At 43.9% G+C, this 231476-nt stretch overlaps 1 protein-coding gene and 1 pseudogene across 1 annotated transcript; both read right to left on the bottom strand.

Moving 5' to 3' along the window:
- Nucleotides 1-54694: 54694 nt before the first annotated feature.
- Nucleotides 54695-61756, bottom strand: LOC138283604 (DNA repair protein RAD51 homolog 2-like; annotated as a pseudogene).
- Nucleotides 61757-97959: 36203 nt separating this feature from the next.
- Nucleotides 97960-231180, bottom strand: ARL5A (ARF like GTPase 5A). Its single transcript, XM_069225182.1, has 6 exons — nucleotides 230907-231180; nucleotides 177115-177175; nucleotides 169872-170019; nucleotides 155025-155108; nucleotides 142839-142990; nucleotides 97960-99817 (listed from the first exon to the last, which is right to left on the bottom strand). Exons 1-6 carry the CDS (start codon nucleotides 230950-230952, stop codon nucleotides 99769-99771), a joined length of 540 nt encoding a protein of 179 aa, XP_069081283.1. The 5' UTR covers nucleotides 230953-231180; the 3' UTR covers nucleotides 97960-99768.
- Between the last annotated feature and the right edge of the window lie 296 nt (nucleotides 231181-231476).

Here is a 231476-nt window from a genome sequence, read left to right as displayed (position 1 = left end):
ATTGCTAATGATTTTATCAGGAATGCCTTTACAACAAAATATCGTTGTTAAGGCATTCGTGGTAAAATCATTAGTAGTAGCAACGAGGTCGGTGTTCCGACCTCGTTGTTAAGGCAGTAGTTTTTTTTGCAGTAGTTGTTTCGTCGTACAGTCCTGCTGCCACCGTCACTGGGTGCCTACAAGGATGCCGGCATTGATGAAGTAGTGACCGCCAAGGTCAATGAGGGAGCAGGATAACTGCCATGGGAGCCCTCTGCCAAGCAGAATGGAAACACCACAACCATAAGAAGAGTAGCAGGATGAATCAGAGTCACTGCACCATCTTGCAAGCACGCTCAAGCCTAAAGGGTTGGTCATATGTGTTTCCTGGAGAAAACATATATCTATTTTGTGCCTGTTGAGATAGGAGTGTAGTAATCCTGGTTTGTGGTGATCATTTAGATGCAGATATTCCAGGTGGCGCAATTTAAAGTGGCCATGGTATGTGAGGAGATGGGGCACAGAAACTGTGCACATGTTGTGGCCTGCGACAAGCGAGTGTTGGTGCTGGAAAGTGTGCCCAGTAGAGAGGAAGATGCATGCAACAAAAACACAACATAAAATCGTCAATAATAAAATAACAAGTCCCCCCACCTGGACTCCAACCCCCCCAATCAGGTTGAGAATACCAGGCCCACTCTTCCCCCTCCCAACACTCAACCTACAATGTTACAACATCAGAATACATCCCTGGGAGCACAGGAATACCAGGTAAAAACCCTGCTCTGTGCAGCTAGGGTGGCTGAACAAGGAGTAGATGGGACGCCCCGTGTCTGAGTACAGTAATAAGTGTTCACAGGATGTACGAGGCCATTGGTCAATGGGCCTAGTTATCAATGCCTCTAGCATCTGATGCGTAAGGGGAGGCACCATGGGATACATCACTGCAAGCGGAAGTAATTACACAAGTGATTGGGATAGAACAGTGTTTGTTAATCTTTATCGCTCAGTGGGGTCTCCTCCAACCTGCTTGGTGACCCCTTGGTTGGGAGAATGGCAGCCTTTCACAGCTAGCTTGGTAAATTTCAGAGCTGATTTGGTGTCCCTGAAGAAGTGAGGTTTACCCTCATGAGAAATTCGTAGTTTGGCCGGATAGAGGAGAGCACACAGGATCTCAACTTTTTGAAGAAGCCTTTCAACAGGCAGGAAGTTGCAGTGGGCCGCCTGGACCACAAATGTAAATTTGGGGTAGAAAGAGATATTATTACCCTGATATTATACTGAGCCTTGCTCTCTTGCCAGCTGTAGGACCGCATCGCGTTCCAGATAATTTAGTAGTCTTGTAATTATAGGGGGGGCCAATTCACCAGGGGGTTTGGGAGGCCGAGGCGAAGAGAGTGATGGGCATGCTCCACAATTAGGACCTTTGATAGGCCCTCTCCAAAGAGCTTCCTTAGCAGTGTCTCTACAACGTCCTCCAACCCAGTATTTGCAGTTTTTCCTGGAATTCCTATAATACGGAGATTGTTACGCCGGGATCTTCTCCAAAAATCTTCATTCTTTGCTTTGATCAATTTTAGTACCTTGTCCATACGGAGTAAATGTTCCTTGCAGTCTGCCTGGAAATTGTCATCAACCGAAACACAATTTTTGAAGTGATCTAGATGAGTTTCATGTTTGTCTACTCAATGTTTAACCTGGTTTAGGCAACTAGTGAGTAGGTCCAGTTTGGTGTCAATATTTTGTAGGCTTGTGTTGATGTCCAGAAGCAGTTCTTTCAATCCAATCTCCTGGTGGTCGTTGTCCTCTACTGCATCCAAGGTTTGCGCAGGGTCCTCATTGTGTTCCATTTGTTGGGTGTGTCGTTTTTGTCAAAGGAGAGTTTTGTTTGGCCTCATATTTGCCCATGTCCAGTCTTTTGTGGCAGCTATCATTGACAGAGTGCAGGCAATCTTCTCAGTCCATGGTAAGTGGACTCCACATAAAAGCACCAGGGCCCTCAGCATGTCCCTGAGCGAGTGTCCAAGCACCAGCCACAAGGTCCAGGACCCCGAGTCAGACGAGCCCGCCACTACCCAGTAAGGTGATTATGCCAAGGGGCACGAGGCGGCTCGAAGTTGATGTCCACTGGCCACTTCCGCAGGTGTCTATTTCCTCTTGGCAGTCCTGAAATAAGAGGATCACCTACACCTCTTGCAGCCTGGAAGATGTCTTTCCCTTCAACTGTGGTAGAGGTAGTAAAGGTTAAGGTGTGACCTGTAGCTGTTACTATTTGAGGGACCCAAGCTACCAGGTCAGAGTGACCTTGCAGGCGCATGTTGGGGCATGCAATAGGGGATTACGATGACAGGGCTGTCTGTAGTGGCCATCGAGGCCTACTGCGCCTTGAGTGCAGATCAGTATTAGAGAGTGTTCCCACACATCTGGGCCTCACCCATCTGCGAGTTTTGTTGCCCACCTAAGGTACCAATAACATAGACATACGTGCAGGCAAGCCGATGGATCGCTGAGGGCACAGGAGAGATAGCAGATGTTTTGGGCCATGGCCTGACTCCACAGGTTGCAGTAGGGCTTCTTTGCTGCACCTGTCAGGGTGACAGCAGACAAGTTGCTCAGGCAGCAGTGGTGTCCAGCGCGTGGTAGGCCTGAGGCACCTCGCAGGAGCCCAACTGCATGCGCATACCAGGCCATGCACCGCTACCTGGCTGCAGGCTCCAAGGCCAATGTACCGCAGCCACTTTCAACCAAGGTCCAGCACACCCTGGGTGGGCACAGCCTGTGTCAGACAATGGCTACAGACGGAGGCAGGCATGCCATGATCTCACCCCGTCTTCTCCAGCTGCGCAGATCTCCTTCTTCACATCCCGTTCCTACCAGGCTAAATCCGGGTCCTCAGCGTCACCGTTTGCCCAACTCAGCAGATGCTGTGAACAGAGCCAGCTGGTTTTAGAGACCTCCGCTCTGTCCAGGGTGCTTCAGGGATTCCACATAGGTTGGTTTACAGTGCTAGGGGTCCCGATTATGTTGAGTATATAGCGGATTTTGCATTCAGGCTGCAGAGCCCTCTACTGAGCGGCCATCTTGCAGCCTGATGTAGCCACGCCCCTGTGACTTGCAGAGGCTTAGTTAGATGAGCACCACACCATGCAACTGAGTTCTCTCAGTGCCCTATGTAGATGAACTTTGTCAGACGAAGCCATGCTACAAGGATAACACCTAGTACTCTAGCCAGCAGAATGAATACATTTCACTGTAACCACTCAATCTCCAGGTACAAATGTGTAGGTTGTGAAGACTCAGATGCAAGATTCTCCTCTGTTGTTGAGTTGAGATAGGCAGGCCTGCCAAAGTCTTAGCCTGATTGGAGAGAAAATACTCAGGAGCTCTGGGTACCATATTTCCCTGGCCCAGTCCAGGCTAGTAAGATGACTTGGCCTCTTTCTTCCCTGACTTTGCTCAAAAACCGAAGCTGGAAAGGCTATTGCAGGAATGCACTCAAGAGACCAGTGACTATTGTTTTCAGAATGCTTCTCCCAGTGACTTTCCTGGAGGAAAATCAATTACCCAGTAGAGTTAACACTGCAAGTTCTCGCTGGTAGTGAAAATATCTAATTAGAACATATTCCACTGATTGAAGATGCCCCTTGCCACTTGGGCATGATCTGCCAGTCAACTTCTGCTTAGTTCATCTGTGCTAGCATTCAGAAAGCCTGCCAGATGGTTGGCTACCAGAAAATTATTCTGCTGGTGCAGCCACGTCCTGAGACAGGCCCCAGGACCGCAAGACCCTCTTCTTGCATCTTGCAGCACCACTTGTGGTCATGTTGTCTATGAGGGCCTGCACCACCCTATCCTTTATGTGTGGCAGAAAGGCTTTTAGGACCAGACAGATCACTCAAAGCTACAAAAGGCTGATGTGGAGCTTGCTCACCACTGAGACCGAAGGCCCTCTGATCTCCACCCATCTGAGTTGACCCCCCCCTTCCCAGCAGTGATGCATCTGTCACAAAGGTAAAGTCTGGTTGGAAAAGAGACAGTGGCCTGTTGCAGCTCAGGTTTGCATTTCTCTGAAGATCCTGAGCCATCTTCTGTGAGATCTCGATGGAACTGTAGCAGCAGCTCTGATGCTGGGCACACTGAATCCTGAGGTACAACTAGGGAGCCCTCTATGACATCTGGCACTTAGGACAAGAAAGGTGCCTAAGGCAAGGAGTTCAAAAAGCCTCAGAGCCATCCTCACTAAGACACAGGATCAAGCTAAAAAAAAATCAGGATCATATCCCAATTTACCTGGACTCACTGTGGCAGTTGAAAGGCCTTGAACGCCATTGTGTCCAGGACAGCCCCAATTTAGGGAATCCTCAGCTGATATTTTGGCTTGTTGATTGAGAATCAGAAAGATGTCAGGCCAGCCGTCATCCAAAAGTGTTCTATTACTGACTGCAGCAAGCCTACCTTGAGCAGTCAGACACTGAGGCATGGGAACACAAATATTCAGACCTTCAAATGTGGGCAGCATCCACTGCCATCACTTTTGTGACCATCGGAGGGCCAAGGTACATCTGAAGACAAGCACACCATGGTGTGGTATTGATGTTTTTTACAAACAAAAAAACAACTAGGAGACAATGTTAATGCCAAGGTCATACTTGAGTCATGACAAAAACAATACAAAATGTCTGCTACACTTAAAATGTTATATAGGGATTACTTACTCCATGCAGTACATATATGAGGTAATAGTCATTCCACCACAGCGTCCTCCCAGTATTACACCCCAGGAGGGAGCCGTAGATAGAATCAGCAGCACCACCAAGTCCAAAGTTCATATGTTTATTGCAAATTGCACCATAAAGTGCAGGGTGGAGGAAAAATTGTGACATGTTTTAGCCGGAGCCTTCACTTAACAAAGTTAGATTCTCAATTTTCTCACACAAAACCATAGAAATTCAGCAGTTATAGTTAGAGTTATTTCAAGTAACTATAACTCGCAGCCTAAGGTAACTATAACTCGTGGGCCCGCCATGCACAGTTATTTCTTCAATAATTTGACTTCTAATGTTTCATTGATATTTTTATTGATGTTATAAAAGTTGTCATGAGTGCTGAAATATCTGGGATAATTAGCAGTGAATGGTGAGGGCACAAGGTATAGTTACCCTAGGCTGCGAGTGTGCTATGGGACCACGGGGCGCAGCTGTCACTGGCAGGGAGCTGCTAAACATGTAGCTCCCTGTCTGTGAGAGTAATCGTTTCCTCATGTCTGCGGGCAGGGAAACAGAGAAAACCTCTACTCCCAGCAAGCAAGAGCTGGGACAGCTCAGGGAGGCTGTGCCCCCGCCCCACCTATTGTAACAAATTGCCCCAGGGAGGTGGCTGTCTCCAGCGCTGCGGGGAGCACATGAGCCCCCTGCATACATTTCAGATTTTGCCCCAGGGAGGCGGTGCTCTCCAGGTCTCTGGGGGCAGCCTTATGGGCCTCCCCCAATTTAAATATTGATTTTGCCCCAGGGAGGTAGTGGTCTCTAGGGTGCTGGGGCTGCAGGGCCCCCACCCATTTTTGCATCATAGCTACGGGGAGGTAGTGGTCCCTGGGGTTAATAAAAGCCACAGGAGGGGAGCCCCATGCATCCCCTCCTTTATCAATCTCCCAAAGCCCCTGGGACATGGCCCACCTGGAGGCAAAATAGAAAAAAGGGCCGGGTTCAGATCTACGGATTTTTATGAGATAAAAAAAAAGATGCTTTTAGCCCTGGCGGAGTCAGTGCGGAACCCCTAAACCAAGGCTAGGGGCTCAGAGTGACCCTACTATGGCCCCTTTTCTTTTTGTTTTTACTTTTTTTGTGGGACTCAGCTGAAGCCGATACCCAATATGGCTCCCAGCATCTTGGCAGCCAATCAGATATCAGCACAGGGACAGTCGGATCCACTGAGTATTTGCATCCCTAGATGTCTATATTTTTAAGTCTCTAATTACTCCAAACCTGCTGAACAAATTTGCACCAAGTCACAAAAAGCAAGCTTTCTGGACCAAGAGCTAGCTTTCTGGCAAATTTGGTTTAATTCCATCCAGCTGTTCGAGCTTTAGTCATGTCCAAAATCCCTATGGGAAAATGCACAGGGAAAAAAATGTTTTGGGACTCCCCTTTTTCTCAGCCCTCGCTTTAGGGATCACCCTGAAACATTGAACACAGCAGCTGAACCCACTGAAGTATACGTTTTGAAAGTTTTGTGAAGATTTGTCAAGCGGTGTCAGAGTTCTTGGCAAAACAAGAAACGCTCTTCCTACGGAGACTATGTCCTAACTATAACTACCTACTGGGAACCAGCAGTAGGATATATATATATATATATATATATATATATATATATATATATATATATATATATAGAGGTGATGAGAGAGCAACAGAGGAAAGGAAGAGGGAGACTAATGACCTATCACAGATTCTCTCAATTCATGTGTGATATTTTAAGTTGTTTTAAGTAAATTCTTTGGAAGTGATATACACCCCGAACCGTTTCTTGGTGCTCCCTCTACACAAACACTTTGAGGCCCATCTGTACTTAAAGACTGTTTTACTTCTAAACCTTTCCCAACAACTATTTCCTCAAATGTTTACTGGCTTCACACCCTCTTCGTCAGCTGTCAGTTTTGGTCTTTTTTCCTCCTCCTCCTCCTCAAACCACTTATATAGAACTGAAACCCTAGGGTACTTAAGTGCCAATTGGTCTGGATAATTGCTCTAATATATGTCAACAAACACATTAACAAACGCTGTTTGTATGTGATGCAAGCACAAATGTAGTGTTGTTAAAAATATTTTTTGACCATTTTACACTTTATATTATTCGTTCAGTATACATGTCAGAGTGATATACAGTTCTGTGGGTGCTATTTCCATCTCACATCTTTTTGTGTGTAATTGTCTGAAAAACACTGTGTGTGTATCATTAAAGCTCTGCAAAAAGCTTGTTATTATGGTCTTAGTTTATGAAAAACTGTGAAAACATAACAGCAACAGTACTCAGACCCAGACTTAGGGCCTCATTTAGATCTTGACAGAGGGGTATACTATAGCCTAAGGAAATCGTAATACGACAGACAGGATATCCATCACATTTGTGATGGAGTATTCCCTCCACCAAGATCTAAATAAGACCCTTAGTAAAATATGTACGCCAGTGTGATGCAGGAGGTGGGGAGTGAGGGATGATGTCATGTGCCCAGAGGGCAGTAAGATGGCTCATGCGTGCATGGTGGTGGATTAGTAGTGGCACAAGTTGCTGCTGAACTGGGTCTCTGAGTGGCTAAAATACAGAGTTAGAGCCAGATTTATCATACTTTCATGCAATACAATGCAGCAGGCCACCTTACTGCGCTGCCCTGCATGAAAGAGAAGCAGCAGGCATGCACCGTATTTAACATTATATGGTGCAATCCTGACCTCTCCTTGTGCTGGTGCACTTTTGGCTACCTAGCGTCAATTCATCATCCTTGCGCCATGGTGCAAGGGTGCCTGCATAGCAGGCAGGATTGTTTCTGTGCAGGAAGTGACACTTTCCTGCACAACAACAATCCTCAGAGACATTTACCTCTTTCTATGTGTGTTGCAGAATGCATCACAAGTAGAAAGAAGAAAAACTGAGGAGAAATAAAGATATTTCTCCTCATTCTGCCTCAAACTGGGGAGGCATAACATTTTTTACACATTCCAAGGTCTACCACTAATGGTGAATCTGGGAATGTGCCAAAATCTATGGGTGGAATGCGTGGAAACCCCCACACTCCACCCATGGAACTCCTCCTTGGGGCAGAGTAATGCAAGGCAGCAATTTACACTGGCTTGCGCTACTCTAGATTTATCAAGCAATGCAGGTCCACGTAAGGTGGATTGCATGTCTTGATAAATCTGGCTTTAGTGTTGCGTTGCCCTTGCGTCCTCTTGCGTGGCTCAAGGGTGACGCAGCACTATGATAAATCTGGCCCTTAGTGTGTTAAGTGTATCCCCCGGGGCAGAATCAGTCAGACGAGGCAACTCCTGCTGGGGAGGTGTCTAGTAATTGTGGATGATCATCTTTTGAATATTCACTAAGGGAGTCTTTCATCTATTTTAGCCTGCACAGCCACGAGAAGGCTTCTTAGTGGTTGAAGCTGTGGCTCAGTGTTCTCTTCCTATTGTTTGTTGGCGTGACTAGATCTCAGGGCTCTGGTCTATTTCTCTAATTCCTTTAGCCATTGTGTGATGTCTGGAGGTTGTCACGACTTCCATGCCATAGTTGTGGCACGTTTAGCCAGGAGCAGTGCTAAGTCTATAAACTTGGATGTGTATTTGTGTTTCAGTTTACACAACAGAAGACTGAGTAGGTAGGGTTTGATGTTGGGGGTAAGTGGTCTGCCTGTGAGAGCTTGAAGCATTGACACAATACATGATCAGTAGAGCACAATCATGTTGCAGGTCTACACCATGTGTATGAACCTCGTCTGGGGCGTTCATCATCCTGGGCAAGTATCTGATGCACCAGAGAACATCTTGGCCATACCTGTCAGGTATGTTTGATGTAGGTAATCAAATTGAGTGTATTTGAAGTGGGGGTTCCTTGTTATATTTTAATGTATGTTAGTATCTAGTCCCATTCTCTGTTCATGAGGTCAGCATCCAGTGAGTCTTTCCATTTCTGTTTGAGCTAGTCTAGGTCTATGTGTAATACTGTGGAAATCATCCCGCATGGAATCTGTTATGCCCTTCCCTTTGGTCCCATTTGTGACAAGGGTGTGCAACCTATGATCTGTGGGCAGTTCAATCTCCCCTTTGTCCCATGTATCTCTGATGAGGCCAAGAAGTGCACTGTGCATCAGAAACTGTTCAGTACCTAGTTTCCGATTATAGACCAAGTTGTCATAAGTGTGCAGTGTGCCGCTGGAGTACAAGTTTCCCACTGTGAGCAGCCCTGCATCTGTCCACACATGGTGGTTGTGGTGCATGGTCAGTGTTTTGAAAAGCGGGGTGAACTAGAGTGGAATCTCTGGAGTATATGGCACATGTAGTTGCACCATTTCATGTATCAGGGCCAGCATCCTCTTGCTAAGCGTATCCACCTAGGGGTCACAGCAGGGAGTGGGGCAGTCCCCATCACTGCCTCATGAAGCGAGACAGGCTCCATCGTACCTGACTGCTGTAGCCACATGTCCCTGACACCTGGCACCAGCCAGCGCATCCACCATTGTAGTTGTGCCGCTAATTAGTAGGCTTCATAGTGTGGATGCTTGAGCCCTCCAGAGTCTACTGGTCTTTGCAAGGTAATGAGTACCACCCGTCTTCTATGTGGGCCCCCAGATCAGTTGGCGGAGCAGCACATTCAGGTCTTAAAAGAATCACATCAGTAGCAAAAGAGGTAGTGTCGCAAAACAGTAAAGGACTCTAGGTAGTAAAAGCAATATAGCTTCGGCGAGCCTTCCCATTGATGATAGTGGTAGTACGCACCAGAATGGACATGGTCTGTTGGGTTCTAGCCATGGCAAGACAGAGGTTACCACTGTAGAGCCAATTTTTGTGTTTTGTTTCTTTAGACGTGTACCCACGGGTACCTAGATGTGTCTGACTCCCATGGTATAGTGGGGGTCTGTGTCAGCCACATAGATGGTTGCAGCACCTCGTGTAGAAGTGGGAATACGCATGATTTACTTCAGTTGACTGGCAATTCAGATATCCGGCTAAAAGTGCAATCACCTCCTGTAAAGATCGCTCCAGATCGATGAGTGTGGTGCAGGGTAGACAGATGCCCCCATCTATGCACAAACACAGTTAAGCACATTAAAGTCAGATCCACTGGCTTTACCAATTCTGGGGGAAAAATAGCAGAAGTGTATTACATTCTATATAGAATGCAAATGTGAGATCTAGAACTGAATGTGACAGACATTGAGTTGATTGAATGTACTTTCGGAAGTAAAATAGTCCCTCATGCATTCTAATGGAATCACTTACTAAATGGTAGAATTATAGACCAAAATGCCAACACCATGAGCTGACCAAGAAGTACTTCTCTCTCTGTAGAGCCAAAGCGCACTCTATTGTAAATATGCCATGTAGATAGCTGTGTTGTCAAACCAGACCTGAAGAGACAATTGGTAAGCCCTTTTCTTTGGCAAATGACACTGTGGTTCTCCATCAATACATGTAAAAATTGTTCACCAAAGCTTCTCTCTGCATTACTCCCCTGCACCTCATATATTTTAAATCTACATTAGAATCTACATTAGGCTTCCCTGTTGTTCTGCTCGCCACCTCTACTGGGCTTAAAGTAAAACAAGCATTGATAATCTCAATAGACCCGCCTTGATAGCATGTAAAAGGCTACTGTGCTCAACACAAAGTAGTTCAGCGTTTATTTGTAATGTTTAGTATGGCAGGATAAGGAGTGCACTTACTTGTTCTAGGCATCATAGTCACTTGGTATTGCTGTTTATAATTGAGAAAATATAGGTCTACATATGACCCATAGTGTCAGAAGTGAACGCAGACAGGCTTGGGGATGAGTATGGTGTTAGTATGATGAAAACAGGACTGGAGGCTGAGTCACTCTAGTGTGGCAGCAGGTAGGGAAAGTTGTAGTTTAAATGGGCCTGGCAGTCTCCATCTGCCTTCATATTCCATGTGTATAAAATAATTATAGTTTGAGGGTGAAGACAGCTCTGGAGACTTACTGCTGTCTATCATTGCAGCAGAAAGGCAAGTGAACAGACAAAGACCCTCATTACAACTGGGAATGAGATAATGTTCTTACCTTTTAAAATCCTAGACCTCGGGGATCGGAATTTGAAAAGTGCAATAATTATCAACTATTACAAGTTGTATCCTTCAAAATAGGACATACGAAGAGGACCAATATCCCCATGTACCGGTATTTACCAGGAATTCTTAAGTATAAATGTCAGAAAGTTTGACCTAACAACATTTACCTGGACAAAGTGGCAATGATTAGGGAAATACGGTTAAACTTGTGATTCTGGTGTCTGAGCAAACCTGTTTGGGCGAGAATCAGAAGAAACGTCTCACTTGTTATGATAGCCTTATTGGGGCTGGTGGCCATTTTAGGTGTGGCGTTTGCCAAAACCTTTCACTTTTAGTAATAGCAGATGTGTAATATAGGGCCAGATGTATCATCACGGCCCATTGCGATTCGGTAATAGCGATTTTTAAGAAATCGCTATTACCGACTCACAAAGGGCCATGTATCACATTTGCGAATCGGTAATAGCGATTTCTTAAAAATCGCTAATGCTATTACCGAATCGCAAATTGCGATACCGGCCCCATTCGCAGCTATGGACCTGTTGGGCCATAGCTGCGAATTTTTTGCATTTCCAAAATTGCGATTTCTGAACCAGAAATCGCAATTTTGGAAATGCAAAAGGCCAGGGTGCTGGGGCCTAAGGCCCCCTCTCCTGCACCCCAAAATCATTTTTTTCAACATGTACGGTACACACATGCCAAAAGGGCATGTGTGCTTTACATGTTCATTTTAAAAATGCAGTTTTACAGCATTTTTTAATTTTGCACCAGGTTACCCCCTGGTTGCATATCATGGTATTTTGCAAGTGCAAAATGGCATTTTTGGAAAAATCGCAATTTGCGATTTTTTCCAGCATAGCCTTGCGACCTGGAATTTGCGAATCGCAAATTGCGACTCGCAATTTCCAGGTCGCAACGCAAGAAATCGCAATTTTAGCGATTTCTTATTTGTGGTCTGCGAATGCATTTCATGCATCGCAGACCACTGTTTTGCACTCGCAGCCGGCCGAATTTACCGATTCGCACCGTTTGCGAGTGCAAAACATTTTCATACATCTGGCCCATACTCACTTAAAGGGTCTTTTAACCAGCATTCTTCTAATGAACTGTAGTTGTGTCATTCACATTTCGATTCAGCCCAAAACAGGATACAACACAGGGCAATGGATCTACCTATTTCAGCCACTGGCTAGCATCACTTTGAGTCACTGCATTTTGCCCTTTCACAAGAACACATCCACACACAAGGTACTTCTCCTTCAGTGCCAGTGCTTTTGTTGTTACTTTATATATTACTTTAATGTTAACTTTGTTTTTAGAGACTGATGTGATAGAAAGACACTTTCTACCAGATGATAGCAAAGGACTCATTCCAACATTATCATGTCCTTTCTCCTGCGTTGCTAACGCTGTTTTAAATTCCACTTGGAGAGACCTTTGTTTATTTGACTGCTGCTATTTTACAGCATACCAAGTTGGTCTATTTGAAACTGTTCTTCACAAAATTATTCTCTTTTTAGTATGAATGCAATGATGTGCATTTATAAGGGAACTTCTGTATGTCAATCTGCTGTATATTTTAATTGAGAACTGCAGTTATACTTGTAAACCACTATAGTCTGTATGACCTTCTTATGTGGCTTTTTATTTTGCTTTCAATGCTCTTGAGTGTCATGCTTATCTAAGCATTTAACTGTTATTTTACTAATTGAAGCTGTCTTTTTTATTCCAATGTCTTATTCTATCTAACTATTCAGTCTTGGCAACCCTACTTATCTGTCTGTGTACCTATCTAGTTACCTGTCTAGCTATCTACACGTCTAACTGTCAATCTAACTATGTCTGTTTGTCTAACTATCCACCTGTCTATCTACTTGCATGTCTCTGTGTCTCTCTTTGCCTGTCTGTCTTTGCAACTCTATCTTTTTTTCCAAATCAGCCTATCATTGCAACTCTATGCAACTGTAGCTGTATTTGCAACTGTATCTATTTTTGCAACTCTATTTATGCAACTGTATCTATCTATCTTTGCAGCTTCAACTGTCTGTCTTTGCAACTGCATGTATCCATGCATCTCTTTCTGTTGACCTCCGCAACACTATCCACCTGTCCACCTAACAATGCAAATCTATCTATTTAACCATGCAAGTTTTTACTTATCTAGCTGTTCAACTCTGTCTATTTATCCAACTCTATCTATGCAAACCCTATACAACCCTCACTGTCTTTGCTCTGTCTATTTGTAATAAAGATTTCCAAAAAAAGCATTAGCAGAGGCAAGAAACTGGCACACAGACTGGCTTTTTTAGGTCTGGTGTAAGAAAAGACCTTTGATTTTTTAAAACTATCCATGTAACATACTTTCTTACACCTTGTGTTCTTACACACATTCAGGGGTTTGGTGCTATGCAAACCAAAATAATTTCATTCTATTCTCACCTCAGTTTTCAGAGCAAAATACTTAAAAAGAGTTGATCAATGCTGCTGTTTGCACCACCTTGGATCTCGATGCACCTCTTCAGAGACTTTTTAAGCCATGGACAAAGTGGGCTCTGGCCCAGGGCCCCAACCTTTCTAGGTTGGCGGGGTGATAGAACCAGCTCTGTTCCAGAGAGAATATTTCCCTGAAAACATGAATTCTGAAACAGAATATTTTAAACACCATTTTCCTTTAATTTACTTTTAATGCAGGTGATTTCTGAGTCTATTACAGACATTTTGTAGAGAAATGTTGTGTTTGTTTCATGCAACATCCACAAAAAAGTTTCTTTTAGATCAAAAGAGGACTTGCATATGAAAAATGTGAGGGTGTCACAGAGATTATTTGCTGTAATATCAGCAAAACTGCTGCTGTGTTACAGTATTGAAAACACACATCACTATCCCAAAATTTGGAGGAGTCTTTCTGTACACTGTCAGTGACTTGGCTGAGGAGGGCATGACATTGGATCATAAATTCAAAGTGTCCAAGATGTTTGGCCCAGAGCCCCAAAAATCGTTAAGATGTACCTGCACCTCTTATCTTTGTATAAACGCTTAGACTAAACAATAGGGAATCTGGGCTGAGGTGTTCATTTAAAGAAAAGCAGGCTTCTAAACTAGTATTAGAAACTGAAAGTTACAAATAAGAAAAAACAAATTAAAAGATATTATCGGACCGTACGGTCAAGGCAACTAGTGTAGCTTGGAGCAAAAGAGGTGTTTCAAAACTAGACTATCCGGACACCTGATGGCCAGGATAGCTGCTCATTTATAGCGAGGCCCAGGGAACAGCTATGAGCACAATGTGCTGACTCAAGGACTCTTTATTAACAGGCATCTATCATTGCTTCTTAAGAACTGAAAGGTTCATTTATGCAACTGAAAAGAAATCCGTGTTTTTAAGGATGAAAGATCACGCCGGACTACTGCAAAGATCTTTGGTGCCTTTGGCAAAGTGTCATTTGTTTTCCTTCATTCCCTGATCGGCTGTTTCAGTGACTTAAGAATGCCGCTTCCTGCAATAGCGGCCCTTGCTGGTTGGATCCTAACATGGTTTCTCTTCTTTCTAATTCGTTTGAACGGGCTTTAAATCATGTCAGAGATGCTTCACAATAATCATTGGGCCTGATTCTAAAATACAGGTCATTTAAGGATGCTAAATTGTTATGTATGGTAATAATATATTACTTTGTTTTAAAAAAACATTAGCCATCCACTGAAAAAAAACCTAGGGTTAAAGCGTTACAGTTATGTATAAAATGTCAGTTAAAATAAACGAAGCAACTGAAATTCACCAGTTATAATGATCTCAAGTAACTATAATTCGTGCCCCAAAGTAACTATAAATTGCGCCTCTGCCATGCATAGATTTGTCAACAAGAATACCATCTCAAATGCGGCAGTGATGTTTTCAGTGATGTTATAGAATACATCATGAGTGGTGTAATATGTGGGGTAATAAATGAATGGCTCCTGCTGCTCATTTATTATTCTTTTTTTTAATTTATATTTTGGGTGTCCCAGTAGCCACCCGGGACACCAAGATCTTTATCTTTTGTTGAGGGCTCTGGGGAGCTCCAGGGTCCTGTAGCCCCGCTGACATCCCCCATATATGATTCACTGGAAATAAAATATATAAATCCACTGGAAAAAACAAAGGTTACAGGCAGGTTATTTTTAGGTTCTGAATTTACTCACACAAAACTATAGTAATTCAGCAATTATAGTTATGGTTAATTCAAGTGACCTTAACTCGCGTCCTAAGGTAACTATAACTCGTGTTCTCGCCATACACAGTTTTCTCATCAATAATTTTATTGCAAATGTTGCAGTGGTAATATCAATGATACCATACAAGGTGTCATCAAAAATGTAATATGTGGAGTAATTTGCTGTGCATGGTGAGGGCGAGAGTTATAGTTACCTCAGGGTGCGAGTTATAGTTACTTGAGTTAACCATAACTGCTGAATTTCTATGGTTTTCCGCAATTAAATTCAGAACCTAACTATAACGTCCCTGTAACCTTTGTTTATTTTAGTGAATCTCTATGTTTTTTTTTAGCTTGCACATTATTATGACCAGCAGCGCCCATGGCAGGGGTCTTAGCCACAGGGTCTTGCTTAAGGCCATGCCCTATGACCAACCCCGCTGCATGCACCCAAACCCAATATGCACATGGCCAAAGGCCAGGCACAGCATGGGGTGGATGTAGTGGGTGGGGGGGGGTTAACTTTCTCGGGATCCACTGATATAAATTTACACTGGGGGCCGCTCTGATACCCATGTAGGGAGTCAGAGCACTTTACATTGCACACACATTACACAGAGACAATTAATCATATGTGTATTAATCAGTGTATAAGAAATGTTAAATAAGACAGAGGACTACAAGGTGTAGGAGTCATATGTCATCCATACTGGTAGGCAGTAGTTTGACTGCTTGGTCTGGAAAAGCACAAACTCAGAATTTAAAATGTAACACCATGGTTGGGGGTTCTCTTTAATATTAAGAATTGATCTCCACACAAATGAACCCTTTTTGCTACATTAGAATAATTAAAGACTGGGGAAAAATCATAATGCTCTGCTTAAAGTCCTGAGCCCTTTTTTGGCTATTTCACTTAGGCCCCCATAACTTTTTGTCCACATAAGCTATCCATGCCTAATTTGCATCATTTTTTCCAACATTCTGGGGATTGTAAAAGTACCCAGAGTTTGTGGGTTCCCCTGGAGGGGACCAAGAAATTAGCCAAAATACAGCTACAATTTGGGGTTTCTTTGAAAAATGGGGAACAAGTGCTGCAGAAGAAATCTGTTTTTTCCTTGCAAATGACATCATCAAAGGGTTTGCAAAGCTAAAATCACCATCTTCCCAGCTTTCAGGAACAGGCAGACTTCAATCAGAAAACCAAATGTTTTAACACGGTTTTGGAATGTTCTGGGGACATACCCCATTTTTACTATTTTTTGTGCGTTTTGAGCCTTCTTCCAGGTAGTGACAAAAAATGGGTGTGAAACCAGTGGTGGATCCAGGACAACTAACCACTTCTGAAAAGTAGACAACATTTTGAATTCAGCAAGGGGTCATTTGTGTAGATCCTTCAAGATTTTCCTACAGAAAGTAACAGTTGAAACTCAAAAATATTGAAATTGGGCTGAAAAAGAAAGCCATTTCTCTCTACATTTTCTTCTGTAACTTTTTCCAGCTATGATAGATTTTTCAAAGCAATACACTGGTACATGTGCTGTACCCTTCTGAGTGCCAGGATATATAGGTTTTGTAGGTTCATCAACAACCCAAAGTACCCAGAGCCAATAAATGAGCTGCACTTGAAATCGGTTTTCATTGCGTACCGTATGTACAGCAATTCATTTGGTAAAATGAAACCTATGTTTCCAAAATGAGCGAAAGATAAGGAGTTTAAAAGCAGTGGTTATTTGCACTCTGAATTTGGGGGTCCCCATACTAGCATGTGAATAGCAGGGCATTTCTCAAAATGACTTATTTCTTAAACACTGCCTTACATTTGGAAGGTAATTGGCAAGAGAAAGACAATTGGCAATAACACTTGTTCTTCTATTCTGTGTTCCCCCAAAGTCTACTGATACAAATGGTACCTCCCTTGTGTGGATATGCCTAGTGCCCGCAACAGGAAATGCCCCAAAACCTAACATGACACATCACATTTTTCTAAAGAAAACTGACGCCTTTTTTTTGCGAAGTGCCTAGCTGTGAATTGTGGCCTCTAGCTCAGCCGGCACATAAGGAAATCTACCAAGCCTGTACAGTTTTGAAAATTAGACATCTAGGGGGATCCAAGATGGGGTGACTTTTGGGGCTCTCACTGGGTTCTGTCTCCCAGAATCCTTTGCAAACCTGAAAATTTGGGTAAAAAACACTTTTCGGTGCTGAAAGCTCTGGGATCTGAGGGGAGCCACAAACTTCCTTCCACCCAGCATTCCTCCAAGCCTTCCAATAAAAATGGTACTTCACTTGTGTGGGTAGGCCCAGTAACAGGAAATGACCCAAAGTACAACATGGACACATGACATTTTTCTAATGAAAACTGGCGTGTTTTTTGCAAAGTGCCTAGCTGTTGATTTTGGCCTCTACCTCAGCCGGAACCTAGAGAAACCTACCAAACATGTACATTTTTGAAAATCAGACATCTAGAGAAATCCAGGATAGGGTGACTTGTGGGGCTGTCATTGGGTTTTGTCTCCCAGAATCCTTTGCAAACCTGATAATTTGGCTAAAAAAACACTTTTCCCTCACATTTTAGTGCTGCAAAGTTCTGGGATCTGAGGGGAGCCACAAACGCCCTCCCTCCCAGCACTCCCCCAAGTCTCCTAATAAAATTGGTACTTCACTTGTGTGGGTAGGACTAGTGCCCGCGACAGGAATGTATCACACAAGGGTCAATGGTAGTCCTTGTATGATGGCTACTGCTGATCATGGAGTGATCCAGTCCTGATGCAGGCACTAGGCACAGGCACACAAGTGGGGTTGTGTTTTTATCAGGACAATTGGGGGAACACTGGGTGGTAGGAATTGTGTGGATCCCTGCACATTCCTGTAGTTTATGTGACAAAAAAGCAAGGACAAATAGTGTTTTTAATCAACGTTTCACCTTTGCAGGGAATTCTGGGTAAGAAAACTTTGTGGATTCCAAAAATGCCACACTTCTGTGGACTGTCCCGGGTGCCTAGTTTTCAGAAATGTCTGGGATTAGTAGGTTTCCCTATATGGTCGCCGGGCCCAGGACCAAATACACAGGTGACTATTTTACAAAACCAGGCTGTTTTGTGGCAGGTAATTTTATTGTCTTCACAAGTGAGGCAACATTTTTCCCTGGAGACTTAGTGGAACACTGGGTGGTTGAAAATTTGTGGCTGCCTGCAGATTCCAGGGCTTCCCCTCACTGAAATGCAAGGAAAATGTGTTTTTTAAGCAAAGTTTGTGATTACAAGGGGATTCTGGACAAAGGAAAACTGGTGAGAGCCACACAAGTCCCTCAGCCATGGACTCCCCTGGTACTAGTATGTCAAAGTTAATCTACCATTCACACTGGTTGGTTTTAGCACCTTCAGAAATTATGGTTTCAAAGCATGAATACTTATCAAAGTATCTGAATATTGAAACAAGCCTTCTGAAGGTGAGCCATAAAGCCACTACAAGGCACTAACTGCTTTATGGTCCATTCACACACCATTCATGTACAACAAACAACACTTTCATACCGCCGGCCATGGGCCCAATCCAACCAATCACTGCACTCCGATCAACTTACTGCTGCCAGACAAGGGTACATCACATTCCTACACCACAGGATGGAATAAGTTTGACTACATTTTACCACCTGTCAAGTAACCGCCTCCTTCTTCCTAAACATTACCGAAGCCATGCGTAAGGAACCTTTACTAATGACTCCTATGACAGCCACCTGAGGCTCAGGAAGACATTTTTTATGCACCTCTAGGGCATTCACTGTGCTAAATCCAACTCCTTCCAGTTTGTGGATGCAAGTTGAGGGTGTCTGAGTATGCCTCGGGAGGCCTAATCCTCGAACTGAGTGAGCATATCTACCTTTGAAACTAAGGCAGACATGCTTGGGAATTTTTGCAATGTTACCTAAAGAGAAGGTCATGGATTCTGGAAAAGGGAAGTGTTTGGCACACAGGGTAGGTAGTCCATGAGAACGTAGCATATGTCCCAGCCACCATTATGTGCAGTGCTGTGACTGTAATGCACTTATACAGCAAATTGAACATCTACTAAGTTCTGATGGAGGATGAACATGGCAAGCAGGTCAAACACTGGCCCATACATGTCATAGTCCTTCAGTGCCAGGGTGGCACCAATGGGTTAGAATCCATAGGTGTAGATGATGTGCAGCTGTACTACCTTTACTATCTGCCTTCTCCCTCTGCAATATCCCTGTGAAAGCACACCTACCATAAGCTTTTCTTACCCGCTCATGTCTCTGTCCTCATCAGAGTCCTGACTAATCCTGTATAATTGCCAAGTGAACCTATACTAATGCGTTCCGCCATTAGCTAATTGAAGCTCAAGAAAACAAGTCTTCCATGCACCATCAGCGCACTTATACTTTTTGACGCAAATCAGCGCCAGGGCAGATTTGCTTCAAAAAGTTTACCGCCGGCTAACACCATTCCAGTACACCAGCCGGGCGCCTCATTTATGGAATGACGTTAGCCGGCGCTGCGGCCTGGTTTGCGTAAAAAAAATTATGGTAACCGGGCAGCGGAGGCAAAGGGAAGACTGGGGGTTGTGCGTCAAAGAATGGTGCAAGTCAGATTAGAGTCAAAAATATTGGCTCTAACCTGACTAGCACCATTTTTTGACACACAACTCCCATCAAAATGACTCCTGTCTTAGCAAAGACAGGAGTCATGCCCCCCCCCCTGCCCAATGGCCATGCCCAGGGGACTTTTGTCCCCTGGGTATGACCACTGGGCACAGTGGCATGTAGGGGGCCCAAGTTAGGCCCCCCATGCCACTTAAAAAAAAAAATATATATATATATATACTTACCTGCACTCACCATGGATGGGTCCCCCCATCCATGGGTGTCCTCCAGGGGTGGACTAGGGTGGAGGGAGTGTCCATGGGTGCAGGGAAGGGCACCTGTGGAATGCTTCCATGGTCTTCCACCATGGAAATGAGCCTACAGGTCCCTTAACGCCTGCCCTGACCCAGGCGTTAAAAAAATGCGTAAATCCGGCTGGGCGCCTTGTTTTAAGGCCCACCTCCTCCTGTGCGTCATTTTGACGCCAGAGGATAAATAAGGCGCACATGCCTTAGAGTAATTTTTTGCATGGGAATGCCTACCTTGCATGTCATTAGTTCAAGGTACGTTTTCACGTACAGAAAATGACTCAAACTCCATAATTTTGGCACTGGACGGGTCTAGCGCCAAAGTATAAGTATGGAGTTAAGTTTGTGTAGAATTTGCATTAAAAAAAAAAAATGACGCAAATCCGGTGCAAATATGCCCCTTACTGTGCTAAATCCAACTACTTCAAGTTTGTGGGTGCAAGTTGAGGGTGTCCGAGTATGCCTTGAGGCCTATTCCTTCAACTAAGCGAGCATATCTACTGTTGAAACTAAGGCAGACATGATGGTGAAGACATCCTAAAGTCTCTAAAGTAAAAAGTCAAACAAATTTCCAGTGGGACTCATTCACCAACACTTCTACTTTTGCTTTCAAAGTGAAGCTACAAACTGAGTTTGCCCACTTTCAAACAAGTAGACATGTTGGTGAATACGTCAGACGGGACATTTGTTTGACTTATTACACTTACTCTGGTTCTCGGCAATCATGGTGGTCCTTGTGTAACATACATTAGTTCCCTAACAAGCACTTCAAAATTCAGTCATGCTTTTAACATTTTGCCACACAGGGTACTCTGTGACAATGTGGCATATGTTCTGTCCACTAGTATGTATAGTGTGAGGCCTAAAATGTATGTTAATCGAACAGAACACCTACCACGTCTTGACGGTGGATATAGATTTCGAGCAGGCCATAAGGAAGCCCATGACTTCTTGAAGTGGATGAAGTAAAATTATGTGGCTGCTTGCCTAACAAAGTAGTGGCCCATGGGCATTCGGTATCCATGCACATCCACTGAATAGTTTACCCAATGGCAACTCCACCTCAATCAATTTCCCAGAACTTTGCTTTAGTATGATACAACGTAAAGCAAGTAGGGACACAGAGGCCTGGCTGATATGGGCACTGGGGACAGTGATACTGTCTCTCCTGCTGCTTTCCATGCTTAAAGAACACTTTACAGCAACAACATGGTCAATCCATTTTGGCTGTTTTAGGAATGCAATCAGCAAAGTGTCTCTCCTGCAGCCTTGCCACATCCTCTGGAACATATGAGGTGGAGGCTGCTACTTCTGTAACAGCAGTGAGGCTTTCAATTGCAGACAACTGGAAGTCATGGAAAGTCATGAGTCTTCCTGTGGTTGTCTGACGATAAACAACATACGTATTGTATGTTGCCATCTGGATCAGGTGAGTAAACAGTTTCTTGTACCAAGTGCAAGTTTGTTGCCATGCATTGTATGATTGAAGAGCCTGGCCATTCTTGTCCACTCCACCCATGTACTTATTGTAATCAATTATACAGGTGGGCTTGTGGACTTCGGCCATCTGACCCCAAACTGTGATTGGGGAAAGACTCTCATCATGAATGGTAGTGGGCACGTATACATCATGCCTATCCAAGAACTTGACTGCGAGCAGTTTGTTGAAACGCAACACAGTACTCTGGGATTTCTGGAGCTTCTTGCAAACAAGCGTCTGCGGGAATCCTTTGCAATGTATCTGTACTGCAGGCCACAGTGCCAACTTTGTAGAGCTCACTAAACAGCTCTACTCCTGTATAGAAATTGTCCACATAAAGGTTATAACCTTTGTAAAGGAATGGCTGGGCAAGTTCCCATACAATCCTACCTGTGACCCGTAACATGGAAGGGCAACCTACAGGGTTTAGGGTGGAGACCTTACCTGCATACACCCCCAACTCTACACATAGCCAGAAGAGCTCTCACACTGTATGTACAGCTTGATGCCATAGCAAGCTCTTTTGCTGGCAATGTAATGTCTAAACAGCAGCCACCCTTTGTACAGGATCAAGGACTCATCAACTGCTAAATTCTTTCCAGGAGTATAGATCTCTGGAAACCTGGCAGACAAATGTTCCATGAAAGGCCAAATTTTGAATACCCTGCCATGGTCTGGATGGTCCCGGGGCAATGCAGCAGAATTGTCATTGAACTGCAGCAGCTCTGCAGTAGCAAAAAACAATCCCTGCTCCTGTATGGTGCGAAGATGGGGGTTACCCAAACCGTGTGAGTCGTCCAGTATGACTGCAAGTTGGGTTTCTGCACTAACCCCATTTTGAGCGTAAGGCCCAAAAATATCTTCAACTTTGCCAGTGAAGTGGGAGTGCACTGGCGTGCCCTAGAACGGGGCTCTAGAGTGCCTCCATGCTCCCTCAGAAACTTTGCTGCACAATTTGCTAAAGGAAGTCAACATCAAACAAGAGATGGACATAGCTGACTGGCAAAAAGTTGGCCGTATCGTATTTACATCCAGCGTCATCAGTAAAAGGTGTAATTTGGTGCAGAACTAAATTGGGGCACTGCCAAGAGAGCACTCTCTGTGCTTGCCGCCGCACGGACCTGCTCTCTGGGTTGAGCGAACTTGCTATTGTTCCACTGCATAGTCTGTGCTTGTGAAAGGACAACACGACTGTCCTCATCGTCTCCCTCAGAGTCACTGGAAGCGGTTTCGTCGGATGGGACTCTGCCGACTTGAAAAATCACTCCCAGATTCTGCCCCATTGTCCTCTCCCTCAGATGCTGTCTCAGTATCTGCTGTGTCAGTCTCTGATCCTGCCTCAGAGCTGTCCACCATAACCCGAGTAACGGCTTCAGCAGCGGTCAACCATCGAGACGCCATATCTGCTACTGACTAAACTGTCCCTCTAAAGCACTAGCCTACGTAGAAGGCAGATAAGGTCCCGAAATTGTTTGTGGGTGTGTGTGTGATGTGTACAAATTTAAATGTCAAGTCACCTTATCTTCTATTTTTCTCTGAATCAGCAGATTCTTTGAAGACATTGAAAAAAACAAAAAGACACACTAATACTTAAGCTTACCACATTGCACATTATCATAGCCTTTAGCGCTGGTGGAAACCAGTGCGGCAATCATTTTTGGTGCTCCCCCTCCCATGAGGGAGGTAATGCCTGGCTTTACTAATCCACTCAACTAAATACATATCTTTCCTTTGTAGTAGGCATATAACTTTTTGCGTTACTTTATGGGGTTAAAACTGCCACTAGACAAAAGTCAGATCTATTTCTATACAGAGAGAATCTATCTCTAGAAAAAAAATATATATATATATATATATATACATATCACTTTTATAAATGTGTGGATTCCCTGGGAGCCGAATGAGGACCCCGGAAAACAACACATGTAAAAAAGTGAAATATATATATATCTATAGAGAGATTTCTCTGTCTCTCGCTCTCTCTCTCTCTCTATATATATATATATATATATATAGAGAGAGAGAGAGAGAGTCTGTCGCTCTACATCACTTTTTTCCACACATGTATCGAAAAATAAATATGCCACCATAGGTAGTTAGCCCGTGTCAGGAGGGGTGGCCCCAACATTTTAAATTTTTCGTTTTTTAAATATCACCTGAGGGGAAACCATTATTTTTTTAAACTATATATTGTCCCCCTAGGGGGTTCGGCCCATGTAAGGAGGGCTGATCCCGCCATTTAAAATGTGTTTATTTAAAAAAAAAATGAATTGATTTTATTCCCTGAGGGGCACAATCAACCCCCAGGAAAACTCCAACCCTATTCTTTTTTTAAATAATGCCCCTACGGGGAGGGGGTGAGCCACTTACATTGGGGCTAATCCCCCCAAACAAGATCCCTGGTGCCAAGAGCCGTTTCCTGGCCATAGATCGCAGCAGTGCTGTAATCCATGGCCAGGAAGGTATTGAGGCTCTCCCCTTCCCATCGATGCCTCCCTGGCATCTGGGGAAGCCGTTTTGGCCTTTTTTCCCCACTGGAGAAGGGAGAGGACACTTACCTCATCCGCATCGTTGCACCAGTGGGGAAACTGTGACATCAGTGCGCCTTGTGGTGCGCTGACATCACAGATGGGCGGGGAAAAAAAGATTTTCAAAACCCCTCCCTCGAGTCGGACACTGATCGTGGCCGCACCAGGGAGGGGGTGTGCGTGTGTCGGCCATTGCCCGACACACGCACCTATGGGGTTAATCTGCATGGTACACTTCTTTGCAGCAGGCATATTAACCTTCTGGGCTACCTTAAAACATCCACTAGACAATCTGATCTCTTGCCAGGCAGAACATAATCACCAGAGTTATCTTGACATATTTATTGTTGCCTAAAAACTGCTGGAGGCAAGGAACGAGGCAGCAGGTGCTTTTAAGACTATAATATTCCTGCAAACATGGCACCCCCACCAGAAATCAGAACCTGGTGCAGTGGCACGAGTCGCACCATCCTAGAGCCGGCCCTGGGTGCGAGTGACTGATGAGCAGGAGGTAAGTGAGACAGAGGGGATGGATTTGTGAGAGACTGATGGGAGGAGGTAAATGCTACTGTTGTAGAAGTGATGGGGGATGAATTTATTGAGGGTCCACTGAAGACAAAAAGAAACTGATAAAAACTCCTTAGGTGGACTCTTGAGTTGTTATGGGGCTTGATTAGTGATGGAGGTTTGGTCCCTCATCAAAAGCTTCTTAAGGAACTTGTTACATTCTGAAGGTTTTGCACCTTTATTGTGCTTTGACACAGAGAACGGAAAATATACCATGCAGCCCTGAGCCGGTTTTTCTCATCTGGTTTTCAAGCATTCTCTATAAACTTGCTTTCTAAGTGTTGAAAATGCTAAACCCAAAACCCCCATTGCTTTACCGCCAGATGCCACACCTCCCACTGACTTACAAGTTTAAATCTATACAGCATTGAAATGTGTTCTAAATGTAGGTTTTTCTCCTGTTTAAATTCCATCACTCAAGGTTTCTACATAAGTATATTATTTCTACGTTATCACTCTACTGGTAGTTGTTTATATGCCATGCACTGTGAGCTGGCTGGTCAGGACTCTAAAGAAATCTCATTACTCTCCAGCATACATCTGTACATCACTACAAGGTAGAAATCAAATAGAAATCTATGTTAATTCCACAGACACGTAGAGAAACTGGACGCATTTTGAGGGCGATCTGGTACCTATATAAAGATTATGCCATGGTTTCCTGCCCCTGCTAACATTAACTGGAAATGCCAATCTCATGAACCACCCTACATAGCTGCCAAATTTCCTAGGTCCATGCATGATGTGCTGCTACAGTCCAGGTTCTTTACTGGAATGTTTAGTCTTGCAGTCCTGCTTTATAATTGACTTGCAGTACCGTTTAGTCCAAGAATTAAAAACTAGAAATGTAGACTGGGGTAATATTGAACGTCTGAGTCTCAGGCCTAAACTGATTGAGTTTCATGAACATTGTGAGCATCATAGAAGGGGATTAGAGTTACATGGTACAATAAGAGATACTTAGAGTGGTAAATAAGAATGTATGTACACAATCTGTGTACTACGAGAAATTGGAAAGCTGATAAAATAATGTAGTTGCAAGGGTACCAAATAATATTAAAAGGTGACAGGCAGCAAATCAAGCTAATGGCTGACAGGGGCTAACCAAGGGAAGAAAAGTGCTGTAGGAATTACCTTCTGTACCCTACACACGCATATGTCTGCTTTATGCATTTTGTGTATTTTGTGTAGGGTGTAAATGAACCAAACATTTCTGTAACCAGCCATAAAAATGAAAATGTTATAATTTAGAATGTCCCTATGTGTGCCATCTATCTTGGAGACAAATTGGCCGTCTGCAGAGGTGAACTGGTCATCTTTCACTTGCTTATTTCTATTTTTGTTTGTTAAAATTGTACTAATGAGGTGAAATCTTCACCCAGACAGTATTATCGTGTACAAATTTCAAAATATTGAAGTAATACTAGAAACATGTGTCACTTAATTTGCCTTTTTTTGCTACATCTTTTGGTCAGCCCTGTCAGATAAGTTAGTGCTCCCCCTGCCACATAATTCCAGTGGTCCTGCATAATATATAGAGACCATTAATAATACAAGCATGTAAATGTAGGCTACTAGGTGTAGGAGTCACATATCGTTCATACTGCTGGCCCTTATATGTTAAGAGTGTCTGGCATGGGGAAACAAAGGGGCAGATTTGCTGAGTTTTCACACAATATAGTAACCAAAAGTTGCCGTGTTGCATGAAATGGAGTCAGTACAATAGCGCCATAGCCTCCAAGATTGGCTCTTTTTCTCTTTTTTCGTTTCTCTCTTCTCTGTTCTTCCCCAGTGTTTTTCTCTTCCCTCTTTTTTCCCCATTGTCTCCTCCTTTTCCTTTTCTTTCCCCCAAACCCCCCACACAAACCCCCTCAAAGCCCCCCGCCCTTTTCTTTCTTCCTTCTCTTCTCCCCTGTCTTCCTGTCCCATCTCCTTTGCTCTTTTGCATTCCACTTCTCTTTCCCCCCCAAATAAAACCCTCCCCCTCTTTCCCTCTCTTCCCCACCTACTCTCTTCCCTCCTCTTCCTCCCTTTCTCAACCATGTATTGGAATTTAAGTGAAATTCTCTGTAGCATTCGTACAGACGCAGGCTTTCAGACTCATGGGTCTACAACTCCATTGAGTCTTAGCACTGTGGATATGTGTGCACGATGCGTCCTGTGAGCGTGTGAGGGGTGCTGCTTAACGGGCGCGTCCTAATGTTAGCCAATCGTCTTGCCAACCGGCTATATGACTGTCCTCACCTTTCTGACCCACTACTGCAAGTGGCTGGGACATGGACCCGATTAGGTTCTCATACAGAATGCTTCCTTTGGAGTAGTAAGTCCTTCGTGCTTCCTCACCCGGGGGGGGGGGGGGGGCATCGAGCAGACGCTTCGGAACCCACTTTCCACTTTTTCACCACAGATAAGCAAAATATATTTCAAGTATTCTTGTTACTCATTTTTATTTTGAATTGTATTTTTATTTCCTTTTGTTTCCTTATTGTTCGTTTTTGTATCATTTCTGACGTCGTTGATCACAAATAAGCCTACTATTACTCCCAGGGGATGTATACTTCCTGCTATCATCGTTTCATTCAATCTGGACTCTAATTACTTTTCAGAGCACCCCCTCCACTGTGTATCAGGGGTTATCAACACCCCAGTGCGACATACAGTAATTCTTCTTTTATAGGTTGTAATTCATCCTTTGCACATAGCGGAGAAAACTAGGCATTTACAACTTTGTGCTATGATACCCTATTAGATTTGTGCCCCTGCCAGTTGACTCTTCTTGATTCAGACCCTTTATTCCCTCACAGAGTGTGACTACAAGGGGCATCTCTACCTTCCCCAGACCAGGGACTACATGCCCTTATCTCTTAGGGTAAGAGACTCAAACATTAGCATTGTTTAGCACATTTTCCACAGCAATGAGTAATTGCATGGTTGTGTGTTCACCTATAGCATGGTTTTTCACACCCTTTGTGCAGTAGTTTGCAGTGATTACTTTCATGCACCATGTGCATGCCGTGTTTTCAATTTAAATTCATCTTTCTATTTTTCTCCTTCATAGGCCACCCACAACTGAGCTAATTCTCAGGTAGGCCCAGCGTGTATTATAACTATGCCTTTCACTTTTAGCTTAGGAAAGGCACACACCCTAACTATAGGAGGGATCCCATGCCCTGACGAATGCCCCCAGACCAGTTCGGCTAGATGAGTGGGCAGAAACATGTTGGCCATTAGGACTAAGGTGACACTATGAATCATTATACTCAATAGTGTCCCCGTTGTGTTTTAACCTTACCAACAAACACCACTATTAATGGTGTAAGACTCACTGGTGATTTGTTAGGTAATTTTAGCTTATATTTTCACTCAACTGGATCCCCACTTTATCCAGAAAGATATCATTTCAGCACGTCCTCAGAGTTCTTTCAATGACGAGGTTGAGTCTGCCCAGGTGGTACCATCCTACCTCAGTGGGGATAGGTGGTCAAATGATGAAGCATGACACTATAATGTGTGTGAGACCACCTATTTCATAAGAGGACCCCCCCCCCAATAGAACACAGCTACAATTACCATACCTCATGCCTAAATGAGATCACTACATCTGTGATCTGATGACCAACTGAACAGACCAGACCAGTCTGTCCACTGAGTTATCCATACTCTTTGTGGTGTTGACTTTTGAACTGCAACACTAAAATTATCTCTGTAATAAAAGCAGTAACCCAGTAAGCTATCTACATAAAATACAAACATGTGAACCCTCATGATACCCATTGTGCTAAGCAGCAGGAATATTACACCTCTATGCTATGTTATGATGAGTAAAAATTATTAACTGCTAATTGGTGACACAAAGCACTATGCAAATGCAATTAAAATACAGTAATGTGCACGTTTTCACAGCACCAATAAAAACAATATGCTATAATGTGCCATGTCCATGTTTTCAGAGTGCTGCATGTGTGCCATGACCATATTTTTTGTCCAGTTTGTGTAACATCTTCAATTAATTTCATCAGTGTATGAAGCACTGTGCAAATGCAGTTACAAAACTATACATCTCAATGTGTTCTGAGTGCCACTATGTGGGACGTCTGGTTACATGCCCCTTTGCCATCTTATGGACTTTTGAAACTCTGGGCAAGACACATTTTGGAGTCTCCTGTTCAGGAAAACCTTTCACCCAAGTTCAGCTATTTCAAGCCTCCATGATGCCAAACAATATTGAATTATATTAAGATTTTTCAAAATTCAGTTACTCAAAAGACCCAAAAGATCAAGCAGCATTGTGTTCTCCAGCCCAAAAACTATAAAAGAAAGCTTCAACATGGGCTTTCCTTTTTGGTGCTTTGATCTCAATATTTTTGTCATGTAATACCAGTATATTAGGTGAAATTCAATTGTCTGATTATACTGCTTCTACTTAAACCATTAAATTTGACACTGAAACCTCAACTAATTAACAAATTGAAAAAATGGTAAAATTCCAGAATTCTTGTTCAAATACTAAATTGAGCTCCTGAGTGGAAACACTTTACTGCACTATGGTATTTGATACCAGAATCTCTGATTGGCAAGGATGATCATACAACTGACAGAATGATAGAAATGAATTCTGGGACATTTTCCATCTGATTTTTAACCTCAAAGTTGAAGACATTGCTGCAAGTATTTTTTCACAATCCCGCTCCCTTCTGAAATGTTTCAAACTCATAGGCACTATTTGGTCCCTGGAGTTTCATTACGGATAATTTACGGAAAAGAAGGTTGTAATTCCTATAACTTAACAGGAACTTTGAGCAGCAATTATGGCTCCGTCTCACTGCTGTACACCTAAGAAGTAATGCACAATTCTGCTGCTAGTGTGCGTAAATGTGCATTTACTTACATATTTTACATGAAACATGGATACACTTTTTTCCTCAATATGCTTCATAGTTACATTACTTTTTTCTCCAAATTCAATAACAGAAAGGATAGCTAGCTGGCTAACTACCAGTGAGAGGCCTAAGCGAAAGTGTTTAGTCAGCGAAGAGATGTAAAGGTCTTTCCCATTTCTGAGCAAGATCAGGAACTGTGATGCGAATGTGTTCTGCAAGATCTGCAAATCTACATTCTCCAATAGTCGTGGCAGAATGTCTGATATAAAGAGGCACACGCAGACAAAAAAGCACATGTTGTAAGTCTAATCTTGAAGCAGCAACATCAACATTACCGCTTTTTGGGGAAGGCAGCCCCTAGATTTGCTGAACTCAGTAGCATATCATCTTGCTAAGTGTTGGACCTGGCTTTTTGACAGGGACATCCCCAAACTTTTTGCCTCCTTCCTCCTATTTTTTTTCTGACCTGTTGTTGTTGGCTTTTGACCTCTGAGCACTTTACCACTGCTAACCAGTGCTAAAGTGCATATGCTCTCTGTGTAAATTGTACTATTGATTGGTTTATCCATGATTGACTATTTAATTTACCTGTAAGTCCCTATTAGAGTGCACTACATGTGCCTAGGGCATGTAGATTAAATGCTACTAGTGGGCCTGCAGCACTGGTTGTGCCACCCACCTCAGTAGCCCCTTAACCTTGTCTCAGGCCTGCCATTGCAAGGCCTGTGTGTGCAGTTTCACTGCCACTTCGACTTGGCATTTAAAAGTACTTGCCAAGCCTAGAACTCCCCTTTTTCTACATATAAGTCATCCCTAATGTGTGCCCTAGGTAACCCCTAGAGCAGGGTGCTGTGTAGGTAAAAGGCAGGACATGTACCTGTGTAGTTATATGTCCTGGTAGTGTAAAACTCCTAAATTCGTTTTTACACTACTGTGAGGCCTGCTCCCTTCATAGGCTAACATTGGGGCTGCCCTCATACACTGTTGAAGTGGCAGCTGCTGATCTGAAAGGAGCAGGAAGGTCATATTTAGTATGGCCAGAATGGTAATCTAAAATCCTGCTGACTGGTGAAGTCGGATTTAATATTACTATTCTAGAAATGCCACTTTTAGAAAGTGAGCATTTCTTTGCACTAAAAACTTGTTGTGCCCTTCAATCCACGTCTGGCTAGGTTTAGTTGACAGCTCCTTGTGCATTCACTCAGACACACCCCAAACACAGGGTACTCAGCCTCACTTGCATACATCTGCATTTTGAATGGGTCTTCCTGGGCTGGGAGGGTGGAGGGCCTGCCCTCACACAAAGGACTGCCACACCCCCTACTGGGACTCTGGCAGACAGGATTGAGCTGAAAGGGAACTTGGTGCATTTCTTAGAGACTCTTTGAAATCACCCCCACTTCAAAGGCACAACTTAGTATAAAACAGGGCCTCTGCCCTACCTCATCAGACACTTGCTGGAGAAGAAACCTGAACCAGAAACTACATCCTGCCAAGAAGAACTGCCTGGCTGCTCAAAGGACTCACCTGTCTGCTTTCTCCAAAGGACTGCTGTCTTGCTGTTGCCCTGCTGCCTTGCTGAACTCTTGTCTGGCTGTGAAAGTGCTCTCCAAGGGCTTGGATAGAGCTTGCCTCCTGTTCCTTGAAGTCTCAGGACCAAAAAGACTTCTTCCTTTCACGTGGACGCTCCGTGCGCCGAAAATTTCGACGCACAGCTTGTTTCGCGGCGAGAAAAAACGCCGCACACCGACGCTGATCAACGCGACGCCCTCGGGACGATCGAGACTTCGACGCACAACCTCGCAAGGACAAAGCCGCCCGACTTCCAAGGAGAAATCGACGCGACGCCTACCGTGAGTGCGAAACTTTGACGCACGGCCTCGCAAGGACAACGCCGCCCGACTTCCAAGGAGAAATCGACGCGACGCCTGCCGTGAGACCAAAATTTCGACGCACGGCCTCGCAAGGACAACGCCGCCCGACTTCCAAGGAGAAATCGACGCGACGCCTACCGTGAGATCGAAACTTCGACGCGCAGCCCCGCAGAACGACGCGCAGCCGGAAAATAAGCAGGAGAATCCACGCACAGACCCGGGACATCTGGTAATCCCCGCGATCCACAAAAAGAGACTGTCTGCGTGCCGGAAAACGACGCCCGACTTCCCCGCGTGGAAAAGAACGACGCAAGTCTGTGTGTGCTGAGAAGAAATCGACGCACACACCCCTTTTTCTACGCATCTCTTCTCCTGTGGCCCTCTGAGGAGATTTCCCACCAGAAACCAGGTACTCTGTGCTTGAAAGACACTTTATTGCTTTTTAAAGACTTAAAGACTCTTAATATCACTTTTCAGTGATATCTTTACAAATTCGTATTGCAACTTTGATCGTTTTGACCTACAATTATCCAGATAAATATTCTATATTTTTCTAAACACTGTGTGGTGTATTTTTGTGGTGTTATACTGTGGTGTTGTATGATTTATTGCACAAATGCTTTACACATTGCCTTCTAAGTTAAGCCTGACTGCTCGTGCCAAGCTACCGGAGGGTGAGCACAGGCTGATTTTGGATTGTGTGTGACTTACCCTGACTAGAGTGAGGGTTCTTGCTTGGACAGAGGGCAACCTAACTGCCAACCAAAAACCCCATTTCTAACATTGGTGATCAGCGGTGAGGATAGGACTTGTGTTTGTGCAGTGACATACAGTAGCTAAGTATTTCACTACCTACCCACAGTTGAAGGTCAACTTGATTTTTCATCTTTTTTGGCTTTTTGTTCTCTGATGTCCTCCTGGATATACTAGTGATATTTTGGACTTTGGATTTTGGTTTTTGCTGATAAGATCTTATCAGAATGGGATTGCTTACCAACTCATGCTTTGTTCGTACTGACCACCTCACTAAGGCTGACCTAAGGAAGCTTTGCAGACAATGGGGCCTTCCTGTAGCAAGGAGATCTACTAAAGCGGAGATGCTCCATCACTACATAGTCTGGGGGGAGGAAAGATGGGCAGAGAGAGAGGCAGCAAGAAACCAAATGACTAAGTACCCCTCCGATGAGGAGGAAGACTACTCAGATGAGGAGGAAGGCTACTCAGAGTTGGACAGTGACCCAGAAATAGATGAATGGCTCCGAAGTCAAAGGCGACAGGAGCAACAATTAGAGGAGTATCTTGCAGAGGTTGAGGCAAAAAGACTTTTAGCCCTGGAAGAAGAAAAGATTGCAGCTCAAGAGCTGAGCTGTAAAGAGCTGAAACTGGAGGCCGGAAGGGCTGAGTCCAGTTCAGATGGTGGCAGCAAAAATCTTGCATCTAGTACTGCTGAAGAAGGGCACAAGCCCAGAGATGTGGTACCCAACTTGAAGAAGAGAGTTGACACACCCCAGGCGGTTCAAGGGTATGAGGTAGTTCCCGTTATGCACAGGGTCCCTGAGAAGGATTGGGGAACTGGCACAGGGAGTCATATTCCTACTGGGGGGAGGGACACTTTACTGACTCTAGCAGAGAGTGACAGAGAAAAGGGTTCCCCCCTGGTGGACGTCCTGGATATAGAGTGTAGAGACATCCCAGAAGAGTTTGGGTTGAGTGTCAGGGACAGACAGAAACTGTCTCACCAGTCTCAAGAGGGTGATGTAGAGTGCTTTTCCAAGGCTGAGTTACTAGGTGGTTGGGTGAAGGGTACTGTGGTTAATACATGTGAAGGGCAGAGTGATGTAATTGCTGGAGAGCATATGTCTGGTCCTTATTTTCCAGAGCTACGCCAACACCAGGTGGAGTGTGAGTTCTCTGACCCCAGGGAACTTACAGTGGAGGCAGACTTTTGGGTGAGTACCAGAGAGTCTGAAGAGGCATTTGGGGGTGCTCCTGAAGGGAGTGGTCTAGGTGGTTCCCGACCAAGTGAGGTGGGAGAGGATTGTAGTGTCCCAGGTAGGTCTCAGAGCCTAACCTGTACCGTAGGGCCACCTTTTAAGGGAAGCCCCGCAGTGTCAGAAGAACTTGGGGGGATGACTGTAGACAGCATCCCAACAGTTCTGGTGTCTGGCAGTACCACTCCTAGTGAGGGGGTGCAGAAGTCCAGACATAGGGTTGAGAGGGGGTGGCAGACCCCAGTGGAGGATCTCGAAAGTCAGGGGTCAGCTCTGAGAGCAGAGCCCCCCAGGAATGACCCAGGTGAGACCGTTTCTGGTTTGGGGGAAACCCAGACTCTGCCGGATGGGCAGAGGTCGGGAGACCTGCGCCAACCAGACTCTTGTGTGGCCCTTGGGGACGGCGTGTCCCTTGTGGGGGGTGAGAGTGCCCCCCAGGAAGTCCTGGCATGCCAGGCAAAGATTCAACCTCAGGGTGGTGACTCTGGGTTGGATAACCGGGTTCAGAGGTTAAACTTTGACCTGGTGGGGGGTAGATGTGCCCCCCAGAAAGTCCTGGAATGCCAGGCAATGGCTCAACCTCAGGGTGGTGACTCTGGGTTGGCTTACCAGGTGAAGAGGTCAAACTCTGACCTGGTGGGGGGTAGGTGTGCCCCCCAGAAAGTCCTGGCGTGCCAGGCAGTTGTCCAACCTCAGGGTGTCGACTCTGGGTTGGATGGCCAGGTTCAGAGGTTAAACTCTGACCTGGTGGGAGGTAGGTGTGCCTCCCAGAAAGTCCTGGTGCGCCAGGCAATTGTTCAACTTCAGGGGGGTGACTCTGAGTTGAATGGTCAGGTGCAGAGGTTAAACTCTGACCTGGTGGAGGGTCAGTGTGCCCTCCAGAAAGTCCTGGCGTGCCAGGCAGTTGTCCAACCTCAGGGTGTCGACTCTGGGTTGGATGGCCAGGTTCAGAGGTTAAACTCTGACCTGGTGGGAGGTAGGTGTGCCTCCCAGAAAGTCCTGGGGTGCCAGGCAATTGCCCAACCTCAGGGTGGTGACTCTGGGTTGGCTAACCCGGTTCAGAGGTCAAACTCTGACCTGGTGGGGGGTAGGTGTGCCCCCCAGAAAGTCCTGGTATACCAGGCAATGGTTCAACCTCAGGGTGGTGACCCTGGGTTGGAGAACCAGGCTCAGAGGTTAAACTCTGACCTGGTGGGAGGTAGGTGTGCCTCCCTGAAAGTCCTGGCCTGCCAGGCAATGGTTCAACCTCAGGGTGGTGACTCTGGGTTGGATATCCAGGTTCAGAGGTTAACCTCTGACCTGGTGGGGGGTAGGTGTGCCCCCCAGAAAGCCCTGGTGTACCAGGCAGTTGTCCAACCTCAGGATGGTGACCCTAGGTTGGAGAACCAGGTTCAGAGGTTAAACTCTGACCTGGTGGAGGGTCAGTGTGCCCTCCAGGAAGTCCTGGCGTGCCAGGCGATTGTTCTACTTCAGGGTGGTAACTCTGAGTTGAATGGCCCAGTTCAGAGGTTAAACTCTGACCTTTTGGAGGGTCAGTGTGCCCTCCAGAAAGTCCTGGCGTGCCAGGCAATTGTTCAACCTCAGAGTGCTGACTCTGGGTTGGATACCCAGGTTCAGAGGTTAAACTCTGACCTGGTGGGAGGTAGGTGTGCCTCCCAAGAAGCCCTGCTGTGCCAGGCAATTGTCCAACCTCAGGGTGTTGACTCTGGGTTGGATGACCAGGTTCAGAGGTTAAACTCTGACCTGGTGGGGGGTAGGTGTGCCCCCCAGAAAGTCCTGGCGTGCCAGGCAATTGCCCAACCTCAGGGTGGTGACCCTGGGTTGGGGAACCAGGCTCAGAGGTTAAACTCTGACCTGGTGGGAGGTAGGTGTGCCTCCCAGAAAGTCCTGGTGCGCCAGGCAACTGTTCAACTTCAGGGTGGTGACTCTGAGTTGAATGGTCAGGTGCAGAGGTTACACTCTGACCTGGTGGAGGGTCAGTGTGCCCTCCAGGAAGTCCTGGTGTGCCAGGCAATTGTTCAACTTCAGGGTGGTGACTCTGAGTTGAATGGTCAGGTGCAGAGGTTAAACTCTGACCTGGTGGAGGGTCAGTGTGCCCTCCAGGAAGTCCTGGCGTGCCAGGCAATTGTTCAACTTCAGGGTGGTGACTCTGAGTTGAATGGGCAGGTGCAGAGGTTAAACTCTGACCTGGTGGGGGGTAGGTGTGCCTCCCAGGAAGTCCTGGTTTGCCAGGCGGTGATCCAGTCTGAGGGTACAGACCCTGGGCTGGAAGACCAGGTTCAGGGTGTCCCCCCGGACCTGGAGGGAGGGGCTACTGATAACAGTGCCCCTACCATGCTGTCTTCTGAGGAGGCCACTCCTAGTTGGAGGGTGCTGGACCCCAGAAGGGAGGGCAGGGGGAGGGAAGCCTCACCCCGGGCCCTAGTCCAACCTGAAGGTACAGACCCCAGGTTGGAGGGCCAGTGGCAGGTTAATAGCCCTGCACTGGTGGAGGAATGGTACAGGGCGACTTCTGTAAGCCCCCTGGCCATGTTGGACTCTGGGGGTACCGCTCCAGGAGGGAGGGTACAAAGCCCCAGAGGGGAGGACCAGGTTCAGGCTGTCATCCCTGACCTGGTGGAAGGGAGAATGGTTAAAGGGTGCCCAGCACCTGGGGCTACCGCCCCCCACTCTCCACAGCCACAGTGGTTGGAGAGCTTTGAGAGGCCTGGGGCCTGGCTCTCATCCCTGGCAGCTGTCAGTAATCACTGTGGCTTGCTGTCCGGGTGGACAGAGTTATCCCTGGGGAGGGGACAAGTGTCACACCCCGGGGATAGAATGGGCAACACCACTGTGTTGGTCCTGGTGGTACTATCCTGCTCCTGGGATACATCTGTGAGCAATGTAAGGTTAGGTGCTGCACAGATGGGATCCGCAGGAAAGGAGAAAGGTTCCCCATGGATGGGCTTAGTGGGCCCTGAGAGTATGGACAGAGGGATCCAATTGGAGTCAGGAAGGCGAAGAACTGGAGCATGCCCCTGCTGTTGTGGGCCTGGTTCCTTGTTCTGTCGCCTCAAACAGGGAAGTACATCAGGATAGTGATTGTTCTCCCCTGGCTTTAGGCTGGTGGGGGGTCATGTTGGACCTGGCTTTTTGACAGGGACATCCCCAAACTTTTTGCCTCCTTCCTCCTATTTTTTTTCTGACCTGTTGTTGTTGGCTTTTGACCTCTGAGCACTTTACCACTGCTAACCAGTGCTAAAGTGCATATGCTCTCTGTGTAAATTGTACTATTGATTGGTTTATCCATGATTGACTATTTAATTTACCTGTAAGTCCCTATTAGAGTGCACTACATGTGCCTAGGGCATGTAGATTAAATGCTACTAGTGGGCCTGCAGCACTGGTTGTGCCACCCACCTCAGTAGCCCCTTAACCTTGTCTCAGGCCTGCCATTGCAAGGCCTGTGTGTGCAGTTTCACTGCCACTTCGACTTGGCATTTAAAAGTACTTGCCAAGCCTAGAACTCCCCTTTTTCTACATATAAGTCATCCCTAATGTGTGCCCTAGGTAACCCCTAGAGCAGGGTGCTGTGTAGGTAAAAGGCAGGACATGTACCTGTGTAGTTATATGTCCTGGTAGTGTAAAACTCCTAAATTCGTTTTTACACTACTGTGAGGCCTGCTCCCTTCATAGGCTAACATTGGGGCTGCCCTCATACACTGTTGAAGTGGCAGCTGCTGATCTGAAAGGAGCAGGAAGGTCATATTTAGTATGGCCAGAATGGTAATCTAAAATCCTGCTGACTGGTGAAGTCGGATTTAATATTACTATTCTAGAAATGCCACTTTTAGAAAGTGAGCATTTCTTTGCACTAAAAACTTGTTGTGCCCTTCAATCCACGTCTGGCTAGGTTTAGTTGACAGCTCCTTGTGCATTCACTCAGACACACCCCAAACACAGGGTACTCAGCCTCACTTGCATACATCTGCATTTTGAATGGGTCTTCCTGGGCTGGGAGGGTGGAGGGCCTGCCCTCACACAAAGGACTGCCACACCCCCTACTGGGACTCTGGCAGACAGGATTGAGCTGAAAGGGAACTTGGTGCATTTCTTAGAGACTCTTTGAAATCACCCCCACTTCAAAGGCACAACTTAGTATAAAACAGGGCCTCTGCCCTACCTCATCAGACACTTGCTGGAGAAGAAACCTGAACCAGAAACTACATCCTGCCAAGAAGAACTGCCTGGCTGCTCAAAGGACTCACCTGTCTGCTTTCTCCAAAGGACTGCTGTCTTGCTGTTGCCCTGCTGCCTTGCTGAACTCTTGTCTGGCTGTGAAAGTGCTCTCCAAGGGCTTGGATAGAGCTTGCCTCCTGTTCCTTGAAGTCTCAGGACCAAAAAGACTTCTTCCTTTCACGTGGACGCTCCGTGCGCCGAAAATTTCGACGCACAGCTTGTTTCGCGGCGAGAAAAACGCCGCACACCGACGCTGATCAACGCGACGCCCTCGGGACGATCGAGACTTCGACGCACAACCTCGCAAGGACAAAGCCGCCCGACTTCCAAGGAGAAATCGACGCGACGCCTACCGTGAGTGCGAAACTTTGACGCACGGCCTCGCAAGGACAACGCCGCCCGACTTCCAAGGAGAAATCGACGCGACGCCTGCCGTGAGACCAAAATTTCGACGCACGGCCTCGCAAGGACAACGCCGCCCGACTTCCAAGGAGAAATCGACGCGACGCCTACCGTGAGATCGAAACTTCGACGCGCAGCCCCGCAGAACGACGCGCAGCCGGAAAATAAGCAGGAGAATCCACGCACAGACCCGGGACATCTGGTAATCCCCGCGATCCACAAAAAGAGACTGTCTGCGCGCCGGAAAACGACGCCCGACTTCCCCGCGTGGAAAAGAACGACGCAAGTCTGTGTGTGCTGAGAAGAAATCGACGCACACACCCCTTTTTCTACGCATCTCTTCTCCTGTGGCCCTCTGAGGAGATTTCCCACCAGAAACCAGGTACTCTGTGCTTGAAAGACACTTTATTGCTTTTTAAAGACTTAAAGACTCTTAATATCACTTTTCAGTGATATCTTTACAAATTCGTATTGCAACTTTGATCGTTTTGACCTACAATTATCCAGATAAATATTCTATATTTTTCTAAACACTGTGTGGTGTATTTTTGTGGTGTTATACTGTGGTGTTGTATGATTTATTGCACAAATGCTTTACACATTGCCTTCTAAGTTAAGCCTGACTGCTCGTGCCAAGCTACCGGAGGGTGAGCACAGGCTGATTTTGGATTGTGTGTGACTTACCCTGACTAGAGTGAGGGTTCTTGCTTGGACAGAGGGCAACCTAACTGCCAACCAAAAACCCCATTTCTAACACTAAGCATAACCACAGTTTTCGGTCAATGGACTGTACATCACCATTGATTAGAAAACTGGATGATGAAAAGTTTTGCTGTGCTCGCGCCACAGACAGAAGCCTTGATTACGAACATGCTGGCTTCTCTTGGAATGAGTGACCTAAAATCTGACTTGAATAAAATTGCTTGTGTATCTGTGTCTATTAATGCTTCTAATAGGAAAGAAGTTAATTTAGTACAAATTGTCATTAGGTATTTCAAGTACTTTGAGGGTGTTTAAGTGAATATTTTAGAGGTTACTTCCCGGTGAAACATCTGCAGTACTCTTTGAACAACTGTACCAAGCCCTTGAGAAGTGTAATGTGCTTTAAAATGTAGTTGGGTTTTGTGCAGATATACACAAACTTTAGGTTTGCATTTTTTTATTGATTTTTACAGCAATTGTGAAACAATACAAAACTCCCACCTACAACCTCTGGCCAGTGAGGAACAAAAAAGAAGAGGGGTAGAGATAGTTAAGGAGACATATAGATAAATGATGAGTACCTATTCCGCTGAGCAGGTGCCCATAGCAGTGTAGCTGGTATGTAAAGTGCAATGCGGTTCCAGCCAGAGTCCTCCTCTGCCATATATAAAGTTAGGCCGGTACTGAATCTGTGAGTGTGAGGCAGAGAACCCACAAAAAAGCATGGCAGGTAAGTTCCACAAATTTTTGTGAGAGGTAGGACAAACACGGCCCCCTTGTTTTATCAAACTGGGGAAGTCCCAGCAGCAAACATCTCCATCCCTCTTCCAAAGGGCCACCCGTGCCGAAGTGTAGTACGACTAGTGTACCACCTTAAGTATCATCTATTAACCCAAGGCTCTTCGTGCCAATGAGTTAGCCCGTTTAAGGATACCTGACCACTCCAGAGGTGTGAAGGGACGTTTGCATTCCCTCTCCCAACTGCGCTGTGTGGAGGATATAGATAAGGCATACATGTCTGAGGGTATGCATTTGTTGGAACTTCTGGTGAGTAGCCATTTCTCTAGTGTGAATAGGGGCGGCTCACATGTGGCTTGATGGAAGGCTGAGTAACCCAATGGCCTAACACAATCTTTAAAGGGAAAGGTTAGAGCAGAAAAGAACTATGTATTTTGCAAGCTTAAGGAAGCTATTCCTGATAATAAAGCACTTGGGCTAGGGTGTGCAGCACACATTGTCCATAATGCAGTGCAAACCGCTGCTGATGGGCTGCCTATGGACATTGAATATTTTGTGTTAACAGTGTACAAATATTTTCACATCTACACCGTCCGAACTGAACAACTGAAATAATTTTGTGAGTTTTTTAATACAGATTATCAATGACTCCTAAATACTAGCAACACTTGCTAGCTTTCTCTACTTCTTGCAGTTGATAAAACTGTTCCCAGCCCTACGTTCTTATTTTTTGTCCCAAACAAATCCCCCAACAGTAATTATCATGTTATTTGAAAACCCTCTTGCTGAAGTCTGGCTCTGGTTTTTGCTCAACCAACTGTCTCTTTTTAGTGACACAATAAAGGAGATGGAATAGCAGTGTCCAAATGCCATAGATATTGCAAGATAAATTACATAACTGATGGGAAAACTGAAGAAAAGAAGAGAGGCCTGCTCCATGGGCCTTATGATGAATGAGCTTCTTAAATCCGTGAAAGAACAAGGACTCTCTAGAAACAAAACCTGTAACTCTGTGTGCGCTTTCCACAACAGCAGTACTGATTACTTGGAAGACGCAGGGCTTATTTTTCTGACTTAAACACTATTTCCTGGATCTTTCTTGATACTATTCCTGTCTGGGATAATGCTGAAATGTCTCTGCTATTTGTAAAATCTGTATGTATCAAGTGCACTGGAGATTGATGAAATGGAGGTTTTTGATGAAATCACCTGGGTACGAAAGTGCACAGCACATAGACTCACCGTATGTAATGACCAGAAGAAGACTGCAGAGGAACGTTTTCAACTATTTCCAAAATCACAATATCACATTTAAGAACATTTGTCTGATGGCCCAGTTTGCATTATTTCTGCCAGGAACTAATGCTCCAGTGGAAAGGACATTTTCCATTATGAATAACTTGTGGACTGATGAAAGAATCCAAATGGAAATGGAGACTCTGAAAGCATTGTTGATCACAAGTGTCAACTTTGAACAAAGCTGCAGTGAGTTCCACTATCAGTTGCCGCAAAGCAAAATGCTGCTGCAGCAACTCCCTTCCTCAGGTAACTACTATGCAATGCAACACTAGGCCTTTTACATCAGACAGCATTTTTAGCTGTCTTTCAGTTTGTTTCTACTTTATGGATTTTTACACTATGTATATAATTCTTCAATAAATAATGTCTTGGAAATGAGGACTTTTTTTAATTGAAGCAAAAATTATTCATTTTTCTGTTAACCGTGCTGAATGTAGGAGGTGCTTTATGGGAAGATCATTCTACGAACAGCAGTACCTGATTTTGACAACTAGTGCATATGTATATTGCCTTATTTAGTAAGAACACATACTTGGAGTTTCAAGGCAAGGGTGGTCACCAACTATAGCAAATGTTGAGACAAAGTCTGTTAAAATGGAACTAGGTTTACTGTCAAATAGACCTACTTTTATGTCGATGGTTGCTGCAAACTGTAGTCCTCAGTCTGGTCACCCTAAATATGTAACATGGTCCAGATATTGCCATCTTGGGGCTCTGCAGGCATTTACAAAAACTTTGCCTTTGGACTTGTGATTTATACACAGATGGACTTTGGGTCAGAGCTCCTTCTCCGTTGGTCTGTTCAACTGTCGTTCATATTTTCTTCAGCCCATCACAGCATACAACATGGGTAAGATCATTTCAGCCACTGGTTGTATTGTATTGTGACAGCATTTTATATGATTGCATACACAAATCCACCTAAAAAGAAGTGCACTTTGATGCCATCATGGTGGCCAATACACTAATTTTGCTGCTGCTTTGTTAATTGTTTATGCTTTTATCACTTTTTAGTCTTTGATCATGCTTGCATGCTTAAACAATGTCTTCAGGTTACAGTAATTCAAAGCCAATAGTACATTTCATTTGTGCCAGTAAGAATCATATTAACCTGTGATGTCCATTAAAACTAATGTTTTCTATACCCCGTCTAAGGACACCTGCCACTAGGACTACAAGAAAGCATAAACTATTTGCCCTGGATATTTTTTAAGTTAGAAATTTTCATTGCAAGTAAATGTCTGTCACATTTAGGCAGAATCATATTCTCTTTTTTACCTTTAGTTTATTTTTGTGTCATATGCTTGTAATAACATTTTTTAAACGAGAAATAACCATCACACCAGATCAGACGCTGTGGTTTTGCCAATGCTTCCTTTTAACTGGCAACATAATACATATTCTTAAAGTATGTCTATCATTGGGGGAGTGCAAAATGTGCATATTTTTCCTTTGAATAATTACATGAAATTTCAGAAAAAGTATATGAAAACATGTAAAAAAATGTTTGACACTTAGCTCTACACTTTAGCACAAAATACATTCTCATATCCGTTTAGGGGACATTTTGCCGTGAAAAATAGTTGCATTTTGTTTTTTACATTGTTCCCATGCTTTCATGAAGGGATTTTAACTTGAATTGACTCCAAATTGTGCAACGTGGCATAATAGCGTAATGTCAGGAATTTCTAGTAACAAAAACAAGACTAAATGACAGAAATCACGTCAACCTATTGTTTATCAAGCGTATATGATTTCTAGACTGCAGAGGTTCATAAATGTCTTCCTGTTGAATTCCTATGAGCAATTTACAGATGGCTGCAGTTTGGGATGTATAGTTTAAATTCTACGATTTATATATTGCGCTATCTAAAAGTAATGAACGTGTCTAAAACTAATACAGTCCTTTAACTGGTTGATTAACGTTTCTTTCGAGGTGTAGCAGCTCCCTCTGATGTTTGGTCTGTACTTAATAATTCATATGGATACTAGTCACAAATCTTTTTGCTCATCATATGTGCAAATGTTGTAATCGCTCTGTTCATGGCCAGTCATGGTTGACATGAACTCCAGTCACCGTTATTATAGAAAGCATACCTTATAAATCATTTGTGAGTGATGCAAGGACTCAAGACAGTGTCGCTTTTGAAGCACACAAACGTTTTTCAGTTATTTAGGTGGGTGAAGCAGACTCCAAAGATTAAAGGCCTGAAACACCGCTAAAAGGAAACAGTCGAATTGTTGAAACGTGTAGCACGTTATTCAGTGAAAAACAAACACTTTGTTTGGAAAGCTGTACATAAAGTTCTACATAAAGTTGTGTGAGACCAAAAAAACTACAGCCAACGTTTTAATTAAAATTGAGTATCCCGCGACCATTAAGAAGCAGGGGTCAGCCTTTGGTCTATCAGCGCCCAGAAAGCACAATTGGCATCCCCACTGAACACGAACCCTGCCCCTTCCTAGGTCCGCACTCCCGAGCCCTTCTTTGTGTTTCGCAAATGGTTGTTCATACTACCATGCTGCTCTTCGGTCACTTAAAATGTGCCCCTGGCCATCATGCTTTTTGTAGTGTGTATTATTTCTTATTTTTACAAAAATGAACTGTTAATGACAATCAGCACATGCATTAAATGCTTTTAGTGTGTTACACATTCTCGAACGTGTCCTTGGCCATCATGCTTTTTGCAGTGGGTATTTCTTATTTTTTAAAAAAGGAACTGAGTTAATGACAATTAATACATGCATTAAATGCTTTGAGTGTTTTACACACTGTCGAACACTGACTAGACTAGTCCAGCTGTCATTTTTAGGTCGAGTGCGCAAGCCTGTTGTAAGTGTTGTAGGCTTTAAGCCACGCCCACTGCACACCCATCTCTTTCACTCTTTTGTGAGCTTGCCTTTCAAAAATCCTTTGTTATCATTGGTAAATGCTTTACATTTGTCCCTCCTTGGGGCGGTTTTGTTACCCTCTTGCAGACTGCCCCTGTTACATGAATAATTGCACAATTGCTGATACGTTTGACTGCGAGGAAACTTTTTTTTTTGCTTATGGTCATGGCAGCAATGGCACTTTGAATTGGCTCACTTATGTCAACTGTTTTAATTTTCATTTTCAGTTTAAGTAGCAAGAAAAGCCCAGTTAGGATTTTACAACGCTAATAGCTCTAACTCGAGTAAATGCGAGACCCATTGCATTGCAAATGCTTGTTTACAATGGCAGGGTAAGTATTAAAACATTTTAGCGTCAATGTTTTTGAGAAAATATCTGAAGAGGTTGTATGCACTGGTATTTATATAGCACTATGCTTACTGGATAGTAACAGAGTGCCGAAATTCAGTTATGAACTTACACATTTGCATATCACAATGGTATTACTGCTCAAACATTCACAACTTCATTACATTATACAGTATGCTGAATTTTTAAGCACAGATAGGGTTAGTAACTTGACCAAATCGCATGATTTTCAGGCACATATTTGAGCTTGGATAAGACCCAAGGTACCCTTTTCCAAAGCTGACAGGTCAGCCGCTAGATCACGTCTCCACTTTAACTTGTTGATCATTCCAACTGTGAGGGAAAATTCCACTCTTTGATCTCCACTTTACCTCCCTCAGCAGATTGGAAGGGTTAGAAGACCTGTAGGCAGTTGGCTCTGTATATACTATCTCAAAGTGAGAGATAGTGTGCACAGAGTCCAAGGGTTCCCTTTAGAGGTTGATAGTGGCAAAATTAGGTAATACTAATGCTCTATTTTGTGGTAGTGTGGTCGAGCAGTGGACTTATCAGAGGGTAGTGTTAAGCATTTGTTGTACACACACAAGCAATAAATGAGGAACACACACTCAAAGACTTAACTCCAGGCCAATAGGTTTTATGTAGAAAAATATATTTTCTTAATTTATTTTAAGAACCACAAGATTCAAATTTGGGTACATCAAATGCAAGGTACTTCACACAGGTAAGTATATAACTTTGATTTAAAACAGTAGTACACAGAGTTTTGATTAAAATGACAATAAGCTATTTTAAAAGTGGTCACAGTGCAAAAAGCAACAGTTCCTGGGGGAGGCAAGCTTGGTTAGTTTTCTCAGGTAAGTAAAGCACTTACACAGTCAGTCTCCTGGGCATAGGCAGCCCACCGTTGAGGGTTCAAGGCAACCCCAAAGCCACAGCACCAGCAACACAGGGCCGGTCAGGTGCAGTGGTCAAAGGAGGGCCCAAAATACATAGGCGCCTATGAAGAACAGGGGTGCTCCGGTCCTAGTCTGCTTACAGGTAAGTACATGCATCCTTGGGGAGCAGAACGGGGGGGTTTGTAGAGCACTGGGGGGGGGACGGACACACACAGGCACACAAGACACACCTTCAGCAGCACAGGGGCAGCTGTGTGCAGTGTGCAAAGCAGGCATCGGGTTTGCTATGGAAAGCAATGGAGGGACCTGGGGGTCACTTAGACGATGCAGGCAGGGCACAGGGGGGCTTCTCTGGCCAGCCACCATCTGGCCTAGGATGAGGGACACCTGCTGGTCACTCCTGCACTGGTAGGTGGTTCCTCTCGGTCCTGGGGGCTGCGGGTGCAGTGCTTGATCCAGACGTCAGGTTCCTTTGTTACCAAGCAGTCACGGTCAAAGGGAGCCTATGGATCCTCTCTGCAGGCATCACTGTGGGGGTGCAGGGAGGTCGACTCAGGGTGTCCACGTCGTTGGAATCACCTGGGAGTCCTCTCCGCGGTGTTGGTTCTCCTGAACTCAAGCCGGGGGCGTTGGGTGCAGAGTGTGAAGACTCACGCTTCTGGTGGGAAGTGAGAGTCGCTTTAAAGTTGTTTCAAAGTTGCAAATTTGTTGCAGTTTCTGAACAGTGCCGCTGTTCTCGGAAGCTTCTTGGTCCTTTAGGTGCAGGGCAGTCCTCTTGAGTCCTCAGAGTTCGCTGGTCCTGCTGGATGCATAGCTGTGCAGGTTCTTTGAGTCTGGAGACCGGCCGGTAGGGCTGGGGCCAAGTCAGTTGGTGTCTCCGTCGTCTCTGCGGGGCTTTCAGGTCGGCAGTCCTTCTTCTTTCTTCAGGTTGCAGGAATCTGATTTCATGGGTTCAGGGTCGCCCCTAAATACTACATTTAGGGGTGTGTTTAGGTCTGGGGGCAGTAGCCAATGGCTACAGTCCTTGAGGGTGACTACACCCTCTTTGTGCCCCCTCCCTGAGGGGAGGGGGGCAAATCCCTATTGCTATTGGGGGAATCCTCCAAACTCAAGATGGAGGATTTCTAAAGGCAGGGGTCACCTCAGCTCAGGGCACCTTAGGGGCTGTCCTGACTGGTAGGTGACTCCTCCTTGTTTTTCTCATTATCTCCTCCGGACATGCTGCCAAAAGTGGGGGCTGTGTCCAGAGGGGCGGGCATCTCCACTAGCTGGGATGCCCTGGGGCGCTGTAGCAACACACATGAGCATTTGAGGCTCACCGCCAGGTGTTACAGTTCCTGCAGGGGGAGGTGAGAAGCACCTCCACCCAGTGCAGGCTTTGTTCCTGGCCACAGAGTGACAAAGGAACTCACCCCATGTGGCCAGAAACTGATCTGGTTGTGGCAGGCTGGGAGGAACTGGTCAGCCTAACATTAGGAGTCGGACTGGCATGCAGGAGGCAACTCTGAGATCCCCTCTGTGTGCATTTTTCAATAAATCCCACACTGGCATCAGTGTTGATTTATTGTGCTGAGAAGTTTGATACCAAACTTCCCAGATTTCAATGTAGCCATTGTGGAACTGTGGAGTTCGTAAATGACAGACTCCCAGACCATATAGTCTTTATGCTACCCTGCACTTACAATGTCTAAGATTTGGTTTAGACACTGTAGGGGCATATTGTTCATGCAATTATGCTCTCGCCTGTTGTATAGTGCACCCTGCCTTAGGGCTGTAAGGCCTGCTAGAGGCGTGACTTACCTATGCCACAGGCAGTGAGAGGTGGGCATGGCACTCTGAGCGAAGTGCCATGTCGACTTAGTCATTTTCTCCCCACCAGCACACACAAGCTGTGAGGCAGTGTGCATGTGCTGAGTAAGGGGTCCCCAGGGTGGCATAATACATTCTGCAGCCCTTAGAGACCTTCCCTGGCCACAGGGACCTTGATACCAGGGGTACCATTTACAAGGGACTTAGCTGTGTGCCAGGGCTGTGCCAATTGTGGGAACAAAGGTACAGTTTAGGGAAATCACACTGGTGCTGGGGCCTGGTTAGTAGAATCCCAGCACACTTTCAATCATAACTGACATTAACAAAAAGCAAAAAGTTAGGGGGTAACCATGTCAAGGAAGGCATTTCCTTACAAGAACCTACCTCTTCTCAGGGTGGCTGCAATACGTTTGTTGCGATAGTTACAGCACTGCTCTCTTCTGATCATGCCCAATATTTGATTCTAGGAATGCTGGATTGAAAGAGAAGGAGAGTCATAAAGGCTGCCTGATGGCAAACCACTACCAGTAACTCCGGGAATAGTTACACACCAAGACTCCATGAGGACTTTGAACAGTTTTACGGCAGTAAGGAAAGAGAGATACCATGAAATCTGCTACCAGGGCACTAAATAAATGGGAAATCTATGTTAGTGGCAAGGCCCTATTTGAATGGTGTAGGTATACTGAATAAATGACCCCCTGCTGTACAATATCAAGAAATTGCAAGTCATAAAGGAGTGTCATAACAATATAGAGGAACAAGGACGAAGAGGGAGCCCCTTCATACCGCATGGAACTCTCCTCTGAAGCACTGCTGCAAATTTGAATGGAGTTGAAAATATACTTTTGAAAAAGACCGTAATGTGTGTATTAGGACAGTATCAACACTATTGTGCATGGCTACTGTTCTTTTAGATTAATAGTATCTGAAATTCTCAGGACAATTGATACATCTTCTCAGTGGGGCAGTACCAGAATATCTCAGAAAGATTTTTATTCTTTTAATTCTGAGTATCAGAACTAATAAGCAGGGCTGCTATATATTTAATAGTCAATGCTGAGAATTGTTTAGACTCCCAGCAAAGAGACAAATATTGACTGGAACACAGACATTCATGAAGAGATTTGACAGATATTGGTATGGTAAACAGAACAGAACACGTATATTTGTAAAGCAAACATTCACCCATAGGGCATCTTTGCAAAGAATAACGTGTATTTATTGCTACCCAACTAAATTGTACTCATTTTATTGACTCCAGAAAGATGCAAGGGGGAGTGGCAAGACAAGCTACTGGATCAGATGATATACCAATTGAATTCTACTGTCATTTTTTCAAACTGTAAATTCTCAGACATCTAGATTAGTAGAAAGATAAATACAAATATTTCTGGATATCATAAGCAATGTTTTCCTTGTTAAATCACCGGATGCAGCGTTAACCTTAAATGCAGAAAAAGTATTGATCATCTTGGATGGAAGCGCATACTTAAAGTATTACAACAGTATGGATTAAACTGTATTTTTAACTTCCCTTATATCACTTTATCACTCTTAGTAAAGATATATCAGAATACACAAAACAAAGTCTTTTTACGTTAACAGAGAAATATTCAGCTTGTGCCAATGATTCCTTGATGTAAGATCCAGGTTCCTTCCTTATTGCATTTTGCTATGAGGTTTAACAGTTTGCAATTATATCCAATTGCAAAATGAAGAAAAATAAAAGAAAATGGTTTACAGATGAGTTGGTTTTAAGTTAAAGGTAAGTGTGCTAATCCTAATTTAGCATGGAATTGGTCCAAAATGTTATATTTGGATCTAAGATTTTCCAACTCAATTAAGAAAGCTTTAAACCTAATTTAGAATATATTTGTTAAAATGCCTCGTTTTTCAGACTGGTTTTCATCATTATTTTTATGTTGGTTATGTAGGTACATACTATCAAAGCAATATTTTCACTTGTAACTCAATACCATAGGTCAGTGTTTCCCTTCCGTATACCAAAAACATGTTTAATGTATTGATTTTTAAATTATCAACATTTTTGATGAAACTCTATATTGGAGAGAGTTCTTTTTTCAAGTTTGAATCTTCTTATACAACTGTGGGTGTACCGTTCCCAGATTTTTTTCCTATGCATTTAATTTTTTTCTTTAAGTGAACAATTTTTTGCTTAGGTGATATAGTTAGCGGTGATCAACCTATTTGGGTATTCATGGAAAATGCTTTTACATCACACTTTTATTTTAAAATTTCCCATTACTGTGCCTAAAAAACACAGGGGCTCATTTACAAGCCCCTTGTACCACCCTAGCATAGTTTTTTTGGGCACTACAACGGCGCAAAACAGTCCCCCACCCCACGCCTATCTACAAACTGTTGCAATGTCACTATTGCAACAGTTTGTAAACCCTTGTGTCACATTATACCTGCGCCAGGTATAATGTATGCAAGGGAGGCATGCTGTTTTTTGGAAGAATTGGAATGAAAGAGGCATTACATTGTTTGATGATGCTCAAATTCCATTCTATAACTTACAGGAACCATATAGCATAGTCATTTCCTTTATCAATGATTATAAAAAAACTTATGGAAAATGTAGGTGCTCTTTTTTTATCTTCTTCAGTAAAACACCAGTCAAGTGATCATATTCATTTTCGCCAGGGTCAGGCTCAGGCTCCATCCAGTGCTTCTAAAGTACATCTTTTGGTAACTGCAAGCAGTAATACAAGAATCAAATGTAAAGCAGCGTCAGAATAGGAGAAGGATATTGAGCTGACTTGGTTGACTGAGAAATAGAATACAGTTGAGAGGGAAACATTCAAATACTTTCTGATCTTCCATTATTACTGAGAGACTTTATATTGTTTTATAAATTGTCTTCATATTTTAAGCAAAAGGAATCTGTCCCATTTAAAGGTAGGATTGTTGGTATATTTAGTACAGCAAACCTCTATGAATCGAAAGAATAACAATACATTTTCTTATGTGCATGAGGAAATGGGGTTTGCCACCACCATAATGTCCATAAAAATGGAGATTATAGATGAACCAGTAACCAGACGAGAATTAATATTAATAAAACTCATAACCCAAGTAAAGGAGAGGTATTTAAACAGATGTTTATATTTCTGACAAAGTGCATTGTTGGCCAGCCAAAATATTTTTAACAATTTCACTTAATATTTCTAAAATGGGAATTCCATTTATCATTTATGTGTATTGTTACTATTTACTTTTTACACCATTTTCACATGTTCACCTTTCCTTTTTTGTTTTTATACCAACTTTGTGAGCCTAGATTACTGCATTTGTCGATATTACAGTTTAGATCATTTAGATGTGGCTACGATGACCTAATTTTCTTGTTTACTCATGTTTGGTACTGGAAATGACAAAAGACCTGATTCACAAAGGTAAACTGAGACGTTTGCTTTAAACGTAGACCAAATGTCTAAGTATACGACTTTGGGAATTCACAAAGAGCATTTATGAGTAGAATGTTTAGGTTCACGCTTTTGGGAATCTGGCCCAATTTGTTTTGTAATTGTATTTAATAAAATCTTAAAATTTAAAAATACTTTGTTTACCACTGAAAGAGTTGTGAGGATTTGCATTACTATCTGATATGGCTGTGAGGCCTTATTGTTGACTACACTCACAAATGCCATCTTGGGTCCAATCAGGTACATTTACTTAACCATAAGCTCAAGCTAGGGTAGTGGCTAGGAGCAGCAAGCCTTAGAAAAGGAACAATGTATAAAGCATTTAACAACACAAAACAACGAAATAAGAACATAACAATACAAAGAAAAAAGAAGATATCAATTTATTATAATAGATTATATTTTAAAGAATTTCTAGAGACTTTAATGAACAAAATCCACTGGAGGGTTGCAGAAATACAGATTTCGAAAGATATTATCACTTTTAAATGCAACTGAAAACAAACAGTGGTCAACAAATGCTCTGGAAACTTTTGAAAAGTTTGAAATAGTTCAGCTACTTCGGCCTGGGTTGGGTGACAAATCTGAGCAGGACAGAGGTCTAGGGGGCCAGACTGGACACTTTGGACAATTGAATGGCCACCAGAGCATGCTTGAAGTAAAATGCAAACTTTACAGTACAACGGCCGTAGACGATAATGAAGTGGTCCTTATGCTGAAGGATGTATGCAAAAGTTACTCAAAGTGTGCTTTGGTTGTGGTGCGGTCGATGTAGAAGTCTTGTGGGTGCTCCTCCGTCCATGGGTGAAGTCGGGCAAAGTTGGCTACAGAGGTCGGAGTCCCTTGAAGTCCTCTACATTGCAGTGCAAGGCAAGCCAGTGCAAGGTTACTGGTCAGCCTGCACAACAGTTGGGATGAAATCCTTAGGTATGGGCTAGTGTCCCTTGGGTCAGATAAATCTGGACTTGGATAGCACTCCCGGGTCAGGCAGACTTAGATGCAATTTTGACTTCCTCAGATTTGTCCTTTTGGGTGTTCTGTGACTGGTGGTGGCAAAACGTCTGCGGTGGCTACAAACATGTTGGTTTAGGCAACTTCAGCTCTTGTGTCCCTGTAGTAGATTCCAGGAGATGTACCAACTGATCCTTGGAGTCACTGCTGTAGGTTGGGGCTGGGAATCAACTTTTCCCCAAGCCAGGAGCAGCAGCTAGCCCAAAGTGCAGCAGGTGCAGTCCTTCTGAGGGTGCAGCCTCTCTTTGTGGTCCAAGGGCAACAGGGCAGTCCTTCCTTGGTCCTTTTTTTTTCTAATTCCAGCATGATTGCCAGGGGTGCCATATTTATCCCAGGAAAGTGCTGTGGGGAGACCATGCGGTCACTGGCCAATGGGCTACTGGGTCTCCTCCTACCTAGTGACGAAGTGCCTCTGATGTGTGGCATCTGACTATCCAAGTGTGCCACATCCTTGCCCTTTTCAAGATGGCACAGCTCTTCCTTGGTCTTTAGGAGCTTTGTAGCCCACCACAGAGGTCTGGCTACCAAAGGGCTACACGCCCATGGTAGAACCGGTTTGGGAGTGAGTTTTCCCTCCTTAACCTTGTTTCCACTTTGTCTGCAGGAACAAAAGGAATCCTGCTCAGGGGTGTTTGACACTACTTCCCTCACAAAGATAGCTTCACCTTTGAAGCTCGCCTTCTGTGCTAACACCCTGAGTGTCAATCCTAGGGGAGGAGGTGACACCTCTCTCTGTGGCAACTGCCTTTGTTCCTGTGCTGGGGAGTCATTCACACATCTCCCCAGGCAGTCAGAAAGCTGTCTGTGTGCCAGGGCCTTTGTGAGGCTGCTGGGCTAGCCGGAGCACAGAGTGGCAACATTCTAAAAGTTGCTTTAATAGTGGTATTAAATTCAACCTGGGCATCGGGTCGGGTCTAATGCCACAAATAATTTACCTTACATGACCCAGTTAGGTAGTCCCATTCAGGACTTAGCCGGGTTGGGATGCCAGCCGGGTGCCCTGTGTAAAGCAATGGGACTACTAACGTTATCCACAGCAAAACGACAATTTGAAAGTGTTGCAGTCAAGACTTATGAAAAATATATGCCTTACCTAAGAAAATACAGCTCCTGCCATAGGGCTCTAAGGGCCTTCCCTCGAGGAAACTTAAATATAGTGCTATGGGATAGGGTGGCTTTGTCGTAGAGGTGAATGGCAAAGTCGGCCTGGCAGTGAAAATGCTGTCCTTCCAGTCTGCAGTGGCATGCTGAGGGCCATTTTTACCTTTGTCACACACAGGGTGGCACAGTGCGTTTCAAACACAAATGAATTAAGCTGCACCACAACAGTGGGTGCCTGGAGCCACAGTTTGAACGTTTTTTTCTAAGGAGAATTTCCATCTTCAACTAATTTTACCAGTCTGACTGAATGAATATGTCTTTATGTATGAAAATATTAAAATACTCTTTACAATAATAAGATACAGTAAAAACATCAACTAAACATGAGTTGAAAACAATTACCATAAAACATAAGTTACATCTATATCTCATTTACATTTCCTTAAGGCACCAGTAAGTAAAAGCTAAAACATTGGTCAATTTTACAATACATTTTCAGTATTTTTTAGAAAAAAATGCAAAAGCCTCTTTAATAGATATGCAATTGTTACAAGCAAATGCATTTTTTAAAATATTTCTTCCTCGAATCTAATAGGCCTGGGCACAAACAAATGAAATGTTCAATTGACTCCTCCTTACACATGCATAGGCGACATGCTTTTGAATGTAAACAATTAGTATTCCATAACCCTTCAAATTGGGATATCAGAATTAACATCAGACAAAATCTTAGATATTTTAATTTACATCTTGGATCCAAATTATGAATTGAATATTCTTGTTTTACACTAAGATATGATTTTGTTGCATATGGAACATCAAAACATAGCTTCTCCATTCATACAAACCCTGACAGGACGGCCTTGGTGGGTGAGAACAGATACTGTCAACACCAGAGCATTACGCGCTCTATTGGTGACTAGAATGCAAAAACCTAGCACTCTCAAAACACTGTAACGTATGCATTTTGCTGATAAGTTGTGGTTTAACCTTTTGCATTGCAGAGTTCAATCCTGAAGACTGATTTTTAATATGCTTACAAATACTGTTCCTTTGCAATGTATTGTTGCAGGTTTTCAAAGTGTGTTAGGGTGTGGTCCCTTTCCAGGGTCTTCCAGAGACTTCCCTGCAGCATGCCTGGGCGTGGTTGAGGGCTGGGCCAAGACTCTATAAAAGTAGAGCCAGCCCAACTTCCAGTGCTCACTATTCAGAGGTCCCGGTGCAGAACAGCAGCTATTTCCAGAGCTCCTGTCCCAGTGGCCTATTTGATTTTCCAGTCCTCTGCTTTTCATGCTTCATTGGAGAATCTTGTTCTTGGGCGGTAAGACAGTAGTTGGGTTTACTCCCAACGCCGTTTATTTTGAAAACTCTCATATTCTTGAGTCTAATTATTTATTTGATTAACAACTTACTTTGAGCTCATTTTAATACTTGCATGGAGGTTTATGAATCGGCAAGACGCGCGATTCGTTTTATAAAAATGTAGAACTTGTGTTTCATTACGCGCTATTGTTTTTAACATGTACATGGACGCTTCCGAATCGGAAAGACGCGCGATTCGTTTTATGAAGGTTTAAAACTTGTGATTCATTACGCGCTACCATTGATTAACATTTACATGGAGGCTTATGAATCGGCAAGACGCGTGATTCAATTCAAGATAATTTAAAGGTTGTTATTTATTGCGCGCAACCATTTTTTGACATTTACATGAATACTTACGAATCGGAAAGACATACGATACGTTTCATGATGATTTAAAACTTATTTATTACGCGCTACCATTTCTTGACATTTTGCATGGTGACATTTGAATCAGTAAGACGCGCGATTTTCTCATCAAGCCTATTTCATGTTGTTCATTGGCTGCTACCATTCTAGGATATTTGTTTGGTAGTATTCGAGATGGCAAGTGTGTCATTTATTTCTTGAACTCATATAATGTTAGTCATTGAAGCACAATTCCTCCATAGTGTTTAATATATATAAATATATATCTGCAAAGTGTGTAATCTGTGCTGACACATTTCTAGAAAACGCAAAAGGCCAGAGTTTCTAAATGTAATATTGTATTCTTTTATTATGCATTCTTAAAAAAAGGATTTATACGACTGATTTAAAATTTAGTCAGAATATTGTTTCTGATTCTCATGTAAAGGGAAAATGCTTGAATAAGAAGGTTTTCATTTAATTAATCTTTATTCCCTTACAGGTATCTGGCCATCTTGAAACCTAGTCATTTTAAACTTCATTCTTAGATTATTCACATTTTCAGAATGACTATGCTTAAAATCATAGTCTAGTATTGCTTTCAGGAGATACAATTTTCATATTGTGTGTTCTAACCTTTTTTCTTACTATAGGTCTCCTTCCCAGCTGTTCCCTTCCTAATCCCCTCTTCCCCTCTTGAACTCTCTTAGCCTCTGTGATTTATCTATCAGGGTCTTGGAGCTGTTCAGTGGTGGACGTGTTGGGAACGTGCGCAGACCCCGAGGATCTGGTGACTCTGACAGATACCCACTAATTAGGACTACACTCTCCTCGTACAAGGAAAAATGCTGTACATCCAACGCATTTCGGCTTTCAGGGACGAGCCTTGTTCACCGCTGGGAGTCATCATCTACACCTACTTTATTGGTATTGAACATTCCTTGACCAGGTACTTGAGTGTCAAATCTTCTTCATTCAGAAAATTGCTTTGCTCATTCAGGTTGCCCTGAAGGTTGGTATCAAAAGGATCCTTACTGCGGAAGCAACACAGTCAATAATTGTAAGCTCCAGCTCTTAGAAATAATTTCTTCTTGGGGAGTGGCCAAACCGCTGACCGCAATGGCCATGCAGCTTTGAAGCTCCGACATAGGATCCCCAAATTTCAACAGCTGAAGATGCCCAGGACCTGAAACAGGGTGAACACTCTGCTGGCCCTTTGTGGGGGTTGCACCCCGTTTCGCACTGGGGTTTATTGAAAATTTTTGCTGGCCAGATGGTATGCACATTAACGTGGGTCCTCGTCAGACCGCCCCTGCTGGGTGCCCTCGTAGCGCTGAGATTCTGAGTTGCCTTCATATCTGTGGGTGCATGGAGTCACTTAACCGTTGACCTGATGGTGACCTGTTGCTTGTGAGACTGCTGTTTAGATCCTCTGTAGGAGATCTTGCCTGATACTATTTGGCACACTGCCAGGCTAGTAGGAGCTGTGGGGTGGCCCTGTGTGGCCATGGGCTGTGGTGATTCAAAACAAGGGAAACTCCCCTTTGAGAAGAGACAGCAAGCAGGCATGGCCACAGCTCCGGTGAGGGACACGGAGGAAACCCAGAGTAGTCAGATGCACGACCAATCATTGGAAGCGGAGGACATATTGACAGAGTTGAGGGCTGGGTTTGTGCCATTGATAACAGATTTAACTCACTGACCAAGGGAGGTCAGTTATCCAATGAGCAGTTCATTGGATAAAGAACAATTGTGTCTGAAGGGTGCAGTGGGACGAATCTCCATCATTGAGGATGACACAGCAACACTGTTTAAATGTCTTGAAAAGGTGGAGGGGAGGCCAAAAACTGTGTCTATAAAGAACAAAGGTTTGGAAGTCAGGGGGCGCCGTATTGACGTGCGCATTGCTGGAATTTCAGAATCTACCAACACTGGCCGGCTTGACTTGTTTGTAGAGAAATTGCTTATGGACCTGCTAGGGTGCCAAGACTTCACCTCAACCTTTGTAGTGGAAAGAGCACATCGTACCTTGGGCCCTAGTCCTCCTCCTGGGGCTCCTGCCTGCTTGATAATTGCTCGCCTGCTGAATTACAAGGACTGGGACACTGCCCTCCAACTTGCCAGAGAGAAAGCTCCCCGGCGGTATCAGGGAGCTGATGTTTCCCTTTTTCCCGATTTTATACCTGCGGTGCAGGAAGCCAGGTGAAACTTCTCCAATGTTAAAGCCATGCTTTTTACTGCTTGTGTTCATTATGGATGATCTATCCAACCCAGTTGAAGGTAGAGGTTGATGGCAAAACGCAATATTTTGACAATTCCAAAGATGCCATGACATTCTGTAAGCAGCAGCCCCGGTTGAACGCCTCACCCCTTAGCTCACCACACGGAAAAAATAATCTGGATGTTAGGCCCACTTCGAGTATGGAGCTGTTCCCTCCAGACTAGATGTGACTGTCTGAGCACTCACCGCCACCAGTTTTGAACACATATATTCTATCTACTGAATGTAGATGATTGTCGCTGTCTCGCCACTCTACTGCTTATGACTTCAGATTGGTTCTTTGCCATAATCTGATTGGGGCATCCTCACTCATATTGCATTGTCAATTCTATTAGCGTTTTGGGAGATCCCTGTGGGTGTGTTGCCATGCTCCTATGGTTAATACCATAATCTTTGTTTTTTGTCATAATGTTATTTGTTTAGGGTTTTGTCGATTTTGCCTGGTATTTGTAGCCCAGGTGTGGGAGGTGGGAGGGGTGTTTTAAGTTTTCAAGTTATGCAATGTAATGTTTTTTTGTTATGCAATGCAGTGTATTCTCATCCCTACGTCCTGTGCAGATGGCTACACATGACTCACACATGGGAGCTACTACATCCTTACCCCAAAATGCTCTGGGACTCACGTTCCTGTCCTGGAACGGATGTGTCCTAAATAATCCCTGTAAATGTAGGATGGTGCTGCAGTACCTTCACAGGCATGCGGTGCAAATTGCATTCCTGCAGGAGACACACCTTTCAGCTGGTGCAACGCCCCCATTTGCTGCCACTTGGGGCCCACATCGGTACCTTGCAAGTTATAGCATCTACTCTCACAGGGTGTGTGTCCTGATTCAAAAATCAGTGCCGTTTTGACCACTTTCAACCTGGGTAGATTGCGCTGAAAGGTATGTAATGGTTGCGGGCTCTTAGATAACCTCAAGTTCCTACTTGTCAATGTGTAAGCACCCAATATTGACGCTCCTGGATTTTTCCAAGATATTCATTCAGATATTGATTGCGTCGATACAGATCATATCCTTATGGGTGGAGAGTAGATCCAGCGTTAGATACCACTTCGCACGCCCCATCATCGAAGCTCCGCTCCCTTAGGGTGTGGAAGGATCTCTGTACCGCTTTCGCTTTTCAGGACCCTTGGCAACCACATGGCACAGGTGCATTGGCTTATACTGTCCGCTCTACACCCCATAGCACCTGGTCGCGCATTGATTATTGGCTTTTTGTGGGTGTTACTGCGCAGTGAGTCACGGGGGTCCAGCATTTCCTTCAGACATTATCTGACCACTCCCCGGTGTTATTTACACTTTCTATACCGGCAGTTTGCTGCAGAAGGACATTTTGGAGGTTCCCGGACATGGCGTTTGTTGGATGCTCCATTTTGCTCATCCTTACTTGAATCACTGGTCGACTTTTTTAAATTAAATGAGGGATCAGTGGCTACTTGTGCGGTACTGTGAGATGCCTTCAATGCATACATCAGAGGTATTTGCATCTCAACACACTCTGGCATCCTGCGTGACATATGTCACGATCTTGCACAGGTCGAGGTGCAGCTTGCCCACATTGACCGTAAATCCACGTATGTCAACGTTGGCCCCCAGCTGGGTCATTGAAGGATCCTGCTTGATGAGTTTAACGTCTTGGCGGAGCGAGAAGTGCAATACATAGTCAAATATACTAAGGCCTGTAGATATGGGGAGTAGGAAGACAGACCAGGGAGACTGCTGGCCAGATTGATTTATTCAACTTGCCTTGTGTCCCATATACTCGAATTAAAAGACCCAACTGCAGTATTGCTGTTGGCACCACTGAGGTCCTAGTAGAGTTTTTTAAATATTACTCCAAACTCTACACTGAGAAAACAGGGATGTTGGGTCCAGGACTACCTTGACGAAGTTGCTATGGTCTGGTTGACATCTGCCCAACAGCAGTTCCTAAGTGAGCCTTTTTCTGTTGAAGAGCGATAGATTCATTGACTGGGATGCGCACCCTAGGTTTGGATGGGTTTACTGGAGTGTTCTACAAGTAATTTAAGGATATTCTTAGCCCTCACCTCATATCGGTGCATGCCGAGGCCCTTAAGGCTGGGGTTCTCACTGAGTCTATGAGAGAGGCGATTGCGGGTCATACCGCCCTCTTTCCCTGATTAATTTAAACAATAAGATTTTAGCCAAGATGATAGGCACACGCCTATCCCTTTTGTCGGAAACGATCATTTCCCCAGCTCAGTCTGGCTTTGTTCCACAACTCTCCACCTCCATTAATCTACGCACTGTATTCGCATCTCCCGAGATTCTGGCAGCGGTTGCTTTATTAGACACAGAAAAACGCTTTTGATTCACTTGAATGGCCCTTTTTGCATGCTGTCCCTCGAAAGCTTGGGTTCCCCCTAGGCTATATTAAGTTGACCCCCCTGTTGTATTTGTGGCCCATGTCAACCATAAGGCTTAATGGTGAGCTCTCTTCATTCTTCCCCATAACACAAGGCACATGGCAGGGATGTCCTCTGTCCCCTCTGGTCTTAATTCCGGCCATGGATCCATTGGTGCACCACTTGTGTGAAAGTCATATCCATAGAAGGCTGCGGTGGACCACAGGACTGCTGTTGGTATTGCTATATGTAGATTATATTTTGCTATTCGTTTGTCACCCGGAAGTCAATCTTGCACCAATACATTTTGGCGCATTCTCTGGGCTGTGTACAAATTGGACTAAATCTGAGCTTTTTCCACTGACTAATGTTACCTGGCCACCTGTGATGGGGTTCCCTTTGCATTGATGCCCTGACTCAGTGAAATAGCTTGGTATTCACATACACAGAGACAGAGAGCAGGGGCTGCGGCTTAATTATGGACCTGCGGTGCAGAGATTTACAGGCCAGGTGGAGAGATGGGTAAAACTGCTGATCTCTATGGCGGGCCGGATATCACTCCTTAAAATGGTGGTTCTCTCACAATTTTTTTACCTATTTTTGAACATTCTGATCCAGCTTTCCAATTCTTTTTTTGCGATGCTTCGCAGCTTGATTAACTGACTGGTATGGGCTGATCGACACTCATGTATTTGTTGGGAAGTCTTGACTCTCCTGTTGAGTGGGGTGGATTTGGTGTTCCATACTTCCAGCTCTACTACCTTGTGGCACAGTGCCATTACACGTACCTCTGGTATCAGCCTGATGCTTGCCTCCCCAACTCCATCCAGGAGAAAGACCTTTGGGCCCCTGTCCTGCTGAAAGCCCTTTTGCCTGAGGGTGTCCCACTACATTGCACAGATATTCAAACTCTTTCCACTACCAGCTGGCCATGGCATAAACTGGCTCATGTGCTTCACTGTGACACGTTGTACTCCCCAGCATTGACACCGATCAATAATCCATTTATGCCTATCACTCAAGAGGCACTGGTCCAGCGCACATTACACACTTTTCAACTACACACCTTCTGGGATGTTTTTCCAGAAGACCACCTATTTTCCTGCACTACAGATACTCGATTCACAGATGCCAACCACTTACAGCACTTTGTACTTTGCTGTCTGCAGCGTGCTGCGAGGGTATGCTATGTTATCTATTCATTGGCTCCTACCGAGTTTGTTCCACTTACCTTGGTGGCTATGGTGGACACGGGGGCACGCTTGGTGTCCAGACTCTATTTAACTTGTATTAAAGCTCTTCCAATTCTGGACATTCGACTCAGGGAATCATGGGATAGGGATCTTGGTCACCCACTATCGCAGAAAGTTTGGGACGCATGCTGCGTGCAAACCAGATTTGTCTCACCCAACCAGCTCCATAAATTAGTCCACTTTAAATTCCTTAGGAGGGTATATGTCACACCAAAAGACGTTGCCCGTATGGACTAGAGTCGTTCCTCCGCTTGTCCCAAATGCATTGCTCCAAATGCCGATTTTTTCCACATGGCCTGGACCTGTCCTGGGGTCAGTTTTTTTGATGCAAGGTATATGACAAATTGTTGGTCATTGTCGGTTGGCCTTTGTCGCCTAACCCACTTGCGGCTCTTCTTGAATACACAGGTGATCTACCTAAGACCATTCGAAGCCTCACTGCAATCTCGCTCCTGTTGGCTAAACGAGAGATGGTGCAATGATGGGGATCCAAAGACATGCCTAACACACATTCTTGGCTGGACAGCCTCACATATTGCGACACTAACAGTGAATTGTACACTTTATTGCAACCTGTGATGTTCAGACATAAGGACATTTGGCAACCGCTGAGAAACTACCTGCTTACGCTTGCCACTTCCCCCCCTACGTCCCAGGCTTCTGGCGATGGCAGCCAGGGTTGAGCCCACATTGTCCACATTATTCTGTCTGTCTAAATATTAATGATCTTATGTCTGTATGCCCTGATTGTCTGTGTGCTTCAGACAACATTAATATTTATGATCTGCAATGACATTTTTTTTTTCCTTTATGTGCTACCATTCCCATGCCCAAACTGCATTACTGTTTGTTTGTTCTTTGGTATATTTCAAAATGATAAATCATTTTATTTTTATTTTTTAAAGACAAAGGGGTTCATTCTGACCCTGGCGGTCAGAGACCGCCAGGGTGAAAAAGACCAAAGCACCGCCAACAGGCTGGCGGTGCTTTTGTTCCCCATTCCGACCACGACCGCCGGGGCCGGCGGTTTTCTGCCATTTCTGCCCCGGCGGCTATAATCCGCCAGGGCAGCACTGCTTGCAGAGCTGCCCTGGGGATTCTGACCCCCTTACCGCCAGCCTGTTTCTGGCGGTTTTCACCGCCAGGAAGAGGCTGGCGGTAAGGGGTGTATTGGGGCCCCTTGGGGCCCCGGCCAGCTTTTCACTGTCTGCCAAGCAGACAGTGAAAAGTGCGATGGGTGCAACTGCACCCGTCGCACGGCCGCAACACCGCCGGCTCCATTCGGAGCCGGCTTCTGTGTTGCGGCCTCATTCCCACTGGGCCAGCAGGCGCTAACTTAGTTAGTTCCCGCTGGGCCGGCGGGCGCTAACTTAGTTAGCGCCCGCCGGCCCAGCGGGAATGTTGGAATGGGGGCCGCGGAGTGTGGCTGCATTGGCGGCTGCATGGCGGTAGCCGCCCGCCAAGGTCGGAATGTCCCCCATAATTTGTTTCTCTAAGGACTCAATTTTCTTCAGTATGTCTTCACAGGTAAGCTTGCGATAAAGATGGATTTTTCTAGACAGTGAAAATATTTTTTTCTTCGGTATCATAAAGTACAGGAAAACTATTTCCTGCCATTTCAACCAATCTTTCAGCACTGAAGGCAGATTCAGTGTCAACATAAGTGACTGCTCCATCCAATCCTCCCATGCTTGTTGGTAATGTGGCTACTATGCTTATCATAATGCAGAATTGAGTTTGGCCAGAGACTAAGTGGCCAGTTACCTCTGTAAGTGTTCCACAGGCCACGTCTCCATGAAGCACTTTATGCAGAAGATCAAGATTTGTGGAAAAGAATGCTGAATTTTGATTTGCAGCTCCTGTAGTTTTCATTTCATATGCAGTTTGCATCTTTGGTGCACAGGTCTTGCATACAGTTGTAATGAGCTTTTCAACATTCTGAGGGCTTAGGCCAGTCACTTTCTTGAGTTCTAGTAATGACATACACATGTCCTGACAAGTGGTGATGTTGTGTCTTCCTAATTGGTCGAACAGTTCTGGGGATAGGCCTGTTCTCCATAACCTTTTGCTGGACATGAGGTACAACCTCTAAATGTCAGCAAATCGATTGCTGTTTTTACAAAGTGAGCTTGTCTTATTTGCAGGCGAATGAGCCAGGTAGGTGGTTTTCCCTGACTGACCAGACGCACCTGCGCCTATTGAACATGTCTATATTTCTAAAATGCTAACATGTCTGCCGCCTGAGCATTCCTCAACAAATTATGCCTTACTGGCCTCTTACGCTCCTGATGTGACTATTTAATCAGGTCTGATAATAGTGGTTGATTATTTTCCATAATTATTCCATTAATAGCTGCTGGATTTAATTCAAGGAGAAGTTCGTGCTTGCCGGTCATCTCAGTGTAAATCAGCAATCTCAATGAATCCTTGTTTGCGATTGAGCAATCTCAATAATAATTTAATCTTGCTGAACGATATCCTGTAGTTAATGATATCAGAGATAACTGAAGTTTCAATTCACAATGTGGAACTGACGGACAAAGACACCGTACAAATGTATGTTCTTTATGTAAATTGTATTCAAGTCATTAATACATTTTCCAGTAAGCACTATTGCTCCATATAATAAAGAAGGACTAACTTCGAATTGATTGACTTTAGAGATTGACAAATCGCATGAACAATCATAAATCCTCTAATTGAGACACTGTTTGAGTGTTAGATATGAAATTCAAGAGATGAGTTGACCATCTAAGGTTATTATCCATTGTTAGGCCTAAATAATTATACCTTGCAACTTCCTCCAGAACATGCTAATTATTTTTTTAGATTTAATGATACTGAGATTTACCAAAAATAATAACCTTTGTTTTACAGGAATTAACCTTAAGATCATTTTCCTCGTAGATTATTTGTACATTATATTACTGTAGTTAAAGGCCTGACAGGGTCCATGAGAAAAGAATATGATCACCTGCATGTGCCAGATAGTGTATTGGTTTACCATCAGGCTTTGGAGGCAGTGCCTCCAGATAGTTTCAATGTTTTGACATATCTGCAATGTATGATTGATAAAAAAGTGGCCCTACAATGCAGCCATGTTTAAGTGCATTTACAATTGGTGCAAATAGGGCATTTTTCATCAGCTTAAACTGAAGCCACGTATTGTTATTCACAGATATTTAAATAAAAAAAACGTGGAGTAGTATGATTGATTCCATTTTGGACAATTTCTACCTAACCTTTTGTCCTATTGACCTTGTCAAATGAAGATGAATAGTCAATGTCACTTACATATAAACTAAGATTCCCTATCAAGGCTACCAAAAGTGTTAATGCAATGGGGTTCTCAACCATCGAACATCCTTGACTAAAACCAGATTGCTCCGTAGGAATTAGATCAATATCAGAGGCACACCATAACAATTTATCACGTATAAACTTCACAAAAAAAATCCTTTGGCTTCTGAAAGGGCAATGAGATGGTAATTATTCTGGTCCTACTTTGAACCTTTTTGGTGCACTGGATGTATACTACCACTAGATGTAAGATACCCAATCCCAAAACCTAAATTAAATCACCCCATATCAAAGGGCCTGCTATTATCATGTCAACTGGTACACCATTAAGTCCTGGCTAAGTTTTAATAATCCAAAGATCAGTATTGTGGTCACATGGAATTTCATAGAGCTGCTGCAGGCATAGATTATGTCCACGTGCAGTTTCCATACTTCATATGGTATGTGGCAATCATTAGCTGGTTTAAGAGAACCAGTACCCCAACCGACCAAAGACCAGAATAGTCTCAAATCATGAGTTTTAATAGAGTGATACAATCTCATTCATGCAAACTCTTGTGTCCTTCAGCCACTTTCCGGGATTTCATTTTGATATTTTCTTTTACCTTTTTAACTCAATATCTCTCCAAGTGGATCTCAGCTTCTTCAAAATCAGAGTTTCTAATGTTTTCTTTTTGATGAGACTATCAAGCAATCTTTAATGTTAGGGCAAATAAACAACCTCTTAGTCTTGTGGGTTGAAATAAAACAAATCTTGTAACAAGTTTATCCAATCACTACACCAATTAATAGATTTCTGTGAAAAATAGAGTTTTACAAAACTTAGTTTACTTAACAACAATAATAATTTATGATTAAAACTGGCATTCAACTGAATTGATTGTAAATGAGATTATCCATTCCATGTAGAGGACAGCTTGAAGCCATCCTCCGCCATGTGCCACGGTGTTCGTGTGAGCAGGACAGCTCCAAGCCATTCTCACACATAAGATAAGAAATCCCTCTGGTGAGGGCACCAGAGGGATTTCCTGTTGCTAATAACAGCCTCAGAAGCTGCTGAAAAGTTTCCCCAGCACCTGAGGCTGGTTTTTGGTTTTCAATGAAATGATGATCAGCTTGAACGTCTCATTTCACTGCATTGGTGCTTGCGGGGCTATCTCAAACCCCGAGCACTGATGCAGATGGGAGAGGATTCATTAAAAAGGGGAGAATCTCCCCTTCCCAATGGTACCTATCCCTAGTAGATCCCTGCTTAGGGATCACTGCAGGAGGTTGATCCCCAAGAAGGAATCCACCACTAGACACCAGGGAGGAAGAAAGGCCCCTTGGACAAGGGCTTTAGCTCCCCATGGGCATTTCCTTTTTTTAAATTCAGTCTTTCTGCCAAAATGAGCATGCCAATGACCCCATCTCCCATAAAAAACAAATGCACACAGTCTTTCTGCCCCCCTGAGCGGCAGGTGGGGGTTATTTCCCATGATGTGTCCCTTGGGGGGGGGGGGGGGTAGGGGGGAACAGAAAGCTCACTAGACACCAGGCAATTATTGTATTTTTTTTTAAAGAGGGAATAGCCTACAATGGTCATGGCCATGGCCATGCTCCAACCCCAAATAAATGGGGACAAAAGTCCAGCGAGGGCAGAGGAGGCATTAGCCCCTGATCTGCTCCGCCTGGGAGGGAGGGGGGGGGGGGCGGGGGGAGTAGAGGGGAGAGAAGCCCACTAGGCACCATAAATTGTTTTTTTTTTAGAAATGTTTAGGAGTAGGGGCTGGCCAGAATGGGCATGACAATTCTTCTAACCCCTCAAGCCCACTCGACACCAGGGAACCATTTTTTTTTTTAAATAGGGTATTACCCCAATCTGCCGCATGGGGGGTGGGAGGCCAGACAGCCCACTAGATGCCAGGGATTAAAACACAATAGAGGGGTGAGGGTTGCCCACCATCATGAGCATGGTTATGCCCCCCACTTCAACTGAAGGGGGGCAACAGCCTTGCGGCTCCCCTGGGGACAAAAGCATCTCATTCCAAAGGCAAGCAAGAGGACATTTGACAATCTGGGGTGCTGATTTTACATATAGACCAGCAGAGCTTGGCTAATGTCATGTCATCCCACTTGCAATGGTGAACTGCTGCACTTTTTGGGATTGGGTAGGCTGACACCTGGAAGAACCTACCAGACTGAGACACTTCTGAAAACTAGAGATCTGGGGGAGTGGTAGGCTTCACATTCATCCCACACCATTTTCTTACACACAATGCCCTGCAAACCTCCAACTTCACCTGAATTCACGCATTTTCCTTATATTTCTGTGATGGAAACTTCCAGAATCCATAGGAATCCACAAAATTCCTACCACTCAGCATTGCCCAACCTGTGCCGATAAAACCTGTCTCACTTGTGTGACTGGGCCTAGTGCTAGTGACAGGAACAGATCCAACTAAGGTCAAAAGGAGACTCCGTGCAAAGGCTCCCATTGTCCTTGGTTTGATCCATTCCTGTCACTGTGTGATTTCAGGCAAAGTTTGAGGTTTGCAGGGCACTGAGGATAAAAAAAAAAAGCTAATGGGATCCACGCATGTCACCCTATCCTGGATTCCTCTGTGTGTCTAGTTTTCAAAATTGTACAGGTTGGCTAGGTTTCCCTAGGTGCCGACCGAGCTAGGATCCATAATCTAGAGCTACCCACATTGGAAAAAGAGGGTCAGTTTTTGGTGGAAAAATGTGATGCATCCATGTTTTGGGACATTTCCTATCGCACTAGGTACCATTTTGATCTGGAGACTTGTATTTGTACAGGATAATAAAACATTTGTTATTACCTACTGGATTTCACTGCATTTGTGCCTTTCAAATTTAAGCCAGTGTGAAAGAAAGATAACATTTTGAAAAGTACCCTCCAAATAATTTGCTAGTACAGGTACCCAGAGATGTAGAAATAACAACTGTTCCTAAATTCCATATCTTGTGCTCATTTTCAGAAATACATAAGTTTCCTTAATACCTATTTTTCACTCTGCCTATTTCACTATAAGAGTTGGTGTATACTTTGTACTCAGTGGAAAACCATTGCACTGTGCAGCTCAGTTGTTTGCTCTGGGTAACTTGAGTTATTTGAAGAATCTACAAAATCTATATATCCCCACAACCAGAAGGGTCTAGCAAATGTAATGGTACATTGCTTTTGCCAATCAGCCATCATTGGCCAGTTACAGATGGAAATGTCACAAATGCCTTTTTTCCTACTAATATTCGGGAAACCTAGCAGTGAAACAGTTAAAGTGCAGGTACCATCTAAAAGTTCATCATCTGAGCACAAGGTGTGATCACTGATAGCCAAAGTTATCTGTTACAGATTATGATCACGTTCCCGTCTTAATAGTATTCAGTAGTCCTGATACAAGGAAAAGGTGCTACAGCGTAAAAGGGCAAACTGAATAATTATTTTAACTTGGTCGATAGAAATGTGGGTTTAGTTGGTTGATCAGATGGAAATTTCCCATTTAAAGCCCAGAATCCCAGGTCAAAGAAAAATTCATGCATACAGAAACTTTTGAGTTTGGAGTTGTTCCACCAGTTGTCAATCATAGGGTCTGGGATATTCCAAACAAAATCCATAGAATCATACTTCAAAAGGAAGGCCCAACAACTGAATGATAAGTTATTATTAAAATCTCCTTTATAATCACTATCCTTGTGTCATTCTGATCAAGAATTAGTTCCAATTCACCTAACGCTACTACAATCTCCATTTTATTTTTCACTGAGGATGGAGGAAAATAAACATTTACTATCAACATTTGTGTGTGTCTTTTATCCTCTAATATCTTTATTGGCATATGTTCAGATTTCGTTTTAGTTATTAATCCATAATCGTATTAATTTAAAAATAGTGTGACCAGCTTGCCCAAAGAACGGCCCATAGAACTCACTGTAGCATAAATTACATATGAACTAAAGTTTGCTAAATGAAATCATTTTGTAAGCCAGGTTTCCTGAAAGCAAATCAGGTGATATTGGTTTAAAAACTTTATGAGTTCCCCTCGGCAAAACTCAAATGCCTTTAGAGGCCTGTAATATACCAGAAGCAGATGAGCATTGTTTTGTTCAGGTTTAAGACTCTAATGTTCCATTGGCTAGGAACAATTTGGTGCAGTTATGTTTTAGAAGCACGAGGTGTTAGCAAACTGACAATGGTAAGTGTATGTTTTGCCTTTGCAAATTTGGCAATATTGATTCCTAAATTTAGATCCTGTATGGAATGTGAAGGACCTTGAAAATTACTTAGTTTATTAATATGCCCCTGTTGTGTGAGTTGCTCTTGTAATACAGATGGATATTTTAGATCAGAGAGTTTTGGTAATAAGATACCCCATGATGCGAGCTCAGCCTCTTTTGTGAGTATCTTTTGTACAATTAGGCCCATATTTGTACTTTTTTGGTGCCGCATTTGCGTCAATTATTTTTACGCAAAAGCGGCGCAAACTTACAAAATATAATTGTATTTTGTAAGTTTGCGCAGCTTTTGCATCAAAAAATGACGCAAATACAGCACTAAAAAAGTTGAAATATGAGCCTTAGTTCATTTGACCAAATGTTATGAGTAAGCTCATTTAGAGTACTGATTCTTTGAACAAACCTCACGCTTATCAAATCTGCAGAAGAAATGTCCCTAAGGTCTGGAAAATAATATAGTAATTTCAAAATATTTCAACGATTAAGAAAGTCATGCGATCCTTGAGAGACATATTCTGGAATAAAGTCCACGGTAGTAATATCATTATCTCGATTAACACTGAATGGTTATGTTGTGTTAGCAATTTATGGAATTGGTAAAAGATTTCTTGCCTCAACATCCAGCATCTTGTCCTGTCCTACACAATCATTATTATTAGTTTCACCACTTCCAATCATTATTGTTCGAGTTTGGCAACTCTTCCTAGGAGCGAATACTGATTGATTGTTGTTAATGCCAGTTGTTGTGGTTACACTAAAGATCACCTTTGCTAGAGTTATAAAATCCTCCGCTATAGTTTTGACAATAATCGTGGATTCTTCTTCCCTGCAATGTTTGTTGCTTAAAGAATCCGAGATAAATGTTTACTGTGACATTGAACATGGTACAACTTTGTCACTTCTCAAAGAGAATATTGCTGGATCTACACTTTCAGTAAGTTTAATCAATTCACTGATGTTTGCACATTTTGTCCTGAAGCTTTTCTTTTTGAGGAAGAGCTACATCTGTGTTAACAAAGTTCATTTGATTAATTATGGGAAAAAATCACTTTAGATTTGCTGGACATATGACTCACCTGTGTATTGGTAGATTCAATAGTATTCAATTTTTTATTTAATTTTCATATTTTTTTTAAATAGCACTTGATGATGTATGGCTGAAAACAGTCACTGTAACTAAGGGAGTAGTTCAGTCTGACTCAACAGTTATTAACACAGGAGCAGTTAACGGTGTATCATCCCACCCAGTCTGTTGTGGGATTAAGGATGGGTGCTCATTCACAGCACACAACTAATTGAATTGACTTTTGGATCCATTATTCTCCTCTTTGTTAGCATATTCATCATCCTCTCCTGTTGGCTCATTCTTTAATGTAGGAGCTTTTGATCATAGGATTTCAGTTTTGAGTAGATTAAACCTTTCTGGTAACAATGGCAATTGACTGATTATATCATCCTGTCTCATCAAGTTGCCGATTTTTTTAATTGCCCATTTCTCAATATCATCGAGCCATGCTGCTAAACAATGCAGCTTAGTATTTTTCCAGCTTGAGTCATTAAGATGTGATTGAAGCTTGATGCTCTCATGAAGCTAGCCATATGCTTCTTTAGATTTTATTAAATGTCATGCCCCTCTACAGAAAATGCTGCTAACCTATCAAAAGGGTCAACAGACCTGTCTGAGCCTTATTGAATGGCGCAGCACCACCTGAAAATGCAAAAAAATCAAAATTTATTTAAGGCTGCTGCATTGCTCAAAACATGTATCTAAAATATGGCCCTCCAGTTCATATATTGTCAAAATACTGTGCATACCTCGCCAAAGCTCTCTTGTACCCACATTTTATAAATAAAACTCCTCCTCTATTGGCTTCTTTTCACACTTTACTTTTTAAAGTTTTTTTTGTGCAACCACCTTATGGCAATTCATTTTATTTTATTTTTTTCCCCCATAACTTCTATAAATGCGTGTATGCAGTACTTCCCACAGGGGTCTTTTGGGCTCTGGCATTCATTTTGAAGGAAGTTCAACACAAAGGAAGTTTCAAGTAAGATCATTGGCAAGCCGTCTCTGGTGGCTCAAAAGGGGAAAGTGCGCAAACCTAGCCAAAATGACAGTGACGCACTGTAAAGGGTCAAAGGCAAGCATACAGTCCACAATGGGTAGGGGGGGCTGCTGGATATTGGGTTCTTATTTCAATGAGATGTAGTGTTGTTTGGACTCATAGAAGCCATTTTCAGAACATTGGGCCCATGAACATACATGGTAGACTGGAAAAACATGCAGAGAAAACCTCTCGTGAGTATAACAGAGTGACTAAAAAGTTGTTGATAAGTTATTAGCAGGGATACTAGAGGAGAATTAATGGATTGTCTCATGTATTTGTTGATGCTCCACAACATCAAACACCCTGCTACCAAACGTGTTGTGTAGTATCAACACAAGGTTTCTTCTACCATACATTAAACACAACAGATTTCGGAGTACATCAACAATTGAGCAATGGCTAAAAGTACAGCACATGAGTCCATGGTAGAGGATATTCTCTGTTCGCTTTAATCAGTTTCATACCATACAGAAGAGAGGCCAACATGTGTGACTTTATAAAGGTTGGGATATAATCATAATTGTTAGACCTTGCATCCTTATAGTGGTTTACCCTTAACTTTTTGTCTTCAACCCTCCTGTTTGCCGACTTCATTTTTGCTGGCTTTGGGACTGTGCACTTTACCAGTGTTAAAGTGCTTGTGCTCTCTCCTTAAAACATGGTTGAATTGGCTTATACCTAAATAGGTATATCTAACATAGTTTTAAGTCCCTTGTAAAGTGGCACTTCCTGTGCCCCAAGGCCTGTAAGTTAAATGTTACTTGTAGGCCTGCAGCACTGCTTGTGCCACCCATCTAAGTATCACTTTAAACATGCTGCCATTGCAGCCTCTATTTGCAGTTTTAAACTGCCATTCAACCTAGCAAAATAAACCCTTTGCCAGACCCAAACCTTCCTTTTAAAATACATGTAAGTCACCCCTAGGGCAGGCCCTTGATGACAGCTCATAGGGTAGGGTGCAATGTATTTAAAAAGTAAGATGTACTTATAAGTTTTACATGTCCTGGTGACGACAAACTCTTAAATACATTTTTCACTGCTACAACTGCAAGGCCTTACTCTCCCATAGGATTATATTGGAGTTACCTTATTACCTCTACTAAGCTGCCATCACCAAATGGGAACAGGTAAGCAGATAATGTTTGGTGTTTTTAGAATTGTAATGAAACATCCTATCTTATGGAGGAGTTAGATTTGTAGTTACAATTTAGAAAAAAACACTTTTAGAAAGTTGGCATTTAAATGCCCTAGCCATTTAGTGGCTGCAGCCCGTCTCTGGGTCACATGACTGGGGATAGTTGACAGCTGGTTGTTGTGTATTCCTCCTAGACAAATGCCTACAACAGAGAGCTTAGGTGTGCCTCTATGGGCCATCCCTAGCAGGATGGGAGGATGGAGCTAGGCACAGCCCTACTTACACTTGAATAGGCTGTTTCCTGCCTCCGCAGAAAGAAGCTGCATACGCCCCCCCCCCCATGCACCTGTACTTAGTCTGCAGCCAGGGCAGGGAAGAAGGGATGCCTAGGGACTTCAAAAGGAAACCCTTAGACGCTTCTCCCCCACTTCAAAGGCACAACTGGTTATAAATATTGGACCCGAGACACAAACACTTCAGAACACTTCTGGACCTGTGGTTACTCTGCCAGAAAGAAGGACTGCTGTGCTGCTGAAAGGGCTGCCACTATGCTGGACTGCTGCTCTGAACTGCTTCTCTCTTGCCTGGGTGAGAAGGACTGGACCTGCAGCTGTTGAGCCCAGGACCCTAGAGGTACTCCAAGGGATAGTTGGATGACCTCCTGACTTGTGCCTCAGCAATAGAAGGCTCCTACAACTGTGACCCCAGCACCTGGACACTGCCATCTGTGAGTTTACCCTGCCAAGTGGTGCCACCCTGTCCTGGACCTTTGAAAGTAGGTCTATGATGTTCTTATAGCCTCTGGGAATCCAGTGGAATGAACATCTTTTCTGTTGCATGGTGCAATCCTGAACAGAACTGACATCCTTACCGCTGCCTAGATCTTCCCAGTTTCAAAGACCCACATCGCAGACCACCGCCTCATTGGAACCGCCATTGTGCAACACATCTTTAGTGCAGGCCCTTGCATCCCACATCGGCGGCAGCCTTCGCAACAATGGTGGCCTCCACACTGCAGCTCCTCTGAACCGAAGCAGCAGCAAGACTGCGCCTTGTATCCTCACCACTGGATTTTGCATTCCAAGCACTTATCGATGGGTCCTAGATGAGGACACAGGACCTCACACCGCAGCCTCGCCACATCTTCGAACCAAAAAATTACTTTGGCTGCTTTGCACCTCTACAACGCAGACCCTTACAATGTTCCATAAAGCAGGATTTAAGGTACTCTGTTCAGCGGCCCCTACTGGGTCCCCATAGCCAGCCCATGCTCTATTGCAGTTAGCCTGAACATGTGACTTTGCCCCATCCAGCGAGACCAGATATCCACAGTTGGAGCTTCATGGCACTATTTTCCCTGACATCTTTAATCCTGCACATCCTTACCTCTACTGATTGGATTTTTGTCATTTTGGTCTTGTTGTATTTATTAAACCTTACTCTATTGTTCTATTCTAGTATGGGATTCATTTTGTGTGGTGTTTTCACTTTACTAGTGCTTGAAGTCTTGCACAAATACTTTATAAATTGCCTCTGAATTAAGCCTGACTGCTCTGTGCCAAGCTACCGGAGGGTTGAACACAGGTTACTTTAGGGTTGGCTTGTGCCTCACCCTGACAAGGTCTGTGCTTGCTGCTTGGCTAGGGCTTACACCCCAGTCATCCAACAACCCAATTTCTTACATTTGTGATCAGCAGTGAGGATTAGGACTGGTGTTCATCCGGTGCCATACAGTGATCTTGTGTTACAGTACATTCCCATATCCAAGACCAATTTTGAGTTCTAAATTCTCCCTTAGTGGCCTTTTTGTGTTTTTCAAATTGTCTTTGACTGTTCTGCTTGGAACCACATCTTTAAGGATGAAGCTTGAGCTGGCCAACATTGAAGCCTGCATTATGGCCCAGCGCAAGGTGTTCTGCAATAAGAGGGGACTTCAGACAAAGAGCACCACCAGAAAGGTGGAGCTCCATAAGGCTCCTAGGGCCTGGGCAGAGGGTCAGCAGCCATTGGCTACAGCCACAGAAGGTGATGATGAGATGGAAAGGCATGAAGAGGAGCTACCAGAGGTGCAGCCTTCAGCTGAGGGAGATGATGCGACTCCTGAATTGAAACTCCCTCCCAGAACTCAGAACGGTGTCTTCTCAAGGTCTATTCCCAGAGGAGCTGGCAGCCAGAAAGGCAGAGAGAGCGCGAGAGAGAGTTTAGGCTGCAGATGCCCCAATTGAAAACAGAAAAAAATTCAACTGGCCATGAAGGCGGAGCAGAAGAAACTGGCTATGGAGACCGAGCAAAGGAAACTGGCCATGGAAGCAAAGGAAAGGAAAATGGCTCACAAGCGCACCTCAGAGAGCTGGACACAAGGGCTAGGCAAGCGGAGTACAACAATATTGGTAGCAGTATACTTGCATTGTCATCTGGAGATAAGGGTGTCCATATTCCCAAAGGTCTGGTGCCTGACTTTGTTGGGGGGGCATATATTGACAAGTGGTGTGAAGCTTACGAGGTGGCTTTACAGATGCATAGGATCCCTGAGGAGGATTGAGGTTTAGCCTCTGGAAGCACATCCCTAGAGAGAGGGAAGGGATGCCCTTCTGACCCTCAATAAGTGATACAGGATGAAGCCCCCCACCCCATTGAAGGACACTCTCGTCAGAAAATATGTCCTCAGCCCCTGAGAAGTTCAGTAGACTTTTAGGGACAGCTGTAAGCTGGACTGGCAGACCTGTGTGGACTGCTTTTGCAAGGCAATGGATGGTTGGGTGACGGCCAGTGAAGTTAACAATTACCACGGGCTGTACAATTTGACTGCGAGAGACCACATGCTCAGACTTTGTTTTGTAGATCTGTACCAATTCCTTATTTATAGCAATCTCACTGACCCCAGGGAGCTTGCTAAGAAGGTGGACCTCTGGCTCAGCACCATGGTCCAAAAGAAGGTATTTGGGGGTTATCACCATAAGGGTGAGGAAGGTCCCCACCAGAAGAAAGAAGGAGGAGACAAACTTAAAAACAGGGAGTTCTCTGAAGATCCCTAAATCTATGTCTAAGGGTCAGGACTCCCAATCTCCACTTGAACAGAAGTAAAGAGTTGGTTCCCTGACAGTAAGTTCTCAAGGAAGGCACCCTCTAAGTGCTCTGAGTGTCAACAGGGTGGGTACTACAAGGAGGATCCCAGGGTCCCCAGCAGGCGCAGCTGTCCACTGGTGGGCAGAAATCAGGGTTGGTTAGTGTTGCACTTGGGGAGTAGGTTCACCTAGACAGTGTGCTGGACAGCATAGAGGTTACTCTAGTGTCCCTCGGGGATGGAGAGATGTTGCAGAGAACTCACATTCCTGGTAATACAGGCAATGGGTAACTATCAATGGGCAGAGGGTGGTGGCTCTAAGAGCCACTGGAGCCAGCATGACGAGTGTCAGATATCATCTAATAACCTCAGAGCAGGTAGTCACTAACGTATTCCACCAGGTTATTGCAACCGACAACCATGAGAGTCACTACCCAGTGACTGGTTCCCTTTGAGTGTAGGGGTGGTCTCAAGTTCCTCAAGGATAGCTAGGAGTCCATTCATGGCTGTGGATAGTCTGCTTGGCAATGAGCTAGAGCAGTGGTTCCCAACCTATGGTCTGGTGACCCTTGGGGGTCCATTAAGCCTCCTCAGGGGGTCGCGACTGCTTAGAAAATTAAATATTAACAGATTAGGTCCCCAGCTTTCAGTAATGACTTAGTGGGGGGGGGGGCCTCCAGATTCCAATAATGATTCAGTGGGGGTCCATGGGTTCCAGGCATGATAAAGTGGGGGTTCACAGAAGTCAAAAGGTTGGGAACCAATGAGCTAGAGCAAACCATCTGAAAGGAGGTGGAGCACTTGAAGATGTTAGGGTTACCTAAATGGTTGTGCCTGGCCACCCAAGAGGGTAGTCCGGAAGACGTGGCACCTTGAAGACTGGCCCAGGTTATTGTCAAAAAAAGATGAAGGGCAAGGGGGTGCAGGAAACCCACTCCTGAAACTACCATGGTCGGGAGCCTGAAGGGGCCAACCCAGAACCTATAGGGAAGGACATTACCACCCAGGGGAACCTGCCTCAGTTGAACAATTGGCAGAAGGAAGGGAGCCCCACCAGTGAGGAGCTCTGCAGATGGAGTGCCTTACTCTTGAAGGACTATGGTGGCAGACCGAGGCCCAGGCAGCTGGTGACACCTTTGGTGATCACCTGATTTACTGGGAGAACGGACTCCTGTACAGCAAGCCTAAGATTCCTGAGCCAGGTGCAAGCCATTTGTTGGTTGCACAAAGCTACAGGGTCTTCCTCCTGAAGCTGGCTCATGATGTTCCCCTGGCAGCTCATCTAGGGCACGACAAGATATTTGAAAGGCTTGTCAACCACTTTTACTGGACCTGGATGAGGTTGAGCTACCTCCCAGGCCTGTGGCAAGTCAGAAAAGAAGTGCAAGTTTCCCCTCCAGCAATTACCTGTCATTGGCACTCCCTTTGAATGGATGGGCATCAACATTGTTGGGCCTCTGGACCCCAAGACAGCCTTTGGCAACAGGTCCATCCTGGTCTTAGTAGACCATGCCACCAGGTACCCAGAGGCTATGCCTCTGAGATCAGTGGCTAGGGAACTGATGGGGATCTTTACCCATGTGAGGTCCCCCAATAAGATCATACCTGTCTGAGGTTCTAGCTTCATGTCTGTGTACATTAAATCCATGTGGAGGAGAGTGGGATAACTTAGTTCTCTGCTACTTAACACTCCCAGACTAATGGGCTTGTTGAAAGGTTAAACAAGACCCTAAAAGGCATAATAATAGGGCCTGTCTGTACCCTTGAGATGGAAGTGAAGTGTTTTTCTGCCATGTATTTTGTTTGTCTACTGGGAGGAACCATAGAAGGGGTTGGCTTCAGCCTCTTTGAACGCCTGTACAGGTGCCATGTGAGGGGATCTCTCAGTTTGGTGAAAGAGGGGTGGCAGCAAGATCCGGGGAAGGCCCCCACTAGGATGTGGTCATCTCCATAAAGGCACTCTGTACCCAGATGAAGTGCTTCTATAAGAAAATCTAGAATCCAGTCCGGAGGTCTTGAAACTGTGGAATGACCAGAAAGCCACTCCGGTCGAGCTTCAGCATGGCCAAAAAGTGTGGGTCATGGAGCCTGTGGAGCCCTGGGCATTCAAGACCACTGGTCTAGACCCTATAAGGTGAAAGAATGCAAGAGTGAGGTCACCTACCTGGTGGATCTCAAGACTTCCAGTACCCCTTTAAGGGTTTTGCATGTCAATAGCTTCATACCCCACTTCAAGAGGTCAGATGTAACCATGCTCCTGATCATGAAGGATGGAGAGGAGGAAAATCAACCTCTCCCAACCTCCGTTCTTTCAAGGAGCAGAATGGGACAGTGGAGGGCGTCAACATCTACCCTACCCTGACCGTACATCAACAGACAGACTGACACCAGTTGTTGGGGCACTTTGCCTCACTCTTCTCCATCACCCCAGGACTAAGGACATGGTGTACCCATGCTATTGGGTAAGAGTAAAATCTAGAGCATTTCTGACAAAGCAGCATAAAGGAGGAAGTCTCCAAAATGCTGCTGTTAGGGAGTCATAGAGCCCTTAAACAGTCCTTGATCCAGCCCAGCAGTGGTGGTCTCCAAGGCTGCTCCTCCAGGTGCCACACCAGGGTCTGCATGAATTACCAGGGGCTTAAAGCAGTCACCAAGAATGATGCATACTCCATTCCCCGAGCTGATGAGCTCATAGATCGGTTGGGAACTGCCACATTTCTCAGCACATTTGACTTAACATCTGGGTACTGGTAGATTGCCTTGACCGACTGGGCTATAGAAGTCCATATTTTCTACATCATAAGGGCAATTTGAGGTCTGGGTAATACCCTCTGGGTTGAAGAGTGCCCCTGCCACCTTCCAGGGACTGGTTAACCAGGTTTTGGCAGGGTTGTAGAACTTCAATGCTGCCTTTCAAGATGACTTGCAGTCTTCTTATTATCAAGGCCAGTAAGGGCCAGATAGGGCAGAGTTCAGTGGTCTACTTGGGACACCAAGTGGGAGGTGGTAAGGTGCAGACCAAGATTGAAACCTTTCTGGCTTGGGAATCTGCCAAGACCCATCCCAAAGTGACAGCCTTAGTCCTTACTGGTTATTACAGGAGACTCCCCAAGAGATGTGACACCATTGTTGCCCCCTTGACAGAGCAGACTTCTAAGATGCAACCCAGACAGATGATCTGGATGGTGGCGTGCATGTCATAACACGTTTGACACCCTGAAGGAGGCCATGTGCACAATACCCATCAAGGGCCTTGAGCACTTCTCTAAGGAATTCATTTTACACACAGATGCCTCAGAGCAGCACAAGACAATGCTCGACTGCTAAATGAAGAACGCCTTGATCAATTTGTAACCTTATGAAAATGGTTACTTCCCTGGGAACAGAGGTGGAGTGCAATAGCTGGAAATGGGCTGGGCGCTGAAGAAGTCATGATGATACCTGGTTGGTGCTCACTTCTGGGTTCAGACATGCACTACAGATGGCTAATGCAGATGAGGGGGAAGAGTCCTGAACTGCTGAGGGGGTTCATCTCTCTACAGTAAAGTGACTTTACGGAAGAAAACTGTTCTAGAACAGACAATGCCAATACTGATGGCCTCTCCAGATGTTTCTTTAGTGAAGAGAACTCCATAGGGTTTGCCACTTTGAGCTGGGAGGCACGTGTCAGACCTGTCATCCTTGGCGTGGTTTACCCGCTAACATTTTGCCTTCAGCCATCCTCTCTGCAGACTTTGTTTTTGCTGGCTATAGGACGCTGCACACTTTGCCACTGCTAACCAGTAGTAAAGTGCTTGTGCTGTCTCCTTAAAACATTGCAGAATTGGCTTATACCCAATAAACATTTAATTTACTTGTAAGTCCCCAGTAAAGTGGCACTACCTGTCCCCTGGGGCCGGTAAACTGAATGCTGCTAGTGAGCCTTCAGCACTGATTGTGCCACTCAGTTAAGTAGACCTATAACATGTCTCAGGTCTGCCATTGCAACCTGTGTGCGTAAATTACAACTGCTATTTCGACCAGGCAAAATAATCTGTTTGTCAGGCCCAAACTTTCCTTTTTAATACATATAAGTCACAGCTAGGGTAGGCCCTGGACAGCCCAGAGAGCAGGGTTCAATATATTTAATGTATTTAAAAAAGTAGGACTTTTATGTTTTACATGTCCTGGTAGTCAAAACCTCTTAAATTAGTTAGCAAGTTCTTGTTTGATGTCTTTGGAATTCTAATGAAAATCCTATCTTACGGTGAAGTCAGATTTGTATTTACAATTCTAAAAATGACACTTTTAGAAAGGTGTCACCAAGGTGTTGGCCTGTTTTTTGTCTGCAAGGTTAGGCCACTCTAAATTCTAGATCAGCAAAATTTACCTTAACTGACATCAGTTATCACCACATTAAATTCATCACTGTGGTCACAAAATTCAATTAACTTGACCACATTTTATTACATATTATGCATTTCTCCAAATTTAGAACAAGATTTTTTTTTTACACATCTAATCATATACTTTGGAACACTGAACCATTAGTCAAACTCTGAATACATTTACAGCTCCCACAACTTATAAATACTTATATTGCAAAACATTTATGACAATGATCAGTAAACTTATCACAAAAAATGACTAAAACAATAAAAAAACAATTGTGAAATAGTGACCAATTGAAATGTCCCAGTTCTCAAATTCATAATCCAAGGAGTTAAGTTTTGTCACAATTGTCTATACTCTTAAAACTAAACCAAAACTATGATTCTGGGTTCTACTCAGGACCAAGAACTGGACAACACTATGAGTAAATAAAAATATAGCGAACTAAACTTAGTTATAAGGACTTCATTGTAGTGAGATGCTAACTTCTTCAAACCCAGTTGTTTCTTCACAGAAAGTTGCTTGTGCCTTCGGTTATTGTTGGCCATTTTGCATTCCAACACTAAAATACAAGTAAGGCCAAACTCTAGTAACAGCAATGTTACCTCCATTCAAAAGCCCACATAAATGTTTGTGAAAGAACTCACTTGTTTAGGAACATCGGTAAGAAGCCCTTGTTTGTCCATTGTCGCCGGGGCTCTTAATCAAACTAGTTTAACACGTTTAAGTATTGTATACTATGTCGATGAAAAAATCACTTCTTTAAGAAGCATGAAAAGTCAGCTCCTTCCAATCCTCTTAATAAAAACGGAACACATCAGAGAAAACACTCTTCTTGACCTTTGAGTGCTTAGTTTAGGACCAACTCGCAACATTCACTGCAGTGATGCACACTCATTGACCTTGTGCAAAATTTTAGTGAGGCGAATGTAATCAAAGTGACTGCAACTTGGCTCTTACGTGATTAAATATGCCTTTCCAAGCTACTTCTTAAACCCGTGAATGTTATATTGTTGCCAGGCAGCGAGGGGATTATGCGCAAAAGGTGGTGCTCGGACAATAAGTGATGTTTTTGTTCTGTGAATTATCGTCTGAACCAATCAAACATTAACTTAAATCTATGTGTGTCGGGAGAAGTGGCAAAGCTCGAGTTAAGACTGCTGCCAGCATGCCACTACTCCCAGTAGAAGATGGTGCGGGTTGACAAGAGGAGGATGATGTGATCATATTCACGCCCTGCATGAGATGTGCTGCTGTGTGTAGGATGCTCTTGAGCAGCAGTTATGAAGTATCTTTCTGGAAGAAACCGTTTTCTTTACACGAAAGAGCTGGTACAAGACTGTTGGGGTTGGAAGCTATCAAGGTTCATGACATTGAACCAGGTTTGTACTGTACCTTCTTTGTTACAGGCATATAACAGGTAACGCAGGGATTCTGTCTTGGGTGAGTTGAGCATCAGATAGGATTGGACATCAATGTTCGAGGATGTACAAGCAGTTTTTGAGGCGTTGGATGTCTTGAACACAGAATAATTTCAAGTAGAGCTGTGTACCATCATCTTATTGGTGTATCTTGATACTGTTAGTAGACAACCAAGCAGCACCATGTAAAAGTTGTAAGATCACAAGAGACAGTATGAAGGCCTGGGTGACTTAACAAGTGATAATAATCTTTTCTTACTTGGAGGTGCCCATATAAATAAATTGGTGTTAGTTACAAATGCAAGAGGAAGACCTTTGTGCGGTCAGCTTAGAAAGTCTCTCTTCCTCAATGGTAGGGTGGAATGGGGGAATAGAAAGATAGCAGGTTAAATGGATTGACCAAGATGAAAAGGGGTTACCACCTTCGGCAGGAAAGCAGCTCTGGCTCCATGGACCAACTTGTCAGGATAGAATGTGGTGGAGTCTGACAGCATTTTCAACTCACTGGCATTCTTGGGAGATATGATAGCAACAGGAAAAAGTGTTTGAATAGTTATAAGTCGTACTGAAAAATAATGAAAAGGCTGAAGCAGGGCAGCGATCAAAAAAGTGATAACCAGATTTTAATCCCACTGTTACATTACAAACGGAGAGGCAGGAAATGTATGTCAGGCCTTTCAAATAATTCAAAATAATAGGCGAGCACAGCCTCCCTGTGCTATAGAGAGCAGAAACTTGAGGTTGTCAGACAGTTGCACGTTGAAGGAGTCAACCTGCTGATCTGAGAAACCAGCAACAAACCTGCTCCTCCAACTGATACAGATTTTGCAGAAGAGACATGCATATAAGATCACATTCACTATGTCATGAGGCAGCTGAAATGCATTCAAATGTCCCCACTCAATCTCCAAGCATGAAGGTTGAAGTTCTGGCGATGTGGATGAAGAGCTTTTTTTTCCCCCTGACTGGGAAATGAGGCCCAGTTTCAGAAGAGGAGATTCTGGGCACATTGATAGAAAACCCAAGTCTTGCAGCAGAGATGCTGTCGACTGCATATCAGATTCCATCCATTTTTTTCACAGCCTTCGAGGTGAACCCGTTTTGTTTTCTGCTTACATAGTACTCAACAAAAAGTTGATCATGCACTTGGATGTCCTAGGTACAGTCAAGGTAAAAACTGACTGTTCGGCGCGGACTTAGACAATGCAGCTGCTCCTCCTCCCTAATGGGGTGAGGTTGAGGGGGAAAAAAGGCTGAAAGGGTGATGCACTGGCCCAAATGAAAGGGAGCTACTACTTTAGTGGAAAGCAGCTCTGATTTGCAACACCAACTTGTCAGGGAAAAAGGATGTGATTGGTGGACAGACACTGTGCATGGGCTCAAATGGAGATCCCATAAAAAGTCAACACAAGGTTTAGGTCCTATTGGGGCATAATGAAAGGGGATGGAGGGTACAGATTGCTCAATTCCCTAAAGGAACCTCTTTACAATGGGGGGATTTGACGAGTGTGATTGGACTACGAGACAGAGAAATGCTGACAATGCAACCAAGTACCCTTTTACAGTGTCCACCACACACCCTCTCGGACCTAGTAGACATTGTTGTCTACACATCATGACAGAAAACATCTCCATCTCCCTGAATACATAACTGTAAGGAAATTTGATGTCTCTACTCTATTTTCAAACAAGAAGGTGGAGGTCTCTGAGATTGGGATACAGCACTATCCCAAGAGAGGAGGTCTACCCTAGAAGGCAGCCAGAACGAGAAGCATGGGGAGAAATGCAGATGGTCTGCATAATACTCTCTCCTTGGCCAACCCGGGGTGATTACAGTGGCACTGAGCATTTGCCCAACTCAACAAATATGTCCAAGGCTACTTCCGGCATAAGACAACACTTGTGCTCAGCAAGGTAACGCCAGCTCAAGCTGTTGGTTATGACATTCAGACCACCCCACCAGGTGACTGGCCGATAAAAAAATCTTTTGACGGTGTGCCAAAGTTCACAACCTCAATGCCTCTAGACACCTATTTTCTATTTTTGGTTCATGCACCACATTGCAGTGGTATTATCTGTCAAGGTCTGGACAGACAGAAATTGGATGGGTGGGAGGAAGGCCTTGAATGCCAGCCAAATCGTTTACAGCAGTGGTTCCCAACCTTTTGACTTCTGTGAACCCCCCACTTTATCATTACTGGAACCTGGGGACCCCCACTGAATCATTAATGGAATCTGTGGACCCCTACTGAGTCATTACTGAAAGCTGGGGACCTAGTCTGTTAATATTATTGAATTTTCTGAGCAATCGCGGACCCCCTGAGGAGGCTTTGCAGACCCCCAGGGGTCCTCGGACCACAGGTTGGGAACCAATGGTCTACAGTCTAGCAGGTGCTGCTCCACTGGAGGCCATAAACACTTGATCTCCAGATGTGCTTCCTATCCTACACTGGAGGAATCCATTACTACCGTGGCCACAGCTGGAGTGGGACTGAAGGGCGTCCTCGGGTGAAAGGCTAACTTGCTCTACCAACACACCGTATCCGCTGCAGCATTATAAGGGGCCACAATAGTGTTGACAGATCACCCTTGTGTTGAAACCAATGCCTGCTGTGGTATCACTGCAGAGCCATCATGTGCTAATATGCATGCGTGACAATGATATGGGAAGCTAGCAGACATAAGATCCTCAGGTTTGGGATTCTTGCTCCTTCCATGGAGGATGGGGCCATCTTCTTGATGTTGTGGATCCTCTGTGGAGGAGGTACATCATGAAGAAGGGCAGTGTCTAGTACAGGCAATGAACAGGAGACTTTGGGAGGGCTACAGGTGAGATTTCTATCCGCTTACTGAAAAACCGAGGTGTAACAGTAGAGTTGCTGTTGACTGCAGATGGTACGACACCAACTCTGGTGACTACCCAATTTTCTAAGATGGTCCTGAGATCACCTCAGTGAATACGTAAGGCGCTGACGCCAAACCAAATGGGAGTAATGCAAACTGGTAATGGGTCAGCAGCTTGAACATCTCCTTTCAGAACCTCAAGATCTAGGATCAGGCCTAGACAGCCATCCTTGAGATCAAGCATTGTGGAAAGCATCCTTGCACCATCTTCCGCTCTGGCACCAACCCAACCTCACCTCTCAACAGGAGCACTGTCACCTCTTGTTTCAAGATGCTGAGATGGCAGGGGGAGGGAAGGCTGCGGGTGGAAGGGAAAGAACACGTAGGAAGGATAGTGTATACCCCTTTCTACTATCTGAAGGACCCACTGGTTGGAAGTAATTGTGTTCCAGGCTGGTAGAAAGGAAAACAGCTAGCTTCTTACAGGCTCACGATGTGCTGGGAATAAAAAACTGTGCCAGTTTTGCTTGTGGTTCAGGGGATGAGGAGGTGGTGGCGGGCTTGAGGAAGGGATCCATGCAGCGTTTTCTTCTGGCTCTACCTCTATATTGCCTAACCAAAACATTTTGGGGCTGTTGTGTCTGTAACATAAGGGGTTGACACTAATGAAAACTAAACCCTCTACAGAAGTCTTGAAAATGGCAAAGCTGTCACTTTGACCCAAGGACCTGGTAGTAGTCTTGCTGGCCTTAAAGCATTCTAAGACTGCATCTGTTTTGTCGCTGAATAAACACAAGCCATCAAAAGGAAGATTCTGAAGAGTGGCCTGTACAGCAGAGGAAAAACCAAATATGAAAAGCTAGTCCGACCACAACATAGCATTACTGAATCTGCTGGGTTGAAAAATATTTGATGAAATTTGGCTAGGCCATGTGTCCGTTCCTGAAAGTCTCAGAAAAGTGCCACTTCATGTCATCCGAAACATGACAGGCAACTACTTATGCCATGTTCCATACAATGTGAGTGCATCTCACTAGTAGGCAGGTGGAACTCAGGGATTTCAGTGCAATAATGCAAGTAGAAAAGATTTTCTTGCCCCAAACCTCCATACACTTTGATTCTGTTGAAGCGGTAGACCGAGAAGGTGGAGATACGTGAACCTGAACAGCAAGAAGCCTGCATGACCAGGCTCTCCAGAGACAGAAAAGTCAACAGGAAGGAAGGATCCACTGGGGCAGGCTGATAGCATCTTGTCACTAGCCAAGTCACTGCTGGGGTTGAGCCAAGCTTTTTCCCACACTATTGTGACTAGTTCCAGCAGGGTATCTTTGAAAAGGAGAACAGGTTCTATAGTTAGTGCCGACAGTAGGAAGACCTCTTAGAGGACATTGGTTTTGAGGTTTACTTTAGACAGTGTCAAATCCAGCACTCCCACAGCCACCTTCAACCAAGGAGTGGAAAGACACAACTTCTGGGGTTGGAAGGTCTGAAGACAAATCCAAGACCAGTGTGAGAAATTAGGTTTTGGGTTGACTGGGGTGTGAGCAATGGTCAAGCAACAGTAACAATCCCTTGCAGGGTGAACCACAAAGAGGCACTAATTTAACCTGTGCTTAACCCAAGGTAGCCTGGCTCAAAAAAAACAGTCAGACTAAACTTAGAGGAAAGTGTTAAGCATTTATTCAGTACACAAACAGCACCACAGTGAAAACAAACACAATAAAAATCCCTAACAGAGAAACATAGAGAACATTTTAAGAAATGGTTTGATATCAAAATACAATTAGTGAAGCTGGAGTTATAAATGATAAAGTTTAAGGTATAAAGTAGCAAGTTCTCAGAAAAAAAGACACCTCTGCACCTTTAGCACCAAAACCAAGGATCCAGGAGTGGATGGAGACATCTTGGGGGTGGAAGGGGGTTCAAGACTCACTCAGGATGAATCCAGGTGTGGGTTCAGGATGGTGGGAGCCTGTTATGTGTCCCTGTGGCTCTGACCAAGAGAGCAGTTAAACTAGCCCTTGGAGTCACTTCTGAAGTCCTGGTACCAGGTGAAGATGCAGGGCTCCAAAGCAGGGCCGGGCTCTGAAGGTTGAAGGAAGGCTCCAGGCAGCAAAGCAATTCTTCCAGGTACAGCAGAAGTCTAACACAATGTACAGAACATCACAGCAGCAGGCAGTCCTCAGAGTCCTTCCACAGGTCCAGTAGTGAACTGAAGAGCGGGACCGAGAGTCCTAATTTTATACCCCGGTGCCCTGCTCCTAGAAGTTGGGAGAAGTTTCAGGAAGGGTTGTTTAAAATTCCAGGAGTTTCCTGCTTCCCCTGCCCTGGCTCCTAGCTGGCTGCACTGACAATAGATGGTTGTTAAGACTATTGTGTGACAACAGAGCTGAGCCTATTGTAGCCGGGTATTGGATATCCCGGCTACATGCCACGCCGAAGCCAGGAACCCGGATATCCAGGTTCCCGAAAACACAGAAACAAAAGAAGGACTGAGCGTGCGACACGCTCAACAGGAAGACGCCATCCCTGACGGGAACCCGGATATCCGGGATCCCAAAAACATAAAAAGAGAAATCGGACTGCGCGCGGGGAGCGCAGAGAAGGAAGAGGACGACGGAGACACAACAACGGAGAGTGCTGAGAGAACGGACAGCGGGACAGACGGGGGAGCCTCTGGCCCCTGCCTTGGGGAAGAAGAGCCAGTGAACACCTGAGATAACCACACGGAGGGACAGGAAGGTCCCTGGAGGGACGTGGCTAAAGCAGGTACGGTTCGTTCTCACGTTCTCTCCCTCTCCCTCTCTCCCTCCCTCTCTCGTTCTCTCTCTCTCTCTCTCTCGTTCTCTCTCTCTCGTTCTCTCTCTCTCGTTCTCTTTCTCTCTCGTTCTCTTTCTCTCTCTCTCCACACCCTCCCCACATGATATAGAACACAAACCAGTTTTGCAGAGACACTACTTGCCTGCTTTTCGTTCCTTCTTTTCCGGTCTTCCTGACACTACCACTGCTGGGGAACCACCTTCAGTCACCGGGAATCCAAAGGGAGAAGAAACCGAGGAGGATCACCAACCATAAAGACCACAGACTGTGACTGTTATAAAGACAATTAGTGAACCACAATAAAGTTACCTATATTCACAGCCACCTGAGTGTTGTTGTACTCCCTATCGCTATACCCACGGCCACAGTGGTGTCAGAAGTGGGATTTGAAATAGCGATAGAGGACAGATCACGAGGGGCAATATGGAAGTGAAACCCACATTGGAAGATATGATACAGCAACTGTCCGAAGGCCAACGCCATCTTCAAATGGTATGGGAGGCCCAACAAAGGGAAGCCAAGGAAGATAGAGAGGCCCTCCAGAATGCATTAAAAAGTCAGGCCACTATTACGGCAAGTAATCAGTTGGTGCACCAAACGGCCCTACAAAATCTAATGGACACCATTGCTGCCAGTAAGGTCCATCCTAACGTGCCGAGTTCGGTCCTCCAAAAGTACCAAGAGGGGGAGGACCGTGATACATTCTTTACAAATTTTGAAAGGGTGGCTTCCTCCGCACAATGGCCAGAAGACCGTTGGTTTCAGTATGTGGCTCCCTTATAAACAGGTATCCTACAAACTGCATATCAGGCAGCCAATTCGGATGGGACCACCCCATATAAAGACATCAAAAAGAGTATCCTGGAGAGGGTAGGACACGACGCGGAATACTACCGCCTACATTTTCGGAGAATAAAATGGGGTCCTACTGAAGACATTATATTATAAAGTAAAGGACCCAGGACTCAAATGGCTAGGTCCCATAGGAACGGAAAGGGAAGATGTTATAAAAGCGGTCATTCTGGAACAATATCTGGAATCCCTTCCTCTGCTCACCCGTAGTTGGATCCGACAGCACCCTAACGTTGATACAACTATGGCAGTTGACCTTGCCTGTGCCTACCACAGGTCGACCGAGTTCAAGAGTAGAACCTCTAAAATGACAAGTCGTTCGACCCGACTCCAGCCAGTACCTGCTCGCTCCTTTCCCTGCAAAACTGTCGAAGACACTACTTTGCCGAGAGCAGGTGAAAAACCTCCTATGCAGCAACCTCAGGCACATAGCACGGGTATGCCCTTGCAAGGAGGACAAAACAGAACCCATGGAAATCGGGATTACTAGGGGTAGAGTCCTATGCACAGGGATGGGTAACCCCAGATACATGCAGGAGATACGAGTCAATGGAAAAACCATTACCGCCCTGGTAGACTCGGGATGTAGTCAATCCGTCCTCAGAACCGGGGTGGTAGACCTGCCAGGACAACAGTCACCACAATGGGTTTCTATATGCTGTATCCATGTGGACAATAGAGAATACCCCCTTACCTCAGTTCGTCTAGAGTGGGAAGGGAGGCAGGATGAGGTCCAAGTGGGGGTTATGGATCGCCTGGTCGAGGAATGTATATTAGGGACAGACTATATACACTTTCCTGAGATATTACAGAGAGTAAAAACCCGAATCCAATCGGACTCTTGGTGGGCAGAGGCTGCCTTTTTGGGTATTCCAATGGAGGATGAGCCTCTCCGTTACAGACCTACTAAACGGGAGAAGAGACGAAGGAAACAACTCTATTGGACACAAGAGAAGGAGGAGAAAACTAGGAAGGTCTTGGGCACTATTCCAACTCCATTACCCTCCTTCCGGTGTAGTCAACGGGAAGACCCATCCCTTCAAAATGCATGGAAAACATTAAAAAAATAAAAATAAAAAAAAGCACAGACGAGGTGGGTCCATATTTTCTTATCTACAAAAACCTCCTGTACCGAGTCAAACATAACAATAGTGAGAAAAGACCATTAGTTGTACCCGAACCCTACCGTACACAGGTGCTCTATCTTGCTCACAATCAACCGGGAGGGGGACACTATGGTAGAGAGAAAACGGAGGAATATTTATTACGCCGGTTTTACTGGCCGGGAGTTTATGCACATATCCGACGGTATTGTTCCCAATGTCCCAAATGTCAACTAGTAGACCTAGGACCCCAGAAAAAAGCACCCTTACAACCCTTACCAATAATAGGCATTCCCTTTTCCAGAGTTGGAATGGACTTAATAGGCCCCCTTCTCTCATCCACAAAAGGGCATACATACATTTTAGTTCTCTTCGATTACGCCACCAGGTATCCAGAAGCCATCATTTTTACCAGCATGACGACCAGAAATGTAGCCCAGGCCATGATTGGCTTCTTCTCCAGGGTCAGGTTTCCTAGCGAAATTTTAACCGATCAAGGTACACCATTCATATCAGCCTTAATGGCGCACATCTGTAAGACTTTGGGAGTCAAACAACTCAAAACCTCTGAATATCATCCCCAAACTGATGGCCTAGTCGAACGGTATAACCGTACAATAAAATCATTATTGAAGAAAACGGTCTCAGAATCAGGGCGACACTGGGATAGGAAGCTCCCCCTGGTTCTTTACGCTATAAGGTCCCATGAACAAGCCTCTACAGGACATAGTCCTTTCGAACTCGTCTTTGGGCGACAACCCCCGCAGTTTAATAGATATGGCGACTGAGATATGGAAAGAAGAGGAAGAAGGTGAAAAACCCCTATTAGATTATGTATACAAATTGAAATCCCAACTACAAACAGTATGGGAGGACGTACGTAGTCATATGGAGAGAGCTCAGAACAAAACAAAATAATTATCACAACCAGGGTACTAAAACTAGACAGCTCCAACCCAACGAGAAAGTTCTCATATTACGTACCAGTTCCGACAATAAACTCTTAGCCAAATGGCAGGGCCCCTATACAGTGTTAAAACCAGTCTCTCCTGTTACCTACCTCATAGAATTATCAAAGAACCCGAGACGGGTACAAATCTATCTTATCAATTTACTGAAGAGGTGGGAGGAACCCACTATGTCGGTAAACCCTACCGCTACGGCTTTTCTAATAACACCTGAGAAGTCCTTAGATATTGAATTGTGCCCCACCAATCCACATATATCCCCGAAACGACCCCAGATTAATTCCGAAATACCAGACTATCAACAAAGACAGCTGGATGGCCTTCTGGCTCAGCAAACCAGCTTCTTTTCTGGCACACCTGGTAAAACGACTTTAATACAACATTAAATTAGAACCCCAGAGGGTCAAACAGTACGTCAACGACCCTACCGTATCCAGGAGTCACGACGACATCTCATTGAGCAAGAAATAAAGACCATGCTACAAATGAAAGTGATTGAACCATCTGTCAGTCCTTGGTGTTCACCTATCGTATTGGTACCGAAACCAGACAGCTCTATCAGTTTCTGTATTGACTTTCGCCGGTTGAACGCCATATCCCTTTTCGATACATACCCCATTCCCTGAGTCGAAGATCTACTTGAAAAATTAGGCAAGGCCCAGTATATGTCAACTCTCGAGCTAACAAAAGGGTATTGGCAAATACGCCAATCTCCAGCGGACCGGGAAAAGACGGCTTTCTCAACACCCTCAGGGCTTTACAAGTTTACAGTACTTCCGTTTGGTCTACATGGGGCTCCGGCTACCTTTCAACGGTTAATGGACCACCTCCTAAAAAGGAGAACAGGCTCTATAGTTAGTGCCGACAGTAGGAAGACCTCTTAGAGGACATTGGTTTTGAGGTTTACTTTAGACAGTGTCAAATCCAGCACTTCCACAGCCACCTTCACCCAAGGAGTGGAAAGACAACTTCTGGGGTTGGAAAGTCTGAAGACAAATCCAAGACCAGTGTGAGAAATTAGGTTTTGGGTTGACTGGGGTGTGAGCACTGGTCAAGCAACAGTAACAATCCCTTGCAGGGTGAACCACAAAGAGGCACTAATTTAACCTGTGCTTAATCCAAGGTAGCTTGGCACAAAAAAAACAGTCAGACTAAACTTAGAGGAAAGTGTTAAGCATTTATTCAGTACACAAACAGCACCACAGTGAAAACAAACACAATAAAAATCCCTAACAGAGAAACATAGAGAACATTTTAAGAAATGGTTTGATATCAAAATACAATTAGTGAAGCTGGAGTTATAAATGGTAAAGTTTAAGGTATAAAGTAGCAAGTTCTCAGAAAAAAAAGACACCTCTGCACCTTTAGCACCAAAACCAAGGATCCAGGAGTGGATGGAGACATCTTGGGGGTGGAAGGGGGTTCAAGACTCACTCAGGATGAATCCAAGTGTGGGTTCAAGATGGTGGGAGCCTGTTATGTCCCTGTGGCTCTGACCAAGAGAGCAGCTAAACTAGCCCTTGGAGTCACTTCTGAAGTCCTGGTACCAGGTGAAGACGCAGGGCTCCAAAGCAGGGCAGGGCTCTGAAGGTTGAAGGAAGGCTCCAGGCAGCAAAGCAATTCTTCCAGGTACAGCAGAAGTCTAACACAATGTACAGAACATCACAGCAGCAGGCAGTCCTCAGAGTCCTTCTACAGGTCCAGTAATGAACTGAAGAGTGGGACCGAGAGTCCTAATTTTATACCCCGGTGCCCTGCTCCTAGAAGTTGGGAGAAGTTTCCGGAAGGGTTGTTTGAAATTCCAGGAGTTTCCTGCTTCCCCTGCCCTGGCTCCTAGCTGGCTGCACTGACAATAGATGGTTGTTAAGACTATTGTTTGACAACAGAGCTGAGCCTATTGTAGCCGGGTATTGGATATCCCGGCTACATGCCACGACGAAGCCAGGAACCCGGATATCCAGGTTCCCGGAAACATAGAAACAAAAGGACTGAGCGTGCGACCCGCTCAACAGGAAGACGCCATCCCTGATGGGAACCCGGATATCCGGGTTCCCAAAAACATAAGAGAAAACGGACTGCGCACGGGGAGCACAGAGAAGGAAGAGGACGACGGAGACACAACAACGGAGAGTGCTGAGCGAACGGACAGCGGGACAGACGGGAGAGCCTCTGGCCCCTGCCTTGGGGAAGAAGAGCCAGTGAACACCTAAGATAACCACACGGAGGGACAGGAAGGTCCCAAGAAACTCGAACTCCGCACGTCCCTGGAGGGACGTGGCTAAAGCAGGTACGGTTCGTTCTCGCGTTCTCTCCCTCTCGTTCTCTCTCTCTCTCTCTCGTTCTCTCTCTCTCTCCACACCCTCCCCACATGATATAGAATACAAACCAGTTTTGCAGAGACACTACTTATCTGCTTTTCGTTCCTTCTTTTCCGGTCTTCCTGACATTACCACTGCCGGGGAACCACCTTCAGTCACCGGGAATCCAAAGGGAGAAGAAACCGAGGAGGATCATCAACCATAAAGACCACAGACAGTGACTGTTATAAAGACAATTAGTGAACCACAATAAAGTTACCTATATTCACACCACCTGAGTGTTGTTTTACTCCCTATCGCTATACCCACGGCCACACCTATTCAAGTGTAAGTGGGGATGTGCTTAGCCCTCCCTCCTACCTAACCCCCCTCACCCTTCTCCCAATGAAGTCAATTAATGGCCCATTTAGGCTCTGCGAATCCCACTTTTGTGTGACTGTCTGGGGGGAATTCACAAAGTCTCAACTGCCAGTTACACCCAGTCAAGTGATCTAAGAGACTACGGGCACAGAGGGCTAAGGGCAGGAAAATGCCAACTTTCTAAACGTGGCATTTTCAAACATGTAACGATAAATCCAACTATACCACTGAAGAGGGTTTATCATTACAAGTTAATAGATATGAACAGAGCAGTGACAGGGACTCCCCACTTACTTTCACCTGGTGGGAGTGATGACTCTCAACCTTAGGGACCACAAGTATGAAACATGCCATATCTACCACCTCTGGTTTAGGAATTACAGCTTATTAAATATAATAAGGAACCCCCAATGTTGTCCTATGGGAGGGGAAGGCTTCACAGTAGTGAAAAAACTAATTTGGGATTTTTTCACTATGACATGTAAAACTAAAAAATACATGCCTTCCCTTTTAATTACACAGCACCCTGCCCTATGGGCTACCCGGGGCCTAAATACGGGGTAACATATGTAGTAAAAGAGGAGTTTAAGGCTTGGCAAGGGGTTTTAAATGCCAATTCGACATGGGAGTGGGACACTGCCTTCAGACTGCAATAGCAGACCTGGGACATGTTTTAAGAGGTACTACTGAAGTGGGTGGCACAATAAGTGCTGCAGGCTGGGTATATGGTATACCGCTCAACAAGGTACTTACATGGCCATTGAATATGCCCATCAGGTATGGGCCAATCAAATCATGTTTTAGAGAGAGCACGTTAGGACTGGTTAGCAGTGGTAAAGAAGACAGAGTTCCAAGGCCAACAAGCAAAAATCCAGCAAAAAGTAGGAGGAAGGCAAAACGTTTGGGGGTGACCCTATAGAGAGCCATTTCCAACAGCCACCTCCAGAGAAGTAACCAAACCACTGACAGAGATATTCCTGCCAACTGAACCAGTTGCTCCACAATCTATAGAGATTCAGACGATGAGAATCCTTTGTTGGTAGGCCATTTGTTCCTGCCTGTACTGCTCATCCACCAAGAGACTCTGTGCCTCCATCACATATCTCTGTTGAGTTAGGGGCTTGGCTACAGGGAGAGGCGGTGCCGGCGGCATTTAGACTGTGGCCAGTGTCGGAGGAGGTGGCCATGTTGGCAGATGAGAAGCTACCTTTGCATTGGTGTAAAAGGAGGAACCAGAACAATGGGTGGCAGATGCCTGAGGCATGGCCCCAGAGGCATATTCATTTGCATGCTATACAGCTCAATGGGGTTGAAGGAACACTAGAGGGGTTGGTTGCCCATGCAAATATGTTAAACATAACATTAAGAAACACTGCCAAGTCAGTTCATGGCACCGAAAAGCCCGAGTAAGTAGGAGCGGGACTGGGTTGCTCAGGTGTCTGCTTCAGTTGTGGTGTGGAAGATGACCCACCAATTCCAGCTCAGAGGATGATGACCCTGTAGGAGACCAAGGGCATTGAGGAGACTTTCTTTTGCTGTGTTTCTTATGTTTCCCATGTTTTTTCCACATCCTGGAGGAACGTAAAGGTGACCAACCAATGTAGGCCTCCCCTCTCATCGGGGGTCCCGAGCCATGAACAGTTTAGCATTATGTTCTTTAATTGCCTTGGTGTGCATGCTAAGGCACGACTCACAAGACTTAGATCCACGGTCCAACCCCAAGCATAATTTCTGTGTGGAAAATGCTCACACAAATCTGAGAGCGGGCCCCTGATTCACACAAGCGCATAAAAAAGAACTGATGCCACTGTGCTTGGGTGGGTGCTCAATGGCTTTGGTGATGTCATTTGGCACCACATCCAGTGTACATATAAAACCAGAGCCCTCGATCATCAGTTTAGAGCTTTTACATTTCTGTATTCAGTATGATTTCTGCGATTATCAAAAAGGTGAGGAGTTTGCAAGTAGAAGTATCTATCTGAATGGCAAGGCTTTCCAAGGAAGGGTGCTCCAAAAAAAATAAGGTGTCCCCCGGATCAGATCTATACCTCTCCAGGCGATAGACCTATTAACAGCAGGGGAAGAGAATGGATTGGTCAATGTAGCTAGTACAAGGTCTAGGAGAGCCTCAAATAAATGGAAGAAGAGACTCAAGGTGTGGGAAGAAGGCTGTATGACTTCTGTAAGGATGTTGGCTTGTTTCCATAGAAGGTGGAGGTAATTCCAAAAGATGTCTCACACAGCCAGAAGATGATCCTGGGAGAAGGGGTCCTACTGGGTCAAAAAACTTCTGTATCAAAAACAGGGTTTGGTCCATACAAAGCTGGTGAGGCTGAATCATGAAAAAAATGCCTCCCAGCCTCGGAAGTATTTTTTTCATGCTGACAGGTTCAGATATTTTAGTTCAGGAGAGGTGTCGATTCCACTAGCCTCTGCCATGCCTTGGAAGTCCTGCAAAGGCTCTTAAGGAGTTTCCTGATCTGAGTCTGTGCCACATAGATCATAGAGAGGTACTCTCAAGATTGTTTTTCCTCCAAGTGACATTGTGGCTCCCTTTCTGATCTTTGCACAGGAGCCAGGAGTTAAAAAGAGTTGGCAATGGTTTGCTCTGAACTACAGTCTGGGTCAGCAGAGTCATGGGGGAGGATTGCAGATTCTGGGTCTGAACCAATGGTGACGTCAGTGGAGCAGTCCACAGAGGCCAAAGGGGACAAAAGGTAGCAAGAGAAAACAAGTCACAGAGAAGGCAGACAGCCCCCTCCAGATGTGTTTATGGCAGGCAGCTGCTGGAATCAAGTGCTGCTACTCCAAAGACTCAAATTAAAGTACTTAGGCTGTGTTAGTTACATTTAGAGTGTTAAATTAATGTGTTCCTTTCTAAGGCATTACATGGTGTTTCTTGGTGGACAGTGTTTTGTGAACATGGTTGAGTCTAAGTAAATGGTCTCTTAATGCAGTACTGGATGGATATGTAATGTTCAGCCTTAATGTGTACTTCTGAATGTCATGTGCATGCTTTGCTACTAGAAGTGTGTGCTGCTGTGAGTACATTGATAGCTATCTATTTGGCATGGATATGCTGTGGGGAAGTGTGGAGAGAGTCCTCTTTAATCTGTATTGTAGGATGTTAGCATGCAACACGTGATTAGAGATATGTGCTGATGTAAGCAATAGCCAACTATGTGGCCTGTTTATGCTATGTTATATGGGCATGCAGTGCTCCAACGTATATGAATGCAAACAACGCAACACAAACGCTGAAATGCAATACAAGATAGAAGGGCCTTGTTATGAAAGGAATGCTAGGCGTTCAAGCCCGTTTCAAATGAGAATAAGGTATACTGGTGAGGTCACAGGTCAAATTCCCTCCTCACAATTAACTATTGTTGCTGTGCTGGGGTTACCATTTCTGTGTTAGTATTCTATTGTGATCCATTGATATACAAAGCCTCAATTGTAGTCATGGGCAACTATGACATTTCAAAATATCATAGTGATCCATATATATGGTGTTGGCCATTGACTTTTCAGCAGCCATCTTGCTGCAGAGACCAGATTCTGCCAATCCTTAGAGTTTACTTTTGACTTCCATCTAATCGCCTTCATTCAAATACTCTCCATCAAGACATTATATCTACGCCGAAAGCATACAATAAGCTATTAATTCTCTAACAACTTGCATTGCCCCCAACCCAAATATGCCTACTATGCTGGAGACACAACATGCCTTGAGGCCCATCTGTCTCTTTATCATAAGAACATGGATCAATTCTCACCAGAACCCAGTAAGTTTTACAAATGCTTCAAAAGCCTAATCCAGCACATGTATACAAATGAGAATGTTAGCTACAACTGTTTCTAATCAGACATGTGAAACAAATGTTCTTCGTTAACACATTGACTCTTCTATTAACATATGTATACATGTTGTAGAATGTTGTACCCAATACACCTGCATGACTTATAATGGGTGTTAGAAATGGGGTTTTTGGTTGACAGACAGGTTTCCCACTGCCCAAGCAAGGACCCTCACTCTAGTCAGGGTAAAAGAGAATCACCCTCAGTTAACCCCCGCTTACCCCCTTGGTAGCTTGGCAAAAGCAGGAAAGCTTAACCTCAGAGTTTAGGTGTAAAGTATTTGTACCAACACACAGTAACTCAGTGAAAACACTACAAAATGAAAACACAGGTTTAGAAAAATAGGTAATATTTATCATAAAAAAAAAAAAAGACCAAAACGACAAAAATCCACCAAACACAAGTCAAGCTATGAATTAAAAAGCAAAAAGAGTCTTTAATCCTTAGAAAACAGTGCTAACGCTGTTAGCGTGAAAAAGTACCTGGGTTGCGTCAAAATAACACTGCACGGGTGAGTGTGCGTCGGAAAAGGCCAGCAATGCATCGATTTCTCACTCGCAAGCAAGACCGTGCATCGTTCCCCCTCCGGTCAGGTTGGTGTGCGTCATGTTTCCTCTCCGCAAGACAGCGATGCACCGATCTGGACAGGCACCTCGGGTCCAGGCAGGCTTTGCGCTGTTTTTCTGCGCCCAGCAGGGTTTTCGTCGAAAATCCTGCAGCACGGTATCAGGAAATCCACGCTATGTGGGTTGCGACATTATCAGCCTCTGTCACCGGGTGTTGCGCGTCATTTCTCCAGCCGCGTGCGTCGATCTTCCAGCTGCGATGCAGGTGGAGTGTAGATTTCAGCCGCGAAGCCGGCGGCGCCTTGTTTCTCAGCCGCGTCTCGGAAGGTGTGTCTAAATTTGCCCTGCATGGCGGTCTGTGTGTGGACTTTCAGTCTTGTCTGCCAGCTTCACTTTTCAAGGGCCCAGGAACTGGATAGGGCACCACATGGCAGTGCAGGAGTCTCAGCAGAGAGTCCAGGTGCTGACAGGGGAAGTCTTTGAAGGCCCTGAGACTTCAACAACAGGAGGCAAGCTCAGGACAAGCAGGAATGTACAACAAAGTCCAGTCGTTGTCCCCCCCTGCACAGGCAGAAGCAGCAACTGGAGGATAGCTCCACAAAGCACAGTCACAGGCAGGGCAGCACTTCTCCTCAGTTTTTCTCCTTGGGAGAGGTCCCTCTTGATTTCCAGAAGTGATTTAATTTTCAGGGGTTTGGGTGCTCTTATACCCATTTTGGCCTTTGAAGTAGGCCTACTTCAAAGGAAAGTCTCTCTTGTTTGTTAGATCCTTCATTGCCCAGGCCAGGCCCCAGACACACACCAGGGGGTTGGAGACTGCATTGTGTGAGGGTAGGCACAGACCTTTCAGGTGTAAGTGACCACTCCTCCCCACCCTCCTAGCACAGATGGCTCATCAGGATATGCAGGCTACACCCCAGCTCCCTTGGTGTCACTGTCTAGAGAGAGGTGCAAACAGCCCAACTGTCAAACTAACCCAGACAGGGAATCCACAAACAGGCAGAATCACAGAATGGTTTAAGCAAGAAAATTCCTACTTTCTAAAAGTGGCATTTTCAAACACACAAACTCAAAACCAACTTTGCTAAAAGATGTATTATTAAATTGGGAGTTCAAAGACCCAAAACTCCACATGTCCGTCTGCTCCCAAAGGGAATCTACACTTTAATCATATTTAAAAGGTAGCCCCCATGTTAACCTGTGAGAGAGATAGGCCTTGCAACAGTGAAAAACGAACTTGGCAGTATTTCATTGCTAGGACATATAAAACACATTAGTATATGTCCTACCTTAAACATACACTGCACCCTGCCCATGGGGCTACCTACGACCTACCTTAGGGGCGTCTTACATGTAGGAAAAGGGAAGGGTTAGGCCTGGCAAGTGAGTACACTTGCCAAGTCGATATGGCAGTTTAAAACTGCACACTCAGACACTGCAGTGGCAGGTCTGAGCCATGTTTACAGGGCTATTAATGTGGGTGGCACAACCAGTGCTGCAGGCCCACTAGTTGCATTTGATTTACAGGCCCTGGGCACCTCCAGTGCACTGTACTAGGGACTTACCAGTAAATTAAATAGGCCAATCATGGAAATCCAATTACACATACATTTTACATAGGAGCACTTGCACTTTAGCACTGGAAAGCAGTGGTAAGGCGCCCGGAGTAATAAAACACATCAACAACATGGGGAACAGAGGCAAAACGTTAGGGGAGACCACGCCAAGGATGCCAAGTCTATATCTATATCTATATCTATCTGTATATAGTTAATTTCGACCAGGCAGCCCTTCTCACCTCTCCTGGGGCTGGGTCTTCTGATCCAAATGGCGGTTTGTGTGAAAATACTTTAGTCTGTCAGCCATTTTCGTATCTTATAGGTAACACCTTGCAAATTCAGAGGACTTTCTGTACCAAGTAACAACAAAAACCAAGCATTTGCAATGCAATGGGTCTCGCATTTGCTCAAGTTAAAGCTATTAGCGATGTAAATTCCTAACTGGACTTTTCTCACCACATTAATTGAAAATGAAAAGTAAAAGAGTTGACATAAGCAAGTCAATTCAAAGTGGTTCGGACGCCAGGAGCCTGCGCCAGAGAGCGTATTGGCTCCCTGCTTGAATGTAAATAAAGGATCGCGGCTGGCATGAAAGGCAAACCGAAACCGGAGGAGGGGCAATGACACACTGTAACAGGAGGAAGCGTGACATAGTTTGATGGTGAGTGGGTGTGGTTAAAAATCCACTTCGAGATTACAACAGGCCAGAGCGCTTGCACGCTGTACCCTAAGAAGAGGTCTCAGCAGAAACATCTGATGTCTATGCAGAAGTATCCAGGTGAGCCTCAATCTCTTTGTACTGTTGCAGAAACTCTGCATGGGACTAAAAGAGGGAGAGAGAGAGGTCCGGTGAAAAGGTTGAACACAGGGCAGAATGGGAAACAGACAAGGTACTGGGCTTAGAGCAGAATCGAGCGCGAGCCTAACCTCGTTATGGTCTACTGGTGTCCTTGTGTGACAGGCACATTGCTCAAAACATGACCTCCACATTCAACAATTCTGCATTTCCAGTGTTATCAAGTGCTGCAACTGCCACTGTAAGATAGCGAGCATCATATGCACACAAACAATGAAGGTGTCTTATCTTCAACACATGGTCACTTCACTTTCCACACATTACATTTTAAACACTTCCTTTCTCCCACACCCACCTACCCCCAATTGAAATTTATGTGACGGAGCGAAAGAAGTGTGTGCGAGAGCTTCATCTACCTCCTGCCATATGGTCAATTTCACATTAGGATTATCCTCAACGATTTCTGCCTTAGATGCCAATAAGCCAAAAAGCAAACAGGGTGCAAATGGCATACATTTCTTTAAATTAACATAGACAAAAAGATTTATTACACCGAAACGAATGTACTGAAAATAACATCACCTCTATCAATCCCATAAATACTATGTTTTCATAAATCTTTATTTTATTTCATTTGAGATTAAAAAGTAGTTTCAAAGTTTACTCACAGAATTTACACTTATGTTTTTGTAACTGCTGTGTAAACAACCTTGGGCATTAAATTTTGCAGTTACTTCTGATTATACATATTTACATTTTGCAATATGCAGATTCATGTACGACCCGGATATTTTAAGTCTATGAAGGTGAACGTGCAGATGAATATACAGTCATTTAGAGGGCACTCAAATATACACACATTAACATAACTACCTGGTATTTTTTAATTGATGAATTACAATTCTTTAATTTTTAAAAACATCTAGTGTATTTCTTTTAGCACACTAAACTATCACTTGAATGTCATGCAAGCGAGGTATCCAGCAAAAAGGCATACTGGTCAAGTATGACAGTCGTTTAATCTTCACTATCTATTACCACAAAATATCATGACAGCTGGCAATTAGGTCTATCTATCTATGGTATATAGTATTGTGCTTAGCTTACATATGTGCAAATTCTACTGCACACTGGTGTCAATATTGGCAGCATCCAATTGAGTTACAAAACATATAAAAACAAAGTTTCAAGGCTGACCGCGTTAAAACGACCACGACCTTCGGTTTCCGGATCAGTTAATAAAGTCAAAAATATATATATTTTTTTTAACTGAAAAATATGCGGTGTTAATGTTATCTATCTTTGTGGAATTCTACAAGTAAATTCTACTCGTCTTTAATAGATGTGTCAATAAAATGCAAAACTTTAAAAATAATGAACAAACGTCGATTTTCAGAAATCGAGGCTACATGTGGGTTGCATAAATATGAAATACAGAGGAAAAATTACTGCCAGGAAAAATATTTTTTTTTTGTTGGGAAAGGTACTTTATAGACTAACTAGCCTACAATTCGCCTAGGCAACATGGAAATAAATGGAAGGTTGCATCTCTGCTGAGGTTCAGCCCATATGAAAGTATTTCAGTCAACACCTGCGATGCAAAGCTCCTGAATTTGATATTTTCCCTCCAGTTTTCAGGTAGAGCTTGTTCACTTTGAAGAAAGTGAATACTGATTTAGACTGAGACGCCGAGTAAAAGTAAGTGACTAACAAGGATTGTTGTGGAGGATATCCGTGTCCGAAATAATGCGATTCTTGAGAATATTTTACCACAATGAAGTTTATTTTAAGGCATCTTCCCCCTTGTTTTTTTTTTTTGTGTTTACATTACTACCACTCTGCCAAATGTTCTACGGGTACAACACCCTTGCAAAGACGTTAGCAGGGTATTGTCATAATTTATCAAGGCAATATTCCTCCAGACAAACACACATGCATTCATACAATACATACACAAATACAATATGTACAGAATTCATTTTTTGTAACATTTTTGCTACCTTTTAAAAATACTGGTCCATCAATACCTGTGTCTCTGATTTGTTTACTGACTGCGTTAAAAAAAACTAACCTATTGGGGATTTAGAATGGTAAAATAGATTTTAAAATGTCCTCTCACTTTAATACTTACTAAATAATACATATCACTGAGCGGATTGAGCAGAAAAAAGATACAAATAATCACAGCTTACAAGACCAACGTCCCGAGCAAGTATACTGTGGTTGAAACTCTGCGTTTCAGCTTTGCATTCAAAGCAATTGTATTAATTGTGTTACTTGTCTTTGCGCCAACACAAATTCTTTGATCAAATTCTGTAAGATACACAACTTGGTAAGAATGCAACTGCCAGAGGAATGAAATGTACGGGTTTTTATTTTGTAGTGTCTTTTTAAAGAGGTAATCAGTGGTCATCTGATTCGGAGTCTTGACATCATCCATTCCAATCCTTGACAAAGGCTGCAAAAAAAGGTAAACGTTAGCATCCAAATGATGTTGTTAAAGTAATTAATACATTAACAGCAGTTAATTAAGGGACATAAGAGAAAAAAACAGCAGCAAGTTTATATAATGCAAACAGTAAACAGCTGATAGCCATACCAAGATGGAGATTTCGATTAAGAGAACATTTTACTCCTTTCCCCAGACGGATATAAACCTGGTCTGTCTTAGTTCTCCACTATTTATCCATGTTTAGCGGTTATTCTTAGCCGAGACCTCTGAGCCACCTGGCTTCTTCTCTGCTCGAATTCCCTAGTTGTCACTTTACCTTCCTATTCTCTACTCCACACTGCACTCACATCCTTGCCCCATACATCCCATTAGTATTTTCAGTGTCCGCTCCACCTCTTCCTGAGGTTTCATCCACAAGCCATTTCTCCTTCTTCCTCCCTATGTACTCCCACTTATAGCTTGCCATCTCCTGGTCTCAGACTAGACCCATTGCCTGATATACCTTCCTGGCTTTTCTCTGTCTCCACTCACCCATTTACAGAGAAGGCTTCTAATAAGCACCACGTGAACACCTGAAAGAAACTTGTACTGACGGTTTTGCAGCCTGAAGGCCTTCTAGATACACATGCTGTGAATATACTACCAGCTAGTGGCTGATGCCAAAAATCCTCCTTGTTTTACTTTTGACCCCTTTTCAGGTCTCAGGTAGACAGCACTTGCAGCCCACCCATTGCCTTATTTGTTCCTGCCATCATCCTTTAAAAATGTTTACTTGCTAGTGGTGAATCTTTTTTTCTTTGCCCCCGATCTTTGTGTTTTAGTACTACCATGTACTGTATCTTTACGCTTTGATTGTTTGTGTGTTTGTGGGACTATTTTTTCAGTTTCCTGCAAGTGTTGCCTGTTTTTTATTTGTGTTGCTCGTCCTTTACTGTTATAAAGTCAGCGTGTGCTTGCAATTGTTTTTGAAGGCTGTGAAGAGCAAAGAAACAATTATCTTTAAAACGCACACCCACAGAAAGTGTAATTAAAAATAGAATGTTTTTTTCTAAGTTGAACAAAACACGCTCTTAAATGGGTTTGAGTCTCAGCAGTTTGCTCCTGGCCTACTCCTCAAAATGGCTGGTGCCTGCTCATTTACCAATCCTCGTGCCCCTATGCTCCGCTTCGTCTTTCAATATGCCTCTTTCACTCTGCCCCCTTTGAGTTTCTCGCCAGCAATAGCTGGAAAAGACCAGCTGTTGTGCTCCAATCTGAGCTACTGCAAAGGGGGTGCTCTGCTGCTTGGCGAGTGCAGGCGCACATTCTAGTCGATCCTGCATGTACTTGATTTAACTAGGTGGGGTTGGTGTAATCTAAGGATTAGGAATGCTAATTCCTTTATCCAACGAGCTTTGGTGTATGTATTGATTGGTAAACCAGCTGCAAAATTGATTTAAACTAAGGTTGCAAGACTGCATGTGTTGACAAGTGCTTCCCAGTATGCCAACACTCTGGGTGTAAACAATCAAATAATTCATACTTTTGCCTATAGTTTAAAATTCATAAGAAAAACTGTCAATCTCAAGGTTTGTAAGAGCATTTCGAAAGGCAACAATGTATACCTTTTTATTGCTCTTACCATAGTCTTAAATAGGAGTGTGAGAGTTGATTCACTAAATCAATATTTAATTCCAGTTGGTCTCCGAGGGATTGGGTGTGTGGCAGAGAGGAGAAAGCAAGCATAAGGGAAGGAAGCAACTGAGAGAGAGCTTTAACCCCACCTCTGCTCAGCATGATTAATGCTCCCCCCTCCCACTTGGCATTGACAATCTTGCAGCTGGTAACGGCCAGAATTTGAACTTGTTTTGAGTTTCTTTTCCAGCGCTCCGAGCTCCGTTCCCCCCACGCCTTCCTCATTGCTGCTTGCTTTGTGCAGGAGCGCACATGTAAATTCTACAAACACCATAGCGTCTACACCGTGTTACTTCCCATGGGTTAGGTGTTGTTGGGGGTTCCTCTTTCTGTACTGTGTCCAATCTCTGAGAAGATTGGACAATCTGATTTCAGTGCCTCAGACAAGACCAAATGGGGTGAGGGATACATTCCATTGACAAAGGCAATAGCTCTCGGATTAGAGACACCTACTGGTTTTACAATGCTTATTTTTCTTTCTCTCCTCTTGGAGATGGTGGTGACTTGTGAAAGCAGATGTGTGCCCCTCCCCTCCCCCGCACCCTCTGCCTAAGAGTAGGCTATTAAATTCCCCCTTTGTGTGGCAACGCCTACAGATTGTTTTACTACATACAGTTGTGCATGGTATAGTTAGAGCTGTAGCCTATAATTAGTTAACTGTTTGTAGATCTGTACTGCAAGGAAGATTTTCCTTACTGTCCTCTGACAGGATACAAAATACTGAAGCAGTGCTCTTGGTCTCGGAGGTGATTTGGCATATTATTTTAAGTCAATTGCAATCTTATGTCATGGATTCCTCATATTTTAGCTCCAACGGCTTCCCGTTATCGGTTTAGGATCTAAATCTCGATCTTACAATTTATATGTTATGTATTATCTTCCTAGTAGTTTATGTGTGAGTGTATACAAATTGAAACTCCCAACAACTACCGGACTGGTTTGGCAGTCAGTGCCCTGCCACATCTTTTTACTAATCTAACACCGCAGTATTCAGAGATACATTGTCTTTATTTCATGTAGGAAGTATGGGTTTGAGTGACTTTATTCTAACCACCGCCCATTGCTATAGTAAACAAGGTTGCTCTTGTGGACTGGTACATCACACACACACACACACACACACACACACACACACACGTTTTACTTATTTCTGTGCAAGTTTGCAACAGGAAAGCAATACAGTGTCCATTTTGGGCTTTATCATTCTCCCTTCTGATAGTAGGTGATAAACGTAATTGTATTAGAGTATAAAAATACTTACTTAATGTAAAGTGCGGCATATTCTGCTTCCCTGAAGAACTGAAGCAGCCCAAAATATACAGTTACACATTTATTAAGTGTACCTATTTGGGATTTATTTTGTTCATATGTTTTTTTTTTGCCCCTTTTTTGCTTACTAACCCTTCACTGGGGAAGGTCACAAGTAAATCTAGAAGAGCTTCAGGCTACAAGATAATTGTTACAGGTAAGTCAATTGTTTCTTTTGTGGCATGAACCTCTTCTAGATTCAGAAGCTGTGCGTAGATTATGTAGCAGAGGAGGTAGTGAAGTTTGAAAAGTGAGGTCCCCAGGACATCGTGGATTGGTTTATCAAATTTTGCAGATGCAAAATAAGAAAACTGTAGCCACAAAAAGCAAAATGTGCAGTATTTTTGCCAAAGGCACATTAACCGCTTGTCTCAAAAGTACTTTGGCCAAGCCAATAAACCAACACTGTGCAGCCAGTGTGAGCTGGGGAACAAGATATTTGATGCCAAAGAGTGCAGAATACAGATCAAAATCTGCGCTCTTTCTGGCACCAACCTGGCACTTTTGCTTCCAGGGGGAGACACATGTTGGTGGAGGGAGCTGTTAATGTACGGTGTAAGCAGGGAGCAGAGTGGAGGGGGCTACTGTAAGACTCCTGAAGCAGCATTTGTTTCACACAGGAAAAAGGTGAAAGGGGAGGAGGTGAAAAAATAGAGGGCCACAGGAGGTTGTTGTGGTAAACTAGGTTGATCTTGTGCACTGGTGTGTGACTGTGTGTGAGTGACTGTGACTGTGTGACTGTGACTGTGTGACTGTGACTGTGTGACTGTGAGTGTGACTGTGTGTGTGTGTGACTGTGTGACTGTGAGTGTGACTGTGTGTGTGTGTGACTGTGTGTGTGTGTGACTGTGTGTGTGTGTGACTGTGTGTGTGTGTGACTGTGTGTGTGTGTGACTGTGTGTGTGTGTGACTGTGTGTGTGTGTGACTGTGTGTGTATGGAAAATGTCACTTACCCAGTGTACATCTGTTCGTGGCATGTTGCGCTGCAGATTCACATGCTGTGCATTATCCTGCCATCTAGTGTTGGGCTCGGAGTGTTACAAGTTGGTTTTCTTCGAAGAAGTCTTTTCGAGTCACGGGACCGAGTGGCTCCTCCCTTTCGGCTCCATTGCGCATGGGCGTCGACTCCATCTTAGATTGTTTTCCCCGCAAAGGGTGAGGTAGGAGTTGGTAAAGTAAGGATACTAGAGGTGCCCATGCAATGGAGTAGAAATGTATGTACATATTGTGTATCAAAGGAATGTTTATTTACATATTTACAATTTACATGCAACTAAAACGGCTACAGGCTCCCGGGGAGGTGGGAGGGCGCATGTGAATCTGCAGCACAACATGCCACGAACAGATGTATACTGGGTAAGTGACATTTTCCGTTCGATGGCATGTGTAGCTGCAGATACACATGCTGTGCATAGACTACAAAACAGTAATCTCCCCAAAAGTGGTGGTCAGCCTGTAGGAGTTGAAGTTGTCTGAAATAATGTTCTCAGTACAGCCTGTCCTACTGTGGCTTGTTGTGTTGCTAACACATCTACACAGTAATGCTTAGTGAATGTATGGGGCGTAGATACAAAATGCCTTACAAATCTCTGTCATTGGTATATTTTCAAGAAAAGCCATTGTGGTGCCTTTTTTCCTAGTGTAATGTGCCCTTGGAGTAATGGGTAATTCTCTCTTAGCTTTAAGGTAACAGGTCTGAATACATTTGACTATCCATCTGGCAATGCCTTGTTTGGATATAGGGTAACCTGCGTGAGGTTTTTGGAACCTACGAATAATTGTTTTGTTTTTCTAAATTGTTTTGTTCTGTCAATGTAATACATTAGCGCTCTTTTAATGTCTAATGTATGCAGTGCCCTTTCTGCTACTGATTCTAGTTGTGGAAAGAAGACTGGGAGTTCCACAGTTTGGATTAGATGAAACGGTGATATGACTTTTGGTAAAAATTGTGGATTTGTACGGAGAACCACTTTATGTATCTGTATAAAGGGTTCTTGGATAGTAAATGCCTGTATTTCGCTAACTCTTCGTAGAGAAGTGATGGCTATTAGAAAGGCTACTTTCCAAGTCAAGAATTGGATTTGACAAGAATGCATGGGTTCAAATGGTGGACCCATGAGTCGTGTTAGTACAATATTAAGATTCCACGAAGGTACTGGTGGTGTTCTTGGGGGTATGATTCTTTTTAGTCCCTCCATAAAGGCTTTGATAACTGGGATTCTAAAAAGCTATTTTATATGTGTAATCTGCAAATAAGCAGATATTGCAGTGAGATGGATTTTAATGGAAGAAAAAGCAAGATTTGCTTTTTTTTTAAGTGTAGTAAATAACCTACAATGTTTTGTATGGAGGCGTTTAGCGGCGTAATTTGATTAGCCTGGCAGTAGAAAACAAACCTTTTCCATTTATTAGCATAACAATGCCTTGTTGTGGGTTTTCTTGCATGTTTAATGACCTCCATACACTCTTTTGAGAGGTTTAGATATCCGAATTCTAAGATTTGAGGAGCCAGATTGCTAGGTTGAGCGATGCTGGATTCGGGTGCCTGATCTGTTGTTTGTGTTGTGTTAACAGATCTGGTCTGTTTGGTTTTTTGATGTACGGTATTACCGAGAAGTCCAACAGTGTGGTGTACCACGGTTGGCGAGCCCACGTTGGCGCTATGAGTATTAGTTTGAGTTTGTTTTGACTCAGTTTGTTGACCAGAAAGGGAATGAGCGGGTGAGGGGGAAAAGCATAAGCAAATATCCCTGACCAGCTGATCCATAGAGCATTGCCCTTGGACTGAGGGTGTGGGTATCTGGACGCAAAGTTTTGGCATTTTGCGTTTTCTTTTGTTGCAAACAGATCTATGTTTGGTGTCCCCCAGTGGTAGAAGTGATCTTTTAGAATTTGGGGATGTATTTCCCATTCGTGAGACTGTTGGTGATCTCGACTGAGATTGTCGGCTAGCTGATTGTGAATGCCTGGTATATATTGTGCTATCAGATGAATGTTGTTGTGAATTGCCCAGTGCCAAATTGTTTGCTCTAGGATACACAGTTGTGATGAGTGTGTCCCCCCTTGTTTGTTTAAATATTACATTGTTGTCATATTGTCTGTCTTGACAAAGATATGTTTGTGGGCTAGAAGGGACTGAAAGGCTTTTAGTGCGAGAAAGACTGCTAGCAGTTCTAAATGATTTATGTGAAGTTGTTCTTGCGGATTGTCCCATTGACCTTGTATGCTGTGATTGTTGGATGTTGTCATGGAGGCGTCTGTTGTGATAATGGCGTGAGGTACTGGGTCTTGAAAAGGCCGCCCTTTGTTTAAATTTACAGGGTTCCACCATTGAAGCGAAGAGTGTTTGGCGGTCTATCAACAGTAGATCTTGGAGTTGACCCTGTGCCTGCGTCCATTGTTTTGCTAGGCACTGTTGTAAGGGCCGCATGTGTAGTCTTGCATTTGGGACAATAGCTATGCATGAGGAAATCATGCCTAGTAGTTTCATCACAAACCTGACCGGGTATTGTTGGTTTGATTGCATGCTTGATTTTATATTTTGAAACAACTGGACTCTTTGTGGACTTGGAGTGGCAATTGCTTTTTGCGTGTTGCTCCCAAGTACTGTTGTATTTGGGATGGTTGTAAATGTGATTTTTGGTAATTTATAGAAAACCCTAGTTTGTGCAGAGTATCTATTACATATTGCGTGTGATTTTGACATTGTTGTTGAGTGTTGGCTTTTATTAGCGAATCGTCTAGATACGGGAATACATGCACGTGATTTCTCCTTATATGAGCTGCTACTACGGCTAGGCATTTTGTAAATACTCAGGGGGGCGTTGTTATTCCGAATGGCAACACTTTGAATTGGTAATGTTTGCCTTGTATTACAAACCTGAGGTATTTCCTGTGAGATGGATGGATGGATGGGTATGTGAAAATACGCATCCTTTAGATCCAGTGTTGTCATGTATTCTCCTTGTTTTAGTAAAGGGACTACATCCTGTAGTGTTACCATGTGGAAATTATCTTTGATGAAGAGATTCTGTGTTCTGAGATCTAAAATAGGCCTTAACGTTTTGTCTTTCTTTGGGATGAGGAAATACAGGAAGTAAACCCCTGTTCCTCTCTGGTGATAAGGTACTTGTTCTATGGCTTATTTTGCTAGTAGTGCTTGGACTTCTATTTGTAATACGTCTAAGTGTTGTATTGACATTCTGTGCGTTCTTGGGGAAACATCTGGAGGGAATCTTGTAAACTCTATGCAGTAACCATGTTGGATAATTGATAGAACCCACGTGTCTGTGGTAATGTGTATCCAATTGTGGAGGTATTTTGTTAATCTCCCCCCCATTGGTGATGTGTGTTGGGGAAGTGTGACATTGAAGTCACTGCTTGCTACCAGGGGTCTGCTTGGTAGGCTGGAATTTCCCTCTTCCTCTTGGGAACTGTCTTCTGTAGGAACCACAAAACCCTACAATCTCTGGTACTGAGATTGGTAAGTGGGTTTTGTTTGGGAGGTGGATGGTTCTGAGGGTTGCTATCTAAACCCTCCCCTAAATTGTGGTTTCCTAAATGTTCCCCTGTATTGAGAGGAGTAGAGCGCGCCCATGGCTTTGGCCGTGTCCTTCTTCATTTTTTCTATTGCGGTATCCACTTCGGGCCGAATAGTTGATGTTGATTAAACGGCATATTCAATACCGCTTGCTGTATCTCTGGCTTAAACCCAGAACTTCGCAGCCATGCATGCCTTCTAATTGTTACTGCTGTATTTACAGTTTGTGCCGCTGTATCAGCAGAGTCTATTGCAGAGCGGATCTGGTTATTTGATATGGCCTGTCCCTCTTCGACCACTTGTTGGGCACATTTTTTATGCTCTTTGGGGAGGTGCTGGATGATGTCTTGCATCTCGTCCCAGTGTGCTCGGTCGTAGCGGGCAAGGAGGGCTTGTGAGTTGGCAATTCGCCACTGATTGGCTGCTTGCGATGCCACTCTTTTCCCAGCCGCGTTGAATTTACGACTTTCCTTATCAGGGGGTGGCGCATCCCCTGATGACTGCAAATTAGCCCGTTTTCTTGCAGCCCCCACAACCACTGAGTCCGGAGGGAGCTGTTGTGTAATAAACACAGGGTCTGACGGGGCGGTTTATATTTCTTCTCGACCCTTAGCGTGATTGCTCTCCCTTTCACTGGTTTTTGGAAAACCTGTTGTGCATGTTTAAGCATGCCCGGTAACATTGGCAGGCTTTGATACGATGCATGCGTGGATGCCAGTGTGTTAAACAGGAAGTCGTTTTCCACTGGTTCCGAGTGCACTGTTACATTGTGAAATGTTGCTCCTCTGGCCAGTACCTGCGTGTAGGACGTACTGTCCTCTGGCGGCGAAGGTTTTGTCAGATAACACTCTGGACTATTGTCCGAAACTGGTGGGTCGTATAGATCCCAGGGGTCCGCATCGTCTTGAGTCATCCCAGTATGTGTGGGTGACTGTGCCATTGGTGTACCCACTGGTGACAACTGTGGAGATTGAAGTGGGGACATTTGTGGTGAGAATTGTGGGGGTGATGATCTTTCTCTAACCACTTTGGCCTTTGATTGCATCTCAGTCTCGTGAAAAGTTAGTTTTCTTTTGGACTTGAGCGGAGGGATAGTTTGTATCTTCCCTGCATGTTTCTGGATTTCTAGCCTTTGCGGAGTTTGATCATACTCTTCTAGATCCAGTTCCTGCTCAAATCTGTGCTTTTCTTTGAGCTGTAGAGAGAGCCCCTGCTCTTCTGTGTAGGACGTCTTTTTCGGCTCCGAAGCCGGTTTTTCGGTATCGAAACCCCAATGGAGATTGTTGGTTTCTGCTCCGAGTGGCTTTTTCGAGGTTAACTCGATTCAATTATTCGATGCCGACTCTTTTCGGTGCCGGTTTCTCGCCCGGAGTCGGAAGTCTTCGGCACTGATTTGGCCTTTTTCGGTGCCGATGTTACTTGATCACCGTCCTTTCTGTGGGTTGAGCCATGGCCTTCCGGCAGTGGCGTCCCCGAGGCCTTTTGTTTCTTGACCTGACCTTGGGTGTGGGACGGGGCAGGTGTACTCACTTTTTGTGCCGCTGTCGGTGGTCGATCCCCGTCGGATTCATCAGAGTCCGAACCCTGGATGGATATCCGCATCTCTTCTTCCTCGGCGTCGAGATGCTGTGACTGTTTCGACGCCATCTGTAACAGTCTTGCGCGTCAATCTCTTAAGGTCTTCTTGGATCGAAACGCTCTGCAGGCCTCGCAAGTATCCTCTCTGTGTTTGGGTGATAAACACAGGTTACAGGCCCGATGCTGGTCTGTGTAAGGATACTTGGCGTGGCACTTCGGACAGAAACGGAAAGGGGTCCGGTCCATTAGTTCTTTGTCGACGGGTGTGGTCGGGCCGACCAGGCCTTGATTAAGTGCGGAAGCCCCGATGGGCCACCGAAGCGGTCTTGTTGTCGGTGCCGATGTGATGATACTAAACCGGTCCCGAACGCAAACAATACTGACGAATTTTGATGATTTTCTAAGTTTCCCCGATTCGAATTACAGAGCGAAGAGGAACACGTCCGAACCCGATGGCGGAAAGAAAACAATCTAAGATGGAGTCGACGCCCATGCGCAATGGAGCCAAAAGGGAGGAGCCACTCGGTTCCGTGACTCGAAAAGACTTCTTCGAAGAAAAACAACTTGTAACACTCCGAGCCCAACACTAGATGGCAGGATAATGCACAGCATGTGTATCTGCAGCTACACATGCCATCAAACACACCCCCACCCCAGTTTTACTTATTTCTGCATATGTCTGCAACAGGAAAGCAATGCTGTGTGTATTTTGAGCTTTATCATTCACCATTTTGATAGTAGGCAATAAATATCACATTGTACTAGAGTACAAAAAAGATTTCCTTTATGTGGAGTGTGGTATATTTTGATTCCCTGAAGAAGCTCAAAATATACAATTATGTATTTATTAAGTGCACTTATTTGGGACTTATTTAGTTCATATGTGTATTTTTGCCCCTTTTTGACTACTAACTCTTCTTTCAATGGAGAGGGTCACAAGTGAATTTAGAAGGGCTTCAGACAGCAACATAATTGTAATAGGTAAGTAACTTGTTTCTTTTTTAGCATGAATCTCTTCTAGATTCACAAGCTTTGCATAGATTATGTAGTAGTATTTACCTCTTGCGGATGAAGTAGTGTATTCAGGTCCACAGGACATCATGGATTGGTTTATAAAATTTTGCAGATGCAAAATAAGAAAACTGCAGCCACAAAAAGCAAAGTGTGGTATTTTCGCCAAAAGCACATTAAGCCCTTGTCTGAAAAGTCCTCTGGTCCAGCCAACAAACCTGCCGTTGTGAGCTGGGGGAGAGATATCTGATGCCAGAGTGCAGAATATAGTTTAAAATTTGCACTCTTACTGGCACCAACCTGACATGTCTGCTCCAGCGACAGACACATGCTGCTGGAGGGAGCTGTTAATGTACGGTGTGAGCTACTGTAACAGCCTCATGCAGAGGCATTTGTTTCATGCTGCTCCATGATGTAGGAGGTTTGGTGGAGAAAGGTCAAAGGGGAAAAATAAAGGGCCACAGGAAGTGTGTGGGGGGGGGGAATGAAGATTAATTTTGGGGGTGAAGAGGACAAGGAGACAGACAAAGGCAGGTGGGTTAGTCAGGGCAGGATCATGCCTCAAGGCGAAAGGGGTGGGGACAAGGAGACAGGCTGCCACGGGAGGCCAGGAAGCTCACTTTCTGTGTCCTGAACTCCAGCAGTCTCTCTCTTTTTTAGCAGGTCAGGCAAAACTTGTTTTGAGGTACTTGGTGGCAGCCTCTTCCCAACCACGAAGCTCAAATTGGTTTTGCAGAGCGCTCATCCTCCTTTTACTGACCATAACTGAAAAAGATTGCAGTGCTGCAGGTTTGGTTTGTCAAGGGTCCGTGCTGACAGGGAGTCTTTAAGAAATCATGTTTCCCTGCACAGGAAAATTAGAAAGCAAGAGTGACCCCATAGTATAGATATCATTGCATATTCCAACACAAAGTATAGATGAGATGATACTTAATGTAGGAATAGAAATGCTTTATCACAATGTAGAGAATTGTGGTATGCATACATGTAAACGACCATTGGTTAATTTCTTAAGCATGTTATTTTTGTATTTATTTATGTACTTTTTGTGAAGGTACCCTTTAGCACTTCCTTACAGAGATTACTGTGTAACACTTCCTTTACATGATTCTTGCCTTTAAACACAACTTATAAAGACATAGTGATGTGAGCAAAAAGTGATAACTGAACATGCCTTGTACAATATTCACATTCCATACTTTTTCGGTTTAACAATTGTGGTGTGTGAAAGATATGATTTATATGATATGTCCTTAAAATTCGCCCCGCAGCAATTGCTAGTGGAGGTTTTATGAAGTGTTTGACATTGATAATATTGCCTGAGTGAAACTATACTATCCCCATTCCTTGAAATCAATGCATACTGAAGACCTTAATACATTTCCCAAACAAATGTTCTTTTTATATATTCTCTTTTGTAACTTGAAAGGGCTGTAATAGTGTAGGACTGCTGAACCACAAATGCCATTAGACTTTGTTAGAAATTGGGTGTCTAGTTGGCAGAGGTATGCACCCTGTCCAAGTAGGGACCACAATCCAGGTCAGGGTAAGTCAAAACACAAACTAAATTATCCTGTGCTCACCCTCCGGTAGCTTGGCACAAAGCAGGCAGGCTTAACTTAGAAAGCAATGTGTTAATTATTTGTGCAATAACGGTAACACAGTGAAAACACCACAAAAAGTACTCCCCACCAGTTTAGAAAAACAGTTAATATTTATCTGAGTAAATCAAGACCAAAAAGTTAAACATCCAATACACACAGGTCAAGATATCACGTTTTAGAGGTATAAGTAAGTCTTAATCCATAGGAATCAATGGATGTATAGCACAAAGTACCTGGGATGCGTCAAAAACAAAGATGATACGGGCCACAGGGCATGTGAAGCACCGGAAAGCAAAGCAATGCATCGATTCCTTACTGCACATAGGAGGTGATGGGTCGACTCTTACCACGCAGGTGAGGTGACGCGTCGGTTTCTCACTTGCATGGGAGGTGATGCCCAATTCTTTTCTCGCAGGAAAGAAGGCTAGACAAGTAGTTTTAAATGCCAAGTCGAAGTGGCCATGAAACAGCGCACACAGGCCTTGTAATGGCAGGCCTGAGACACGGTTAAGGGGCTACTTATGTGGGTGGCACAATCAGTGATGCAGGCCCACTAGATGCAATTATTTTACAGGCCCAGCGCACAGATAGTCAGCACTGTTTTAAAAAAAAAAAAAAAAAAAAAAAAACAACATCATTACACAGCTACATTTTGGCTATTAATGGGGTCAGCTAAGTGTGTGCCCCAGACACGAGCCAAGTGCCCTGAAACAAACCATTGCAGAAACAGAGCAGAACACGAGCAGGAAACTAACAAAACGAGCAGAGACAAAAGAAAAAAGTAGTTTGCCGACAATAACCTATATGGGCAATCACGCAATAATCCATGTAACAGGGTCAGTCTCCAGGGCGGGAACAAAACAGCAAAAAGGCGGGACAAAAGTAAAGCATTTACCAAAGAATCCAAAGGAATTTTGAAAGGCAGCCTAAGGAACGAATGAAAGTGATGGGCTTGGTGAAAGCCCATAGAAGTATATTATAGCATGTCGAGAGACCGTGCATGTGTGCTGCCTAGGCTGGACCTAATAAAAGCAGTTTGCACTGAGTGTGTGATGCAAAAGAAACACAAGCCGTTTATTTTACTTTGTTGCTTATTTGAAGTATCCCTTCCCTTATTGTTGTTGGAAAATAAACTGAAAATACACATGCACAAACATATTACACATATAGTTAAGTACATGCAACTATATCTATTTACGTATGGAAGAACGCATATCTACTGAAATCTAATGCACCACTGATATTTTTGTCTCTATAAAAATAGACCAAGCCTATTTTTTCATAGTTTTTTAGTAGGTTCTGGTGGTTTGTAAGTTCAGCATCTACACGGTTATTGAAGAATATAGCAGCAGACTTGTAGAAAGAAAAACGTGGTTCACTGAACTGCTCCAGAGCTTATGCTCTGGTAAAGCTTGAAATCACTTCCGGTTATAAACGTGTATCTGTACTTTCCATCTCTGAACCGAGTAGAAGGACTGCATTCCTTTTAGATAAGAATGACTCGGGCACGGACTTTGATTTATAAGGCTATAAAACCCCTTTGTTAACAGCTTTGTGCGGAAAGAAGCAAATGTGGCACCCCACACGGATACCAGACAACCTAGTAAACGTACTAGAAAAGCCAAAATGACTTAACTTTGATTAGTACCCCAGAAAAGAATCTTCAATGTTAATTTCAAACATTCAATGTTAATTTCAAACATTCAATGTTAATTTCAAACATTATACTTTACCAAAGTCAGTTAGCTCTATAATAGCCTACTCTCGGGGAGTCGGGTCTCACCAGTCATACCCATCGTCAAGAGGAGAGAAAGAAAACAAGCTTTTGCAATGCAATGGGTCTCGCGTTTGCTTGCGCTAGAACAATTAGCTTGTAAACTCCTAACCGGACTTTTCTTGCCACATAAATTGAAACTAACTGGACTTTTCTTGCCATAGAAACTGAAAAGTAAAAGTTTCACATAAGCGAGCTGACGGCCGCCATCAGCGCAAAGCAGACATACAAAGGGAAATGAAAGGTGGCTCGTAGTGAAACCTATCGGCAAAAGTGCAATTATCCATGCAACCGGCAAAAGTGCAATTATCCATGTAACCGGCAAAAGCGCAATTATCTACATAACCAGCAAAAGTGCAATTACCAATGTAACAGGGTCGATATTTTGCAAAGCGCTCAACTTCTGCCCAGCGAGATCGCACTGAGAAAAAAAAGAGAAAAAGTAGTCCAGAAACCAGATGGAAAACAGCGAGCCTTGTATTTTTTCAGTACTTGGTCGCTGCACCCGAGGAGGGCTAAACACCAGAAAAGGCTTGAAAGTATGCATGCTTTTCACTAATGAAAGCAAGCAGATTTTAAAAGGTAAGCCAACAAACCAATGAAAGAGACTGACGTGACATTGGTGTGGTTTGAAGCCCAAAGAGAGATTGACAAAACAGGACGGTGCGCTTTGCGCTTCTCCCCCCCCCAAAAAAAAAGAAGGAAAAAATGTAGGAGTTTCCCGCTCCAACTACTATATGACAGAATATGCATCACATGTGAAGGTGAATTCATGCTGCAAAGCCAAGTCATCATTCCAACAGGTTATTCAAGTGTTGCTGTGATATAACTAGCTGCAGCACTGGAAATAAGTCTTGATGCATTATTAATATGGCATGTTGACATTATTACCTGTGCTTTGCTTATATACATAAGAACATTACAAATACATACATATATCAGCACTTTCATTGCTTAAGCGACTATGTAAAGGCTATAATAATGCAAGTCACCCGGAGGGACATTTCTTTCACTTTTGCAGGTGATGGTTACCTACCCACTGGCATTATGGGCTTGAACCAAAGATGGCCACTGGACAATTTACAGACACTGTTGGCATTGAGTGGGAGTGCAATTGCGCTACTGGAATCAGTTGGCCTTTCTTCTACTCACCCCTTTCTCTCCTATAAAGATTTTGTTTGTCCCAATGTGGTCAATCACCATGTTGCTACTGATTGCATGGGGCTTCTTACGGGTCCTGTTCTTTCTTCCACCCTTCTCCAACATAGCCATGTACTATGCTGCCACTCTTTAGTTACAAATGTCGTCCCTAAACATACTTAATAACCGTGCACAGAAAAAACACATATTACCTTTCTGCTGCACCAAAATCATCCAATGGTTTTTGCATCCAACTTCAACCTCTCTCTGTTCTACACCTCGAGGTTCATTTTGACAGTGACATCAAATTATCACTTTTATCCACTGAACTGCCATAACACTAATTATTTAGTCCTGCTCAAAGTTTTTAGAAGTCTGTAGGCTTAAATAACATGTGGATTAGTTACTGTCGCAATGACAGAATTTCCCTAACACCTGTACTGCTAGTACTATGAAATGGTATTGTCTCGTCAGGACAACCGACACCAGAGTGTCAGAGATCACTACACCGCCCTGCAGTAGGGTTGTGATGTGGCTGGATATTCCACATAACAAGAAGTCCAAAGTCTCTAGCCTGCTTCTGTTTTACAGACAACTGTGTATCTGTTTAAGTTCTACTGTCATAGACATACACAAAACTTCCCGGACACATGCTCTTTTAAACTGTCTGTTATCTCTTTGCATGCTGACAAATTATTTGCTAAGTCATGAACGAAGGTTGAAGTATGACTGTTAATTTGAGGTTTTCATAAATAACTTTGTTGCCCTTGTTCTAAGCTATGGCGTTAGAAGTACCCATTATAATAAACATCGGTGCGCAAAAAATCTACCTAGTAACAACTTCAAAATTGAACCTTATAAAGCACACAAAAGCTGTCAAATGTCTTATACAGGTGTGATCTATGCCTACAAATAAGGAACCTGAGTGAACAGGTTATTTTTCAGTGTTCTTCTAGCACAGCTTAAGCCACAAAGCTTGGTATTCTAACCTTTGCGTTTTTTTTTTTAAATTGAACAATTGAATTTCAATGTTAAGATGTCCAAAACTGTAAACCTACTAGGTAAGGGACCTTTAATGGTTAACAATAAAGGGAAGCAATGGTAAGGAATATGTTACTTACCCTGTAAGCATCAGTTTGTAGCATGCAGTGCTGTAAATTGACATGCTCTGCATACTCCTGCAATCAATTGCTTGGCTCGGATGTTTGTAACATGTTTTTCTACGAAGTAGTCTTTCAAGTCACAAGATATACTAGGACTAATCCCTTTAGTAATGTGCATGGGTACTAGCTCCATTGTACGATTGTTTTTCGCATTGTGGGTGTGCGTATGAATCGAGCAACAAGTAGAAATAGGGTGGTAGTCATGCATAAATGTGTGTACAAGGAATTGGGAGTTAAGGGTGTGAAGCACAACTGAAACAAACACTGGCTCCTGGGGAGGCGGATGGGCAAATGTGAATCCACAATGGGCAAATGTGTAGCTACAGATACACGTGCTCTGCATATACTGTAAAGCAGAGCTCCCATAAGTGACATTCAGACAGTGTATGCTGTAGATGCTTGAAACAAAGTTCGTAAGACGCTTTGGTCAACCAAAGCTTGTTGGTATGCTAGGAGATCCACACAACTGTGCTTGGGAGAGGTGTGTCGAGTGGGCCACAAAGCTATTTAACAAATGTCAGCTATAGGGATGTGTCTGAGGAAAGCCACAGTGGCTCACTTTTTTCTTAAGTGGAAAGTGGAGAGAAATGGGGCCCCCAGAGAAGGGAACATTCAACGTTGAATGTGCTAAGTCAATGAGCAATGTTGCTGCACATCCAAACTTAATGGTGGAGAAAAGCAATCCAACAATGGAACTAGTGCCCATGTGCTTTAGTAAGGGAGAAGTCACAGCATACCCTACAAACAAATAAAAGTTGCAAACATCCAAGCCAAACACTAGATGGCAGGAACATGCAGAGCATTTGTATCTACAGCCACACATGTAGAAAACAGTTTTTCTTTCTGAGGGACAGGCCAAAGTTCCAAAAGAAAGTGAAGGGTCCTCAATCACAAGGACAGAGAGAATGGCACAAAAACATGTATTTATCGTCACTTGTAACCCGGCATGAGTGCGAATCTGGGGATTTCTCAAGTCTCTAGGATTGTGAAGTCTTTTTGACACTAGGTGAAGCCCGGGATCTAAAGGTAGACACAAGCGCACATTACATAGTGTTGGGATTCCTTTTTCAGTAAATAGCGCGTGGGCACCCATATCTGGGCTCCTCCTAATTTATATAGCCAGCAATGCTGTGTGATGCTAGTGGCTGAAAGAGCACACATTTATTTATGTCGGGGGTAGTGGGCGAAGATGGTGATAAGAAGAATTGTGGAAGAGTCTTGTTTTCCCTCAGAACACACATTTATAGAGATCATGCATTGGTTTGTATATAAAAACGTCTAAGGAGAAACAGGTCTTTTTAATGTACAATTTATCTGAAGTGTTAATAGAAGAACCTCTTTCAAAAAAACCTTTAAAATCAGTACAGCCAGATTTTAAAGAATTCATTATAATCTTATTTCAAACAGGGCATTTGGCTATATTGTAATGTGCCTCCACCCAGACCCCTTTTGCAATAGAAAGTATTCACCAGTCGTCTTAGCATTGGAACCGGTTTGTGCAAAGTTGAAATAACCTGTTTATCGGAACAGCAGCGAGCCTTTCATAAAGTGGTTGAGGGATTCTGCGACAAGTACAGGGGGGAGATGCCTGGCCTTGAAAAGGCCAGTACAGTGAGTGACCTATCTTCTGTGGAATTGTTTCTAGTGAACCAGCAAACACGAGTCGGAGGATGCAAATCCCAAATAAGGAGAAAGGGCTGCGACTCCACCATTACAACTTTTAACTCGCCGATGGGAAAATCAAATCTGGAAACAGAAAAAGTAAATAGGTATTTGGGTGAACAGAGATTGTGCCGCTCCGGAACTCCGCTGCTTTCCTGCGCTCACCCAATGCTCAGATTTAAAAACACAAATTTAAATGTCTATCACTCTTATCCACCCTCTAGTTTACAGGACACAATTGGACCACAAAAGACTGCTCTCCATTGCCAGTTTAAAAACGTCTACACAAAGACATATACATTCCCATGTCCCACTAGTCTTCCGGATTGCACTTCTAAGCTACTAAATAAAAGAGTAGCTCAACCAAAAAAACAACAACCAGGAACTGCATGCAGGCACACTCGGCTCCACGAAGAGAAAATGTGACAGCCTGATTTACAGCCTTGTTTGAAGTGAAGCAAATGTAAACTGAAGGTTCACTGAACAGGAGCAGGCAACAAAAAAAAAACATTTGGAATACAATGATCTCGCATTTACTCGAGTTAGAGCTATTAGAGTTGTAAATTTATGTAATTGGAAAAGCACATTAGACAAAGCAAAAAAAAAAAAAAAAAAAAAAAAAAACGCCATTTGGAATGCAATAGTCTTGTGTTTGCTCGAGTTAGAGCTCTTAGTGTTGTAAATTACTGACTGGACGTTTCTTGCCACACAGACTGAAAATAACAAGAGGAAGAGAGCGAGAGCAAGTTGGCCCTGGAAAAGCCCCCCACTGCTGTCGGTTTATGTTTACAGAGGGAGCTGGTGGGGGAGTGGCTGATTATACACCCACAGTGTAAGACAAACAGGCCAATACTGAAAGAAAAAGTCCCCTTCAGAAGAGATAAAACAGGACATAGCGTAATTATACATTACTTTGTGCTGCTCCCAAAGAGAAAAAGGCAGGACAAAGAGGCAGAACTGACCACTAGCAAGCAAGGATTTTTGAACGACACTGGAACCAACAAATGAAAATGCTGGAACTCACAGTATAGTATACTTAAAAGTATACAGCAGGTCAAATGCTAACGCTCGACCTAAAATCTGCTTTAGCCACTTTTAGTAAAGCAATTCCAAGTACCAAATGCTAAAATGTTACAATAAGATACTGGAGACAAACTGGGCTAAACTCAGTTGAAGAAAAGTGGGTGAGATGTGCTCCCTGCATCCAAGCCTCAGTAGGTTCCTAACACCCCCCAAAATGACATATCTATAATTATGAGGACCGGCCATTGACCGTAACAAACTGTGTATTTACTAGCCTAACTACAAATGCGCTTTGATAGTAGGTAAGGTTACATAGCGGACCGAGGCAAATATAACTGCACTTTTAGTTTTTTTTTTTTTATGAACTCGCTCAAAACTACCTACACACACTACCCCTCACCCCCCTTCATGACAATTTGGGACGACCTCCTAAAGTATGTAAGGAAGTTGGAAACCTTGGAATTAACATGGACTACAAGTTAACAATGTATGCTCAAGTGGACAAATTAGCAAGATCAAGATTCATCACCATGAAAACTCAATGACTCGTCTGCCTCTACCTCGGATTTCCACACAAGGTGCAGGCTACTATCTCTCTTGTACTATCTAAACTGGATTATGCCAATGGCCTCTACCATGGATCATCTCTATCTACTATGAAAAAAACTACAACACAATCAGAACTCGGCTGCCAGATTACTCCTACATGTAAAGCCACAAGCCCACACCTCCCCTGCCTTGAGGGCCCTACATTGGTTACTGGTTGCCAGAAGACCTATCTTCAAGCTCCTTTGAATCACCCACAAAAAAATACATGGAACAGGACCGCTTTTCATCAAGTATAAAATCACAAAATACATTCAAAAGAGAAACCCGAGCTCGAGATTGGCACCCCCCTCAAAACAACACCGTGCAAGAAAAAGACAATTGGGGGTACATCTTTCTCTATTCAAGCTGTTCTAGCGGCCAAACTATAGAAATTATTACCCCCAAGTTTAAGATACATGGATAACTACCATATCTTCAGAAGACTACTCAAGAATTGGCTCTTTCCTACATAACCGCCATACTCAACTAGCAACGGACTGCATATCCCTGTATATGTAAACATTTATAATTACATTATATGTATATACCTAGCGTAAGAAAGTACCCTATTTTTAGAATGTTACCCCCAATTTTTGCCCGATGTCAGTGTGTTTGTCTGTGTTCACTGGGATCCTGCTAACCAGGACTCCAGTGGTTATGCTCTCTCTCCTCTAAATTTTGTCACTGCATACTGGTAACCCACTATTTCACCCAAAAGTGGCATACTGGTCCCCCCTTATAAGTCCCTAGTATATGATACCTATGGTACCCAGGGTATTGGGGTTCCAGAGGATCCCTTTGGCCTACAGCATATCTTTTGCCACCCATAGGGAGCCCATGCAAAGGGCTCTGCAGGACTGCCACTGCAGCCTGCGTGAAAAGGTGGATGCACCCTTTCACAGACATTTAAACTGCACCAGGTCACTTATAAGTCACTCATATAGCAGGCCTTCCAACCCTGAAGACAGGGTGCAGAGTATCTGTGTGTGAGGGCACCCCTGTACTAGCAAAGGTGCCTCCACAACTTCCAGGACCACTTTCCTGGACCTCGTGAGTGCAGAGACGCCATTTTACACATGCACTGGACATAGGTCATTACCTATGTCCAGCTCCACAATGGTAACTCCGAATATGGCCATGTTTGGTATCAAAAATGTTGGAATCATACCCCAAGGCTTTTGCAAGCATTGGTTGTATGGTTCCATGCACTCTGGGGGCCTCTTAGAGGACCTCCAGTGCTGCCATTACGGCCTTCGGAGGTTTTCGAAGCAGCCCCAGCTGCTTTCACCTCTCAGACAGGTGTCTGCCCTCCTGTTGCTGGAGCAGCTCAAGCCCAGTAAGGCAGAACAAAGGATTTCCTTTGGGAGAGGGGAGTTACACCCTCTCCATTTGGAAATAGGTGTTGCAGGCTTGGGAGGGGTAGCCTCCCAGAGCCTCTGGAAATGCTCTGAAGGGCACAGATGGTGCCCTCCTTGCATAATTCAGTCTACACCGGTTCAGGGACACCCAGTCCCTGCTCTGGCGCGAAACTGGACAAAGGAAAGGGCAGTGACTCCCCTGTCCATCACCACCCAAGGGGTGGTGCTCAGAGCTCCTCCAGAGGGTCATTGGGTTTTGCCATCTTGGATTCCAAGTTGGCAGGGAACTCTGGGAGCATCTGAGTGGCCAGTGCCAGTAGGTGACGTCAGAGCCCTCCCCTGATAGGTGCTTACCTGTGTAGCTGACCAATCACCCTTTGAGGGCTATTTAGGGTCTCTCTCTCTCTTGGGTGGTTCTTCAGATTCGGATTGCAAGACTCCAGCAGGAATCCTCTGCATCCTTTACTTCACCTTCTTACCAAACAAACTGCATCTGGACCCTCCAGGAACTATACAAACTGCAACAAAGAAGCAAAGACAATGCACAGCTTCCTGCGTGGTTCTCCGGCAGTGTGGGACCCTTTGTTGTAGTGCTGCGTGGACCTCCTTTTGCACCTTCTTTGTCCCCGTGCTGTGGGACTCCTGTGCACGCTGCCTGGTCTTCTGAGGGCTCTCGGAGTTGCTGAGAGCCTCCTCTGATTCCCCCCCCCCCCCCACCCCCTGGGTAGAGTCCACCATGTCCCTCCTGGTCCCGGGCAGAGACATTTTCCGCTAACCGTGAGATTTGCGTGCGTCAATGCTTGTTGGCAGAATAAAGTGACTCAAACCAGACTGCAATCTTCCATCCGGCGTGGGACATCATCTGCACCAACCAGGAACCCGCATCCGTATTCTTGGGTGTAGTACTGACTGTCCTTCTTCACTGGTGGTTCTTTTGCACCTTAATCCGGGTTAGCAGGGGCTCCTGTTCTCCCTGGACTCGTCAGTGCTTCTTGGACTTGGTCCCCTTCTTCCACAGGTCTTCAGGTCCAGGAATCCATTGTTGGTGTCTTGCAGGTTCTTGCAGGATCTTCTTTTTTGTGTTCTTGTATGTTCTAGGAAAGTTACTGTGATTTACTCCTGCTTTCCTGGGCTCTTGGATGGATTCTATCACTTACCTTTGGTGTTTTCCCAGCACCCCTCTGCACACTACACTTGCCTAGGTGGGAAACAGACTCTCGCATTCCACTTTCTTAGTATATGGTTTGTGCTCCCCTAGGCCCATTTCTAACTATGGTGACTTTCACTATTTGCACTGTTTTCTAACTTTTTATAGCTATTTCTGCATACAAGTGTATATAATTTGTATATTACTTACCTCCGAAGGGAGTATAGTCTCTATGGTATTTTTTTGGCAATTGTGTCACTAAAATAAAGTACCTTTAGTTTTGTAACACTGAGTAGTTTTATGTGTGGAGTACTGTCAGACTACAGTGGTATACAGTGGTCTCCTAGTTAGGCCTTGGCTGCTCATCCACACTACTCCTAGAGAGCCTGGTTCTAGACACTGTTTACATTTCACTAATAAAGGTTAACTGGACCTGGTATAAGGTGAAAGCACCTTAGGTACCCACTAAAAACCAGGCAGGCCTCCTACACCTAGATATGTGTATTTCTTTGTACAAATAGGTAGAATACCCATTTTAACTTAAAATACATACCTACTCTTTACACCTGTTTTAACAAAATATATATTTTACTTAGTTAAATGTATATATGTATGTATGAGTGTGTGTGTATATATATATATATATATATAAAATGTAACTTACCCAGTGTACAGAGTCACACGCTATGCATGATTCCACCATCTAGTGTTGGGCTCGGAGTGTTACAAGTTGTTTTTCTTCAAAGAAGCCTTTTCAGAGTCACAGGACTGAGTCCTCCTCCTCTCGGTCATACTGCGCATGGGCATGGACTCCTTTGTTTGATTGTTTGCCCGCAAAAGGGTGAAGGAAGGAGTGATAGAGTGTAAGAATATAAGTACTGTATAAAAGTAGTAAGTAAAAATAGATATCCATACAAATGTAAATGTATCTACATATGTACAAATGATAAAACTTACAACGACCACAGGCTTCTGGGGAGGAGGGAGGGTGCATGTGAATCTGCAGCACTACATGTCACAAACAGATGTACACTGGGTAAGTGACATTTTCCATTCAATGGCATGTGTAGCTGCAGATACACATGCTATGCATAGACTCCAAAGCAGTTAATCCTCCCTAAAAATAGCAGTGGCTAGCCTGTAGTAGTTGGTAGTTATTTGAAATAATGTTCCTAAGACAGTTTGGCCAACATTGACCAGTTGCTTTGAAAATACATCTACACAATAATGTTTTGTAAATGTATGAGAAGTAGACCATGTGGCAGATTTATATATATATTAGCCATTGGCATGTTTCCTAAGAATGCCATATACACACCTTTCTTTCTGGTAGAATGTGCTCTAGGTGTGACCAAAAGTTGTCTTTTTGCTTTAATGTAACATAATTGTATGCATTTAACAATCCATCTTGCTAATCCTTGTTTAGAGATAGGAGTGCCTTTATGTGGTTGTTGAAAGGCAACAAAAAGTTGTTTTGTTTTCCTAAATTCTTTTGTTTTATCTACATAGTACATTAGAGCTCTTTTGAGGTCAAGAATATGAAGGGCTCTTTCTGCAACTGAGTCTGGCTGTGGTAAGAAGACTGGCAATTCCACTGTTTGGTTTATGTGAACAGGTGATATTACTTTTGGTAGAAATTTGGAATTTGTCTTAAGTACAACTAAGTACAACTTTATGTTTGTGCATTTGGAAAAAAGGTTCTTCAAGAGTGAATGCTTGTATTTCACTAACTGTTCGCAATGAAGTAATAGCTACTAAGAAGGCAACCTTCCATGTCAAAAATTGAATCTCACAAGAATGCATAGGTTCAAAAGATGGGCCCAGGAGTCTGGTGAGTACGATATTTAGATTCCAAGTAGGAACAGGTGGTGTTCTAGGTGGAATATGTTCTAGGTGGAATATTATGTTTTCATCCTTCCAGGAAGGCTTTTATAACTGGAATTCTGAATAGAGAGGTGTGTTAAATAGTCTGCAAGTATGCTGATATCGCAGTAAGATGAATTTTAATGGATGAGAAAGTTAGATTTGATTTCTGCAAATGAAGTAGCTAGCATACAATATCTTGTATTGATGCTGTAGGTGGATCTGTATCTTTAGATTGACAATAGTAAACATATATTTTCCATTTGTTAGCATAACATTGTCTAGTGGTAGGTTTACATGCCTGCTTGAGCACTTCCATACATTCTAATGGAAGTTTTAGGTATCCAAATTCTAAGACTTCAGGAGCCAAATCACTAAGTTGAGAGCACTGGGGTTTTGATGGCTGATTTGACCTTTGTTGTGTTAACAAATCCGGTCTGTTTGGAAGTTTGGAGTGAGGTACTACCGACAGGTCTAGGAGAGTGGTGTACCAATGTTGGCGTGCCCACGTTGGGAATATGAGTATCATGGTCAGAGATGTCTGACGTAATTTGTTGACCAGAAAGGGAAGCAGTGGGAGAGGGGGGAAAAGCGTAAGCAAATGTCCCTGACCAACTGATCCATAGAGCATTGCCCTTGGATAGGGGATGTGGGTGTCTGGATGCAAAGTTTTGGCATTTCACTTGTTGCAAATAAGTCTAGTTCTGGCGTTCCCCACTTTTGAAAGTACTTTTGAAGTACTTGAAAGTGAATCTCCCATTTGTGTGTCTGTTGGTGGTTCCTGCGTAGGAGATTCACCAGCTGATTGTGTATTCCTGCAATATATTCCGCTAATAGATGAATGAGATTGTGAATTGCCTATTTCCGTATTGTCTGGGCTAAAAGGGACAGTTGAGATGAATGTGTCCCACCTTGTTTTTTCAGGTAATACAAGGTTGTCGTATTGTCTGTTTTTATCAGAACAATCTTGTGTTTGAGAAGTGGTTGAAAAGCCTTTAGGGCAAGGAATACAGCTAATAATTTTAAATGGTTTGTGTGAAAACTTCTGTTTCGAATCCTATTCCCCTTGAATGGTAAGGTTGTTGAGATGAGCTCCCCAACCCATCATTGATGCATCTGTTGTTATTGTGTTCTGAGGCACAGGGTCTTGAAATGACCGCCCCTTCATTAAATTGCTGAGATTCCACCTTTGAAGGGACGCGTTTGGCGGTCCAACAACACTAGATCTTGCAATTGAACCTGTGCCCGAGACCATTGTTGTGAGAGGCATTGTTGTAAAGGCCTCATATTGAGTCTTGCATGCGGTACTATTGCTATGCAAGATGCCATCATTCCTAGAATTCTCATGATAAATCTTACAGTGTATTATTGATTTGGCTGTATTTGTGGTAAGAGATTTTGGAAAGCCTGTATCCTTTGTGTATTTGGATATGCTGGGGCTTTTTGCGTATTTAAAATAACACCTAGGTAAGGTTGTACTTATGCTGGTTGAAGGTGAGATTTCTGGTAATTGAGAGTGAACCCTAGTGTATATAGGGTCTCTATTAAGAATTGAGTGTGTTGTTGGCATTGTATAAAATTGCTTGATTTTATTAGCCAATCGTCTAGATATGGAAAGACATGAATTTGTTGCCTTCTCAGGTAGGCTGCCACTACTGCTACACATTTTGTGAACACTCTTGGAGCTGTTGTTATGCCGACTGGCAGAACTTTGAACTGATAATGTTTTCCTGCTATGACGAACCGGAGGTATTTTCTGTGAGCTGGATGGATGAGTATAGGGAAATACGCATCTTTGAGGTCTAAAGCAGTCATGTAACCTTATTTTTGTAGTAGTGAATGACGTCCTGCAGAGTTACCATGTGAAAATGTTCTGACAGGATGTACAGATTTAGAGATCTGAGGTCTAGGATGGGCTTAAGAGTGCCATCCTTTTTGGGGATAAGGCAGTATAGTGAGTATACTCCTGTTCCTTGTTGAGCATGTGGGACCAATTCTATTGCTTGTTTTAGTAGAAGCGACTGTACTTCTTGTTGTGTTCTGGGGACAATCTGTGGTAACGTGGGGGAATATTTGGAGGGGTAGAAATCAATTCTAGGCAATAGCCATTGCGGATAATTGACAACACCCAATGGTCTGTGGTGATGTTTTGACAAAGAGTGGAATTGCTGTAGTCTTCCCCCCACAGGAGATATGTGGGGTTGAGGCATGGTAAATAAGTCACTATTTGGATGGTGAAGTTGCTTGTCTTGAGGTTTGGAACTTGCCTCGGTTTCTAAAATATTGGCCTCTGTAAGGCCCTCTAAATCCCTCTCTCTGATATTGTTGCTGCTGTTGTCCCCTGCTTTGCCTGGGAGGTAGAGGCTTCAGAGGATTGTGGTTTGAATCATCCCCTAAATTGTTGCCTGAGAAAGGAGTCTCTATACAGTGCTATGTATAATGCTCCCATTGCTTTGGCAGTGTCTGAGTCTTTCGTCAGTTTTTCTATGGTCGTATCGACCTCACGACCAAATGTTTTTTGTCAAAAGGCATGTTAAGTACTGACTGCTGGATTTCTGGTTTAAAACCAGAAGAACATACCATGCATGCCTTCTTATCGTAATGGCAGTATTGACACTTCTGGCTGCTGCATCCGCAGCAGCAAGGGCAGACCTTATCCGATTATTGCTTATGGCCTGACCCTCTTCTACAATCTGCAGTGCCCTTTTCTGATGTTCCTTTGGGAGGTGCTGTAGGAGTTCTTGCATCTCGTACCAGTGGGCTCTATCGTATCTGTCTAGAAGGGCTTGCAAATTTGCAATTCGCCATTGGTTGGCCGCCTGTGTAGACATTCTCTTGCCAGCAACATCAAATACCCTACTCTACTTATCAGGGGGAGGAGTATCCCCTGATGATTGGCTATTATCCCTCTTTCTAGCCGCACTCACTACCACTGAATCTGAAGGAGCTACTCTAGCTTTGACAGGCTTACTAAAAATTTGGTCTGCATGTTTTACCATTCCAGGTAACATACGAAGGCACTGGTATCTAGAGTGAGTGGAGGATAGAGTGTTAAACAGGAAATCCTCCTCTAGGGGTTCAGTGTGCATAAGCACCCCATGGTAAGCAGCTGACCTGGAAACAACCTGCATGTATGCAGTAGTGTTCTCTGGTGGAGAAGGCTTGGAGGGGTATAAATCAGGGTCATTATCAGGAATAGGATCTGGGTCGTATAGATCAAAGGATCCACTTTATACCCATGTAAGTACTGTGAATGCATTGGTGGAGGCAACAGTGGTGGACTAGTGGGTGGAGGTGAAAAGGAAAGCTGTGGTGAATGAAGAGGAGAATTAGAGACGGGTACTGGCTTCTGCTTATACATTTTTGCTGGTGGTTGAGCAGTGTCCAATTGTTCCTGAAAAGTCAGCTTCCTTTTGGTTTTCAGAGGAGGTGCAGTCACAATTCTGCCAGTCTCTTTGTGGATGTGGATCCTGGATTGTCTTTCCCATAACCTCAAGGATTGGCTGAATCTTCTGTAGAAGAAGATTTTTGGGGTTCCGAAGATTTTTCGGTCCCGAAAATGGAGTTGGTTGTTTCGGCTCTGAAGCAGGGTGTTGATGCTTTGACTCCGAGGAGTGAGGCCCTTACTTGAGTCCGAGACAAAACTCTTTACAGAGTTACTGGAGTCCAATGTCAACAGAGTGGCCTTTTTCGGTGCCGAACCCGAAGGTCGGTGGACAATAGTCTTTTCAGGTCAAACCATGGCCCTCTGGCAGTGGTGTACCCAAAGCCTTTGATGTTTTTTTTTTATATATGGGCGTAGGGGCAGGCGTACTCACGTGCTGTCCAGCTTTGATAGGCCTATCTTCATCCGATTCTTGTTTGGAGTCGGCGTCTTGGATGGAGACCGCTGTCTGCGCCTGTTCTTCTTTCATAACATCGAGATGTTCTGTACTTTTCGACGCCATCTCTAACCTTCTAGCTCTCCGATCACACAGGGTCTTCTTGGATCGAAACGATCGACAGGCCTCACAATCTTCTTTTTATGATCTGGAGAAAGACACAGATAACAAACCAGGTGTTGGTCTGTGTAGGGAAACTTTGCGTGGCACCGAGGGCAGAATAGAAATGGAGTCCAATCCATCAGGCTTCCACGTGGTAGACACGAAATCTCGGAGCGAGAGGAAACACGTCTGAACACAATAGCGGAAACAAAATCTGACAAAGGAGTCGATGCCCGTGTGCAATATGACCGAGGAGGAGGAGTCACTCGATCCCTTGACTCCGAAAAGACTTCTTCAAAGAAAAACAACTTGTAACACTCCAAGCCAACACTAGATGGCGGAATCATGCATAGCATGTGCATCTGCAGCTACACATGCCATTGAACATATATATAAATGTGTGTGTATACTATTCTACGCTTAACATGTTCATGGGTCACTGCTATAGAATTTATATATAAGTTGAGTAGATGCTCAAGTCTGTTTTTATTTTGTCTATCACAATAGCTAAATATTATATTAACTATTTATCTTCAAGCATTTCACTACTGAAATATTGAGGAAAGATACAATAACGTTATAAAAGTACACAAATAAATTAACTTCAAATACTGCAACTCTTAAGTCTGTGTTTATATGATACGACGTAAATCTCAATACAATATATTCCATGAACATATTCCATTACTATGTAGTCATGTGTATTTATTACTTTCGTACTGCTGTACATGAGGGAAAAAAACTACTCTCTCAGAAGCTTAACTGTGTCTCACCATCACCCTACACTTCTATCAATCTATCCTCTATCTCCACTCTCAGACTCCGACTCATCCCAAATGCACTCTACTACCATGATCTATAAAATAACCCCTCCTAGACTCTTCGCTCCTCCACCCCTACTGGCTCACCCTGTAGGAAGCTGACCTGGTGTGTGTGGTGAGTACCTATGGTATTATCACCTTATACCAGGTCCAGGTATCCCCTTATTAGTGAAGTGTAGGCAGTGTCTAGAAGCCGTGCTCTCTAAAGGTAGCTGTGGATGAGCAGCCAAAACGTATCTAGGAGACATGCAAAGCTTATGCAATACCATTGTAGTCTCACAGCACTTACACACATGAAAGAACCACACAGTGTTACAGAAATAAAGGCACTTTATTTTAGTGACACAAGTACTAAAAATACTAGATAGGCAATACTCCAATAGGAAGTAAGTAAACACAGAATATATGTACAGTAGCAATCAGAAATAGGCATAAAAAGTAATGGACAACAGTGAAAAGCAATAGGCAATACTGAAGGCTTGGGGGTGGAGGGACCCAGCCATATACTAAGTGGAATGCGCAAGTCGGAGCCACACCTAAGGAGGTGGAATCGGTAGAGGGGAGCTGGAGGAACTAGGAAGCCCACAAGTACCAGAGTGCCCCCCAGGACCAGAAGAGAAGAGGTAAGTTACTAGTTCTACCCAAACCAACCCAATGAAATTCAGAGAAGGATACTGCAAGACCCAGACAAGACTGCAAAAAACCAAAGGTGGAGCTCAGAAGAGGAAGTCTTGGAAAGTAGGGGACCAAGTCCAGTTCACGTTGGAGTGTTCGGTGGTAGCAGCAGACACTACCCACCAGTCTGTGGATGCAGGAGTTGGGCGACTGGGGGACGAAGATGGTCAGCAATGCAGCACTTGAGCAGATAGAGTTCCTGGGTGATTCAGTCGACGTCCCATGCCGAATGAAGATTTGCAGTCAGTCTGTGGTGTGGAAAAACAACCAACCAGCCATGGCAAAGGTAAATTTTGTGGTTGGTGGGAAAGTGGAGCTGCCAGGGACCAGCAAGGTCCAGGGGCACCCAGCCCATGGGGGGAGTCCCAGGCGACCCTCAGCAGTGCAGAAAGTCCAAAGAAGAGGAGGGAGCCGACCCACAGGCAAGGAGCCCAGGAGTCGCAGAGGTGTCCACGCAGCACACCTGAGGAGAGGTCTCACGTCACAGAAGCAGACTGAGGGCTGTGCGTCGCAGGGGAGAGTGCTTGGGGCTGGGGCTACACGGAGCCTGAAAATCCTGTGGAGGAGATGCCAACAAACCTTGGTAACAGCAACAGACAGTTCACAGGGGTACTGTCCTGCGTGAGCGCAGGGGCTTACCTTCACCAAAGTTGGACAGCTGGCAGAGAGGACCAAGGGAACCACTCCAGACCTCCACCAATGATGCAGGATCCAAGCAGCTCAGTATGAGAAGAGATCCACACAGCTGGTCGTCGTTGCAGCTGGTGCCTGCAGATGCAGGGAAGTGACTCCTTCACTCCAAGGGAGATTCCTTTTTGCTTCCTGAAGACTTACCACCCTCAGAGGATGCACAGCTGGGGAAATGATGCAGTTGCTGGAAGGAGCGGGAGAAACAATGTTGCAGAGCAGAGTCATTGCTGTAGTCATTGCTGTAGCTGCAGACTGTAGGTTCCTGTGGAGTCCATTTGTGGTTCCAGTGGCCAGAAGTAAACGGTGCAGAGGAGTCCTGCTGGAGTCTTGCCCGTCTAATCTGAGGACCCACCCAAGAGGGAGGCCCTAAACAGCCCTGGAAGGGGGACTGGTCACCTAGCCAGGTGACCATCTATCAGGAGGGGGCTGTGACATCACCTCCCAAACATGGCAACGCAGGTACTCCCCAAGATCTGTGCCTACCTTGGATTCAAGATGCAAGAATTCATGGGGCTATCTGGAGGAGCTCTGAGGTGGTGATGGACAGGGGAGTGGTTACGCCCCTTTCCATTGTCCAGTTTCGTGCCACAGAGTAAGTCTTGAAGAGTTTCCCCTCCTCATACAGCCTGGCAGCTGACAATATTTGGGGTCCCAACATCCCCTTCATAAAGTCTATTTCCAGACACTGAATGTGATTAAGTGTATGGGCCTTTAAAGTTTTAGGTTTTACTTTTACTTTGGTTTGGTTTCTGCTTCTTTTCCTCAGCCACAGTGATATGTGCCTCAAAGGTTTAATCTCAGGTTCCCAGCCCCACTTTTCAAGATTCCCTTATCAGTTCCTTCTCCATTTCTAAGATGTGTTCAGGCCCGTTCCTTGTGAAATCTCACGTAAGAGCATCCTTTGAAGTCTACAGGGGATGTTTGCTCTACCTTCTCCAGTGTGTCCTGCACAGCTCACATGAATGCAGCAACACAAATCTGTTGAAATGAAGGTGTGGTGTGGACAGATGTAGATTGCTCGAGTTGCCGATTTATAAGACCCATTATTGTCCTTGCAAACATAGTAGGATCTGGGGTTGCTGGGAAACCTATTTCAATGAACATGTGGACATTGATGGTGTTAATTTATGCATGCCAACTTTTTGAAAGAGGAGAGAGATTTATACAGACTGATAAATAATGTGTGTAAATTCTGGTTAGGCTGTAATTACAAAGCGAATATTTATGCAAATGTTCTTTACTTATTAAATCAATTATGGCGATGCACACGTTAGTGACCTATGTTGTTTTATTAGTTAATAAGTACAAAACTCAAATAAAAACGATTTTTGAAAAAAATGATGCATGCATCATTGATACATGCATAACACATAATACATGAATGTGGATGTCCAGAAAGAACAGTTTCATAGAGGTAGCCAACAAGCAGCTGTGGCTCAACGGGCAAATTCTATAGCCCTTTGAGTGCACTTATTGAAATGAAGCAAAGGTTCTTTTCTTTCCCTCGGTTTAAGATAATCTTTATATTCTTTCTGGGTGACGAAAAATTCTTGCCTTTTTTTTTTTTTCCCTCAAAAACACCTTTCCACACTACTCGCCACACAAGCTTTTATATCTATCTATCTATCTATATATATTTTATTGGATTTTGCAATATAAAAGCAGCACATTGAAAGCTTCATGAAAATTCATCAAACAGTAAAATATAAACTATAACAAAAACACAAACCAATAGCAATCACCCCAGCTACACCTTATATTCCAAACAGTACCCAAACCTAAACCACATGACCAAAATACTCATACTAGAGTGTGTGGCCTACAAATCATAATTTTGGGTTTGTGACTTCAATAACCCATTTCTCCATTTCTTGGATTCCCATCCCATACCTACTTATCCGGTTTGGACCAGCCAAATAATCGACCCTGTTAATTCAGGATGCAAGCTTCTATGCAACTCCCAAAACGAGGACCAGGACTATTTACCCTTCATGAGCGCCCTGCGGCCTCTCTTCGTCATCTGAATCATGTTGGAGAGATTCCCCTGATGGCGCGCCCCCTGAAACTTCAGGTCCCACTGCACAGCCTGCATATGCCATCTGGCATGTTGGACCAGCAGGAGGCCCTGAGGCCCAGCAGCCTCAATCATTCTCATTCAAATCCAGGATAGAGGCTGAAACATCAGGATCATAGCCAAATATCCTGGACTCTTTTCAGGAGAATAAGCCTGAAACTTCACTGTGTCTAGAACAGCTCCGAACAAAGGGAGCGTCTGAGAGGGAGTCAGGTGTGACTTCGGCATGTTTATAGGGAACCCCAATGAATGCAGGAGGCTCACCATACTCTGGTGGTGGGAGATGACTTTCTGGGGCTTGTCCGCCTACAACAGCCAGTTGTCGAGGTAGGGGAAGACTGGAACACCTAACCTATGCAGATGAGCTGCAACCACTACCATCACTTTTGTGAACACCTGAGGGGAGCTGGTAAGGCCAAAGGGGAGCACAGTGAACTGCAAATGCTCGTGACCCTCCATGAATCGCAAGTAACATCTGTGGTCCGGCAGAACTGGAATGTGAAAATAGGCATCCTGCAAGTCCAACGCTACCATCCAGTCTCCAGGGTCCAGAGCAGAAAGGACCTGAGCCAAGGTCAGCATTTTGAACTTCTTCTTGAGGAAGAGATTGAGGGACCGGAGATCTAGGACAGGGAAAAGGCCTTTATGCTTTGTAGGCACCAGAAAGTAGCGGAAAAACAACCACAACCTACTTCTGGCACAAGGACCCTCTCTATGGCTCCCATGGCCAAGAGAGCCTTGAACTCCTCGTGAAGAAGAGCCAAATGATCCTCGGACAGATGATCGTATGATGGTGGCATGGCTGGAGGAGATGTCTCGAAGGAGATGTATTAGCCTGTCTGTGGTAATGGATTCCCAGTCGGGTAGGTGAATCCTGCCGCCAACTGGTCCCAGATGTTCTGACGGACTAGGAAGGTTTGGAGGCAGAGGAGGGGGTGAGGTGGAATGGGTGGCCCGCTGGCTCCCTGATCCCCAAGCTCGTGGGAATCCACAGCTGCGCCGAGGCTGTGCAGCACGCGTGGGTCGGTAGCTGGGTGGCAAGGAACGTGGTTGGGTGCCCCTTCAGTAGCCAAAAAAAGAGCGGAAGGTGGGCTGTGGGGGCGAGGAGCAGCTGTGAGGCCAAGTGACCGAGCCTTAGCCCGGAAATCCTTAAAGCACTTGGGCGCGGAGTCCGCTTTGTCTTCAAAGAGATGTGTGCCAACAAAGGGCATGTCCATCAAGGATTGTTGGACATCCACTGAAAAGCCAGACGTTCGCAACCAGGTGTGGCACCTGAAGGCCACCTTCGATTCAACCGATCTGCCCAGTGAGTCTGTCTTATCCAGTCCACAACGAATCATGAACTTCGCTGAATCTCTCCTGCCCGTTACGGCTTCGGAGAGAACAGTCAGGTCCTCCTCCGGAACTCGAGGCAGCACTTGTGCAACTGTATCCCAGAGAGTATGGGAGTAACAGCCCAAAAGGCGCACAGTGGTCACGGACCGCATCGCTAGACTGGTGGACGTAAACATCTTCTTCCCCAAGTTGTCCAGTCTTTTTGATTCTCTGTCTGGGGAGCGGTAGGGAATGTGCCAAAGAAAGACGAAGCCTGGATGACAAAGCTCTCAGGCATAGGGTGTTGGGTCAGGAATTTTAGGTCTGTCGGTGCAGGAGCCCCTATGCTGGGTCTGGACCAAGTACCCAGAAGGACATCCGTAAGGGCTTCACTGAAGGGAAGGAGGGGTTCCGAATTGGAAGCCCCAGGCTGAAGCACTTTGGTCAGGAGGTTAGTCCTGACCTCTACAGGAGGAAGCTCGAGGTCCAAAAACTCAGCAGCCCTTCTCACCATCAGAGTATGGCACTCCCTCCTCTATAGCCACAGTACGGGGAGAAAGCATGCCAGCGTCAGGGGAGGTGTCCAACCCACTGGCATCAACCAATTCCTGAACCCAGTCCATATCAGGGTCAAGCTGGTATTCTAAAGGGTCCAGCGACCCCTCTATACTGTCCCCATATCCATACCCATAGCAATAGGGGTCAGGATCCACCCTGGGCCCAGGAGAGCCCATGGAAAACTGAATCAGCGTTGAGCGATGCCGTTCTGGCTCCAGGTCATTGTGGATCAGTACAGGACAGATGTCGTTTGTGAGCCCAACCGATGTCAGGAGTGTCGACGTCTGACCCGACGCCGGGGAAAATCGCTTTGGCACGACCGGTTTCAGGGCAGCAATGGATCCAGAGGTGCCCTTCGGAGTCGGGGCTGAAGCTGTTGACTTGGAACTAGAGTGGGCCCTCACCGACTCCGTTGGGCCCAAAGGCACCAAGGGTGGGTCGGTCTGCCCAAAGATGAGGGGCATGGCCTGCTAAAATTCCTCAAGTTGGGCCGGGGTGGCACTGGCTCCCGGAAAATCGCAGAAGTGAAGAGGGAGGCATGGAGCGTCAACACACTTCCCGTTTCAGCCAAGCGACGGGGTGAAGACAAAGAACATTTGGCCTTCTTCGACTTCTTATTGTGACCCGAATGTCCAGATGACTGACAAGGAAGAGAGTGGTGAGGGGCGTGGCCAACATGGCGACCGGAGCGGCAGCATAAACTGCAGCTCCGATCCCTGGCCCAAAAAAACATCCTGTCAGTGGTGCCTGCACCTTGGAAGAGGGTCGCGGGCATCGCCTCAAATTGCTGGCCTGGGTCCGCGCTGCGGGCCGTATCCAGAATCCGGATAACACACCTACTTTGGGCACCGCAAGCGTGTTCCAGGGAGGCCGCGGCCGTGCTCGCGACCGGGGCTGAGTTCCTCCGTAAGCCCGTGCCGCCGACTCCGGACCGCGTCGGTGACCACATCGACGACCGGCCCGGATGCTGGATCGCGGGTGCGCCTGCTATCGGAGCCAATGGCGGCTCTACTTCCACTGGTCCCCGCGTTTGTGTTCCGGACGCCGCACCCGCTTTGGAAGCTGCGGGCGGGCGGCAGTGCGGCCGAATTCACGTCAACAACCGCAGCCGGGAGGCTTGCGTGGACGGGAGCTGCCGGGCTGGTGCCCGTTTCAACTACTGCACCCGTGGTCGGCCCGGAGGTTGGGCCGCGGGGGTATCGCCCCGGCTGGGGTGGACAGGAGTGGCTCCATACTTTGGCCCACGCGTCGGCGGCCATATCGACGTCCGGCCCGGAGACTGGGCCGCGGGCACGCCTGCTACTGGGGCCATTGGCGGCCCTACCTCCACTGATCCCCGTGTCTGGGCTCAGGCCGCCGCACCCGCTTTGGATGCTGTGTGCGGGCTGCCGGGCGGCCGGATTTACATCCACAACGGCAGCAGGGAGGCTTGCGTGGATGAGCACTGCTGTACCAGTGCCCGATTTAATGAATGCACCCGCGGCCGGCCCGGAGGTCGTGCCGCAGTAACATTGCTCCGACTGGTGGGGACAGGAGCGGCTCCACACTTCGGGGCAGCCGTTTTGGACGAGGCTGCCCCACTACTTAAACAATACTCTACGGATAGGGGCCTGATGCCCCGCCCTACGGTGCACTCCTCCTACCATCCGCTTGACAAGCTTCGACATTGATGTGCCCTGGATACTCTGGCTGGTAGTGGGACCTATACCAGCGGCAGCAACGGTATACTGAACGAAGCACCCGCTGCACAATCGGCTCGGGTCCCGCGATCGTGCCTGTGGTCTATATAATAACACCCCACTGTTAAGGGACCTGCATTGGAGACTGAACTTACGACCGATCGGGAGATCATACTGCAAAAGCCGCAGCCCTGCGGACTATGACTGAGGTGGGTGCGCACCTTTAATTAAGCTGTAAACTGTGTGCTGCGCATGTGGATATGTGCTTACACTCCGCACATCAACTACCTCCCGTGCAGTGCTGTCACCATTGAGTGTGGGCACGTCTAAAACCCTATAGACCCCATCGCTTGAGGCCACGCCGTTGTTCTGAGTGTGAGCTCGCTGGAGTGGTGTGCCGGGGGTGGAGGTGCAGTGGCCCTCCTACCTGTATTAACACTTGCTAATATAATGGGCCATCACCCACACATTCTTCTACATTGACCCTCAACTGGACAGCCTGCCCTTCGTACCCAGGCTGCACTGTCCAGTGACGTGCTTCTCATCTTACCCAAATGTGTCACTTTCAATTATCCTACTGTCCCGCTACACCTGTGAGACTCCGGGACAACACCATCTCTTTCGTCTAAAGTGACACAACATGTACACCCCATCTGCTGCCAGAAGCTGAGTCACGTGCTAAACTCGATCCAAAGCAGCAGTGCACCCACCTCTCCACCAGATACCTACCAGCTCGCATCTTAATCACGCGCCTGCGCCTACAGACCCGATCCGGTGGCGTGTGAATGGTCTCTCACGCCTGGTATACTATCCTGTGGCCATCAGAATATCACTTTTTGCTTTATCTGTTACCCTAAGACCCCCGTAACAGCGCCCTCACTGCGTCACGGGTAGCAATTCATGAACACCCCTCCTGCATCGTCTCCACTTGGTCCTATACTGTCTGGACACTCCTGAAACCAATTTGCCAAATGGTCAAACCAAAAACCCCACGTGCACCTCCGGGTAAAATGGATCTTGACACCCCCCCCTCCCATTGACGCCCAGGTGTCCATGCAACTGGCCTTGCAGAAGATGGACATCACATTACAATCACACACGTCGCAGTTCGAGAAGATACTGCAAGCTATCCTAGACACTAAGTCCACCCTAGAAGCCAAGATAGGCTTGGTAGCAGAAGACCTTAACGTACTCCGAACCGACCAACACGCACTATCTAACAGGGTATCTGAATTAGAGAAAGACTCTGCAATACTACCCCGATCTGTGAAAGATCTACAATCGCAATTATCACACCTAACAACGGAGGTGGACCTCTTAAAACGCAGAGCGGAGGATGCGGAGAGTATGTCTCGATGCAATAATATACGTCTGGTAGGTTTTCCTGAGCGGGTCGAAGGCCCCAGCACAGAACTATTCATAGAACAATGGCTTACGGATACAATTCTCAAAGACAATATCCCGAAGTTCTTTTCTGACGAACGTGCCCACAGGGTTCCGGGAAGACCCCCTCCGCCTGGCGCTCAACCTCGCCCGTTGATAGCGAAACTCCTTAACTATCGAGACAGAGACCTCATTCTACAATTATTTGGCAAATCCGGCCCGATGCGTTCCGAAAATGCAATGATTACTGCTTATCAAGATTTCACAGCAGAAGTCCAGAAGAAACGGAGCTCTTTCTATCGTGTCAAAGAATGCCTTCGCAAACACCACATCAAATATGCGTTGATGTTCCCAGCCAGACTCCGAGTACAAGATGACACCCGTGTACATTTCTTTATTACACCAGAAGATGCATGGACCTGGCTACACGACAAGGGCTTTGCCGACCCAATAGACACAGAAACTCCAGGCAACAGCTGGTATCCACCTAAGACAAGGCGGAAGCAACGTAAAAAGCAAGGCGCTAAACCCTCACCGGAACAATCACAAACTGAACGCTCCCTTCTCCTGCAAGCCACGTCTAGATTCGTTAATACATCACCAACCACCCTGTCTAATCAAACTGAAGGGGAACCAGACCATGACCTTACTTCTGACTCGGCGGATTCCACACGTGGCCCTACACTCACACCGCGCACAGCAGACGATATTGGTTGAACCATCCGAGATCCATTCATCCCTGCTTCTTATAAACGATAACGGGACTTCCTCCCCCCAGATGTCCAAGTGAAACATGGCGACACTGCGGGCCCTTGGCTGCGGCGCACGGCCCGACCACGGGCCTGGGCGGCCCACTCAGCATCATAAACAACTTGGGCAGGGTGACTTTATCTTTTCACTCTGCACGAATGCTTTTTGGCACCCCCCACGCGCCATATGGACTGTTCTCCCATGCCGGCAGTGACCGGAATTTTTTTCATTTTTTCATTTTTCTTGTTGTTGTTATATACTGTTTTCAAGTGCATTTGTTTTTTCTTTGGTTACTGGCTTTGTCACACGCTACTCTACCGCAAACACATCCGCAAATACCCACCCCGCATACACTACACCAATAGGCTCACATTCAACAATGCTGCGAACGCTGCCTGGCTGGTCTTAGAAGGTAATCGTTGTAATACTCCCATAATGGGACCGGGGGACAAACACCTCCCCGTTTTATTTATATCTACAAATACATTATGGCTTCTCAAACACAACGGGGAATCTTGAAATATAAGATACTCACATGGAACATCAGGGGCATGGCAGCGCCGCAAAAGCGACAAAGGATTCATACATTTCTTAACAGACAACAAATACACATTGCCCTGCTACAAGAGACACACCTCACTAAATCCACATTAGAGAATACACGCTTAAAATGGAAAGGACAATTACACGCCACCACCGCCTCTTCCTTTGCTCGGGGTGCAGCGATTTGGATTGCCCCTGGGGTCCCATTTACTACGACTCGCACACAATGGGACCCAAAAGGCAGATATGTGATACTAGAGGGTGTCCTAGACGGATCCCCACTAGCATTGGTAGCGCTATACTCCCCTATCTCTAGCCAAGGTGACTTCCTGAAAACGCTTACCACCGGCAGTCTCAGTGATCCTGCATTAGAGTGCATCTGGGGGGGCGACTTTAATAGTGTCCTAAACACTCAAATGGACCGCTCGTTTCCCCCTCTGGGTGCAGCTTCAACCAACCGAGCCTCTCAAGATTTAGCAAAATGGGCCTCTCACAATGATTTAAGAGATATCTGGAGGATAGGTCATCCTACCCACCGCGAATATTCCAACTATTCCCCAGTACACAAATTATACACCATAATAGATATGATCTTTGTGTCCGCATCCGTAATCCAGAAGATGTGCAGTACCGAATATTTGGCACGCACTATATCGGACCACAACCCATTATGCGCAATAATGGCCTGGGGCCACATACATACCTGCATACCAACATGGCGACTGCAGCCAGAAATTCTCTTAGATCCCCCTTTCCATACGGAAATGTCCAAACAATTGGCTGATTACTTCTTACTAAATAAAAACACAACAACATCTCGTGCTACAGAATGGGACGCCCACAAGGTGGTGATACGTGGCCACTGCCTCGCAGCCACAGTAGGGGTAAAGAAGATACTTACTAAAGAACTACAAGACTTAGAGGTTAAGCTCCGTAAAGCGGAGATCGAGGTCTCCAGTGGCGAGGCTACATTAACTGAACTGAACTCGCTTAAAGCTGCCTATAATGAAGCAGATACTAGACTGGGTAAACACGACTATAGACACTACATGACACGACAACACGCTGAGGGGGATAGATCAGGTAGACTACTGGCGTGGCTTGCCCGTCAACCCTCGCAGTCATCACCTATTGGTGCAATACGTTTGAAATCAACGACGCCTTCTCAACATACTACCGTACTCTATATACACCTCCCCCCCCCCGTCAGAGCAGCAACTAACTGATATATTAACGTTAGTCTCTCACAACCAACATATTATAGACAATGCCATTACCCTGGACGGTCCCATTACAATAGAAGAATTGCGCGCAGCACTAACACAAATGGCACGAGGCAAAACCCCTGGCTCAGATGGCTTACCGGTAGAGTACTTTAACTCCCACGCTACACATCTGCTACAGCCCCTCATAGAAGTATTCAATGAGGCACGCAATAAATTACTACTACCGGAATCCATGCGCAGAGCCCTAATAGTTGTTCTCCCAAAAGCAGGCCGCGACCCTTTAGATGTTACATCATACTGGCCACTCTCTCTTCTTAACACAGACTGTAAATTACTGGGGAAAATACTAGCAAATAGATTACTGCCCCACTTAGAAAGTTTAATACACTCGGACCAGTCTGGGTTTATCCCTGGGAGAAGTACCTTCTTAAAAATCAGAAGACTGCTTCACATAATGCACAGTAACACAGAGCCAAAAGCTGTAGCCCTCTCCTTAGACATTGAAAAAGCATTTGATACGTTGAGCTGGGATTATCTTTTACGCACGCTTAAAGCGTTTGTATTTGGCCCCGGTTTTTTACAATAGATCAAAACGCTATACTCTAAACCCACAGCTCGAGTCAAAAATGGTCGTGTTATCTCTGAGGCGTTTCCCATAGGCAGGGGCACCAGACAGGGATGCCCACTATCCCCTTTATTGTTTGCCATAGCTATGGAACCACTAGGAATTAAACTACGCAGTTGCGCACATCTACGGGGCATCTCTGAATCCAACACACATCATATTATATCCTTATATGCGGACGATGCCCTGATATACCTGCGCAATCACTCCACCTCCATGGCTGAGGTACTATCAATGCTTGACTCCTTTGCCCTGGCTTCTGGTTTATGCGTCAATTGGTCCAAATCAAGTATCTTTCCTCTTACCCCCATACTAGCAGACCTTCACATGACACTACTGCAATATCAACTCCCATGGTCACACAATACATTTAAATATCTCGGGATCCAAATCTATCACTCCATTGCGGACCTGAAAGAAGGAAATATTGATAGGGCACTCAGCTCTACTCGCAGCTCACTGTCATTCTGGGGCTCGCTCCCCTTATCCCCTATGGGCCGAGTATCAATAGCTAAAATGCTCATACTTCCAAGGTTCTTATATTTTTTTACTGCCCTGCCGTTGTGTCTGCCACAGGCGTTTTTTAATAAACTGCACTCATTATTGACTGACTTATTATGGGGCAGAGACAGACGTAGAGTAGCGCTAGCCACAACACAATATCCGCAGGAGGCTTGGGCATGCCCAACTTCGAGAGATATTACGCAGCCTCACAGCTGCTATGGGTGTCTACATGGCGCAAAGAGACCCCCTCCCCTGAATGCATAATGCTGCAAACATATTTGGCCCCGCAAACATTGCTGTCCTCACTCTTATCTGGTCCTAACCGCCTACCCTCAAAACTTATACTGCTAGAGGCAGCTCGCTTTTGCTGGCGTAGATACGTTCAAAGTAAGACCCCTCTACCCCCTTACTCCCCTCTGCTGCCACTGCTTCAACTTCCGAATACCCAAGCATTATCATTAAATCACAATACGCGTGACATAAGTACTCTAAATGTAGGCGACTATTATTCGAGCTCTAAACTACGCACCTTCGCAGACCTAGTGACTGCTGGAGTTATGCACACAGGAGCCTTCCTCACATACAACGCTATTAAACGACTATTCAATAACCTCTGGGGATCCGGCAATAATGAACCACCCGAATGCCAACTACTAACTGTTATTCTTACTATGGGTAGCGCAAACGGTATCATAACTAAATTATACACAGTACTGATGGCGGAAGTCTGCTCTGCGTTACAGCTCGCTAAAGCACGCTGGGACTCGGTCCTCCCTACAATACTATCACATAAAACATAGATCGCGGCTCTTACAACGATTAAGTCCATATCTCGCAACCCTCGGTTGCGCTACACCCAATTCAATTATATTCACCAGGCATACTTATCTCCGGCCCGCATTCAAAGAATATACCCAAACGCAAACCCGTCATGCCCTAGATGTGCTGCTCCGGCAGCAGATTTCTATCACATGGTTTGGAGCTGTCACCCCATAAATTCAGCCTGGCATCGGGTCACAAATACCACAGCAGACATTGCATCTCACACTCTGTCGCCTACCCCTGAATCATGTCTACTTGGCATACGCCAACGCGCCAGAGGCGATAAACACCGGCATAGATTTATCGTTTTGGCATTTGTTGTCTTCAAACGCCTAATAGCCACACACTGGAAAGCCCCACACGCGCCATCTCATTTTGCCTGGCTACGTGACTTGCACAGCCGTTCACAAGCCGAAGCTCAGACACTACGCTTACTGCAATACAAAGGCCTACTACAGGATGGCCCCGAAGTCTGGGACACTTTCGTGGTAGCGATAGAAAACAGGGATGACATATACCCTCCTTAACAATTGAAATAAAATAAAATAACAAGGGCAAAGACATCACCCTCCGGTTTAATAATTACAGTATAGTATTCTCAATCCCCCCTACCCACGTTCTTTCTGTACATTCTCCCCCCCATGCCCCCTCGTAACGACATGAGGCGGCACTTTTGGATGCTTACGCAGGGACCACGTCTTCACGCATTGCATGCTTTACTTTGTTTATCCCTAAAACGGCTTTTCGCCCTACTATACCTCACAACCAATATCTCAACTGTGTTACCCCGTCCTCAAAGTGTAACAATTGGATCTTTTCTTTATTTTATCCCACATTCCAGGGTTGGTGTATCCAACATTAGGAATAATGCTAGCGGTGTTTAGCTGTGACCTTAGTTATTTAATTAGTCGCATAATTTTCAAGGGTGTTTTTGGAATCGTATCACGCAACTGCGCTGTAGTGATCTACAAATGCGTGTAAACAAATTTAAAAATTATCAATGGCTAAACGTGTTATTGTGTGTGTATAATGTTTAATAAACAGATTTAAAAAAAAAAAAGGAAGAGAGTGGTGATGACCACATATCTCCTGACCTTCCTCTTGATCGAGAACAGGTACGATGTGGAGTCGAGTGCTGGGCCGCCATGAGCTTCAGGGACTGCTTCCTCAAAGCCTTCGGGTTCATGGCTTGACACTGGGAGCACAACTTCGGGTCATGGTCGCACTCAGAGGAGATGTGGATCCGTCACCGACATCGTTCGGTGACAGGAGTCACAGGGCTTGAATCAGGTCTTTCAGGACATCCCTTGATGCATCCAAACTCGTCAAAAGGAATCGACAAAAGTGTCACAGTTAGTCAAAAAATGACTAGGGAAAGCTCTTCTCTGGTTCTGCACGTAGGCTGCCATTGAAAAAAAAGAACGGACGTCAGCGCACCGGGGTGGTGCCTATATATATATGACCTGGACGTCATCACAGCAACCATGACGTTGTCGACCGATGTCACCTAACAGGGCACAGGGGTGCTGCTTGAAGAAAAGTCTCCAGATCCAGTCTGATGCCTGGGGGAAATTCTAAGGTAAGGAATCTGCAACTAGAAGTCTCTATCAGATATTTTTTGATGCCAGGGAAACTTCTACTAGTAAACAGCTGGAACACCTAACCATTAGATATGCGAAGAAAACACTGAACACAAACTATTTGATCGTCTTGCAGAGTAACCGGTACATATCCAAGGCAAACATGAAGTAGGAATTACTGTAAATGAACAGCATAAACTAAAGAAATATAATGCAGATCAATATCCCAAAAATCACAAAAAAATAAAAAGACGTCATAGGCTTTAGGAAAAGGCTCATACAAAATTACCTTCTTATAGTTTGAATCATTTGCATAGTACATGAACAAATAAAATCAAAACATTTGTAAGAAAAGCAAGATCTTACCCTTCCCCAGTAAGGGCGCAGCAGGCCTGTATGTGCCACTGATGATCTTTAACTGAAGTAAGCTTTAGATACTGGGAGATTTCAGCTACAGTCATGCATTCTTTCACATCTTGTTTGTTTGCAAAAACTAGCAAACCTGCTTTTTTTAGGTCCTGTAAAATATTTTCAATATAAAAAGAGAATGTCTTAAAAGGGACACTTTTTCGTTGCAGAAAAGGTTTTCAAATACAGGGAATATACTTCTCTACCATGTAGACATAACCTTAACCACTTCCACGTAAATATAAGAAATGTTTGCTATGCAAGCACACCTGCTCAAGAGCAAGTGAAAAATGTGTCAATCCTTGCTACAATTTTAATTACATGCCACAAAAATACCGTACTTAGCTTTTCAACAACTAATAAAATATCTGCTTGTCTAAATGAGGTGAGAGATGCAAGGATCAACTGCCTCACGACAAACCATGCTTATAGAGTGAGAAAGGATTCAGGGACTATGGTCACTGGTGGGACTGCAGTCACTGGTTTGCACACCTACATTAAAACTTAATTCATTCTAAGTGCCCAAATATTTGGGAAGGTAGTAATACACGCAGTAGATTTTTTGCTGCAGAGCGCCTGTTCCAGGGTTCAGTTTTTCCCCTCCATTATTTTTCACATCAGAATGCAGACTAAGGGAGTAATCACACATTTTTCTACATTCAAAGTTCCAACATATTACGATACCGTGTCTGCCCCACCCCGAACACACATTTCACCAGCTGTTACCTTGCAAAGCCTGTGTCAACAGGGAACAAATGTTGGGTGCATAATTTGCAGGACTGTAGTCCCAATTCAGGCTCGTCTAATAAACACGGTTTATGCAGTTCAAATTTCTAAAAAAAAAAAAACAGCTGACAGAATATTTATTATGTTTATTATGTTTATTTTTATCAGGGCATTTATAAGTCACAAGCCTAGCTTAGCCCCAAACAGCTGCAGATTGTTTTGTAAGCCAACAGAATACATAGCTAACAGAGGACAAAAAAGACATGAATAACATTTATCCTTTAAAATCTTAACAGGGATGTGGAATTCCCATCACCTGATGCCCGGGACATATCGTCTGGGGACAAGTTTTCATGTTTATATTGTCCTTGGGACAAGTAGGCCCAACCCCCGGCAGCACAAATCCTTTGACTGCCAGTGTACAGAGAAGGGAACTGTCTGCAGTTGAGGTAATGTGTGTCCATATGTTAATGCCGTTCAAACTTGTATTTTTGGTTCATTCATGAAAAGCCTTCATTTTTAGGGTGAGGGCTGTAAATAAAACTTAAGGTCACACTGCATTACTGACAGTGGTTCCAGTAAAAAAAAAAAAAAGAAAATTGAAATGTGTACACTTTTCTAATTTTTAACAATATGAAGCTACGTATAATGCTCCCAGAATGCTCTCTGATTAGATGCAAATATTTGCTGAAGCTTATAATCAAGAGTGATGATTATTTACTTCCAAAATAAAATGTTCAGAAAAAAATGCACGTAGGGAAAAAAAGTTTCCCTACTATGAAATTTTAGGTGCAATTTCTTTGAAGCATAATTTAGTAAAAGGTGTTGATGCATGCTAGTATTTCCACAAAAAATTCTTTATGGAATAATCAGTGTAACCATTTTTAACAAGATTATGGGAAGCATGAAAAACAAGCACTGGCAAAGCCAACCGATCTGACATTTTGTTTGTGTTACTTTATGCATGTCTAGTTTTGACATGGCTTTTGTAGCACTTTATTATTGTGGGAGCTTCCAGGCCCTCACTATTGTAACAAACACTGGCAAAATGAAAAAAAAGATTTTTGGTCTCACACACATAACAAAGGCTCTGCAACCCCCTTGGGGGGGGGGGCTCAGCACAGCACCTGCCCTGAGTGAGTCTGGAGGGGACCCCCTTCATGATCTTTGCAAAAGGGGGGGGGGGGGGGGGGGCTACCTCCAGTTTTGTTACGCCACTGATTGCAACAGTAGTTCCTGGCACTGGACAAAACTACTTTGTGGAAGAGCAGAATGTGATCACTCACTGTAAAGCCGGCTGATAGAGAGAGAAATAGAGGTTTCATAAAAACAAAATGCCAGACCTAATTAGGGACCCAATTCTTAAAGTAAGTAACAAAAGTGCACCACTGGTATATGTCTTTGAATTAGTGGCTTTCATGAATTCACAAGAAGTTACAGAAGTAGCCAGGAAATCGTACTCCTAAAAAATATTTGTGAACTGTACTTTAGCACGAGCAAATATGTTATGTGTAGATTTGCTCATCTGACAAGTTCACCTCCCCTCAAACTGCTATTTTCTGAACCCTGGAAAAACGTCTACTTCTGCCATTGTCAGGAGTACATTTCCAACCTCTCTCATTAAGGAAAAAGATTAGAGAAAATTCTTAAAACATGCAAGTTAGTAGGTCCGAAGACTCAAAGGAATTCCAGTCCTGGGACTATTGCTTACTGTTTCCTCCAGCTCCAGTATGTAGGTCTGCGGAAAGGTGGCAAAATAAGGAAATTGCTATAGTAGGGACTGAAATTGCAAATATTCAAGCCCTACTATAGTAATAGCCCTAGCATAATCAGAGAGGCTATGATCAGAGCCCTTACATAATGAGACTGCTGCCATAATTTGTTGCCAGACTACATGGCACCAAAGGGACACATAGTATTTTTTACAGGACAAGTAGACTGAAGAAGCAACCTTTCCCATGGACAAGTAGATATTTTATTAAATTCCACACCTCTGCATAACAATGAATGCATAAAAATACTGAAGAAACCAAGCAACGAGTAGTGTAAGGAAGGAAGGGAAACAGTCTAAGATGGTGGGAAAGCTATAAAAAGAGTGATTTTGAGACCTTTCCTGAATTGCACTAGCGAGAGAGCAAGTCTGAGGTGCGAAGATAGATGATTCTAGAGTCTTGGTCCATATGCCAAAAGTATATGGGTGCGTGTCTTCTGAGTACGTCTTCTGGATTTCAAGTTTCACTATGGATATGTTGCTAGAGGAGCCCGGTCACCAGATATGTTGAACTTAGAGAGAGTGCAGGCAGGCAAACTAAAGTGCTCTGTAGATAGATTTTTTTTTCATAGGGAGATGTGCTTAAACTTTCGTAAGCTGCTGATTAGTCAAGCCGCTGTGCTGAGAATATTTTGATTAGTATTCAATGCACAATGTTTGGCAAGGTGAGTGCTTGGACTTCAGACCAGAATTTTCAAAGAAGGGCTTGATCAGCAGGCAATGCCATTTTTCTTGGTATGGACCATGAAAGGCAAAAGGGGGAAATGAAGAAAATAAAAAAAAACTAGGGGAGTTAGTGGAGGATGAAGTGAGAGTATTGAGAATGAAAACCGTTCCTAACTAACATCTAGGAAAGTTTCAATTCTATTAAGGACACGAGGATTATGCTTTCTTCCTTGGCCTATTTCAACAGCGACCAATTTATATCATTCATAACTTGAAAGTGAAACACTACTATTCCTAGGAGGTCTTGGGAAAGGGTCAACAACCAATGCAGCAATAAACTGAGTCAATATTGCCCGATCAGGGGGAACCACAGCCCAGGTAGTAGTCCGTCATTGTGACCATTTCTTTTGTCGCGCGAGTCAAGCTCCCCAACTATCATCGATCTTTGTTAGACCTGACAGCCTTAGGGTGGTCACCCCTAACTTTTTGCCTGCCTCCCTCCACTTTTTAGACACTGTTTTTGCTGGTTTTAAGACTCTGGGCACTTTACCACTGTTAGCCAGTGCTTAAGTGCATATGTTCTCTCCCTTTGAACATGGTAACATTGGATCATACCCAATTGCACTATTTAATTTACTTATAAGTCCTTAGTAGAGTGCACTATGTGTGCCCAGGGCCTGTAGATTAAATGCTACTAGTGGGCCTTCAGCACTGATTGTGCCACCCACTTAAGTAGCCCCTGCACCTTGTCTCAGGCCTGCCATTGCAAAGACTGTGTGTGCAGTTTCACTGCCAATTAAACTTGGCATTCAAAAGTACTTGCCAAGCCTAAAACTCCCCTTTTTCTACATATAAGACATCCCTAAAGTATGCCCTAGGTAACCCATAGGGCAGGGTGCTCTGTAGGCAAAAGGCATGACATGTACCTATGTAGTTTACATGTCCTGGTAGTGTAAAACTCCTAAATTCATTTTTTACGCTGCTGGGAGGCCTGCTTCCTTCATAGGCTAACATTGGGACTGACCTCATACATTGTTGGAGTGGTAGCTGCTGATCTGAAAGGAGTAGGAAGGTCATATTTAGTATGGCCAGAATGGCGATATAAAATCCTGCTGACTGGTGAAGTTGGATTTAACATTACTATTTTAGAAATGCCACTTTTAGAAAGTGAGCATTTCTCTGCACTTAAATCTTTCTGTGCTTTACAATCCACATCTGGCTGGGTTTGGTTGACAGCTCCTTGTGCATTCACTCAGACACACCCCAAACACAGGATCCTCAGCCTCACTTGCATACATCTGCATTTTGAATGGGTCTTCCTGGGCTGGGAAGGTGGAGGGTCTGCGCTCACACAAAGGACTGCCACAACCCCTACTGGGACCCTGGCAGACAGGACTGAACTGAAAGGGAACCTGGTGCACTTCTAAGCCACTCTTTGAAGTCTCCCCCACTTCAAAGGCACATTTGGGGATATAAACAGGGCCTCTGCCCCTTCCAACTCACACTTCCTGGAGAAGAAACTTGTAACCAGAACCTGCATCCTGCCAAGAAGAACTGCCTGGCTTCCCAAAGGACTCACCTGACTGCTTTCTGTGAAGGACTGCTGCCTTGCTGTTGCCCTGCTGCCTTGCTGCTCTCTAGCTGACGTGAAGTGCTCTCCAAGGGATTGGATATAGCTTGCCTCCTGTTTCCTGAAGTCTCAGGACCAAAAATACTTCATCTCTTCAAGAAGGACTCCTTGTGCGGCAAAATTCGACGCACAGCCTGCCAGAAACAACACACAGCCTGCACGTGGTGAAAATTTTACCACATGCCAAACCGGAACGACGCAGCCCGACTTCACAACGAGAAGATAGACGCAGCGCCAGCATATCGACCAGAAATTCGATGCACGGCCCACTTGATCTACGCATAGCCGAGCCGGAACAACGCAGCCTGACTTCCAAAGAGGAATTGACGCAACGCCTGCTGTGCGGTAGAAAATTCGACGTAATGCCCACCAGATCAGCGCAGCTCCTGTGACTTAGTCCTGCCAGCGCAGGAAATCCATGCATCATCCCCGGGGCGTCTGGAAATCCAACAACCCGAAGAGGATCCTGACTGAGCGCCGGAAATCGACGCATAGCCATCCCTACTTGGAAACTAAACAACGCATCACCATGTGCGGCCTGGGAAAATCGACGCACACCCCTTTCTTTCCACGCTTCTCCTCCTCTGTGGCCCTTTGCAGAACCAGGTACTCTGTGCTTGAAAGAGACTTTGTTCACTTTAAAAAGACTTAAGACACTTTATATCATTTTTGAGTGATATCTCTACATTTACTTATTGCATCTTTGATCGTTTTGACCTGCTTTTACCCAGATCAATATTATACATTTTTCTAAACACTTTGTGGCGTATTTTTGTGGTGCTATTGTTTCGCTTTCTTTGACTTCTTCTTATGCTTCAACTTACCCAATCGTCCAGAGGACTTGGAGTGGGATGACGAAGGCGGGGGACTCCAAGACCGATCCCGAGACTTTACTCTTGACCGAGACTGGGATATATGCGGAGAAGAATAACGGGCCGCCACCAGCTTTAGGGACCACTCCTTCAAAGCCTTTGGATTCATGGCCGGGCACTTGGAGCACGTCTTCGGGTCATCGTTGTGCTCCAGACATCAAAGGCACACGCGCTGTGGATCTGTCACAGACAATGACAGGATCTGCAGGCTTGATTCCAGTCTTACGCAAAGACATCCCTCGAAGCACCAAGGTGGATATACTCCAAAAAGCTTTGACAAAAGTCCAAAAAGTCCAGTCTACAAGTGACTGAAGGGTACCTCTTTCTTTGAATCAGAGCTGGCTGGCGGAGAAAGAAAAGAACTGACGTCAGTGCCCTGAGGTGCACCTGTATAGGACCCACAATGTCATATCCTACACGGACAATGCCAACGATGGACATGGAGCTGATCGACGCCAGGGGTACTGCTGGAGAAAAATCTATGGGTCCAGACTGAATTCTAAGACAGGGAATCTGCAACTAGATTTCTATATTGGATATAATGGAATACTGTGATGAGATCAAGCATTTCCTAACTGCCTTCAGTATTTCCTCCTTTGCCATACAGAGATTAACCCCAATATAAGCATCTGAAAAAACACCTACTTTCTCCTGGATACCCACATTTCAGCTGTAGCTGAGGATCTTTGGAGAGTACCAGGATGCGGATATTGTGCGGATCTTTGCTTGTGCTTATGCCATGGTGCTTTTAAAACCCAGAGAGGCACTCCACAGGTTTTTAGTTGACTAGTTCATATGGTTACTGACTACACAACAGGTGGGTCTAAAGAATATCGATGGCTTCTCTGGGTCAAGCATTAATCCCTAAGCAGGCAACTGAATCAAATCAGGGCTGACATATCTTGGTTCAGGCCAGACAGTATTTTCACACCTCAGTCTGTCTTGCTCGATATGGGTGGCCAGTACCATGACAGGGACTCGCCGTCAAGGCTGTTACGCCATAGCTGGAGTGGAGAGAAGAGCTGTAGCCAGCATTGCTCCAAATGTTCCATGGATGTGAGTCACTGCCACCACTGAGCTAGAATCTATGGCAACAAGTCCAAACATGCACTCTGTAGATAGTGATAAAGAGTTTAACCACCATGTGGGGGATCATTGGTTGGCAATCCTGCCCATTTTCTCGAAAGACAGCACATGGAAGCATGTCACACTCTTGGGTGAATGTTGACGAAAGGATTTCCCAAACCCCTACTTCTCCTTTTAAAGGCATTCTCTGGGCTGGGTTATTTAAGAATATCAGGCACACCTGATCTCAGCACCAACCTCCTGGCCTGGTTGCCCCTGATTAAGCAGCTCTACGAGGGCACAGGAAACAACAGTAGAGTCAATGCAGAGAGCCATGATCCCATAATGGAAAACGTTCAGCTATGGCCCCACAGCATCACTGCTAAATCAGTGAAATCTCCAGAGAGAGAAGGGAGTGTTCTCAACATCTCCTCTCACTCAAACCTAGCAGAATCAACCAGTCCTACTCATTCTGGTCACTCCCCTCCTTTTGCACAGTAAGCATTCAGGCAGTCAAAGCACTAAGGCACAGATGTATCAAGCTTTTTTTGCATTTGCAAATGGTGAGAATTGCAAAATTTGGCCGTTTGCGAATGCAAAAATGCCTTTCAAAATGTATGAAATGCATTTGCAGTGCAATTTTAAGGAATCGCTAAAATAGCGATGCCTTAAAATTGTGACACCATTTACAGAATCGCAAATTGCGATTCTCTAAATTGGAAATCAAAAATAGAGAATTCCTATTTGCGATTTCCAAAGCACATGTATCAAGCATTTCCTAAATGCAAATTGGGAATTTTGGAAATGCAATTACCACAAATTAAAGTTTGGCGGTAACCATGTGCAATTTTTTAAAATGCATTTTTAAAATTGACATGTAGCAGAACCATGCCCCTAAGGCATGTGTGTGCTTCACGTGTCCGTAAAAATATTTCTGGGGTGCAGCAGAGGGGGCCTCAGGCCCCCAGCACCCTGGGATTTGCATTTCCTAATTTCCGAATTCCTAACTGGAATTCACTATTTGGGAAATGCAAAAACATTTGCAACAGTTCCGTAGGCGCGAATGGGGTCAGATTCTCAATTTGTAATTCGGGAATAGCATTTGTGAATTATAAGAAATCGCTATTACCAAATTGCAAAAATCATACATACCATTTTGCATTTCTTAAATAGCGATTTCATAAAATTTGCTATTTAAGAAACGCAAATAGTTTTTTTGATACATCTGGCCATAAGTCACATTAGAGGAAGAGGTGCAGTAGCACTCTACCACTCGGAATCACCATAATGGATGGGAAAAGGGAAAATAAAAGCTAAAAGCAAAAAAGCCTCCAAGTAAAAACAGATCAGTGATCCAGCTGCATCTTCCATCTTCACTCAATTAGTGCTACTATGTCTCACACCGTAAATCACAGCAAGTAAGAGGAAGATGAGCCACTGGTCAGAAGGAGACTAGGATGCTTTGCTTTGAAGTCTAGTTATGGAGTGACAGTCTGTCATCGACATCTGGTTGCACAGGAGGTTGGGAGAATGGGGCAAATATCTGAGGGGGCGATATAGAGTCACAAATTGAAGTCAGGTAAGATGCGCCAACCAGAAAAAGACTGTTGAATAGAAAAGGACAGGAGAAATAATGTACAAGTTAACAAGAAAAGGGGGCTCTCTGAGACTGTGTGAGAATTGTGTCTGGAATAGACACCCCTTGTCAAATGGTGCTGCACAAACTTGAGTGTGCTCCATGTTTGCCTGTTAAGGCCGAGACCTAAATCATTTATGGGCTTGTGAGCATCCAGCTGCATTGTGTCTACCAACATGTGTTGAGAAGGAGCGAGGCACAGCAGTTAATCATGTTCCTTTGTGGTACAGTGGTTTGCCAAAGCAAGTTCATGTTCCATTCGGTACCTGCCCCATTCCTCCGCCTGCCCACTGCTGCACAGAGTTGGCATGTAGTAGAGAACAGTCAGGTTCTGCTTGCGAGTTTTTCTTCAGCCAATAAGTGCTTTCAACCTGGTTTCTCTATATCCATCCCACTATCGCCTGATAGTTTTGTGCCTAATATTGGCAAGTTCCGATGTCCTGAGCAGCAGCCTTCAAGGGAGCTGCCCATGTCCCCTTACAAGCTGCTAAGATATAAAACAGGATATGAAAACATTTTACTGTCTCAGTTTCTGAATGTTAAAATTGTGTGCTCTGAATGACAATAACTGAACTGTTTTACTGAACCGAATTGCATTTACTTAGGCTAAACACACACAAGATTTCAAAATTATGAATTGCATGTTATAGGAAGCTATTTCCATCCAGCATATAACTCACTGCATGACTTTACCCGGACTGGACCTTGTAACTTGCAGGCTACAAAAATATCCCTCCAATAATATTAGTGCACCAAGCCATATTACCAGGATAGGTGCCTGCAAGTTCCACTTAGCTCAGTGGTAATGTACTTACTTTAGACAACTTTCAGGATGGGTCTTCTCTGTACCAGAGAGTCACTCTAACTCCTCCTCCTCTCTACTCACACAGACCTCAACGAAACTGCACATACAGTGAACCGTGTACGGCTGCTTTACAAGTGGTGCTTGTTCCATTTCTTCTATGTTTTAGGAATTGTGTAAATGTTTGTGCTTGTGTGCCAGCACAACATGCACCACTGCTGCTGTCACCTATCCGATACCTGGTAATTTTGTTAAGGACACTTGAACATATGTTGCAGCTGTTATGCCTGTGTTATGCGCGGGGGAACCTTGGCAATAACCCATCTATACAAGAGCCCACCTAATCAGCAATGCCTATTGCTTAATATGCATACATATCCAGAAATCCTCCTAGAAATGTAGCATGGCTGGATTAAGGAAGGAGGAGAATTTTTCAGGGCAGAGGGGGTTTAGTCTGGGGTATTTAATCTCACAAGACAAGTTTCAACAATAAAACTCGCGTATTTCAACCCCTCATCAAAGATTGCAATTATTTTAAAAGCCCAGGAGATGAACTAAAACATACATACCTACTCCTGTTACCTTACAGGAAATGAGGCTGAAGTAATCCTGCATAAACTAATTACATTGTAGACATACCCCTGGATACTATGGAGCCTATCAACCTCAAAGCTATTCATCAGGGTTTATTGCTATTTTCACTAGTGTTCCTGACAACGTGGCAACAAAACAAAAGTGGCATCCTAAGGATAAAATAATATGCCTAATAAGGTTATTGAGAGAAGAAAGGACTGGATTCTTATAGTTTGCAAATTAAAATCTAATGCAAAGGCACTCCCTGAGGGGGGCATAAAAAGAGCAAGCTCAGATAAACAACAAATAATTTTTTGAAATTAGTAGAGCCATCACAAATGTAACCGGGACACAATCTATTGAAAACTCCCAATAAATATACTCCTCTATTTTTTAAAGTGGCAGGCTTTTTTATGCTCAAATCTTGAAGTCGCTACTCCTTTTAGGTGTGTGGTTCAGCAATAAAGTCAGAGAGCAATAGAAGCTGTGTAAGGGCAACACCCCCTCCACCAAAAAATGAGCATTAGTTTGCAGCACCAATTTGTCATATAAAAGGGAGGTATATGGAAGGCGGACTGACAGCGGGTAGCTCACTGACACGACACAAAGAAGCAACTACAATGAGGAATACAGTTTTAATGGTTAGCAATGTCAGAGAGGAACTATGCACTGTCTCAAGAGTATGCACATGAAGGATATGAGGACCAACTTAAGGTCTCATGGGGTAGAAGAATAGGTCACATATATGCAAGCATCTTTAGAAAACACATGACACCCAGCAATTTCAATTTTTTTTAAAAGGCAGGTCTTGCAATAACAAAGGCAAAGGGGATGATAAAAAACCTTTGATGGCTCCCACAGCAAAGGGTTGCCAAGACTAAACTAACATCAGACAGCTTGCCATGAAAAAGGTGAACCCCACAGTCTCCACACCTGTCCACAAACTTCGCACCATGACCAGAATACATGGTTTTGATAGATGCACACCAGGCCACGAGGATAAGATGCACTTTTTCAGCAGGTCAACTCCACTGAAATGAGACCATTTAATCTCCATGCATCGAGGTGTGGAGAATAGGACGCAGGATTATGTCTTGTTGCCAAGACAAGAGGTCCCCCCCAAAGAAGGAACAAATGCTTAGGGCTCAGCAAGTCAGAGCTGCACACTCTCCTGCCCTAATCTGGGCTATCGGGATGAGCGGAGTTTGATCCCTCTTGGCGGTCTTCAGAATTCAGGCCAGAAGTGGAAAGGTTTACAGAAGACCAGAGTCCCTCTGCAGTCTGAATTTATCTCCCATGAAACTGTGAGGCAGACACTCTAGCATGTCAAACTGTGACTTCATGTTCCCAGCAGTGGCACAAAGGTCTACCAAAATCACCCCACTGGGCGAATACACCTTGAACGACCTCTGGATGCAAAAAGCACTTGCAATTTGCCAGATGACAGAGTTTATCCACTCCAGCATTTAACAAGCCTGTCAAATGACTGGCCGTTATACATAACCCACGGAGGTTGTGTCACATCCAACGTTGCAGCTATTCCTGGCACCAGGCAGGCGACCAAACACCGCCTTTCTTGTTACAGTACCACATAGCACACAGCCTTCAAAGCAGACCAAATGGCAAGAAACTTCAGAAGCTTGAAGTGGCATGTTAGTTCCACTGGGGACCAAAGGATCCTGATCTACATCTTTCCCAAGTGACTGCCCCAACCCAGCGATGGTGCATCCATGGGGTTGGGAGAATGTCTTGCCACAGCGCTGCAAACACTGCAGAACTTGCATATGCCAAAAGGCCCAAGAGACCATCAGGATGCATGGGGCCAAGAAGTCTCAAAACCATTTGCACGAGAACCAGTGACAGGCCAAATCACTGAATGATAACCAGAATATGCCAGATTCACTTAGTGATGGAAAGGCCTCAAACATCACCATGTCCAGGATAGCTCCTGTAACATAAATCCTGTGCATAAGTTGCAGGCGAGATTTTGTTTGAAAACCCAAGGGGTGATAGCAGGGTGACCGTTGTTTCCAGGTGGCCTGTGACTGACTGCTACAAATCTGCCTTCAAAGTTAATCAGGTTACAGGAATATGTGTAACCCCTGACAAACTAGAATGGGGAGCAACCACCATCATGACATTTGAAAATATGCTGGAGGGGCTAGGGAAGTGGGGGCAAGGTAAGGCTGAAGTGCAGGCTAAATGCAGTTAGAAGTAAACATCAGAAACTAAATTATGGGTACCAAAGGTTACTGGGTTAAGAATACAATACAACATTTAACTGCGACCATTGGCCCATTATGAACGGATGCACAAAATATAAAAATAAAAGCACAGGGCATATACACAATACCAGCTCATCAATGAGAAATAATGTCTGGTCAAAGAGCAAAAGTAACTTACCTCATGTGCCAACATCTTATACAGCTCTTCTCGGGTCACAGATATTCTCTCACGGTCGGTGCTGTCCACAACAACTATTACAAACTAGAAGAAGAAAGGTTACTGCTTTTGGATGTCTACTTAAGTAGCCACAGTACCTTACTATAAAGGCTTCAAAACCTAAAGATTAAAAAAGCACCAAACTGCACAATTAGTTCACAGCACTATACATTTTCTGAGGCATGAAGTGAAGTGAACAGGCTAGGGGAAACTCTGAATTCTCCGAAAGACAGGATTTGGTCATGGTGCAATACTGTCACACCACAGAGCAAATCACAGCCATCCAAGTATCAGTATTAATCAGCTGTGATGACGTAGATAATAGCATAATTGAACAAAGACCAGGACAAAAGCAAACATAAAGCAAGTCAATAATGCAAGGTAGGAATCAGATCTCAAAACACCTTCTTGGATGTCTCCAGGACACAAATCTCAAGAGGGAATACTAGGGGAAGGAGAATGCCAGAAACATTGGGCTTTGAGATTAATTGAAGAGCAAAGACTGCCAATGTAGTAGACCTTGATGTAAAGTTGCAGCATACATGTTTAAGCAATCTGGATCTGATAGATTGATATAAGACTGTGGCTGATTGATTATTTGGTGGAAAGCGTCTAAGGCCAATGCATAAGCCAGAAATATGGTCTAGTAGGAAAGACTGGAGGTTTTAACCTGAAGTCTATCTTGCTTTAGCATTAACATGTGGATATCCAAGCAATGGCGGTGTGGATAGAGTAGTGAAAGTTACATGGAATGACTGGGACATAATTTTGCACCAGATGTAGTATGCAGCATAATACAGGAGTCCAATTCTGATAAAGGAACAGAAAAACAGAGCAGATCCTCTTCAGGACAGCAGCATTTAAAATGTTTATATCAACCCATAGTAGGAATCAAAATTAATTAACATCTGGTATACTAATCTAGTCTATTTAGACAACTTATTGAAAAAGTAATGTTTTCAAGATCCAGCTGCAGCTTCAGCAAACTGAATCAAGTCTGAATTGCAGCAAAATAAACCAGCTAATATTAAAAAACATATGCTCAGAGACATAACTGCTCTGCATCATCATAGAAGGAAACAACAAAATCAAATTAATGCCACTTGGCTGAAGTGGAACAAACATACACTAGTTATAATAAATAGATATCTAGAAGCATTGATAAGGGGTGGGACCAAGACAAGTCTTACAGTGTGCACGGATATCGAGGACATCGAGAGAGATACGGTCTGGTTTTTCTGCAGCCTTGAGTTCCTCGAGATCACTCATGTGGGGTCCTGACTTTATAAGGTGTTGATGGCTGATAAAGAATGGTGTTGCCAGTTTGGCAAGTCTGGGATAACCAACTAGAGGGACAGTTTATAGTCAGGGAGTAGAACCAAACATGCACACATGTTCAAATGATCTCTAGAAATGCCCAGTTCATTATGACTACACTTCAATTTCTAATCAGTTCTTATTTGATTCCTTTTATCTAGAATTGTCAGCATGCCCCAAATGCGAGAAGATGGAAGAGCATTTGTTTTTCTTTTTTTTGTTTTAACATGACTTGGGGCTGTGACCAATTGTAAATGTATTGGCGAACTGTGATAAGTAAGCTGTGTGATAATCTGAATTTACCCACTGAAATGTCAACTAGGCACTGTCTTCTAATGTTGGTCCCATGCCTAAGATATAGAGGATCAAATATAAATTTGTATTGCTGGGACTGGAGTTGGCAAAACATTGTATTTCTGTTCAGTACGCTTTAGCCATGCAGCCCAACTATGTCCTCCCAGAAAAAAGATCTCTTGGAATGGACAAATGCAGTGGAAACTAGGATCTACATTAAATTCTTTATCACATACATGTATTGTATACAAAAAAGAAATAATTTATATATTTGTTTTCACTGCAAGATACTTTGGTTGACTAAGTCAAAACAGATGACTGCAAAGGACTCCGAGAGGGTAGTTTCCCCTGATGATTTTCATGAGGGTAAGGACTCTTTGGTGTCCGCAGCAACCACATACAGCCACAAGCTTTGAAAGAACAGGCAACTCTGGCAGCTCTCCTGCTTCTGGTCCTCAGTCCAAAAAAGAAATTCAGCATGCCTAGTGGCTGGAAATCTCAATAGCCTAGGCTAACTGAGAATTTAAGGCGGTTGTTGACAAAGGCAGGAAAGCTTAGAATGGGCGATGAACAAAGTCTGTGCCCAGAAAGGCCTAGACGTCGACTAGGTGCTGCTTGGCATCAGTCCCAAAGAATACCTCTACCTTCGGACACAGAAACGTTTCTGGCAGTCAAACCTACTTCAGTGGGGCAAACCTGCAAGCTAGGCTGACCAGTGATGCAACGTTGATCGCTGCTGCCTCGATTGCGATCCCAGCTGGTCGGTTCAACCAGGCAGAAAGTTGGCAAAAAGTTTTGAAGTCCTGCTTCTGGCGGTTTGGGGAGAAGAGGAGTACATTAACAGCAGCCAAGGTCCAGGGGAGCACCACTTGGGGGTTAGGACTCACTCCAAAAGAGGACAGCAGCAGAGTTGAGGGTAGATCTAGCTGCTACTGGGCAGTGGGGCAGTTGCAGAAAAAAGATGGACATTAGCCTAATGACCCTTTGTGTCTAAGGTCTTGGATTCAAGGAAAGAAAGTCCAGTCTTCCTTCAGGTTCATCAGAGAGCCGGGCAATCCTCCTTCTGAGTCTTCACACGTTCAGGAGTGTTCTGGTGAGAGGTTCTGGGGCTGACACTTCTTATAACCTAGTGCCAGTCTGTGAGGGAGGGCAATCCTTTGTCCACCCACTGCAACAGCTCTGATCAGTGCATGACCCCTACTGGGATTGATGCAATCCTGAATAGAGAGACAAAGTGGAAGTAGCCCTTGGTTTGAGTTTCATCTGCCAATGGCAAGGTAGGAACCCTTGGAAATTCAGGAATGGGGATCACCATTCCCAGGTCATCCTGTCAGGGGCAGAGTCTTAATCCCCACTCACAGGGCCCTTTGTCCACTGTCTGGAAGCAATACACACCTCACCACAGGGAAGCCATCGGGGTCAGGTGACACCTGGACACTGGCAGGAAAACCTTTATGGTTTGGGCAGGAAAATGACAACTTTCTAAAAGTATGATTTCCCAAATAGTAATGTAAAATTCGACTTGACCATTAAGTTGAATTTTAAATTACTTAACCGCTTCTGTGCCTTGGACGAGATGATCTCGTCCAAGGCTACAGTTCCCCTGTGCCTTGGACGAGATCATCTCGTCCATGGCACAGGGGAACTTGGGGGCGCGCTAGCGCGCCCCCCCGTGCACCCCCCTTCCCCCCCAAGTCGGGGATGGAAGGGGAAGACCTTCCCCTTCCACCCCCGACCCCCCCCCACCCCCCCCCTGTGACGTCAGCGCGCGCGCACGCCCTGATGTGTCACAGGGGCCTCCCTCGTCGCGCTGGAAGCTCTGCTTCCAGCACGATTGAAAAAGAAATGCAAAAGCATTTCTTTTTCAATCACTTGGGAGGCCCGGAGGGGCTTCAAAGGGAAGGAAAAGTATTTCCTTCCCTTTGAAGTCCCTCCGAGGGTTTCAAAAGCCGGATTGCTTGCAATCCGGCTTTTGAAACCCCACTAGACACCAGGCATTTTTTTTTTTGAAATTGACAAAAGGGAGCGACCCCTTGGGCAAGGGTCGCTCCCGGGGGGGGCATTTTTTTGAAAAGGCCTTTTCTGCCCCCCCTGGGGGCAGAAACCTCTAGGCACCAGGGACCATTTTTTTTTTTTTTTTTTTTTAATTTTTTTTTATTGAGGTGGGGAGCGACCCCTTAGGCAAGGGTCGCTCCCCTTGGGGGAAAATTATATTTTGGCCATTTCTGCCCCCCTTGGGGGCAGATTGGCCTATTTTGATGAGGCCAATCTGCCCCCAAGGGGGGTAGAAACCACTAGACACCAGGGATTTTTTTATTTTTTTATTGTTATTGACAAAAGGGAGCGACCCCTTGGGCAAGGGTCGCTCCCAGGGGGGGCATATTTTCGGGAAGGCCTTTTCTGCCCCCCCTGGGGGCAGATCGGCTTACTATTAGGCCGATCTGCCCCCAGGGGGGGGCAGAAACCTCTAGGCACCAGGGACCATTTTTTTTTTTTTTTATTTCATTTTTTTTGTTTTTGGTGGGGAGAGACCCCTTAGGCAAGGGTCGCTCCCCTTGGGGGAAAATTATATTTTGCCCATTTCTGCCCCCCTTGGGGGCAGATTGGCCTATTTTGATGAGGCCAATCTGCCCCCAAGGGGGGTAGAAACCACTAGACACCAGGGAGTTTTTTCTTTGCGTGAATTTCACGCAAAGGGAGCGACCCATCAGGCAAGGGTCGCTCCCCTGGGGGGCAAATTGTATTTAGACCATTTCTGCCCCCCTCGGGGCAGATTGGCCGATTTTAGGTCAATCTGCCCCCAAGGGGGCAGAAACCACTAGGCACCGGGGATTTGTTTTTTGGCGCCAATGTCACGCAGGGGGAGCGACCCCGTAGGCAAGGGTCGCTCCCGGGGGGGGGGTTAAATTTATTTTAGGCCATTTCTGCCCCCCCGGGGGACAGATCGGCCTATTATTAGGCCGAACTGCCCCCGGGGGGGGGGGGGGGGGCAGAACACTCTAGGCGCCAGGGCAATTTTTTTTTTGTGTTTTTATTTTTTGTTGTTTCTTTTTTTAGAGATGGGGAGCGACCCATCAGGCAAGGGTCGCTCCCCTGGGGGAGCAAATTGTATTTAGACCATTTCTGCCCCCCTGGGGGCAGATTGGCCAATTTTAGGTCAATCTGCCCCCAAGGGGGCAGAAACCACTTGGCACCGGGGATTTGTTTTTTGGCGCCAATGTCACGCAGGGGGAGCGACCCCGTAGGCAAGGGTCGCTCCCGCCGGGGGGGGGGGGGGGGGGGTTAGTGGGGCAAATTTATTTTAGGCCATTTCTGCCCCCCCCGGGGGATAGATCGGCCTATTATTAGGCCGAACTGCCCCCCGGGGGGGGGGGGGGGGGGGCAGAACACTCTAGGCGCCAGGGCAATTTTTTTTTTGTGTTTTTTTTTTTCTTTTTTCTTTTTTTAGAGATGGGGAGCAACCCATCAGGCAAGGGTCGCTCCCCTGGGGGGGCAAATTGTATTTAGACCATTTCTGCCCCCCTGGGGGCAGATTGGCCAATTTTAGGTCAATCTGCCCCCAAGGGGGCAGAAACCACTAGGCACCGGGGATTTGTTTTTTGGTGCCAATGTCACGCAGGGGGAGTGACCCCGTAGGCAAGGGTCGCTCCCGGCGGGGGAGGGTGGGGGTTGGGGGGGGCAAATTTATTTTAGGGCATTTCTGCCCCCCCCCCCCGGGGCCGGCTGAGCTACAGGCCAAACACCACAGCTAGGCACCTTGCAAAAAACACCTCTGTTTTCTGTGAAAAAATATGTTGTGTCCACGTTGTGCTTTGGGCCATTTCCTTTTGTGGGCGCTAAGCCTACCCACAGAAGTGATGTACCATTTTTATCGAGAGACTTAGGGGAACGCTGGGTGGAAGGAAATTTGTGGCTCCTCTCAGATTCCAGAACTTTCTGTCACCGAAATGAGGAAAAAGTGTTTTTTGGGCCAAATTTTGATGTTTGCAAAGGATTCTGGGTAACATAACCTGGTCAGAGCCCCGCAAGTCACCCCATCTTGGATTCCCCTGGGTTTCTAGTTTTCAAAAATGCACTGGTTTGCTAGGTTTCCTCAGGTGTCGGCTGAGCTACAGGCCAAAATCCACAGGTAGGCACTGCTTTTTATAAAAAGATGTGATGTGTCCACGTTGAGTTTTGGGCCCTTTCCTTTTGTGGGCCCTAGTCCTACCCACACAAGTGAGGTATCATTTTTATCGGGAGACTTGGGGGAACGCTGGGTAGAAGGAAATTTGTGGCTCCTCTCAGATTCCTGACCTTTCTGCCACAGAAATGTGAGTAACATGTGAATTTTTAGCCAAATTTTGAGGTTTGCAAAGGATTCTGGGTAACAGAACCTGGTCCGAGCCCCGCAAGTCACCCCTCCTTGGATTCCCCTAGGTCTCTAGTTTTCAGAAATGCACAGGTTTGGTAGGTTTCCCTAGGTGCCGGCGGAGCTAGAGGCCAAAATCTACAGGTAGGCACTTCGCAAAAAACACCTCTGTTTTTTTCAAAAATTTAGGATGTGTCCACGTTGCGCTTTGGGGTGTTTCCTGTCGCCGGCGCTAGGCCTACCCACGCAAGTGAGGTATCATTTTTATCGGGAGACTTGGGGGAACGCTGGGTGGAAGGAAATTTGTAGCTCCTCTCAGATTCCAGAACTTTCTGCCACAGAAATGTGAGGGACATGTGTTTTTTTAGCCAAATTTTGAGGTTTGCAAAGGATTCTGGGTAACAGAACCTGGTCCGAGCCCCGCAAGTCACCCCTCCTTGGATTCCCCTAGGTCTCTAGTTTTCAGAAATGCACAGGTTTGGTAGGTTTCCCTAGGTGCCGGCTGAGCTAGAGGCCAAAATCTACAGGTAGGCACTTCGCAAAAAACACCTCTGTTTTTTTCCAAAATTTAGGATGTGTCCACGTTGCGCTTTGGGGTGTTTCCTGTCGCCGGCGCTAGGCCTACCCACGCAAGTGAGGTATCATTTTTATCGGGAGACTTGGGGGAACGCTGGGTGGAAGGAAATTTGTAGCTCCTCTCAGATTCCAGAACTTTCTGCCACAGAAATGTGAGGGACATGTGTTTTTTTAGCCAAATTTTGAGGTTTGCAAAGGATTCTGGGTAACAGAACCTGGTCCGAGCCCCGCAAGTCACCCCTCCTTGGATTCCCCTAGGTCTCTAGTTTTCAGAAATGCACAGGTTTGGTAGGTTTCCCTAGGTGGCGGCTGAGCTAGAGGCCAAAATCTACAGGTAGTCACTTTGCTAAAAACAGCTCTGTTTTCTGTGATATGTCCACGTTGTGTTTTGGGGCATATCCTGTCGCGGGCGCTAGGCCTACCCAAACAAGTGAGGTATCATTTTTATCGGGAGACTTGGGGGGAACATAGAATAGCAAAACAAGTGTTATTGCCCCTTGTCTTTCTCTACATTTATTCCTTCCAAATATAGGGGAGTGTGTAAAAAAGACATCTATTTGAGAAATTCCATGTAATTCACGTGCTACTATGGTCACCCCGGAATTCAGAGATGTGCAAATAACCACTGCTCCTCAACACCTTATCTTGTGCCCTTTTTGGAAATGCAAAGGTTTTCTTGATAGCTATTTTTTACTCCTTATATTTCAGCAAATGAATTACTGTATACCCGGTATAGAATGAAAACGCACTGCAGGGTGCAGCTCATTTATTGGCTCTGGGTTCCTCGGGTTCTTGATGAACCTACAAACCCTACATATCCCCGCAACCAGAGGAGTCCAGCAGACGTAACGGTATATTGCTTTCGATAATCTGACATTGCAGGGAAAAGTTACAGAGTAAAAAGTAGAGAAAAATTGATGTTTTTTTCACCTCAATTTCAATATGTTTCTTTTTCAGCTGTTATTTTCTGTAGGAAACCCTTGTAGGATCTACACAAATGACCCCTTGCTGAATTCAGAATTTTGTCTACTTTTCAGAAATGTTTAGGTTTCTGGGATCCAGCATTGGTTTCATGACCATTCCGGTCACTGACTGGAAGGAGGCTGAAAGCACAAAAAATTGCACAAATGGGGTATGCCCCAGTAAAATGCCAAAATTGTGTTGAAAAATTGGGTTTTCGGATTCAAGTCTGCCTGTTCCTGAAAGCTGGGAAGCTGCTGAGTTTAGCACCGCAAACCCTTTGTTGATGCCATTTTCAGGGGAAAAACCACAAGCCTTCTTCTGCAGCCCCTTTTTCCAATTTTTTTGGAAAAAAACTAAATTTTCACTGTATTTTGGCCAATTTCTTGGCCTCCTTCAGGGGAACCCACAAAGTCTGGGTACCTTTAGAATCCCTAGGATGTTGGAAAAAAAGGACGCAAATTTGGCTTGGTTAGCTTATGTGGACAAAAAGTTATGAGGGCCTAAGCGCGAACTGCCCCAAATAGGGAAAAAAAGGCCTGGCACAGGAGGGGGAAAAGGCCTGGCAGCGAAGGGGTTAATAAAATGAGTCCCCAACCCGTTTTTCTAGCTACTCCCAAACTGAATTTGGCACTTATGAAAAGTAATCGTGAAAACCAGTATTGGCCTTTGGGAGAGTCAGCCTTTCCACAGGGAAAAACGACTCTGGAGGTTTTTCACTGCCAGGACACGTAAAACATTAAATGTAAAAGTCTGATGAGCTTTAAGGACCTACCTTAGGGGAGCCTTATAAGTATTATAAATGATGATTTAGGCCTGGCAAAAGGGTTATTTTGCCAGGCTGAAGTGGCAGTTTAGAACTGCACACCGAGGTTGCAGGGGCAGGTCTGGAGAAAGGTTTTTACAGTGCTAATTTAGTGGGTGGCACAATAAGTGCTATCAGCTCTAGGGTATAGATTGTACCATAAACTAGGGACTTATAAGTAAATGAAGTGGTCTAATTAGATGTATACAAATGTCAACATGTTTAAAAGGGAGGGCACAAGCATGTTAGCAGGGGTAAGGTGCATAGAGTACTAGAGCCAACAAAAAACAGGTTCATCATCAGAGGGGAAAAAAAAGAAGAAAAAAAAACAAAAAAACGGGGGTGACCATGCATAAAGGGCATAGTTCCAACACATTTTGTACATTACTCTGCCATTAAGTGGCTAAATCTGGAATTGTCTCTTTGTAGTCTTTTTTTCTTGGGTGTCTTCAACCATTTGGTGCCACGTCTATTCTCATATGACTTGAGGAGTACACCACAGAATCACCTCTGCATGGTCGCTAGCTTCAGATCCTTTTTTGTCTTTGCAACTTCAACCATTATCTGAGCTTCCTATTTCTTTCTACATAGTAACTCTACTTCTCAGTTACAAATCAAATTTCTGTGGAGGTGAGAAGTCACATAAGAATCCAGAAAAAAATCTTTAAGCTGGAAGCGAATCCTACAGATACGTAGTCAATTTTGTTTAGCAGAATGAATGTTTTCAGGATTTACAGGCTGGGCATACATTCTGTAGCAATATTATCCCTCCTTAGGTGGCTGGGTTAAACTTTGAGTGTATAGGTATTTAGTACTTTGTGTCCCCCCTGAGCTTCCGTGTTAGCTGCAATGTCCCCATGAAATTGCCGTGTGAACGTATTCATTGATGACTGATAGAAACTGGGTTTCTGGTTGGCAGAGGTATGCAGCCTGCCCAAGCAAGAAACCACAATCCTAGGCAGGGTAAGTCACAAACATACTTTAGATTAACCTATGCTCCCTCTCTAGTAGCTTGGCACAGAGCAGTTAGGCTTAACGTAAGAGTCAATGTGTAAAGGCAGCAGCTCCTTCAGAGTAGAAGTCCAGGAGAGTGACGGTCCTTTTAGAAGCACAGCAGTCCTTCCTGGCAGAGTATCTACAGGTCTAGAAGTATACTGAAGTGGTGGGATCGGAGGTTCAGTCTGTATATGTTGGTGCCCTGGTTCTGTAAGATCAGAGAAGCTTCTAGACAATAACATTGAAGTACAAGGAATTCCCCTCCTCTCCTGCCCAGGCTCCAAGTTGGCTGGTGTAACAATACAGGGTTGTTAAGCCCTTTGTGTGTGGCCAGGACACAGCCTATTCAAGTGTAAGTGTGAGTCTGTGGCCAGCTCCTACCTCCTATCCTGTCAGGATGGCCCACCACGGCTCATCCAGTCACATCTAAGCTCCCATTGTGCACGGCTGTCTAGAGGAAATGCACAAAGTCCAGCTGTCCCCCCACCCCACACAAGTGATCAAAGACAGGCTGCAGGCGCACAGGGCTAAGAGGAGGGAAATGCCAACTTTCTAAAAGTGACATTTTCAAAATAGTAACAATACATTTGATCTTACCATTAAAGAGGATTTACCATTACAATTCCATATGTACTAAACATGACAGCTCTACTGCCTCTCAATCAGAAATTACAGCTTACTAAATGTAATAGGGAATCCCCAATGTTATCCTATGAGAGTGGTAGGCCTCACAGTAGTGAAAAACTAATTTGGGAGTTTTTCATCACTGGGACAAGTACAATGTAAGAGTGTATGTCCTACCTTTCAATTACAGTGGACCTACAGTGGACCATGCCCTATGGGCTACCAAGGGTCTACTTTAGGGGTGACACATGTAAAAAAAAAAAAATAAAAAAAAAAAAAAGGGGAGTTTAAGGCTTGGCAAGGGGTTTTAAATGCCAAGTCAACATGGCTAGTTTAACCTGCACACACAGGATCTGCAATGGATGCCTGATACATGTTTAAAGGGTTACTTAAGTGGGTGGTACAATTAGTGTGCAGACCCACTAGTAGCATTTAATTTACAGATTCTGGTCACATGTGCATTTTACTAGAGACATAAGTAAATGCAATATACCAATTGTGGAGAAGCCAGTATTACCTTGTTTTAAGGAGTGAGCAGCTGCACTTTAGCACTGGTTAGCAGTGGTAAAGTAGTCAGAGTCCTAAGGCCAACAAGAATAGGTCCAGCAAAAATGGAGGAGGAGAGGCAGAAAGTCAGGGGGAAGACCCCCATAAGTCTGACAGGTCTCACAATGACCATGTGGTTGCCATGCAGATGGCACTTAGTGAAACGTGGATGGTGAATTCCAATGTGACTCCCTTTTTCCTAGTGGACCACACTAAGGTAATCTCATCACCTCTGGCACTCCTGCTGACTCCACCCTGTAACAGTCCCATAGGTGACCGGCAAGCCTTTACTTGTTATTGCAAAGCAAATAAAACAAGTTAGCTCCACTTCCTGACCTGCCTTGTTTCCTGCCTGTAATAAATAACTACCCTACGAACGTTTAATGTATGAAGAGATCTTTCTGCAAGAGGATTTGGTAGCTGGAAAAAGAAGAGTAGTTGGATAGTCTGGTTGATGTGGAAGAGCAACGTGACTTGGATTGACTGAGGATTTGCTAGCATGTCCTGAAAGGCAGTTAAGTTCATCACCCTGCATTTACCTACCTACACTAGTTCAAAAACCACGTTTGTATTGCCAGGTCAGGGATATGAAAATTAAGAGCCATGTGTGCCTGTCTGTATCTGTTTAGCACTAACAGTTTCAAGGGGGATGGGGGAAACAGGTATGCAAACTGCCCTGACCAATATATTGAAAGGACATTTGCTCTGGATAGGTGGTATGGGTAGTGAAGTATTAGTATTTTAGCTTTTTCGTATGTTGCCAACTGATCTATTCTTGGTATGCTGTATTCCTGGTAAAAACTCCCAACTATGATTTGCTTTAGTTCCCATTTTTGTGAGCTGCCTGTCTGCTTCTATGTTTTGAATGCCCATTAGGTGAATGGCTACTAAGCTTGTTGCTTAATCTTGGTTCAGAAACAAAATTTTGGTTGTGCTGTCTGCCCCACTGCCCAGTATCAACTAGATCTGCCCTCAACCCTGCTGTTGTCCTCTGATGGAGTGAGTCCTAACCCGCAAGTGGTGCTCCCTGGAGCCTTGGCTGCTGTTAGTGTACTCCTTTTCTCCCCAAACTGCCAGAAGCAGGACTTCGAAACTTTTTGCCAACTTTCTGCCTGGCGAACTGACCAGCTGGGATCGCAATCTTCCTGACAACGACTAGATCTTCCCAACTCCCAGTTGCTTGTGACTATTGATTTTGGAGCAATTCCTGTTTTGGTCTTGTGGAGACTGACCTGAGGTATAACAGGTATTCATGATGCAATCGTTCCCATTAGTTTCAGCACACATGAAACTGTCAGAACTTCTGGTAGGCATGAGTTTGCTTTGTCAATGCCAGGACCCTCTTCTGTATGAGCAATGCCTTGGCCACTGTTTTAAGTGTCACTAAGAATCACCGATCACTTTTAAAGTATCACTGTCCTACTTCATCCTCTTAAATGCCTCGTCCACTGATATTCCGAACATGTTTTCTCTTGTGAAGGGCATGTTTATTATTGGGACCCAATCCTTTTGCTTAAAGACTCTTAGTTCTCCTCCTCAAAGAAGACATCTTCCTCATCTTTTTGAGGCTCTGGCATTTTTGGACGTTCCAATGCCAGCTCTTCTTTCTCTTGCGCCTCTCAATCTTTAAGAGGATTCGGGATCTCTTGAGGGAGTACTAGAACTCCTCCTTCCTGCTCAACAGAACTTCAGCCTGGAGATGGATCTTTTTCGTGTCAACCTCAAGCACCTTCTGTTTGACATAACAGATTGATTGATTTTATTCACATTCAAATTACATGGTACAATATATACAAAAGTATTATTGAATTCAAAAGCAGGAGTTAAAAATCAAACTTCTTGAGCGGTAGATGCAAATATATGCTACACTGTTTGGCTTAAAAACAAATCTAAATGATTTGCACAATATTATATTGTTTAAAAAAAGTAAATAATTATCTTTAAAGTACTGATGCTAAGTGCAGTTAAAACACATGGGCAGCCAACAGGGTCAAGATGGCTTTACAAGAATACAAAGAAGCTAAAAAATTTAAAAGACCGTCTGGTAAAAGTGCTGGTGGAGAGGTCTGTTAAACTACAAGTGCACTCTTGGTCCACACAGGGAGCAGAGCAGGGATCAGGCAGAGTCTTGACCAAGAGAGTCTGCCCACGACAAGTGAAATGCTGAGTGAATGACATCGGTAAATTTCCCCAGCCTTGCCAAGGTCACAGGGATGGCATTAGAAAAGAATAGATATGTAGCCGCTCTGTAAGAGTTTATCATATGCACCAGAAATAAGGGGACTAACAAGCGACAGTCACAGGCGAGTTTGGGGTAGCAACATAACAGGTGGGGCAAGATTTGTGCCAGAAGTTACACAGCCTGCATGATCTTTCCTCACCCTCCCTTGCCAAAGAGGGGTTGAAATCCATGATTTGTTGGGCAAGGAGACGCATCTACTGGAGTTTCCTTCGTGTATGGGAATAATTGGTGACTTTCTTTTTGGCACTGAAGCCTCTTTCTTGGTTGCTTCCTCTCTTCCCTGCTCTCAAACCCCTTTCAGAGTCTAAGTCAGCTCTGAGGGTTTACCACCAACTGAGTCTTTCAAAATTGTAGCATGGGGCTCCTTGTGTTTAGCCTTCCCTTGTGTTGACTATGCCTTCGAGGACCTAAGAGTCCAAGGGTCTTGGCTCGGTCTGGCCACTGCAACCCTGTAGTGTTACCCCGCATCTCTTCAGTTATCTGTCCTCAGTACACACCTCTTTTTCCTTCAACAATGGCCTCCTCAGCTTTGGATCTGTGCAACATCAGTTTCCTCAATTTTCTCCTCATTGTTAGCAGCCCTACGCTGTTTAAGGTGGGTTGTTTATACTGAGACTGTCATGGTACTGTATGCCCACCTTTATTTCTCCCTGATCTTCAAGTTGTTGGGCATGAACTCCACAAACGGATTACATGCCTCCAAGCTATGATACTGTGGCAGGCACACGTTACACACCTCAATGCCTTCAGTTGAGCATTTTCCGTCCCACCTGGCCAAGGACCTCACAAGGAATTAAAAAATACAAAATAAAAAAAAACTCAAAATTTGCTTTTCATGCAGAGGGCTTCCAGGCACGTCTGATGTCACGTGAGAACGCACATGGCACCAACTGGTCGAGGATAGCCAGCAGGGGGGAAGAAAGAAAAAACTACAAAGAAACAAATCTGGGCTCAACCACTCACTAGATGGCAAAATAATGCACAGTTTGGGAATCCAATAAAGATTTACACTGCAAAAGCACTAGTTTGTTTCAGTTGTAGTCTAAGGGGGGTCTTTGCAAAGGTAAAGGAAGTACAAAACTAGTCTATAGATGAACTTGCTCATTTATTTCCACATTCACTGTGTTATGACATCCACAAGAAAGCCCGTTCTCGACCAGTAGACAAGTACACTGAACTTTCCACCATCAATTTCCTGAAGACAGGTTTACCACATTGTGATCAGTTGGCGTGTTATATAAACCTCTGAAACTTTTCATTTAGAAATATGTTCTTAACATTTCTGTATGTAGTGACATTTATAAATGTCACACATTGCGAGTACAACAAATCCTGCACGACAATTTAATTATATATTTCGGTCCTTGCTATCTTCATTTTTAAAGCAGTAGGATCCGAAATTCTACATGGTCTCAAATCTGAAACTGCTCAATTGTTTTCATAGCTTTTAAACTCTCCATAGTTACATTATTATCCTTTCAAATGATGAACGTTCACTTTTATTTAATTTGCACATGCAATTCTCAAACATTCCTTTCCACAACTGGTTACCTGTCCCATAGACATGAAAGAATGACAAAAGAATGAGTGGTTACTGCTAGGTCCACACCAGAGACCAGAGATACCCGAAGGTGTAGTTATCCTACACATGGTGCCAATACTAACCTACCCCTTCCCACCCACCAGAAATAAAACTGCTATTCAAATAAGCACCCCAAAATCAGAATAAAACAAAAACACCGCTCACATAAAAAAATTAAGATACTGAAGTCGAGTTTGCCAGCCCACAGGGTTTTTAGAAGTTGACCATACAGTTGAAGTATGGAAGGAAAGGATGGTGTAAATTCTGTGATGGAAGGAACACAGTGGTGGTTATTTTCAAAAGCAGCGGAAGAAGCAAGAGATGGTCAGGATAATGACAATTGTCATTACAACATTTCTGTTTGTCATGAAACATACATGCTCCTCAACTGGGCAACTTAAATTTTTAGAATGATCAACAGCCAAATTGTAGCTGAGAAGATATTACTTATGAAATGTTATGTTTCATGGTTGATAAGTGCTATGCAGAAGATTCGACTAAAGGGAAACACGTACCTCAGTATTTGTATAATATGTATTCCAAGAAGACCGCAGAGATTCTTGTCCTCCAATATCCCACATTAAAAAACGAGTATTATTCACCACTATTTCTTCCACATTACTTCCTATCGTAGGGGATGTGTGCACAACTTCATTCATCGAGCTGTGAAAGAAACAAACCACCTTTAGAGATAATGTCATATATGAGAAGGTTTAGAGTAACCTAAGTGATTCAGAAATAACACCAATTCAAAAAAAAAATGAGCCATGTGCATCATTCCCTCTACATAACCTAAGCATAAACACACTATTCACAATAGCATTTTCATTACTGCAGAACAAAGATGAATTTTAGGAGGCTCATACAAAATAGCTTTACAGTAACACTATAAGCAATTTCCTCCGAACCTTTGTAAAGAAAATGTCTTTACTACTTAACAGCAACCTCAGACAGAGACAGTCTTTCTTATCCCAGACCTCACATACCCTTTGAAGAGACTCCTCGTGTCAAGTAACAAACTGTCTCAAAATAAAAAAATAAAACTCTGGTATATACAATTTTGGCCTCGTGCAAGCCCTTCCCTCCTAGCACCTTCACTCTAAAGTGCTTACTCACACAACTAAGATCTGTTGTTGACCAACAATATTGCGAACAATCCAAACCAACAGAGCATGTGAAGGCAGATCACAAGGACTACAATAAATGAGTCTGTACTGTAGCAATAGAATTACCAGTATGTTATCGAGTCATTCTTTTCTCCACATCTAACTCCTTGCATAATTTGAAGATATACTCAAAGCAGTCTGCTTCGGTCTTGTACTAAGTACAATACTAGAGACATCAGACAGCATGCAAAGACAAGGACATGCATACACACTCAAGAGCACATATGCCCTCTAAAGAACCATTATTAGCCTGTGGTGGGGGAAAATATGGACACAGATTTTCACATTTTAAGCTACAGAAAGAATAGCCCTAGTTCATGAATGGTATATATGGTTTATGACCTCGGCTAGCGAGACCCAAATTTACATCAAGCACTAAAAAAAAAAAAAAAAAAAGGGGATCAAGTTACACTGTTGCTTTTTAGCAAAGTGGTCTAGCATTAAGAAGAAAAAAAAAAGGAGTGAAGACACAAACAAGTCATGAATCTGCTACGGAGTGCATCTTTCTGAACACCATCAGCTAAAAAAATTTCAACCATTCAGAGAAGGGGATTGGGAGGAGTTTTTGTACATGTGCCACGCTAAAGTGTTTTGTTAAGCGGAAAAGCCTGGCAACTACTTTAAAAAAAAAAAAAAAAACATAAGGCGAGATCTGATTTGGGGGAAGGAAGGAAAGACGAGAAAAGAGAAGAAAAGAAAGAAAGACGAGAAAAGAGAAGAAAGAAAGACGAGAAAAGAGAAGAAAGAAAGACGAAAAAAGAGGAGAGAAAGACGAAAAAAGAGAAAGACGAAAAAAGAGAAAGACGAGAAAGACGAGAAAAGGAGAAAAGAGAAAAGAAAAGAGAGAAGAGAAAAGAGAAAGAAGAGACAGAAAAGAGAAAAGAGACAGAAAAGAGAAAAAAGGAGGAGAAAGAAAAGAGAAAGAAAAAAAGAAAGAAGAAAAGAGAAAGAAAGGAAAAAAGAAGAAGAGAAAAAAGAAAGGAGAAAGAAAGGAAAGAAACAAAGAATAAAAGAAAGAATAAAAAGAATAAAAAGAATACAGAAAACAGAAAAAGAAAGGACAGAAAGAGAGGAAGGAAAAGAAAAAAGGAAAGAAAAAGAAAAAGGTAAGAAGGAAAGAAAAGAAAGAAAAGAAAGACAAGAGGAAAAGAAAGGAGAAAGAAAAGAAGGAAAGAAAGAAGAAAAGAAGGTAAGAAAAGAAGGACAGAAAAGAAAGAGAAAAGAAAAGAAAACAGGAAAAAGAAAAAGAAAGAAAAAGAAAGATGATTTCTTCACAAAGAGGTTGGCAAATGTTACTGGAGTGTAGTACACTATCAGTAGCAATGCAGATTTTTTTTATGGTGCGATTGTACACAACCTACACTAATTCTTCATTTACATGTACAGTGTAAACAGAAATAAAAGTTTTGGGGTGGAGGCTAAACATGTATGACTTCCTGGATTCATTGAAAATGTAGTGTGATTGATGTAAATTGTGGCTATTAAGAACGGACATACTATTTCCCAATAAAAGTACAAGTACTCAATGGCTGTTTGTGAATAGTCACGCATAATTTTTACTGCTATATGAAGGCACAGCTAGTGAAGCAATAATGTAAGCTTACCTCTCTCGCAAGACAGGCACAGTTTAGGCAGTAGAGGTGCAAAGTTGTCCCCCTCCCAGGGCAGGTACAAACTGGGATGCAGCAGTGCAAATGTCACTCTAAAAGAACGTGAAGAAGCAATGCAGCAGCAAAACAAGCATACCTCTCGCACAGTAGGCAGCCACTGAGCACACTTTCCCTTCATGTATAACAGATTAAAATCATCAGAAATAGTACTACACACTTCTGTTGTTCGGACATGTACCCATAGGTATAACATGTATATTTCACACATAGATCTCTGAAGCAAGGGCATAAGGAGTGCATAGATAGCTGAGTGAATATACAAGTGGTACTCTTGTTTCACCTTTATTGCTTTTCTTACCCTCTCCTCCATCAAATATTTTGTCCATTTTGTTTTCCTACACATTATCTTTCACACTTCTCATGGTCCCCACTCCCTTGACCCTAAAATTGCTCACCTACTTAATCTTACTTCCTCCTATCGGCTACTCCTCTCTCCACTACCTTGGGTCAGTGCAAGGATTTCGGCCACCTTAAGTGGAGCTACATCCATCTCCGTCACCCTTTGTTTTAGCAATGGCATAACATTTGCTGCTTCTATTGGCAATATGCATAAACATATGGCAAAACAGGAACCTCGCGCAAGCTTCAGTATAGGTAATCAGTAACTGTAAGGGGGAAACAAAGGAATCCATCTACAAACAGTATTTTGACCATACCTATTTTTGATTCAATTAAACAAACATCACAAAGTCAAATTGTACAACTATATGGTGCTCATGGAAGGGGAGATTCACCCTACACCCCCAAAATCCTCCCAAAAAGGTGGGTAACAATTTGAACTTGGGCCTTGGATTATATTCCAAGTCAGATTTAAGTTCAGTAACATCAAATAGTGAGTCATTTGATTCCAACTCTTGTTTATTTCAAACTTGTGGTATTTTCTTCATGTTCTTCACAAATGTTATTAATGTTCCAGCCAACGCGTGTTTCGTCTTGCGAATATTATCGCTACAACTTCGTCTGGGCTACTCAATATATCTTCTGAGATCATTAATTCTTGATATGTGTCACGTTTCACTATGTATGTTGCCACCGTTCATTTACTTAATATACTCTGTAAGAGATTTGTGAAGAACATGAAGAAAATACCACAAGCATGAAATAAACAAGAGTTGAAATCGAATTACGCACTATTTGATTTTATAGAACTTAAATCTGGCTTTGAACGTGTGCCTTGGATTATATTCTACAATCAAACTGAGGTTTTAGAGGATATTCTAAAAATAATATGCATCCACATTTGTGCTCAAAGATATCACTAGGGTTCCAGGTTTACTGGAAGCACACAAATAAAATCAATGACTATCAATGCGTCATACAGAAATGCAATTTCTGTCATCCAAGACTATGGATGGCTTTGCCCCTGTCACTTCAGCAGGACCTATGTACTCCCTTTTCACCATATGTTGTATTTATTAGAATTATTATCTACTAAAAGTCATTTCCAGTATTCCAAATTGCTCTAAAATAAGTTCAGTCGTTGGATGCTGAAATTATTGATTGGCCATCAAGTACTATAAACACAATTCCAATTACAAAAAAGGTGAACATTGTCTGAACAGGACAAATATTGAACCACTGTAGTAAGTACAAATGAGGTACTGCTTTACTAGCTAGGTGTGGAAAGGTAAAATCTGAGAACGAACTATCAACCCTCTCAACTTTACTGTCTGGAGAAGAGACACGGATGTAAGAATAGATATTCTGGATGGCTCAGGAGCAGTAAAGGAACATTCATTAGTTGATTGTTTTTTCAATACTCTCCTCCATTGTGTGGGGGAAAATATTTTGCATGAGGACCATACCAAAGACTCAAATGCCTTCTATACCTGAACATTCCAGGGCTTTTCAAATACCACTTGCTTTAATTGTTGATACCAGACAGTACAGACAAATCTACCTCTGATGTCTTAGAGGGGCAGTCTGTAAAACCGGATCCTCCAGACACTGGAAGAAACAAAATCTGATAGCTTCAAGGATAACTACCTCCCAATTGTATTGGACCCCGAACTAACTGTAGATCAACAAAAATGACAATGAAAATGTTCTAGAAAGCGTACAAAAGGAGACACTTCTTTGAAATCTGGAATGGTACTGACCATGGAAGATAAAGCAAGGAGAAATCAAATACATCAAACAAATCCATTTGCTAGCAAGAGAGAAGTGATGTTGGAATAGAAAGTCAAAAGGAACACCAAAAGGTATATTAAAATGTCGGTTTGCCAAAAAAGAATTCTAAAAGGAGACAGGAAAGCTAAAGCAGTGGCTGCTAAAAACAGGCTGGTAACTATACGGATGGAGAGACCATTGTCTCTAACATTTAAGGAGAGCAGCACCGTTGATTTGCAGGACTGATTAACATTAGATGGCATTCATGCTCCTCTGCTGCTTCTGAAATCTCAGTTACCTTCTAAAGAAGGGCCTCAAAATCCAGGTCCTCTTTGTAAACAGAATGATTCTGTACCCAAACTTGCCACTGAGATTTTGCACTTCAGTATTACCACGTCAAATTCAATGTGGTTGGTTACTATCTGTTCTAATTGTAACAAAGTGGTTGTTTGCAATAGTATTTGTGATGTTTTCATCCATCACAAAATTATATTAGCTGTATCATCAAGTTTAAATTTCAAGATCAATTACTAAAATTAGAGCTATTCACTACTTGCCAACAACAAACATCTACAGTTTGGCTGCAATTGCCTTTACTACTCTGCTCTGCCAAAGAAAAGATCCAAGAAACACATATCCTCAGAGGGAATGTTAACAGAGCTATCTAATAATGTGCCTGGAAGGTGGACATATGAATGATTTTCCTTCAAAGGAAGGACATTTAACATTCTATAAAATACTCTACCAACCACATGTGTATTGACTCTAATCAAACAAGATGTTGTGGTACATGTTGTGACTGGTTTCACGAACAATGTGTTTACAAACAAATTAAAAGTGGCATTTCGAAGTATATTTAATTGCCATGGGTCTGTGCAGAGTGCCAAGCCCATCTGCCCAAGTAGTATTGGGCCCATCCATGCTAGGTGTTTGTGACAAAGTAAATCAGGCCAAATTAATGCAAAACACTGTATAATGATTAGACTACACATGGAGCCCTGCTATTCAAAATCTGATTTCAAGACTTCTGGTCGTTTTAAGCACCTCTAATTTTTGATATCTCTCTCCATATTTTAAATGTTGTTACCTAATGCTACAAAGACAGGCCAGGCGCAAATATGGGTAGCTTTGAACTGTGATTGAAACAATCAACCTGCCATGTGACACTGAAGACCTTACGTACATGACATTTCATACCCTCCAGATACAATGAAGCCCACAGGTTCCCAATGTTGGGGACTCTAAGACTTATAATAGTGGTTGAGTGTTATTCTATTTTCATCCCCTTTCATTAGGTTTTCCAGTTTTGAATCCATGTACATAAGGCAGTATTATATCTGCATCCATACTCAACTGTGTGCCTTAAATAATTATTTACCCTCATAGAGATGCGCTACACAATTCTTCAGATATTCAGGTTGGCCATAGGAGAACCAATTCAGAAGGGAGCCCTGATAAAAATCAAAACTCCTGATTTTCACTCCACGTACACCATTATTCTTCTTTAGCTGCACCAATGTTTGTTGGCCATGAGCTACCATGGTATAGTAGGTAGTCTTGTTCACAACAGACACTTGGAACTGGTCTGGCTCATATAGTATACTAAATGCATCTTGGCCTTCAAGTGATCCATGAGTTAGACTACAAGCCATGACTTGGTTGTTGCAAACTTTGAAACTTTCAATCGGCAGAAACATAGATGATTAATTTAACTGCACATAAGTGCTCAGTACTATGAAACATTTAATTACCTAAAAAAGTTACACAAAAAAAAAAAAAAAAGAGGAAAGATGTTGCATGGCTGAAAGCCTTAGCTATGCTCACATCGATAATTCTCAAAAAGAGCAATCTAAATATGCCAGCAGTAGAAGATCAATGTTCTTTCTCAGACTTTGTTTTCTCTGCCTCCTTCTTTCTACTACTACGTTTCACACACAATGTTTTGCCCTGTCTTTATTTTCAGCCTCTCACCGTGTCTCTGTATCTCACTGTCTTTCCTCTGCCCTTCAGTCTTTGCGTTTTTCTGTCCCTCTATATCCATGTCTCTCTGGTGTTCTATTTTTCTATGTCGCTCTTTCAAGGTCTCTCTTCAGTTTTCTTATGACTTTGTAGGTCTTTACCCATCTTTCTCCATCTTTTTCTGTATCTTACTGTCAAGGCTCATGAGGGGCAGAAGTAGTTAGTGGGCCCATTCTGTCCCTACAGATGCAGGGACAGACATGCTTTGTAGACCCAATCTTTCCTCTTATCTATCTACAGGGACAGAAAATGTCCTGCAGCTGCAATTTGAGCCATCATAATGTGGGAACAAAAGTGTGATGAAAGTCAATTCCAACCCAGAATCTGTGGGGTCTGTAGTTTCTGTCTTATTTCATACAAATGTCTAGAGGAATAAACATTTCTAATGAACTGATTTTCCCCTTTGAAAAGGGACTAAGGAAATTACACTTGCAAATAGTTAATTAGACAAGTGTTAATGCAATGTATTTGTCTTTTATATTCCTTTCCCCACAGTTTGGGCTAGAAATTCATGTGTGCTATAAATGTAAAACAAAGGTTTCCATTTATATCATTTATGGCAAATAAATATGATTACCCCTTTGTGGTGTGTCAGATTTTAGATTTAATGCGTTTAACTATTTTAAATCTAATTGATGCTTTCATTTTTTTTATACTGGGGATAAAATAGTGGAAAAACTCCACACATACCCGTTAGAATGCTTGCTCTCCAAGTTATAAAGGAACAACATTTGAACCATAAACATAACATTTTTCTGACTAAATTTACAACTACACACAAAGGTTATACTTACAACTGGTAAAGAATTGTAGTTTTCCCTGCATTATCCAGGCCAACAATGATTACTTTGTGCTCTGAAATAAAGATTTTACAGTTCAATGACATCATACGTTTACAATGGATGAAATTAATTTTAATATATATATATTATATATACACACATATATATATATACATATACATATACACACATATACATACACCCCCCCATGGATATAAATTGTGGCCCAGTAACACTTTGTTTAAATCAACTGTACAAATAAACCCAGATTCACATTTCTTACTACTTTGCAAAAGTCAAAATCAGGTTAATTACCACAGCACAGCAAAATAGACAAAGGAAAACAGTGTCTAATGCCTCATGTTTCATGTAACAATTACTATACACAGGGGAACACTCCTAATATTCACATTGTCTTTTAAATGCGATTTCACCATACTTCACAATTTTATCCCCTTGCACCTTGGTTTCAGTTAAATAGTTTTTGTAAAACAATCAAATGTGAAAAAGTCCCCTGCATAAACCATGTACGCAGATGTGCACTGTAAAATACGCTATTAATTGCTATTTTTGAGGGGGGGGGGGGGGGTGTCATGACTTGAGGATTTGCCTCTCGTGCCCCTCCACACACACCCAACAAATATAATAAATAGCATTGTACACTGTGCAGTTCTGCATATATGCTCTATATTAACTAAAAACTACACAACAATTAAACTTTATATTTTGTGTGTTTCAAAACAAAACCTTTGCAAAATACATTCTCTCCATAACCTGCATCTTCTGTTATTTAGCTGAAGCCCATACCATCCTTTTTTTTCCATTTTCTGCAGTGTTAGATGTCCTAGCTCAATTCTCTTATACATTCAAACCTTTTATAATTTTGGTGATAGGGTTCCCCAGTGTAATAAAATATTAAAACCCTGTTACATTTATCAGTTTAATATGTGCCCTTTTATAATTACTCTAAACGGATTGAAATAGAGCGATCCCGCCGGTCTGACCTGAGGGAACAGTGCTATGACATAGCACTTGGCTCCCTTAAAGGGACCTAGTGCTATCTTGTAGCACAGAGGGGTCCAACCAGCACCCTTGGTATGCACCCTGGCTGCAAAGCAGGCAGTGTGTAATCCGAGGGTGCTGGGCAGGGAGGACGCTGCACTGCTTATGCCTTTGGCCATGTAGTGAAATTATTTGATTAATGGAAAAACATATTAGTGTCAAGATCACAGCTACTGATCAGCTCGCTCTATGAGTCATCTCCACAACCATCAAATCGGTGGGGATACATTCAATAACATCAATTCATAACATAGTGCCTATGTGCTAAACATCAAAGTGATCACCAGTGATTCCTTAATTCCATCCTTGCCTGACCCCTGGTGCACTCTAAATGCTGCTTAGTGGTGTAGGTGGATTTTTATTACCATTATAAAAATGCCACTTTTAGAAAGTTAGCATTTCCCTGTGCTTATGACTCTGGTGTTCTGCAGCTTGACTCCAATCCACATCTGAGGCAGAGTGATAGCTGGGCTTTGTGCATACTTCTCAGACAGCCAGTACATAGTGAGGGTGAAGGTGTAACGGGATTGCATATGCATGCTGAATGGCCACTGGTTCAGGAGAAGAGCATAAATGTGATTTCTACCATTCCAGCCTTAGAGGCTGTTACATAAGTCTTAGTGCCAAAGCCTTAAATCCACAATGGATACAGTGGGCCATATCCATGACAGCTACTGTTGCAGATTATGTCTCTGACCCACCTTACTCACACACAGGAATTTCTCCAGGATGCAGGGGTGTGGAATTTAATCAAATATATTCTTGTCCATAGGACAGGCTGCTTCTTAAATCGATTTGTCCTGTTAAAAAAAATATATATCTACTTGCCCCTTTGGTGCCAGGTAGTGCAGCAACAAATTATGGCAGCAATCTCAATATGTAAGAGCTCTCATAATAGCCTCTCTGATTATGCCAGGGCTACTACTATAGTAGGGCTTGAATACTTGCAATTCCAACCCCTACTATTGTAATTTCCTTACTTTCCGCAGATCTACATACTGGGGTTGGAGGAAGCAGCAACTAATAGTTCCAGGGATAGAATACCTTTGAGTCTGCGAACTAACCAACGTGCATGTTTGAAGGATTTTCACCAGCTTTTCTCTAATCTTTTGCCATAATGAGAAAGGTTGGAAATTTACTCTTGGGTTGGGGAAAAAAGTGATTGGAGGGAAAGTGAACTTGTAAACGATCAATAGACTTTCATATGAGCAAATCTACACATGCATATGTGCTCATGCTAAAATACAGTTCACAAATATTTTCTAGGGGTACGATTTCCTGGTATACTTCAGTATTATTGTGAATTCATAAAAGCCACTAATTCAAAGACATATACCGTGGGTGCACTTGTGCGAGTTTCTTTCAGAATAGGGTCCCCAATTAGGTCTGGCGTTAACAAAGACATTTTGTTTTTGTTAAGTTTCTATTTCTCACTCTATCAGCTGGCTTTACTGTGAGTGATCACATTCTGCTCTTCCACAGGGATTTTTGGCACACAAAGTAGTTTTGTTCAGTGCCAATAACTACTGTGGCAATCAGTGGTGTAAGGAAACTGGAGGGTGCCTCCTGCAAAGAACATGGAGCTCCGCCCACTTTGCCCCCATACTCACTCAGGGTAGGTGCTGTGCTGAGGGGCCCCCCTGGGAGGAGGCAGTGGCACCTTTGTTACAACACTGGTGGCAATGTGTGCTTTTTGAGACCAAAATCTTTTTTTCTTTTTGCTAGTGCTTTTTACAATGATGAAGGCATGGCAGATCCCACAACAATAAAGTGTTAGAAAAACCATGTCAAAAGAATACACACATTGACAAAACCAAAAGAATCATACACAAAATGTCAGATCGGTTGGCTTAACCAGTGCTTCTTTATTTTCATGCTTCCCATAATCTTGTTGAAAATGGTTACACTGATTTTCTATTAGGAATATTTTTTGGAAACACTAGCATGCATCAACATGTTTAGTAAATGATGCTTCAAAGAAATGGCACCTAAAAGTTCATAGTAGGGAAACTTTTTTTTTTCCCTACTTTCATTTTTTTCTGAACATTTTATTCTTGAAAACAAAGAATCATCACTCTAGCTTACAAGCTTTTGGAAACATCTGCATCTAATCAGAGCATTCTGGGCGCATTATACATAGCCTCATTATTAAACTTTTCAAACTTGTGTGTACACTTTTATTTTATTTTTTTACTGCAACCACTGTCAGTAGTGTAGTGTGACCTTAAAACGTTTATTTACAGCGCTCACCCTAATAATGAAGGTTTTTCATTAAGGAACCATAAATACAAGTTCAAACCGCATTAACATATGGACACATATCACTTAAACTGCAGACAATTCCCTTCCCTGTAAACTGATAGCCAAAGGGTTTGAGCTGCAAAGGTTTGGGCCCACTTGTCCCAAGGACTAAATAAACATGAAAACTTGTTGTCCTTGACCTCAAACAAATGTCCCGGTTGATAGGAAGAATACACCATGTCGACTGACATTAGTAGATTATATCTTTGACCCCACATTTCACACACAGGAATTTCTCCAGCATGAACAAGAATACTCCATGTCGACTGATATTTTGCCTCCAGATCAGTATGATTTTGTAATACATATACTGATGGTTCAGCCAAGACCACGTGGGCAGTAAGCATAACTACTCAGCAGCATTGGCTGCAGTAAAGACTCATGAAAGATGGAGGATTTCAAGCATAAAAACATATACAGAAACCTTGCGTGACTGTACCGCTCAGATGGCTGAATTGAAGGCTTTGGTTCTGGCACTGCAGAATACAGATCCTGAATTCAATTATTTTAATGTGTGTTTCCTATTACTGTACTGTAGGAGGCTGGCCTGGCTTGTAGTGGGTACCAAGGGGTACTTACACTCTGTACCAGCTTAGGCTGCTAGAAGGTAGCTATAGCAGAGCAGCTTAGGCTGAACTACGAGACATGCAAAGCTCCTACTATACCACTGGTGACACATGCACAATATCATAAGAAAACAGAATACACAGATTTACTAAAAATAAAAGGTACTTTATTTTTATGACAATATGCCAAAGTATCTCCGTGAGTACCCGCAGTATGAGGATGCCAAATATACACAAGATATATGTACACAATACCAAAAATATGCAGTAATAGCAAAAGGAAGTAATGCAAGCAATGTGGAATTACAGTAGATTGCAATAGGAGCACATAGGAATAGGGGCTACACAAACCATACACTCCAAAAGTGGAATGCGAACCACGAATGGACCCCAAACCTATGTGAGCTTGTAGAGGGTTGCTGGGACTGTAAGAAAACAGTAAGGGTTAGAAAAATAGCCCACCCCAAGACCCTGAAAAGTAGGTGTAAAGTGCACCTATATTCCCCAGAGAGCACAGAAGTCGTGATAGGGGAATTCTGCAAGGAAGACCAACACCAGCAACGCAACCAAAGTGGATTTCTGGACGAGAGTACCTGTGGAACAAGGGGACCAAGTCGAAGAGTCGCGACAAAGTCGAGATTGGGCAGATGCCCAGGAAATGCCAGCTGAGGGTGCAAAGAAGCTGCCACCGGATGGTAGAAGCTGTGGATTCTGCAAGAACGAAGAGGACTAGGAACTTCCCCTTTGGAGGATGGATGTCCCACATCGTGAAGAAGCTTGCAGAGGTGTTCCCACGCAGAAAGACCGCAAACAAGCCTTGCTAGCTGAAAGGGTCGCGGTTAGGGTTTTTGGATGCTGCTGTGGCCCAGGAGGGACCAGTATGTCGCCACTTGCGGGAGGAGACAGAGGGGGCGCCCAGCAAGACAGGGAGCCCTCACAGGAGCAGGCAGCACCCGCAGAAGTGCCGGAACAGGCACTACAAAGAGGAGTGAACTGGAGCTCACCCGAAGTCACAAAAGGAGATCCCACGACGCCGAAGGACAACTCAGGAGGTTGTGCACTGCAGGTTAGAGTGTCGGGGACCAAGGCTTGGCTGTGCACAAAGGAAATCCTGGAAGAGTGCACAGGAGCCGGAGCAGCTGCAAGTCACGCGGTACCCAGCAATGCAGTCTAGCGTGGGGAGGCAAGGACTTACCTCCACCAAACTTGGACTGAAGAGTCACTGGACTGTGGGAGTCACTTGGACAGAGTTGTTGAGTTCCAGGGACCACGCTCGTCGTGCTGAGAGGGGACCCAGAGGACCGGTGATGCAGTTCTTTTGGTGCCTGCAGTTGCAGGGGGAGGATTCCATCGTCCCACGGGAGATTTCTTCAGAGCTCCTAGTGCAGAGAGGAGGCAGACTACCCCCACAGCATGCACCACCAGGAAAACAGTCGAGAAGGCGGCAGGATCAGCGATACCAGGTTGCAGTAGTCGTCTTTGCTACTTTGTTGCGGTTTTGCAGGCGTCCTGAGCAGTCAGCGGTCGATCCTTTGGCAGAAGGTGAAGAGAGAGATGCAGAGGAACTCTGATGAGCTCTTGCATTCGTTATCTAAAGAATTCCCCAAAGCAGAGACCCTAAATAGCCAGAAAAGGAGTTTTGACTACCTAGGAAGGAGGATAGGCTAGCAACACAGGTAAGAGCCTATCAGGAGGAGTCTCTGACGTCACCTGCTGCCACTGGCCACTCAGAGCAGTCCAGTGTACCAGCAGCACCTCTGTTTCCAAGATGGCAGAGGTCTGGAGCACACTGGAGGAGCTCTGGGCACCTCCCCTGGGAGGTGCAGGTCAGGGGAGTGGTCATTCCCCTTTCCTTTGTCCAGTTTCGCGCCAGAGAAGGGCTGGGGGATCCCTGAACCGGTGTAGACTGGCTTATGCAGAGATGGGCATCATCTGTGCCCATCAAAGCATTTCCAGAGGCTGGGGGAGGCTACTCCTCCCCAGCCCTGAAACCTTTTTCCAAAGGGAGAGGGTGTAACACCATCTCTCTGAGGACGTCCTTTGTTCTGCCTTCCTGGGCCAAGCCTGGCTGGAGCCCAGGAGGGCAGAAACCTGTCTCAGGGGTTGGCGGCAGCAGCAGCAGCAGCAGCTGCAGTGAAACCCCGGGAAAGGCAGTTTGGCAGTACCCAGGTCTGTGCTAGAGAATGGCATTGGGGTGACACTTCCATGACCTTAGACATGTTACATGGCCATGTTCGGAGTTACCATTGTGATGCTATACATAGGTAGTGACCTATGTATAGTGCACGCGTGTAATGGTGTCCCCGCACTCACAAAGTCCGGGGAATTTGCCCTGAACGATGTGGGGGCACCTTGGCTAGTGCCAGGGTGCCCACACACTAAGTAACTTAGCACCCAACCTTTACCAGGTAAAGGTTAGACATATGGGTGACTTATAAGTTACTTAAGTGCAGTGGTAAATGGCTGTGAAATAATGTGGACGTTATTTCACTCAGGCTGCAGTGGCAGGCCTGTGTAAGAATTGTCAGAGCTCCCTATGGGTGGCAAAAGAAATGCTGCAGCCCATAGGGATCTCCTGGAACCCCAATACCCTGGGTACCTGCGTACCATATACTAGGGAATTATAAGGGTGATCCAGTATGCCAATGTGAATTGGTGAAATTGGTCACTAGCCTGTTAGTGACAATTTAGAAAGTAAAGAGAGCATAACCACTGAGGCTCTGGTTAGCAGAGCCTCAGTGAGACAGTTAGGCATCACACAGGGAACACAGACATATAGGCCACAAACATATGAGCACTGGGGTCCTGGCTAGCAGGGTCCCAGTGACACATAAACATACAGAAAACATAGGGTTTTCACTATGAGCACTGGGCCCTGGCTAGCAGGATTCCAGTGAGACAGTGAAAACACCCAGACATATACTCACAAACAGGCTAAAAGTGGGGGTAAGAAGGCTAGAAAGAGTCTACTTTCTCACATGTACCCAGTCATATAATGATAATTAACATTATAGGCACCTGAATGGGTTCACAGACTCTAAAGGTAATACTAGCAAGCATAAATTGCTTTGGGAAAAGGTGACAGAACTAAAAGATGCTATGCCATGGACTCATGAAATACATACATAGGGTCATCAGCCAGTCCATGTACATGTTGCAGGGCATTTACTAGCTGATGAAGCTGTGAAAGTGGCTATTTTGACTGCTCATGTAGCTGCAACTACTTGTCCCCATATGAGAATTGATCATGTCATCATGGCTGTAGTCACTGCTTTGGCTAGTGGGACGCCATTACCAAAATAATTTCCAGCAAAATATTCCTATAGCTTGACTGCCCAAAACATTGCTTTCACCTGCATTGCTGGGGTGGGTGATCGAGTGGTACCCAACCAGGACCACGGGTTTGAGCTAATAGCAGCTGCCCATGAAGGATTAGCATATGCCTATGCTGGTGCAGCGGTTACAGTTTCACTGCAGAAATGCTATTGGTGGCAGGGTCTATAAACATACTAAACAATATGTGCTTATCTATATCTGTCACATTTTGCAATCAAATTGAAGGTTCCACCGTTGCCCGCCCACCACACACACCTCTTCTAGTCTCTCATAAACCGCTACGGTATAGTGGATCATTATTGACCACTCCATTTGGATAGCGCTTTTAAATGTATTCGATTCCCTGCTGATTCATGTTCTAGATTTGGATGGGTGGGGCCACAGCGATCAGCTGACGCTCAAACCTTTATCAAAGGCTTTCAAGTCTTTATTGGTAAATATGCAGGAGCATCAAGCCACTCGAGGACAGGCACCGGCTTTTGACTCTGGGTGTCACTGCTGAGAGAAATTTGATAGTGGAAAGGAAGAACTGAGACTTAAAGCAGTCCTTAGCAGTTACAGTATAAGGTTCAGTGGCTACATAATGTGTATGGAGTCTAGAGAGCCTTAACTAATAATCTTCCTTGAAGATCTTTGGGTGGTCGGACCCCATATGAAGTCCTCTTTGGGTCCAGATGTATATTCCACATTTAAATAACCCTGGCACAGGGGCAGCTGGTGCCCTCTTTGACATCAATGAGATTTTCACTGTCTTACAGGAATCACAAGACTTGCAGGATGAGCACTCCTAAATGAATTTGAAACATTCGGTCACTGACAAAGTGAAGGAGCAACAAGCGACTTTTGGCTGGATTCGTAAAGTTGGGGATCTGGTCCGGTAGAAGATTACTGAACGGAAGGAGTTCGGCCCATAGTACAAAGCTCCAGTGCCTCTTCCTGCAGTTCAAGGTACTTGAATTGTGGTTTTGGCACAGCTTGCGGATTGATTGTAAACAAAAATGATACGTTTCCATTGATTTAGTAAAGCTCCATCATGTGGCCAGTGCTACACAGTTGGCCATGAAGGTATCTGGGTAGTTCCTTATCTCCTGTCCCTACCCTGCAAGAGCTCTCTACAAGCATTAAGTAATCCAAATATTTTTTATTTCGTTTTCTAATGCTGAATATGCACTCATGCCTGTTTCTACTGCTAAAACAGGATAGGTTTCTGATGTGGGTATACAATGCACCACTGCTACTACTAGCAACAAAACTGTGTGCATCATCACCACCATTGGAGTCAACTACATACAGATTCTCCTTCACCTCATACAGCTACTGTGTTTGCACAGGCTGCTTCTAGCTATTTTGCTGACATTGATGATTTTTCTTCAGATTAGTCACACACTTCTTTGCATGGTACTTGTGAGCTATGGTTTTGGTTGAAAAAGACTTAGTTGATTCCTCCATGGTGTCACCTTTGAAATTTCTAAGTTTATTTCATGTTTTGGAATTCCTAAGAGGTCCACATTAAAAAAAAAAAAAAAAAAAAAAAAGTAGGAACAGGACAATGCAATAAACAAAAATATGAAAAACAAATAACATTTTAAAGTTATGATGCATCACTTAAATAAAACTTCAGAGGATTATTTAAAAAGGTCACTATCAATGTAAAAACGGTTTAAAGAAGTAGAACATTTGAAAGCAAAACATTTCGTTAGGAGGGTTATATAACAATTGGAGGGCCTATCCTGATGTTCGTGCACTGAATTTCAAGCAGAGAGGTTTCAACCACATTACGCAATAGCAGCAAAGACGGGCAAACAAATAAGACATTTAAATGTTGAATGCCGTTAAGACAATAGTCACACACATTTGAGTTGTCATACCATTTTTAAGTTAAAACCTTTAACGGAAGTAAATCCAATCTTTAAATGCAAAAGCGCCTCATCCCATGAGACAAATTCCACGGTAAGTAGGGAAGTGATTTTTTTATGATAGCGGAATGAATCCAAACATCAAACCTCCTCTTTTGGCTACAAATGTTTAAGTACAAATGGTAGCGTTTGCTTATAGAAGCATGCTTTACATATGTTTTCAACTGGGATGACAAAGAAAGTATTGTACTTAATTATAGCTCCAGATGTTCTATAGCATACTTAAAATTTCTAAAAAAACAGGTTTCTCTCTCAATGTAATGAAAACCTCTTTATACATAAAATGTGACTTTGTGAAGCGACATCACTTCAAGACAGACAATAACCCCATCAAATCACCGCTACTAGGTCTTGTACAAAGGAGCACTTGAACTTTAGAGCATAAGTTAATGCTAAGGTGTTGCAAGAAATCAAGAGTCTTAAAATTTGCCCTTCAGTTTTACAGAGAAAACCTCTATCTGCTACATCTGTTAGTTCCACTGCATATTACAACGTAGCAGGGATCCTGGCCTGGTAGACTGCAAGGAGGTGAAAGAAGTGTCGCCTTCCCATTACCTTAAAGAATGTTCGTAACCCACTAGCTTGGGATAAGGCCTTACCCACATTATAAGATATGTGTTCAGAATCACAGAGGAAACATGGACATGATTTCCCCCAAGAAGCGATAAGATTTAACTCACTCTAACTTCTGAGAACTTAAATACAACAAGAAGTTCACATATGTTTCCCCCAGAAAACATAATACTTGGGATTTCGAGGTATTGTCCTTAAATTAATGCCGATTGGCACCAGATGATTATTAAGACCGTTAGGGGTCAGATCTAGGATTACAATATTGTCTGCATAAAGTAAACATATCAAAGGATACCATCCAATACTAGGAGATAATGTATTAGGCAGATAAGGAATATACAACAAAAATAATAAACATGCCACAAAACACCCCTGCTTCAAACTGTTTTTTGTTGGAAATTCTGTAGGTAAGCCCCGATCGCCACCCATCAGTACTTTACACCAGGTAGAGGAATGCAGAGCTACAATCAAGTGCAGCAAGTTTGCTGGAATGCCTAGCTTGGATAGCTTCTTCCACAGGGAGCAACCTTATGAAAAGCTGTAAAGAAGTCTATAAAGGTGGCATAAACCGAAGCGCCCCCATTTGTTACGTATTTTTTTTTATTAGCTACAAAATTGTCTAGCATACTATGACCTTTCCTAAAATCAGTTTGTTCCAGCAGAACGATCCTACTGCTCTCTACCCAAGACTTAAGGTGTTCTAACAGGCTTTTAGTAAAAACCTTACCAACTGCATCCAGAATGGCAATTTGGCAAACATTAACAGGAGAATTTCTGTCACCCTATTTACATAAAGGGATAATAACGCTTCCAACCCACAAGCAAGAATCTGTACCTTTTAGATAACAGTATTCAAATACAGGCTTCAGATTCTTTGCCAAAAGAGAGGCCTCTTGCTTAATCACGGAGATTAAAACCTCATCAGGACCAACTGCACCGAAGGATCACAATGCTCTGATTGATGCCTCAATCTCATCTACTGAACAGGGACAGTATCCATCAGCTTCCCTTTTACAATCAGGCAGGACATCTTTAACGAGAAAGATCTGGGTTTTCTGCATAGAGGGAGAATATAGCCTCTCCACACCACCTCAGCAATAGGCGGTGGATGGGACAGCATGTTAGCACTGCAACACACTGCAATTATCGCCCAATATTTTCAAGAATTATTCATACAGGCAGCTTTTTTAAAGTCAATTGACCTATGCTCAGCATTTTTTAGGCCTACCGTCAGCCACAGCCTTCTTCTCTTGAATAATGAAATGAGTCTGGCCCTTTCCTTTGAAAATGAAATAAACTGTAACTGAGTTCATCTATTAATTGTTTTATTCAGGGGGGAGCACTAAGGACACTTTTTTTTAGATGGCTTAGAATGTGTCCAGTGATTATCCTTTACAATCTGACCCAGAAAAAAAGTTAAGGATATCCCTGTTCCAAAGATCTAGGATTGGAATAACCCTCTCCAATGAGTTCTTCCTATGCTCTTACTGAAATTAGTATGTAAACCACCAAATTCCCATGACCCTATGAACCCTAAAGAGAGAACAAGTAATCTATGACCGCAAAACGACGAATCTAAGATTGCCCAGGTCCAGACATATTGAGCTGTAGCATAGGAAGCAATAACAATCTATGATGGAGCCCCCCCCAGCAGGGGTTTACAAGTAAACTGGGCCGGTGAGTCTAAATTGAATCTACCATTTAAAATCATATAGCTGTTTTTCTTAAATGGTTTAGAAGTAGAAGCCCTCTTTTATCCATTCAAAGGAAAATGCAAAAGGGGGATGTTAAATGCCGTTTCCTTCACAGCACCACAAAATAGATTAATGAAGTGATTTGACACTTCACTGACAAAACTTAATCTATTACTTTTGGATTTGTCATCCCTTGTTCTTTCTTTTCAAATGGATTAGATTTGTTACAATATTTTTTTTCTGCTGTTGAAGTGGCAATATCCCTCAGAACGTTCTCCTCCTGAACTAGTAGCTGAAGTACTTAAGCCCCATTGTTCCTCACATAAGTTCCAAAGGGACTTGTCCTTCGTGGACAATACTGAATTTCCTGTCCAAGATAGTATTATTTGGGAAAAGATTCCATCTGTAATTTTTGGTCCCACTGAAACTTTACAAATTCCAAAAGGTTTTCAAAATTGCTTTGAATGACTTCATTAACCGTGGTGCTGCCTCTAATGATTGGAATGTCAAAACAGTCTAACATGCTATCTGAACTAGAATCTTACACAGTATTCAAAAATTAGGATTTGTATTTGAATTCTGTAAACTACTGTGAAATGTTTCCTTATCATTATGCTCATCATTACTTACATAGAGCAGTACATCACATGCTGTTTTTAAATATACACAATAGGAACATTGCTGAACACCATGTGTGGGCAGTCCCCCACAATATTTGAAAAGGTTTCCCTATTTTTCTGGTCATGTCCCCAAAGACCCTGTTTCGTTTTACTATAAGTTAACGCCATTACCAGCTAAGAAACATATGCGGACACAAACAAAATTAATGTATTCTGATTCCTTTGCTTCCAATTGACACTGAAGGATTACAACTATTGGAAGGGTAACATTAATTTTAAATCAATTTGGGGTACAAGAGGTAGGCAGGTCCACAACACGGAGGCCTTATCCAGGGCTTGATGGATTCCTAGACAGATATTTCTGAACAAAACTGTTCAGACTACATGTTTTGGATTGGCTAACACCAAACATTTAAACACACCTAGCATTCAATCTTTTGCAAGATTCGATCAATGGCAACAATAGGTTACTCTCACAGAAGAGCAGCTTAATAAAATTATGCAGATGTGGTTCAGAGGGGTGGTTGGTGAGGCCTGTTGATACTAACCACTGCAATGCATGTTGGTTGAAATCTAAGGGTTTTAATCCTAGCAGACCAGACCCCAGATATGTCCAGTCGCAACAGTTGGGTGTAGTAACTACCTACAGCGTGGTTAAGTTATACCAGCAATGGCTAGAGCACTCCACTTTGTCCGCTGTGACGCAACATTTATCCCTCCTAATTGACAGCATGGGTTTGCAGGATTTTCTATTAGGGTCCACATCTCCACATTTAAAAGGCTTTCTTCTACAATTAAGTTTGGAAGGTTTCCCAACAAGAAGCAGTTGAAAAGTTGCATCAAACTGATAAAGATAATTCAAAAAGGCATTAGCTGTTGTTGATAATGGCATTACTACACGGTTGCCTTGCATTTATTCTCAGACTATAATTGTGTTATCTGTCTTTGATATTATACAAAGTGACATGCCTGACCTGTTACATGGTCAAAAATCAACTAAGATAAATTTTGCAATTGAGCTGGACATTGCAGGTTTTATCATCAAACAGAGTGCCATGCAAATATTTGAATGCAACATAACTGTTTTTGCCTTACATCTTGCCACAGACTCAACAAGTCATGGCAAAGAAAAACGAAACATACACCATGCTTAATAAAAAGCATTCAGAAACATCTGCCTTTCACAGTATCTGAAACACCTTAATGAATGGTTAATTCATTGCTTTATTTCCTTGAGAAAGTCTACATTTCATTTCACATCTTGCCTGAAACACTTTCAGGTAGGCAGATACGAGCAGATGGGTGGGCGGTTCCTACATAAGACTTAGGGCCTCAGTATGAGGTTGGCAGGCCAACTGTCGTCCCGCCAGTCCTGTGGCGAGAAGACACCATTGAGATGGTGGTCTTCCCCTCTCAGCCCTATTACAAGGTTTCCACTGGTCTAACAGGCAGAAACATCAGAAAACTGAGGTTTCTGCCGTTTAGCTCAGTGGAAACCATGCATGCAGAAGCATTGGTCTCTGCTCCATTGCCACCACACAGAGGATGCCCTCCCCCCCCCCATAGCAGAGTGCGCACATTCTGGGGGGTGCTTGGCGGGGGGGGCACTGCACTGCCCACACCATGGTCATGGGTGGTGAAGGGGCTCCCATGCAGCCCTCAGTATGTGCTTACCACCAGCCCTCACCATGAAAAGGCTGGGGGACAGTAAAGTTGTGATCAGTGTGGCAGTGCTAAACTTTGTGCCACTGTGGCTAAGCATGACTTCAAATGCCGTCACCCCGTCGTTCCTGGTTGTAACAGCAGTCTGACCGCCAGGGTCGTAATTAGGCAGTCGGACCATCTGCATATGGCAGTCCGACCGCCACTGCGAGTCTGGTGGTTGTACGACTGCCAGGCTCATAATGAGGCCCTTAGTTTCACCCCTTCGATTACAAGTGTATGAGTGCGGCAGGGAGGTTGTTTGAGTGGGAATGAATGTGGAGTTTCCTTGGGCCATTCCCTGCTTTGTAAACAGAACACTGCATGACGTGCAATCCATCCGTGGCCAACTTGGCAAGTTATTTCAAGTGTTCCAGGAACCTTGTGTGTCTCTTCTATCTGATGCTCATGGCGGCTGTGGCGCTGTGAATCAGCTCGCTTATGTGAAACTATTTTACTTTTCAATTTATGTGGCAAGAAAAGTCCAGTTAGGAGTTTACAATGTGAATAGCTCTGACTCGACCAAATGAGAGACCAGTTTCATTGCAAACGCTTTATTTTTAATGTAGTTGCGGGAATTTTTAAAGTGGCTTTTTTATATACAGATTTCAGTTGTGCATGTAACATTTAAGTTTAATGTTATGTAATATTATATTTTTTATGCTTTTAGGGTGGCTAATTTGTTCAGTCTCCTCACGACCAAGTGGTGGTTATTGCGTAGCCTGCATGCAGTTGTCAATTTTAGATTCAGCTCCTTAAAAGTGACATCTCCTTTCGGTAGTAACCTTTGCCACATTTTAGTGCAGGACTGTGCTGTATGTGCATCTATGATTGGCACGGGTGTCCCGTGGTCTGAACAGCAAGTTACAGGGTCACACCTTTGAGAACATGGTCACCTGTTTACTTTCCTGGTGTCTGTTAGAAGACAAATCATTTCAGCCAGATGAAACAAATAAGCTGTTCTGCGTCTCTCACAGTGCGATAAGAGCGCTACTTTATTATATAAACAGTTTCCGTGTTATTAGTCTTTGAGAGGAGGACTTCCATGCTGGGACTATCACGGAACCTCTATGAGCTCTGCTAACTCCAACCTCCATCCTGCCAAGGAAGATAACCTATACTGGCTTTCAGACACCTAACACCAAAGTATGGGGATTAGATCATACCAACTGATCTGGTAGAGGGTACTCCCACTATACTCTCTCTTTAGTGTAGTATTAGATGCAGAAAAGGAGTATACAAACATTAGTAGTAACATCAATTGCTTTGGCGGAACTGTATATCCTATTCACCATTTCAGCCATTCTGATAACCTTAGTATGTCTCATCTTGCTAATAATTGCAGTACATACTTTAGATACAAGACAACAATCATTTCAATAAACGTTTTGAAAATGCTTTTCATATCTTTCTGGCTTTTACCTTGGGCGTGCAAGAGTAACTAAAGGAAAGGGTTAGATCAGTTTCCACGCATTTCTTGGGGATCAGTGTCATGTTTGAGGTTTGCAACAACATCTTTCACTGTTTCATTTGTGGGTTGGATGCGGTACAGCGAGCTAGCAGAGATACAACAACACTTTCTGATTTTATATGTTGACTGAGTCACTATATTGTGAAGTTTGTGTTGGTCTAATATACAGTCCTGCTATATTTGTAGGCACCGTATAACAGGGCTCCACCAACGTTTTTAGATCAGGAACTTATTTAACAAGAACCCTCTTTGTTGGAACTACAAGGCCCCCAAAAAAAAGGAGAAAAAAAAAAAACACACACACACAATGCTCTGTCAAAGTCTCATGAAGAGAAGTTTCCTTTTACTACAGCACAGAAAAGAGGGCATGCTTCACCCAGCTCCAGAAGTGATGTTGCAAACTGATGCAAGTATGGACTCAACTTGCCTACTCTGTTACTCCCTTTCAAGTTAGCCTCTACCAACAATGTGCTATCCTCTGCTTTCCTCTTCATGCCCTTGATCTTTTCTGCCACCTTGGAGTCCATCCACTAGGATGTGTCCTATTCAGCAAGTTATCAACTCCCACCCCCTTGACTCTTTTTTTGTTCCCTGCCTGTGCTTCATTTGTCCTAGACCTCCACGAGCCAGTGTTCACTCACAATATTTGAATACAATAATGAGACAAATTTAAGGGTACATTGTCTTGCCTCTGACATCTGATTAGAATAGGTACGGTTAGAGACATTATAGCTTGTGCCAGAAATATTTTTGAAGAATGACAATTTTGCAAGATACAAGAGTCACAATAGTCATTGTTCTGTTGGGGTTGTCAGAACCATCAAGCAGTGTTTATGTCCGAGATATGCTTTACAGATCTGTCCTATCTGCATCTATTTAATTTCTGTATCAAGAGCAATACTTGTAATGCTGAAGATATGCTATGTGGCTGAATAAATCAGCTTATTTACCAAGGAGTGCATCAAATGAATGCTGAAACACTTTTTCAAAAGGATAAACATTACCAGGGTTACTCAACAGCACTTTGACTAGTCCTTGACTTTTCTTTTTGTAAATACGTGCATTATAGGAGTTGTATTCTTAACTCCGTTGAAATTAACAAAATGAAGTCCTACACCCAATGATAATGATTTCTATAAGAAAAACATAGGAATGTGAAAGTGGTGTCCTGGGAGCATGATGGTTTATGATAAGCAGTCCTTATGTTAATTGAGTGATAAATCGCAGGAATACTTTTTGGAAAGAATTTAAATCTAAGGTAATTTAAAGACTTTTGAACAAAGTTAAAGCATTATTAATTGCTGTTATTCTCATTTTCATCTAAATAGGCAGGAAGTTTGGAAGCATTGCCACTTTCTTGATTTTCTCACTTGCATGAAAGGCAGCAATGCCAAAATTGGTTAAAAAAACTGAAATTTCAAAAGGTATGGTGAGCTAAGCAACAATGACTTTCCCCGTGCATTGCTCATACCTTCCTAAACAATCTTACTGGGGCAACACATCACAATTGACATCAACATCAATAAAGTTGCAAAATAAATTGTTCATTTCAACATAATTTAGGTAAAACTGGATATGCATTCCTTCTCTGTGTATGTAATATTTGTAAGGGCATCTGTGTGGCGAAAGTGGAACCACTGCCTTTTAACTACAATTAACAGCTATGAGGGTCAGTACTGTTGGTAAATCTAACTGCCTTTCTTTGGTTAATATGCTTTGCAAGGACATCTAGCTTAAGATATTCGTTCTTCATCCTTAAAGAATCATCTAAAGGTCCAACCTTGAACCCAGTCTTATCACCAGACCCTAGCCCACTCTTTGTCCCATCTATACTTTTATGCAAACTACAGACCCAGAACCACCCACGTCATGAAACTTCATACATTTATTTGTTTGTTTTCCTAGAAAGAGGCAGTTTTTATTTCCCTACTTAGTGCCCTTCTATTGACTGTAGTTGAGGTTGCTCTCAATAACCTACATACAATCAAATTTTCCCCAAACCTCTTACTAGCCCATGAGTCACGTTTGTATTTTTTTGCCGGGAGACAAAAAGCCATGTTCCTTCTATGTGGGGGTGACATGATTTTAACTAGAGTTGGTTTGTGCTCACCTTTACCTCACATGCCTCAGTAGTTTTTCTTTTCTAGGGAACATAGTTCGGAATTATTCCAGCTAGTTCCCAAACCTTAAAATGGTCACTAAAGTCAAAAAAATTAAACAGCAGATAATTAACATGCCCAGCCAGTTCTCCAAACTGAAGTGACTATTTAGATTTCAGCAACTCATACTTGATTTTTCAAAATCTGTGAACATAGCGCTATTTAGTTTTCTTTTATAATTTCACAAACAATTTTACAGATAAACACCAAACTAATAAAGGATTCTATGGGGGACCGCAACCCAGCTGTTTACCATCTTTGGTGCCAATCTGTCTGCTAGTTTTTGCTATGTGTTCCAGCAACATATTTTTACTGGAATATTGAACTTACTTTTCCTATTTAAGTGCCACTCATCTTTAACTGTATTGGTATTTGTGTGTGTCTGCGTATCTCTCATTTGTGCATCTTTGTGTGCGCGCTATATCATTTTATGTGTGTCCCAATAAAAAGTCTCAAACCTAAAAAGGAGTGTATAGGTCAACCTATTGGTTAAAGCAGCTACAAACAACTAACATTGGCAAAGCCAACAGGTCAATGACTATGCATTTGTGCTCCTACCGAATAACATGGGCTCCACTTTTTTCGATTTACTGAACTCAAGAGGGGTTGGGAGTGGAAGTGAATAGCAACAGTGGCGGTGGAAACTATGGAGGTGTTGTTTGGACTGGTAGTGAGGAGGTGAAGGAGTATGTGTTTATGTCTACCTACGTGATCAAGATTTTATACAGAATCATTATACTTGCCAGTAAGAAAATCACCCCTTCTGCTACCTGCCCATAGACCATCCGACCTACATGCCTAATGACAGGGGAGATGCATTACGGGAGCATGCTTGACTGCAGTCTGTTCATCCATTGAATTCTACTTCAGTTGTAAGCCAACACGTGGATACAAAGCAAGTAAAAATCGTGAATTTAATTTTAACAGACAAACGTGCATGCACCTAGAGCATCGGAGCCAGCGCTTGCTGACCCCTAACACTCTTAATGAAGGGATTTTGAGTAGGGTCGTGTCAGGAGAAGATATGGACATCAGAACCAAGGCAGCCGAACAAGACCTGGATGATTTGCTTTGAACTGTGACTAAGTGTTAATTCACACACCATTTTAAAGGAAGTAATAGCATCATCTGCTGAGTGTATCCACTTGAAGTCCAAGACGTTCAATAAACTATAAACTTCAGTAACTTTGAGTAGAAGTCAGGAGCGAGTCCGATTTTGCTATGGCATGGCAGTTTTAACTGAATGCCAGCATCTTGTAATAAAAAAAATTAGCTATTACTTTGTGTAAGTGCCAATTACATGTTGAATCAGCCAGAAGCATGGTATGCACTGAATTGGGCAACTGGTCTTCTCCACAGTATAGCGTGCCGCAGGCTACAATGCGGGTCAATGCCTCGTCGGGGTAGTAAGCTCTTTATAAATGCAATTACAATACAGTCAGGCTAATGTTTTTTTGTCTGCTGCACTCACCGTTGACCTCTGCCCAGAAGACCACCGTTTGGTGTACAGCTTGTTATAATTATGAATGATGGCATTTTGTCTATTTAACTGACAGCTTCAGCACAATAATTCCATGGGGAAGTGGCAGAGAAAGGAGTGCACAAGACGAATGATCTCCCGTAAGAGAAACCACAGCTCCACTTACCAGCTACAGGCACTCCTGGGTTCTGGGTGCCGCATTCTCATGTGCTTGGGGTGAACAGATCACGGAATGAAATGGACCAACACTGTATATCAACTGCTGAGCCGTTAAGTTCCACTGAATTTACAGTGCTCCCACCTTCGATAACCCGTTTTGTCCATCTGTAAGGAAATGCCTCCTTGGCATGGTTACCCCGACTTTTTGCCTTTGCTGATGCCAAGTTATGATTTGAAAGTGTGCTGAGGCCTGCTAACCAGGCCCCAGCACCAGTGTTCTTTCCCTAAAACTGTACCTTTGTTTTCATAATTGGCACACCCTGGCACCCAGGTAAGTCCCTTGTAGCTGGTAACCCTGGTACCAAAGGCCCTGATGCCAGGGAAGGTCTCGAAGGGCTGCAGCATGTCTTATGCCACCCTGGGGACCCCTCACTTAGCACAGAAACACTGCTTGTCAGCTTGTGTGTGCTGGTGGGGAGAAAATGACTAAGTCGACATGGCACTCCCCTCAGGGTGCCATGCCAACCTCACACTGCCTATGGCATAGATAAGTCACCCCTCTAGCAGGCCTTACAGCCCTAAGGCAGGGTGCACTATACCCCAGGTGAGGGCTAAGGTGCATGAGCACTATGCCCCTACAGTGTCTAAGCAAAACCTTAGACATTGTAAGTGCAGGGTAGACATAAGAGTATATGGTCTGGCAGTCTGTCATACACAAACTCCACAGCACCATAATGGCTACACTGAAAACTGGGAAGTTTGGTATCAAACTTCTCAGCACAATAAATGCACACTGATGCCAGTGTACATTTTGTGAAATATACCCCAGAGGGCATCTTAGAGATGCCCCTTGAGAACATACCCGACTTCCAGTGTGGGCTGACCAGTTTTGCCAGCCTGCCACACCCCCAGACATGTTGCCGGCCACATGGAGAGAGTGCCTTTGTCACTCTGTGGCTCTGTGGCTAGTAACAAAGCCTGTACTGCAGGAACTGTAACACCTGGCGGTGAGCCTCAAAGGCTCACCCCCTTTGTCACAGCGCCACAGGGCATTCCAGCTAGTGGAGATGCCCGCCCCCTCCGGCCACGGCCCCACTTTTGGCGGCAAGGCCGGAGGAGATAATGAGAAAAACAAGGAGGAGTCACTGGCCAGTCAGGACAGTCCCTAAGGTGTCCTGAGCTGAGGTGACTGACTTTTAGAAACCCTCCATCTTGAGGATGGAGGATTCCCCCAATAGGATTAGGGATGTGCCCCCCTCCCCTCAGGGAGGAGGCACAAAGAGGGTGTAGCCACCCTCAGGGTTATTAGCCATTGGCTACTAACCCTCCAGACCTAAACACACCCCTAAATTGAGTATTTAGGGGCTCCCAGAACCTAGCAAGAGAGATTCCTGTAACCTGAAGACGAAGAAGGACTGCTGACCTGAAAGCCCTGCAGAGAAGATGGAGACACCAACTGCTTTGGCCCCAGCCCTACCGGCCTGTCTCCCCACTTCAAGAAAAACTGCAACAGCGACGCGTTCCCCAGGGTCCAGCGACCTCTGAAGCCTCAGAGGACTACCCTGTATCTAAAAGGACCAAGAACTCCCGAGGACAGCGGCTCTTCTCCAAAGAAGAAACAACTTTGCAACAAAGAAACAACTTTTAAAGGACTGCACGTTTCCGCCGGAAGCGTGAGACTTTCCACTCTGAATCCGACTCCCCGGCAACTGCGACCCTGTGAGTAGCCAGAGTTGACCCCCCTGAGCCTCCTCCAGCGACGCCTGCAGAGGGAATCCAGAGGCTCCCCCTGACCGGGACTGCCTGCTTCTAAGAACCCGACGCCTGGTCAAGACTGCACCCGCAGCCCCCAGGACCTGAAGGAACTGACCTCCAGTGCAGAAGCGACCCCCAGGTGGCCCTCTCCCTTGCCCAGGATATGGGTACCCCGAGGAGCCGCCCCCCCCCCCCCCTTGCCTGCCTGCTTCGCTGAAGAGACCCCTGGGTCTCCCATTGAACTCCACTGCAAACCCGACGCCTGTTTGCACTCTGCACCCGGCCGCCCCTGTGCCGCTGAGGGTGTACTTTTTGTACAGACTTGTGTCCCCCCCGGTGCCCTACAAAACCCCCCTGGTCTGCCCTCCGATGTCACGGGTATCTACCTGCTGGCAAACTGGAACCGGGGCACCCCCTTCTCCATTGAAGCCTATGTGTTTTGGGCACCACTTTGACCTCTGCACCTGACCGGCCCTGAGCTGCTGGTGTGGTAACTTTGGGGTTGCCCTGAACCCCCAACGGTGGGCTACCTTGGACCCAACTTTGAACCCTGTTGGTGGTTTACTTACCTGCAAAACTAACAAACACTTACCTCCGCCAGAACTGTTGAAATTTGCACTGTCTAGTTTTAAAATAGCTTATTGCCATTTTTGGTGAAACTGTACATGCTATTTTGCTGATTCAAAGTTCCTATGATACCTAAGTGAAGTACCTTTCATTTGAAGTATTGGTTGTAAATCTTGAACCTGTGGTTCTTATAATAAACTAAGAAAGGATATTTTTCTATATAAAAACCTATAGGCCTGGAATCGTCTTTGAGTGTGTGTTCCTCATTTTATTGCCTGTGTGTGTACAACAAATGCTTAACACTACCCTCTGATAAGCCTACTGCTCGACCACACTACCACAAAATAGAGCATTAGAATTATCTTTTTGCCACTATCTTACCTCCAAGGGGAACCCTTGGACTCTGTGCATGCTATTTCTTACTTTGAAATAGTACATACAGAGCCAACTTCCTACACCATCCATATCTACATCTTATGTGAATCTTAAGAGTTTGCTTTAGAGCCAGCATCGTAACCTCAACAGGATTGGCACTGCACACATTTATCATGAACACGAATTTTAAGCTTGAATGAATTGTTGGCATGTGATAAAACAGTATGCTCCATTATATTTCTGGTAATTTCTGTTATCAGTAGGATAAATGACTTGCTACTGAAGATTGGCACTCCAGCAAACAGTACTTGGAACAGATACGCAAAGACATGTCACAGCCCTCTATGTCCACAGTTTTTACATCAAGACCTTTTGTTTTCATTGCTCGCGTTTGTAGCAGGTTAAATTAAAACGACACATTTGCAAATCTATTTATGACATTTAGTTAAAACCCACTAACTAGCACACATATTAATGAACAGGGTAATAAGTTTGCTGCAAATTTACCCAAGTGTTTTCTCCCACGTTCATGAATTTTTACAAAGTGAGCGCTCAACGGAATGTACACAACTTGAACTGAGGCTACTACTGTGTGCCTGCACGAGTAACACCCCTTCTGATTGAACTGTTTTAACCATGCTCTTCTTGCTGGAGCCCATGCAGGACAGGCACACAGAGAATGTGCTTTATGGATTGCTTGAAACAACCGCAGAGTCTACAATGTTCCAAAACATTGGGATGATGCCAATTAGGCATTACATCGAGAGTTGAAAGTTCTTCCAGAAGGTATAACAAATGTTTATGCTTTGTATTTCTTCCTAGAAGTATTCACAAATAAACTCAACTAGTGAGGACCGAACAGCTCTCAATAACAGCCTAAGCGTCGACACATTTTCAACAGTTCCGGCATGTCCTCGAGCTGTGACAATGAACTGATGTTTCTGGAAAGAAGTCCAAAGTCATCCTGCTTGGAGATTGGCTAACGAAGGGTGTAGATGAGAAAACATGGCCATTCTTACCCCCCACCCACCCCATGAGTTCTCAATTTCATGCTGCCAAGTGGTCTGAGCCTACCAAAGATTAAAGCACTATTTCAAGAACCCCCCTTTGCTGGTGAATGATTGCTTACCTATAACAAATTCTAATCTAAACTGTGCCAGGGAGGAAAGTTGTGGTAGATGAAATACACTCTTATACATCACTGCAGGTAAATTGTCAAGAAACTTCTTCTCTCTCCCCCTAAGAGCATCCATACTGAGGGCAAGCGTAGGGAGTCATTTTGCTTAGATTACTGTAAGCACGGGGGTGGGGGGGTCAACACGGGGCCGGATCATTGTAAAGTGTGCAGAATGCGAAAAGCAGTGACAAGGCTTTTTTTTCCAGGTAGAGTTTGTGGGATAAAAAAAAAAAAAAAAAAAAAAAAGGCCTCGGTTGTTGATGAGCAGGCCCCAAGTATTAGTATTCAGCTTCTCTTAGCACTCGGCTGCCATCTGGGCCCCAGATTCTGGGCTCCTTTATTTTGCTCCCCAGAATGTTGTGGCAGTTGCCATGACACTAGACTTATGGAACCTGGGAGGATCGGGGGTTCGGGGAGAGAAGAGACGGGTGGCGGAGATGGACGGAGTATGGCCTGAATCTGATACTTGTAAGAAACTTAAAAAGGATTAAAGTACAGCACGGTGTCCAGCTGCAGTTCATTCCGTGAACGTCTTGGACAACAAAATTTGGCAACATGTGGAACCCGCTTATTTCATTACAATCTATGAGGATGAGAAGGATTGGGGCCTCATCTAATCGCTTGTCTAAAATAAGGATCTACGATCTGGGATAAGGACCTGCGCAGTAAGTGGAAATATTGCACTGTTTACAGAAGGAATTTATAGACTATTTTAAACTCATCGTTAGTCACGCGGCTCCACAAGTCTTAGATGATAGATTTTTTTTTTCATTACGAGAAGACGGCATGACTCGCGAACGTACGTGTCATCGCTGTGTTGTTTGACGTTGTCAGGGCAACACTGGTGCGCGCTCTGGATCGGATTCCAGCAATGCTTTAGTGTTGTCAGGGCAGCACTGACGCGTGCTCCACATAGGTGCACCTTTATTAAACGCAGCGTCATTTAGGAGAAACCAAATAAACAATAGAAAAAATAAAAAGGAGTCAATTCAACAGGAAGTGAACTATTGTTTAAACTTTAATTAATAGGAACAGGTCATACTCCTATTCAGTACTTTTACAATGGTACCAGAGTGTTTCTATTATCACAATGGCGCAACAGAACTTCAGTATTAGTCCTCCTCATGCGTTTTGGGTCTCTGGGACAGAGCCTTCAATGAAATGGACAGAATGGAAGGATTATTTTACTAATTACATCAAGGCCATTGATGAGGAAGGAAAAATGTCAGGGGAACAGAAAAAAATAATTTTATTGCATTCTTTTGGGCCCTGTTGGTTTAAGACATAGTAGAATGCAGAAAAATTTACCGAGTGGAGATGAGAATGTTTTTTCTGAAGCTTTACAAGATCTTGTTAAGTATTTTGCGCCAAAAGTGTGCATTGGTATTACAAGATTTACATTTTCATCTTAAACAGCAGAAAAGGGAGGATGTTGATGATTATGTAGCAGAATTATAGAAGTTAGCCAGTCACTGTAAATTTAGCATATTCCATGATGATCTCAGAGATCAATTGGTTATGCCTGCTCACAATCAGTCTATACAGGAACTTTTATGGATAAATGGCTCTGCTAGAAGAGGTTCTTGCAATTGTTCGCAAGGCTGAGATTTCCGGCAGATGTGCTACAGAATTGAAACCACCAGATAAAGAGGAGGGTGGTGTTTATAAGGTAAACAACAGAAAGTCGGATAAAAAAAACCCAAATCTTGTCATGCTATAACACAAAAGTGCAATAACTGAGGCATATTTTGTCATTTTAGAAAAATGTGTCAAAAGAAAAGGAGCACTGTTAAATGTGTGCATGAAGATAAGGAAGGCAGAAGTGGCGATTCAGAGGATGACGAAAAAAATACAAAAATGGTTAAAAATCTACAGGATAAATTTGTATTGAACATTAATGAAAGTAACATACAAAAAAAAAGCGTGCGAAGATTAGTGGAGTATATATTAAAATTTATGTAGATTCAGGGTCACCATTTACTATAATTAATAAAAGTGTTTGGAAAAGTAAATTCGTACCTAAGATGGGAGAGTAAGAAAAAGGACCTTCTTTTTTGGGTTGGCAAGACCAAGGGAAGTTACATATGATATTGGATCCCAACAGTGAGCATGAAGCAGTTATTGTTGATTCTAGGAGTTCAATGGAAATGGAACTATAGAAGAAGTTTCGAAGGTGTTTTGCAACCAGCTTGAAAAACTAAAGGGGTTTGAGCATGAAATTGTACTGAAGGAAAATGCAGAACCTAAAATGCATAAGTTAAGACCGGTACCTATAATGGAACGAGAAGAGGTGTATAAGGAATTGGAGAAGTTGGTATACATGAATGTTATTGAGCCCATTGAAACTTCGGAATGGATTTCACCAGTAGTTGTAGTACGACGCAGTATTACCAACACAACAGCAGGGACAAGGCTTTATTTTTCATGTATCGTTTGTGGGATAAAAAATAAAATAAAAAAATTTTTGTTTTTTTTAAAGAGCCCTAAGTATTAGTATTTAGCTTCTCTTAGCACCCTGCCATTCGGGCCCCAGATTCTGGGCTCCTTTATTTTGCTCTCCTTAATCATGACCTTAGTTTTAGTTTATTTTTTTAAGAGAAAGTAGCTGCGGGTGGTGTTCATCAAATGCTTTCAACCTTTCTTAGTCTTGCTCAATGGACATCACCCACATAAAACCGATTTGGGAGCAAACTACCTCTGAGCTGTGGAGTTTGGGCATTTGCTAACGCGTGTACCAAGTGAGCGCATGTGCACGAAGCAGCTGGCACCACCATTATATCTTGTCTCTTGGCAAAGTCAATAGCGTGATCATGCTTTAAAAAATATACTAAAATTGAAACAGAAGCAGGTTGCAATCTTAGGGCTGTGAGTGGAGGGGGAAGGGCAGTGTAGTGTGACATCAGGAGAGCGGGATGGGGGGTGCAGAAAAAAAATAAGAACAGAGCAGGCGAGGGAAGCAGGGAAGGCGGGTGGAAGGAGAAGCACAGCTGGCAAACAAAAGCACAGGAGACACAGGAAAGTGAAAGGTAATGGGTGAGGGAACGTGCACAACTGAGACTGATGAAAAATACATAAATTCTCATGTAATGCTTTAAAGAAAAGAAAAACGTTCCAGAAGCGTGAGCACTCATGGAAGAGTAGAAGGAGCCAAATCAAAGAGTTGGTAAATATGCTATGCTCCACAGAAGTAACAAAGGCAAAATGGACGTGCTAAAACAAATAGAGCCAGCAAAGACACAAAAAAACAATGGTAAGCAAAAGGCGAAATGCATTCTTGGTTCAGGACTGAGCATGTCCCCAATCAGTCTTTGCAACCAGACACCTAGGCAGTCTAGTAGGGCTTCGAGGTAAAAATGATAACACTGCCACTGTCTCATCACCTGTTTCTGCATACAACTTTACCACATAGCTAAACTAGGATGTAAACCATGGAACTTACTGGCAACTGTACTATTAGCACATTGAACTGACAGCCCAAGGAGTAGATGAGCCAAATGTACCTCGTTAGTGAGGAGATGTGCCCCTTAACTTGCTAATGGATAATTTTTCAATTAGTAATTCACACCAAAGGATACAGTTTCACATTGCGAGACACAGTAAACCACATTGTATTGTCAGCGCAAACATCAATATCATTTACAGGTTTCCCTTTTGGGCTCAGCAGACAATGTACATCATGCAAGGCATGTACTAAAACGAATGTACCAAAGCTAGATGGAACAACAGATTATGTGAGTGTGTGAGATTTATCCAATAAAACCTTAAAGGAAAATATGTTGTAGAATACACAATACATTAGATTGAAACCTTTATCCAATTTGCTCCGAAATGTTCTTAGTCTTGAAATACAAAGCACTAAGACATTTTTGTAGTTCTTACAAATTGAAATTTACTTTAACTGACAACAATCTTCTATTTAGATTTCAGCTGATTAAGTCGGCTTCCAAAGGAAATGGCTCAGCAGCACTCTGAACTGTAGAATAATGCAAAACACTAAATTTAATGAATGCATGGTAGCTAACAATTTTTCACAAAAAAAAAAAAAAAAAGAAAGTGCAAACACCTCTCTGGTAGTGAGACTTGCCAAGGGGGTGCTTTTGAGAATCAGTCAATGAACTGATGGACAGATCGGTAGAGTACCGTCATGAATGGATGCAACGGTTACATTATTAAACAGGCGGAGGCCTCAGAAAACGGTACTGAAAAGGCTACAGAAATGCCAAAATTACTATTAGGGCTTTTGAAATGTGGAGAGCTACACCGAAGAGAGGGCAAAAAATATTGTATACACCCTCTCTGTCTATAGCCTCTGCCTTCTCGATCTTCATGTCTCTTCTTAGGTTAAGTAGACTGCACAGGTGAATTAGAATAACAGGAAAAACAGTCTTTACCCTTTTCCCCCGTGGTTCAGCGTGTCACTAGAGCCACAAAAGTTAAGAGGAATGGATTAGTTGAAGCCCCTGTGTCCCCCCACTGTTTTGCCAAAGGAAAACAAAAGCATTTTGGCATAACTGAGGCACAGGCAGGACGTCTCTCCTTATGCTGCGCCTGATGTCAATGTTTGTCAGCTACTATTCAAATGGCCTTCCGTGCAACACTGTTACATATGGACAAGCAGGATATATGAAAGGAGCAGGACAATTGTTATATAATTTTACATATATTTCGAATTTCAGACGCACACTGAATACAAGAAGCGACCAAACACTATCAAATAAAGAAGTCTGGTTTATACTAAGACATTTTAAATCATAGAGAAGGAGACCGCAGCGGGTTGGGAGAAGCGGCAGTGAGACATCTACTTAGCCACAAATGAGCAGGAGGTCACAGTGACTTCCTAGAAAACACCAAAGTGGGTGTGGAGGGAGCAGAGGAGGGAGAAGTAGTTTAACTTCTGATTCATGGAGTTGGAGAAATCACAGGTAGGAGGCAGTCCTCATCTTGGAAACATTTGCAGGTGATGCCCCAGTGCTCCTATTTTGCCTTAGGATGGCAGTTGACATATCCTGTGCTCTACACTCGCATTGATTCCTGCCTCTCACGCACAATGTAAATTTGAAACATGAAGCAGCCTTGAATCTGGTACCATAAGGTCTGCAGAACGCAGGGGTGCACTGTTGCTTTGGGGGCAGAGATATTATGCAGCAACTATTTGGTGTTCCAGATGGCAGGAGAGTAGATTCTTGGGGCCACCTACCATTATTACTTATTATTCTTCAGATCATTCTGTGATACCTCATTGGGCTTGTAAACTCAAATTAATCTTTATGTTGGTTAGTGCTATTGGTTTCACAATCAGTTCAATCATTTCATTCATCTTAAGCCTTTCGTTAAACAGGGAAACAACCCCAAATTACAAGCCTGTAAACAGGGAAATGGTAAGGGGGCGTCACAGTGGCTTCAGTCAGAGCCTGCCTCATGGAGCTATACTCTTCCATACACACTCTGTTCTCCTGCTTTCTTTTCTTAAACATATTGGATTTGCAGACCCCCTTGAAGCAGAGTGTGTTCAGAATGGACATGACAGAGATAGTCAAAAGGACAATGTATCTTCATGGCCCAAGAACAAAGCCGACCGCGTTTCTTCCAGTTCCTTCTATGGTGCATTTTAACCTCTCAAGGTACTATAGCTTGAGCTCAACTCCGAATTCCTGCATGGTTAGAAGGGAAACATAACTTGAGCCCCTCTGCAAATAGCATTAAAGGTCCTGTGCTGACACTGGTTGCTGCAGAAAACCTAGAAACCCAGAAGAATGTGAGAACTTGCTATTGAAGGGGTTCTGGTGAAGAGGTCCTTGTAAAAAGATAGAGCCAGGGTTTTCTCCATCGATGGAAGATGCCCTGAGCCACCTTCGGGTGCAACTGCCATCTGTGGTCTGCTAGGCATCGGCGGTAGAGTTCATCCACTCTGGCATTTAGCAATCCCAAAGGTTGAGTCACTACCAGGAAAATTCCTTGGCCACTTGGCTACTCCTGGTTCAGAACCAAAGACCACACAATGTCTGTTGCAGTACCACATGGCAGTGGCGTGTCAGTGAACACCTGCACCAGTGTTCATCATATGGTGGTAATATGGTGGGCAGAAAGGCCTTTAATGACAAGTGAATAACCCTCAACTTCAAAAAATCAATGTGTAGTCAGTGAAGACCAGAGACCTCTAATCGCCACCTCTCAGAGATAGCCTTTCCAGCCCAAAAGGATGCATCCGCTACCACTATCAAATATGGGAGAGGTAGGAAGAGGGGTTTGCCACTGGCCCCATCACAATCCAAAAGTTCTCTGCAGTTCTTTTGCAATCATCTTAGAAATCTGGATACAATTTGACAGATCCCACTGATGCTGTGCCTACTGGAATTTCAGATATCATTGCAGAGCTGGCATGTGCCATCAGTAGGATGCCAGCAAACCCAGCAGCCTCAGAACATCCACAGTGAGATCTGGGAGAAGGGTAAAAACATTAGGATCATAGCCTGAACTTCCTGGGCAATCTATACCGGGGAAAATGTACAGAACGGTACCATATCCAGAATGACTAATAATTGGAAGTGCATGCAAAGGGGTCAGGCATGACTGACACTGACAGTGCACCCCAATGATATTAGGAGGTTCACAGTCATCCAGAAGTGGCTGGCTACTGCCTGAGGTTAGCCCGTCTTCCACAGTCAGTTATTGAGGTAAGGTCAAGACTTGTACCACTAAGAGTGTGCTTCATCTAACGTCATCAATTTTGAGAACACCAGAGGGGCACTGGTGAAGCCAAAAGGGAGAATTGTAAACTAAAAATGTTCCTAGCCCACTGAGAACCACAAGTAGTACCTGTAGGCCTGCAAGAGGTGGGATATGGAAATATGTGCACTGCATATCCAACAGTACCACCCTGTCCCTGGGGTCTAGGGAAAGTTGTCCTGGGACGGCGTGAGCATTTTTTAATTTGTTCTTCAGCAGGAAGGCATTAAGTGGGTGAAGATGTAAGACAAGACTAATTCTACTGTTCTACTTTGGCACGAGGAGGTAGCTGAAAAAGCTAGTTCCTACTTCTGAAGCCGAAACCCTATTGATTGTCCCTTTGGCAAGAAGGGCCTACATGCAACTGCAAGACAGACATGTGGTCTACGATCAGCTATCCTGAAGAGGGTGGAAGGTGCAGCGGGGTAGAAAGAAATGGGAGGGCTTAACCCTGGTTGACAATTTGGACGACCCACTTGTCAATGTGATGACTTGCCACCCTTGTAGGTTATGCTAAACCCTGCCCTCGACAGGGTGGCTGCAAAACAGTCAAAATAAATGCTTGAGGTTAATTTGAAAAAAGTTGAGTATTAAATAAGCCTCATGAAGGTCCAAAAAATATTTTGCGTGGCCCCAGCATCAAAAAGTGTTGTCAAAACTGGTTTTATTTCTTAAAGTGAGTTACAAATAAACTTTATTTTTTAAACTTAAATTATGTTCCTCAATCAGATTACCAATGGCAGTTCATCCGCAAAATGGCGACTGAGCATAATCAAACAACTGCAATGGCTAAAATTACTACATATGAAGGAAAATGCAAAAAAAATAAAAAAATTCCGATGTGGTGCATGCATTATTTTAAACACCTGTGTTAAGTGCGATGTGAGTGAATTGTGCCACTTCAACGAGATCCATTTCTGTGTTCCGGTCTGCATCCATCTCTAATTTATAATTGATAAATTGGTCCATACTGGTGTCCTAAACAGTTAAACTGGTTCCGAACCAATGATCAGTACAGACCAGTATTGAATTGAAATTGCATTTATATAGTGCTTACTACCCCCTGACGAAGTGTTGAAGCAATTTACTGTGGGTAGTACGCTACCTGGGAGCCCAACGTTAGTTGTCAATCCGTTGGTTATTGGAATTAGCCTTTTGCATTTACTCCAGTTTCTTTGTGATACAGTAATGACTTTAGTGTGATGATTGAGCAGGTTATGTGAGATGCAAATGGTTGAGGGAATGAATAGCTATTGTTAGGTTGTAGGTATTTAGTTCCACAGAAAGATAAATTAAGATGAGCATATGATTTGGAGTAGTCTATATATACACACAAGAGGCATGCAGAATGTAGAAGAGGAGGGGCGATAAAAAAAAACATGGGAAGGAAAATTTAAAGTTTAAGTCAAGGTAAATTTTTCATGCAGGATTGTAGAAACATAGTAATAACATGCAATCTGCAGATGTATACCTATAGAAATGTGGCTCTTAATAGTCTTTTCTAGAGGCACTTATACTTTTAAGAGGTGCCAGATACTTTCATTGATGTAAAAACGCAACACTATTGCTCTTTGGGACCATTTTACTAGCGGCTGTCAAGTAGTGACATTTAATTACCTGTAATTACCATCCGACTCAGACAACACTGTTGAGAAGGATCTTGTGCACATCATTCCACTATAGGTGTGATACAAGTACTTACAAACACAGGAAGGACACCTATGTACATATACTACAGACGTACATTAATCTTTTGGATTCAATAATCCAACTGCATACCAACACCTGGGTCAGAGTCAACTTGGGGGGTGGCTCGCACTTATCCCGGAAGATTCCAACATTGCGCAGGTGTTAAACAGGGCTGTGTGTTAGCCGCCCTACTTTTTAACCTGTTTATTGCAGCTCTCCCCTGAACTCTTGACGCAGTGAACTGGCACCCTTTAAACATTGGCAGAGTTCAGATATCCAACCTTCTCTATGTCAACGACCCTGGCATCTTTAGTCTTACAGGGGTATGGCTGCAGTGGTTGCTTAATCAGTAGTTTTCCTATACATTAACCAATGGTTAGGAGTTTAACTTGAATAAAACAAAGTTGGCAATCCTTGGCAGGAAAAGGTTTCAGGGAAGTGGCTGGTCTTAAAATAACCACAAGATCGTGGTGCACCAGTCACACAAGTATGTGGGTGTTTACATCGATGCTAAGGGCTCATTTGTGAAACATCCGAAAGAAACTACAGCAAAAGCAGTGGCCCTTCAAGCAACCCTTTCAAAGCTCTAAATCATTACTTTGTCTAAGTCTTCTCCCAATGCTGGAAGTTAAGAGAGCCAAAGTTCTTCTCACACTACCTGTGGCTCCCGAATACCCCTGGGCAGGAACAGTAACGTACTGAACAAACTCACTATAAGGATTTACAAACGTGTTCTGAAGCTCCTGAGATCCACGGCAGCAGCCCAGATCAGACTGGAACTCGGTTCTTTTGACCATAGAGCAGTGGGCGCCGGCGCTTTAACAAAATTGGCTACAAGCTGCACAGGGCCAGAGCCAGTTCTCTGGCGGTTCTCCTATAGAAAAAACATTCAGACCAGTGGGCCCTCTGGGTCACACTGTTCGTTCGTAAATGATTGCTTGAAATTACTGTCTGCAAAGGATCTGTGGGACCTGAACCCCAGAACTGGCATTTAAAACAATTATCAAAAAACATATCCGCCTCTGGTCCTTCTATGCAGAGTAATTCTAATCAAACGCATACATGCATGCATGCATGGTTATCAACTCGTATCAGCCAGCTTCTCCCCCTGCATACCTAGCCTGCACATATTCCACTCATTTGAAATTAAGATTTATGGCTCTCAGGTTGGACATGTTGCTTTTCCGGAAGCATTTAGCCTGCTGGCACTGTCCAACGGAAGACATCAAATGTAGGGGTTGCAGTCCGAGTGATGAATCCCTTGAGCACCTCACGTGCCTGCTCCTATCCCTACTGGAAGTGGGCAAGAACAGTCTCCGGAGAGAGTGGAAGCAGCTAGGAATTCGATCTTACAGGGAGGACATCAAAGCAGCACTTAATCCTGACAATACATCCCTGAATGTTCGATTGACTAAATTTGTTCACCTTGCACATAAAAGATTTAGTTTTCCAGATGGTCCAGAGTTGACTTAGTAAATTAACTTTTTTTGTCTTGGTTGGTATCCTTTTACTCAGTCTTTATGTCTAGAATTAACATGCCACTGGTTTCTCTCAAAGGGGAACAACGCGGGCAACTGTCAAACGACTGCTATCCCATAGCCTGCGGTCAATATCAGTGAAGGAGCTGGTCATAATCAGTTGCAGACTTGAGCAATGGGATGCCATCCAAGGGTATTATTAGTGTTTAGGAACATTAGCAGTCATTTTTCCAAGCATTTGAACTTTCCATTTTCAGTCTGCTCTTACTCTTGTTGGATCTCGCTGATGAAGTGTATTTACATGTGTATTATTTCCTTTTTAAATGGATCTTTTAACGTTTTAATATTTAGCTAATTTTGTAAAATGTATTGGTTTTGTTATCGCACATTGCAACAGGACAGTGGATACAAATGTTGCAGCAATCATCATGAGTAAATTCAGTGCATCCGTTATATGACAAATTCATTACCTTGTCCGGAAGGGTGTGAGAAAGTGCTGCCTTCTGCCCCACATGCTGAAGAGCATTGGGCCCCACAGACCAAGCGCCATGCCACCTCTAATGCTAAACTACTGACTTGTTGCTTCACACTGAACAAATTCAATCGAATACTTTGACTGCAGTTCTCGGGAGATATTCCCCTTGTTGAGTGCTTTGCTTCTCAAATTCTGTACCTCCTCTTTAGCTGTATAGCACATGTTGTACGCTCTGTAACCACATCGTACGAGTGGCGCCATGTTAAAATGCTGTACGTCCCTTCCCTCAGTGCTGCCTTTTGGATTATTAATAGCTCATCTCACTCGGCCTTCTGGTGGGGACAATTCTGGCTCGGTCCTTCACATTCCGTAATTGTGAATGAGGAATAAGGGAGTATGGAGTACATTCATTAGGCAAATACTATCCCATGGGCTCCATGGGCCAAGTTTTGAAAATGTGGGCTGACTGGCAGTTTATTCGTCAACTGAGATTAATACCATGGCCCCTTTATTCTCCAGATATTGAACTTTATTAAGTTGGAGTCCTATATTAGCTGTTACATTGGGCGCATCACCCCATACACAATTATTATTATTATTATTTTTTTAAGGGGCCGGTGAGATTTTGTTTACAGGGTGTGTTCAATTCTATTAAAATGCCTTTTTTATCTGTCAAATCCAGAAACAGATAGCTATGTCAGGTGCAGGCCAGGATGTCCTTGTGGTGTCTCCAAACTCTTCCGTGGCATGCTTATAAACATATGTGAAACCTATGTGTGCCTCTACAGCAAGATCCTGGAACAGTATTGATTACTGATATCAGGCACTCAGTGGCTGGGAGTTGTACACTGACAGTGAAGATCTTTCCTGTGTAATGTACCCATAGCCACAAGTAGGGCACTATGAGTGCGGTACAAAATGAAAATGTCACTTACCCAGTGTACATGTGTTCGTGGCATCAGTCGCAGTAGATTCGCATGTTCTGCAATAGCTCGCCATCTGGTGTTGGGCCGGAGTGTTACAAGTTGTTTTTCTTCGAAGAAGTCTTTCGAGTCACGGGACCGAGTGACTCCTCCTTTTGTCTCCATTGCGCATGGGCGTCGACTCCATCTTCGATTGTTTTTCCCCGCAGAGGGTGAGGTAGGAGTTGAATTGTAGTAATAGTGCCCATGCAATGGAGTGACTAAGTATGCACCTATTTAAGGTTGAGATGATACATATATAAATAATTGAAGGTAACTTCCAAACTGCTACAGGCTCCTGGGGAGGCGGGTGGGCACATGCGAATCTACTGCGACTGATGCCACGAACAGATGTACACTGGGTAAGTGACATTTTCAGTTCGATGGCATCTGTCGCTGTAGATACGCATGTTCTGCATAGACTAGTAAGCAGTTATTTCCCCAAAAGCGGTGGATCAGCCTGTAGGAGTGGAAGTAGTCTGAAATAATGTTCTTAATACGGCTTGACCTACTGTGGCTTGTTGTGCGGATAACACGTCTACACAGTAGTGCTTGGTGAATGTGTGAGGCGTAGACCATGTGGCTGCCTTACATATTTCTTGCATTGGGATGTTTCCTAGAAAGGCCATGGTAGCATCTTTCTTTCTGGTTGAGTGTGCCCTTGGTGTAATGGGCAGCTGTCGTTTAGCTTTAAGGTAGCAGATTTGGATGCATTTAACTATCCATCTGGCTATACCTTGTTTTGAAATTGGGTTTCCTGCATGAGGTTTTTGAAATGCAATAAAGAGTTGTTTAGTCTTTCTGATGTTTTTTGTTCTGTCAATGTAATACATCAATGCTGTTTTGACATCTAATGTATAGTGCCCTTTCAGCTACGGTATCTGGCTGTGGAAAGAACACTGGAAGTTCCACTGTTTGATTTAGATGGAACGGTGAAATAACCTTTGGCAAAAATTTAGGATTGGTCCTTAGGACGACTTTATTTTTGTGTAGTTGTATAAAAGGTTCCTGTATTGTAAACGCCTGAATCTCGCTTACTCTTCTTAGGGAAGTAATGGCGATGAGAAATGCCACCTTCCAGGTTAGGAACTGTATGTCGCAGGAGTGCATGGGTTCAAAAGGTGGACCCATAAGTCTAGTTAGGACAACATTTAGGTTCCATGAAGGAACAGGTAGTGTTCTTGGTGGTATAATTCTCCTAAGGCCCTCCATGAATGCTTTAATGACTGGTATCTTATATAGGGAAGTTGAATAGGTAGTCTGCAGGTATGCAGATATTGCTGCAAGGTGTATTTTAATGGAAGAGAAAGCTAGGTTAGATTTTTGTAAGTGAAGCAAGTAACCCACTACATGTTCTGGAGTTGTGTGTAATGGTTGTATTTGATTAATATGGCAGTAGCAAACAAACCTCTTCCATTTACTTGCATAGCAGTGCCTGGTGGATGGCCTTCTGGCTTGTTTTATGACTTCCATACATTCTTGGGTAAGTTGTAAGTGCCCGAATTCTAGGATTTCAGGAGCCAGATTGCTAGATTCAGCGATGCTGGATCTGGGTGTCTGATCTTTTGGTTGTGCTGTGTCAACAGATCTGGCCTGTTGGGCAATTTGATGCAGGGTACCACTGATAGGTCTAGCAGCGTTGTGTACCAGGGTTGCCTTGCCCAAGTTGGTGCTATTAATATGAGTTTGAGTTTGCTTTGACTGAGTTTGTTTACCAGGTAAGGAAGGAGAGGGAGAGGAGGAAAAGCGTAAGCAAATATCCCTGACCAGTTCATCCATAGGGCATTGCCTTGGGATTGTTTGTGTGGGTATCTGGATGCGAAGTTTTGGCATTTTGCGTTCTCCCTTGTCGCAAACAAGTCTATCTGAGGTGTTCCCCAGAGTTTGAAATAAGTGTTCAGAATTTGGGGGTGAATTTCCCATTCGTGGACCTGTTGGTGATCTCGAGAGAGATTGTCTGCGAGTTGATTTTGGATCCCTGGTATAAACTGTGCTATTAGGCGAATTTGGTTGTGAATTGCCCAATGCCAAATCTTTTGTGCTAGCAGGCTTAACTGCGTGGAGTGCGTCCCCCCTTGCTTGTTTAGATAATACATTGTTGTCATGTTGTCTGTTTTGACGAGAATGTATTTGTGAACTATTATTGGTTGGAAAGCTTTTAGTGCTTGAAAAACTGCTAGAAGTTCTAGGTGATTGATATGCAGTCTTGTTTGATGTACGTTCCATTGTCCTTGTATGCTGTGTTGATCGAGGTGTGCTCCCCACCCTGTCATGGAAGCATCTGTTGTTATTACGTATTGTGGCACTGGGTCTTGGAAAGGCCGCCCCTTGTTTAAATTTATGTTGTTCCACCACAGAAGCGAGAGGTAAGTTTGGCGGTCTATTAACACCAGATCTAGAAGGTGACCCTGTGCTTGAGACCACTGTGATGCTAGGCATTGTTGTAAGGGCCTCATGTGCAGTCTTGCGTTTGGGACAATGGCTATGCATGAAGACATCATGCCTAGGAGTTGTAATACCATCTTTGCTTGTATCTTTTGTGTTGGATACATGCGTTGTATGATGGTGTCGAAATTTAGAATTCTTTGTGGACTTGGAGTGGCTACTCCTTTTGATGTGTCTATTATGGCTCCTAGGTATTGTTGTACCTTGCGCGGCAGAATGTTGGATTTTGTAAAGTTGACGGTGAACCCGAGTTTGAAGAGGGTTTGTATGATCTGATTTGTGTGATTTGAGCACTGTATGAACGAATGGGCCTTGATTAGCCAGTCGTCCAAATATGGGAACACATGTATTTGCTGCCTTCTTATGTGTGCAGCGACTACCGCTAGACATTTGGTAAAGACTCTTGGTGCGGTTGTTAATCCGAAAGGCAGTACCTTGAATTGGTAATGTATTCCTTTGAATACAAACCTTAGGTATTTCCTGTGCGATGGGTGTATTGGTATATGGAAATAAGCATCCTTGAGGTCTAAAGTTGCCATGTAGTCGTGTAGTTTTAGCAATGGCAATACTTCTTGTAGTGTGACCATGTGGAAGTGGTCTGATTTGATGAAAGTGTTCACTACTCTGAGGTCTAGGATTGGTCTCAGTGTTTTGTCCTTCTTTGGTATCAGAAAGTACAGTGAGTAAACTCCTGTGTTTATTTGTGTGTTTGGCACTAATTCGATTGCATTCTTTTGCAATAGTGCCTGCACTTCTATCTCCAGGAGATTGGAATGGTGTGTTGTTAAATTTTGTGCTCTTGGTGGTATGTTTGGAGGGAATTGTAGAAATTCTATGCAATAACCATGTTGGATAATTGCTAGAACCCAAGTGTCTGTAGTGATTTCCTCCCATGCTTTGTAATAATGACCTATTCTTCCCCCCACTGGTGTTGTGTGGAGGGGGTGAGTGACATGTGAGTCACTGTTTAGTAGTAGTGGTTTTGGGGCTTTGAAATCTTCCTCTATTTCTAGGGAATTGCCCTCCTCTATATTGTCCCCGAAAACCTCCTCTATACTGTCCCTGGTAACTGGACGGTGTGGCTTGTGAGGTGCTGGCTTGTGTGCTTTGACCCCGAAACCCCCCTCGAAAGGGCGTTTTACGGAATGTGCTGTAATTCCCTCTGCTCTGCGGGGAGTAGAGTGCGCCCATGGCTTTGGCAGTGTCCGTATCTTTTTTGAGTTTCTCAATCGCTGTGTCCACTTTTGGACCGAACAGTTCTTTTTCATTAAAAGGCATATTGAGAACTGCTTGTTGAATCTCTGGTTTAAATCCAGACGTTCGGAGCCATGCATGCCTTCTGATAGTTACAGATGTATTAATTGTCCGTGCAGCTGTATCTGCAGCGTCCATGGAGGAGCGTATCTGGTTGTTGGAGATGGTCTGTCCCTCCTCAACCACTTGTTTTGCCCTATTTTGTAAGTCCTTGGGCAGATGTTCAATGAGATGTTGCATCTCGTCCCAGTGGGCTCTGTCATAGCGCGCAAGTAGTGCCTGGGAGTTCGCGATGCGCCACTGGTTTGCAGCCTGTGCTGCGACTCTTTTACCAGCTGCATCGAACTTGCGGCTTTCTTTATCTGGGGGTGGTGCATCTCCAGATGTGTGAGAGTTGGCCCTTTTCCTAGCTGCTCCTACAACGACAGAGTCTGGTGGCAGCTGTGTAGTGATGAAAGCCGGGTCTGTAGGAGGCGCCTTATACTTTTTTTCCACCCTTGGTGTGATTGCCCTACTTTTGACCAGCTCCTTAAAGAGGTCTTTTGCGTGCCGGAGCATACCAGGGAGCATAGGCAGGCTTTGGTATGAGCTGTGGGTGGAGGAGAGTGTGTTGAATAAGAAATCATCCTCGACCTGTTCTCAGTGGAGGCTTACGTTGTGAAATTGTGCTGCTCTAGCCACCACTTGAGAATACGCGGTGCTGTCTTCTGGTGGAGATGGCTTTGTAGGGTATGCCTCCGGACTGTTATCTGACACTGGGGCGTCGTAAAGGTCCCATGCGTCCTGATCTTGGTCACCCTGACTCATGGTGGTGTGAGCTGGGGAGTGTGATGGAGTTTGTGCTGGTGAGACGTTAATCACGGGCGGAGGAGAGGGTGGTGGGGTAACTCTTTTCACCACTTTTGGTTGTGGTGTCTGTTCCGTCTGGAACTCCAACCTTCTCTTTCTCCTAATGGGGGGAAGGGTGCTTATTTTTCCTGTCCCCTGCTGTATGAATATACGCTTTTGCGTATGGTCCACATCAGTTGCTTGTAGCTCTTCCTCAAACCTATGCTTTTGCATTTGGGAGGTTAGCGAGTGCTCTTCTGTATAAGAGCCTGAAGCTGGGTCGCTTGCAGTTTGTTTCGGCATCGAAACCCTGTCTGCGTGTTTATTCGGCTCCGAGGTGACTTTTTTCTTTTTCGGGGCCGAAACCTCTCGGCGTCGATCTGTTTCGGTGCCGCTGTCTCCGCGTCGAGCCGTGTCCACACCGGCATCTCGGTGTCGAGGCTTGTCTCCAGCACTTTCTCGGTCCCGAGAAGGCTGCGTGCCGGTGTCTCGACCGGAGTCGGACGATCTCGGCACTGTTTGGGCCTTTTTCGGTGCCGACGGTCGGTCACCGAATTTATGGGTCGAGCCATGGCCTGGTGGCAGTGGCGTCCCCTGGGCCTTGTAAATGTTCCTCTGAGTGGATTTCGACGTCTTACTCACGGTTTGTGTATCGTCGAATCCTTCGGAGTCTGAGTCTTGGATCGAGAAGGTACCTTCCTCTTCCTGTTCCTCGAACTCCCGTTGGGCTGTCGGTGCGGACGCCATCTGCAGTCTTCTGGCTCGACGGTCTCGGAGTGTTTTTCGGGACCGGAACGCACGACAGGCCTCGCAGGTGTCTTCGCTGTGCTCAGGTGACAGGCACAGGTTGCAGACCAAGTGTTGGTCTGTGTAGGGGTATTTATTGTGGCATTTGGGGCAGAAACGGAACGGGGTCCGTTCCATCGGCGTTCTTCAGCACCCGGTCGGGCCGACCAGGCCCCGACGGGGGATCGAAAAACTACCCCGAAGGGCACCGGAGCTCTTCGATCTTCGATGCGGTGTGGAATCTAAGTACGCCGATCCCGAACGCAACAATACCGACGAAAATCTTCCGAAATTAGCTAATCTTCCGTTCCGAAACTCGGAGCGACAGGAACACGTCCGAACCCGATGGCGGAAAAAAAACAATCGAAGATGGAGTCGACGCCCATGCGCAATGGAGACAAAAGGAGGAGTCACTCGGTCCCGTGACTCGAAAGACTTCTTCGAAGAAAAACAACTTGTAACACTCCGGCCCAACACCAGATGGCGAGCTATTGCAGAACATGCGTATCTACAGCGACAGATGCCATCGAACGTGAAATTATGTGGACTCAAAACGTTTAGATTTCCACATTTAAACCTACCAATGAAGGCTTCCTACTAATAAAGCTTTAAAAGGGCTTCTCCCTTTTCTAAGTATCAGAGTCCCACTGAAAATCACACAGCATCAGGATCTCATCATTCCAGAAGTACCACACCTTCTTATCACTCAACATCAATAGGATACAAGCCTCCCAAGTGTAGCCTGTGCAGAGCTGGAGTTGTGCAGGATATTGGCGATACACGGGACAGGTAAGGCAGGGTGTCAACTGCAGGATGTATGCTGTGCCCAACATAATATACATGAGCTACGCTGTATGATTTTTGCAGTGGCTAATAAAGAATATGAGAGGATTAACAGGCATGAGCAGTGCTGAACATCGTGCATGCAAGAGGGTGGATTCATGCATAGGGGCATTGTTAGATATGAGGTGTATGGGCTATGCTAGAGACTATATAAACGGTGCAAGATGAGGTGTGCCACTTCCACTGCTGGTACAGGGGCTATGCAGAACACAAGCTATGTGGAGTAGGAGCCTGCATGACTTCTGCAGGGTGTGAACTCACAAAGGTAATAAAGCAAATTGCACAGGGTGGGAAACAACATGACCCTCAAACTCAACGTCTTCACTGAAAAGTGCCTATGGTAAGAAGTGCACATAGATATTTTTTAATGACCTGCCACTGGGGCTTTCTAATGGATGCATTTACCTAGCCTAGTATCTCGGCTAACCTCCACTACCTCGGACACCGGGTTCATGTTTCAGGAAAGTACATTAGTGACAAATTCACGTTTGTTTGTTTGTTAGAAGAATAGCCACCTGCAGTTTATCGGGCTTGCCAGGGTGCTTAAGATTAAAACAATAATGTGTAAAACATTCATGGGTTAAGTGCAATAAATTTATGCCAAGTAGATCATTCAAGTCAGATGCGGTCAAATACAGCAAGCAGGAAGCACAGATCACATTACTGACAGCTGTTTAAATCAAATTAAAAAAAATACCATATACAAGTCTGACTAATTCAGCAATTTGTGGCTATATGTAATGCTCCGGGAAGGCTCCTTTATTATGTGCAAGTACATGAGAAACGAAAGCAACACTAATCTTATTTTGAAAGTAGACAATGTACATAAGAATATGGGTCTTGGGTGAAAAAATAAATAAAATAAAAAATTACAAACAAAAATTACAAAAAAAAAAAAAAAAAAAAAAAAAAAAAAAAAACACAGATGAAGGTTACAGAAAACGTAGTTAAAGTTTTGAGAAATTTGTTGTCTTGTCCAATTAAAATGGTCCTGTTAGAAATGGGGTATCTGGTTGGCTAAGGTATGCATATTATCCAGGCAGAACCCACCACTCTAGACAGGGTGAGTAAGCTACTCACCAAAGATAATCTGTGCTCACCGCCCGTAGGTTGGCATAGAGCAGTCCAGCTTATCCCCAGAGGTCATGGGTAAAGCATTTGTGCGATACACTCACATCAGTGACACAAAAGAGACTCCAGAGGGTTGTATCAAAAATAGATTCCAATAATTATACATCATTAGGTCACCCGATATGTATCCCCATACTATGAAGGTATGTGTATATCCTTAGAAAAAATGGTATAAATCTCCAATACTGTGGAAGTTATGCAGCTAGTCATCACTCTGTATGAGGTAGGGCAAAACAGTAATACTTTGATCACAAACTTAAAGCCAAACACACATCACCCAATGTCACCAGCAGCATATATCCCAAAGCTTTAGGGTATGAAAGGCAGAAATGCACCAATTAGGTGAGGGAGTGAAAATATAGGAATCACCACGTCGCCTAGTAGTACATACATCATAAGGAATTACCGTGAGTAACATAACATGGCTCTAAGTCTGGACTTCTGACACATTAGTCATCACCACAATTGCAGAACACCCACAGTGAATGAGGTGAATTAGGTAATAATGACAAAAGGATCGTCGGGCAGAAAGGGGGAATGGCGCACTTGAGCTTCTATTAACCAGTTTAGGGTAGCTTTCGGAGCCTAAGCTGAGATGAGTGTAGGTGGTTGTGCAACGTAGGCCACAGGAGCACCTGCGCACCTAGTGAATGTATTGTGGTAATCCACGGTGTCCAAACAACTCCATCTCCACTCATGCCAACCCCCCCCCACCCCCCCCCCCCCCATCACCAGAACACACAATAACTGCAACATGGGCAAAGGGAGCCTGCACTCCTATCACAGTAGTTACGGTTGTTTTGTGACAGTCAGAATGAAACATGAATAGGCTGCTGGTGTTACTACGTGGCTACTACATGTGTAGTGGTAACTTATTCAGCATCCACGAGGCCTCCGTCGAGGTATTCCCTCATGGGATTGCCTCAAGCAAGTGTCCCCAGGTAGGCTTCCAGGGGAGGGGGGAGAAGGGACACACTCAGAGGATTGTGGGGCAGCCCTCCTTGAGCCCCAGGCACAGAATACCACAAGAAAAAGGGCCGCTGCCCACGTGGTCTCCTGTTTCACCAGAGTGTTGTAAGCAGGTGTGTGCTATTCCACATGCAAGTTCCCCGCCAGAAACTCGGGTGCTTCAGGCAGGCGGGGGCACAAGCTTGGCTCCTGGCATTTCGTGGAGATTGGACTCGTGTGGCGAAAGGTCAACAAAGCTGGAAAGTGTGCCTTTCAGGCACAGTAGTGAGTGAATAGTGGTGGCGACGACCACACTGACCAGTCTTAGGCTGGTGTGGTTCTCCTCCACTGAAAAGTGGCAGCCCCCCATGAGCAACACAGGGGGGCCGGGTGTGCAGTCACTGCGGCGATAGCGGGGAAGATAGCAGGTGGATGCGGGCCATTAACAGCTGCAGCAAGCACCACTTGCTTCTCCTCAACGTTCTTTCTTCTGGGAAGTGGGAGTGTCCACCATGCACTACAGGTAAAACACATCAAGCACTGGTCCAAAGCACTCACCACATGCTGAATAACGCAGTGCTAAGAGCAGAGTCCTCACAAGGTGTGGGGCACAGTGAGCCACAAGGGCTAAAGCGCTCACTGTGCGTTATTTGTTGGACAAAGGCCAAGGAGCAGGAAAACAGTGCTCTCTCTGCGCTGGGCTGCTTGGGAGACACCAAAGAGGGAGGAGGGGCACAACAGGGCAAACAACGGCAGTTCGTGCTGGCAGTCCCACAGCAGTGTCTAACAAGGCCAGAATCCGGGACCAGCTGACAGCAGGGCATCAAACAGAAAAGCAATCCAGGGAGTCCTGTATGCCACCCAGCAGCCACAGGTAGCAGGGCGACCACAGAATAGCAGTCCAGATGAGCCATCTGAAGCCCAGCAGACTGTCCGGCAGAGGTTCCGTCCCAGTCCCAAAAGTGCTCTGAAAATCAAGGAATCAGAGTCCCTAGGTGATGGAAAAATATAAGAAGTGCAATTTTAAGTAAGCCAGACCTAGTGACTTTGTCAAAGGGTCAGAACACAAAAATAAAAGAAATAGGCTTTATTAAGAGGGCATACAAAGTCTCCCTTACGACACAAAGTTTATCAATAATTATTCGAAAAGTTGTGCAGCATCGTCACAAATGGGGGGGAAAAAAGTGTGATGGTACATGTGTGTAAATAGTGGCCTAACGTGATTATTGAAAAATGAAGCAGTCAGAGTGAATTACAGCTACGGGTTCTGTTATAGTGATGGATCAGACAGAGAGGTAAAGGATGGAAAGCAAACAACTGATAAGCTGGGGGGGCGGAGTAGGGACCAACACAGATCAAACAGTGCGGGGGCAGTATTAGAGGGGTAAAGCTCACACTCATGGAGAGTTCAAATAAACGAACATTGGTAAAGCCAACAGGTTTGCTCAGAGCAAAATCTATTGGGTTTGTCAATTTTTTGTAATTTTTTTTTTTAAACATGTTGCACAGCAGTTGATCTACTCTGCAACATGGCTTGAAGTAAAACAAAAATGTTTACAAAATTTGTTTTAAAAGTGCTATGCCAGGGTCAACGCTGGTTCGATCATATCACTTTTTTAACACTTTTTTAACTCGTCCAAGACGAGCTGGTCTCGCCCTCGGCCACCGTTGCCCAGTGCTGAAGACGAGACAAGCTCGTCTGAAGGGGGGGAATAGCTTCCCCTTCCACCCCTCCTCCCCCAGATTCAACCTGTGGCGTTTGATGACGTCAGCACACAATCACGTCATTGGAGGCCTAGCTTCCAGTGCGGATCGGAAAAGAAATTCAAAAGCATTTCTCCTCCGATCAATGGAAGGGACGAGAGACGCATAAAAGGAGAGGAAAGGCCTTTCCTCTCCTTTCATGTCTCTCTCAGCATTTCTGCTGCCCAATCGCAATGCGATCATGCAGCAGAAATGTCACTAGACCCAGGGAATTTTTTTAGGTAATTGAATAAGGGGAGCGGCCCCTTGGGCAAGGGTCGCTCCCCACAGGAGCAAATTAATTGAAGGCCTTTTCTGCTCCCCCCTCCCAGGGGCAGAAACCCCTAGACACCAGGAATATATATTTTTTGGTTTATTTTTATATATGTGGGGAGCGAACCCTTAGGCAAGGGTTGAAATTGTCCTATTTTTATTAGGCCATTTCTTCCCCCAAGGGTGGGGGCAAGAAACCACTAGTCACCAGGGATTTTATTATATATCTCTATCTATCTATCTATATCTATCTATCAAGGGTCACTCCCTATTGGGGGGGTGGGGACTTTTTTACTGCCCCCCCCCCCGAGGCAGATATCATTAGACGCCAGGGATTTTTCTTTCTTTAGAAGGGTCGCTCCCCTTGGGGGGGCAAAATTATTTTAGGCCATTTCTGCCCTCCTTGGGGGCTGATCGCCCATTTCTATTAGGCCAAAACCACTTCGGCACCAGGGACTGGTGTGTATAGGTGTGTGTTTTGTTTGGGGGGGGGGGGAAGCACCTTGGGCAAGGGTCGCTCCCCAAGGGGTGCAGAGAGCCCACCAGAGACCAGGGAGGATTAAAAATAAAAAATAATTAAAAAATAAATTACAAAACGGGGAGGGTAGGGTTATGGCCATACCCCCACCGCAAATAGACAGGCCACAGTTGTTCGGCCTACCGGTGGGCAGATGGGGCAATTACCCCCGATCCACTCCCCAGGTGGGCAGAAAGCCAACTAGATGCCGGGGTATTTAAAAAAATAAAAATTGTGGGCTGGTGGCTACCAACCAGCATGGGCTCTCCCTCACACACTAAAACATCTTATCCCACAGCAAGCAAAAGGACATTGAATTATTTTGGTTTCACATTTGGACCATGAGAGCTTGTCTAACTCTCAAAATCGTCCCACTTGGAATGGTGAGGGTTCCACTTTTTGGACTTTGGAACGCTGCCATGTGGAAAAATCCACAAGACCTAGACACATCTGAAAACTAAGCATCTGTGTGAATCCAGGGTGGTGTGCTTAACTGCACCCCACACCATTTTCTTACCCAAAATGCCCTGCAAACCTCCACTTTGCAGGAAATCACAAATTTTTCCCACAGTTTTGTGATGCACCTTCCGGAATCTGCAAAATTCCTACCACCCCGCATTGTTGCATCTATACCGATAACAATTCTGCCCCACTTGTCAGCCTAAAAATGTTATTTTTTTTCCCAAACTGCCCTTTTGGACCTACTTGGGTTCCCCCTCAATTTCAACATGTTTTTGGCTCTTCCCTGTCACAGGCACTTGACCCACCTACACAAGTGAGGTATAATTTTTATCAGGAGAAGAAGGGGAACGTTGGATGGTAGGAAATATGTCCCGGTGTGTGATCCCACACAGAAATGTGGGGAAAATGTGATTTTTTTTAGCTAAATTTGAGGTTTGCTGAGGATTCTGGGTAAGAAAACACTGGGGGAGCCACGCAAGTCACACCTCCCTGCATTCCCTCGGGTGTCTAGTTTTCAGAAATGTTTTGGTATGTTTCCCTATATGGCTGCTGTACCCACCCCAAAAACAGGTCGTTTTTTTTTTTTAATAATTTTGATGTGTCCACATAGTGTTTTGGGGCATTTCCTTTCGCGGGCACTAGGCCTACCAACACAAGTGAGTTACCATTTTTATCGGCAGAGTTGGGGGAACGCTGGGTGGAAGGAAATTTGTGGTTCCTCTCTGATTCCAGAACTTTCTGTCACCGAAATGTGAGGGAAAAGTATTTTTTGGGCCAAATTGATGTTTGCAAAGGATTCTGGGTAAGAGAAACTGGTGAGAGATCCACATGTCACCTCATCTTGGATTCCCCTAGGTGTCTAGTTTTCAAAACTGCACAGGTTTGGTAGGTTGCCCTAGGTGCCGGCTGAGCTAGAGGCCAAAATCCACAGCCGGGCACTTTGCCCAAAAAAGTCAGATTTCAATGTAAAAATGTGATATGTCCATGTTGCATTTCCTGTTGCGAGCATTAGACCTACCCACGCAAGCGAGGTACCATTATTATTGGAAGACTTAGGGGAACACAGAATAGCAAAATAAGTGTTATTGCCCCTTGTCTTTCTCTACATTTTTTCTTTCTAAATGTAAGGCAGTGTGTAAAAAAAGACGTATATTTGAGAAATGCCATGTGATTCAAATGCTAGTATGGGGACCCCGGAATTCAGAGATGTGCAAATAACCACTGCTTCTCAACACCTTATCTTGTGTCCATTTTGGAAATACAAAAGGTTTCCATGATACCTATTTTTCACTCTTTATATTTCACCAAATGAATTGCTGTGTACCCAGCAGACAATGAAAACCCATTGCAAGGTGCAGCTAATTTACTGGCTCTGGGTACCTAGGGTTCTTGATGAAACTACAAGCCCTATATATCCCCGCAACTAGAAGAGTCCAGCAGATGTAACGGTATATTGCTTTAAAAAAATCTGACATTGTAGGAAAAAGTTAGAGTAAAAAACGGGAGAAAAATTGCTGTTTTTTTCAGCTCAATTTCAATATTGTTTTATTTCAGCTGTTATTTTCTGTAGGAAAACCTTGTAGGAGCTACACAAATGACCCCTTGCTGACTTCAGAATGTTGTCTACTTTTCAGAAATGTTTAGTTTTCCAAGATACATCACTGGTTTCACACCTATTTCTGTCTAACTGGAAGGAGGCTAAAAACACACAAAAAAAAAAAATAGTAAAAAAAGGGGTATGTCCCAGTAAAATGCCTACATTTTGTTGAAAAAGGTGTTTCTCTGATTCAAGTCTGCCTGTCCCTGAACTCTGGGAAGATGGTGATTTTAGCACCGCAAAAACTTTGTTGATGCCATTTTAAGGGGGGGGGGGGAAACAAGCCTTTTCTGTAGCCCTTTTTTCTCATTTTTTTTTAAACGAAATTTGTGCTGTATTTTGGCTCATTTCTTGGTCTCCTTCAGGGGAACCCACAATCTCTAGGAACCTCTAGAATCCCTAGGATGTTGAAAAAAAAAAAAAAAAAGAAGAACACAAATTTGGCTTGGGTAGCTTGTGTGGACAAAAAGTCATGAGGGCCTAAGCGCGAACTGCCCCATATAGACAAAAAAAAAGGCCTGGCACCTGAAGGGGAAAAGGCCTGGCAGTGAAGGGGTTAAAAAGCCCCCTCTTTGCCATAGGTGACATGTACACTACCTTAACCCTCCGCTCACTGGTATTCACTTTTGCGTGCCCTCAGGTTTCAAAATAGTGAAATTGGCACTTTCACGATGTCCCATCAGCATCATACCCTAAAGATACACACTATCCTTAGTGTTATCAGGTAAAAGCTGCATAGTGACAAAACTAGCAACTGAGGGCAGACATTTAGTGAATTCTATTAGTTTTTTTATGGCTCATCCCTTGAACTTTTAATGCTGATGTATTTTCACACAGAGCTATGTAAACATTCTATCAAGGAAATTAATGCTGTGCAGAAGTATGGTCACCTCGGTTTGTGGGTGCATCAACAACAGACGGCTAAGCAACATGAGGTCGGTGCATGGGAGAGAAAAAGGAGATCAACGTGAGGGACACAGACGAACAGTAGAGAGAAAATAAAAACAAGCAGCAATGGGAGAAATGAGTGGGAAGATGGGTTAAGCAGCAAGGCAAGAGAAGGCGTGAGAGCAGAAGAAATAATGATGACGCAATAGCCAGTGGGGAAGGGTACAACCAACAATGTGGTAACAGAAGCACTTGTATGGAGTGCTAGATACCAAATAATAATTTAAAAAGTACCTCCCGAAGTGCGTAGCGAGTGGAAGGACACTAGCCACTAGCCAGTGACCGGTAACTGTACTTGGGCCATGCTCCACTGCATGGACAGGCAAAGCAGGAAGACGTGCAAAATGAAAGCAGACAACGTACTGACCAAACAGAAGCATGGAATTTAGAGTGAAGTTGATTCCCACAGATGTTAAGTAAAGTTAAGTAAGGGGTAGGTTCTAAGCCCTTTGAAAGATTATTTTTTTCGTACGAGATTTTGCAAGCACTGTGCAGGCGAAACCTAAAAATTAGCACCTTCAGTGTAGGCGGTACAAGGATGCAAATCATCCAGTCAAAGGAACGGTGAAGAATGTATGCTCCAGGGGAGCGACGAACTCAAGAGGAATGGGAAACCCAAACAAAGAGGGTGCAAGGAAAAGAGTGACAAGAAATTGAAACAATGGCAAGCACTGGGCTGGCTCTAATCCAACTGGAAGTTTTAGGATAGTCCACATGAGTCCTTTTGACAACAGACAGTCAAAAACACAAATTTTGGAGCCTGCATCTTGCACAACTAAGTTAACGAGTATAGCATATATCCCATGGATTTATCTACAGCTGCTAAACCAGTCTTTTTAGCCATCTCAAGATCACATTCCCTAGTCGTTTTTTTTTTATACATGGCCAAGAAGAAACTTCAAGAAGTACAACTCGTTGAAAAGCTGCTCAATATCCCCATATTAGACAACTCACTTAAACTCCAGTGAGCCTCACAAAAAAATAATTGTAAGCTGAGGTCTGTTTTGTTGTTTTGCAAACAACCAGATTCCAACTGTCTACAAATAAGAGAAAAAAAATATCCTAACTAATAGGTACAGCACATTTCCTGTAATGTGGAATGGACTGGCTTTCTCTGCTACTGTGCAAATGTTTACATACACCTTAGAGTAGTGTTTCACCCAAATTGTAGGTCCGACCACAGCTGCGAAAGTCAGAGCAATAAATAAATATGCCTCTAAATTCTGTGTTTAACATGTCACAGTCTGCGCTATTCAAAGGCAGAGGTGGAACGTGAGGCTGCTTTATTCGTTTAATATGGGATTACGGTTTACTTTTCCTTCGCTGACTGCAGAGAAAGGAGTTTTTAAAATAAATTATGTATCAATGTAGGATGTTGATTTTTTTTTTGCAATACACAACAAAACGTAAATACCTGTCAGAGAACTGTATGCTTCCAGCAGTTAAGAAAGCAAAAATGAACCACTTTTTTGTGATTCTGAAGAGTACTGGAAACAGGATCAAAACAAATCAAATGACTTGTTCGGTGATGCACAGATCATAAATATTCTCTGAAACCCGATCCAATTTCCACACATTATCATTTGTATTCTTCATAGTTTTAACAGTGAAACTGTAGGTCTGTGCAAAAGTAGCGGCAATTTCAATGAATAATGTGCTGTCTGAACGACAATACACTCCCACGATGCTTTAGCTGCAATAAAAAAAATAAAAAAATTCACCCCCCCTTTTTGTCCATTATGGGCATTAAGGGTGGGTGGGTTGCGAAAGTTTGTTTATATACACAGGCAAGGCACGTGAAATAATGCACATACCATAGGACTAATGCATGCAATGATGAATGAGAGAATGAGCAAGAGGTGTTGTGGGGAAGATACAAGCTTAGTCGTTTATCTAAGTGCACCACATGTCAAATTTACTAGAGAAAATGTAAAAGTATACGAACACCTACTCAGCCTGGTTTTTTGTCTTGGAGAAATCACTTCTTCTGGGTACTAGAATGCTTCAGACTCTATTCAGTAACCATAATAATCATTCTGCTGCAGTGAACTTTTCATGCAAGTTAGTTACTTCACTGCACGTTTTAACCAGGTCATGCATATGTACCAATGTTACTCCTATCGGCCATTTCTCTAACACTTACATATTTAACAATTTGTTTGACTGTGCGAGGGTTTTGCCAGATCGCTCCACGCATACTGAATACCATACATGAAGTCATGGGGTTTGTTTAACAAACTACTGCTATCAGGTGTACTAGCCTAGTTACTTCAGCTGATGCAAAAGAAGGTCAGAAATCCCAGGATGTACAGAGTTGCTAAATGAACCTCGGGGCTCGAAACAGTGGTTAGAGCACGGTAGTCTGCACAAGTTAACTGTTCCAGACTGTACCGCCAGATGAGAAATCTTCCATCTGTAAAGTGGACAATGTCACTTACTTTTATTTTCTTCCCACGTCAGTATTTTGGAATGACCGATAATAAAAGATGATGAAAAAGCATTGTTTATTATCTTGTGCCTATATTTCCATGAAGACATAAAGAGTGCCATGTATTAACCATTTGAAAAGACAGAAGTTAAATAAGATCTGCGGAACTAGTGGACCAGTCATACAATTTGTGTTTATTCCATCACTTGATGACCAACATAGTCAAGATAAATCGTAATGCCCATGTACCCAGTGATCATACAGCACCCTTGACAGAGATCTAACTTCTAACTAACTGGAAGAATATGGTTTGACTCTGAAAACAGAAAAATTTGTGTTTATGAGAAAGGAGGTGCAGTTTTAAGGGTAGATATTAGATGTGGAGGGAGCATTAGTAAGGATGGGCTTATGATAAATACCATAAAAACGCGCCATCTTGGTTAAAGATCAGCATTACTGAACAAATGCAAAACCTTAAATCAAAATTAAAGAACAAGTCTTAAATGTTCGAGTGCAGCTCTTCACAACTATGCCATAAACGCATGAGAAACCAGCAATGTGCTTCTGCTATACATTATTTTATGACATATGCGGACAAGCAATATATCCTGAAAACACACCACAGAGGGTTAGAAGCTTTATTGGACACAGGTGGAGCAGACAGACGGCTGCCATCCACCAAGAATAGCAGCTGAACTTTACGGTTACACACCCAGATAAAAGTCTGTTTTATGAAATACAAAAATGTCACTTCAGATTGTCTTCTAAGGTGCCCGTAATAAAAGGACAGGGACTGAACATGGTAGATGTTTACTGTTTTAATGTATAACTTGTTAGTGTTACATGGTAACGAAACGCCGGGTGCTACAAACAGATACAAGTGTGATAATGGTCAATTCTTTAAAAAAAAAAAAAAACAAGAATAATAACAAAAATATATATATATCTGAAGGAAGGGTGAACTTGCGAAATGTGGACATCTGTCAAATTTAATTCTTACAAAGTGATAAAATAGACTAAGCACGAATTTGTTAATGAAGTCAGACAAGATGAATCTGAGTGGTCAATGCAGGAAAGTGGATAGACAAGTAGGGGTTAGAATGGATCCGAAACCACAGTACACATTTTACTTACATATGTTAAGGGCAACAAGTTGTAGTAAACTTCTTTAGGGTAAATATCTGGTGAAGACATGGTGCGTGTGATGCGAATTAGTGTACTATAGTGTAAAACCAATCATGCTTTAAAAAGGACAAGTGTTTTCTTGGATATCTTGTCGTAGCATCTCCTGACCTGTAATATTAAATGCACATTCTGCAGCCCTTTGTTCACTCAGATACAGCTCAACCACACACGAGATAAAAGGTGCCCACGTTAAAAGCCTAACACACAAGAAGATGGGAGCTATGATTTACATTCACGTTAATTTAGGTGTTAGGGTACTGCAAAAGTGTTTCAGGATTAGTGAGGCCAAAGGACTAGTTGACGAAAAAACATGTTAAAAATTTGCCCCATTTTGAACACAGAAGGGACGTGGTTCAGTGGCACAAAGATTTCAACTGCCCAAGCGTAAAAGGGGACTCAAGTGGCATCCAATTAAGTTTCCTAAACTGACAAGTAGCGTGACAAAGTAGGTGTGCTCTTTCAAAATGGGCTTGTTCTGATGTACTGGATAGACTCTCGATACTGTTATGCCATTCTGAGGAGCCAACGCCATACACAAAGTATGGATAATAATAAGAAACTATAGTTTAATGCCACATGTTTAAGCCATTCACAAAAATTCTTAGACTACAATCATAAATTGAAATAAATAGTATGGACTTCCAAGAAATCAAAGCTGGTAACGGAGAAGCAAATTGTTTGACGAACCAGCGCATAGAGAAGGCAACATACTTACCATATCTCAGAAACAAAAATGGTACAAACACACTGTTTTACAGGAACTCAATGCTTGATATGATAATGTCTGAGAGACTCAGAAAGCCGGTAGCTCTGCGAGACTACCCAAACACGAGGTGGGCTTGTATTCAATCAACGTCTATGTCCTGATGTCTGATGTTCCATGTCCCGGCCTTGTGAGCGGGACTGAGGGAATAAATAGTGGTTATTCCTAATTGACGAAGGTATCCTTTCTTGTAAAACACTGCAATATTCATATGAATGAACAATGGAAAAATATTATACCTGTAAATTTCGATCATCCAGATCACACAAGCAAATGATCAATGCAAATCATACACCCGGATAGATGTGTTCAATTCTAAGGCGGGAGAATGCACTTTTTCCTTCCAATATCTGAGTTAATTCAGAATCGATCACATCATGGTTGATCAGACCTCGACTGTATTTCTATACAGTACCTTCTGGGTGAGACACATTCCATAGGAGCGTGGAGGAATGTTTGATCGGATATCTTTATGCCAAACTAAGGAAACTGACGTTTTTTGTGTGTGTGAGCGTAAACGTCCGTTATCTAAAATTCTCAGATATCCTCCCAAAGCTGCTCTAACCGGACTATCTTAGAAACAGAATGGCTAGAAAGAACGAACAAAAACGATAATACCAAATTAGACACTGTGAGAAAAGAAATAAAACAAATTGAGGCTATCCCTATTCACTCAAAAAGCACGCTCCTATTAATGGGGGTTAAAGGAAGAGATATGAAGATAATAAGATTCTCAGCAAGACATTCAGTTTTCTATTTCACCATTTTGCAGATTCTGGTAAGATTTTGGACATTGTCAAAAAAAGGATGAGACAATAAAGGGGTATTTGTTCCTTCAGTAGAGTCTATAGTATTATATATTTACAATCTCCGAACATAATATGTGCATGAAGAATGGATGCACCTATCCAAAGACCTGTCAGTGCGCACGTCTTTCTGCTCAGAATCACAAAAAGACTCGTAGTTGACCAGCGAACTACGGTCTGCAACGCAAATTAGTGATTGTTAGGAATTCAGGTCAGGTTTGCAAACACAAACACACTGTGAGAAAAAGCTTTTATTACAATCGACGTATTCAAGGGGAACTTGCACAATCTATTATATTAATAAGTAGTACAAATATATATCTATATATGTATTCTATTCATTTTAAAAGCACTGTAGCACATTAATTGTTCTTGCATGTCCCAATATTCCCTTTCAACACCGGACACCGACTCAGCCAGTCCTCAGCTACAAGCACTGACACGACAGCACGTAAGATCAGCACCCCGGAAGCTGGGACAGGAGGACCGCAGGCCAGGCCCTGCAGCCTATGCAGGGGCACTTAGCGCAGACTCTCTCACACACTCTCTGCACATGAAGCTGTCTGCAACCCAGGATAGTGGCTGCAGAGCCTGAGCCCACTCACCCTGGTGGTTGAAGAGCCTCCATATCTTTGTGAACAAGATGCCCATGCTGGGAAAATGCGCTGGTCCGTTGCACGTATGACTCGTCTGCCTCTACGGTCGCTGCCTCGGCATGCGCTGGGCGGCTTGACACTGAGCGCCCCGCTCAGCGGGTCCGTGGCCGCAGCGCAGACATAGCTCCCTTCCGCACTGGGCCCTGCTCACAGCCCCGACTGCCCCATCCCGTACCAGCCGTGGCAAACTACCAAGCCCGGCACGCCGGCCCCCAAATCTGACGTCTCCATGACGCAATCGCGAGGGATACGACCCCGGAAGTGCTAGGGCGCTCAAGGATAGAGATGGAAGAAATACCCTCACATTTACGAGTAACAGTAGCTTTATTTCACGCGAAACCGGGGTGGTTAATGAAGTATACACGGGTGGTCACAGTAGCTGCAATGTCTTACAACCTATAAAATATTTTAAAAAAGGTTTGTACAGGATTAGTTGAACTACGACTGTGCAGAGTCGACCTCATTGCTTAAAACATTACAATTAACTGTTTAGTTTCCAAGAGAGTTTCTTTGATCTTT

Source organism: Pleurodeles waltl, chromosome 3_1 (genome assembly GCF_031143425.1).
Source record: "Pleurodeles waltl isolate 20211129_DDA chromosome 3_1, aPleWal1.hap1.20221129, whole genome shotgun sequence".
Classification (NCBI taxonomy): Eukaryota; Metazoa; Chordata; class Amphibia; order Caudata; family Salamandridae; genus Pleurodeles; species Pleurodeles waltl.
Note: the sequence above shows the minus strand (reverse complement) of the source record. Positions and strands in the feature narration are given on the sequence as shown.

What these genes read in the sequence shown, in the direction of transcription:
- ARL5A (XM_069225182.1), bottom strand. Translation starts at nt 230,952, where the DNA reads ATGGGCATCTTGTTCACAAAGATATGGAGGCTCTTCAACCACCAGG. An exon ending in ACTACAATTCTTTACCAGTT is followed by an intron (nt 170,020 to 177,114) that starts GTAAGTATAACC and finishes TTTCTTTCACAG; the next exon opens with CTCGATGAATGAAGTTGTGC. An exon ending in CATATTATACAAATACTGAG is followed by an intron (nt 155,109 to 169,871) that starts GTACGTGTTTCC and finishes TTCTTCTTCTAG; the next exon opens with TTTGTAATAGTTGTTGTGGA.